The 272,693-nt window shown below is 43.6% G+C and overlaps 3 protein-coding genes across 5 annotated transcripts; all 3 read left to right on the forward strand.

The window, feature by feature from the left end:
• The first annotated feature begins 27,474 nt into the window (after positions 1–27,474).
• On the forward strand, positions 27,475–40,857 carry park7 (parkinson protein 7). The gene is made up of 6 exons (XM_083771448.1): positions 27,475–27,652; positions 30,327–30,428; positions 31,517–31,576; positions 33,421–33,490; positions 37,652–37,738; positions 39,776–40,857. Exons 1-6 carry the CDS (start codon positions 27,563–27,565, stop codon positions 39,934–39,936), a joined length of 570 nt encoding a protein of 189 aa, XP_083627574.1. The 5' UTR covers positions 27,475–27,562; the 3' UTR covers positions 39,937–40,857.
• Positions 40,858–41,557: 700 nt separating this feature from the next.
• Positions 41,558–219,919, forward strand: kcnab2a (potassium voltage-gated channel subfamily A regulatory beta subunit 2a). Of its 3 annotated transcripts, XM_083771443.1 has the most exons (16): positions 41,558–41,639; positions 93,049–93,223; positions 101,854–101,895; positions 183,183–183,226; positions 186,060–186,097; positions 186,792–186,871; positions 192,669–192,713; positions 193,574–193,618; positions 194,883–194,926; positions 195,428–195,514; positions 207,420–207,505; positions 208,700–208,820; positions 209,325–209,419; positions 211,959–212,079; positions 215,433–215,521; positions 218,661–219,919. In XM_083771443.1, exons 2-16 carry the CDS (start codon positions 93,150–93,152, stop codon positions 218,748–218,750), a joined length of 1,101 nt encoding a protein of 366 aa, XP_083627569.1. In that variant the 5' UTR covers positions 41,558–41,639; positions 93,049–93,149; the 3' UTR covers positions 218,751–219,919. The 3 variants fall into 3 exon arrangements, with proteins under 3 accessions (XP_083627569.1, XP_083627570.1, XP_083627568.1); XM_083771444.1 differs by lacking the exon at positions 101,854–101,895; XM_083771442.1 differs by lacking the exons at positions 41,558–41,639; positions 93,049–93,223; positions 101,854–101,895 and adding an exon at positions 141,582–142,735.
• LOC310863252 (bolA-like protein 2) lies at positions 79,147–79,407 on the forward strand (the record flags this gene model as incomplete). The annotated part of the gene is made up of 1 exon (XM_083771458.1): positions 79,147–79,407. The coding sequence occupies one exon, from the start codon at positions 79,147–79,149 to the stop codon at positions 79,405–79,407; it is 261 nt and encodes an 86-aa protein (XP_083627584.1).
• Positions 219,920–272,693: the final 52,774 nt, after the last annotated feature.

Consider the following 272,693-nt stretch of genomic DNA (forward strand, 5'->3'; position numbering starts at 1 on the left):
TTATACCGCCAGTACATTTAAAGTGTGCTCTGAAGCCGGGCTGCAGGCTGTCAGTAGGCAGTAAAGCAGTGTTGTTTTTGGCAGCAATTTTTTAATTTTAGTTTTAGTCATAGCCTTTTGAATAGTTTTCCTTTAGTTTTAGGCACATTTAGTCACCAGGAATGTTTTAGTGTTAGTCTAGTTTTAGTCGACTAAATATCATAAGATTTTAGTCGACTAAATCTACGGCTGATTTAGTCGACTAAAATGTATTTTGGCGGGCCTTGATGCCGTCGTAATGACTGATTTTACACTTGCTGAAAATAGCCGATCTGCACTGCAGCTGGGTGACTGCTGACAGCATCAGTGATCGTTGTCCTTCTCAGGCTAAAAGACATGCTGCATGTTAAAAGACTTCAGTCTTCAGGAGTAGAGAGAGAGAGAGAGTATCTAATTGAATCATGGCTCCCATCAGTGTCTCAACAGAGACTTAAATGACTGTTTGCGCAACATGTCTGCTCATTTTGACTGATTAATTCATATGAAGCCAAACGAAATGTTCTGCCTTGTTTGTCATATTACTACATCCCCGGCTCGACACTCCCTGCCTCCAAATTGAATGTTCTCGCACTAATGCCTTATCAATGGTAGCTACTACGTCGAAGAAGTCTCAAATTGGCTCAAAAAGTCACTCAGTGTCTTGCACTCAGGATGCAGCATATATGCAAGCGAGGGCAATTGGAGTTGTGAAATGCACAACATGCCACCAACATGCCACCCATGAATAAAAACTGAAACTGAATGATGTGTCAAATCAAATGATAACAAAACAACAACAAAAACAAACACATTCCATGAATCACAATATTTGCAATAATTCTACTTTGGACAAGCCTAGAGTTGTCAATATCTGACTGACTGACTGACTGACTGACTGAGAGAGAGTTCCAGGGGGTCCCCAGCTAAATGATAATTATGAACCAAATGGACCCTTATGGGTCTGTATCTCTGAGAGTGTACGGGTCCATTTGGTTCCATTTGTACACTCTCAGAGTTAAATTAACATTGATTTTACAATATAAATTGGGGGTCCCAGTGATAGAAATGCCATTAAATCGGGGTCTGCGAGCTAATGAGTGTAATTTGGGGGCCCTTGACATGAAAACGGTATACAATGGTAACACAATTTGTATTAAAAAAAAAAAAAAAAACATTTTAGAATGACGAGTCCAATTCACCAGCCTAGATCACAGCTGAGAGGGAGCTCTAAGTTTCAGTTTTTTACACTGAAAGTCATATTTAATGTACTTGTATAGGCATTCTCAAGTCACAAAGCAGGTGGTGCACTGCACGCAAGTTCCAACATTTGAGACGGACTCAGATGTGCTGCACAGAAAAAGGGACACTTGTTTCTTGACAAAAGATATCCGCACACCGCCGTCTTATAGCTCAAAAAATGCATTATGAGACAACGCAACGTTTCGACCTACATGAGGTCTTCATCAGTGTATTCTGAATACACCCATCAAATTAAATTAAAATCATTATACAAGGGTTTTAGTTTTCTCGTATTTAGGCAACAAAGTCTTATGCACACCTGTAGGGATGCTCCGAGGCGGGTGCGTAGGCAGGGCTCAATGTAGGCTATTCAGAAAAATGCACATAAAGTGCAAATGTTATTTGGATGACCCTAAGGATCATAAAAAACCTTGAAACGTTTCTATTGCAATTTATTTTGGGTTACACCCCTTTTTTCCACTTAGATTGACTGGCCTATTCTTTCTCCTGACCCCTCAGGTCCCTAAATGTGTCCATAATGTAACAGCATTTGACTGAGCTTAACCCATTCTGGGTGGGAACCCCTTTTGGTGTTTTAAGCAAAAATAGCAGACCTACAAGCTTGTAGGTCTGCTATTTTTGAAATATCGTGAAAATGTGGCGCAAATCTTTGAATATATTCTTTCAGAACAAACATTTTTAACTAAAATCTTTGCTCCTGGAAGGTCCCTGAAACAACATATTTTCAGTTGGGGGTCGGCGGCGAATTACATATCATTTTTGGGGTCCTTGACATGAAATATTGAGCACCACTGACGTAGAAACATAGGTTTTTCAGAAAACAGTTAGAAGACTTTTTTTTTTTTTACGTCAAGCCTTAATTTTGCTGCTCCAACATACATAGTCAATATGTTCCAATATATGGCAATATGCAGATGTCTTTTTCTGACAATATACACTACGCTAATGATGATCCATGACTGTTCAATGTCAAAAGTTAAAAAAGAGAGACAGAGAGGCAGAAAGTCCAAAGAAAGATCCCAATGCGTTGATTATCAATATTGTGATAATTAAATATTAGCATACTGTACATCCAGATGTAAAGAGTATTTAAATGAAGATTAAGAAATTAAGAGATGTAAATGAATTTTTTGTCTTTAATATTTGAGTATTTTAATTTTGTTATTCTTTTTACATAAATGTATGTATGTGTGTGTGTGTGTGTGTGTGTGTGTGTGTGTGTGTGTGTGTGTGTGTGTGTGTGTGTGTGTGTGTGTGTGTGTGTGTGTGTGTGTGTGTGTGTGTGTGTGTGTATGTATGTGTATGTATGTATATATGTATGTATGTATGTATGTATGTATGTATGTATGTATGTATGTATGTATGTATGTATGTATGTATTATGTATGTATTATGTATGTAGACCTAATAATACAAAATAAATAAACACTATTCATATTTATGAATGTCAAGGCCAATATGAGAATGGGTTTTTTATCAGATAGATTCTGTAACATTCTTATTCCACACAGAAGCTACACAAGCTACTAAAACTGTTCACTTCAGCAATTTGGTCTGGTTTAAAATTATTCATAAGATCTGTGCATTATATTTCATAGCAGAAATGTTAAATGCATTCCATAGCCATTCTTACCATACAATCCTGGTGGATTAGTTCTACCTAACATTGTACTATTCAAGGCTATTATCCACTCTGTGAATAATAAAATCAACAAAAATGAGCAAACTGTTTCTAAAAGTGTTGGAATATGTGTCTCTCTCGTGTGTGTGTGTGTGTGTGTGTGTGTGTGTGTGTGTGTGTGTGTGTGTGTGTGTGTGTGTGTGTGTGTGTGTGTGTGTGTGTGTGTGTCTGTGTGTTCGTGCATGTGCACGTGTGTGTCTGTGTGTGTGCCATTTAGCGGTATGATACATTATTTGCATTGGTTAAATACTCCATGGATGTTGTTAGATCACAGACCTTGTGACAGCCACAATAATCGTCTTCCCTCCCAGTGCTTCCCCTGGGCCCTATAAACAACCTCTCTCTAGCCAGGCAGTTCATTTAGGCTTATAGAAGAGGGGGCTTCCCCCCTGAACACCGCCGCCAATCCACCAAGGCAGAGTGGTGCAGTTGAGTGTATGGATTTATTCTGAGATTGAAGGAAGACACAATGACTTTGGATTTGACACAAATACGGATATTTACAAATGTGATGACTGTATTAACGACGTGACATCTCTACAGAATTTCTGCATATTTTCTTTTTTTTATATATAGTTAAAATGTCATGTACAGTAGGCTACATTACACTTCCCCCACCCCCACCCCCCCTTTTTTATTTTTTTGAGATTGAGCTATATACAGTGTAGCTGTTGTACTCGGTCCTCCCTTTCCTCAAACCAGTATCCACTGACCTGTCCAATGATTGACTTCCTCTTAGCAGCCAGTCGAGAGAGATTCCATGACCAATCCCTCCCTCTCGGCGGATAAAAGAAGAGGGCTTTAACCTCGTTACTGTCAGCTTCTCACCTGGATCAAAAACCGACTCCTGCTCCAACGCATGCAAACCAATATCCTCCCATTCTCCAGCCCAACCACCCTCCGGGAATACCTCGGCCCGAAAGTCCCTTCACAAAGGCCGGCGGCAGAGCCCTATCTCCGTGTTCACTTATTGAGTTACCTGTGGCTAAGCTCCGAGCGAGCACACACAATAGGCAGGCGGTTAATGACAGCGGAGGCCCTAACCCCTCGTCCCCGGCCCTCTCCCCGAGCCTCATTTCCGCGCGGCGGCTGCCATTTCACAGCTGTTAGCCACAGACTCCTCTTTGTCGTGATTAAGGGACAAATTAATAGACGCCTCCTGGTAATCAGCTTTCATTAAGGGGGCTGTCAAACCATCAGCAAGGCGGAGCACTTTCACTGCACCGTCCGGACGGACGTGGGGAAGGAAGATCACTTCCCCAAGTCGGAAAAGATACACGCAAGCAAAACAAACCGACCCCTGTGTGCAGTTGTCGCGGCGGTGGAGGATATGGTCCCGAATTCTGAGCTATATGCTTCATTTGCGTTCTCTCTGTGGCTAACGTGTGGGTAACCGGTGCATTAATATGCTCCTTCGTGAGTTTGTGGCATTAAGTGTTTGTAGCCATGTGCGTTAACAACAGTGCTCCTCCGTGTGCAGCTCCAAGATGGAGGTCATCATGGGAATGACTTAAAGAGTGCATCTTTCTGCTGGGGTGTAATTGGCCCCAGCATGCAGAAAATGGACTGTGAAATGTAAGGGAGGGGGAGGGGGGTCAAATAATTGATTCCCCCCCTCTTCCCGAATGCAGAATCCAGGGCAGGGCTGTTTAGTGAGTAATTTACAAGAGCAGTTCAGCCCCGCGCTGACTGGCATATCTGTGGAAGGTTCCCAGGGGCACAACGAGAAGATGACACGCACCTGAGTCCCTGCAGCAGACAGACAAGACAGACAGACGGACGGACAGGACAGCGGCAGCCACTCGGCCACTGTACATATATGAGAGAGAGCACGAGATTCACTTGAAACGTACTTAACAGAAATATACTATAGGCAATATTGAACTCTATATGGATTCGAGTATACTTCATGCATTGCACATGCCCTGCACTCTTACAGGCACACACAGCTTAGTCGTTGAGACAAACATGCAATCAGAAAAAAATATTTCTCTCACTCTCTGACACGCACGCACGCACACGCAGGGCATGCACATGCACCACTTTCTCCCTCTCTCTCTCTCTCTCTCTCTCTCTCTTGCTCTCTTGCTGCGCGTATTCCAAGAATTAATGAAATAAACTCCTCTGACTTCACCACCGACCAGCATGAAGTTTGACATTCCGAGCGAGAGCTGAAGTAATTTCAGTATGTAGATTTTTAGACTTAAACCGACATAGCCGTGTTGTGTGTGTCTGACTCTGCGGTGCATAACCACCCCCACCCACCACCCGCTCAGCGGAGAGCAGACGGCACAGGGATGAGCATGACGGGATAGGAAACCTGTCCATGAGACAGGATATAGGCCCCAGTGTTGTTTTTGGCAGCACATTTTGATTTGACTTTTAGTCGTATAGTCTCTTGAATAGCTTTCATTTAGTTTTATAGTCACATTTTAAGTCACCTGGAATGTTTTAGTGTTTAGTTATATCATACGATTTTAGTCGACTAAATCTACAGTAGATTTAGTCGACTAAAATGTATTTTGGCGGGCCTTGATACCGTAATGATTAATGATTTTACACTTGCTGAAAATAGACAATCTACAAGCTCACAACGCGTCGTGCTGCGACGCTTTGTGAGCTTCTAGATCTGCTATTTTCAGCATGCAACCAAGTGTAAAATGACTGCTACTGGATCTCTTGTCCACTAGTCCCCTCCTAACATTTTAGTCTAGTTTGTATTTGTTGACGAAATTGTCACCATATTTAGACTTATAGTTTTAGTCATCATAGCTCAGTTTTCATTTAGTTTCCATGTAGTTTTCGTCAGTGAAAAAAGGTAGTCGACGGAAAAAAAAAAGTCATAGTTTTAGTCGACGAAAACAACACTGGTCTGGCGACTATATGGTCCTCTCTGCATTATATTCAGTGTTTCCTCTCCTCTCCTCTATGGTCCTCTCTGCATTATATTCAGTGTTTCCTCTCCTCTCCTCTATGGTCCTCTCTGCATTATATTCAGTGTTTCCTCTCCTCTCCACCACAGCCTGAGGCAATCCAAACAAAAAGCTGTATACACCGTGCTAACGTATAATCAAAACAGCATTTTATTTGTCGTGCTATAAAATTACGCTATAGATTCTATAGCGTCATTTTGGCACGACAAATAAAATGCTGTTTTTTCCTCTCAATTAAACATTCACATGTATTTTCTATAGCGGCTAGAAGAAAGTACATGTGAATGTTAATTGAGAGAGGAAAAAAAAAACGCACACTGCTAACCAATCTGCATGGAGGAAATTGGTTTCATCTCTGATTTGACAAATTTCATGTCAAGTGAAGACATAAGTGGCGATGGTCTAGGTGCGTGACCTCTGTAATTGGAATTTATGGAAAACACTGTACACATTGTGTATTATGATGATGTGCGTTGTTGTTGTTGTTGCTGGACAAAAGAAAAACAATGTTGACGGGCCGGGGAGTGGGACCACCTTGCTTCAGTGCGGCATTTGCATGGTGCATATTATGCAGGCTGCAGCGCTCTCTCATTTTGCTAAGCGTGTTTGGGGGGAAATTGCACCAAACAATTTCCAAGATCAATTCCCTGCGTCAAGAACAATGCCCACAAATCCCATTTATTCAAACCCATATTGTGTTGGAGAGGGCCCCTGTGTTTGCATGAAGGTAATTACAGTGGGATTTGACGCTGTGGTGTGCCCAGAATTCTCCAGCTTTAGATCAGGCTCAGGGGTTGCTCCACCCCATTAATACTCCATATGGGGAACCCAGCTGTGATCTGAATTGGAAGAGCGGGAGGGGAAATCGATTTCATTTGCTAGGATTATTGGTGTAACCGAGATGCCATTTGTATGAAACATAAAGTCTCATTTCAGAGGTTATGGATAAAACTGGATCAAGGGGTTGGGGGGTGTTTGTTTTATTCAATCAAACATTACAGAAATAGAGAAGTCAGTATTATACACACACTGGAGGCAGCGCTCCCCATCTGCACTGTGCAGAATTTCAATAGTGTTGTGTTTATAATAATACTACTAACACAAACCACACTTTGTTTCCACCACTTTCAACCTGGCATTCCTATTTTGGACACGTCATTATTATATAGGCAGAAATCCTTCATTATTTTTGATAAATAGCCACCCTATAACAACGTGGCAAATCAAATGTGTTGTTGTCGTCGTCAGTTTACAGGCTATTTTCGCCAGCGGACACAGCGGTAAATGGTGCATTTATATAGCGCCTTGATCCAAGGTGCTTTACATATATAGATTGTGCATTACATTCACCCATTCACACACACATTCACACACGGCGGAAACCATGCAAGGCACCAACCTGCACATCAGGAGCAATTAGGGGTTCAGTGTCTTGCTCAATTAATCTTCGACACTAACTCTGGGGGAGCCCACAGGGTTCGAACTGGCAACCTTGCGGTTACCATCCAGCCACTCTGCCCCTGAGCCACCGCCGCCCAAATGACCAGTAAGACACCTGAGGGCGAGAAGCGAGAGTTGAGAACTCTAGTTTTCGCCAGATGCCGGGCGCGGCTGCACTAATAACTTTGGGGCAGGCCCATCTAGAGTTTAAATGGACAGGTATCAGTCAAAAGGGAGACATCGAAGAGGAAGGATGGATGGGGAAGGATCAACGTATGGAATGTCAGAACAGGTCAGCTCCATATATGGAGATCTAACGATTTGAGGTTTGAGGTCAGATGTAGAGTTGCTGGCCAATATTGATGACATCAGGGATCTCAGGGATATATGGGCATTCCCATATAGGGGCTTAATAATGATGACATCAGGGACCTCCATCCCTGATGATGTCACGTGATGTCAAGGGATGTCACGAGGCATGACCATATATGGTCATACCTGGGGGTGACGGATTGACCAACAGGAAATGTACATTTTCACAGTAAATGCGACCTGCAGTCGCAATCAAAACCTTTCACATAGATGTTTAGATGCCTTTATTACTTGCGCAAGCAGAGCGCACAAGTAATAGTTTCGCCTGGCTCGTATGCACCGCCCCAGCCAACCCGCCACTTTTGATGCGTATCCACTGTCCCAGCAAATTGTGCCTGATTTGCTGGGACTAGATTACATGGTGTGTATATGTATAACTAGCTCTCAATGATGACGTAAGAAATATGTGGATTTAAGGACCCAATGCCAGAGTGTAATTGGTTTTCGATGGTGACGTAATGACGATATGTTTTAATGTTGGGAGGATTAAAGGTAATGCTCCTGTGTATACAAATATGTAATCTGGCACCACTGCCGTATCAGGCACAGTTTGCTGGGACGGTGCATACGCATCAAAAGTGGCGGGTTGGTTGGGACTGCGTACGGCACAAAGTAACCACAGTATACCGCTAATCAACTTACAAATTACAAATTATACATATTGTGAGGATTGATGCCAACAGCAGGAAACAGAACCAGGGTTTGGCCCAAATATGGCACCCATTTATTTAAACAGAGGTTGTTGTTGTACAGGCAAAACAATATTAATAAATCAGTCAGCTGGTCAGGGGCAAACAGTAACTAAAATGTTCAATATGAATTAACTTCAACTGTACAGAGATTACACAATGCAGAGGATGTAGGCGAGATTTATTGCAGATAGATTGATACAAGTATGGAGCTGGGATTGGGTGAATGGACAGAACAGGTGACTGATGCATGATAAACAGAGTGATGAAGAGGAGACATGGTGGAGGAACTTTGGCGCGGGTAATTTGGGACGTACCTGCCTCCGATTACGTGGCCCAGCCCTCTGCGCTTCGCTCTCAATGATGACGTAAGAAATATGTGGATTAAAGGACCCAATGCCAGAGTGTAATTGGTTTTCGATGGTGACGTAATGACGATATGTTTTGGGAGGCACTGATTGACATATACGTCACCAACCAAAGTCGTCACTTACGTATTCATTACAACATTATGTTTCTGAAGTGTATAAAAACAATTACCATTGTTTCATTCTGGCACCACTGCCGTATCAGGCACAAGTAGTCATTACTGAGATTTTACAGTTTGTAGCGGTCGAAAGTACTTGCGCGCTCTGCTTGCGCACTAGTAGGCCATTTATAAATGGCCTACTAGTGCGCAACAAGCAAGTATGCACTCGACAGAGTGCAGTTCTAGTTGTATATGTATGCACTTTGTTACAAAACATATTAGCTTTCTGTGTGAATGGTCCAAACGACCAAGTTCGAATCAATCACACGAAGCCAACACTCCTGCCGTGTAAGGACCACAGCAGACATATCGGACAAGGGCTTAGGGTGGTCAGAAATGATAAATGTACGTCTTATCGAATCACTGTTTGAAGTAAAGAACGTTCATTGCAACGGACGGTGTTGGCAAGGGTGAAGGGATCCTGGCACACTTCACACCTTTGCCCCCCCCCCCCCCCCCCCCCTCCCCCAAACAGCTGAAACTTTCAACTGCCGGCGCGGTGCTCTTCTCAACCCAAAGCTCGTGCCAGACCACTGCAGTTCCCACGTGTTTGAGGCATGGCCTTGGAGTGATGACAGGCCAGATGGGCGCAAATATTTTATTTTCTTCGCAAATCAAAGCCTTTCGGAATCAAAGACGTATTTATCACACGCTCATACAGGTAATGTGCAGTGAAACTTTATACTGTTGACAGGGTAACACAACTGGATGGCTTTGCTGATAACTTTGGACATGGTTTTTGTATTGACCCAGAATACTGCAATCAATCAATCAATCAATCACTATAAGGTATAATGGACAACACATTTATATATTATTTTGGTCTCAAACAAACTATTGAGATATTAACAAAGTCTCTATAGTCTCTATGAAACTGCAGGGATACGCGTTTGTATGTAGATCTTCTATTTCTGCTCAATATTTGTCTGTTTTGACTGAATGCCCATTTTAAAGTTTTAAAGTTAACCTAACCTAACCTAACCTAAAGTTAACTTAAGTAAGGAACAGCTGTGTACTTGAATCTGTATAGAGACAAAGAGGTTGTGGTCTGTCCCGAAGGAGACAAAAGAGGTTGTGCAAAAATGTTCTGAAGCTCATTCTGGTAGCCAACATGGAGTGATGAAGGTCCTGGTTGTTAATGTCCTTGGTCAGAGCAGATATTTGGGGGTGTTCCAGAGCAGTGGTGGGCAGGATAAAAGCATGGTCTACATGTGTTCAGATCGCCATATCGTTACTACAGCTGAAGAGGGAAGTTATGTCATCAAGGCCAGCTGGCTCCAATACAGGCTGCACCACTGTGAGGAAAAGTTTGAACACGGGTTGGAAACATTAGGACAAAATTATGTTCTACTGCTCTGCTGACATTTCTTCAACTATACTGTACGTAGCACTGATGTTTGTGGAATTGTGGAACGTGTCGATCGTTGCAAAGTTCGCTATAGACTCGATTCCGCCCCGGTCGAGTTGCGACCCGATATGGACAGAATAGTAAATCTTTGTCCCACAGAGTCCCGCAAGTATAGGGGAAGTCGCCTCATTTACTGGTGCTCTGACACAGATGTTCGCAAATGTGACACACATATGACTAGAGGTCGAAGCAGTTCCGCGTGCGTCACACTCACAGAAGGGTAGCGCAGAAGTGTATTAATGGCGATAAAGAACACCCTCGAGGGTAATATTGCAACAGTTACCCTTAAAAGTAACTAAAAGAATCGCTGAAAAACTATATCACTAGACGACCACAAATGTCCCAAGAAGCTATAGCTAAAACAACGCAGATGAAACGATGCAAAGACGCGCTGTGAGCTGATTTGGAGCATCATTCCGTCTTTGCAACCAACCTGAGTCTGGCAATTCTGGCATATGCCAGAAGGGCTGGCCAGTCATGGGGCCGGGGTAGCCCTGGTCCATAGCTCTAATGTGTTTCATTTAGAGCTATGTTACTGTCAACTTCCGGAACTCACATGAATGCAGACCAGCCTCTCGTCTTTAGCGTAAATAAAAATAACGTTTTTGCTACTCACCAAAACAAAGGCGGGTTGTGTCATTAGAAAGCCTACTTTCCTTTAATAGTGGACGCACTCTGAGCCCCCACGTATAAACACGTATAAACGGTACTTTTTGGCCAGAAAGGGATTTTTTTTCACCGGAGGAAAAATATTCTCTATGAGGCAATTCTCTGGACAATATCGGTGCAGCGGAGTAACGAAAAGAAAAAAAAATTCCCGGTGGAAATAAAATCCCCTTTTGGCCAAAAAGTACCGTTCATATACGTGTGGTGTGGTGGGGGGCTCAGAGTTCGTCCACTAAGGAAAGTACTTTCTAATGACACAACCTGCCTTTGTTTTGGTGAGTAGCGAAAACATTATTTTTATTTACGCTAAAGACGAGAGGCTGGTCTGCGAGTGGCGGAAGTTGAGAGTAACATAGCTCTAAATGCAACGTATTAAAGCTATGGACCAGAGCTAGGGCCGGGGCTGAGCCAAAACAATAGAGCACCGAAGTATGACGTCAATATCGGTAGAGGGCTCAAATCTACAGGTTCATGTACTTTTTATTTGCATTATAATCCCCATAGGGGGATATAGATCTCCTCATATAAGAACTGTGTTTGAAAAATAAACATGTCATCCCGGCCGCTTCACTCATATGGATATGAAGAATCAACTGACTGAGAGAAAACGCTAATGTTACTGCTACTGAATTAGTTACATTTTCGCTAGAAGCAGACTGTATCATATACTGTATGAGTGACTGACTGCTGCAAACGATACAGAGACACCTCCCTGGCAATAACGCTGAGACAGCTTCTTTATTTTTGGACCACAACGCTTATATTAAGATCACCCCATGTTATTCTCCATAGAGAAATTACTTCCGCTAACCATGGGAATCGAAGGGAGGAGCGTGTTACGTCAGGACTTCGGTGCTCTATAAGAAAAAGTTTTAAAAAAATATAGTCGCGTCTTTGGGCCGGTGAAGACCACAAATGCCAGGGCAGATTTCCTGTGCCACACACACACACACACACACACACACACACCCAGCCAATCCTTGTTCTTCAGTTTATTTTCTGTCATAATAATTAACAGGTTTAACAATTGAGATTTATAGGCTTGTTGTCGATGATAAAGGAAATTGCAGAATTCCAGCATACAGTCTTTGTATTTTGACAGACAGGGAGAAAGCTGAGCCAAGTGTAAAAGGAGAATGCGGCGGCTTGGTGCTGTATGTCCGTGAGGGGCCAGTGTTTTCTTATGGGCCCGCTGTGGACTCCATGGAGAGAGAGAGAGAGAGAGAGAGAGGGCCGTTCTGGAGCTTAGGTCTCCATGATCTCCATCTATGCTAATAAAAACACTTTAATGACCACTTCACCACTTTTCAACTTATCTTCATACAATCATGGTCCTCACTAATGTTCAGGGTAAAACCAAGCTCCATTGTAAAATGCAATGATAAAATGCCAAAGTTTTTTCCTACTCTTTACTTATAGTATTACTTTACTTTATTTGTTTATTTAGACGGGACACAATCAGTCCCGGGATTCCTTCAAAATAGGAGCTATGGGGTGCCGGGGAAACATGGACGCTTTTACTCTGAAGCTCTGTAAGCTTCGAACAAAGCCAACTCGGATCGTGACAAATCATGACAACAAACACAATATTTTGGGACGAACAAATAATTAGAAAGAAGAAAAAAAGGGCAGGGTGCAACCCTTTTTTGGCCGGGGATTGAGATTATGTTTTCACCCGTGTGTGTGTTAGGTGGTGCACGCTCAAGTACGTCAAGTCAAACAACATTTTTCAAAGGCCTAATTTTGCCAATATTGCAGACGGCACACATTGTGCAATTTTGCCTTGTTCATTTCCCCTGGATTCCTTGGATCGTGAAGCACCTCCCAATATAGGCTGCCACCTATGCCACGCCCATTTCTGCCTAAATAGATTTTCTGCCATGTTGCATTTTGATCTCACTTGATCTCCGGAGTCATGTGACCATGAGCGCCAAACAGCTTTTCGGTATTCCATACAAGTTAGTGGAAGGGGCGGGGCCTATTCTTCCAAGTTCCAATGAACCCCAAATTAGCTCTTCACTAAATCCCACCCCAAAAAGCGATTGTCCAATTGCAATCCAAATAGTTTAGCAACGGTTGCTATGCAGGTCAAGCTTTCTTCGCTGCTAATGTGCCTATTGGACAAGGATGGGTTGGGGAGGGACTTAGTGAAGGTCTAATAGAGAGAATGCACATGACATCATCGTACCTGGAAGTTATGCGGGAACGCCCACTAGTGGCAAAAAACTACTTTCTGGACTTGACAGCCCATTCATTTAAACAGAAAAGTCCTGTCTGGTTGCATTAAACAATGTTAAACTCACAAACATTGCAGCTGTACGAAAAGCTGGAATTATCCTCTTTCTATCTGCAAAGATTTTGTTTCATAAAAATAGAAACATTATGAGCTACTTCCTGTCAAGAAATGCCCTACATTTGATTATTTTTCATTTCAGTGTCAGAGTTTGGAAGTGCTTGTTTTCAATAACACAACATTTTGCTGCCTCCTGCATTATGTGACATTTAGAAACAGGTGGTACGCAGGACGTTTGAGTGATTTCCAACGAGCACTTCCAAACTCCAACACTCCATGCTGCTCAATGTTTTGTCTGTCTAGATGAGGGGGGTGTGTCCTGATGAGAAAATCATGCATGTGCATACTCTATTGGAAGAAAAAATGTTGAGTGGCCTCTTTGGAGCACCGAAGTCCTGACGTCACTGTCAGTAGAGGGCGTCAATCCACAGGTTCATGTAGGCTACTTTTTATTTGCATTGTAATCTCCATAGGGGGATTTTAGATCGCCTCAACTGTGTTTGAAAAATAAACCGATCACCCCGGCCTTTTCACTCATATGAATATGAAGCATCGACTGAAGGTTGAAATGTACAAATATACCCAAAGAGTAACAAAATAAGCGTTATAATCGAGTCAAACAACTACATTTCTCCTAGGTAGGCGGGTGGCTGCATCTGCCCGTCGCACAACAGAAACGACCTAAAATCGCCCTATGGAGATTTCACTGCAAATAAAGAAATACATGAACCTGTGTATTGGCGCCCTCTACTGAAAGTGACTTCAGACTTCGGTGCTCTATAGAGCACATAATCCAAAAGCACTTCCACTTCTGCCCATGGGGCACCACAAATGCCAAAAGTTTAACCGTAATGTTGTAGAAAACCTATTTTCCCCTGCAGCTTCACAAAACTGCAACCCATGACTTCCACAGAGCTGGGTAGGCCACCCAACCTGGTGGAGACATGTGCTCCTCTTTCTATTCAATTTTGACTTTGGCTTTTTTCCCAAACTTTATTCATTGGGAACACACTTCCCAACTCATGTTTGTGCTTTATTTTCTCTTCATCCATTTATTTTGCTCAAGCTTTTTTTTAGGCACTATTCTTTGATGGTGTTTATGGAGACACTTTGAAGCTTTCTCCCTATGCCACTGCATAATCCCCATTTCTGTTCAACACAGACCCTCGTATGAATGAGTAGCAATGCAATGAAAGACTCGTGTTGTTGGCAGTCCTGAGCCAAAATAAAAAGTGGCATTTTTTATTTGTTTTGCCTCCCGTTTTGATTCTTGGTAATGCAGACAATCAACAGGGTAGAGGAGTTAAGTGCATTATACATTACGGAGGGTTAGAGAGCCACCTCGCTCTTGGAGCTCATCCTGACATAGCTGCTGCCACTTTGGGTTATGTGAGGAGTAAAGTACTTTACCAGGGACCGTGGAGCCGCACCGCGACGCTCCTTTGCATATCAAATAAACAGCAGCAGGGGCACTCCAACGGTGCCAACCCCGACATGTATATATATGTACATATCGTACACCCAGGCACATGCACGCTTTCACTGAGATGTCATTGAAGCCTATACTATACCACTTTTGAATGTCCTCTGTCAAAGATGGAATTCACAGCAACCAAAGGGATTGAGAATATGCATAAATGGTTGTACTTCCTGGGCCTGAGGATTTTTTATTTATTTAACCGAGACCATTGGGAAGGGGGGGGGGTGAATAGTTGATTAAAGGCAAACCATTATCTTAAAACAGAGTCATGTGTATATACAATATAACAGAGCAGCGTCACTGCCGATAGTGATTTCATGTTCATTATAATATCGCAGACTATTCTGCGTGTTTTCATTTTTCATATTACATTGTTTCGATACATCGTTGTATTTCAATAGCACATGCTTTCATAGATACAGTCATAATAAGTGGAGGTTTTCATGGCTAAATCACAGGTTTATAGTCCCCCCCCCCCCTATTCTGTGTCCTCAATCCGTGAGGTAAAGAGATCCATGACTCTTATTTTCATCACAAAGCGTCTCAGGGTCCAGCAAAACAAATTGTTGTATAGGATGTACCATTGATTTCACATTCACACGTCCGGACTTAAAGGGCCTATGGGATTGCCCATGAATTCCAAATCTTGTGTGCTTATACTCAACAGTCTGTCAAGTTGACATTCACTCTGCTCTGTAAACCGGCAAGATTATTCACTCAACAGGATCTCTTCTCCCTTTCATCCTGCAAACTACAGGCCAATGCAGCCGCTGACAGCCGAGCGATAGCATACAGATGGAAATGAAGCACAGAGTGACAGAATGGTGCTGTTTGTCAGACACAAGAGGAGAGGAGGGAAGGCTTTTGGGTTCAGGGAGCACATCACTGAGGAGAGGAGGGAAGGCTTCTGGGTTCAGGGAGCACATCACAGTGCTGAACCGGGTCCACCTGTGTGCCACTAAAGCGTTATTCATAGTCTTGATGGTGGTGAGGTGACCATCGAACTACAACATTACATCACGAGCCGCGGCGAAGAGCAAACCACCGCCACCGCCCCAGCCCTTCTCTCTGTTTTTACTCACCACCGCTCAACGTTATTTCAGCTCCGGTGGTCACCTCACCACCGGAGCGGTGGTCACCTGACCACCGGAAATCCAGACTATGAATGAGCCTTAACTTCTCTTCTCTTGTGGTCGTGGTGGAAGGTTTCATCCTCACCCCAAATAAACACCTGAAACAGGTTATTAACAGTGGTGGAAAGTAACAAAATTGATTTTCTTTAGTACTGTACTATAATTTTGAGGTATTTGTATACCTTACCAGAGTTTTTCCAACTTCCAATACTTTTACTTCTACTCCACTACATCTCGGTTCCAAGTATTGTAAAATGTTTAAGTTACTATAGTTACTTGGTAGATTTTGATAATTATTACAAAACATGCATGAACCACTTCAGCTCTCTACATATTTCTGCCATTTGAAAACAGCAGATCTACAAGAGATCTGCTATTTTCCAAAGATGTGTTTACACTTGGAAACTTTAAATGGGACATTCTGCACAATGAGTACTTTTACTTATGGTACTTTAAGTACATTTTGATGCCAATACTTTTGTACTTTTAAAACATTTCAGTACTTTTTCCACCACAAGCTATGAACCATTATGATCTGGGTATGGTGGTCACTCTCTAAAGCCAGACTATCTCTCCCACATTCTTTGAATGCTATATGGAGAGTCTCTAATTTTGCCTGGTAAAGGTTTGATTGATTGATATATTTATTAACAGTTTGCAGAATTACAGTACATTTCAAGCACAACTCAATACAAAGACTGTTAACTGTGAGTGGACGACCCAATAAAGCATTACACTTGTTTACAAGAGGGTCCACCTTGTTCAATTCATCAAAACATTTAGAGACGTACGAATAGACACTTCTATATAGCCAAAGAACAGAATAGGAATTCATCATAAAGGAGGTAAAAAGGGAAAAGAAACACATACAGTGAGGGGGAAAAGGCGTTGGGGGGCAGCATAGACCGGAAGAATATTGACAAAATCACAACAGAGTCTTGATGAAAGTGTATTTAAACTCCATGAACACTAGAGTCCATATTCTGGCAGTGAACATTTGGCAAAGCATATTGCCAATATACAATTTACAAGACTGCAAAGGCTAAACAGAAGTGCGGAGATGACATCATAATAGCTTTATTTTCTACACATAATACAGGCGAACAAACGAACATAAGAATCTGGATTTTTACAGGTTGCTGCGCTGTAGAAAATGCCGTTTCTTTCTTGTAGATTATGACACATATTCCAACTTCTGTTCTTCTATCAACTGCAAGCTGATGTTAAAGAAACCTACATTTTATGATACAAGAGTGTAGCGTAGGTCAAAGGCCTATTCCATTCACTTTATAATGTTTATGTTAGCCCCTGGTTATACTGTCTCTGCTTTGGTGAGTTCCCAAACTTTTAACGTGAAGGACACTATTCTAAGGGAAGGGAAGTGTTACTAATTGAATGTGTGGTTCATGTCAGTTGTGGAAGTTAAGTTATTGCCACAACACTGATAACAATCATGTGACTGGCCTCAAAAACCGATATGAGTTATATCTACTGTGAAATATATATTTCCTTTTCCTTGGGCGAGAGGCATTCCCCCTTGCAGACCACTATCCAGTTCAAAGAATATACATTCTGTCCAAATTCAATCATACTGTTAGTTACTACTGGAGATGGACATTGTTCTCTGTGGATCAAGGTTTGATTTGTAAAAAGAAATACCAGAGGGATGTCATAATTAGTTAAGCTACTTAATCTATAGATCTCTGTGTATGACTAATAGGGGAAATAGTTCGCAGATCTGCCATTTTTGGTATTTTTGAATTAAAAGGTCTTTTGACACATTTTGACACAAAATTGTGTCCGATATTATCGAACATAAATATCAAACGTATAGCCTATAGTATACATTTCTCAAAAGGAAATGAAATTAATGTATTGAATTCAGTCTGAGCAGTGACTACAAGCAGACCTAATATACTGGTACAGAATATTCTCACAGCGATACAAATTAATGAGTGGGGGGGACGGTGGGGTTTCAAAAGCAGAGGTATACGGATCACAATTCACAGCCGTCCAGAGTAAACTAATCAGAGTTCTTCCCAGCATAATGCAAATAAATACTAACTCCGATTTGCCTGTTTTCCACGAGCTCTCTCTCTCTCTCCTATACCCCGTTATCTGCACATACTGTAGAGCGTTCCACTCGCTCTCTCTCTCTTAAGGATGGAATAAAAGGCTCCCTCTTTTCTTGGGAATCAAGGCGGAGGCAGAGCCTTGGTGCCAGGGCTGATTCATGTCGCTCACACTGGTGGGATGTTATGCATGGATAATTGATTGTGGATGCAGCATGGTCACCGTTGGATCTTGATGGTTGCTGCTGAAATGTCACCTTACTGATGTTACAGCGAGCGCAGATATTAAAAAGGCTGCTCTCAAAGGCTTCCATCCGAACCCCTCTCGTCTCCCACTGTGTCTGGGAGAGGCCGCTGCTGTTTGTCAGGGTTCCATTTCAGAAGGACGGATCTCGCATTCGCAAACCTTATCTGCACAGGACAGTGCAAACCCACTTCCAGAAGAGCATTGAACATTTCCAATCGTAGGGGTATATCACTTTCGTCTTTTAAGTGGAAATCAAAAGTGTGGGAAATGTGGGGGAAAGGAGGACATAATTGCGATACCAGAGTCTATGTTTATTGGAGGTTTGTGTCCTCTCCAAGACCAAGAAAAATTACACTCTGCGCTGGAAAATATCCCCTCTGACAACAATAAAGAAGCCATCATCTCGTGGAAATGTTTTCATGCTAGCTCCAATAAGTTTTCAGATTTCAGATTGTTTGGAAGCGTCTCAGACATTAAGTCAGATAATGCAATACACACACACACACACACACACACACACACACACACACACACACACACACACACACAGGTTATATATATATATATATATATATATATATATATATATACTGTATATAGGCTACTGTATATATATGGGATTAAGGAGTGTACCAAAACTATGCAGAGACAGGTAAATCCCAAAAGGCAGGAACAGATAGACAACTTCATGCTTTTTACGCAACATGTTGCTGAGACAGTTAACTGTCGAGCATCCATTTTCCAATATACCAAAGGATAGTTTGCTACTCAGTTTTCTGAGTAGCTTATAGGGTACATTGTTCCAAGCATACAGCTGCCACCATTTTTAGATGCCTTTGGAAAACCTGGAAAGGTGTGGGATGTTTCTTAATTTATGTTTTATGGTATGTTACAATAAAAAATAGTCAAATAGTAATAGTCATGTCTATTACACTACTACAGTACTTGCTGAAGTTTCAAAGTTGTACAGATTTCCACAAATTTAAATGAGCAAGCCTGCCTAATTTGTCTGCTTTCACCATACTGTATAACATAAGCTGTTGAGCAACGTTCTGTTATACATTATATGTATTTCCTTTGTGCTTCTTGTTGAAGGAATGAGCCATTCCTAGTTTTTTTCCCCGCTTATTGTACACACTGAAACCATTCAGAACCATGCAGGTTTTCCCCATAATCAAGTGTGAATGAACATGTAAACTTAGCCAAGTATTAACCCATTTCGACCGAGACGGATTCTAAAAAGAAAATTCTTCTAAATCCTAAAGGTTTTCGGGTCAGTCGTCCATGTCAAGGACTCCCAAAAATATCTGTAATTGGCCCACCATCTGATAATATGTTGTTCCAGTGACCCCCCCCCCCCCCCCCCAGAAGCAAAGATTTAAGTTAAATACTCGCTCTGAAAGAATATTATATTCAAAGATTTGCGCCAAATTCTCACGATTCTTCAAAAAATAACAGACCTACAGGCTCATAGCGTGGCACTCGGTGCCGCGCCATTAGCGTGTAGATCTGCTATTTTTGAAGCATGACAACATGCTTAAAACACCAAAAGGGGTTCCCGCCCGGGATGTGTTAACAGAACCTGGCCTTCCTTCTACATGCCGTGGTTCATGCTGCTGCTGTGTGGATCCTGGCTGGCATGACAGAGGGAGAAGGCAAACAGCTTGAGGAGGACCCGCAACAGACAAGCTCGCCGACCGGGGGGAGATCGAGGGCTGCAGCTGAAGGGGGGAGAGAGTATAGAGAGGAGCATTAATGGCCAACATATGTGTGCATATTCCGGGGGTCTCTCAGGAGTAAATTACATTACCCAGTGCGCAAAATGGCCCGCATCGACGAGACGTGCGTAACGTGGCCTGAGACAGCTACCGTGTGAAAAAGCCGGCCGTTGTGTGTGAGAGCCGTGGTCTGATCTGTCACGGTGGGGCTTTTAAAGGAGTAACGGGGGTAGCAGCTGTTTCATTCACCTGTCCTGTCCCATATACGGCTCTCCATCAAGGCAAGAGGCTCACATCCTGCGCAGGGCTGCACCTACAGCCGTGTTCCTCCACACACAGTAATCTCACATGTAGCAGTCCTATCTAATGTGACAACTTTTACAAGGCCCACAGCCCCACTGTTTTGCAGACTTGTAGAATGATATGCTTTTCCAATTGTATAAACACACCGGTTTAACCATTTAAACCCTGTGTAGTATAGCGTATTTTGTTTTCCCACCAACAGCAAACGTGTATCCGATCTACGAGCTCACAATGCATTCGTGTTGTGAGCCTGTAGAGCTGCTGTGTTGGCTGAATTCTCACCGAACATTTGCCTATTTTCGCCTGATGTTATGGCACGCTATAGGTTAACCAGGCTAATGGCATGCTATTAGTTAACCAGGCTAATGGCATGCTATAGGTGAACCAGGCTAATGGCATGCTATAGGTTAACCAGGCTAATGGCACGCTATAGGTTAACCAGGCTAATGGCATACTAGGTTTCTAGGGTTCATGCGTTTCAGAGTGATAGCCATAAACGGGGTGCTTAAAGAGATTAAAATAGGGTGCATTTTGCATCCCAAAACGCAGTTTATTATAGTCGAGGGACGCAATAAAACAACGACCTCTGCATCCACGGGATACACTACTGTACTCCTGTACTGTTTTTTTATTCTAGTTTATTTTGCTAGCTTTAGTTATAACAATAATTTCTTCTTCTGTTTTCTACATGAATATAACCACATTATAACCATATACAATGAAATGGTTAAATGCTGCAATTTGTCAAAATGGCAAAATATGACTCCTATAATGTCGTTGAAGTGGGACTCATAAAATGTCCCTGGGACTCATCTAAAAGACCATCCCTGCATCCTGGGACTCATTACATTGAAAACCTACCGGTATTTCAGTCCGGCAGGCATTAGTCCGAAACACCGTCTCTCCCGACATGCATGGTCGGTTACAACTAACCCGTGGCCAGGTTAAAACTCACCCGTGGCTCCCGACATGAGCCAATACTCTGTAACAAACCGATATGTGTATATTTAGCAGGGCATATAGCCTATGCTTTTAGCACTGGACAGTCCACGGGGCAAATCAATTCAAACACACGGTGACTCAGCCAGCTGGTCTCCGTCAGACTGACCAACAGGTTGGTCTGTGGGCTAAATACGCTGTCATGATAATGTTGTTGTTGTTGATGATTTACTGCCCTGGTTCAAAACACTTAACTGTGTTGGAACTCGGAACACACTGGAGGACTTTACTGTGGTATAATGTCTTAAGAGGGGGGAAACACGAGCAGAACACAAGCACACGATGGAATTAAAATACTGTTTGTTTATTTATTTATGCATGTGTTCCCTTGTTTGTATGTTTTTTTGAGGGGGTAAAGTTGATACAGTGCTGCTTAAGCCGTGGATTATCTGTCCACGTCTTTTACTCTCTGCCTGTTTAGCATCAGCATGAATTCACCCACACTCAGCGTCTATATCACACATGCACAGAGCTCCCCGAGAGGGAGCGGACCTTAGGGAAAGCCCAAACCTCGGGGTGGTGGGGTGGGGGGCTTCCGCAGAACCGAGGAGAAGAGCCACCGAACGGGGCTGCATGGGGTTGAGCCCATGGGCATGGCCTTCTGGCTCTCTGGCAACCACTTCGTTAGGCACACACAACACTAATCCTCCTTGTGTCTCTATTACCCCTCTCTCCCTCGCAGAGGAGAGGAGTGGGCTGCATGGGGTTGTTAGGGTGGTGGTGGTGGTGGTGGGGTTGCACCGCTGCGGGGCCAGCAGTGTGTCATCAGCATATTCCCGCTTAAAGACAGGCCATGGCTGTACGACATTACGGCTTCTAATAGAGGCAAAGACAAGGCAACCAAGAGAGATATACATGCAGGAATGATGAACAAGAATGAGGGAGGGAGAGTGCATTTACCCCCCCCCCCCCCCCCCCGTCAAAATAGTATTGTTAGAGGCATAATCTGAGGGTAGGCAGATTAGGCTATATTGCAAGTTGGATGGCTGTGAGGCAATTTAGGTTTATGTGGTTACACATACTCAATAATCTAAACAACACATTAATGTGCTGCCTTAATTTGTAATACTGCGTCTGTGCTTGAAAACAATTTGTTATGCATTGGATTTGTAGGAATCTCATTCTGGGGTAATTCTTAAGCATTTAACACAGATATTTTTAATGAATGTTGAGACATACTGAAGCCTACATCAAAGTATTCCATTTGATTTGAGCATTTTTAATGTCTCCTATATATGCATCCTAAAATCTTTGACGGTTTGATAATAAAAACAAATACAACAGATTGTAGGTATTATAAAGTTTTTTTTTCTTTTTTTTTTTTTACAAATGCAACAATTTACTATAGATTCATCATTACATCTTCTCTCATCATGCTTATACATGAGCCATGTTACTGAATGCTCCTGCTCTGAGTTCAAATCACTCAATTGGCGCCATCTTGTGTCTGTACTTGTGGCTGTCATCTGCCAACACAGGTGCATGAAATTCAATGTCACCTTTTTTCCCCTCCCAGATAGCCTTGCTCGTCAGCCTCCAGCTGTCACCTGGGCTCTTGGCAGCGTATGGTAATAACACCAATCTGCAATCAAGATTATATGCTTGTCACTCATTTCTTGTACTCAGTGGCTCACAATGCGTGAACACAAGGTAAAGCCTGTGCACAGATGGGCAGATAAAATGCCCCTAAATATTCATCAGTTTGTCAGCATTCATCTCGACTGCTGCAACAACAAGCACTTGAGTACTTCCATTAGTTGACTGGCAAACTGTTTGCAAGTTATCTCAGGTTTTGGTGCAAATTGGGCTGAAATGTAGCTACAAACTCAACAAATAGCCCTACATTTGAGGAAACATTCTCACCGTTTTAATCTGTCCCTGTAGAAGAAAATGTACTGGAACCACTTTGAACATTTGCAGCACCTCCTTTACTGGGAATCTGAAACAGGGTCTGCAGCTGTATTATATCTCAACTGAACAGAGCCTATGAAGCATGGAAGCGACGACATCCTGGCATTTCAAGTTTATTTCCATGTTTACACCATTCGTTGCAATAGTAACAGGATTACTTTGTGACAAACAGTAATTTGTGGAATTCCCTCATTTCATTCTGTGGATTTCTCTCTCTCTGAAAAAGATCCTTCATTCTAGAATGCACAGAGGTTTGATTCCAGAAACCCTTCAGGTATGAATAGACCAAATAATATAAAGCAGAGCACATGGCAGGCCTGGTGCGATAGGCGTAATAAGGGAGAGGTATATAGAGAATTAAAAAAACATACACCTTTCGCTGATGAGCACCCTAACCCTGTTTTTCCTACATTTTTCACACAATTTTATCGTTTTAAAAAAATGTCAGCAGTTCCAACAGGTCAGGGACATTAATGTTACCGCAATATCTACGAAATGAGGAAATATCTTGGGGGGTTATAACACTATAATTGAGCCTTATCATTCTTCATGCCACTTGTCTCTGACACTGCTGTGCTGACAGTGTTTCAGGCATTAAAAGCTCACCCTTCCTGCTGTTTCCAGGGTATTTCTTCTGTGAGATCACATACTTTAGGGGTTGCATGAAAGGAATAAGTAAGTACATACATACTGTACAAACATACCGGTACATACATACATAAATGAATTAACAAATGGAAATGAGCTTCAGTGCCACCGTGGGTCTGGTTAAGTTGATCCCCAGCTGCATATGTTGGTAATCACCGCTGCCTCTTGGATTCTCTCACAGGCACGCAATAAACAACCTTCTGCCAGCACCCCCTACGCTTTTGTCTAATCTGCCGTTTCACTGGGCTCTAGTTTGTTGCACAAATATGAAAGTAAATCTCTGCCGCAGAATGCACAGAGGCAAATTAACCGGGATGGGTGCCTGCATACTAAAGCCCCAGACATTAAGTCTGGGATTTACAGTGGAATATGATTCCCCAAGGTGTCTTACGAGTTCCCAGACAGAGCTACATGCACAAACTTGGTGACCTTTTTGCAACCTGCTGCCTTAATGTGTCAGTTTTTAAAACAACGCTTATGATCTAATTTAAATTATACTCAAAGTAGTTCTGTTGTTGCCATGAGGAAATGTGTGGCTTGCTTTGAATGAATATAACCTTTCAGAATCAGCTTTCTTGTCACATCACAGTTTTACAAATAAAAAAAGTGCATGGGTGAAATTCGTTTTGTGCACATAGGGATCCATTTTCGTCACCGCTAAACCCCTTATCCCTAAACTTCTTTGCCTTTTTTTACTATTTTGAATTTTGAATATTTTGAATTTTTGAATAGTTCAACTAGCCAATCTTCATTGACACGCTGTGAGCTTGTAGACTGGCCATTCTAACTATTCAAAAATGTTTTGCAAAATATAGTAAAAAAAAAAAAGGCAAAAAAAGTTTAGGGATAAGGGGTTTAGCGGTGATGAAAATGGAGCCCATAGTGTCCTTTTTCCAAGCTTTTGCTACAATTAACGTAATATATTTATTTTTTTATATTGTATGAACACAACCGTTGTTTTGTTATAAACAGCATGGGTGCATGACATTTACTATTATTGATAAGCACTTTATCAATGCCACATAAACGTTCACGTTTCTGATGTATGTATGTATGATGTATGTACTTCTTTCATGTGGTGATGATGCACATGATCTATGTTGTTTAATTTCGTTGTTTTGACAATTCACGTTAAACGTGCAAGCCAGGTAGCCTATTTAAATTAATTAATAGGCTTAATTCAACAATAGGCTACACCTTTAAGCATCTTGTGTGCAAAATGAAGTACATTAAAATGAAGACATTGAATCCAACAGACTCACAGTGTATTTCTGCACAATGGGTTTTCTTTCCTCACATCTGCTTTGGCTTTGGAGATGGCATATTTGGCATTCATGAATTCTGTAAAAAAACAAAAGCAACAGGTGAGCACTAAGCACTGAGCTATAAGTCAGCATTTTTGTTAATGTTTACCATCCTTATCAGTCTCAAAAGTTCACAAAACCTTCAAGATGGAGTGCCAATTTTTTTTGTATTTTTCCAGCTTTTCATGTGTCTATGGGGTGACAGTACTTCATTAGACACCCTGGAGTCGTTTATATGTCCAATGATGTAATAACTTTGTATTTAGGGTTTCTTCCTGGAGGCTGAACACTTGACGGTCAAACGGGCCAATGAAATAAACACGGATAGTGTGACGTAAAAAGATTGCATGCACACACGCACCTCCCCCTCTATATATATTTTTAATATAGCCACCCCGCGTCTGAAACGGTTGAGAAATGACAGAGTTGATTTTGATTGATTGAAATATTTATTAACAGTTTGCAGAATTTACAGTACATTTCAAGCACAAACTCAATACAAAGACTGTTAACTGTGAGTGGACGACCCAATTAAGCATTACACTTGTTTACAACAGGGTCCACATTGTTTAATTCATCAAAACATTTAGAGACATACAAATAGACATTTCTATGTAGCTAAAGAACAAAACAGGAATTCATCATATAGGAAGCAAAAAGGGAAAAGATACATATACAGTGAGGGGAAATGGGGGGGGGGATTCAGATTTTACAGAGGCCAGTTTCGAATTGCAGCCATCCGTAGGTGCCCTTTGAGAGCGGTTTTGAAAGAGTCAAGGGATTCACATGTCTTAATGACTGTTGGTAGGGCGTTCCACATTTTGGTGGCATAGGAGCGAAAATAATTTAGTCCCTTGTTTGTGCCGAATCTGGGTTGTACATGGTTTGTTGCACTCCCTCTGGTGTTGTGGGTGTAGACTTCGTTTACATTAAGGAAGTATTTAGACAGGTACATGGGTATCTTGGTGGTGTATCGAATCTTGTGGACCAGACCCATTGCAAGATGCTGTACTCTGTCGTCGACCCTAAGCCATCCCAGCCTGTCAAAGTGGGCAGGGGTGAGGTGGGTTCGGGCAGTGAGGCCAAGTAAGAGCCTGACCAGTTTGTTTTGGGAGGTCTGGAGCCTTGTTTTAAGTTACCGTGTGGTGGTCCCTGGGGTCCCTGGGGGGGTCCATGGAGCATCCAGACCCCCAGGACCGCGGCCAGGAGGCTGGCCCGGTTCCGGCGAGCCGCCCCGCGTCTGAAACGGTTGAGAAATTACAGAGTTACCGTGTGGTGGTCCCCGGGGTCCCTGGGGGGTCCATGGAGCATCCAGACCCCCAGGACTGCGGCCAGGAGGCTGGCCCGATTCCGGCGAGCCGCCCCGCGCCTGAAACAGTCGAGAAATGACAGATCTACCGTGTGGGGGTCCCCGGGGGTCCCTGGAACATCCAGACCCCCAGGAATGTGCCCAGGGGGCCGGGCTGGGACCGGACCGTTTCCGGCAAGCCGCCCCACGTCCGAAACGGTTGAGAAATGTGAAAACCAACCAGAAGCTATTTTCGTGCTTGAACGGACAGACCCATGCACCCAGGGACAGGCCCATGCAGGGACACACATAGCTGTGTAATCACAACTCTGTTAACTGGGTTGCCTCAACCCGTAAAGCAATAACATACTTGATCAGTAAGTAAGATCTTTGAAGCAGTTTGCGCTGTTGCCCCTTTTAGTAGTGATTAACCGAGAGGAAATCGTCTACAAACGCAACCTTAATTTACTTTGTGTTTATATGATAATGTTTCTAATTTATAGATTACTAGTAGGCTACCACCCCCTGCTGGACGAAGTATAGGCCTACTACTGTACTAATATTGCTTTTCAGTTTTCAAACAATACGAAATAAGTATTAAACCTCGCGTCACCAGGCTTTCCACGAAATAAGAGATTATCAGACTTTTACACCCCACGTAGTATTCATGTGTAACGTGGACTTACAGGGGATAATGTAAATATAACGCAAAATGGCAATATATAATACGGTTCTGTCTGGCGCATGGGATTGGCCCCGGCGTACGTTAACCATGTTACATCAACATTGGCAACCTATCGATTTATGTGAGGTCACGGTGGTGCGTAGATTCAGCCTAGCCCAATATTTAGACTCTCGTAGAGTTTTTTTCGATTCTGAATCGGAAAAAAGTCTAAAATATTAACACGTTAGGTGTATTATTTATTGTTACCTGACCTCTAATGGTTATCTCTGAAAAGATTAACAAGCTAAATTCTGTGCCGACCACAGACTTCGATAGGTGACCACTGACCAGTGTCGGCATAACACATTCTGTCATAACCACATAATTCGATAGGTGACTAGTGTCGGCATAACACATTCTGTCATAACACGGCGGAGCAGTCAGACAACTGAGCTGCTGAAAGTCTCCAACGGTCCAACCCTCCACCACCAGCTCTATATATCACCATGGCGGGCAAGAGAGCACTGGTGATCTTATCAAAGGGTGCAGAGGAGATGGAAACGGTCATTCCTGTGGACGTCCTGCGCCGAGCTGGGGTCTGTAACGATACTTTAAGACCCGTTAGTTAGCCCGCATGGTGTTGTTGTGGGCTCTATATTAGCCACTAGCCTAGCCCCAATATGTTGCCTCAGTCCCTACGCCCATGCTACAGTCTGCTAATTCTGAGCGTAGGGACTGAGGGACATATTGGGGCTAGGCTAGCCACTAGCCATGATTAGATGGTTCACATCAGCGTCATGGTGGAACTATACGCTGTTTTGAGCACCTTGCTACATTCAACGTTATCGTCTACATAAAGGTTCTGCTTTCAAATATAAAGTTCTCACCCGGGCCACGGATGTTAAAATGTTTGCCCTGGAGGGTGTTTAAAGCACCCGGGCCGTGCATTCCGTGTTGTTCAATAAAATCCGACGATTCCGGCCATTTTCCTCAAAAAGTTATTATGTATCAAATTGCAATACACCACCCAAACCGATAGGGGCGCGTAGTTAAAAGCATAATGGTGAAAAACTGAGCAACTGGCCGACGGTACAATTACAATTTACAATTTAGGCATTTAGCAGACGCTCTTAATCCAGAGCGACTTACATTTAAGCAAGAACAAAAGCATGGGAATACATCACATAAAAGCATTTATCATGAAACATGCGTAAGCTAAGAAAGTAACAGTGGAATATCTATATAATGAAACTACACTATACATATAAACTATACATATTTACTACTATGCTATGCATATGTACTATGGCGTGCTATGACTATATATAATACAATTATAGTGCTGTCTACATAACATGCTATAAGTCTGTGTCAAATGCTATCTAATCTATCTAATGCTATCTAGTCGGATACAAGTGGTTTTTATTGAACAATAGGGAATGCACGGGTGATAATACTCGCTCGTGCAAAACTCTATCATCCGTGTCCCCCGGGGGGTGAGCACGTTAGAGTTGAAATCTGGACGTTTATGTAGACTTTAACGTTGTAAATGTAGCAATTAAGTGGCGCAAAACAGGGTGAACTAGAAAAAGTGCCCTTCCGGGCACAGGTCTCCACCAGGTTATCCACAGATCCGTGCAGTTAGAGGTAAAAACACTTTTCGGCCAGTTATAGCGCCACCTTGAGGCTGAGTTGAAATTGTTCATGTGGCATTTCGTCCTCGGCCTAGTGGGAATGTGGGTGCACAATTTCACGGAAATCACGCGATGTGTTCATGATTTGCAGCATTTTGTTTGAAACTGAGCACTCCTGTGAACTTTGGAAGCCAATCTTAACCAATCAGGATGGAGTCTGATAAATCTGAAAGACCCGTTTCGTTGAATGGCTCTAGAGAGACTGTGTACCAATTTGCGTGATGTTTGAACAAAATCTGTAGGTGTACTGTGCAAAAACTTGTTTTGCACAAAGCGGCCTCCTGGTGGCGCTATAACAGGCCGTTCTGGAAAGTTTGGGGCAGAGGTTCATGGTTGGCATCCAGGGAGTGTGTGTGCAAAATATGGCATGGAAAAACTTGTTTTGCACAAAGCGGCCTCCTGGTGGCGCTATAACAGGCCGTTCTGGAAAGTTTGGGGCAGAGGTTCATGGTTGGCATCCAGGGAGTGTGTGTGCAAAATATGGCATCGACCGGGTTAACGGTGGCCGAGATTAGCTGTTCACGGACACACGGACGGACGGACGGACGGACACACAAACGGACGGACGGAGTGCAAAGCCGAGATTAGCTGTTCACGGACACACGGACGGACGGACGGACACACAAACGGACGGACGGAGTGCAAAACATACTCTCCCCACATGCCTTCGGCCTGGTGGAGACAAATATTATGGCAGTCCTGTTTCAGGGCTAGGCTTTACAACTTGATATCTATTTGCGTAACGTCCGTGAGGCTCATGACAGCTTAATAAGCTCATTCATTCATTCGATAGTGAAAGTCATGCTGCCTATATAGCTATAGTCAGCAAGACCGTCCAAGACGTAAGCTACGTTAATATTAAGTTGCACTGTCTGGCAAGATAGCATAGCTAAATGTTTTTGTAGTGTTTGGCAAGCAGGAAAAGGTTGGTGCACTGCAAGGCCAGTCTCTAAATGTCAAAGTTTAAACTGTCACTCACTGTAGTCTGTATAGCTGTCTTAAGGTCCAGCTCCTCGCCTAGCCAGTGGTGGAAAAAGTACTGTTTAAATGTTTTACTTAAGTAATAGTATAAATACTGCAATGTAGATGTACTCAAGTAAAAGTACAAAAGTATCTGCATCAAAACATACTTAAAGTACTAAAAGTCAAAGTACTCATATTGCAGAAAGTAAACAATGTGTTCAAAATCATTTGATAATAGCCAATCTACAAGCTCACAATGTGTCGCATCGGAACGCATTGTGAGCTGCTTGTATATCTGCTATTTTCAAATGGCTGAAATGTATATATGGTTGAAGTGGTTACTTTACTTGGAAATACTCAAGTAAAGTACAAATACCTCAAAAGTGTACTTAAGTACAGTACTTAAGTAAATGTACTTTGTTACTTTCCACCCTAGCCCTGGTCCAGCGCGTTAGCGAGTCTAGACTCGCTAACGCGAGCTAATAAGCACTCGACCAGGGCTACTCCTCGCCATGTCTTAGCCCATAATGACTATACAGAAATGCTGATTGATATGCAATTTGGTTTCATTGTAATTCTAACACTTTTCAATATTATGACACCACATCTACAGATTGCTGTGACTGTAGCAGGACTGACGGGTACAGAGCCAGTTACGTGCAGCAGGAATGTTGTAATTTGCCCAGATGCCAGCCTGGAGGATGCCAGCAAACAGGTGAGCAATGATCAGCATCCCTGAGAGAGATTACAGGAGCCTTAAAGCCCTAGTAGTGACACATGGCTGTCGGGTTTTAATGAGCTGTTCATTGTGGCCACAGCAATGCAGCTTTATTTGCGTGTCCCCAGTAGTGCAGTATTGTTCAAATTTACCGTTGCCAAAAAGGAGAAGGGAAAAGGAAAACACTATCCCCGCTCACCCCAGTTACTCACCCCCTTTTTATTGTATATGGAACCCTAACCCTAACCCATGGCCTCAAATTGCACCTTCTTAATCTAATCTGTGTTGTATATGCAACATAACCTACTGTGAAGCTGTTCACAAAAACGTTTACCTAATTGCAACTACAGGGAAAACATGCACATGTACGTAACTATTTTTCTAGCACTCTTTATTCTATCCCTTTGTTTGCTGTGCTTGCTGTGTTTTTTATATTATATATTTACACAAGATGTCCAACCTTGAAGAACGGAAATAAAGCGTGCCATTGACAGCACTGACACTGTTTAAAAAAAAAATCACACCCGTGTGAAGTGAGGGGCGCTCTTATCATTATACATCGTCTCATGAACAACTGAATTCATGTGATTGATTGGCCGATTTGCTCGTCTACATGTGATTTAAATTTTCCCTTCATTGTCAATGGCATTTAATGTTTTTGTTGCCACAAATTTACGTCATATTTCGCGGACATTAGACGTAATTTCTCCTTTCGTCGTCAATGGCAAATATTGAGACGTGTGGGGACAGAATGTACGTCATATTTGAGGCACATATGACCTAATTTCTCCTTTCATTGAACTGAATTGAACTGAATTTATGTGATTTGGCATTAATTGTTTGTGTTGCCACTGGCGGACGTTTGACCTAATTTCTCCTTTCATTGTCAATGGCAAATATTGAGACGTGTGTGGACACACACACACACACACACACACACACACACACACACACACACACACACAGCGCTTGGCAGTTAAAATCCCAAACGATACCCACCACTGCTATTGAGCCCTACTGGCTGATGTTCTGTCACATTCAACCTCACCCTGCTTGCTATAACATGTTGTCATGTTGTGTCTCAGGGTCCCTATGATGTGGTGCTTCTCCCAGGGGGGATGCCAGGTGCGCAGAATTTGGCAGAGGTGAGCAATATACAATTCTTAAGTATTTTCATCTGCCAGGTTTCCTTTTGTAAACACTTCTTGCAAGAATTACACTAGAGATTTATTTTAAGTAGGATTAGAAGGGTGCGTCCAGGTGGCGCAGGTTTAAAGTTACTGCAGTGTTTATAGGCTTGAGAGCTGGTGTTGACCAAAATGGTAGAGTAAATACTAGGCATGCCACGGTTTACCGAATTTCGGTAATAACGCGACAGGAACAGCCACGGTGTTGATACCGTGAGATTTCCGAGCTTACGGTATTTGAATACAGCGTCGGTGGGCGGCGCATGCTGCGCATATGGAAAGCAACTCCACTCGCAGAATAAGGCAAAACATTTATTTTCACCACACAGCTGCAGTAGATTGAAATGTTGCTTCCTACCTTTGAATTAGAGTTGCTGAAAGACACCCAGATCCAATTGTATATTCCCTATTTCCATATATACTAACTAAGTGTGAACTGTCAACACGGAGGCCACAGTGACAGTTGTGAGCATGCGCAGATTGCACCACCTCTGCTCCAGCGTACAGGGTACAACAACAAAAAACGGCCATTAGGGGGAGCCATAGTACAGTGAAATACAGTGGGGAATAGCTATTGATTCATTGATTGAATACTTTATTGGCAGAAATGTAATCAGTATAGGGTACAGTCAAACACATGTCCAAAGGGATCACTGATAAAAGTCCTTGCTGTCTTGTTTCCATTCAGTCCTGGGTAATCAATTCATAATCATGACAAGTCACACATCATTATGATATATATATGTGTAGGCCTGCATGTTGGGGAACAAAGAAGGGCTTATAAGGAGGTGGAGGTAGTCACTAGACATAGGTGGGGGGGGGGCAATCTTTTTTTTTTTTTTTTACTTTAAAAAATATATATAAATACCGTGGAATACCGAGGTATAGGTTATCAATACCGGCACCGTACCGTACTGTAAAATATCATACCGTGGCCTAGTAAATACTATACAGTACATGCTGTATACAGTCATCATACCCTAGAGTCTTTCTAAACTCACCGCCTAAAATGCAAACATGATACAATCTAACAAAAGGGTGGCCAATATAGGCAAGATGTGGGTGCATAGCTCTGTCTGGTCCATAGCGTCCATGGTCCATAGTTTTCTGCACTATTATATGGGACTTTTGAGCCCTTGCACCCGACCATAGCCACATGAATGAATTAATATGTTATTTGGATGACCCTAAGGATCATAAAAAAAACCTTGGACGATTACTTTTGCAATTTCTTTTGGGTCACCCCTTTTTTAGCTTGGATTGACTGGCCTTTTTCCATTGGGGGGGGGGGGGGGGGCTTACAGAGTAAAAGCGGCCCCATCACCCCGAGCTGTTATTTTGAAAGAAATTCCGGCGCTGATTGTGTTAAGACAGTTTGAAATGTATGCCTAACTTGTTACTATTCACAACTGTATCCCAAGAGTCCTTTACTTTCAAAGCAGTTTAATAGAATACAATGTAAAACCAACCAGTTACACTGTAATGCATTATTTATAGCTGTATCAGTATTACAATTATGAGAATTCAATACACTGTCTGGCCAGGCATTTAGAAGAATTATGACACTTGATCGTATGATACACTGAAGTCACCACGTGCAGCACAGCACAGCATAACACACCACACCACTAACCACACCACACCACACCACACCACACCACACCACACCACACCACACCACACACTGTGTTTGGTGTCCATGATGCTGTCTCTCCTGATAGTCACTGTGTGTTTGGTGTCCATGATGCTGTCTCTCCTGATAGTCACTGTGTGTTTGGTGTCCACTCTGTCTCTCCTGATAGTCTCCTGTGGTGAAGGAGGTGCTGAGAGATCAAGATGGGAGAAAAGGCCTGATTGCTGCAATCTGTGCAGGTACTGCTCCGTCTGCTCGGACCGGTGAACGGAACTATGTGTGATTTGCATTACATCAGGGCTGGATCCAATTCACAATTTCTCTCCGTCCTGTTTTTGAGTGGTGCAACCACTCCTACAACCAGCTTGCAATGTCCTCGTACGTGTTTGTGTGTGTGTCTGTGTGTGTGTCTGTCTCGTACTTGTTTGTGTGTCCGTGTGAGCATGAGTATGTGACTTAAAAATAGCAGTAGGGGGCGCCAGAAACAGTGAGAGGGGTAGTGACTCTAATGAGAGAGAGTGAGAGAGGTAGTGACTCTAATGAGAGAGAGAGATAGAGAGAGAGAGAGGGGGGGGGGGGGGGGGGAATTGCACCACTCAGTTCACACGTGTGTGATTTTTTTATATAGTTTTCTGAAAAACCCCATGTTTCTGTTTCAGTGGTTTTCAAACTATTTCATGTCAAGGACCTCCAAAAATATATGTAATTGGCCACCGACCCCCATCTGAAAATATGTTGTTGTATGCGAGCAATTATTAACTTAAATACAAATAAATTGGAATAATTGCAGCAGTTATACTGTTTATTTGACAAATTGGTGGATTAATTATTGACACCCCAATTATTGAAAATAGCTGGGTGTCCTAAGGTGATGCGTGCCCTATGGGACCTGGGAGCTGTAACCAATGTTTTACCGTGGCAGCATTAATCATGGCAATACCATTTTTCATCTCAGAAAGGCTAACCTGTGTATGTTTATTTTGTCACGTTTTGGGCGGGAACCCCTTTTGGTGTTTCAAGCATTATGTTATACTTTAGCAATTGAAAAATAGCAGATCTACAAGCTAATAGCGCGGCACCTAGGTGCCGCGCTATTAGCTTGTAGGTCTGCTATTTTAGAAACATTGTGAACTTTGAATATAATCTTCCAGGGTGAACGTTTTTAACTCAAATCTTTGCTTCCCGGGGTGGTCCCTGGAACAACATATTTTCAGATGGGGGTCCGTGGCCATATACAGATAATCCTGGGGTTCCTTGACATGAAAAAGGTTGAGCACCACTGACACAGAAACATGGGCTTTTCAGAAATTAGAAGACATTTGTTGAATCTTTTCTCAGGTCTAAATACTGTAGGTTAACAATAATCACACCACCAGGAGACTATACAACATGGTGTACAATACATGCCTTTTTGTGACTGAAAAGACTGGGCTCGTTTGTGTTTGACACGTAGAGCACACAGGGGTTTGATTTGTAACCGTAAGCCCACAACCACCAGTCATATTTTTATTTGACAGCTTGTGGTTTAGGAAAGGACAATGGAAGGACATTATGAATCGGGTCATGGGACCCATGTGGCACAGTGGCGTCCTAGAAAATGACTGAAATCCTCACTGGATTGAAATGGTATAAAGAACCTTCCACCACTGGTAACACTCCCGCCAGTCCCTATTAACTTTTTAACCCTTTTAGACCCGACACAAGATTCTACAAAATGTCTTCTAAATCCTGACAGTTTTCTGAAAAACCCATGTTTCTGTGTCAGTGGTTCTCAAACATTTTATGTCAAGAACCCCCAACATTATATGTACTTGGCCGCCGACCCCCATCTGAAAATATGTATTTCCAGGGACCCCCCCCCTGGAAGCAAATATTTGAGTTAAAAACGTTTGCTCTGAAATAATATATATTCAAAGATTTGCGCCACATTTTCACGCTTAAATAAAAAAAAGCAGACCTACAAGTTCATAGCGCGGCACTTGGTGCCACACTATGAGCTTGTAGATGTGGCGCAAATCTTTGAATAATATATTCTTTCACAGTGAACGTTTCTAACTCAAATATTTGCTTCTGGTGGGGGTCCCTGGAACAACATATTCCGCAGCCAAATACATAGAATTCTCCGGCTCCTTGACATGAAAACCTTTGAGAACCACTGATATGAAAAATAAGGTTTTGAAGAAAGCCTTTTTTTGTTAGAATCAGCCTCAGGTCTAAATTAGTCGCTCTTCGACTTTTCAAAAATAGCAGACCTACAAGCTTGACCTACGAGCTTGTAGATCTGCTATTTTTCCATAGCTAAAGCACCACATGATTAATGGATTAAGGTTTCCTTTTTTCAACAAAATAGCTTGACTGATGATAAATAATTAATGATAAATTACTCGTAGCAATAATTGTGTCTGGTTCTAGTGTGTAGGGGACCTTGCATTATACTAGGATCAGTAGCAGTCCTGACAGGCACAGCAATAGACTAACCTCAACATGTACCCCGGTCATAGACACATTATGAGTCATCAGAGAACAGCAGGGTGCACACAATACTTGCCTCCATCACCTCCCTTGCTGTGTGGGTTTCAGTCTCTTTTCCAGGCTAGTTCTGTCTGGAGATTGGCACTGGCAGTAACAAATGTACGTACAGTAACAACTAAAGTCTCTTTAATGTTTATGTTGTACTATTGCTTCAAAACAATCTAACATAAAGGGATCATTAAAGCTGGGCTGTTGCCTGAGTCCAATGCATTTCTGCCTATACTTCCGGTCCAGGACTTGTCCCAGTTGGTTGTCCCCATTCTCAATAGAAGTCTATGTAGGCCATTGGACTGAAGCCCCATGACGTGAACACAGTTTGTGTACTATGTCTAAGGCTCTGGCTTGAACTAGCAAGACTGCTACTCTTGCCAGAGAGAGGCGTAATCTTTAGACTGCACGGGAAGGCAGCCAAGCAGCACAATTAATACACAATGAATAACCTATTTATTAACAGTCTTTGCTTGAGCTCACTGCAGTGGAGCAAACAATATCCTTTTTTCTTGAGTATGGGTCGAGGTCTTAACACTGTATACAGTACATTATTCTTAGGCTAAATAACCTCCAAGGGACAGTTGTTGAAACTTAGTCTGAGCTACAAACACTACGATACGTGTATTAATAATATAGCACCTTTTAATGACATGGAATGCACCTCAAAGTGCTTTACAGAGCAATGGAGAAAGAAAGAGAAAAGAAAAGCAAGGCATAAAACATTACAAATAATAGCGGTAATGCAATACAGTGAGGAAATGAGTAACAAAAAACATTAAAAGACCAATTAAAAGCAAGAAGTGTAGAAGTAGGTCTTGAGCTGTGCTTAAAAAATGTCTAGAGAGGTTGCCTGTCGAAGGTACAGTGGGAGTTTGTTCCACGCCGTCGGCCCGTAGAAGCAAAAAGCTGCTTCACCGTAATTTTTGTAATTTGTTTTTAGGCAAAGCGAGCAGGCCAGCAGTGGAAACACGGTGGGTTTCTATTAGCACATACTAGTGATGCACCGAATATTCGTCCGCAGAAAATATTCGGCGGAAAATGGCTAAAAATGCATTTTCGGCCTATTCGGCTTCGGCCCGAATAGGCAGAAAATATATCACCGAATAGTGTATGCAATTAATGCATTCAAAAGAGCTGAATAAATGTTTTATGGACCCATAATAGTGATTATTATTTAAGTTTAAGTTTTGCCATAACCATTTATTTTGCCATAACATCAGGTAGCTTTAAGGTACGGCCATGACAGCAATGGTAGGAAAAAAAAATATATAATATTAATCATATTCGGAAATTCGGTATTCGTTTTTCGGCCAACTGTTTCCTATATTCGGTATTCGGTTTCGGCCAAGAAATTCACTTTCGGTGCATCCCTAGCACATACGGCTACATTGTGTTGTAGTCGAGCATGACCTTTTAGAGTTGGTCTGGCATCAAATAACCAACAGGTTAATGGTGGCGGGACTCGTGGAGACTGTATAATGACACAAAATATATATATATTTTTTTTTGCTACAGCAGCTCCAACAAAATAAACTGTATCATCAGTATAGGAAGGAACATAACAAATTAGGCTTGCTTGCGTCGAGATTGAAGAACATTACAGTCGAGTAGCTATGACTTGTTTTGTCCATAATATGGTTTCACACTTTCTTTCTATTTTAAGCTTTCTGATGTGGTCATCAAAAGAACCCCCTTCTACACGATACGCAAATGTGTGAGTGTGTGTGTTGCTTCACGTATTGCCATCGTGGTTCCATCGAAGGGCTGTTTTCTCCCATTTAGAACTTTGTGAAAATGAGAAGGTCACAATTATATTCTTCTATAAAGAAAAGCCAAGCGATTAAAACATTAAATTCCCATTCCTTTTCCCCCCACAGGTCCCACTGCTCTCCTGGCACATGGCATTGGCTTCGGCAGCACAGTAACCACCCACCCTGCCATGAAGGAAAAGATGATGGCTGGAGGTATAAACGGAAAACCCCTTTAGAAACCTTGAAGGTCCTTAACCCTTGGCCTACAATTAACGGAAAAAACAGAATTAATCTAAAAATCTAAACCTCCCGTTAACAGAAAAAACGGAATGACAATCAATATCAGTTATCGGGGGGTCAAAAGATCAAAAATGTATATTTTTTCGCTAATATTAATATTTTTGGATGTAATTTACCAAAAAACGGCCGAAATCCGCGTGATCGTGCGCTGTCGTGCACGCGCGCCGTCTCTATGTGCGTCGCTGTAAAAAATGTGATATTTTGCGATCTTTTGGGGTTGATTTGAGGTTCATTTGACTTAGTTATGAAAAATATAGCATTAGCTTAGCAATCCGGACCAGCCAAGCTATTGACTAGGGTCAAAATACTACAGGATGTTGTTCATCGTTGAACCGGAAGTGACTTAGGAAGATTCGTCTATTTTGGCCAAAATCAGCGTAATGGTGCTTTCCCGCCATCTGGTGGCGATTTGAGAGAATACACTTTCAATGAAAAAATTATGAAAAAACATCTTTTCAAGCCACCAGATCTTTCTTGTATGTTAAAACGATGAATTAAAAATATGCCAATTTGTTACCCAAACAAAGAAATTGGGACTGGCAGTCCAAGGGTTAACACACCCGGGGAGCCTGACAAATAATTTATTATTTTTATATATATTTCACATCAAACATATTATTTTCACTATGCTTCATTCATACAGCTTCTTGATTTGCCGTTAAAAATCTACTGGGGTTCGAAAACATAATGATGTTGCTTTATCGCCCCGTACTATTTGTGTTCTGTGTGGATGTATACTCACAAAGAGTAGAGTTGACGTTCAGGCAAATTAAAAGCTCAAAATAAATGCTGTATTTGCTGTAAGGCAAAACATGAGCTGTAACCTTAAAGGACAACTTTAGTTTTTTTCAACCAAGGTTCATGTTTTAGGTTGTTATTAGAGACAGTAAAAGGTGAGTGTATATATATTTTTCATTTGCTGCTTTCTTTTGTTTTATGGATTTTAGCTGGTTTTTTTACAGGGGGGCGGGGGCATATGAGCACGAGGCTAAATATGTATTTCTTTTCAAAATGTTATAGCAATTTCTTTTTAATTCTTTAAATATAGTCGTCCTAGACCCCAAGAAATTACATCTGTCCACAAAAGATCACAGGATCTAGTGAATATGTCAAACTGGCATATTGAGCCTATGACACACAGTGTGGCTTCCCCCCAGTCTCTTCACATTCAGTATATCTCGTGATCTTTTGTGGACAGATGTGATTTCTTGGGGTCTAGTAGGACTATAGTAAAGAATAAAAAAATAAATCGCTATAAAGCTAAAATCCCTAAAATGAAAGAAAGCAGCAAATGGAAAAAAAGAACAATCATCTTTTACTTTCTCTAATAACAACCTAAAACATGAACCTTGGTTGAAAAAAAAACTAAAGTTGTCCTTTAACCTACTGCTGTATGTTTCTAGAGATTTCAGACACAGGCCTATTGCAGTTGTTCATAAGGTTCAGCAGATGGCGCTCTAAAAAACGTTTCTTGTGCCTGCTCTGCAGCACCATCTATGCAGTAGAGTAGACTAAAGCACACCCCTCAGAAATGATAGTGGGTGTAGGAATTTCTGACAGAACATAAGTGGGTCAATTTAAGCAATTCTTGCATGCAAGTACATAAAGTAACATTTCTTCAGTTTACTTTTGGCTCTGGTAATGTTGCTAATGTATCGATTGGCGATTGATTGATTGATTTATTAACAGTTTGCAGAATTACAGTACATTTCAAGTACAACTCAATACAAAAACTGTTGAGTGCGACCGTGAGTGGACGACAATATAAAGCATCGCACTTGTTTGCAATAGGGCCCACCATTTTCAATTCATCAAAACATTTAGAGACGTACGGATATACACATCAACGCATCAACGCATGTTACAAGTATGAGGCTCAGACCAGGAATTGCAAGTATAATTATTTTTACCGACCGGCATCTCCTCTCCTCTCTCTCTCTCTCTCTCTAGACCACTATACATATTCTGAGGCTCGAGTACAGAAGGACGGCCATTTCATCACCAGCCGTGGACCTGGAACCAGTTTTGAATTTGCTCTAGCCATCGTCGAGGAGCTCATGGGGGCAGAGGTCGCGGCTCAAGTCAAAGCACCTCTGGTCCTGAAAGACTGAGTGATGACTGAAGGTGGTTCGCTTCGGCCATGGAGTTGGAAGTAGCACTTAGTAGTCTATATCAGTGGTTCCCAAAGTAAGGTCCGGGGACGCCCAGGGGTCCTTGAGGGAGTTCCAGGGGGGTACCCAGCTAAATGCTAGTTTGTAACCAAATGGACCCATAAGGGTCCATTCGTACACTCTCAGAGTTACATCAACATTGATTTCACAATATAAATTGGGGGTCCCAGAGATATAAATGCCATTAAATGCGTGGTCTGTAGACTAATGCATGTCAAACTGGGGGGGTCCTTGAAATTAAACGGGTTGAGAATCACTGCTAGAGCCATAAAAAACTTCTCTTATGGGGGTCCCTGGCATATCTTTTCAAATGGGGGGGGGGGGGGGGGGGGGGGTCCACAGGCTCCACAGGCTCATCGGTGTCAATTTGGGGGTCCTTGACATGAAAGAGTTTGGGAACCACTGCATATTATAACTGAAGCCTAGCCCCAGCACTGTCGGATGGGGCAATGCCAACTTAGCCACTGTCATGAGCGCTAAATGGAATTTAAATAATTGTCACCTGTAAAGATGGGGATTTATTTTTTGTAATGATGGGTTAACTTATGCTCTTTGTTCTCCTTCACTTTGTGAGGAAGAAATGCCTTTGCACTTTTATTTCATAAATGACACTCCACACAATAATGTGACTGAGCTTTTTCAAAATAAGTTGGAACGGTTATTGTCACACAATTCAAATTACAATCCATCATTATTACTCTACCTGCTACACAACATGTAACCATTAAAGAATGGCCTTGAACCTGCTGTAACATTATCAAACCTTCAATTAGGCTATACCTACATCCAAATGTTAATTACATTGCTGTTTTGTTAATAGTACCTACTGTATAATGTCATTAAAACCGAATGCTCTGGCTACCTTTGTGTTTTAATACCATAACGTCATTTTGATATTTGATGGGCCTGCAATACTACCTAGGAACTGTTTTATGGTTAACCGATTTTGCGCGGGAACCCCTTTTGGTGTTTTAAGCATTATGTTATACTTTAGCTATTGAAAGATAGCAGATCTACAAGCTCATAGCGCGGCACCGAGTGCCACACTATGAGCTTGTAGGTCTGCTATTTTTGAAAAATGAAAATGTGGTGCAAATCTTTGAATATATATATTCTTTCAAAACGTTTTTAACTCAAATCTTTGCTTCTGGGGGAGTCCCTGGAACAACATATTTTCAGTATGGGGTCGGCGGCCAAATAGATATATATTTGAGGGTACTTCACATGAAAATGTTTGAAATCCACTGATATAGAAACATGGGTTTTTCAGAAAACTCTCATGATTTAGAAGACACTTGTAGAATCGTCCTCGGATCTAAATGGGTTAATGAGGAGGAAACGTAATGATCATCATGATTCATGATGGACTCAACAAGCCTGACTTCCTGACGTCTTCACTATAGATACAGCGCGGGAAACACAGAACGCAAATAGATTGGCAGTTCGCTCTGACCAATTACAACGTGTGGGTGGCTGCAGTCAACGGCGGCAGCCAATGGGGGGCCACCCCGCAGCTAACAGGGCGGGGCTCCGCAGTAGCGCGTGGTCTCCATGTCTAAACAGCAGCAGTAGCAGCCCAGGAGAGAGAGAGAGAGAGAGAAGGCAAAAGAAAGCTTCACTTCAAAGGAGAGGACAGATTTAGGGTAAGTGACTGAGTGTGTGTGTGTATTACAGCATACATGTCAACACGGTCTGTGTGCTTGTCTGTGCGTTGTTGTAAGTTCATAGACACACTACATGGAGACATGCTCGAGGCGAGAGTTATAAAACAGGCAAGTCTGCTAGGTTTAGTTTCCTTCTTAATGAAGGCGCCATATGTATCTTTTTATAGAATTTTTATGACACTACCATACATGTGTCTGTCGGCTAATAACGCTGTAGGACTGAGCAGTGTTTTTCACAGCCAACCGTGGCTTTGTTTGGCTGCATATATGGTGTAAATAAGCTGCCATGGTGGTGTGTGTGTGTGTGTGTGTGTGTGTGTGTGTGTGTGTGTGTATGTATGTATATATATATAGGATGGGCAGAATGTGGCACCCATCTCCCCCATGTCATGATACTATTGCTCAGCCTCTGCTCTGGATACAAATACAATGTATCATCATACCTCCTCATCATTCAAAGTGTGGATACAACGTACCTCTGTCTGTCTGCCTGCTCTGTCTGGATACAATGTACCTCATCTAGAGCTACTCCTCATCATTCAAAGCTGCATGCCACGGATCGTTTGCGGCAAAAAGAACAGAAATACAAGCCCGATATAACGAATGCGACATGTTGTTGGGCTTTTAGTTCTGTTGTTCCTTTAGGCAAGCGACGCCGTTCTAGGCTGCTAATAGGCTACACTTACAGAGCAGGCTTTTTTGATTTATTGAAATATGTATTAACAGTTTGTAGAATTACAGTACATTTCAAGCACAAACTCAATACAAAGACTGACTTGCCCCCTAAAGAGCAATGATGCTGCAGCAGTGCTGTATAGCAACCACCCACATGACGTCTCAATAAACATGGTAATGCAGAGTGTTGCGGCGCTTTATAACGATAGGCGTCGTCATATTATAGAATGATGACGGCTTATCGTTATAAAGCGGTTGGCTCATGGTTGTCACTTTGTCATGATGTGTTTTTAGACTATTCTTGTAGGCTACTTAATTATTCCCGGAACATGAGGGACTGATGGTGATGGCCAGTGTTGGGATCAGCTTTCTCAGTAGAATCAATTGCAGAAAATGACTGTACAGCTAATCTAGCTGTATATGTTTCACTTTGTTGTAGCCGCTGGAAACGGCTTTTTCTTCTGCTGGGTAAATAAAGTGTTTAGTCATTTCTTACCTCACAGAGCAGTGAGTAGAGGAAGGGGTTTCTCAAACAAGAAGAGGCTAGTATATCGTTTACAACTAGTGTGGACCACCTGAATAATCAGAAGCTCTATAGCTCTGCCACAGTTTTGCGAGTCACATGTCAATGTATGTTTGGTACCTATTCATGTACGAGTATGTTTGGTGCACTGCACAACAATTTAGAGGCTAGTTGCAATGTGCAATGTTATTTAAAAAAAAACTTAATTATGATGTTTGTCCTACCTCATCATCATACTATAATTCTAACAATGTCTGTCTGTCTGTCAGAAACACCGCCTTATCTCCTCATTGCCTGCACCAATCGCTCCCACTTTTCACACAGGCATTGACCATATGAATATGGAGGTCTTTCGATTTGACACATTAATTATTAATAATGAATTTATTAGTGAATTAAAAACGCACCGGGCGCAGTACCCCCTACGGCCACAAGGGGGGGCAAATATCTCACAACGGGTAAGGGCTAGTAATATTAATTTATAGACTTTAATAAATAAATCATAGTTTCTCCCAGAATCCTATTGTACATTCTTATTAATGCCCCAGTGTTTTTGAGTGGTGCAGCCACTCCAAGGAACAGCAATGTCCATCCCTATATGTCCCTCCATCCCTAGCCGGCACCCTGGGCGCGTTCCTGTGAGTCTGGAAGTTCTGGGGACCCCCCGGGGACCCCGGCACTGCCACATAAAAAAAGTAGCCTTGCCGAGCCATGAGGCCCATCTCCTGTTTCTGTAGCGTGAGGCAGCTTGATGTACAAGTACACCCCCTGGACATGACGCTAGTATGTTGCAGGGACAATCCAACCCTTGATGCTGAGTGTCAAGCAGGGACACTTTGGTATGACTCGGCCAGGGATTGAAGTTGAACCCCGACCTCCCAGTCTCAGGACGGACACTCTAACCACAAGGCCACTGAGCTGGCACTGCCACATAACACGTTAGAATTATTATGCTTGAGTACACTTAACAGTTAAGAGCTTCATGCTTCCCTATTTCTCTCTCTGTGTGTGTGTGTGTGTGTGGGGGGGGGGGGGTGAAGTCACAATAACTGAGTCATTGGTTTGGCTAATTATTGATGCAATTAAATTACACTGGTGCACTTTGCATCTCCTGATTAGATAGACTAGGGGGCTCCATTTCCGTCACCGCTAAACCCCTTATCCCTAAACTTCTTTGCCTTTTTTTTTTTTTACTATTTTGCAAAACATTTTTGAATAGTTAAAATGGCCAGTCTGCAAGCTCACAACGTGAGTCAATGTAGAGGCTAGCTGAACTGTTGAAATGTTTTTCAAAACAGTAAAAAAAAAGGCAAAGAAGTTTAGGGATAAGGGGTTTAGCGGTGACGAAAATGGATCCCTAGATGTTTGGGCCCTCACATCTAGAGTTCGGGCCGCTGTGCTGCAGTGTTTGGGACCCACATCTAGAGTTCAGGCCGCTGTGTCTTTGGCTGAGCGGTGAACATGGAACCTTTTTTTTTTAGGACAATGGGGAACATAGAACCTTTTTTAGTTGAGTGGGGAACATAGAACCCTGGGAACATAGAACCTTTTTTGGGTAAGGGGGGAACATATAACCTTTTTTGGGTAAGCGGGGAACATAGAACCTTTTTTGCGGGGGTAAGTGGGGAACATAGAACCTCTGGAACATAGGTATACACTCCCTGTTTGGTCTCTCACATCTAGAGTTCGGGCCGCTGTGCTGCAGTGTTCAGGACCTCACATCTAGAGTTCGGGTGCTGCGCGGACCTCACATCTGGAGTTCGAACTCACATCTAGAGTTTGGGCCGCTGCGCGGATCTCACATCTACAGTTCGGGCCGAGAGTTCGGGCACCTAACATCTACAGTTCGGGCCGCTGCGCGGAGCTCACACACTGGCGACAGGCGACTGGCGCTCAGCAAGCAAGTTGGGCAAATATGGAGATCTGTATCTGTGGACAACACACTGCATATTTTGTCATAGGCTATTTTATTTTTGGATATAAGAGAAGGTGTAATAGTAGTGAGTAACATGAAATTACTGTACAAAAACTTATTGAGTATGCACATGAACACTGAGGTAGGTAGGCACAGTATACCTAACCTGGCTATAACGCAATACAAACACAACAGGTCTTACAAATCATTAGTCCAAGTTAGTCGCAATGTCTTCTTTTGAAGATATCTGATAACTATTTTCCCCATCAAAGCAAATGCAGTTAAAGTAAAATAAGCAGATTTTAACAGATGATGGTCGTTGTAGGGAGTCATGTTGGGTTATTGCCTGCGTCTTGTTGCTGGTGGTGTCCGGCATGGGTCCTTATTAGTGTAGTCAACACTACTTGGAAGTGTATATATTATACCGCGGCTACCGCTATTCTAGTGAACAGAGTTAACGTAGCTGTGTCTTACTATGGCTGTGGTGTGGATGCTGTCAACAAAGTGGTGACGATTTTGACGTCACAGGCTCAGCAAGCAGGGTGGTGGTGTTATGCAAGAATGTGGTTTTCGTGAACATGGGTATTGTACTGTAAATATGACATCTATGTGGCCCCGCCCACATTACATTATATCAGACAGTATTTATCGCTAGACTGGCTGCACTGCTCCTGTGATTGTATAACCAAATTAGTATTTACATCAGTGTTGTTTTTAACACATCTTAATTACGTCACCATCAACAGCCAATTATTTGTAAATCATTAGCAAATCTTTGAATATATTCTTTCAGAGCCAACGTATTTAACTCTCATCTTTGCTTCTGAGGGGTTCATGGAACAACATATTTTCAGATGGGGGTCGGCGGCCAATTACATAATAATTTTGGGGGTCTTTGACATGAAAATGTTTGAGAATGACTGACTGAAACATAGGGTTTTTGAGAAAAACTTCAGATTTAGAAGGCGTTTGTAGAATCGTTCCCAGGTCAAAATGGCTTAATACCTGTCGCTGTCACTTGCTCTGTGTCTACTAATCCTCAAGGCGGGCAGGCCTAATGGCCTTCTCTGAGCCGTTCCCAGAGGACCAGAGTCATGATTCAACATGAGGCACTCATGTCTCAATCTCTAGACTATCCTTGATTTGCAAGCTGGTCGTGTTTCAGTGGCTTTATATTTAGTTTCATAAAGTATCACAGGGTCTTTATTTAAAGACCCCCCATGAAAGCGGGAATTGGAGCTACTGTATATTCATGTCAAGTGAACTAATAAAATGACGGGTGGGGGCTGTGCAAGTGGAAAGGTTGAGCTAGCCAAAACGTCCACTGAATGTAACAGTGTTGGGGCAGTATTCCATGGCTCAGCCCGGCCCTATACCACCCCATTGAGTATTACAACATTCTGGGTGGGAACCCCTTTTGGTGTTTTAAGCATTATGTTATGCTGTTAGAAAATAGCAGATCTACAAGCTCATATAGCGCTGCACCGGTATGGTACCTGGAACAACATATTTTGAGAGGCCGGCGGACAAATTCATATAATTCTAGGGGCCCTTGACATGAAATAGTTTGAGAACCACTGACATAGAAACATAGGGTTTTTCAGAAAACTGTCAGGATTTAGAAGATATTTGTAGAATCATCCTCAGGTCTAAATGAGTTAACTCGACATTCAAGTCCTGACTTTAGTATTGTAGGTATTTATAGTCGACATTCATCATTGATGTCATTTCTGACTGGTGCTACGTCTTGTTTTCTGATTTAAGATTATGATTTCATAGTATTTTAATATTTGTCTTCAAATACATGCTTCATGCTTCTAAAGGCCTGGTTGTCCATTGTCCATAGCCTACTACTTTCAGAATAGTATAGTATATGTTTGTGTTTTTCTCAACTTCTCAGCTGGTGTTGAGAATGGCAATCACTTGAGCACCTGGCAGGAACACGGAGGCATCACCCTACCCTTACACAGCTGTCTGGCAATTAGAGGGTAAAAATAACCATACACTTATAATGTTAAAGGGACAGTTAGAAGATGTAGAACACTTCCTGGGGGTTTATGTGGTTTTATATATTTTAGATTTGAGCAGTGAGCCCAGTGTCTCACTTCCTTCCTGTACTACAATTCCCATAATGCTTTGGTGCACTGCTCCTCCTTGTGGATAGGGGGAGGGCTGTCTTACTGAGACAACCTGTAGTCCAGGAAGTAAGTGAGCCCAGTGTCAATGATAACTAAGGTACCTTTGGTGATCGGCTGGGTATATGTATGTATTTATGTCGGGGTACGAATGGTGGTCTCCTTTTGGCTGTTGATGGTGACATAACTAAGGTACGTTTCAAGGTTGGTATAAGGTCAATACCGTTATTGACTCGTTCTAAAGGATTTAGAACAGCAGTTGTAATAGACATTAGTTAGTAGCAGTAGTTGCGCGCTCTGCTTGCGCACAAGTAGGCCATACATGGCCTACTTGTGCGCAAGGCGCAAGTTGGCACCTCGACAGAGTGAATTTCTAGTTAATACTGTTTCGGGTCGGCGGCAAGTCGGGTGGGGTTGGGTTAAATAAAAATCACACTCATGTGAAGTGAGGGGCGCTCCGTGCTCAGCCAATCGTATCATCACTAATGTCATTCCGCCCATCACTTTTGGCATCCTCACTTTCATCTTCAATATATAATGTGCTTTGCTCAGCCAATAAAATCATTGCGATGGGTGATCAGCCAATCACAAGCCAATGTTTGTGTTCACACAAACCCAGAAATCTGGGCATAGGAGCGTCTAGCGACCCTCAAAACTGACTGGGGTCTACATCAAATTAATTAACTGAAAACCTTTTTTTAGCCTGCTTCCAGAAACTTGATTGTACCCCAAACTTACAGAAGGTAAATTTGTATTTGGTTGACAACATTTCATTTTTCCATTGGCTGGGAGGATGATGGTTCACAATCACAACCAAGCCCAGCGACGATGAGGACTCTACCGGCATCAATAAACATCATCCTGTCCCCTAGGGTAGGTAGGTACCCTCACAAAACACATGCAGTAATCCTGGTCTCTAAATTGCCTCCCCCTGGCCAGCCGTGGCGCCTGATGGAGGGGAAAGGAACTGGTTAGAATAACATGTTCCTTCCACGCGCTACGTCCAACCGGGGAAACTCCCCCCTGTCAGGTGTAATTAAGGAGCGACTTGGACACTTATGCATGCACTTGTGCTTTTTCTGCCTTTTTATTGATAGGTTGAAAGTAGACTGACAGAGAAATGGGGAGAGAGATGTGGGGGCTGGGGAAGATACGTGGCAAAGGCCGCCGGGATCGGGAGTCGAACCTGCGGCACGCCGTCAGGCTGGCTCAGCAGCCTAGGTGCCCAGACGGTTGAGCTAACCGTACGGGCCATGACTTTGTTTTTTAGATGCCATGTTTGTTTCCATTAAAATGCTAATGCACATACTGTAACTGTATAATACTAATATAACATAAACATTGCATGGATGCACCTGGGACATATCCTCAGTGATGTATCCCAAGGTCATCACCTGGGATGTATCCTCAGTGATGTATCCCAAGGTCTTCACCTGGGACGTATCCTCAGTGATGTATCCCAAGGTCATTACCTGGGACATATCCTCAGTGATGTATCCCAAAGTCATCACCTGGGACGTATCCTCAGTGATGTATCCCAAAGTCATCACCTGGGACGTATCCTCAGTGATGTAAGGTCATCACCTGGGACGTATCCTCAGTGATGTATCCCAAGGTCATCACCTGTGACGTATCCTCAGTGATGTATCCCAAGGTCATCACCTGTGACGTATCCTCAGTGATGTATCCCAATGTCATCACCTGTGACGTATCCTCAGTGATGTATCCGAAGGTCATCACCTGGGACATATCCTCCTCAGTGATGTATCCCAAGGTCATCACCTGGGACGTATCCTCAGTGATGTATCCCAAGGTCACATGGAAGGACTAGGCTCTGTGTATCACTGTATCTGAATAATGGAATTAATGTTTAGAGAGAGAGAGAGAATATATATATTGTGAGGTCTGCGTGGTCATCAACAGGGGACAAGGGATTGCAGCACTTCAAAACGACTTATTTATTGAAGAGCAGTAAATAATAGAATTATGCAGACATGAGAAACAGACCGGAGAAAACCCCACATAGGTTTTCTCGGCAAATTATATTCCAATACAGTATTTGCTTGCTTCACAGGCGTTTTCCAACAACCTGGAGAGGGATGAGAAATAGAATTAGCTTCAATTCAGTTTATACAGTTTCTTCTTGCTCTTCTCCTCACTGGAGGGCTTTGTTAACAGATAAACGATATAGGGTGACGTCGATGCCTTGCTTCGTGATGTCATCAGTCTTTATCTTTAACTGTAGCGGGGTTTAGCTCCAAACGAGCACAAGCCGTTCAGCCGATCCGGCGTAGATAATGAGCGTCTGTTTGTTAGACAGGCCTCAATGCAATGTCTCAGAATTATATAAAGAATAATAAGTTTTCTTTCCGACCTTATTATCTGTAGTTTCCTCGTCCTCGTCGCTGTGGCGGGGTAGCCTCCTTCCCGCAGCGCGGTCCGTGGAAACTGGAATTCCTGTTCTGTATGCCAGACCGAACTCGGTGTTATAGAAAGAATTAAAGGCTTCTTCCCGACCTTGTTATCTGTAGTTCTCACGTCGCCGTCGTTGGCGGGGCTGGCTTCGTCCCGGAGCCCGATACATGAGAACTCGATCCTCCGTCCTGTATGCCTGACAGAACTCAATGTTATATAAAGAATTAATATGTTTCTTTCCCGACCTCACTGTCTGTAGTTCTCACGTCGCCGTCGCTGGCGGGGCTGGCTTCCTCCCGTAGCCCGATACGTGAGAACTGGAACTCAATGTTATAGAAAGAATTAATATGGTTCCTTCCGACCTTATTATCTGTGGTTCTCACGTCGCCGTCGCTGGCGGGGCTGCCTTCCTTCAGCAGCCCGATACGTGGAACTGTGATTCCTGTTCCTATATTTCCTTTATCCAGTCCGGTGGATTCTGCCCCTCGGACATAATCCTGGACTGTATTTCCTTCATACAGTCCCGTGGATTCTGTCCCTCTGACATAATCCTGGACGGATCCTAAAAGCCTGTGGCGAGAGGAGAGTGGCAGTTTAAGACATGCAGAGCCATACACATGAGTGTGTGTGTTTGGTGGAAGTGTGTGTGTGTCTGCTTACCCCCCGACGGCGTGCTTGTGCGTGCCTCCTTGAGCGTGTGTGTGAACCAGCCGCTGCCAGACGCAGACTGATTCTGCCTTTTATATGGCGGGTGTAGCCGCTAGCTGATTTGGGTGCGGTCCGTCAATCAGCTCAATCTGGCGGAGGAGGGCGTTCCTAACGGCCCGAGGCGTCTTCTGTCTGACAGCGTGCCTGGTTGCCCTGGCAACGCACTTACCATCGCGGGGGGTCGCTCACCAGACCCCACAATATATACTAGAATTTCGGGGCCGCTTCGCGGCCGCTCATCCCAGAGTTACTTTGCCTCGCACTATGGGAAGAAGGAAATTGCGGGAGTTGACTCCACATGTAGTAACGGATGGGTTATTTTATTTATTATTTTGTGTCCTTATTATTGTAGTGTAGTGTAGTCAACACGTTATGGCTCATACACACTGCCCGGTATTTGCTCCGATTATGCTGTCGGGGAGCATTTTTGGCGCTGGCCGACAGAACCCCTGATCTGACGTTACTGGTAGATCGTGATCTACCTTTTGGGCACCGCTTAACTCAACCTTTTTTGTCCCAGGGCACACTTTTCATAGCCTAAAAATCTCGGGGCACACCTAGATATACGGTTTGTGTACACTGTATATATACCGGTGTGTATATATAGTAAATATATATATATTATATTATATATATATATATAGAATATTAGTGGTCCATGACATGAAAATATTTGAGAACCACTGCTGTAAAACAACATTGGACAATGATGTTTGACAGTCAGCAATATTGTTGCTTATTCTAGATTTATTTTCTGACTTGATCTGGCCTGTTAACATTTTCATAGACCTGGTTGCTTGTTTCCCTCTCATAATGTGGCAACCCTGGTCAATGCCGTGTTGACTGTTCTGTATGATGATTTAGCTTAGCACACAACAGCTAGGAAGATGTAGCAGGCTGATGCCGTCATGTTTAACAGTATTTTGCGCAATTTATGTCCCCGAATTTATGGATATGGACTTATGGCTCCATCGCTGCCTCTTTCTTTAGTAGAAGTAGAAATTTAACGTGTTGCTGACTGTTTACGGTACCTCCCTCTCACACACACACACACACACGCGCGCGCGCACACACACACACACAGCTCACGTCCTCTCCCACCGACGTCAGCTGTTCATTTATCTCCTTATTCATACACGCTTTGAGCTGAGAGAAGCTATAAAGCGCCTTTTAAATATGACAATGCTGTATATATATCAGCTGCACAGTTCAGGCAAGTGTCTGTGGCATATGTAACTTTAACAAAATAGTTTTGACAGCTTAAATCCGTGCGGCAGTGTTGTGTGTGTGGGACACGGGGTAGTGTGTGTGTGTGTGTGTGTGTGTGTGCAATCAGAAGTACTGGCAGTAGCGAAATAACAAACGCGATCTGTCTAATCGTAGTAGTTAGGTACAAACCAAGTAGTTTCTAAGAACAATGTTAATGTAACTAAGACATTCGCTGAGCGACCTATATTTTAAATGCAGATATTTAGAAGGAATAAGCGAAATGGTGAGGCGACTATAGGTAAGGTTTCTCTGCGGAGAGGGAGCCATAGGGGAGATTAGGGCTGGGCGATATGACGCTATATATCGTATTTTCGATAGAAAATGTATATCACGAAAAATAATCTATATCGTTTATATCGCAGTTTCGCTTTACGGCAGTGTTTACGGCAGTATCTTACGTCACCGCGCTTATATACGGCATGCCCGGCAGCACTGAAAACAAACAACATGGAGGGTGACGGTAATAATAATAATGTTGAACAAGAAGATGACCAGCCAAGTGAGCCAACACGACCACAAGCCGAGGAGCTTGCACCTAAAAGAGGGGCAACGTCTTCCATTGTATGGAAGTGGTTCGGATTTTAAAAGACGGACACGGACCAGACCACAGTATTGTGTAAAGTCTGCCGCTCCCCGGTCCCATCAACGGATTCCAACACGACTAACTTACTTTATCACCTGAAAAAGAATCACGACAAAGAATACAGCGAGAGTCAACGTTTGAAGTCAGCAAAACCAGGGCCTGACGTTCAGAAGAAAAAGCCCCAGACACAGACGTTGCAAGAGTCGTTTTTCCGTGGCACACCATATACCCATGACTCCCGAAGATGGAAGGAAATTACTATGGGTGTTGCCCATCACATCTGTTTAGACAGCGTTCCAATCTACACGCTGGAGAAACGGGGGTTTAAGGCGATGATGAAAAAGCTCGATCCTAGATACGAAATACCCAGCCGAAAATACATGAATAAGTTTGTCTCTCGTTTATATGCCGAGTGCAGAGGCAAAGTGGAAAGGGAGATTAACAACGGCATGTTTTACTCTGCAACAACTGACATGTGGTCGAGCCGAGCTACGCATCCATATATGAGTCTGACAGCACACTACATCGACCCAACGTGGAACCTCCGCAGTCGGTGTTTACAGACTAGTTATTTCCCAGATGATCACACTGGAGAAAACATAGCCAAGGGTTTCACAGAGGCTCTGGAGTCGTGGGGACTGGAGGAGGATCATCTTGTCTGTGTCACTTCAGACAACGCATCCAACAACATCCTTGCCTTTCAGCTGAATGAAATGACACGCCTACAGTGCTTTGGCCACCGTCTTCATTTAGCCATCGGTAAGTGACAAAGTGTATCAATCAAAATATATGCATATAGATTAAATATAAATGCTAAAAATGCATATATATATATATATATATATATATATATCAGTTCATTTCACTAGTACAGTAATAAATACCTAGACTTTAAAATTATTAAAATAACTCTACAGACAATATACAATAATACAAATAGATTAGAATATAGGTCCATTTGTATAATGTCAGTTACTGTTATAGTAACTCCCATAATGGCAACATTTTCCTGCAATAGTTAAAAAGCCAGTTAAAAGCTATAAATCACACCCATATGAAGTGAGGGGCATGCTTATCAATTCATCATAATACATGATCTCATTATGGCCAATCACTTTCAATGTTTGAGTTACACAATGTTTGTGTTTACACAAATACTCAAACTGTCCATTTATATGAATGTATAAATATAAAATGAATGAAATTAATACATTTTACTTGTCCTCTACAGTGTAGAGGACAAGTAAAATGTGTATATTAAAAAAAAGGTATAGAACGGTACATTTACTTCTCCTTTACTTTATTTACACAGGGCATAGTCTGAAACTGGACAAGGTGGATCGAGCAGTCGGTGTCTGCAAGAAGATTGTGCTTGCGTTCTCCAATTCCTGGAAGAGAAGAAAGGCGCTGGCCAAGGCTCAAGCAGATCAAGTGCCACCCTTGCCCACTCATCAGCTGATCACAGAAACCCCTACAAGGTGGGGCTCTATGCAAGCCATGGTTGAAAGGGTGCTCGAGCAGGAGAAAGCCATCTCACAGGTCCTCCGTGCCGACAAGAAGGTACGTCACCTGGTCCCAACTTGGCAGGATATAGACGTTCTGGAGTCCATCAACAGGGCACTGAGTCCTCTGAAGGAGTTTACGGATGCCTTGTCTGGGGATCTTTACCCAAGTGTTTCCTACTTGAAACCCGTCCTCCATCTGTTCAACACTGATCTACTCCAGAAAAAGAATGAAGACACTGAGCTCACCACGACCATCAAAGAAGGTGTACTAAAATACCTAAATGAGAAGTATGACGACGAGGAAACCCAGGATTTGCTTGACATGGCTTCTCTTGTTGACCCTCGGTTCAAAACCACATACATCAAGCCAGAGAAGGTGGGCTACATCAAGACGAGAGCTGCTGCAGACCTGCAGAAGATGGTAGCCCAGGAAGGAGAGGCCCTTCCATCAGCTGCTGCTGCCACTCAGGATGAGCCAGATTCAGAGGAGGTTCCTACATCTAAGAAGAAAAAGAAAACTTTAAGCAGTTACTTTGATTTTGAAACACCAGCGAAGCAAAGCCATGCCCCTTCAAGCAGAGAAGCCATTGAAAACGAGATCAACCTCTATCTCCTACTGCCCGTTGGTCGAAAAATAGAGCCACTACAATGGTGGCAGGAGAACGAGTCAAATTTTCCCCTAGTGGCCAAGCTAGCAAAGAAATATCTCTGTATCCCTGCCACAAGTTCCCCTTCAGAGCGAGCTTTCAGCACCAGTGGGAACATTGTGACATGCCAGAGGGCAGCACTGAAACCCTCAAGAGTAGAAGAGCTTACATTCCTTGCACGCAACCTAGATTTAGACTGAGTCACTGAGAACTATATGCAAAGATGATGTCAGTGTCAACTTTATCAAGTCTTATTTTGTTTACATGTTTAATTGGATGTGATCCAATGTGCTACTTGAAGTTTTGTTTACCTCAGTTTAGGGCCTAGGCCTGCATTTCTGTTTGCTGCTAAGGCCTGGCCTACCGTTCAAACTTAAGAGATTTATTTTGTTGTGAGGCTGTGAGCCTGATTTTGCTGAGCTGCAGCTTTAAACTTAAAGTTTACAATTTTGTTTAACATTGTTTGCGTGCAAGCAGCATGAGTGTGTGTGTATGCATCATGTCATGAATGATGTAATATTCATGTAACAGTGGTTCTGATTTCTGAAGGAAAACCAAAACTGGGGTCAGGGACTCAGGGTCCTATAATTGTTTTTGGCAGCTGAAAGCTATATTCTGATACCCTTAGCCTTTGTCCAGCAGGGGGAGTGGTTCTACCAGTACCCGGCTATAATTATCCTGTAAGACCTGCCTGCCTAGTGGGAATGGGAAGAATCAGAACAGATTGTTTAATGTTTACAACTTTACATTTGGTATTTGTTTTGTAATGTGGAATGTTAAGCAGAATATTTTCCTGCACCTGTGTGCACCAGCACCACGCTCTTAGTGTTTAAACAAAGGGCAAATATTCAAATCACTGCTGTTCTCAGTGTTCTGTAGTGTTTTCTATTTCTCTAAGGTTCTAAATAAAAAAAATATTTAGTACCATACTTATATTTGTTGAGTATATCATTTCAAACTGCATTTTTCCATGTGAAATTGTTAACAAAATATTAATTAATTGAATTTACAAAAAATGCGCTATATCGTGAGTATATCGTTATCGTGATAAAATATTTTCTATATCGTGATATGAGATTTTGCCATATCGCCCAGCCCTAGGGGAGATCACATTACAGCAGCCAAAGAGGGAGGGGGGGCTAGTGACGGGTGTGGCTTGGTTGAGTTGGTTGAGTTTTCATTGGCTAGTGGCCACAGGCCACATGGGCACATCATGGGCACATCTTTTCATTGGCTAGTGACACACTTTTGCGCCACGTGACAACTACTCCAATATAGAATAGATAGTGCAAACATGGAACCAAATAATAATATTACGTCTACTGTAAAAAAAATAGCTAAAATAAATTCTTAGCATTTGTGGTCAAGCAAACGGCATGTCTATCTCTGTGGAAGTTGGTAACAAACTAGGCCTGCAACTGTCGGAAAATGTCTGTGATTATTCTAGTGATTACTTACATTACTTAAATTTTTAGCTATGTGTGTCCGTATGCGTACTGTACGTGTACAGTATGTACCGCGTTTGAACGTCAGTACGTGTCCGAGCACGGAAAGCTGCAAAATAAAAACTAAGCTATGATAAACTAAGACTAAATATACTGACAATTTTGTCAACAAATAACTTGTTATTGACTTGTTAGGAAGGGACCACTGGACAAGAGATCCAGTGTAAGTCATTTTACAATTGGTTTCATGCTGAAAATAGCCGATAGCTTGTAGATCGGCTATTTTCAGCAAGTGTCAAAACAGACATTACGACGGCATCAAGGCCCGCCAAAATACATTTCAGTTGACTAAATCAACTGTAGTTTTAGTCGACTAAAATTGTATGATATTTAGTCGACTAAAACTAGACTAACACTGAATTATGGTGTATGTGAGAAGATTTGAGATAAGCCTGAGACTCCAGCATGTCTGCCATATTCTGTGCAACACTCGCTTAATCTTGTGCCGTTCTCATCACTAACCATAGACTGTAAAAAATATGGACAAAGCGTTCCCCGGGTCTAACATGAACGTAAAATGAAGCCTGAAATCCCTTGCATTCTAATGCACTGTAAATCGCCATCTTTCTAGATCCGTTTTGGACCAGCTGGCCATTGGCTAGCTCCGTTTGGGTCCAGCTGGCCATTGGCTGCCCAGACAACGAGGCGGGACTTCCCCCCTTCTTCTCCGTTGGTTTTTATTTTGACTCGAGTGGGAGGAGAAGACTCTTGAGTGGGAGGGGAATCCCGATCATAGACGGTAACGGTAGCCACGCCCCTCAGAACATACGCGACTTTATGGTCATTATTTTAATTAATGGGACCATTTTAATTCTAAAATAAGAATATTATGACATTAGAAATGAGACTTTAAACTAGTGACTGGAAGAAGAAAGTATTCATGACCATGTTTATTAAGGTAATACAGTCTAGGTGAAGTTGGGCCAAAATACATGGGCCTCTATGGAGCTATGGGGCTTTTTGGGTCCAGTCCAGCGCCACAACAGGCCATTATATGAACTACCGATTTCAAATGAGGCTTCACGAAATATCTGGCTGACTGCCCCCCTGTCACTAACTTACCCAAACTTAAGTTAACAGTTCTACTGCGTATCCCACGTTCCCCGCTATTTAATCCATGTGTCGGTGCTGCGTAATACAAGTGAGACAGTCGGCCAGCTCTACCAGATTGCTGCTATGTGGCTCATTTCTAACCCTATAAATTATGTTTTCAGATACATATTTTAGCATGCCAATTTAGTTTGAAACAAGTAATAGACTGCCTCAATGTCATCTTGAATTTGATTAAAAACTGAGTAGTTCTGTCAAAATCAGCTGCGTTTGGATGAACGTGCAACAATGGGAATCAAACAGGTGAATTAAATCAAGATACATTTTTATTTATGCAGGACTTGGACACGTTTTCACGCGTCACATTTTCGTTTAAAGGAAGTAATTCAAATTGGACTTTTATGGACTTTTGATATAAAAATACACGAGTGGAAATTCTCCCATTGTTTTGTCATCCATTGTTCGGTATGCCCATATGATGGCCACAGATGCGGTCTAAATGTGTGAAAAACATTTTTCACTTCACTCCGTCTTTAAGTTGCGTCTTTGGAAGTACAAACTTGCAAGTTCGCCTTACAAACTTCAGCTCGTTCACTGTGGACAGATCTACAAGCTACATCGGCGCGTCACATGACATTTCACAAGTTCGCTAATCGCTGGTACAGTACAGACAGTAAATGAGCATAATTGAGAAACGGCAGAGAAGCCTGTGCCTATATGATTGGTTCAGAATCATTGTGTTGCTCTTCTCCCTCTGTTCTGAATGCTTGCCGACATGCAAAGGGAGGAGTGTTAATTTTATAGAGAGAAGGCAAGAAAGGAGGGAGGGAATGAGAGTGGCGAGGAGGGTATTGCTTTTTTTTTTTTATTAAACATTTTATCCCACGATTTTGTAACCCAGTTTTTTTTCTTTTCACCCAGTGCCAATTATCTAATGTAATCCTGGGCGCTACACTTCCTCTGCCAACCTGGGGGGGCAGCGGACTGACCTCATGCCTCCTTCTATGCATGAGGAGTCCAAGCTGCTTCTTTTCACCTGACAGGGGGGAATTCCAGGAGGGTATTGCTTTTAAAGCATGTGCTCTCATCTACAACTCTCTAGGCTGACATATTCATTCTGTCTCCCCCCTTTCTCTTAATTTTCTTCCTCATCCCCCCCAATTCTGCGTATCTTGTGGGTCAATCTCTCGCACGTGCGTGTCATGGGTAGTCCGTCTCATATCTCTCTCACACACACACACACACACACATACAGCAACAGACGAGGGAATCCGTAGATGTGCAGGGTCGGTGTCATTCCTCCTCCTGTCCTCTCGGCTCTGTGTTTGCTTCCCTCATTCTCGTTCCTTCTGTCGGAATTCGGCTGCTCTTCCTCCATCTCGTTGCCATCCTCCTCCTCCTCCGTTCGGAGCTGTGACTGGTGTGTCAGCCGTTTCAGCGAGCAGACTGAGGTCGGTGTTCAGATGCATCACAGCCAGGTCTGTAGCTCTAGGTGTTGGACTATACCTCTCCGTCTCCCTCTCTCGCACTCGTCTCTCTCGGTCCCTCTCTCTCTCATGCACTCTCGCTGTTTCTCTCCTCCCATAATGTCAGAGAGCGTTGTGATGATGGTTGACTGTGTTGTGTGTTGTCATTCTTTCCAGCAGAGCAGCAGCAGACAGTTTCACGACTGTCTTAAACCCTATTACCGGTATGTTCTTAGCTGAACGGAGTCCCTCAAAATGGCAGATTTACATTCCCACCCTGTGAGCTTGTGGATCTGCTGTTTTCGCTGAATGTTCGCCGCAGCTTAGGGGATGCTAGGGTTCATATAGGTTAACCCATTTAGACCTGAGGACGATTCTACAAATGTCTTCAAAATCCTGACAGTTTTCTTGAAAAACCCTATGTTTCTATGTCAGTGGTTCTCAAACATTTTCATGTCAAGGACCCCCAAGATTATATGTAATTGGCCGCCGGGCCCCTTCTGTTCCAGGGATCCTCCAGAAGCAAAGATTTAAGTTAAAAACGTTGGCTCTGAAAGAATATTCCTTAAAAGATTTGCACTACATTTTCACGATTTAAAAAAAATAGCAGACCTACAAGCTCATAGCTCGGCACTCGGTGTCGCGCTATGAGCTTGTAGATCTGCTATTTTTTAAGTATAACACCCGAAATGGGTTAACAAACAGTAGGCTACTAGTGGAGTGTAGGGCTTTTCTGCCAGGTCTAGATCTTCTCCCACTCGCTGTCTCTTCGTACGCTGGCCGTTGGTGCATTGAGAACTATCCTTGCATACCGTATCTCACTGGAATGCATTATTTCACTGTCTGCATATCATATTTTATGCATAGATACCCCATCTTCTTGAATTCTTTCCAGGGAGTCAGGGACCAGCCAATGCTGTCATGTTGTAAAAGAGAGAGGAGAAAAAAAAAGAAAGTATCTTAAAATAGGTTTGCTAGAAGGTAAATTGCGCGCACGCTATACGCACACGTCCATTTCTCCTCATCTGCCCTTGATGCTGCTGCAGTGCTTATTGGTTGCAGTACGTTGCTGACGGGATCGCTAACACCCCGAAGCCCGGTCTTTAGCTAAACTCCTGAGTTGCTGACCTGTGTGTACTGCATAATTTGAGAGGTTGTGACAGTTGGCCGTGTGTGTGTGTGTGTTTGTGTGTGAGTGACATGTGCATTTATTAGTGTGTGTACGCATGCATGGCCACATGTATATTTGTATCGTGTGTGTGTGTGTGTGTGTGTGTGTGTGTGTGTGTGTGTGTGTGTGTGTGTGTGTGTGTGTGTGTGTGTGTGTGTGTGTGTGTGTGTGTGTGTGTGTGTGTGTGTACTTTACACGTGCGACTGCCTGCCTGTGGGCTTTAGTCCAAGGCTGAAGAGAAAGCAGAGAGAGAAATGCAGGCTGCAGAGGTTTGGTTTGGTGCAGTATATAACAGTGTTGTTTTTGGCAGCAAATTTCTATTTTAGTTTTAGTCATAGTCTCCTGAATAGTTTTCACTTAGTCTTAGTCACATTTTAGTCACCTGGAATGTATTAGTGTTAGTCTAGTTTTAATCGACTAAATGTCATAAGATTTTAGTCGACTAAATCTACAGGCGATTTAGTCGACTAAAATGTATTTTTGCGGGCCTTGTTGCCGTCATAATGACTTATTTTACACTAGCTGAAAATAGCCGATCTACAAGCGCGTTGTGAGCTTGTAGATCTGCTATTTTCAGCATGCAACCAAGTGTAAAATGACTTATACTGGAGCTGTTGTCCACTAGTCCCTTCCTAACATTTTAGTCTAGTTTTTATTTGTTTTTATTAATTGTCAGTATATTTAGTCTTAGTTTTAGTCATCATAGATTAGTTTTTATTTAGTTTTAGTCAGTGAAAAAAGGTAGTCGACGAACATTTTTCGTCTCAGTTTTAGTCGACGAAAACAACACTGGTATATAAGCTGTTGAATGCTCTTGAAACATCATGAGAGAAGAGATGGCACATCTGTGATCGGTGTTATTCCCAGAAAAGAGAAAAGAGCCCACCTACAAGCTCACAACGTGCTGCTTTGCGCCACGTTGTGAGCTTGTAGATCGGCTATTTTCACTAGTTTGGGTCCCTGCAGGAGACTGTCTAATTTCAGTTTTGGGTCGCGAGTAGGGACGATGAGACATGCCGATGAGACATTTTGGCCGATGCCGATATCCGATATAATTAATTGCTGTTATGTCCGATGACCGATATTACCGATGTCGATATGATCTCATTCTGTATTGAAAAATTATAATTTGTCCATTCTGAAAAATAAATGGGTATCTGCACTGCAGCAGGCAGATTTAACTTTAATACCTTTTATATTTATTATTGTGAGCTTGTAGATCTTTGCAAGCTGTTACTTTGGGCTTGTTCATCTGTAAAGACAGACCGATTTAATCAGACAGATTAATTAATCTAAAAACAACAAAAATAGGCCGATATACAGATGTGTTTGCCGACTAATCTCCCAAAACATAGTCGCGAGCGTTTGGAAAGCACTGCTGCAGAAAGCCTGGGCCTCCCCTCAGTCACACATGCCTACAGAGAAGACTCGTGTATCCTGAAATAGCATACATTAGTACAGTATGTCAACGGCATGTGTGTATGAACTTACAGAGGAATATGACAGTTGTCGTCATAGCCCTATGTCTGACTGCGTTTGGACACTTCAAGAGCTACGGAAATAACAGTGTCTCACAGTGCTGCTGTGTCTTAACTTTTTTTTTTGAGGGGTGCTAGCCCCCTCCTATGCCCAGGCTTTCCGGATTACGCAAATTGTGATTGGTCAAAATGAATGATGTATGATGATAAGAGCGCCCCTCACTTCCCACGGGTGTGTTTAAAAAGAAAATGTAACACGTTTTCTGCCAACTAGGTGGTAGCGTAGAGCGTCCAGTTCTCAATGTTTGATGATTACACACACATATATACTATACAGTGCTATAAAATATAAGTCTGTATAAAATGCTATCTAAGTCTACATAAAGTTCTATCTAAGGGGCTAGGGTAAGTGCTACGGGCCATGATGGAGTCTGAAGAGGTGGGTTTTCAGACTACGGCGGAAGATTGGGAGTGAGGCTTCAGTTCTGATTGTAATGGGAAGTGCATTCCACAGTTTTGGAGCCAGAAGGGAGAAGGAGTTTGGGACGTGTGGAGCGTTGTCCCAGCGTTTTTAGTGAAGGTACTTCCAGCTTCCCCGCTTTGGCTGAGTGCGCGGGAGGGTTTGTACGGTTCGATCATACTTGCAAGATATGGGGCTTGGGGGAGCCATACCTTTGGTGGATTTTAATGCCAGCATCAGAGTTTTGTATTCTGTGCGGGCAGCGACCGGGAGCCAGTGGAGGGAGCGGAGAAAGGGGGAGACGTGTGAGAATTTTGGCTGGTTGAAGTAAGACCAAGCGAGCTGCGGCATTTTGGATCAGTAGGAGTGGCTTAATTGCACATGCCGGTAGGCCAGTACCACAAAGAGTTACCACAAAGTGTCACTGTTTATCAGCCTAACACACCCACGCACGCACGCACCCACACACAGACACACGCACACTAGGCATGCCACGGTATGAGAATTTACAGTACGGTACGGTGCCGGTATTGATGACCTATACCTCGGTATTCCACGTATTTATATATAAAACAATTTAAAAAAGTTGACCTTTTGTGATAATTTTAATTTTGTTGTTATTTGTCATGTCATGATTACCCAGGACCTGAATGGAAACAAGACTGACTGTTTTCAGAGATCCCTTTGGACATGTGTTTGACTGTACCCTGTACTGATTACATTTCTGCCAATAAAGTATTCAATCAATGAATCAATAGCTATTCCCCACTGTATTACACTGTACTATGGCTCCCCCTAATGGCCGTGTATGGTACGTGTACCCTGCACGCTGTAGCAGAGTTAGTGCGTAAACTGCGCATGCTCACAACTCTGTGTGCCGTGTTGACAGTTCACACTTAGTTAGTACTGTACATATGGAAATATGGAATATACAATTGGATCTGGGTGTCTTTCAGCAACACTAACTCAAAGGTAGGAAGCAACTTTTCAATCTACTGCAGCTGTGTGGTGAAAATAAATGTTTTGCCTTAGTCTGCGAGTGGAGTTGCTTTGCATATGCGCAGCATGCGCCGCCCACCAACGCTGTATTCAAATACCGTAAACTCGGAAATCTCACGGTATCAACACCGTGGCTGTTACTCTCACGGTATTACCGAAATTCGGTAAACCTTGGCATGCCTAACGCACACAGACACGCCTGCACAGGTCACTTCAGACTTATTTTTTTCCTTTTTTAGTGGTACTAACCATAGAGTAGACAGCTATGTGTATCCCTTTGTCCCTATGTGTACGTGTCCACGCACGGAAATAGCGTTTGACAACCACCAAGTGTCACTGTTGCACACACACACACACACACACACACACACACACACACACACACACACACACACACACACAGGCCAGGGAGGAGAGACAGTACAGTAGACTACAGTTCAGACCGGTATGATTTTTTTTTTTTTTTTTTTTTACACATTCAGAAAATAACTTTTTGACCCCTGGAATAACTTGGCGACCCGCAGGTTGTGAACCCCTGGCTGCAATTACATGCAAGCAATGTTACATGTTACGAAGGTGGTCTTTATTTGCTTGTTCATGTGCCTTATGATAGTCTGGGGGGGAAGAAGCTCTTTACTGTATACTGTCTGTAGCCTCTAATGGCTTCTGAGCCATTCCAGGCGGCATCAACTAAAACAGACCGTGGTCGGTTGGGGTGACTGCAATAATTGATGAATGATTATGCAAGCCTTGCTGACGAGCATTCATCGTATAATGTCTTGCATGGATGGAGGGAAGTTCACATCCGCTCTGTGTCCACGTTGCAGTATACCTTGGGGCCCATGTCAGTGATGCAAATAGCCTGCATCCTTAGACTCACTACATTGAGAAAGGAAGCAATCATGTCACCCTCTGGTAGGCATTTCACTTCTAGTATTTTTTAAGTGGTGCAACCACTTCTACATCCAGCATGCAATGTCCGTGTACCCGTGTACCTGTTTGTGTGTGTAACTGTGTGAAAAAAAAAAGCAGATCTACAAGCTCGTAGCGCGCTATGAGCTTGTAGATGTTTCAAGGGACGTCTCCTGAAACCCGAAGGAAATGTTTTAAAACCCATTTTGGGGCGGGAACCCCTTTTGGTGTTTTAAGCATTTGCTATTTTAGAAAAATCGTGAAAATGTGGCACAAATGTTTGAATATATATTCTTTCAGAGCGAACGTTTTTTAACTCAAACCTTTGCTTCTGGGGGGGGGGGGGTCCCCTGGAACAACATATTATCAGATGGGGGTCGGCGGGCAAATACATATACTTTTACCTCCTTCACATACATATACTTTTACCTTGACATGAAAATGTTTGAGAACCACTGACATAGAAACATGGGTTTTTCAGAAAACTGTCAGGATTTAGAAGACATTTGTAGAATCGTCATGTGACATGAATTTGACAGTGCTGAATTCCCCCCCCCCCCCCCCCCCCCCACACCCCCCTACCTCTTTTTTATATAGAGGGAGAATGGGAAAGGTTTTGCAATAGGATCAGATGCCGTTGCAGTGCTCCACTCAGCAAGAATCAAAGAGCAAAGTCAAGACTCTGAGTGCCTTGATGATGATGATGATGTCATCGAGTGAAATTGTGGCTCTGCTGCTGCATTAACAGTGAACGGTGAGCTCATTTCTGGGACACCGTGGCAGTGGACAGTGGCAGCACATTGTTCTATAGCTCAGGGTTTCTCAACGTTTTTGTCCGGGGACCCCCGGAAATGCTTTGGCAACGTCTCGGGACCCCCGCCTCGCCCCCTCCCGACCCCAAATATAAATTGACTGCCACAATAACCTTAATAATAGAGACAATACACCATAAATAAATACTGAAACCAGATATAATCATTATGGAAGTTGTGACTTGACTTGACTTAATCCTCTTACCCCGTCGGCATAGGGCGTCCACCAGAGCTCTCCATCTCACTCTCTTCTGGGCCTGCAATTTTGCTTCCTGCCAGCTCATTCCAATGTCCTTTAGGTCCTGGAGAGTGGAATGTCTCCAGGTGTTTCTTGGCCTACCCTGTTTCCTCTTCCCCTGTGGCTTGTAGTCCAGGGCCTGCCTTGTGGTGTTATCTGTGTCCTTTCTAAGGTTGTGGCCTATCCAGTTCCACTTTCTCCGTTTGATGGTACTAGCGGGGTCATACCTATGTTCCCTCAGCCCTATGTTCCCTCAGCCCCGAGGTGCGCTGCGGGTCGGGAGAGGGTTGCGGTTAGGTTTAGGTGTCTGCCCTGGGGGTGCGCTGCGGGTCGGGAGAGGGTTGCGGTTAGGTTTAGGTGTCTGCCCCGGGGGAGGTTAGGGTTAGGGTGAGGGAGGAGGTAGGTTGTCGTAGGCTGAGGGAACATAGAGCTGAGGGAACATAGGTACGGTCCCGTACTAGCTATACTGTCCTGTTTTGTGATCCTCCATAACTCCTCATTTGTGGTTTTGATGGGCCACCATAGCTTGAGGATGTAACGCAGGCATTTGTTTACAAACACCTGGAGCTTGTTTATTAGGCCCTCGGTGGTCTTCCATGTTTCAGAGCCATAGAGCAGGACGGTCTTCACATTGGTGTTGAAGATCCGTAGCTTGGTGTTGTTAGAGAGCTGTTTGGATATCCAGATCGGTCGCAAGATCCTAAATGCCAATCAATGCTGTGTTGATGTGGTACCATAGTAGGGCTTTCACTTCTAGTGATTTTTACTAATTGTCTTAGTTGCCCAGTTTACTAGTCGAGTAGTCGACTGATTTTTTAACTAGGCCTACCTACCTTTGCCATGTTCAAAAGCACATGCAAAACACACCTTTTCAGACTTGCTTTTCCTACGTGATCCCCCTCCCCCTCCTTGTCCGCCCACCTTGTTTCTAGTTTTAACCTTTTAACTTTTGATGCGTATGCACCGTCCCAGCAAATTGTGCCTGATACTAGCTCTCAATGATGACGTAAGAAATATGTGGATTAAAGGACCCAATGCCAGAGTGTAATTGGTTTTCGATGGTGACGTAATGACGATATGTTTTAGTGTTGGGAGGATTAAAGGTAATGCTCCTGTGTATACATGTATGTAATCTGGCACCACTGCCGTATCAGGCACAATTTGCTGGGATGGTGCATACGCATCAAAAGTGGCGGGTTGGCTGGGACGGAAAGTGGCGCAAAGTAACCACAGTATACCGCTAATCAACTTACAAATTATATATACATATACATAGTATAACTAACTCTCAATGATGACGTAAGAAATATGTGGATTAAAGGACCCAATGCCAGAGTGTAATTGGTTTTCGATGGTGACATAATGACGTACAAATACAGACAGGGCTCCAGACTAACCTTTTCACAGGTAGCACTGGTGCCACCTACCTTTTCAGTTGGTAGCGCCACCACAAATTAGGTAGCACCAACTTTTTCTTTGTATAGCGTGCATTTTTCCATATCGTTATTATTATTTGGCTATATGAAACAGAAATGACACACCCCTTACCTTCTGCATGGGCATGTTCAACCTAATGGCCAATAAGGATATTTAACACTGAGGTGCCCACGTGCCCACTCTTCCTGCACCCTTTTGCAATGTGAAATGCCACCAAATTCATAATCCTTGCCCACTTTACTCCTGTCTTTTCTTTATATGGAGAGAGAGAGAGAGAGAGAGAGAGAATTAGCGAGAATAAAGTAATCACGCTAACGCCCGCGCTTCATGGTTGAGGCTGGGAGTGAAAGCAATAAGTAGCACCGGTGCGACCTCGCTCAAATTTAACTCGCACATTAATAAATTAAGTAGCATATGCGACTTAATAGGTCGCACGCTGGAGCCCTGTATACAGATCACCTAAAACAGACCTTTCAAAATTAAACACATTTCTCGAAAACATGGTGAAGTATCTATCATCTCCGACTTCTGCAATTATGATAGATTTCAATGAAGACCAATATGGTGAGAAAGGTAGAAGTATAAAGACCTTCATGTCAAGATTAGGCTTTAAACAATTAATCACAAATCCAACTACAGATTAGATTACGGAAGTATTTTAGATCATGTATATTTTAACAAATGTGAAAGTATTATTACATAAATTGAAGTTAGAGACACCTATTACTCTGATCATGATTTAGTATTAATATCACTATAGTCCAAGATGAAAATACATTTAAAACAATTGACAATTTACAATAAATAATAAAATTATACTGTATACGTGATAACATATTTTAATTCAGTTTATATACCTTTTTTCATCACATATCAATGATTTATTTTTCTTTGAGAAACTAAAAAGGGATCCAAAATATTTCTAAATCGATAAAACTGTATTTCTTTTATAGATATAAACTTGAACCATACTTAATAATACTAGTTTTTTTTCAACCAAAGAACATTCAAAGCACAACAAAACAATAAAAACAATATATATATATAAAAAAACAAAAAAAAACTCCAATATAGTCAATATACATAGATCATGGTCTCAAACATCATCCAGACAAGACAGGTTGGGCTGTCAGGCGACAGTTATACAGGTTCAATCGGGGGCACAAGTGTAAGGCGGTCAACATGAGATAGAAAAGGCACTCCAATTTAGTCAATATACAAAGCAGATCTCGGTCACAAACATCATCCAGACAAGACAGGTTGGCAAGTCAGGCGACAGTTAATCAGGTTCAATCAGGTTCAATCGGGGGCACAAGTGTAAGGCGGTCAACATGAGACAGAAAAGGCTGCCATGTTTTACTGAATTTGGAGATTGAGCCACGCAATGTATATTTAATTTTTTCCAATTAAAGAAAATGCAGTATGTCAGATATCCAACGGGAATGTGAAGGGGGGTATGTTTTTTTCCAATACATGAGAATAAGAAGTCTCGCCAGAAGCGTCACAAAAGCGACAAGGTCAGATAGATATTTAGGCAGGGGGATAGTATCAGGAAGGACGCCAACTAGGGAAATAATAGGGGATGGCTCTATGGGAAACTGTAACACATCTGAAATAGTATCAAATATAGCTGACCAAAAAGACTGTAAGGCTGGACAGGTCCAAAACATATGAAGAAGATTAGCTGGAGCCTGGTGGCATCTATCGCACGTTGGATCAACACCATCATAAATCCTGGCTAACCGAACCTTGGTCCAGTACACCCGGTGGAGAAATTTACATTGCAACACCCCATGTTTAGCACATATTGATGAAGAATGAACACAACCCATAATGGCCTCCCAGGTTTCATCATACATTTCTTCCTCCGGGTCCTGGGCCCAAATATTCTTATAGGCAGTGGTTGAAGGTTGAAGGTCAAATAAGGAGGTGTAGAGTGACGATATCTTTCCCTTAAGACTAAGAGGAGCTGACGCTATAATTATGTCTATAGGTGAATTAGGTGGAATAGTCGGAAAACTAGTACATTTTTGGCGAACAAAATCACAGACTTGCAAGTAACGGAAAAAGTGGGTTCTGGGTAGCTTATACTTTTGAACAATCTGTCAAACGAAACGAACGTGCCACCATCAAACAAATCTTTGACTGACTTAATGCCATGATCATACCAAATTTTAAATGCCCGATCTTGTAAGGAAGAAGGAGATAATGGATTTGCGCACAGAGGGGTTAGTAATGGGAATTGTTGAATATCAAAATGGCGTCTAAACTGAGTCCAGATCTTAAGAGTCGACTTAACTAAAACATTGGAAGAGAATTTAGATAATGGCGCAATTGAGGGAGCACATACTAAGGCAGTCAGAGAAGCCGGGGCACAGGAAGTGGATTCCATGAGCCACCATGCAGGGGATGATTGTAGGTTGTAGTCATGCAGCCAATACAATATAACTTGAAAATTTGCAGCCCAGTAGTAGAACAAAAAATTAGGATAAATGTGTTTTTTAATAATATTTGTACATTTAAAAACTGTGTAGATTGGTGACTATAACTATAATCTAGCTGATCTTGAGGCCTACAAAAACTGAGATTTTTTTCTCATCAACTAGTAAACCAGTACCAACAAGGACTAGTGGATTTACTAGTCGACTAGTTGAATAGTCGATAGTTGCTTAAAGCCCTATACCATACCACGGTCAAGAATAACAATTATTCTACATTCTCTAATTGTGTAGACTTCTTGTAAATTAAGCAATGTAGAAGGTTAACAATCATTTAACACTCATAAAATGAAACAAAATTACGCTCTCAAGAGTTAGAATAATTATAAGGGTCTATTTGGTTACCAACTCTCCATTTAGCTGGGGACCACCGGTGGTCCCCGGACCACTTGTTGAATGTGTATATTCTTTCTACGTCCGAGCATAGACATGGTAACGCCCCGCCTGCCTCTGATTGGCCTACCGACACTGCCTGTCTTGCCTGTCCTCCGAGATGCAACTCCGTGGTGGGAAATAATACGTACAAGAGAATGGCAACACGCAACAGTGATTTGTAACTTAGATTTTTGTAGAAGAGGCAAACTAATATTGTTTGTGCCGTTTGCTTTGATTGAATAAATTATTGAACACGTAGCCTATGTACTATGATTTGATTTGGCTGTGTTCTAAATTTAAGTGTTAGTGTTGATTGTCGTGTATTAATCTAAACTAACACTAAACTAATAAAGATCAAGGGAAAATATACTTTTTTTACAGTACAATAATGTTTAAAGTTTACACATGTATACAAATAAACAGGCCAACGGCATAAACAATATTATTTTACCTCTTCTACAAAAATAAAAGTTGCTGTTGCGCGTGCCAAGCTGTCATTCTCTTGTAGCTATTATATATCGTACTTGACTTGTATTATTTATTTATTTCCCACCACGGAGTAACCTCGCGCAGCAGACTATCCAGCATGTATCTTCCACCTCGGAGACACCGGCTGTGTCGGTAGGCCAATCAGAGGCAGGCGGGGTGTTACCATGTCTTATTGTCTATGCTCGGACGTAGAAAGAATATACGCGTTCTGAACAACTTCACACCCGCCCCCTTTCCACGCCCCCCGTTCCAGACCTAGTGGTGTTGACGTGACGTCACTCCATAGACATTACATGTTAAAAGACCTACATTCAGAAGCCATATGGACCCAGAGCTACATACCTGCTTTCTCTGCACCATTTAAGGCCGTTTCCAAATGTTAAAATGTAAAAGACCAATATTAGTATGAAGAAAAACAAGATGTTAAGACCGCTAAACCAAATAGAATAAAGTTTACCTTTAGAAAAAGCGTTGTTTAGTGCTTCTGAATGTCGGCCTTTTAAAATGTAATGTCTATGGAGTGACGTCACGTCAACACCACTAGGTCTGGAAAGGGGGCGGGGAATGGTGTGAGACAAGCCTATTGGCTCGTTGGTTCCTGGAACGGACAAAGGGAGCGATTCACTCAGGGCAGGGTGTTTGGAATTCCTCCCATTTAGGCCTGATGTCAAAAATAAATAAATAATCTCTTAAATCCTGACAGTTTTACGATAAAAAAAAGGCAGACCTATATGCTTGTAGATATGCTATTTTTCAATAGCTAAAGCATAACATAATGCTTAAAACACCAATGGGGGGGGGGGGGGGGCTAAAAGAAGAAGGGAGGGCCGAAATTGCACACGGTCCAGTGGACTGTCGATCGACCCCTTTTGGCACAGGTTAAATGAATCATTTCAGCTGCAAGGTACTTGTCAAATACCTTTTTAGTCTGTTCTGCTGATAATCTTAAACGTTTGACCTCCATTCACTTAGTAACATAATGGGTAGCAAGTTCTTCTGTGTGTGTGTGGAGGAGGGGGGGGTGTGTTGCCTTTATTGATAGTGTAAGTGGGGAGTGACACGCAGTACAGTTGGGCGGGGGGGGGGGGGGGATTAAATATTGAGTCAGTAGTCACGTTTCCCTGGTTTTGGGCAACATTTGCTCTTGCACACTCGATTCGACTCGAATCCTCTTCTGTCTGCAGGATCTTGCTCTCATCCGATGAGTTCGTTGATCATGGAAGTTTGAACGGTGAATATATTTATATATATATATATATATTTATATATATATATTTATATAAAAATGTCTTCTAAATCCGGAGAGTTTAGTGGTTCAGTGGTTCTCAATATTTCAGGGACCCCCCCCCCCCCCCACCAGAAGCAAAGATTTGAATTGAAAACCGTCGCTCTGAAATAATATATATTCAAAGATTTGTGCCACATTTTCATGATTTTTCCCAAAATATTGCAGATCTACAAGCTAGTAGCGAGCCACCGAGTGGCGCGCTATGAGCTTGTAGATCTGCTATTTTTCAATAGCTAAAAGTATAACGTAATTCTTAAAACACCAAAAGGAGTTCCCGTCCAAAATGGGCCAGACATTTATTTAACTGAATGTCCTCCCTCCTTCACTGTGGTGGTTTGGTATTCAGTGGGACCCAAATGGATGCTCATTGCTCCATCCGACGAGACGTTAGGGGACGTGATCGGAGAGCAGATGCCTCAGATGGTCTTACTACTACTAGGGTTGGGTGACGATACGAATATATCGTCAATCGCAAATTTACGAGTCCAATCGCCGGATATTTTTATTAGGCGATTTTTAGGGACGATTTTTTCTTTTGCTAAATATTAGCCCAATTAACCTGTAAAGTGTGAGCAACATGTGAATCAATTTGGGCCAGCAAAGTAGTAACAGCGGCCGGGTGGAAATCCCCTCCTCCCGTTATAATGGTATGGTCCCATAGTCCCCGCACTCCGTTATTACAAAAACAGGCAGGACGCGGCGCCTTGAGAGCTTGTAGATCTGGCTTTTTTGCGACCTGCAGTGAGCTGTTCTCACAAATTTTTGGACAGACGATGGGCGATTGAAACCTTAACTACTACTACTAACTACCCATTCGTTTCCCAGCTCATTCATCTATCCCTCCCTCCCTCCCTCCCTCCATTCATCCAACTCTCCCTCCATCCATCCCTGCTCCAGACGTGGTACTGCACCTGTTCCGCTCCAGGCATGCCAGTTGGCCAGAGCACATGTTGGACCTGGCTAGCTATAGTGCTCAAAAGCAATGGCTATGTACTTAACGTGGCGCCTGCCTCCATAAGGTGGACTCGAAATAGACCAAGCAGACAAGACGGCTTGTGAAGGAAATGGGTTGGAGGAAAACACTGTTGTGCTGAAGATGACAGTGACCGTATAGCCGGCAAAAGACCTTGATCAATGAGTGTTATCACAAAGATAAACGCATAATAATAAGGTTGAGAAACACAACAAATAACACAAAACGCCCTATATAAAATTATAATAAATATAAAATTAGAAAAAAAAGGAAAAGAAAATACATTTCAGTGAGCACAGCGCAACGCGTGTCTAGCAGAACCAAAAAGAAAGCCGAGCGAGAGATGCTGAGGTTGGAGAGAGGGACAGAGAAACGGAACTATGTCGGTGACGGTGAGGAGCGAGTCAGAGAGAAATGTACTGTATAGTGGACTTGCCCAAGTGTAAGTGTTTATCAGCGTGAATAGCTGTCATCTGCCAAGCTTTAACATGCAAATCACAAGAGGACATTCACAGTAGCATCCTCAATTTGTCCTCATGATGAAGGTGATCATGGCCGAGTTATTAAGGTCAAATGGAATTAACGACCGTAGTAGCCTAGACAGTAATTGGCAGGTATACTTCTTCTTCTTCGTTCAGTGACATTTAATATTGTAACACCAATGTTAAGAATATACACTCAGGCATGAAGGAAGCATGAGTCCAAGTCCGTTGCTCTCCCCATGTCCTCCATATATGGGGACTAGGTTGGTGGAGGGTGTGTAGAGCCCAGGATCACATTAGATGATTGACACAGGGGTGAAAAATGGGTTACAAAATCGTGGGATAAAAAATATATATAAAAAAAAAAGTTAAGAATATACAGTGTTACTTCTTTCCGAACATAACATGTCGCTTGTTGCCGGACCGACCTTTGCAATGCGTTTCCATTGACGTGCAAACGTGCCTCCTTGTTTCACTATGGGGTTCCCCAATTAATTTTCCTCAAGGGCCATATTTTGAATACGGTACCAGGCTGGGGGCCAAGTCGGCACGCGCAGTCCACAAGGGGGTCACAAGGGGGCGCTCCGCGGGCCACCCTGCACTATGAGATGTGGAGACATTTCATTGGCATCCGTACAAGCGCATGCACCTTAATCCATTCTGGGCGGGGACCCCTTTTGGTGTTTGAAACACTATGTTACACTTTAGATATTGAAAAATATCAGATCTACAAGCTCATAGCGCTACGAGCTTGCAAATCTGATATTTTTGAAAAATGGTGAAAATATATATTCTTTCAGAGCGAACGTTTTTAACTGATATCTTTACTTCTGGGGGGGGGGGGGGGGGTGGGGGGGGGGGGGTCCGTGGAACAACATATTTTCAGATTGGGGTCGGCGGCCAAATACATTTTTGTTGACATGACATGATTTGAAAACCACTGACATGAAACAGAGGTTTTTCAAGAAAAGTGCCAGGATTTAGAAGGCATTTGTAGAATCGTCCTTGGGTCTAAATGGGATAACACACTTAGACACTTCAGCTGCTGTTAGACCCAGGAACACAGAAATAGACTGGTAAACAAGCACTTGAACTCCTCCGTACATTGATTGCCCGTGACACAGATTATGCATGCAGGCTGAAGGCGTGTATGTGGACATGCATAAACAGCATGCCGTTAACGCTTCATGCCTCCAGAAAACCTTCTGCACGCTTCACAGCACAGGCACTGAAGCAGTGATGTTTTCGTCGAATGAAACTAAGACAGTTTATTTTGTTGACTACCTTTTTCCACTGACGCAAACTAAATGAACTAAGCCATGATGACTATAAAACTAAGACTAAATATACTGACAATTTCATCAACTAATAAAACTAGACTAAAATGTTAGGAAGGGACTAGTGGACAAGATATCAAGTAGAAGTCATTTTACACTTGGTTGCATGCTGAACATCTACAAGCTCACAACGCGTTGCGACACGTTGTGTAGATCGGCTATTTTTAGCAAGTGAAAAAATCTGTCATTACGACGGCATCGAGGCCTGCCAAAATACATTTTGTTCGACTAAATCAGGGGTGCCCACACTTTTTTGACTTGAGGTCTACTTTTAAAATTGCCAGCTCAAGGTGATCTACCAACCAAAAAAATATTATCCCATTGCTTAAAATACTCAAAATAAATAACCACTATATTAATGGAAAGTATTTCATACAATTTAAGTTTAAAAAAGCTAAACTATCCTTTTAATCAGATGACTGCTTGCAGCCTTGCACTGAATGGAGTCCGTCAGCGCTGCATAATCCGGACAGTCACTGCTGACAGCTAGTCTTAAACAGGCCTCCAAATGATCGTCCGTCAACGTGGAATGATATTTGGACTAAATTATCTTCATGTGGGAAAACGCTGATTCACATAAATATGTGGAGCCAAATAACGCTGTGAGCGAGGCTGCACAAGTCCTGATGTTAGGATACTTTTCCTCCACGAGTAAGTTCCAAAACTCTCCATCGCGGGCGCGCAACTTTAACTGTATGTCAGCCTGCAGCGCCATGATCTCATTCTCCAGAAGAGTTCATGTTAAAAAGTGTTGCTATTTTCGAGGCAATGGAATCAACATCAGCTTCTGAATGGGAAGCACATGAATGTAGTGATGGGCTCGAGTAAGGCAAACGCAGTTGGACTTGTAATGTGACATCGTGAAAAAATAATCTTCTTCCCACTCTGCATGTAAGTGATATGTTTTAGGCTTCTTTGCCGCGCGCATCTTGCTATATGAAAAATGATGGATAGATATCCCAGTACATGTGACGTAAATGTTCCTTTCATTGTCAACGCCATTTAATGTTTGTGTTGCCACACATTTACGACATATTTCAGGCACATGTGACGTAAATTCTCCTTTCATTGTCAATGGCAAAATGTGAGACGTGACGGGATGGAAAGCTGTATATAGGAGGGGCTATAGCTGTGCTCCTATATAAAGTGCCCTATATGTGCCCTATAAAGTGCTCCTATATAAAGCTCGTAGATCTGTTTTTTTATTGTGAAAATGTGGTGCAAATCTTTGTATAGTAGGCTATGTATGTATGTATGTATGTATATATATATATATATATATATATATATATATATATATATATATATATATATATATATATATATATATATATATATATATATATATATATATATATATATATTTGGGCCGGGACTTTAACGCGTTAATTGAGATTAATTAACTACAGAAAAAATTACGTGTTAAAAAAAATTAACGCATTTAATCGCACCTTTTCTTTCACGGCGGAACGTTTCTCACTGGGCGCATTTCTAGTACTGAATAGGCGCATTAGGCTGCTGCACGGCTTGCCGGGGGAGGAGCCCCCTCACAGCAGCAGCAGCAGTCCAGTTCACTCTACACTACAGCTCCGTCAGATAACAACAACACTCAAACGAATCGAACGAAGAAGCCGCTTATATCGCTTTAGATTTAAAAGCTATTGGATGGACGCGTGGATCGCAGCATGGTTGTGTGCAATGTCAGAGGGAAAGGATCCATAAGCCATATGACCAACGTTAACGTTAGCTTCCATGCTAGCTGCTTCAGCTGTCTCGCAGAGTAGAGGCTTGCATAGCCTGACCTAAGCAGAGACATTTCTGGCCTAGATGGGAGGGTCGCGTCTCAGAAAAGCGCGCACCCTGATTGGATCTCATCGATCTGTCCGTCACCCCCGGCCCCTCCTCTCCCCCCTAGTGCAGCGCTACGTCACATCATTTAGAGCGACGCCTACGCGGAAGGGTTGATTCCCACTTTTAGACTGGTTCAGCCCACGGCTTTTTCCAGGCTTTCATCTTTCGCGCAGACGAAATGAAAGCCTGGGTATCGAGGCTAAGGCTTGCACGTCAAGCACGACAGTATGCGATTCGAAACATACTGAAGCAGCAAGTGTGAAGGTCCGTGGTCAGACAATGATCTGCCCCAAGCCCCCAACCCCATGTGAAATGCACTCCCCAGCTAGTTCATTCCACCGTTCATTCCACCTTTGTCTAAGTGTTTCCCCCCTAATAAAGTAGTTTGTATTTGTTTTCTCATGCCCCACCATGTAAAGCACATTTGAGTATTCCTAGACACTTTATATAGGCACTTGCTGCACTTGATTATCTGTTGAAAAAAAAGTGTTATTGCTTAAAGGGGAATGCCACTCATTTCCAAAAATAATCTATGGAGTTGTGTGGAAAACTGGAAATAATAAAAAGTCACCCCATTTTGTGAACTGGAGGTCTGACAAAAAACAGTAACAATATGAAGTACAGCTTTGTGAGGTCACTGAGATGCATTTGTTACTGTTACTTATTTTTTTCAGACCTCCAGTTCTAGGCAACACAGAATGGGGTGACTTTTTGTTATTATTTCCACAACATGTATATTAATGACAGTAAAATGTTGAAAATGAGTGGTATCCTGTAGTCACTATTCATTGATTCACTGGGATACCAATTTTTTTTGAAAAAAAAGGTTTCTCGCTGTTCTCAGGTTGAAAATTGATATGTGATTAAAATGCGATTAATCAAGATGAATTAACTACAAAGCCTCTGATTAATTAGATTATTTTTTTTAATCAAGTCCCAGCTCTAATATATATATATATATATTATTCTTTCAGAGCGAACGTTTTTAACTCAAATCTTTGCTTAGGCCTAAATGGGTGTAGAACAATAGTCCTCCATGTGTTTCAGCAAATTCAGCTGAGATGTAGAACAATAGTCCTCCATGTGTTTCAGCTGAGATGTAGAACAATAGTCCTGCATGTGTTTCAGTTGAGATGTAGAACAATAGTCCTCCATGTGTTTCAGCTGAGATGTAGAACAATAGTCCTGCATGTGTTTCAGTTGAGATGTAGAACAATAGTCCTGCATGTGTTTCAGCTGAGATGTAGAACAATAGTCTTCCATGTGTTTCAGCTGAGATGTAGAACAATAGTCCTCCATGTGTTTCAGCTGAAATGTAGAAAAATAGTCCTGCATGTGTTTCAGTTGAGATGTAGAACAATAGTCCTGCATGTGTTTCAGCTGAGATGTAGAACAATAGTCTTCCATGTGTTTCAGCTGAGATGTAGAACAATAGTCCTCCATGTGTTTCAGCTGAGATGTAGAACAATAGTCCTGCATGTGTTTCAGCTGAGATGTAGAACAATAGTCCTGCATGTGTTTCAGTTGAGATGTAGAACAATAGTCCTGCATGTGTTTCAGCTGAGATGTAGAACAATAGTCTTCCATGTGTTTCAGCTGAGATGTAGAACAATAGTCATCCATGTGTTTCAGCTGAGATGTAGAACAATAGTCTTCCATGTGTTTCAGCTGAGATGTAGAACAATAGTCCATGTGTTTCAGCTGAGATGTAGAACAATAGTCCTCCATGTGTTTCAGCTGAGATGTAGAATAATAGTCCTGCATGTGTTTCAGTTGAGATGTAGAACAATAGTCCTCCATGTGTTTCAGCTGAGATGTAGAACAATAGTCCTCCATGTGTTTCAGCTGAGATGTAGAACAATAGTCCTCCATGTGTTTCAGCTGAGATGTAGAACAATAGTCCTCCATGTGTTTCAGCTGAGATGTAGAACAATAGTCCTCCATGTGTTTCAGCTGAGATGTAGAACAATAGTCCTCCATGTGTTTCAGTTGAGATGTAGAACAATAGTCCTGCATGTGTTTCAGTTGAGATGTAGAACAATAGTCCTCCATGTGTTTCAGCTGAGATGTAGAACAATAGTCCTCCATGTGTTTCAGCTGAGATGTAGAACAATAGTCCATGTGTTTCAGTTGAGATGTAGAACAATAGTCCTGCATGTGTTTCAGCTGAGATGTAGAACAATAGTCTGTGTTTCAGCTGAGATGTAGAACAATAGTCCTGCATGTGTTTCAGCTGAGATGTAGAACAATAGTCTGTGTTTCAGCTGAGATGTAGAATAATAGTCCTCCATGTGTTTCAGCTGAGATGTAGAACAATAGTCCTCCATGTGTTTCAGCTGAGATGTAGAACAATAGTCCTGCATGTGTTTCAGCTGAGATGTAGAACAATAGTCTGTTTCAGCTGAGATGTAGAACAATAGTCCTCCATGTGTTTCAGTTGAGATGTAGAACAATAGTCCTCCATGTGTTTCAGCTGAGATGTTGAACAATAGTCCTGCATGTGTTTCAGCTGAGATGTAGAACAATAGTCTGTTTCAGCTGAGATGTAGAACAATAGTCCTCCATGTGTTTCAGTTGAGATGTAGGACAATAATCCTCCATATGTTTCAGTTGAGATGTAGAACAATAGTCCATGTGTTTCAGTTGAGATGTAGAACAATAGTCCATGTGTTTCAGTTGAGATGTAGAACAATAGTCCTGCATGTGTTTCAGCTGAGATGTAGAACAATAGTCTGTGTTTCAGCTGAGATGTAGAACAATAGTCCTGCATGTGTTTCAGCTGAGATGTAGAACAATAGTCTGTGTTTCAGCTGAGATGTAGAATAATAGTCCTCCATGTGTTTCAGCTGAGATGTAGAACAATAGTCCTCCATGTGTTTCAGCTGAGATGTAGAACAATAGTCCTGCATGTGTTTCAGCTGAGATGTAGAACAATAGTCTGTTTCAGCTGAGATGTAGAACAATAGTCCTCCATGTGTTTCAGTTGAGATGTAGAACAATAGTCCTCCATGTGTTTCAGCTGAGATGTAGAACAATAGTCCTGCATGTGTTTCAGCTGAGATGTAGAACAATAGTCTGTTTCAGCTGAGATGTAGAACAATAGTCCTCCATGTGTTTCAGTTGAGATGTAGGACAATAATCCTCCATATGTTTCAGTTGAGATGTAGAACAATAGTCCATGTGTTTCAGTTGAGATGTAGAACAATAGTCTGTGTTTCAGCTGAGATGTAGAACAATAGTCATCCATGTGTTTTAGCTGAAATGTAGAACAATAGTCCTCCATGTGTTTCAGCTGAGATGTAGAACAATAGTCCTCCATGTGTTTCAGCTGAGATGTAGAACAATAGTCCTCCATGTGTTTCAGTTGAGATGTAGAACAATATTCCTCCATGTGTTTTGGCTGAGATGTAGAACAATAGTATGTGTTTCAGTTGAGATGTAGAACAATAGTCCTCCATGTGTTTCAGTTGAAATGTAGGACAATAATCCTCCATATGTTTCAGTTGAGATGTAGAACAATAGTCCATGTGTTTCAGTTGAGATGTAGAACAATAGTCCATGTGTTTCAGTTGAGATGTAGAACAATAGTCTGTGTTTCAGCTGAGATGTAGAACAATAGTCCTCCATGTGTTTTAGCTGAGATGTAGAACAATAGTCCTCCATGTGTTTCAGCTGAGATGTAGAACAATAGTCCTCCATGTGTTTCAGCTGAGATGTAGAACAATAGTCCTCCATGTGTTTCAGCTGAGATGTAGAACAATAGTCCTCCATGTGTTTTGGCTGAGATGTAGAACAATAGTATGTGTTTCAGTTGAGATGTAGAACAATAGTCCTCCATGTGTTTTGGCTGAGATGTAGAACAATAGTATGTGTTTCAGTTGAGATGTAGAACAATAGTCCATGTGTTTCAGCTGAGATGTAGAACAATAGTCCTGCATATGTTTCAGCTGAGATGTGGAACAATAGTCCCGCATGTGTTTCAGCTGAGACCATAGGCTGAGACGTAGAACAATAGTCCCGCATATGTTTCAGTTGCGTGACAAAATACTGCTCTTAATGACGACACTAGGCTAGGCTAAAGGTGCATAGTATTTGACAGTGATGTCACTGACGGTGAGCATGACGTCACGTCGGATGACATCCCTGAAGGAGTAAAGCCATCCCATATATGAAAGTTGCAGTTTGAGGTTTCCCCCCAGTTGTATTCCGCTGAACTCTCACAAACAGACGTGAAACGACTGTTTTTAAAGTGTTACATCGTATCGTATTGATACCCCCGGGGGGGAGGCCATGGCCGTAACCGCAGATCTTATCCGCCAGAAGCTCACCAAGGAGCTGTTAGCGGAGCACGTGGAGGTGGAGGACACCTCGGCCGACAGGTGCGCTGCCAGCTTCAAGGTGCTGGTGGTGTCGTCGCGGTTCGAGGGGAAGCCTCTCCTACAGAGACACAGGCTGGTGAACACATGCCTGGAGGAGGAACTGAAACAGATCCACGCCTTGGAACAGAAGACCCTCACGCCGGAGCAATGGGAGAAACGGAAGGCACAGTGACACACGACGCACACATACCTCGCAGTTGAATAACACACGCATACCATTAAGGTGTGAGTACTGGATACCAGTCTTTGGCACTAAGTAATGTACTGTAATAGTTTTACCAGGGCGACATCCGCCCGGACAGCGTCAAACTTTCCGTGCTTGTTCCAGTAGTAATTCGATCGGACCAACGAGAACCAAAAAAAACAAAAATGCAAATATCCATTCCTGAACTGCTGTGAGTTCACTGAATCTGTGTATTTGGGTCAGTTTATACATCGCGGATTACTAAATAAATGATTAACCCATGATTTTTGTAACACCCAGTGTCGATTATCTAATGTAATCCTGGGCGCTACACTCCCTCTGCCAACCTTGGGGAGAGCAACGGACTCATGCTTCCTTCTAATGCATGAGGAGTCCAAGCTGCTTATTTTCACCTGACGGGGGAGTTTCCCTGGTTGGACGTTGCACGTGGAAGGAACACGTTATTCCAATCAGTTCCTTTTTCCCCTCCATCAGATGCCCCGGCTGGCCAGGGGGAGGCAATATAGAGACCTGGGATTACTGCATGTATTTTGTGATGCAAACTTATGTTATAATTTAGCTATTTAAAAAATAGCAGACCTACAAGCTCATAGTGCGCCACTCCAGGCCTAGAAGAAGTGGAATGAGTTTGTTTTTTGGGAGGTTTGGAGCTCATTCTTCTGCATGTGCCATGGATATGTTCGAGAAATGCTGCACAGACTTGGCGAGCTTCAGGCACCCAGAAAAAAATATTGAAATTTTGTTTCTAGTTACCACTGTGACTCGCTGATCAGCATATGTTGACAGAGACTCAGCCAATTAAAGTTTCACATAGGTCTAAATGCCTTTGCTGCAAGCAGCTATATCTGCCTCCATTTGCGTCATGGTATTAATTCATAATAATGTATATTGATCACGTGCGGACGCCACACAGAATAGCCAACTCTTAACTGCAGCTGAGGAAACATACAACAAGTTGGATCGGATGAAATAGGCTATAGCCTTTAGTCCAAAAACAAATTAATCCCACAAGAAAGAAAAGAGAGAAAATAATGTCCTGTGTCCATGCATGTCCATATATTTGCTTTCCAAATCCGACAGTGCAGGGCAGGGAATCACCGCGGCTAATCAATATAGGGCCTTTAATCATTGCAGAGTTTTAATAAAGCATTTGGTCGTGTGATGAACAGTATATGAACTTCTTTCTCATTATGTGACAGTGAAACTGTAACATCAGTTAACTTATTAACGTTCTGACATTTAACAAGGAGTGAAGCAATGCGTGCTAAGTTGGCAAGTTTCCTTTATAATTATATTCATATAACTCGCGCTGTTTGCTTGAAGATCTGTCTGTGCAGAGACTCACCTGTCAAAATTAACTGCTCTACAAGCTCATCGCCTGTAATATATAGAGTGCAGGCTAGTACTATATTCTATTCATATACAGCAGTGACCGCGGCTGTGATTTCCTTCCAGCAATCATTTTTATTATAGCCTAATTTGTGAAGCTGCTAGTCACTGGAAAATATAATTATTTTGTTGTTCCACCGTCAGGGACAGTTTGAGCTGCGCAAAGCCTTTTTTTCATTTTTTGACAGATGGATCTCAGACAAACTGCTGTCTGCTGAGTCATGCTTGAAGCCTTTTATGGTATGACTAGGGCGTGGATCAATGCAAATGAGGTTGTCGGGTGATTTTCAGATCACTTGGCACCCGCTGCATTCAGTATGACATACACCTGCAATACGCCTGCGCACCTGTGCTACACACCACTCTTTGAATTGCACGGTAAAAAATTGTAGTTTGATCGGACGGATTAATACGATATCTGTTTAGTCATCCGTTACACTGGCATATTTCTCTTTTGTGAATGAGGACCTATGACTCAGTCTCTCATCCTTCCGTTTCCTCGTTCATATTCGGGTGTCTAATGATCTGTAGGATGCTGCTGAAAGGATGAGAGAAGAGCAAAGTAAAGCAGTGGTGTATCAAGGGTCATTATTTGTTACCCACCGTGAATGGGAGACAGTCATTGGATTATTATTCATTTTTATAGAATATTTTGCGTCCAGTAATAAAATTGGAGCGGGGTGGAACAACCGCATAAATAGCTTATTTTTTTTGTCATCAGCCTGTGGCCAGTCAACGCCTGTCTGCAAGCGCTGTACTGCTTCTGTAAGATTGCATTTCGGAAAACATGGCACAGGCTGACTAAGAAAAAGCTATTTAAGCCAGCTGGCCGCTAAAACTTCTATCCTCTGCAGCTCTCAAGAAATGCCTTTTCACTTTTTGCATACGATACTGCGAAAAGAGTTTTCTCCACTGCTCTTGGGACGGGCTCTACCCATTTCTACCTATTGCAGGGATATCCATCCCAACACGGAACCTCTTCTCGGAGCTAATGGCGGCCGGTGAGGTTCCAAGAGGGGCTAGGATGGGCCCCTGGTATACTATGCGGCCCAGCTCAGAGGTGGAGCGAGGTTCTTCCCTATCTGCTGCAGTCGGTTGTTCCCTGCTCTCCGTCCACTGCAGTGCTCTCAGCTCTTCAGGCCTGATGTCGATTTCTTTTTTTTTTTTAAGTATTTTTTCTCTTTCAGTGGTTCTCAATATTTTATGTCAAGGACCCCAAAAATTATATATGTAATATGTCGCCGACCCCCATCTGAAAATATGTTGTTCCAGTGACCCTCCAGAAGCAAAGATTTGAGTTAAAAACTGGCTCTAAAAAAAAAACACATTTTCATGATATTTCAAAAATAGCAGACCTACAAGCTCGTAGCGCGCCACTCGGTGGCACGCTATGAGCTTGTAGATCTGCTATTTTACAATAGCTAAATTATAAGTGTTTAGAACACCAAAAGGGGTTCCTGTCCAAAATGGGTTAAAGTTAATGTCCCTCTCATAATATCAAAGTGCAATATAGGGAAGGCGTAAAAAAATGTTTTATCCATCAAACCGTTATTTGGATATATATTTATTTGTTTGCTTTCAAGTTTTTCAAAATGATTTAGGAATTATTTGCCTGAAGAAGGTCAGTATTATATAGACCGAAAGGTTGCAAATAAATATATTGATTGTGCACAGATTTGAGTTTGCGGAGCTTCCCTTTATTCTTTCAGAATATTTTTTTACAAAGTATCAGTCAAAATCATCTGCAAATAAACACTACTCTGCAAAAGCGGGATTAACACAAAGATCTGGCAATTGGTCAGGCTCTACTCTTTAATACATTTGAAAACATGAAATAGGACATTCTGATTAATGAGTACTTTTGCTTATTTTGAATTCCGGACTTTTACTTGTATCTCTAAATTGCGGTATTGATGCTTTTACTTGAGTACTTTTTCCACCACTTCCGCCACTATACTTTTCTGGGCCAGAGCTGCCTGCCTGTCTGCCTGTCTGTCTGTCTCACAAAGGAAACACACTCGGGGCCGATTCATACTCTTATTTTACCGCTGTTTCGGCGCTGTAGTGCCGAAATGATTAACCTGACGCTGCCAGATCCAAGAAGCTTGCTACACAAATTTGTTTCACAGCTTATTGGGATCTGGGATCGCGGAATCAAATTCGATGACGGGGCTTTTCCTTTTTTTCAAGATACTTGGTAGATGATTGGATGGGACCGTCTGTCTATCACCGTGTGGGCGTGCAAACACAACCAATCATATTGACGTGTCTATATAGCTTCACATCCGGTTTCGCACATATCCCGCCCTTAGCTCACGCTGATTGGTTCGGTACGGAACGGATTTGTGTACGGATTGTGTACTTACCATAACCAACTTTACCTCAAACCCTAACCTAACCATAACCAACTTACCTCAAACCCTAACCTAACCATAACCAACTTACCATAACCAACTTACCTCAAACCCTAACCTAACCATAACCAACTTAACATAACCAACTTACCTCAAACCCTAACCTAACCATAACCAACTTACCATAACCAACTTTACCTCAAACCCTAACCTAACCATAACCAACTTACCTCAAACCCTAACCTAACCATAACCAACTTACCATAACCAACTTTACCTCAAACCCTAACCTAACCATAACCAACTTACAATAACCAACTTTACCTCAAACCCTAACCTAACCATAACCAACTTACCATAACCAACTTTACCTCAAACCTTAACCTAACCATAACCGCACGCACGGGAGCAGCACGTGCTGGAGCGTTTCCTGCATGTCAGACTATAATGCTGTCTGGGTGTGGGTGGACTGAGTTATGGATGGACAGTACTGTATGTGGAGAAACCTTTTGGTTCTCAATGTAGCATTTTTCCTTGGTAGATAATATACAGAGGTACTCTCTATACAGTATGTGTTTTTGTTCATGTCTTATTTAATTAATATTTTCACGGAAATGGTGTGAGAATCGTGATCTCAATTATTGTGGAGAAAAGGCGAGGTTCACATTTGAGCAAGAATTGTGCAGCACTAATAGTGCGTGCATGCATGTGCTCGTGCTCTTAGGGGAGACCGCACACACACAACAGGCGATGTCATCTTTTGCACCCCCAGTGCTTGATAGGATAATTGCACATCTCCAATTCCATCTCTGCTTTCAGTTTTGATACTTCCTCCGTTTGCTTCTAATGCAATATCGTCCATCTATAATATGATTACCTAAGGGCCATGTCTGGGTATATGGGCTTATGATCGGGGCATCTTAGCCCACTGAATTTGAAAATGGGTTGGCTTATTATTTCTCAGTATCCGTGAAAATTTTAAAAATAATTTTAAAAGAATCTCCTAAATAAAGTTTTCTGAAAACCCTATGTTTCTATGTCAGTGGTTCTCAAACATTTTCATGTCAAGGACCCCCAAAAATATATGGAATTGGCCACTGACCCCCATCTGAAAATATGTTGTATGTTGAGTAACACCGGTCCTCAACAACATGTTCCAGGGGGACATGCTGGATGGATGGTGTCAAAATGTGGGAATTTAGCTGATCTTCAAGTTCAGCTTTTAGGTTGTCTATTTTCGTCACGGGGACGCCTAATTACAAGATTGGCTTCAGATCTGCTATACTTTGGAAGACCTTTGACATTTTCCACACAAAACACTGAAAAAACGGAGATCTATGCTAGGTTGACGGGACATGATCTGTTATTGCTGTAATTGCCAATACCGAGTCCAATAATGGCTGATTTTCTGTGTTCTGTATTGGTCTAGGCCGATATATTTATATGGCCTGGGGCTCTAGTATAAATCAGTAAGTGAAAGTTTCACTTTGAACATGACGTGTCAAAGATTAGTCATGCCAGACGATGACACTGTGATGTAAGGGATGCTGTGTGGGGCAGCGGTGTGAAGGGGGAAGCTGTGTCATGACAGCAGACACTGATATATTTGCATTCTATAGCGACAGCTAGCTAGCCTGTCGGTTCAGTGACCTTATACCCATAGCCTACACATCAGAGCCGCCCAGTCCATACTCCATAGTTACTTTGGCATGCTTAATTGCTTAACCCATTTAGACTTGAGGTTGATTCCCATGTTTCCCATGAAACATGGTTGATAATATGTTGTACCAGAGTATGGGGGGGGTCAGAGTCGGGCAGCCAATCATCCAAGCAGCCAGTCTCTAAAGCCACCAGCAGCGATCATAAGCTAGGTTTCACCTGCCACAAATATCTGGTCTCCTATCACGATATTGATATAATATCAATAAATTGCCCCACCCTAGTTTCCAGACACTACTTATAGTCTACTACTCTACTACTACTCGTCCCCTGCTGTGTGTGACCTGCAGTTCTTTGGATCAAAATTAAATTGTCTGGCGGCTGTGGCCCCGAAGGCTTTAACGGGATAACATTGTCCTCCTCCACTCCGTTTCTTTCACTGCTCGCTGTTCCTTTTGTCCCTCCACCCTCCTCTTCCACCCGTTACTTAATTCTCCTGTCTGCAGTTTTAATCTGCAAAGTGCACCTTGGCCCATTAGAGCAGTAAATCTGAGCTCTCTCACTCTCCCCCAAGTTTGTGTGTGTGTGTGTGTGTGTGTGTGTGTGTGTGTGTGTGTGTGTGTGTGTGTGTGTGTGTGTGTGTGTGTGTGTGTGTGTGTGTGTGTGTGTGTGTGTGTGTGTGTGTGTGTGTGTGTGTGTGTGTGTGTGTGCCGCAATGCTGCAGTCAGCACTCAGCAGTAGCAACATCTTCAGCAGCACTGCAGGCGTCATCTCTGTCGGACTGACGGAAACCCACATTTTGATTTCAGTTTAATTATAGTCATAATCATAGTCTTTTTGGATAGTCACCTGGAATGTTTCCGTGTTTAATGTATTTCGGCGGGCCTTGATGCTGATACTACACTTGCTTGCAGATCTGCTATTTTGAGCATGTGAACAAGTGTAAAAATGACTTGTGTCTTTTCCTTGGGATCTCCTGTCCACTGGTCCCTTCCTAACATTTTATAGTCTAGTTTTTATTTGTCGATGAAATTGTTAATACACGTAGTTTCAGTCATCATAGCTTAGTTTTCATTTAGTTTCCATTTAGTCAACATAATACGTTGCCGTGCGATGAAGTCAACGTGCCGGCAAATGAAATGGCATATATTACAAGCGCCGCCACAACGTGCCACGTGTATATATATATATATATATAAGAAGAGTTGTTGTGAGCTTGTAGATATGCTATTTTTGGACACGACAGATTATTGCGCGTGACACACAAAGCATGGAGTAATCGGCTGTATATGTACGCGCTAAGAGACCAGACGTCGTGTGTCTTCACGGTATAGCTGTTCTCGGAATGATCTATATACGCAGCTGTTTTCAGTGGTGGAAAAATGTGCTCAAAATAGTCTTGTACTTGGGTAAAAGTACCAAAGTATTGGCATCAAAATGTACTTGCAGTACCAAAAGTAGTCATTATGACAATGTCTCATTTAAACATTTTAAATGGATAACAAAAATCTTTTGAAAATAGCCGATCTACAAGCTCACAATGTGTCGCGTCACGATGCATTGTGAGCTTGTGGATCGTCTATTTTCAAATGGCCGAAATGTGTATAGGGCTGAAGTGGTTGATGCATGTTTTGTAATACATCTACAAAGTAACTAACTCGGAAATACTCAAGTAAAGTACAGTACTTAAGGACTCAAGTAGAGTACTTAAGTAAATGCACTTAGTTACTTTATACCAGTGGTTCCCAAAGTGGGGTCTGCGTACCCCTGGGAGTCCGCGACAAATAGCCAGGGGGTCCGCAAAATAATTCTGATGTTGTGATATGTGAGCTTACCATAATAATCACAGTAATCCTTAATCCTATTCCATTATTCAAGGGCTTTTGGATAGAAATGACTGCATCACTTACAGTTGCTGATGCTGAGTCTATGACTGTGACCAGCTGATAATTGATGCATCAAGGAAGGCAATTATATGTTTCTGCACTGTCAAATAGGTCTACATCTATTCTAAGATAGCATCTTAAATAAATGAAAATGTTTTGTGTGAGTTTCATTTGTTTTAATACAAATAGTTCCAATGGCATCTAAATGTAAGGTTGCAAATTTGCTTATCGGTGTTGGGACGATGAGGGGGTACCTGGAAAAAGATCTTCCCCCCCCCCCAAGGGGTACCTGGGCCAAAAAAGTTTGGGAACCCCTGCTTTCCACTACTGGGCTGTTTTTTGAGCCGTTTGTTCTGCATGTGGCGCTCGCTGCACTGTGTTCTTCCTCTTGTGAGCTGTTGGGGTGCATGTGGCGCTCGCTGCACTGTGTTCTTCCTCTCGTGTGTTTCTCTAAAACAGTTGAAGACTTGCGTCATTTGAACTGCAGAGGAAATGCAACTCGATATCATCCATGTACTCTTGCCAGTGGCTAAAAGTGGTTCACTTAAACCTGGCGTTGGCGCCTCTCTCGTCTCTCGCAGCATTATGTCTCCAGTCCAGCGAACAGAAGCAGCGGTGTGTAAGGCCTAACTATAGCGATTGTTTTCATAATTGATTTAAATGTTTTATCGATTAGTCGGATTATGGTCGGATTACCCATTTAGCTATCACCTTTAAAATTTGATTTTATCATTTTATGTTGTTTTAACTAACAAAACATTAACAAAACATTAAAGATGAATACCGGTAAGGTAATTCATTCATAACCATGTGTTGCATTATGTGTGATATTTTGCTTTGCATTCGCTACTGTGCATGTGCAACTATCAGCATATTGTACGGAGAGGGAGATGGCTCACCCCTTTTTAACTCTGGAAAAACATCCACAAATAATTGCAAAAAAACTCCAGCCATTAGTTGCCGATTCGATTACGATTACCAAAAGGACTGTAGTTGGCAACTAATTGAATAATCAATTTGATTACGATTCATCGATTCATCGCTGCAGTCTCATAGTATAGAGGCCATACAATCCCACCTTGAAAAGCCCTCCTGTGTCCTCTGACGGAGATCAAGATCAGAGACCGATGATGAGTCCCGGGAGGATTCTGCCGTCCGTCTGCCTGATGTCACAATTTAGATCTACGACCCAGCGGCCCCCAGTCAGCCCCCCATTCTCATCCCTTCGGGGTCGTGCCATCATCATCTCCGTCGCCTCGTAGCCACGGGAGCGACCCGGGGAACACATAGCTATTCCGTTGTGCCGTGATTGAAGCGAAGAGGGCAGGCAGGCAGGCGTTAAATGAGCCCTTGAGGAGAACAAGGGACACCATATTCACCCTGCCGGGGTGGGTGATTGATGCCAGGAGAAAGTCACCTTCACAATGTCATTATGACCCATGTACCATTACGAGCGGCAGCTGGCCTTGTGTCGTCGCCAGTGTTGATTTTTTTTAATGTTTTTTTTTTGTGGCTGTCCTCCCCGCGGCACACTGCCAGACTGGATTGCCAGCCAAGGTGCCTGGACCGCTGAGCCACGTACGGCCCAGGCTGTAGTTTAGTTTAATTAAAGTCATAATCATAGTCTTTTTTTAATAGTTTTCATTTAGTTTTAGTCACCTGGAATGTTTTAGTGTTTCATGTATTTCAGCGGGCCTTGATGCTGTAACTACACTTGCTTGTAGATCTGTTATTTTCAGCATGTGACCAAGTGTAAAATGACTCGTGTCTTTTCCTTGGGATCTCCTGTCCACTGGGTCCCTTCCTAACATTTTATAGTCTAGTTTGTATTTGTTGATGACATTGTTAATACATGTAGTTTTAGTCGTCATAGCTTAGTTTTCATTTACTTTCCATTTAGTTTTTGTCAGTGATACAAGGTAGTCAACGGACATTCTTCTTTGTCATGGTATTAGTCGACCAAATCATCACTGCGACCCATACATAACCCATTTTGGGCGGGAACCCCTTCGACGTCAGCCTAAATGGGATAACTCATCTGCATTCCCAGATCACCGCCGACACCACTTCCATTCTGGGTAATGTCTGCCATGTAGCGTACGTGGATCGGAAATGCTCCGACGACATAGCCTATTGGCGATATGGACAAAATCAATAATTATCGATATTGTTTTGGCCAAGTACCTCCATCGATATTGTGACGATGTCATTGTATTGACAGTAATTCTTAATTCTTCAAGCATTTTTTTTAAAATGTAGATCTACAAAAATGGATAGATCATCTTTTTGATTATTTTAGTATGAATACAAAGCAAGACTTTTACACGCCTCCAGGCGACGGGGTGTGTATAGGAGATAGACAGAACAACCTCCCTCACACTGTCTTCACATGCAGTGAAAAGGTTTATTTAGTTAACTTTTCCACGTCAAGGACCCCCAAATTGACTAATTAGCCCCGCGGACCCCCATTAGACAATATACGCCAGGGACCCCCCATAAGAGAAGGCTTTTACGGCAACCGCAGTGATTCTCAACCAGTTTAATTTCTAGGACCTCCAGTTTGTTCTGAATTAGGCTGAGGTTCCCCCATGTAATGGCATTTCTATCTCTGGGAACCTAATTTATATTGTAAAAATCAATGTTAATTTAACTCTGAGAGTGTACCAATGGAACCAAAACCAAATGGACCCGTCAGGGTCCATTTGGGACTGCATGGGGGGCGGGTCTCTGGACCGTTGAAGTGTATTCAGATACGGATCGTTCCAATGTGAATGCATGCGTACCTAAAGTGGACTTCTTTTTAAGAACGTGACATAATCTCTAGTCGACGAGCCAAGCGTCAACAAAAAAAACCACAGACGATTTATTTGAGACAATGTCGCAGAGTTGATGGTCAGTGTCCTGGCCATCAAGCACACCGCCATCAGGAGGATTAAAGTGTGTTATGCAAGTGTACCTGGGTGCGCTGTTGAATCTCGGGCAATGTGAATCATGGCCATCGGGGACCAGGCAACCGTATTCGGAAACGGTTCCAATTAAACAGATTCAGTCCGTCTCAGTGTGAATTGCCTATCAGAGTTACAGACCCATAAGGGTCCATTTGGTTCCAATTAAACATTCAGATCATTTATCTTTATCTTTATCCATAAAGATAGCCTGATGAAGGCCGTATAGGCGCCTTGTTGTGAGCGTTTAGATTGTCTCTTTTCACTCGTTTTCTTTTCTAATTTATGGGATTTCTTAGATTTTTATTTTATTTCTTCATGAAATCACAGAAAGAAATCATCATTGACTTTGATTTAAATTATTTTCTCAGGTACAGTATGTTTGACCCATAAACGTTTGTCCGCGACCCACAAATGGTTCCCCGACAGTGGCCTACTGTATGATATGATATGATATGATATAGTACTTTATTGTCAGTTTGCACTGAAATTTGTCTTGCGGCCCAGCAGCCTTGTATGCAACACAGATATACACACGTCACACGTTTGACAAAATACAAAAACAGAAATAAAAATACAGTTGCATACATAGAGACATAAGGGCACTGTCCAATGTCCAAGGTACTTAAAGCGCAAATAACATGCATTTTAAAACTGCTTTTAATATTTAATAATCATATGGTCTATGTCCCTCAAAGTTATTTCTAATGGTTTGAGCCTCAATCACCACTCTGATATAACCAGGCCTTGTCATTTATTTCTGGACTTTGAAAGCAGTTTTAGCTGCAGTACCACAATGTCCTGAGGTGGTGGGGGTGCTGATATGCAGATTATTTAATATTTGAGTCATTATAATACTGATGCTAGATTTAACCAGGCTTGTTTCCATTCCATGCCAGCTTGGAAAATCAACAATGGTGGACATTGTAAACAAAGTGGAAATGCAAATTTGGAACTGAAGACTGAAGAAGAGGAGGAATTATACAAAGTAGGGTGACATTGATGACATCACGATGAGGCCAAAATCAGCCGAGCTGTTCCTGAGAGCAATTTCCATTAAAACACCCAATTGACATGAAGGCCTGATTGTTCAAAATTGGTTATTTGTTGGGATAGAAAACACACATGGGAGCCCCAAAAACACAAAATAAATAGAAAAAGTTGAATTTTATGTTATAGGTCCTTTAAGACACGCAAATACAGCCCAAAGTGCCCAAAGGGCAAAGGCCGACTGGCTCGGGACTCCAACCTGCGACGCACCGTCAGGCTGGGTTACCAGCCCCTGTGCCTGCACCGCTCAGCCACGGCCCAGGCCAAGAGAGCACTGTTGTCTTTGGCAGCACATTTTTTGTTTTAGTCATAGTCTCTTGAATAGTTTTCATTTCGTTTTAGTCACATTTTAGTCACCCGGAATGTCTTGGTGTTAGTCTAGTTGTCTACAATCTACAGTTGTTATGGTCGGCTAAGATGTATTTTGGTGGGCCAAAATAATGCCATTGTAATGCCTGCATTTTCAATTGCTGAAAATAGCCGATCTACAAGCTCACAGCGCAGCGCATTGTGAGCTTGTAGATCTGCTATTTTCAGAATTCAACCGATTGTAAAATGACTTCTAATGGATCTCTTGTCCACTATAGTCCCTTCCTAACATAGTCTGTAGTTTGTATTTGTTGATGAAATTGTCAGTATTATTTAGTCTTAGTTTTAGTCGACAAAATCTACACTGTATTTATTTGAGTCCCAGGAATACACAGACCCCACCAGGAAATGCTTTGCGGAACACTTTCCCAATAATAAATAATATAAATGTTGTGCCCATCCCGACTCACCCCTTGACAATTCCCTGCCAATCAATCATTTCAAATGATTAATTTGATCTATTTCATTGCATTATGTGTTCCAGTTCCAATGTGTGTCTGTTCATGTCTTTGTGCCGTCACTTAACCATTCCACTTGTTTAATCTGTATCCTGACTGCGTTCTCTATATCCTGATTGGATACAAAAGGCTATCCCAGTTTCATTTTCGTTTTCTGAAAATGCATTTTCTGTGTTAATACAAAGCTGGAGAAACATGGAGACTCCTGTTACTGAAACAAACACTCTATAGTAGTACTAACACTATATAGAGATTTTTTTTTATTTTTTAGGACTGACAATAAAAAACATTTTCAGTCTTTTGTTTCATCTTGAATCCATGTTTACTGCTCTGAACCGATCAGCTCACATCCTCATGGTGAGGAGATGGTGCCATCTTGTGGCCGTTTATGTGAATCAGCCAATATGATTTGTTACTTGACAGATGTGGAGTTTGACCTTTTGCTGGCCTTATACACTAAGACACTGGTTTTCAACCAGTGGTCCGGGGACCACCGGTGGTCCTTGCAGGGGTTCCAGGTGGTCCCCAGCTAAATGATGGAGAGTTGGTAACCAAATGAACCCTTATTAGATCTTTAAAATTGTACGCTCTCAGGAGTTAAATTATTGTTAAACATCTGCATTACTTGCTTTACAAGAAGTCTACACAATTTAAAGAATGCAGAATAGTTGTTATTTTAGGCCTGTTATCTCTCCTGCCTCCTATGGTATCACATCATCAACAGCATGGATGGAATTGTGGACAAAGTCGTATCCAACGACAACGAAACATTCTAAATGTTGTGTCTGAGAGGCTAAACCTCATCAAATGGTGGTTCCGTGGCTCGAATGCCGAATAAATAATGTACCCTGATGTGATAAAGGTTGAAAACCACTGCACTAAGCACATACAAGGGCGTGGGCCTCTCGCTCTTTCTGTTTTCTAAAGTTATTTTTTTAACTTTAACTATTGAAAAATAGCAGATCTACAAGCTCGTAGCTTGAGCTTGTAGGTCTGCTTAAAAAAAATTATTGCAAAAAATGTGGTGCACATCTTTGAATATATATTCTTTCAGAGCGAACATTTTTAACTCAAATATTTGCTTCTGGGGGGGTTCCTGGAACACCATATTTTCAGATGGGGGGGGTCGGCGGCCGATTACATCTTTAGGGGTCCTTGACATGAAAATATTTGAGAACGACTGACATAGAAACTGACAGAAGACAGACATTTGTAGAATCGTCCTTCTGTCTTAACCCATTTTGGGCGGAAACCCCTTGTGGTGTTTCAAGCATTCTGATATACTTTAGCTATTGAAAAATAGCAGATCTACAAGCTCATAGTGCGGCACAGAGTGGCGCGCTATGAACTTTTGAAAAATCGTAAAAATGCGGCACAAATCTTTGAATAGGTATATATTCTTTTAGAGCGAAGGTTTTTTATTTCAATGTCAGGCCTACAGTAAATGGGTTAAATGCCATGCTGATCGTGCTCGTGTCTTTCTTGTGTCGCCCTCCAGAGGCCTTGTGTTGTCCGGTGACAGACTCTACCCTGCCGTGCCGTCCCAGCGAATAGAGAGATCGCCCCCTACAGGCAGGCTGGCCTCACCCTCCTGCCTCCATGTATCCTGAATCCCAAGACTCGCCGGTCCGCCTCTCCAACCGACAGACTGGCTCACCTGGCATGATCTACAGGTGAGTCCTCGACACGTGTGTGTGTGTGTGTGTGTGTGTGTGTGTGTGTGTGTGTGTGTGTGTGTGTGTGTGTGTGTGTGTGTGTGTGTGTGTGTGTGTGTGTGTGTGTGTGTGTGTGTGTGTGTGTGTGTGTGTGTGTGTGTGATTCAGCCGTTGTGACATCAACACTGTTGGATAGATGGATATTTTATTTGTCCAGATGGATATTTTATTTGTCCTTTGTTGGATAGATGGATATTTTATTTGTCCTTTCGGAAATTTGTTTTGTGCCAAGCAGTCATCAGGGTACAGAAAACGTATACAAACAAACACGATCACACAGTACATTGACGATAAAGAAACAATGCCAACAGAAGGAAACACCAGTCAGTCAGAGGCATCACATCACACTTTATGCACAGAACTGAGACGGGGCCTGCTTGTCCATAAGTCCTATACTTATAGGAACAAACGATATACAGGCCCTATAGGCCGTGTTGGATACAGGTGGCACACATATTTGCATTGAAAGTTGACTGGTCAAGGTTAAAACTGCTGCCAAGATGAACCTGCTTGGCTTACCTCGGTTGACTCAGTTGTTGTCATGTCTGATGGATGAGGTAGCCTGTCTAACAGTGTATGTTTCAACAAAAACCAGTTTGGGGATGTTGCGCGTTGCAGGGCTGTGAAACACCAGCTCGGGGAAATCACAGGACAAACGCCTTTTCAGGTTATCCTGCCTGCAAAATGAAAATATAGAAAAAGACAAGCACAAATGTATAAATATTAATATACAATATCAGGGGATGAAGCCTGATGGCCATCACATCTACCCAAAGGTGAAAAATTCTAGATACAGTTGACTGGTGAATGCCAAAGAGGTAACCTAAAAGTTCCTCAGACAGATTGAGGCGCAGCTTCATCAGTTAGGCTGTAAGCAGAAGTCTCTGAGTATCACTAAGTGACTGTTTTGCAGGAGGTGGTAAACTTGGTGACACAAAATTGAACAACAACATGAAAGTCTCTACATTTGGTAGTCCTGTGAAGAATTTCATTTTGCTGTCATCAAATTCTGAAGGATCAAGAGTACGACGTTTCAACTCACTTTCTAATTTGTTGACTTTATCCCTAAGTGATTGACATTCAGCATTTAAAGATTTAATCTGTTCATGTAATGAGGCAATGTCATTTTGTGTTTCCTCTGTCTGGACCCCAATGCCTGGGACTTCAACAACAGTCTGTACCTCTGCTGTACTTCGATCAGTGATGGAGGTGAAACCAAATAACCTTGGCACGTAGTCAGGATGTAGAGGATCATCACTCTTTTTCCCTTAAATAACAAAAACAACAAAAACATTTACTAGAAATATGATATTAATTTGTTTACATATATGGGGTGTTTTCACATATGTCCTGTTTCAGACATCAGCCTCAAAACAAACTCATCCGGGACGGGGCTGCCAAATCATTGTGAGATTATTTCTTTACATTAACCACTGGAACAATAGCATCCCTATTCTGGAGGGAACATTTGCAGAAAATAGCAGATCTACAAGCAGGGGCAGGCAGCTTTAACCACGGGTGCCAAGGGTGACCACTGGCACACACTGGCAATGCCAGTGTCTCACTCTAATGCCAGTCTGGCATTAGAGTGAGAGAGGATTAGCCTGCATGTCTGTAACTGAGTGTACAAATGGAACCAATGGACCCCATTGGACCCCAAATGGACCCTTCTTAGGCCTTAAGCCTACAGGTCTGTGAGAGTGGAACCAAATGGACCTTACAGGTCTGTAACTCTGAGAGATGGAACCAAATGGACCCTTACAGCCTGAGTGTACAAATGGACACATGCAGGTCTGTAACTCTGACACTATGGGTCCATTTGGTTCCATTCGTACACTCTCAGAGTAAGTCCATTTGTGCAATAACAATCAAAAGTTATGTGGGTCCTTGAAAAAAACAAACAAAAAAAAGTTTGATATTAAACCACTGTAGTGGTTATCAGTGGACTCTTAATGTGTCATATAAATCAGTGTCATACGATATTCTGAGGAAAACCATGGAGACTTAACATTCAGTAACTGCAGGGTGTGTTGATCAATAAGAACATTAACATCAAGTCTTTCCATGGACTCACGTAACATGTTGATGAGTAATTACTCCTGACCAGATCTCTTTCAGGGGAACGGACTATGTTAATCCACTTCTTGGTCCGGAGAAGAGAACTCTGTTAGGTTCGTTTAAAACGGGACATTGTGTGAAAAGGCCCTTTTACATTGAACGTATGGTTTTACAAAAAAAGCAACATACCTGACACAAAGTGAAAGTGGCACCCGCAAATCCATGGATTCCAGTAGCCCTGAAACATGACTACATCGGCGAAGTGCAGCGATCCATTTACTACTTTTTTCTTTACATTTCGTCAGTCTGTAAAAGGATAGCTCCGAGTTATTTTTTTAATCTGTTTGTACAGTCAATCGCACAACGGCTCTTTCCCATTTTCCCAGTTTAGAGTGAATGAAAACAGCATCGCAACAGTGAGTTGCTAGGTTGCTATGGACAACAAAAAGTTCTTCCACATACGATGACGTCACGCGCATACTCAAGGGAATAAAGCGGCTGCGCGATTGGTCCACGTGACCAAAACCACACCACTCCCCTTGCACATATTATTACGCCTTGTAAGAAATAGATTATAAAAAAACTGCAGGAGGGCACGAGTAGAACTTTTTTATTTGGACTTTCTACCTATAAATCTATTTTATAGAGAAAGAATTGTGTAGTCCCACTTCCGTGGGAACGGAACTGAACGAAAAGGGACCTCACAATACGGCCTACTAGCCTGCAGAGAAGGTACCATGTACTGTCACCCTGATGGTAAAAGAGGGTATTGGCTGTGTATTGAGCGTTGCAGTCCCGCCCCCTACCAGGGCCCAGGAAATTAATCCCTGTTCATTTTCCTCATAGACATTTCAAAAAGTATTTATTTAAAGCCTCGTACAAAGCAAACTCTTGTCGTGACAAATCATGACAAAATCATGTTCGGGGCGGAACAAATAATTTTAAGAAAAAAACGTCAGGTTACAACTTTTTTTGTTGTTTTTCTTCTTTGTAATTTATTTGTTTGGTCCAAAATATTGTTTGTTGTCATGAGTTGTCATGACTCTAGTTGGCTTTGTCCGTGGAGTATAACCGTCTTTAAATAAATACTTTTTTAAAATGTCTATCGGAAAAAAGCATTGGGAATCATTTCCTGGGCCTGGCGTCGGTCATGGAAGGGGGCGGGAGTGCAACGCTCTATTGTCCCTAGTAGCTTTCCCCTTCCTGAGTACGGGTCTCATACATTGAAGTGTGTGTGTGTGTGTGTGTGTGTGTGTGTGTGTGTGTGTGTGTGTGTGTGTGTGTGTGTGTGTGTGTGTGTGTGTGTGTGTGTGTGTGCGTGCGCGCGCGTGTGCACCCACTGCGTCCCAGTGTCTCCAGTATTCAGCCCAACAGCCACCAGATTCACAAATCACAATATTTAGTATTGTGGCTTTGTGATGAAGTTACACCTTGGATATGACAGTGACGGTGATTTATTTTCTGAATCAAGCCTCTATTGTTACCCAAACCCATACAGTTCAAGTATTGCTTGATTCTAAACGCCTGCCTTAAATTAACCCTGTACCAAATTTCGAAATTAAATATACATTACATACATATAGGGAATATGACTTTTTATTTTTTAAATAAAAGCGTATCATATCATCATATCATATCATAACATCATACTATAATTAACTCAACTAGACCTGTACATGCCCGTCGGCCACCGGCCTACTTGAGAACGATGCAACTTGGGAACCTAATAATACTCGTTGTCAACTTTTCATAGCACCCGTTTTAACTGTCTGTCTGTGTCCCACATGGATATCTCTGTATCTGCCAGTCTGCCTGTGCCCGAAGAGTGCAAACTGACTGTGAAAAGTCTAGTGGTTAAGTAATCAATTGGCAGGTGTGGGGTTGCCATGGCAATCAATTGGCTGAGGCAGAGGCTGGGGATTGCACAGGTGGGGGGACTTAGGCTGATTTGGCCCACTGGCAGAGCCTGACCAGAGCCTTTTGTGGTGGTTCTGGAGAACCGTGGGTCCGACCGACTCGATACCGGCCACTGCACTCCCTGTGGGGGTGTGGAACGTGTGTGTCCAATGTGAGTTGCGTGCAATCCAACCGTACACACACACACACACACACACGCAGACTGACGGAGACGTTGCACATTTATAGTAGGATGTCTAGATGAATGTCAGAAACACTGTCGTAGCTCCTCACTGCCTGTACCAATCGCTCCCACTTTTCACACAGGCATTGACCATGATATTATAGAGGTCATAACGAATTATTTATTTGTGGCTTTCGCCTTTATTTCTATGTTTAGAGTATCAACAGGGGGGCACTGTTGCACCACTCACTTCAGACTGGTCTGAGGGATAGATGGAAAGTGGGCTAACAGGAAATGGGGACATGCAGTAAAGGCCGTCGGGATCGGGAGTCGAACCCGCGGCACACTGCCAGACTGGACTACCAGCCAAGGTGCCCAGATGGCTACGCCAGCCGCCCGGGCCATCAAGGCGATTTATCCATTTGGCATTTGAGCCACGGATCACCATTTGATGGGATGTAGCCTTGCAGACCCAATACTAAAGAACGTTTTGTTATCGTTGTTAGTATATCGATTTAGTAATGCGCCATGCACTAACATCCCGGTTTTGATCAAACACCTCAATCTGAGAAAGGATTCAGAGAAAGAAAAAAAAAGTTTAACCCATTAAAAAATAGCAGATCTACACACTCATAGCGCCACGCTACGAGCTTGTAGGTCTGCTATTTTTGAAAAATCTTTCAAAAATAAAATAATTAGAAGACGTCTAAATGGTTTAATATTGCTGTTATAATGCCAGTGGACAAGGGCGAATCATTTCATTGACGGACCACAGCCGATCAGAGTGTTACCTAGCAAAGCTGCTAGACGTTGGCTATCAGCGATTTCTTTCCGAATCAGTAAATGACGAGAATCTCGCCATTGGCACAGCATGATCAACATTGTTTTCTGTGATCAGCTCATCAGTGAATCATCAATCACCCCCCCCCCCCCACCTTCACAGCTTCATCCTGTTTTATGTTCATTGATAAGTCTCTTATCAAGCTATTTAATTATTGTATTTTTGACTTTTTCACATGGGGAAATGGGTGCTTGGAGTCAAGTTTGTCATGTTTGCACACATTTGTTTCTGGAGCATCACTAGAGAAGAGCCACAAAGTCTAATGTTGTTGCAATAAATTAACAAATGAAACTTAAAGTATCCTGTCTGAAAGAAATAATTCACATGGATACTCTCAACATGTGATTTATGTCATTGCTGGCAAGGTGAAGATCAGACTGATGGTTTGAGGCAACATTGAGGAAAGTAAACGACAAACTCAATTTATTTGCACTTGAAATAAAAGTTTGTACAAAAAGCAAAACTGTGAGGCGGTGTCTCATAAGAGGGCTGTGGGCAGTTCAGAAACCAGTATGTGTCTCATAGGAGGGCTGTTGGCAGTTCAGAAACCAGTCTGTGTCTCATAGGAGGGCTGTGAGCAGTTCAGAAACCAGTCTGTGTCTCATAGGAGGGATGTGTGCAGTTCAGAAACCAGTATGTGTCTCATAGGAGGGCTGTGGGCAGTTCAGAAACCAGTATGTGTCTCATAGGAGGGCTGTAGGCAGTTCAGAAACCAGTCTGTGTCTCATAGGAATAATGTGGGCTGCTCAGAAACCCGTCCACCAGTGACATCGTTAGGCAGATATGTTTTTAAAGATGAAAAATAAATAATAATAATGACATTATTATCGTGAGAACGATGGCTTCCATTTACGCATTGCAACTTTTCAGGAATAGAAAGCCTGCCGTTTCTATTAGTTTGGATTCCCCATCGATGTTGTCACTAGAAGACAGCTGGTTTCTGAACTGCCCACAGCCCTCCTATGAGAGCAGACACAGACTGAGTAGGAAAACAATTGTGTCATTTTATCATGAACATGTGTGAGGACCAAGTAAGTTGAAAAGTGCTGAAGTGGTGCTTTAAAGCTGCAATAATATGTCTGTGTGTACTTGCTGGCATTCGAACCTTGGTCTCCCATTTTACAAATCCAATATCTATCTACAGCTGAGCAAGACTCCAGTGGTGACATTGGGCTTATTATGAGCTTCAGGCAGTGCTACCTTTCTCCAAGCAGTAGTTCTCCTACCAACACCCTGGGTCTAGTCTAGATGGAACTACACTCTGAGTCTAAAGGTCTCAGTGGAAGAGTATTAGTCTAGATGTAACGACACCCTGGGTCTAAAGGTCTCAGTGGAAGAGTATTAGTCTAGATGGAACTACACCCTGGGTCTAAAGGTCTCGGTTGAAGAGTATTAGTCTAGATGGAACTACACCCTGGGTCTAAAGGTCTCAGTGGAATAGTATTATGAACAGTGATGGAAAAGGTGCTCAGCCTTTAGCTATCGCAAATGTGCCAGTATGGTTGCGAACGCAGTGAGCCACTTACTATGACAGCAAGGGCTGAATGTCTGTGTGTGTGTGTGTGTGTCTGTGTGTCTGTGTGTCTGTCCCGCTGTTACACCACCCGCCCGCCACCAGAGGGCGCAGCTGTAGCACACACACACACACACACACACACACACACAGGGCGCAGCTGTAGCACACACACACACAGGGCGCAGCTGTAGCACACACACACACACACGCACACACACACACACACAACCACACACACACGAGCTGCGTTCGCTTCCCGCGTTTGCGCGTCTTACTTGTATAACATACTCTTCTTCTACACAGACTGGTTAAACTAATGTTTTATTCACCAAATCAAGTTCAGGATTGTAGCTTTTAAAGAGCTTTCTCTTGCACAACAACAACCCCCCCCCCCCCCCCCCCCCGATCGGATTTTTTTTAAATACACTTACGCAAACAGTTGCTATAATTGAGCAGGCGTGCACGAGAGAGGAGTTATGTGTGTGAGGAGCTGATCACAGTCACAGATAGAGGGAAAGTGTTATATTTGGCCAATTATTTTTTTATGCTATATATTATTGACTGCGTCTGTGTCACAGTCAGTCATTGCGCTGCTGCGCACACATGCTAGAGAGAGAGAGAGAGAGAGAGAGAGAGAGGTGCTGCGTGTTAAAAAATAAATAGGCTACTCATCTTTGTGTTCTGTTTCACCTTATTGCTTATTTCGCACACAGGGGAAAGCAACAATTGGTGTTTAGAAGCGAACAAGTCTGTTTTGGAGAAAATGAACTCCACACACTCACAGTTAGCCCCTTTCGGGACCCTACGTAAAACCTTTCTGATATTTTGTTGAGTTTTACGTTGGGTCCCTGCTCACTACTGTATTTTCGTATGGAAATTCCTATATGCGGAAATGGAGATTCTCTCTAAAATAGGACCCGCGGCATGTGACGCCATTATTTTCCTTGAGTTATTCTGAATTCGGTAACTTTAAGTAGCTATACATCCAGCTGCGAATATCTCCTGTGGCGCGGAAGCCGTTAAGTATTTTTAATCTTTGTTTGACCGATTTGGTCGCTTTATTTCTTCTTGTTTGTTTACCGTTTATTGTACCGCCTCCCGGTGTGCGGTTGGCTTGTGAGGCTACGTCCCTGCCTCTGATCTGCTGTGTCATAGCTATAGCGCCACTAGCTAGCCAGATAGGCGGTACAATGAGGTGTCAATAAACAAGGAAGGAAAAGAAGAATCCAAGCTTCCAAATCGGGCAAACATATATTAAAAATACTTAACGGCTTCCGCGCCACAGGAGATATTCGCAGCGGCATGTATGGGTACTTATACTTTACATATTCAGAAAGCCTCATACTGAAGAATATCGTCAAAGAGCGCGGGGAGGCGGTAAACATGTAAACATGAGCCAGTAAATGTTTTAATCAGGTGGCATGGACGACGTGGAACAGGACCCAATGCACTGGGTCGAACAAATGTCAGAAACTTCAGTAGCATTTGGGTTCTGCTTGGAGGGCTAACTCACAGTGTGATTAGCCTACTAATGAGTGACAGGTGCTGCCACTTTTGGAGCGTGGCTGAGGATGTCTGTTGGAGAGAGTGTGAGACAGACTCCACGGTGCTTGTACAGTCCAGGCTGTCCAGCGCAGTACATTCTCATCAGACATGATATTTTGCTAAAGTGTAGGCTATAGCTATAAGCTCTGTATCTGGTTAATTGCGGGGGCCCTTTGGTTTTATCTGTCGTGAGTGACTGTGTAAAAAATCGTCTATCGATCATCTGACAGCCCGGGCCCCCAGGAGGTCCGGGCCGGGGGTTGACCAACCCCCCCGGTAGCTCCGCCCCTGGTCTAAACTAGATCCAGGTTTGTCATAATAGTAGCTGATATTTCCTATTCCCTTTGTCTTCACTTTTTTCCTCCGTGATTCTAAGCTCAGCATTTCAAACTTGGTGTTCTTATTTCGGAACTGTGCCTTTTTGTTGTGGTCCTAATGGTCTCCGTTCCTCTCCTGCCTGCCTGTATCCAGCCCAAAACTAACATCTTCTTTTGTACTGTTTTCCATTAACCCTAGTCTTTCCTTTTCTCTCTCTGTGCATCCTGCAGTGCTCGCTATGGGAGCCCCAAACGACAGCTGCAATTTTACAGGTACCTGTCTTTCTGTCTGTCTGTCTGTCTGTCTGTCTGTCTTTCTCTTATGTCTCTCTGGAACAGCCACGGTTCTCAACAGTTGGAGAATTTCAGAACAAATCATATCCCATTCATTCGCTACACAGTTTTAAAAACCTGCAGTTTGTTCCTGTCATCTGCGAACTGGAACAAGTTGCAGTCACAAGCTGATGTCATGTCGTTGACATATACTAGGAACAGTAAAGGCCCTAGTATGCTTCCTTGTGGAACGCCACAGCTCACTGGGAGGGGGGAGGGGGGGGGGGTTCTCCCCTGCATGTAGGATTAGAGAGTGAAAAAATAGAAGAAAAAAAAGTGTAATGCATTTTACATCAATCTGTGGATCTGTGAGATGAATAAGGTGGAGAGAAGAAGCACCGGCGATGTTATGTTCTTCCGTCATCATCACAGCTGTGTTGTTGCCGCGCTCACATGGCGTACAGTATGACTCCATCCATCTTCTGGTTGAGACAGCCAGGCCATTAGCTAAGTAGTTAAGGTGGATCATGAGTCACGCTCTATCATAAGAGTTGAGGTGCTTCGTTGTGCTTATATACAGTATTATATACAGTAGGCGGTGGCAGAAAGTAACTAACGTAAGTACATTTACTTAAGTACTGTCTTAAAGCTGCTATAATCAATAATATGTCAACATTTTAATGACTTTGTTTTTCTTTTCTTTTGTTTCAGACAGCCAGCAATGAGTAAAACGCTCCCAAAAAAATAATGTAGTCTCTGTGACACATCTAGGCACCACAATCTGCATTCAAAGATGTTCCTAGAAGCTTTGTCATTGGTCGAAAAAAATAAACCTGGTCGAAATGACTAACCAATCAGGAAGTACACAGCCAAACCGACCAATGGCAAAGCTTCTAGGAAAATCTTTGAATGCAGATTGTGGCCCCTAGTCACAGAGATTTTTTTTTTGTGGGAGCGTTTAACTCATTGCTGGCTGTCTGAATACCAAAAAAATACAATTAAAAAGGCCAGCTTTAAATACAATTTTGAGGTTTTTGTACTTTACTTGAGTATTTCCAATTTCCGACTTTTACTGTACTTCTACTCCACTACATCTCAGAGGCAAATGTTCTATTTTTACTCCAGTGCAATGATATGAAAACTTTAGTTACTTTGTAGATTTTGATTATTATTATTACAAAACATACAGTAACCACTTCAGCCGTATATTTTGGTCATTTGAAAATAACCGATCTGCAAGCCGATATGCATTGTGAGCTTGTAGATCTGCTATTTTAAAAATACCTGTATACATTTGAAAACTTTAAAATGGGACATTCTGCAATAATAATGAGTACTTTTACTGTTGGTACTTCCAGTACATTTCGATGCCAGTACTTGTGTGTACTTTCACTCAAGTACATTCCATTACATGAATTCCAGGCATTGTCTTGTATTTCTATATTGCAGTATAGGTCATTTTACTTTTTGGGTGGGAACCCCTTTTGCTGTTTAAAACATTGTTATAATTTAGCTATTGAAAAATAGCAGATCTACAAGCTCATAGCGTGCCACCGAGTGGCGCGCTACGAACTTGTAGGTCTGCTATTTTTGAAAAACAGTGAACATATTTATTTCAGAAAATTTAGAAGGATTCAGAAGATTTATTTTTTCGAGGTCAGTCCTAAATGGTTGGTAAAACGTTTTGAGTACTTTTTTCTCCACCACTGTCAGTAGGTGCCCTCCCTGTCTCGAGTGTCTTCCTATACTGCTTTAGACTCCTCCGAGCTCAGATAGATCTATAGACGATGCTTTATTCCGCTGATCGGGTTATAAAACGCCCTGCCGAGTCGGCGGATGACGTACCCATAATGACTTCTTTATCGGATTTTGATCTTGGCGCCTAGCAGCACATTTATGTCCTTTCTGTAAAGTGCAAGCCGTCCTACTAAGCTGTTCTTTTAGGTGAGAGGGGGGGGGGGGATCAATAAGACCTGTCTGTCTGTCTGTCACGTTTAACAGCTTGACGGACAGATTCTGGGAAAGGAAGTTTACCCGTTTACAATCATGCATCGAAACAATTAAGCCTTATTCATATTTACTATGTACTGCTGCACATGTTTAGTATTTACTGGGCTCAACGTTTTTGAGCGGCGCTAAGCGCTCACAACTGTAGGGCTTTGTGTGTAGGTCTGTCTGTCTGTCTGTCTGTCTGTCTGTCTGTCTGTCTGTCTGTCTGTCTGTCTGTCTGTCTGTCTGTCTGTCTGTCTGTTATTGGGGTCATTCACAGTTCATTCTCACACACACACACACACACACACACACACACACCGCTCAGTTCACACATGTTTATTTTATTTTATTTTAGAGCATACATCAGTCTTCCGTGGGCGTGGTGGTTGCAGTAAAATCACGGCATTCCATCTTGAAGTGGTTATATGGGGCAGGATCCACCAGGGCCTACAGTATAGGTTACAGATTTGCTTTCATGTGGGGTGTGGCCTGGGGGTTTTGACCTGCACTACAGTAGTCTTAAGCCCAACACACACCGGGTGTGGCAATGCCTGGAAAATAGAACAGTGGCGTATCGGAGCGTCAGGCGAGGCGTGAACGCGGAGGCGGCTGTTTTGACGCGCGGCGTTCGCAGACGGTGTGTTTTGGGCGCTACATAGAGCCATGTGCAATGCTAATGTTGCTGTGGTTGACACTGCATTCTGGGCCTCCCAAGTTACACTGGCTGTGGCTTTGTGGTAAGACTGGACTTGAACATGCTTAGTGGTTAGTTAGTCTCTCTCTCTCTCTCTCTCTCTAGGTCGTCCTCAGACGCAGGCACGTGCAGAGAGTCTTACAGGGGCAGGGGCTGAAATCCCGTAAGAGGGACACTTTTGGACAAATAATTGCAGATCTACAAGCTCACAACGTGTCACAGCGATCAGCTATTTTCAGTGGCGCAACCCAGCACTCTTTAGCTAGTGGACAATGCAAGTGTATACGACAAAAGGGCAGGGGCTGAAGCCCCTTTTGATGTCTCTGCTCAGACGGTCCTTCCATCGTCACTTACAGTCATCCCGGTTCTCCATACATACGTATGTGTGTGCGTACGTGCGACCGTGCATGCACACGCCATATCTGTGTGCGTGTTTGTGTGTGCGCACGCGCACATGCACACGCAACATCCAGGGCCCTCATTATCATCGTCTGAGCATTGTTTTCCTGTGGAGCAACAATCGGGAGGCTTTTAGTGCGAGAGAGGTTCTGGTGAATTATTCAGGGCTGATATTATTCGCTGCGGTTTGCAGAAACAAGCCGGTGCACTAAAACTAAATGACATAAATGGATTTTCCCTTCCATGAGATCCGTCTAAACGGGGAGGGTTAGGGAGGTGGGGTGGTGTACAGTACAGTACAGTGTGTGGGGGGGTGTAAATGGATGGGGTGTGAATGGATGCACTTTCTCATTCACTTACTGGTTTAGACATTTCCTAGTAAGACCACTCCCAGTTTGGGTGGAACCCCCAGCCAGCGCCGTCGACTGCAGTGTGTTTATAAGAGCCCAGTGAACCCCCCCCCCCCCCCCCCCCTGCTCATGAGCCGACCCCCGGTCCCAAGAAATCGGGTGATTTTCAGGCTTACTGTACTGTACTGTATGTGTTGTATACTGTACGGGGGAGGGGAGGGGATCCGGCTCGTTGATATAGTGGGCTTTGCCTGCCTGTCCGTAGTGTGCAGAGGGCGTGCTGTGCATGCTTGTAGCCTGGAGTTATCGTCGACATCCCCTTTGTCTTCTGGTGCGATATAGAGAGACCAGTGGATGACATGCGGCGGACGCCCGTGGGATGAGCAGCGCTGTGTGATGATGCGTGTCAAAGGCATTTTTTACTAGACGGAACCCTATTGGTCCTGTATCGAGAGATGGACTCTATAGACATTGGACTATACCTTTATTCATTGGCAATTAAAACTTTGACGAAGTCGCTGAATAGTAAATGGTGACAACATCTTTGAGATTTTGTGTCTGTTGAGATTATTATTTTTTGTACGATTTCGTATTAGTTTATATTATCGTTAATTCGGTGTAGGTTTCATGAGTGCTGTTTGAGTCTTAAGGACTTCATCATAATTATAACTGTATCCTTTTAGTCACGGCAGGATACTGTACCCTCTCTTTATTTAGTCACGCCGGGTGTTTGATAACACAAGTTGAGATTTCTTTTAATGCTAGTAAGACCATTAATGCTGGGGGACTGACAGGAGCTGACATTGCAGAGACAAATATTGAAGGATAAATAATTGAATTACGGTATGTATTACATTGATTATTGGATACTATATTGATTGCATGGCTAAGCGGGCACCTGTCCTTCACTTGCTGTTTGTACTTGATGAATTTTTTGCGATTGAATTGAAAACTATATATTTATGCATTCTAACTTGCTGGATTGAGGCGTGATCATCTAGTATGCATTCATAAATAATTATGTTTAGGTCTACTCGTACCCTTTTTAGCTCATTATTATCACTTTTAGGTATTATAACAATATCCACCAACTTTTGTGGGGCGGGAAAAAACAATATAGTTGCTGTGTTCACAATGGGCCTCATTAACTAACAGTGCTTAACCCAGCTGTGTATGGACATTTTCTGCAACATGTTGGGATTATTATGTTGTTCTTACTCTACGCACACATTTACAACTGCATGAAACCATAAGCATGCAAATTAAATAATAGACCCCAGAGTCTTTTAGAACATTTATGAAAATGTGAAAATGGATCTTGAATAATATTAGAAATTGGCTAATATATGTTAAATGTGTTCATGTAACTCTGAGAGTGTAAAAGTGGAGCAGAATTTAGAGCATTACTATCTAAATGATTACAAATAACTATCATGATGATAATTAAATTCTGGGCGGGGACCCCTTTTGGTGTTAGCATTATGTTATGCATTAGCTATTGAAAAATAGCAGATCTACAAGCTCTACGAGCGAAAAATCGAAGAACGGCTGACATAGAAACATAGCTTTTTCAGAAAACTGTCAGGATGTAGAAGATATTTTTAGAATCTGATCTCAGGTCTAAATGGGTTAAAGCAGCAAACAAAAAATGTTAATGAATAGAACATTATTTTATCCAGTCTGTATGTCATGTTATAGTATTACAATATAACTGGCACATCTCCAGCGGTTAGACTTTGTCTCCCTACTCAACCACTGAGGAATTTAGACTGCAGTCACATCCAGTGAAATCTGATTCAAATCTGATCTTTTGGCCCGACCACTCACATTGACCAGCTATGATCTGCGTGTTCAGACTGGCACTCAAATCCAGCTTGAATCAGATCTGTGCCACATGCAGCTTGGAATCTGATTTGATTAACCCATTTAGACCTGACGTTGAAATAATAATTAAAAAAAAAGTTATAATATATAAGGTTATATAAGGTTTTCTGAAAAACCTTATGTTTCTGTATCGGTGGTGCTCAATAGGACCCCAAAAATGATATATGTAATATGCCTCCGCCCCCCATCTGAAAATATGTTGTTCCAGGGACCCCCCAGAAGCAACGATTTGAGTTAAAATGTTTACTCTAACAATAATATATTCAAAGATTTGAGGCACATTTTCACGATTTTTCAAAAATGGCAGATCTTCACAGCGAGAAGGTCCCGGGTTCGATTCCAGCTGGGAACGCTGTGGGTGTGTTCTCACCTCCATCAGTGGGCATCAGTGCCCATACCCGAGGCAGGGTTTGGCAAAAGGGCCTTTCTGTGTGGAGTTTGCATGTTCAGTCCTGACAGTTTTCTGAAAAACCCATGTTTCTATGTCAGTGGTGCTCACCCTTTGTCAAGGACCCCCAGACTTATCTGCATTTGGCCGCAGACCCCCCCATCTGAAAATATGTTGTTCCAGCGACCCTCCGGAAACAAAGATTTGAGTTAAAACCATTCACTCTGAAATAATACAATCTATATTAAGATTTGCGTCACATTTTCACGATTTAAAAAAAATAGCAGATCTATAAGCTTGTAGCGCGGCACTCGCTGCCAGAGCTTGTAGATATGCTATTTCTCAATAAAGTATAATAATGCTTAGAACACCAAACAGGGTTCCCGTTCTGAATGGGTTAATCCAATTTCCAATACTTTTACTTCTAGTCCACTACATCTCGGATCCAAAAAAATTACTTTTACCCCACTACATTTATTTGAAAGGTTTAGTCACTAGTTACAGTGCTTTGTAGATTTTTTATATTATTCCAAAACATGCATTAACACTAGAAGGTCTGAAGAAAAAAGGGCAAAACTAGCATGTGCTTAAATTCATATTTAGAAAATGTTTCTGAGATGATAGAATGGTGATGGTTGATGATGGTCATGGAAGGGGATCCTTCTGAAACCTTCCTGGGCAAAGATAATTAACTTTAAACATTAAAATATTAAAAAAACGGTCAAAATGACCTCTCACATGCAGTGCTGAAGTAAATGTTGAATTCCAGACTTGTAACAGAGTATTCCATTGTGGTATTGATACTTTTACTTAGAGTACTGGAAACGGGTACAATATGCCACCTTCTGGGAACCCAGAACTACAGTCTATTTATAATTATTCTGATTGATTCACAAGCAATGACAAAATTGACCAGTGTGCATCCGCCGTGAATCTAGCAGTATGTTTGCACGTGTACTTATGTTGTGCGCAGAGTAAGAACACTTCTATGCATATACGTATAGATTATGTTAGTGAATAAGGCCCGATGTTGTGTTCGTCAGGAGAAGAACATTTGGCTTCCATTGCTCAGTAGATGGAAGTGGATGTATTAGCGGAACAGTAGTAGGACCTCATTTCTGCCCTCTACGGGCAATACAACACATTACATGGTTATTGATATTGTCCACATTGAAATGTGTTATACACATAATTGAATTACGAACTAAGTTACCGTAGGTGTTACTTATTTCAGGTAGGCAGTCGTAAAGGAGGCTACTGATGTTTAGAGCTAAGAAACGGGTCCTTGGCTGAGCTCTGGTAAAAAAGAAAATCCACTAGTATTAGTGTATCGGCGCTGGCTCGGTTTGCTTATTCTTTTGTCTCTCGATGTGTTTGCCTATAATGTGTTGATCATCAGAAGTCCAGTGAGACTTTGATGGGATTTAAACCAATCGATTACCAAAAAGTTTGTCCTTCGGGATCTCCAGCCGATTTCGCGACCACGGGATTGATGTCCGAACACTGGGGTGCTTGATGCATGTGAATGCCTCCTCTCTCTCTCTCTCTTTCTCTCCCCAGTGAAGATGCAAATCGCATGATGATATGTCCTGTCTTTATACTACCTCCTCCTGTTCCTTAATCACCAGCCAGTCACCTGAATGCCTTCCCCTATCAGTGTAACCCTGCCATTGTGTGACTGTCAGGGCTGAGTGGTGGGGGGGGTGGGGGGGGGGGGGGTGCTGTGCTGGGGCGACTCTGATTACAGAATGCATGTGTTCGGCGCGCTGCCCCAAAGCGGGACAGAGAGATCTCTCTTTCATGGGAGGAGCAGGTGCTTTTTAAGAGGGCCTGTTCGTTGTGTTCCCTGCTGCTGCCGCCTCCCCGTTCCGTCCGTTATGCGCCGTTTTCGCTCGCTCTGAGCCGCCTGCGCGGCTTCAACCGCGGCAACAGCAGCAGCAGCAGGAAGGGCAGGGGGAGGAGGAGGAGGAGGAGGGGAAGGAGGCATGTACGGGGGCATGGGCATGTACGGCGGCGGCGGCGGCCCCGGACGGGGGATGCCCGTCCGGCGGCCGAACAGTCACGGTTATGCCGGCCACCACCAGAAGCCTCCGGCGGGCGGCGGCGTTCGGAAGAGCAGCAGCACCGGGAGCAGCAACAGCGGCAGCAAGATGCTGTCCATGTCCTACAGCGAGAGCATCCGGAGCGGCATCAGCCGCTACCACTCGGACCAGGGCCTCAACCAGCCGGCCGCGCGGCCCGCCGACCCGGCCGAGCTGCAGCGGCTGCGGGAGCAGCGCATCGCCGCGCAGATCAAGAACATGGAGGACTTCCTGAAGATGAACGGCCTGGCGCTGGAGGAGTGCGTGTCCTACCAGACGGGCATGAAGTACAGGTAAGAAAGGATACGGTTATTATAGGCAGAGCTTTGGGTTCCGCGGGTTCCTGAAGGGACCACACTGGTAGCTGGCTGGTTGGTTGGGCGGTGAGCGCACGTGACGTTACAGGAAACTCCTGTTTAAACTTATCCAACAAACTCCGGTAAACTCCCGAATTGTACCATCACACACCTGTATATTACCGTATATCACTGTATATGCCCGCTTAAACTTGAAGTTTACGGGCAAGTCTAGTGCCCATAAATTGCCCGTTAACTCCTCTTTTCGCGCAGTGTGAGAGTGGCTGACGTCCGGAGATCACACTGAAAGGACAGTGGTTGATTCTGGTAGGATGTGGAAGGGGCGAGGCTCCTCCTGTCAGTTTGTTAGGCGTTTGGAATGTGTAGCTTTCGAATTCGAGATTGTCCACAATCCAGTCTCTTTTCGACCTTTTCTGTTGATTTGATTTTCACAAGGAAAAAAAAAGGGATGGGATAATCGGAGCGTGTGTAAATCTTTTTACCGCGGCTCATATAATGTCTAGTCTTGCTGGGCTGTCGTATTACTGTATTATTCATCTAGGTCGGCAGCATAACTTTTCCCCCTCGATCGCAATCGGCCCCGAGATATTGTCACCCCTCTCTCTCTCTCTCTCTCTCTCTCTCTCTCTCTCTCTCTCTCTATCTCAATTCAATTCAATTCAACAGGCTTTATTGGCATGACATTTTACAAGTGTTGCCAAAGCACAATTACAGATATGACAAACAACAACATAACAACATAATATCACATGAAAAAATAAATTAATATAAAATAAAATAAAGCAGGTGGTGCAGAAAATAAAACATGGCATACTGTATGTGTGTCCTACTGGTTGTCCCTTTTCTTGTGACAGGAATTGACATATTTTGCAGCCAAAACTGCACATTCTTTCTGTTCCCCCCTGGTAATCTTTCTCTTTCTGTCATACTTCGGAATTCTGGGAAATTTGTTTCAAATTTTGGGAAGAACTCCTCTCTAATATTTGTGTAGTTTTTACATTGTGTTAAAACGTGTAACTCTGTCTCTATAGCTCCGTCATCACAGTGACAGCACAGCCTCTCCTCTCTGGGCAGCCAGGTCTGTCTGTGTCTGCCCTTCTCTATTGCCAGACCACTGTACAGACTGATCACTCAGTCTGTACATTGTCAAAGTCTTTCTCAGGTTTTTATCAGTTACTGTGGTTAGGTAGTCTGCCACAGTATACTGTCTGTCAGTATTCTCTCTCTCTCTCTCTCTCTCTCTCTCTCTCTCTCTCTCTCTCTCTCTCTCTCTCTCTCTCTCTCTCTCTCTCTCTCTCTCTCTCTCTCTCTCTCTCTCTCTCTCTCTCTCTCTCTCTCCCCCTCTGTCTCTGTCTTTGTCACTGCCATGCTCTCTTGCTATACCGGCTTCTTCTTTACAAGCTGCGCTGTCCCCATTCAGACCTGGCCAGGGCCCCACGCTGCTCTGTGTGTGTGTTGAACGGAGCAGTGAGCCGTCCCGTCGGTTCCGGTTCCAGTTCAGAAAGGCCCAAACATGTGTCTCTGGAAGCGTGTCAAGCTCCTCAACTCGTACTGCGGACTCCTCTTACTTCATAGCGTACTCGTATGCGTACTCTTCTTACAATGTGCGGCAGCGTGGCTATAGTGTATCAGCCATGCAGTCACCTCGGTAGGGGGGGGGGGGGGGGTGTCTCGTGCCTTGGGCAGGCTTAGCGGCTGTTGCTTGGATCCATGAGGCTTGTTTAGATGATGTTGTTGTTATATATATATATATATATATATCCTTTGTATATGACGTATATACGGACACGGAAAGCTTCCATCAACACACAGGCTTGGCTGCTGCTGTTGTTTATCCAACCGAGAGCAGGTGAGAGTATGGATGGACGGCTGCTGTCACGAGGGGGAGGGGAGGAGGTGCTGGCACTGCAGTGTGTTGTGTGTCATTAATGCTGTGTTGTGTGTCATTAACCCGTTCATATATTGAGAACCACTGATGTAGAAACGGTCTAAATGACTCCCATTGCTGGGACGTGTACGCACAGTCGCACACGTACCTGGTGCATTTTCATTGATATCAAACGTGAGAAAAAATATTCTGAATTATTTTCTTTTTGATTGGCCTCTCCTTCTGCACCATGTACTCCTTGCTCTTCGCGCATGCACGCGCGTCGTCGTTCGCTTCCCTGTCGTACGGCTCAGAAAGAATGCCTCGTGTGATCGAGAGCGCTCTCCGTGGTTTTGACCAGATGGATAATTATGCTAAACTCTTAATTTCTGACTTCAGCATGCCCTCTCGTTCAAAATATGAACGCGGTGGGATTATTCGGCGATCGTAACGATAGCGAGGTAAGCAAGCAAAAATGTGTGTGTGTGTGTGTGTGTGTGTGTGTGTGTGTGTGTGTGTGTGTGTGTCTGTGAGCTTGTACAAATATTTGATCTTTGGACGGCGATAGCCAATCAAATAGAGGGTATTTGCGTGACATCATCATCAAACCTGGAAATACTGCAGGACCGCCTACTGAGTGGCAAAAAAACTACTTTTTGGCCTTGACAGCTCATACATCCAAACAGAAAAGTCCTATCTGATTGCATTAAACAACATTAAACAATGTTAAACTCACTTTGCCTGCCACTCAATTTGACATTCACTTTATGCATGCACATACCCTCTATTCATGCGTTGCTTTGTTTACCTTCCGTGCTATACCACCAACACGAGGACATGTAGGTCGCCCAGAGTGTGAGGATTTAGAAGGCATTAATTATGCCCCCATGCAGGTCTTAATGGGTTAATGCTCAGTCAGTGACCCGTGCGACGCTGGCGCCCGCGCCGCGCATGGCGGTCTTCACCCACTGCTTTGCGATCAGTATTGTTTTTGGAAGCATTATATTTTTTGTTTTAGTCATATAGTCTCTTCAATAGTTTTCATTTAGTTTTAGTCACATTTTAGTCACCTGGCATGTTTTTGTGTTTCAGTCTAGTTTCAGTCGAATAAATGTCATAAGCTTTATTTGACTAAATTTATTACAAACGTTGTCAACGTGGCTATGATTCAGGAGGCATATCTGTCTGCTTAAATTTTTTTATATGAACGTCGTATAAAAAGCATATACATACGCAGACGTCTCTGACGTTTATAACAAACCAAACCGTTTGAAAATCGGTTGAAAATTGAGCTAGTTAGCTAGACACAATGTTATGCTGCCCCGAGGTAAGATGGCCGCCACGTAGCAACGTCACTCTCCATTGGCCAGAGCGCATCTAGCTCTCTTATAGCCACAGTTGTCCATCCATTTCCAAAGAACCACCTTTTATGTCTTTTATTCTACCAGGACTGTCTCCGAATCTTAGAATATTATATTAATAGAGACGGCACCGGGAGGAAACCCTGTGAGGCGAAAAAAGACATAGTGGCCAAATCTGGTACTGCAGCCAGTGCTGGGCCGTTGACTATCATTGCGCACGTTCACGTTATTGGGCCCGTGACACGTGAACGCTATATATGTTTCGTAAGTGCGTGCAAATGGCGTGATGATAGTCAACGGCACAGCGTGTTCACGTGTTTGGCCCGATCCATCCAAGCGGATGGGAGGAGAAATCCGGTGCCGTCTCTGTTAACCCATTCTTCATATTATACTCTAAGCTCCGAATGGAAACCTGGATTGATTCACAGCGTTCGGATGCCCACGGATGGTGTTGTGTTTAACAGCGGGTGTTGGTTTTCCTCCGCTGGGTATTTGTTGTATCCTGAGATCGGCTGCAATTGTGTAATTGGCACCAATTGGGTCAGCGGTATAACATGCAACCTCCGAGTCAACGTGGAACTCATCATTATTTCAGGTCGGTCTGTGGTCGAGGTTCTGAAGCACTAACTGTCGGGCTGTGGGTAAATGATGTGGACGAGGTAGAAACCGTCAGGGAAGATGAGTACTTGACCAGCGTTGACAGTACAAAGGGTTGCCGACCTGGCCAAGCCTATGGCAGGTAAATAAAATGTTATTTATACCTGGCCAACGCCTGGCACTGGCAGGTAAATAACGTTGTATTTACCTGACACTTTTGGTCGGGTGGAGTTTGCTTTCAGGTAACTTCCTGACCGGGCAAGTGCCCGTTTCAGAGGGGGGTGGGGCGCAACCTACAACACAACACCAGATATCTGTCTAAACACCGGAACTTGTCTCCGTCTTCTATAAACACATCACTACCAGATATCTGTCTAAACACCTGAACTTGTCTCTGTCTTCTATAAACACATCACTACCAGATATCTGTCTAAACACCTGAACTTGTCCAGAGTGCTCCGTCTTCTATAAACACACCACCAACTGTTAAATTGAACAGTAATTCATATTTTACTCCTCATTTTATAATGGACAATTTACTTTCCGGGCAAGTGCACAGTTTGGACAAGTGAGATGACCTGTATATACAGTACCAACAGGCCAGTGCCATTGAGAGCCCTGTTTGATGACTGCTCCATAAGGCTGTCATGAACAGTGATGGCATTCATCAAGAAAGGTCAGCAGAGACACTTAATGTACAGACTGAGAGAGTATAGGGGGGCGGATGAAATCTGAATGAAGCCGTCTTCTGATCCTTTGTAGCGAGTATCAGCAAAATATGACCTGATCGACCCAGGAATCACACTGGGAAGTCGCTGATCAGGGGCAGGCATTGCAACCTGTGCGTGTGTGTGTGTGTGTGTGTGTGCGTGCTTGCGTGTGTGTGTGCGTGCGTGCGTGCGCACACGTGCGTGTGTGCGTGCCGAGCAGGTCATGTTATTCAAATGAAGTAAAACGATAACGTCTTTTTTCTTCCCGAGGGGCTTGAAACTAAACCCCGTCGCTCGCCACTCGGCCCATTAGGACTCTGGAAGACTTTCTCTAGTGTCCGTGTTGTGGTGTTGAATGAGCCTAGAGTTTACTGAGGCCAGACAGGAAGCCTGTGCATCTCCCGTTAGTGGATCTGTGGGGGATAGTGTAGAAGAAGTATTGATTTCCCCTACTAATACTAATGGATATGGCAATGACCTCCATAATTTTTAGCCGGTCACACATTATGTCGAACCTATGCGTTATCTTCACCTTTGAATTTGCTTCATCTTATCTTGTCTCAAGTGAAAAATCACACCTGTGTGAACTGAGCGGTGCAACTATATACATTTATTGTTATAGTTACTGTGCTCTGTACTGTATTGTAGTGTACTGTGCTCTGAACTGTACTTTCATTATATTTGGAAAAAAATAAATGACAGAAATGTGGGGGTCCCCGGAACATTCAGACCACCAGGAATGTGCCCAGGGGGGCCGGCGAGACTTCCCACGTCTGAAACGGTGGAGAATTGACAGAGTTACCGTGTTGCAGCTTCCCGTGCTCGGACACGCATACTGTACATACGGAGGGACACGCATGGCTGCGTAATGAAGCGCCGCCACCGCTCAAAAATGGCATCAAAACTGATCTCACTGAACCCAGTTTTGGCACAAAAACGGGGTGAAATGTTGTCCTAACTGCTATGCAGCCCGAATGAACCGACAGACATAAAAAACGTGTGACTCCTTCCTTACCTTCCTTTTGGTTCCCAAAAGGGGTTCCGGGGACCCCCAGGTGTCCTTGAGGGAGTTCCAGGGGGTCCCCAGCTAAATGATAGTTTGGAACCAAAGGGAACCTTATGGGTCTGTAACTCTGAGAGTGTACAAATGGAGTGGATCCTGGTCCATTTGGTTCCATTTGTACACTCTCATAGATTTTATATAAATTGGGGGTCTCAGATATAGAAATGCCATTAAATGGGGGTTTGTGTTTTGTTGTGTGTTTTAGTTTTTTTGTATTTGTTACTCTGTTTGTATTTCTCAACTTACTTCTATATTTGTAAAGAAACAAAAATTAATAAACAGAACATTAAAAAAAATGGGGGTCTGTAGACTGAAATTAAACGGGTTGAGAATCACTGCTAGAGCCGTAAAAAATCTTCTCTCATGGGGGTCCCTGGCATATCTCTTCAAATGGGGGTCTGCGGGGCTAATTAGTGTCAATTTGGGAACCAGTGCTCTAAAAGTCTAAGCTTATCAAGTTATCAACAAAGGTTTTGTGGGGGAACGGTTGTCACTTATACCAGGTACATGCAGTGTATTGTTTATACCCTATGTTATGCTTTGCTTAATTTGTTTAATTTGTAAATGTACTGAAAGCAGATATAATCATTATGGAAGGTGTATGTGTACTATATATTATGTAAACTCGTAAACTCTTCATTTCCATTTTCCAGCCATTCAGTTGCAAAAAAAAAAATATATATATATATATATGTATGTATGTATGTATGTATGTATGTATGTATGTGTATATATATATATATATATATTATATTTTGTAATAATTTGGGGACCCCCCCCCCCCCCCCCCCCGAAATAATTTGGCGACCCCCATGTGTTGAGAACCCCTACCCCATATGGCACGAGCCATAACTAGAAAAAAGTGCCCCAGTCTACTCTGGGCACAGGTCTCCACCAGGATAGGAGCATTTTTTTTTTGGAAAAATGTCAAGTGGCATTTCTTGTTAAGCCTAGTGGGAATGTGCGTGCACAATTTCACTGCAATCGGACACTGTGTTCATGATTTGCATTCCATTTAGCCTGCCCGCTCCTACGTACTTTGTGTGTGAAAGTAAAACGCATGGTTAAAGATTACATTTTCACACGAGCATAATGCTGGAGTACCATAATATACAAAATAGTACTTTTGAGTTGGACATAATTGATAATGATTAACATCCCCAACACGGAGTATAACCACTGACAACATGACGGCCATCATTTCTGGTAATGACGGATGTTCACCACTAGATGGTGCACATGTTCCACTTTAACTGTAATGGTGCATAGCTGCACACTACAGTAGTGTATGTGTACTTACTGTACAGTAGGTTGGAATATCTGGATCTTTGTTTGATATAAATGTGACAATTTTCAACGTGCAACACGTCATAGGACTAAGTATGAATTAGGCTTGTCCTTTGAGAACACCCTGTCTCCAAACTACTAGCACATGGTATGGTATTTGGTTTTGTCAATTCTGACATTTCTTTAATACTTTAGCTGGGACAATATTGGACTGAAGCAATTTGAGAAAGATTGTGAATCATAAGTTAGAATGGAAAGCCAGTATTGTATAGTGAAGAATGGGAACGTGGCCTTTGAATTAATCCAGTTTTCATCTGACAAGCAATGCCCAAAGCTAAAAAATAAATTAAATTATTTGAAATTATTATTCAAAATATCAGATCTACAAGCTCACAACACGTCATGCTGTGGCACGTTGTGAGCTTGTAGATCTGATATTTTCAGCATGCAAACCAAGTGTAAAATGACTTATACTGGATCTCTTGTCCACTAGTCTCTTCCTAACTTTTTAGTCTAGTTTTTATTTGTTGATGAAATTGTCAGTATATTTAGTCTTAGTTTTAGTCATCGTAGCTTAGTTTTCATTTAGTTTCCATTTAGTTTTCGTCAATGAAAAAAGGTAGTCGACTAAGACATGTTTCGTCTTAGTTTTAGTCGACGAAAACAACACTGACTTAAAGGTGGATGGAGAATCCTCCTCCGCGTCATCAGTGCCCATACCCAAAGGCGGGGTTGGCGAAAGGGCCTTTCTGTGTGGAGTTTGCATGTTCTCCCCGTGTCCCCTAGGGTAGGTACCCTCACAAAAACATGCAGTAATCCTGGTCTCTAAACTGCCTCCCCCTGGCCAGCCGGGACGCCTGATGGAGGGGAAAGGAACTGGTTGGAATAACGTGTTCCTTCCACGCGCTACGTCCAACCAGGGAAACTCCCCCCTGTCAGGTGTAAAGGAGCAACTTGGACACTCAAGCATGAAGGAAGCATGAGTTAAGTCCGTTGCTCTCCCTAGGTTGGCGGAGGGTGTGTAGAGCCCAGGATCACATCACAGGATGATTGACACAGGGGTGAAAAATGGGTTACAAAATCGTGGGACAAAAAATATAAATTAAAAAAAAAAAAGGTGGATGGAGAATCCAAAAAATGCTTGATGAATGGAAGAAAATATGGATTCAAGATTAACAGCAGAACTATTTCTAAACTAATATAGTTTCATGTAGCTCATCTTGGAACCACAAATTCATCAGTATTGTCTTTGTTTTGGGATCTTTCGTTCACTGTGAAGGATTGCAACAAAAAGGTCAATTGAAAGGGTGACCCATTTAGACCAGATCTACAAGCTCGTGACGCGGCACTCGGTGCCGCACTAGGAGCTTGTAGATCTGCTATTTTTCAATAGCTAAAGTAGAACATAATCCTTAAAACACCAAAAGGGGTTCCCGCCCAAAATGAAGCTCAGGGGTCTGTGCGATACGTCCGGCCGGGGAAACTCCACTCCTGTCGGGTGAAAAGAAGCAGCTTGAACTCCTCATGCATAGACGGAAGCATGATGTCAGTTCGCTGCCCTCCCCAGGTTGGCAGAATAAGTGTATAAGCGTCCAGGATTACATTAGATGATTGACACTTGGGGGGGGGGGGGGGGGGGGGGGGTGTGTTGCAAAAATCATGGGATAAAATATATTAAAGAGAAAACCGTCACATGTCATTTGAGGCATCACACCCACTTAAATCAGTGGTTAAGAGGAAGGGCCTGGAATTTTTACTTTGGATGGATCATTCCGCCTTTTACATGCACGCATGAATGCACAGACGCATTCTCACTCACACACACACACACAACCAGAGCGTCCTCAAGACCACTGTTCCTCAACGTCTGGTCGAGGGACCACTAGGGTCATCTCTACACTCTCTCATTGTACAGTGTAGATTGGGGTCCCGCGTCAAATGGTGAGGGTCCCTGAAATGAAAAAGATTGAGAATCACTGGTCTAGGAGGCTTGCCCCATATATGAGCTACTGTATGACGTGAACATTTCAGCTAGTGCTTAAGTTAAGTACACTGGATATGGCACACACACACACACACACTCACACACACACACACACACACACACACACACACACACACACACACACACACACAGTTGTACTGTATAGAGCTGCTATCTCTTCATGTGAAAATTGCTGTGCAAGAAATGTGCTGTACTGTTTGTTGTACTGGTCATCTCTCTGTCTCTCTCTCTGTGTGTGTGTGTGTCTGTGTGTGTGTGTGTGTGTGTGTGTGTGTGTGTGCACACGCGCACATTAGCCACAGGGCTCTGTTATAGAGTGACATACCTCGTAGTGACAAGAGGAAGTGGGAGCTGGCCTCCGCTCCAGCCTCTCAGAACATTGTACCGTTGTCTCTTTGCATCCTGTGACAGTTTGTAGCTCAATAGCAGTGCATTAGTACAAAATGTTTCCATTCGTCCTCCTCAATAGCAGTGCATTAGTACAAAATGTTTCCATTCGTCCTCCTCAATAGCAGTACACTTATACATTAGTACAAAATGTTTCCATTCGTCGTCCCCAATAGCAGTACACTTATACATTAGTACAAAATGTTTCCATTCGTCGCTGAATAATGCATCTCTCCATGTTTTCTTGAAAGTTTGCCTTCCTAGTTCATACTGAGGCTGGCTCATGTCCTTCCCTGAGGTACACACGCAATAAAACGCTGAATACTGTATTATTATACAGTATTCAGCGTTTATATCATATGAATACTTCTGAAATCCCCAAACCAAAAACAAACATTTGAAGAGATGCAGAACGAGATTTTTTTTTCCATTTTTTTTTCAAAAATGTTCAAAAAATGTTTTTTCATCGGCTTGACACCCACCCAGCTGCCATTCAGTGTTTTATATATTTGAGGTTTGAGGCTATAAGCTAGGGTAACGACACACAACTACACTACACAACACAGATGCACATCATTATCTAACTGCTATTCATTTACTGAGGAGAGAACATGTTTGCTTGATCAATATGAAAGCTAAATTAATAATAGTCTAAAATAAAGATGTCAGAGTCAGACTACAGCCTGACCCATAGCATACTACACCTCAAACTTAGCTGGAAATGAGTACACTTTACCTACGTCTGAACCCTGCAGTGACAGCATAATGCCTTACTAATTTATCCACAGAAACACAGTTGGTTTTGTGCTAATGCAACAGCTTTATGTATTTGAAGCATGATTTGAAGACAAGTGTTGAACCGAAATGTAACAGTTGAATGACTCCTGGCATCCTTTCACCTCCCAGATCAGGACGCTGTCAGATGTCATCTCCAGTATGGTTCCAATGTCATGAGCACACACAGTTGACTTTTGTCAAATACATTTTACAATACATCAACTGACATAATCCATGATGAAAAAAACAACAGTTAAAAGTCAAAGTGTGTATAAAAGTTGCTCTGGATTAAGAGCGTCTGCTAAATGCCTAAATCGTAATTGTAACGACATATCATCCAAAGCATCATTACTGGTAAAATGACCTTATTCATTGCCTCAATAACACAATCATACATACTGTACAACATCTGAAACCCCCCAAAAGTAAAAAAAAATGCATGGACAAGTCAACTAAGTGTGTATTAAAAAGTGAATTGACATAAATATTATGATGATGATGATGAGACCCCTAGCAGCCTCAAATATTTCCGTCCTTGGAACATGCATGGAAGAGAGAAACCAGATGTACAGATGACTCAATTAGAAGATTTTGCAGTATTTAAATTATAATCTGTTGTCAGAAGAAATTAATACTAGAAAAAGTGCCCTTCTGGGCACAGGTCTCCACCAGGAGGATAGGACTGTGTGTGATGTTTTTTTGAGGAAATGTAGAGCCAGATCACTCATAGCATCTCTGAGGATATAATTCTGGATGAGCAGGACATGTGCAGAATTGTGTACAAAATGGGCCACTCCTGAAAACTTTGGAAGGCAATCTTAGCCGATTGGTGTAGAATCTGAGAAATCCAACAGACTTGTCTTGATCACATCTGTGCGACTAACAAACAATGTATTTTCCAGAAATCAATCTCATGGTGGCACTTTAACCGGCAGATGTGGAGGGATGCAGGGAAAATGTTTTTTCCATGGCCTCTAGGGAGTGTGCATACATAAGTTGTATTATACAGATCGATGCGGTTATAGGTAAAAACAGGAATCGCCCACCGTGAGGCTGATTTGGAAAATAAGCCAATCTTAGCCAGTCAGGATGGAAGATGGGAAATGGTGCAGATCCGTGTTGATCACATGACTATGGAGATAGTGTATACCGAATTGTGTGATGTATGGATAAAATGTGTACGAGTAATCTACAGAAATGTGTTTTGCCTAAATCGGCCTGATGGTGGCGCTATAACAGGTCGTTGAGGAATATTTGGGGCAGAGGTTCGTCGTTGGCATCCAGGGAGTGTGTGTGCAAAGTTTGACATGGGTTGGGCCAACGGTGCCGGAGATTAGCTGGTAACTGATGGACGGACGGAAGGAAGGAAGGACGGACACACACACACACACACACACACACGGAGTACAAAACATACTCTCTCCCCATGCCTTTGGCCTGGTGGAGACAATAACTTTCTCAATAATAGATTCTCTCTCGGGAGTTCTCTCATATCTCGATGACAGTTTAGAACATGTTAAGGATGGTTAAATAATTGTAACTGTAGAATCTAGATAGTTGTTTTTGACGGCACAAAGAGCCTCGCATTAGCTGCTGAAAATCAGCGTTGCACGTTCAGCAGTGAGTCTGTAACTGTAACTATGTTTTACACTTTACAGCCATACACGGCACAATTTGCTCCTGTCCTCGAAATTATATCCAGATTGAGTATAGAGACGATTCGAGTTGGTTCTGTGTTGTTACGTTAAGTTGTTGTGCTAGAGCTGACAGACAGACAGACAGATACCCGCCGGAAGTGCTTGCCAGTTTACACCACTAGAGGGGGGTCTCCACCCAGCAATCGGCCAAAATACTCATGTATAGTATGTACAGTACTTGGTGGTCTATCACCTCCTAGTATGTACTTGGTTGACCGGGCTCCCCCAGGGATGGGGTCTATCACCTCCTAGTATGTACTTGGTTTACCGGGCTCCCCCAGAGATGGGGTCTATCACCTCCTAGTATGTACTTGGTTGACCGGGCTCCCCCAGGGATGGGGTCTATCACCTCCTAGTATGTACTTGGTTTACCGGGCTCCCCCAGGGATGGGGTCTATCACCTCCTAGTATGTACTTGGTTGACCGGGCTCCCCCAGGGATGGGGTCTATCACCTCCTAGTATGTACTTGGTTTACCGGGCTCCCCCAGGGATGGGGTCTATCACCTCCTAGATTCACTCTCACTGAAAGTTTGCATATTAATAGGGTCTCTGGGGTTAAAGTTATTTACCTGAGGATGATTCTACAAATGTCTTCTAAATCTACAAATGTCTGAAAATCCCCTGTTTCTATGTCAGTGGCCGTGGCTCTCAAACCCATGAGTCATGTCAAGGACTTGATTTGAGTAAAAAAAAACGTTCACTCTGAAATAATATATATTCAAAGATGTGTGCCAGATTTTCACGATTTTTCTAAAATAGCAAGATCTACTGTACTTAAACTTGGAGATCTGCTATTTTTCTACAGCATAAAGTATAAGATAATGCTTAAAACACCAAAAAGGGTCTCCCGCCCAGAATGTGTTATAAGTCCTCCCTCACCTGCAGGCAAAGTACACTTGGACCCCGTACTTCTATAGACTTCTGCATAACCATTTGTCTTTTTTTTAGCCTTCCTCGCGTGTGACCTTCCTTCCACCGCTCTTCACTTTCCGTCTACATCACTTGCCCGCCCTTTTCTATCTTCCTTCATTCGTGTATTCATGGTATTATGTTAACGCACTCGAATTTCTCCCCAATGTTTTCCGTAAACAATGGCGTTAGCATTTTGGAAACAAAATCGTTTTTTTTAACCCATTGGTGTTTTAAACATTATGTTATAATTTAGCTATTGAAAAATAGCAGATCTACAAGCTCATAGTGCGCCACCGATTCTTTTTTTATCGTGCACATGTGGTGCAAAGCTTTGAATATATACTCTTTCAGAGCAAACGTTTTTTAACTCAAATCTTTGCTTCTGGGAGGTGGTCCCTGAAACAACACATTTTCAGACGGGGGGTCAGTGGCCAATTTCATATATTTTTGGGGTTTGAGGTTTTTCAGATTGTTTTTTACGTTTCGACGTCAGGCCTAAATGGGTTAAGGCGTCATGTCATTAGTGTCATTGAAGACCACCTCGGCCGGGGACCACCGGAGGAGGAGGAGGAGGAGGGGGAGGAGGAGGAGGAGGAGGTCGGGGGGCGGGCGGTCGGGGCTCGGACGCTGACGCTGCCTCCCGCTGAAAGAATGTCGAGGTCAGGCATTGTGCCCGCAGAAAGTGTAGTAACCGTAGAGCAGCCAAGAAGCAGAGCCACCTGACCGTGTGACATGGCGTCTACAGAGACTATATTATGTACCGCGGTACAGGCGCATGCGACATTAGACACACACACACACAGTCACACTCACACAAACACATACACTAACACAGTCACACAGTCACACACACGTACACCCAGGGAGGCGATGACGGCTCGTCCAGCAGACAGCTGAGAGAAACAGGAATGAGAGCCAGCTGTTTGACAACCCCACTTTAACCCCACGGGAGGCCTTCTAGTCTGTGTCAACAACCCTCATGAGGCTTTCTGAGTTCAACAGTGCACTTGTCCCAATAACAACAGGGTTTCTTACCTTGTTGTTGTTTGGGCTTGTCGCACCTTGTCTCCCTTGGCTTGGCCTCTGCGCCTGGAAATGTGACATTAGCCCATTTTGGGGCCATTTTAATAAACATCACGTTATAATTTAGCTATTGTAAAATAGCAGATCTGCAAGCTCGTAGCGCGCCACTCGGTGGCGCGCTACGAGCTTGTATAGGTCTGCTATTTTTGAAAAGTCGTGAAAATGTGGCGCACATCTTTGAATATATATTTCAGAGCGAACATTTTTTAACTAAAATATTGGCTTCTGGGGAGGTCCCTGGAACAACATCATTTGTGATTTGGGGGTCCGTGTGGCCCAATAGAGATAATTCTGGGGGCCTTGACATGAAAAAGGTTGAGCACAACTGACATAATAGAAACATAGGTTTTTCAGAAAACTATTAGGTTTTAGAAGCCTTTTTTCTTTTTTTAATCGACATCAGTCCAAAATGGGATAAGGAGGTGTTTGTTCTCTGTACGAGTTGAATTGTGAATCACACTCTGCGGTGACTGTTTAAGCTTCCCAGCAGGTGACTTTACAGATGGCCACAGAGGATAAGGTGTGAGGGTGTTGCTGTGTGGAGCCTAGTCTCGCGTATATAGCCAGACAACCATTCCACAATCTCCGAATGCTACAGTAGTATACAGAGTCTGGAACTTATAGCCCCCCCCCCCCCCCCCCCCCCTCCCCCATGAGCTGAGTAACGGAAGCTTTCATTTCCGTTCACAGAAATATATTTTCAAAAATCAACAATAACGGTAGATTGTCCATCTCTTGTTCTGACGACAAGGGACAGTTGAGGACATTTCCTGCTGTTCCTCGGAAATGTCCCAATAGAAGCTGCAATGAGCTTCGACGCTCATCGACGATCTCGTTTATTTCCTTTAGATTTCCTTCGCTCCCTCTGTTTCTTTTCCTTGTTTTAGTTTTTCTTGTTCACTAAAACCTTTAGGATTTGCTGACCTGGTACAGTGTTTAGCTGGAGAAGCTCTCGGGTCATCATAGCCTATACTTGAGAGAAAAGCTTTCTCTTCATCCAAATTGCTGCTGAGCCTGTAGAAATCAGCAATGCTCCGCCGTCTCCAATTTATATACTGTGGTGTACGACTATAATACTGTATAGTGCAGGGGTTCTCAACGTTTTTGGCCGGGGACCCCCGGAGATGCTTTGGCAGTGTCTCGGGACCCCCGCCCCCTGCTGACCCCCAATATAAATTGACTGCTGCAATAAACCTTAATAATAGAGACAATACACCATAAATAAATACTGAAACCAGATAGAATCATTATGGAAGGTGTATATGTGTAGGCCTAAACTCTTCATTTCCATTTTCCAGCCATTCAGTTTTCTTTCTTTTTTTTATAATTTGGGGACCCCCCAAAATAATTTGGCGACCCCCAGCGACCCACGGGTTGAGAACCCCTGCTTACTTGACTTTTTTTACAGAAGTCAAGACAACATGAACAATTTGTAATTAGAAGAATATATTTAGAACACAAGATTTCAAATGGACTCTGTCGCATGAAGATGCCAATACCGGTCCTTCGTCCGTGATGTCACTGTGGTTTATAAATGTCTTCCGTGTTGCATAACAGTGTTACAACACTGTCCAATCTTTGGTATCTTCATGGGAGTTTGGCATGTGTTCATGATCGGATTGATGCGGTCTCCTATTATGTCATGTTCATGCTAATGGAATGATTCATTATTTAAAAAAATCACACCCGTGTGAAGTAAGGGGGCGCTCTTATCATCGTACATCATCATGAATCATCTCATACTGGTCAATCAGAATGCCTGTTGTCGCAAATGTAAGTCATATTTAGCAGACAGATCTGAACTACTTTCTCCTTTCATTGTCGATGGCAAATATGAGACGTGTGGGGACAAGATGGCGGGCATTTAATGTTTGTGTTGCGGACATTTTGTGGCGGCAAAAGCTGGGCCTGGCGCCCCTCAAAATAATCACACCTGTGTGAAGTGAGGGGCGCTCTTATCGTCATATACATCATCATGACATCATCTTATTCCGGGCCAATCCGAATTGGCGTCCTCACCTTCGTCATCAGTGTTTGCGCTTACACAAACGCCCACATTGGCCATTCGTTGTCGATGGCATTCAATGTTTGTGTTGGGACAAAATTTGGCTCACACACACACACCAAAAGCTGGACATACAGTAGGAGGGGCTAGCGCCAGCTCAAAAAAGTATTTCATGTCAACATCCAAGTGCAGAATATCAGAATATGTAACCCAGGTAAAAAAATAAAATAAAAGTTTAACAAAAGTTTTCCACCTGTCCAAAACGGCATTTCTGATGCACATAACCTTTAATGATCCCCCTGTCCTTGTTGATATAACATTATGCAGTGATATAACAACATATAAATAGCAGCCAGTCATTGACTGCATGCCAATCAGCGTCTGTGTCTCGTCTTAGTACGATTGACACACCACCTCGTGACCCCCTCCCCCCACCCCCCCCCCCCCCCCTTTTTTGCCCCAATTACACAACACTGCATACCACACAGATTATGAGTCACACACACGGCCAGGGCCAAGGGTGCCCAATTGAAAGGGCACAAATTTGCACTTAGTGTATATAATAATCTACACGTGTGACGTGAAATAATACCGTGCCCTACTTTGGGACCAAAAACACCAGCTGCAGTCAATTATGCGTCCTCCTCCTTATCGCAGCGATGAAAACCCAGACGCCGCCATTAAGATCTGTTTGGACACAACTCAGCGGTCGGTCGGTGGCTCCTGTGAGATGCGGCGCGATGGCACGGATCAAGAGATCCTACACAGATCCCACAGATCCGCTTTGACACGCCGTGTCAATCCGGTGGCGACATCACGATGATTTCCAACTAATCTCCATTAACCCTCTTCACGTTTATCCCCTGCTATACCATGCTGTTTGCTGCAACCCGCCACACCCCGGCCTTAACCCGTTTATAGAAATAGAAATGTCATAGACATAGAAATGTCTTCTAAAACATGACAGTTTTTTCCTGGAAAAACCCTATGTTTCTATGTCAGTGGTGCTCAAACTATTTCATTTCAAGGTCCCCCAATATCATAATGTAATTGGCTGCCAACCCCTATCTGAAAAAATTTAGTTCCAGGATTTGAGTTAAAAATATATATTCAAAGATTTGCGCCGCATTTTCAAAAAATAGCAGACCTACAAGCCGCACTATGAGCTTGTAGATCTGCTATCTTTCAATAGCTAAAGCACAACATAATGCTCAAAACTCCAAAAAGGGGATCCCGCCCCAAAATGGGTTAACCAATCCCTCCCAGACCAGCCGCTGCACGTCTCATATCATTTGCTGTGTTTGCAGCCCTACTGTCCCCTCAGGGCGCGGCCATCTATCTCACTTGGTCACTCAAATCCTCTCTAATGGTGTTCAATTAAACCCCCGCGTCTGCGGGACGTAAACCTCTCCCACTAGACAGCTGGGCCACGACGGAAAACACGAGTCATGTGATGACCGTGATGGCCACATTTCTACACCCATTACACACTGTGGGGATGTCCCGATCACGTTTTGTTTTGCTCCCCATCCGATTCAGATCATTTAGATTTTGAGCCTCTGCCGATACTGATTTTTCCCCCCGATTCGATATTTATATTTTATAGAACACGTTTATGCCATATCACACTAGTACAATATCCCAAATCACAGACAATGTTCCGTCTAATATGATGATATGGATATAATATTGATACTGACGATCACGTTTTTTGGCTCCCGATCCGATTCTAATCATTTGAAAATGACGTGATCGGCCCCAAATTCCGATCACCCGATCTGATGTGGACAACCCTACCCTGCTTGTTTGATCTGCAGCACTGGTTCAAGTAATTTATTTGGCTGTGTAAACTTGAAACATTATTGTACTGTAAAAAAGGTCTCTTTTCCCTTCGTCTTTATCCTTTTTAGTATAATGGTATTAGTTTACTATAATCAACACAGACACTTTATTTAGAAACACAGCCAACTGCGCATTGTGAGCTTGTAGGGTGCCGTGTCATTAGTCAGAAGGTTCATTGTTCCGAAATTACTATCCCTATCTCTAACCCTAACCTAAACCTAACCGCAAGCACGGGAGCAAACCTAAACCTAACCGCAAGCATGGGAGCAGTGCATGTTCGGACTAACGGGACTTTGGATCTATGGGTAGTTCCCGCTTGTAGATCTGCCATTTTCACTAGTTTGGGTCCCGGGCAAACATCGTATTTCTCAATCAATGGCAGAGAGGAGGCACTGGGGTTCACTCTGGTCCCGAGGAAGTCAAGGCGAGTACACCCCATCATGGTCACTGACCTCGACATTGCCCTAATCTCGGATATAGTCGAGAAAGGAAGGTAGCTACTACTGGCAGTAGAAAAAAAGTGCAGGAGGATCGGCCTCAAGCTCAATGCCAAGAAAACAAAGGTAATGACAGTCAACACCGAGGACAAAACCATTGCCACTGCAGGTGCTCGAGCGAGTCGAGGACTTCAAGTACCTCAGGGCCTGGACTGCCTCAACTGAACAGGATCTGAAGGTTCGGAGAGCAATTGCCTGGAAAGCCTTGCACGGGATGAGGAGAGTGTGGAAATCAGACATGGGGGAAGACCTTGAGAGGTGGCTGTTCATAGCTACTGTGGAGTCAGTACTGCTGTATGGGGACGAGACATGGACCCCAGGAAAAAGCACTGGATGGAGTCTACACAAGAATGCTACGAATGGCACTAGGTGTCACATGGACGGGTCCGCATCAGAAATGTGGACCTCTATGGGGACCTACCACACGTCACGGACAAAGTCAGAGAGAGAAGGATGAGGCTGGCAGGGCACTGCGTCATGCACCCAGAACTTGAGGCAAGTAAATTGACCCTATGGGAGCCAACCCAGGGCAAAGCCAGGAGGGGAACGAAGCATACCACCTATGTAGACGTGCTACGGCGCAACATCTTTGCTGACAACACTGCAGAGCTCAAGAACCTGATGTTGGATAGGAATTTGTGGAGGGCAGCGATCCAGGAATCCCGAGTTGGCATTGGCTAGACCTCACTCTCGCAGCAGCAACAACAACAACAACAACATGAGACTACTCATCTTTAGATTTTCTCAAGGGGCATGGTGTACAAAATGTATTCAGAACCAAAATTCACTATTTTTAGAGGGTGATGTTGCCAAGATTGTACTGCAGTACGGTGGAAGGAACAATGCTCATGGATGCTGCTGTGAGGTGTCTACAGTAAGTGGTCCCTAAACGTGAGAGTGTAGCTGAGAGGTTCCGGTTACTGCAGAGGCCTGGGAGCAGTGCCTCCGGCTTGGCTGGAGCATCCAAAGGGCAATTATTATTGTGTACTTTGGAGACCAAAGAAAACAGAATATTGACCTTTTTTGCACAACCATAACCTCAAACGTCCAAATGTCTAGTCTGTCAAGCTGTCACAAAATCAGTGTTTTTGGCAGCACATTTTGATTTTAGTCATACTCCCGTGAATAGTTTTCATTTCGTTTTAGTCACCGGGAATGTTTTTGTGTTAGTCTAGTTTTAGTCGACTACATATCGTACGATTTTAGTCGACTAAATCTACAGTTGATTTAGTCAACTAAAATTTATTTTGGCGGGCCTTGATGCCGTCGTAATGACTGATTTTACAAAAATATGCAATATAGCATATCTACAAGCTCACAATCTGAGCTTGCGTAGATCTGCTATTTTCAGCATGCAACCAAGTGTAAAATGACTTATACTGGATATCTTGTCCACTAGTCCCTTCCTAACATTTTAGTTTGTATTTGTTGACGAAATTGACATTATATTTATAGTCTTAGTTTTAGGCATCATAGCTTAGTTTTTTTTTCTTTTTTTCTCCATTTAGTCTACGTCAGTGAAAAAACATTTGTCGTCTTAGTTTTAGTCGACGAAATCAACACTGCTTGGCTGGAGCATCCAAAGGTCAATTGTGCACTTTGGACGGAGACCAAAGAAACAGAATCATTGACCTTTTGCACAACCATAACCTCAGACGTCCGTGTCCAGTCCTGTACCAACGGATCGCTGCTTGAAGGTCCTATCGCTTCAACTTTGAAAGGCCCTTTAGCCACACAACGTCTCTCGTATATATTTCCTGGAGGGGAGGGGGAGCTCTCCCCATCCCACGATGCACTGTTCGCACTGCCCTCTGCAGTGCTTTCCGTTCTGCAGCGTTGTGCAGTTCCCCAACCAGGCAGTGGGTGGTGCCGCTCGTCAGAACACTCAATGGTACTCGACGGTAGATTAAAATAGGGTGCATTTTTCATCGGTCATTGATTTCCAAAGACTCCCCGTTGGCCTGGATGGACAACAGTGGACACAGTGAGGGGCGGACAAAGCAAGGCCAATAGTTTGTCTAAATCCGCTAATGTTCCATTCTTTATCACTGTTGACGAGGGAATACGTGCGTGGCGTGCCACAATTCTTACAGTATGTGCAACGTTAAGCCTGATTTGTATAGTATGATTTGATTTGCACTTAGTTGTGCGAGCCGAGGGTGTCATTGGTCCGACCTCCTGTTAGTCAGACCAAATGACCTAACACTAGCCCAAACCGAGCCGTAACCTCACAGGAAGCCATGGGTGTTTGTCTCTTTTACGCGTAGCACGGGTGAGTCTTAACCGGCCACGCAGGTCTGATGTCTGACTTATGGGCAGTAGCCTATACTCTCTGGTCCCCGCGACTGGCATAGCAGGTCTGAAAGCTCAAGATCTTCTATTTTCCGGCATGGAACACTGGCGTCCGAACGACGTATAGATCAAAGCTTGGGAGAATGGAGGGTCTATGTGTGTCATTGCCTGTGTTAGTTGAGCTCGAGCGGTTTGCTCTGCTGTAGTCGTGATCCCAGCAATAACGTGTGTACCACCATTGTGTCTCTCCAATCCGTCCCCGGGCCTCTCTCTCTCTCTCTCTCTCTCTCTCTCTCCTTCTCCTCCCCCGCACATCCAGTGAAGGGTTGTTGAGCGCCATCAGCGCTTTGCACTCACTCACCATGATTGAGGGTCCGAGAGGGGGTTTTAGCAACTGGCTAGATTTTTTTTTGGATAAGCACAAATCGGGGGCCCATTTAATCAGAGCCCAAAGGAGACAGAGGCCACAGCACGAGGGAGTTGTGTTGGACCGCACACAGTCATGCAGGAGGCTGGAATGGATTTTATTTGTCTTAAAGGCGTAGTGAAATGAAAAATATGTTTTTCACACTTTTAGACCATATCCGTGGTCATCATATGGGCATACCTAACAATGGATGCCAAAAAAATGGGAACATTCTAATTTCTGTGTGTTTTTATATCAAAAGTCCATAAAACAATTGTTTTATTTATTAATTAAAATGAAAACGTGCTGCGTGATGACGTGTAGAGATACACATCGATAAAAGCCAATAAAAATGAAGCTCACCCGTTTAATTCCCCATATTGGCGCATCCGTGCAGCACAGATCCCATTCAAGATAACATCCAGACAGTGTATTACTCGGTTTCAACTTAATCATCATGCTAAAATATGTATCTGAAAACATTATAGGGTAGAAATAAGCCACATAACAGTAAACTGGTACAGCTGGCCAACCATCTGATTTGTAAACAAACACACACCACGCTGCTGCGCATAGCATAGCTACCGTCCCTAGCTACCGTCCCATCGCCTGAAGGGATGTGACGCTCTGATTGGTTCAGAAACTTCAGACCGGTGTTTCATGTTGAAACCATCTGAAACTTCTAAATAAATTGATCACCATTTCCGTTTCCCTACACCTTTAAGACTTGAGATTTGTTCTGCAGCAGCTAACAGCAGAGATAAGGCTATTGAATGGCTGCCTCTGCCGTGACTATACTGCTAACCGTCAGGACGCCAATGAACAAAAAGGATGCTTGTATGTTTTGTTATTTAAAGGTATATTCATTTTTTTGTTTGTTTTGTTGTGATAATCCTCCCTACGATAGAGTGTTCTGTCCCCAGTTAACTCCTGGGGGTCAAAGAAAACCGTAGGTTTCGTTTTTGGCTAGGTGGCCCAGCCTTTCCGCCAATCATGATTGAGCGGGGGCGGGCCTTGGTGTGTGCATGTGCTGTTGGCCTGTCGTCTGCCCCCCACCCCCCCACTACACTGTAGTGTGTGCATGTGCACACCGGGACGGACCGGGGGCTTTTCCAAATCACCAAAATCACTGAATGCTCCTTTACAACTAGAGCTGGGACTCGATTAAAAAAAATAATCTAATTAATCAGAGGCTTTGCGATTAATTAATCTAGATTCATCACATTTTAATCGCATATCATTATTTGACCCGAGAACAGTGAGAAAGCAATTTTTTCAAATGGATTTTGGTATACTAGTGAATCAATGAATAGTGAATACATAAGTTTAAGCAATAAAACATTGTTTTTGTAGTAATAGGGGTAATAATTCTTTATTGAATAATTGCACACAACTGTGCTGTAATCCACGCTACCATCGGATAGCCTTTTAAATCCTATTTCCAATTCACGGGGGCAAGCAAAGTGATCTCAGCGGCTTCCCCCAGTCTGGTGAACTGTCTGCGGTTTCTGGTGGTGTTATTTTCTGAAGAGGACACGGACACTTGGTGCGCAGGTCCGTCTGAAAACTGTCCAGTGACAACGTTCCGCGGTGAAAAAAATAGTGCGGTTAAAATGCATTAATTTTTCTGTAGTTAATTAATCGTAATTAATCGCAATTAGTCCCGGCCCTATTTACAACACATTGTTCCTTCTTGGTATAGGACAAAATGGGTGTCATCTTAAAAGGACACTCTCTTCAGTATTTATATACAATCTGCTATAACTCCTGCCTGCTGCGAAGAAGCCTATACATTGTACAGTAAACAGTACAGTATGTTTGAGTATGGTAGAGTGATAGTTTCAGCGTTGAGGTACAGTATATTTCATTTGAGCCCGGCTGAGCTGTGCAATATTTGTGATTCGAGTGCCACTGGAATAAAAGCCTATACTTTGTCCAATCAAGATGCTTGGCTGGAACTGCGTGTTGTATAATGAGAACTCTTAACCACAGCACTTAAAGGTTACATAAAGGTTACAGGCATACACGTGAAGGTCAACATTTCCTTCCCCCGCAGCATCAAAACGGCCCAATTATTTTGTGTTTGCGTTATTTTTAGATTTGTTCCATCACGCCAACGTGACAGATTTTTTTTTATGAATCCTAATAACTGACAATGAATAGAGCTTCATTGTGAAATTGATTGCTGCTTCTCCAAATGAAGCCAAGCGCAGAACCTCCCCAGGAATAGTGTTACTATATTTAGGATATATTCATAATCCTAATTAATGGCAGGAAGTGGCTGATTGAGGTGGTGATAGTTAAAACTACAGTGACCTGGTACAGTAAATGTACATCCGATACAGTGTTGTTTTCGTCGACTAAAACTACCTTTTTTCACTGAGGAAAACTAAATGGAAACTACATGAAAACTAAGCTATGATGACTAAAACTAAGACTAAATATACTGACAATTGTGTCAACAAATAAAAACTAGACTAAAATGTTAGGAAGGGACTAGTGGACAAGAGATCCAGTATGAGTCATTTTACACTTTGTTGCATGCGGAAAATAGCAGATCTGATCAGAGTGTAGATCGTCTATTTTCAGCAAGTGTAAAAACAGTCATTACGACGGCATCAAGGCCCGCCAAAATACATTTAGGTTTACTAAATCAACTGTAGATTTAGTCGACTAAAATCCTATGATATTTAGTCGACTAACACTAAGACATTCCAGGTGACTAAAATGTGCCTAAACCTAAATGAAAACTCTTCAGGAGACTATATGACAAAAAACTAAAAATCTAAGTTTGCTGCCAAAAACAACACTGGTCCAATCCATACTTCCCTGGTCTTGGCTGGCCAGGATGCAGTGAATCCAATGAGCTGCAGTTTGACCTATACTATCAACCAGGGTTTTTTTCCCGGCATAGAGGAATTTGTGGCACCTCAAAGAGCTTTTATCCGCCGCCAAAGGAGAATCACCAGTATGAAAGTATAAGTAAGTATAAGTATTGAGAGAGAGACATTTGTTTTTATCCTTGCGGTGCCCAAGACAGTAATATACAAGCTGTTATATACTTGCTGTTATCAACACATCAGTCACTATAGGATGGTCGCCGTCAGATGGTTTATATAAGAATCACTCCCGTCCTCCTCAAACTCGCTCTCCTCCACCCCGTCCAGTGTTACAATACAAACACAAACTTATTAAATCATTTTGCTATCCCATTTACACCTGAGGTTGATAAAATAAAAAAATCTGAATCCTAACAGTTTTCTGAAAAACCTATGTTTATGTGTCAGCGGTGCTCAACCTTTTTCATGTCAAGGACCCCCAGAATGTATCTGTAATTGGCCAGGGACCATCCCCACTCTGACTCTGATTTCTGCCACATCTCCACGATTTAAAAGAAATAGCAGACCTATAAGCTCGTAGGGCGGCACTCGAGCTACGAGCTTATAGATATGCAATTTTTTTCAACAGCTAGAGTTTAAAATAATGCTTAAAAAAAACACCAAAAAGGGGTTCCCGGCGCTGCCCAGAATGGGGTGTTAGTTGGTGGGAGCCTAATGGGGCATCCTCCGTGTTTAAGAAAAATTATATCGGGAAATCACAAGAAAATGCACGGCCGGTTATCGTGATCGCTGTCAAATAAGGTAACGCAAACTCACTGCCTCGTTTACTGTTGCGGTGGTGTGTAGTCGGTCACGGGTCACGACACCGACCAATCAGGTTTACTGTCATGCTTAGTCACCCCCCAGGTCCCATTCTGAGGCAGGAAAAGCCCACGTAATAGAAAATGCTCCCGCTAGTGAAGTCATAGCTGGGAGGCGTGCGTGTGACACACACAGGGGGGGTGGAATCTCTCCCCGTCTTTCCTCTGCCAATGGCGTGACTACACTCACTGCAGCAGTTTAACGATACTGAGACATCTGTCTCATTGTCATTGACTTAATATGGAAAATAAATGAATACGGAGGGAAAAAAACCCACGTATGGCCTTTGGATGAATGTGAATAAATGGGTATTAAAAAGGGCATCTGTTAACACACATGATTGCAACTAAGGATTTAATTGTGTTTTTGACATCCATTCAAAGATTTGCGCCACATTTTCATGATTTTTCTAAAATAGCAGACCTACGAAGCTCGTAAGCGCGGCACTCGGTGCCGCACTACGAGCTTGTAGATCTGCTATTTTTCAAGAGCCAAAGTATAACATAATGCTGTAAAACACCAAAAAAAAGGGGTTCCCGCACAGAATGCGTTAATGCCGGAAGAATCAGCACAGGTTATACATCTGAAAGTGTTGATCTATCGATCCGTCCGTGTGATGGATCACTAGCGTGTCACATGACGCATGCTCGTATTGATCGGCGTCGTTTGCGTGCCAGTTAATAAATGGGTATATATTCAGACTTGAATAAATCAAGAGGTGAACAACAGGGATTATTTTGTGTAATGATGACAGGACATCAGTCATCGCCTCAAATACAGCAGTCAATAAAAACATAAACATGATGTTTTTCAGAAAACTGTCATGAATTGGAAGACATTTTGTAGAATCTCAGGTCTCAATGGGTTAAATAACAACACAAAAGTCGTGCTCGAGGCCCCCGACCTCACCAACGTGGTTTGAACCGACCACCATTACCATCCTTGGAGCCCTGTGCTCTTTATTAGAGTGTGTAAAGATTGAAATTGGAATAAGGGTCTTTCTCGGCTCCACCCCTCTCACATTGTTTATATTGTGTTTAGTCTCCAAGATGGCCGCAGCACCAGGAGGGGGTGGGGCAGAGGTGAGTGGGCGGGGTTGACATGTATGCCCTTACTGGGCTGCATTCAAGACACTTGCCTTGTGTCTGACACCTGACTTTTGTCTCTGAGCACAAACTCAGAGTAGTCATAGCATAAGCATAGCATAGTCATAGCACGCCATAGTACAGTATAGCATAGTAGTATATATGTATAGTTTATATGTATAGTGTCATTATATAGATATTCCACTGTTACTTTCTTAGCTTACGCATGTTTCATGATAAATGCTTTTATGTGATGTATTCCCATGCTTTTTGTTCTTGATTATTGTAAGTCGCTCTATTGTAGCGTCTGCTAAATGCCTAAATTGTAAATTGTCACGCTGCTACTTCGCCTGGAAATGAGCCAGCTTAGGTGGTTTGGGCATCTGGTTAGGATGCCTCTCGGGCGTCTCCCTAGGGAGGTCCTCGATGCATGTCCCACTGGGAGGAGACCCCGGGCAGACCAAGGTGCAGATGGAGGGATTACATCGACTCACTGGCCTTGGAATGTCTCGGGATCCCCCAGGAGGAAGTCACCAATGTTGCTCTGGAGAGGGAAGTCTGGAGCTCTCTGTTGGAGTTGTTGCCCCCGCGACCCGACTACAGATAAGCGGTTGAAGATGGATGGATGGATGGAGATCACAGTTCGTTACTAAATAAAGAGACCAGTGCTTCTTTCACCTGACAAATATCACTATGTGATCATTTCTTGTTTACAATACAAGTAATGGGTTTCACAAGGAAGTGCCCTAAGGGTGGCCTTAAGCCCAAACCACACCAAAGGATCGGGTTGGGACAAAACCCTTTTTTTTTCAGGTAGACCGCATTGGTGTGGTTTACCTTAACCCTTTCTGGACGGGAACCCCTTTTGGTGTTTTAAAAAAATTGTGTTGTACTTTAGCTGTTGAAAAATAGCAGACCTACAAGCGTGGCACGCTGGCACAGAGTGCCGCACTACGAGCTTGTAGGTCTGCTATTTTTGAGTGGTGCAACCACTCCCTTACGGAGCTATGTGTGTGGCTGGCTGGGTGGGTGGGTGGTTGCATCTGAGCACGGAAACAGCATGGTTGTTTTTCACCACCTGTGCGCAACCTAACACACACAAACACACATGCACATATTAACTGTATATGATTTTGGGTGTGCCAGAACAGTACAGTGACAGCACAGTAGAGGGACCCCCACACGGTAACTCTGTCATAGAGTTGTGTCATCCTGGGTGATACAGTAGTAAACATTTAGACGGTGGATGTTGTTGGCGTTGGGTTCCTTTATAGCCAGGCTTACAGGGGGTTTGGACAGGCTATAGGTGAGTGGGCCGGGTGTGGATTACAGGACTGACACTCTATCTGAGCCCCCCTGTCCCCGGTTTCTGTATACCTGTCACTGGGCAGGCTCCTCAATGCCTCTGCGTCCTTCCCCTGTGTGTCGTGACTCCATGTCCCGGGGGCTGTGGAGCGAAGCGGGCTGCAGCGTCAGGTTCCCCCACCCCCGGCGATAATGATAGCGAAGGGAGGTGGTGGCACGATAAAGCATTGGACAGCGTGTGGCTTTTAGGGTCAAAACAGCACACCGTTTCACACGCGACTGCTTTGTTGATCGGGGGGGGGGACATAAAAGCCTTTAGAGAGAATGGCATCGCCACCTCTTGACCTTTTCTACCCAAACCGGACCCTGCAGATCCCGTGACCTTATCATCAGCCTGAGTGAAGTCGACCTGCCATGCAGGGACCAGCCAGCCAGCAGCCTTGTGTCATGACACTGCATAGCTATACTGCTGAGGATGGTGGATAGACTGTACCACAGACTGCCTTACAAAGCCAAGCGTGCACTTGTTGTTTTTTAATTTCTTTGGCTGATATTGGGTTTTTAAGTGTTTCAACTGGTCAGCCAAAATGAGATTTTATTGGCAAATAAGTGATATTGCACTAATTGTAAAATAATGTTCTCGAGGTAATTGTCCCCCCCCCCCCCCCTCCAAATCGCGAAGGCTAATTATTTGAGATGCACAACAACGTAGTTACTGTACTGCATCATACAGTGTGTTATGATGGAACCTTTCCATCCTCTCTCTCTCTCTCTCTCTCTCTCTCTCTCTCTCTCTCTCTCTCCCCCCTCCCCCGTTGGTTTTCTGTCTCATGCTCTCTCTCATTCTCTCTGTCACATCTGGTTTGGGGTCAATTCAGTTTCAGTTTAATCAATGTGCAGGGGGTGGATTTCCAATCAAATGAAATTGTAAATCTTTCCACAAATGGGTTCATATATCCCAGTCAATAAAGGAGATTTGAGAGCACGTTGCTGCAGTGTGAATCGCTTTGACCTGGATTGACTGAATACGAATAATAATGTAATAGCTCAGTGCTTTTCTATAAGTAAAGGAATGGAACCGACTTCATTAAAAAAAGAAAAACAATAAGTGCTGTAGATTAAGAAAAGATAGCTTTAAGCATGGGTTGGGTTGGGTTCAGAGGAGCGTGTGTGTGTGTGTGTGTGTGTGCGCGTGTGTGTGTGTGTGTGTGTGTGTGTGTGTGTGTGTGTGTGTGTGTGTGTGTGCGCGTGTGCGATAGGTGCTACTCTGAAATTATGTGAAATCTAATTTAGATTATAGTTGCATTAAATCAGTTTCCCCTTTCACGGCCCTCCCGCTTTTCTATTTTTAAGTCTGCGCGGAGAGCCAAAGGTCACGCGCGCTGGTTCCAAGAATAGGGCTGTCAGTTGGCAAAGAGGCTGCTGCTCTCTGCTGTATCTGTTCTGTTGTGATGGAGGCTTGCTGCCGAGGCAGCAGCTCAGCCTTTTCCTCCACGTCAGGCCCTGACGGCATCTCTTTTAATTATCCCCCCCCCCCCCCCCCCCCCCCCCCGGCACGCTCTAGAGCGATAAGTAAAGCCTCCGTGTGGTGTGGAAACTGGAAAGTGACTGTACGTGCATTCACTTGTTTAGACCCGAGGATGATTCTACTAAATGTCTTCTTAATCCTGACAGTTTTCAGAAAAAAATGTCTTCTATTTCTGTCAGTGGTGCTCAAACTATTTCATGTCAAAGAGCCCAAGAATGATATGTATTTGGCCGCCGACCCCCCCCCCCCCCCCCCCACCCCCATCTGAAAATGTGTAGTTCCAGGGACCTCCCAGAAGCAAATATTTGAGTTAAAACATTCGCTCTGAAATATATATAGTGAGTATATATTCTGAGTATAATATACTCAGAATATATACTCACTGTGGTGCAAATCTTTGAATATATTGGGCTGTATTTTGCGTGTCTTAAGTACCAGGTCTTATTCCCTAACTTGAGTAAACTAAAGACCTGGAGGCGTGATCAATGCTCTTTGGCCACTCAGAATAGCCAAATGGCATTGATCACGCCTCCAGGTCTTTAGTTTACTCAAGTTAGGGAATAAGACCTGGTACTTAAGACACGCAAAATACAGCCCATTATATTCAAAGATTTGCACCACATTTAGAATTCAGGACTTCTACCTATCACGGAGTAGTTATACGTTGCAGTATTGGTATTTTTACGGAAGTAAAACATGCATGTGTGTGTGGCTGTGTGCGTGTGCGCTGCCATCTGCAGCCATGGCTGCTCTGAGTCCAATTACCGGTCCTTGTCTTGTCTACCTTTTGGCCACCCGCACAGCCGCTAGTAATATACACACTCTTTTGCTCCGCGGTTCACTATTACCATATCAACGTTATTAATTTTAAAACGTTTAGTCCCAATATTTGATTCTGATTGGCATGGTTTCCGATTAGACCACGTGGTACATCTCACGATAGTCCAACACCTTCAATCACTTCATATCGTCCCCAGCTGTGTTAACATTGGTCCCGCAGCTCTTGTAGGTGAACTTTGGGAAGGCGGGAGCGCTTGATTGCCTTACAAACCCTGGCCGTCTTAAGCACCGTCCGTGCTCATTATGACTGTGAATGTGCGGCCCCCGGGCGGCGTTGTGAAGACACCTCATATTACCCCCGAAGTGTGGCTCGCTCTGGCGGGCGCACAAAGTTTTAGGCTGCACGGGGACCCCCGGAAATGCTTTGGCCATGTCTCGTGACCCCCCCCATGCCAGGCCGCCACCCCCAATACAAACCCCCAGACTGCAAGAATAACCTCAATAATAGGGCAAATATATCATAATTGAATACTGAAACCCGAAAGTGTATGCATGCTACTTTACTGTTTACTGTGTAAACTCTTAATTTCCATTTTCCAGCCATTCAGCCATTCAGTTATTTTTTAAATAATAATAATAATAATAACCACATGAACTCCTATAGCATCCCTATTCTGGGGCAAACATCTGATGGAAAATTAGCAGTACATCGCTGTTTTCGGCGAAGACATTTTGTGTAGAGGGTGGTAAAATAGGGCTCCTTTATAGACCCCTGGGAACTCTGGTCAACTATGTACCATATACTGTATATATATACACATATAGCATCTAAAAGGAGGATATCCCAACAATAGCCAATATACAGTACAGCATATAGCACGGTAAGTTGTTGTGGAGGCTCCCTCCTTGGCATTGTGTGTGTCTACAGTATTCTGATGAGATGGCATCATTCAACTGAATGAACGTGCCAGTGCTGATCATTTCTTCCCACTATTTCCATACCAAGTTGGGGTTGGGGAGGAGAGGAGAGGGGAGGGGGGACGACAACAACAACAAACAATGCAGTGCCTTAGCTGCCAGACGCCATTGACATGCAATGGTTCAGATAGAGTTACATAATGAATATTTCATGGGCCGCCGAACAGACCCATGTGAGAGAGAGAGAGAGAGAGAGAGCGCCCTTGGTCTGGGTGCCACGCAACGAGACACCAAGGATTCCTGTGTGATGAGCGTACAGTATACGTGTGCGCCGCTCCGTTCATTTGGCTATTTGGCTTATGCCAAATCCCTTCTTTTGAATCGTTTTCGTTTAGTTGCATAGTCCCATTTTAGTCACCTATATTGGATTTTAGTCGACTATACAATGTGTTTTGGCGGGCTTTAATGCCGTTGTAATGGCTGATTTTACACTTGCTGAAAATAGCTGATCTGCAAGCTCACAATGTGGCACAGTGCGCCACATTGTGAGCTTGTAGATCTGGATCACTGGATCACTTGTCCACTAGTCCCTTCCTAACATTTTTCGTCTTAGTATTAGTCGACGAAAACAACACTGGCGGGGAGAAACAATAGGCCCATTGAGTATGAATGAATGAATGAATGATTGATTTAAAATGGTATTAACAGTTTATAGAATGGGTACAGTTCAAGGACAGTACAGGTCAATACAAAATGTGCTATAATATAGGAGGAGGATAAAAACAGAAGAAAGCAGTTTACATCGGAGTCCTCCATGTTCAATTCATCAGAACATTTATAGACATACAGATGTACACTTATATGCAAAAGAAATATGAAATCATACTATAAGGGAAAATAAATGTAAAAATAATATGTAGCCTACAGTATAGAAAATACTATACTTTAAGTCCTGAATAATAATTTAACTCGAGTGTGAAAATGGGCCCATATAAGTCAAATTGACCCTCTGGATTGTATATTGAAGACAGCCAGAGAGGTTCTCTGAATGCAGGCAGGCTTTTCTTGTGACAGCATCCATAAACATTCTGAACTCTCTCTCTCTCTCTCTCTCTCTCTCTCTCTCTCTCTCTCTCTCTCTCTCTCTCTCTCTCTCTCTCTCTCTCTCTCTCTCTCTCTCTCATATTGCTACAGCTCTCTCAATGCCCCCTCACGGCTCCTCTTCACATCCCTCCCACTACACTGTCTCCCCTCCTCTCTCTCTAGCCTGAGCGCACCACCACCACCGTGCCTCTTTTGTGCAGAGCATAAGGCGTAGAGCGCGCACATGTAAGTTTAATCCAGGCAGCGGTGTGTCTGTGTGAATGCATGCCCCCCCCCCCCCCCCCCCCCCCCCCATTCTTGACTAACAGAGTCGGTGTGTGTTCAGCAGCATGGATGGACGAACCCAACTGACTTGGACAGACCTCTGGCGTTTTCTTGCACACTGTGCTCTCTCTCTCTTCTCCTCTCCATCCCTTCTTCGTGTGGGTATGTGTGTGTGTGTGTGTGTGTGCATCTTCTTCACTCCGAAGATTTTTGGCAGCAAGAGGTGTTATCTGTCTATACTGCTGAGCTCGGCTTAAAGGGGAAATTGCGAGAGTAAATCTTTCCGGCGGGCTCTGATGAGATTCTGAATCTGATTAATTGAGGAAGCGAGCAACGGGACAATAGGGAGGATTAACGAAGACAAAAATAAATGAAAAAAGACTTTCAGTGGAAATTCTCAGAAACGGATTTTGTGTTTTTTTTTTAAGGTTTTTGTCACTGTTTTAACTCATTTGTGGTGAAATGTGCTGGAACTGCTGTATGCTTTGACCTGAACTGAACTGTCCGCGGTGGCTTTGGGTGCACATGCATGAACCCAAAAAAGAGATGCTTTTTAGAATGTGTGGGATTTTAGACTATACTGTACTGTGACTCGACGCAGTTCGATCTGCTTCCACCTGCGTGGATTTCTTTCATCGTCGCAAGCGGTCTGCTGACCTGCTCCCCCCCCTCCCCTTCTTCCGTCTCATCCGCTAAACCCCCCCCCCACACCACACCACCACCAGCAGCACCTCAGTCTCTGTGAGCGAGTCTCTGTCAGTCGGTCCTTCTCAGTGGCTGCACAGTGATTTCTGATAAGAGTGCCATATAGAACGCGCGAGACCAGACCAGTTTCTGCGTCCTCTACACAAGCGGAACCCTATACCTCGCCTGGTCTCCAGAGGATCCCAGAGAAGCCTCTATATCTATACCTCGGGAGGAGGGACTTCTGGAATCTCTTGTCTCGACACCTATAGGTTGTTATACCCCCGGAGGACGGGTTTTCTTTTTGTAATTTGTGTGTGGGGAATAATAAAGCGGGCCCCGGAGGGCCACCACCACCAGCAGCAATGCAGGTGTCCCTGGTGTGCACGGAGGAGCGCGGCGGCATCAGCCGCAGCACGGCGGAGCGTCTGCGGGGACAGAACGCCAACAGCCCCGGCACGGGCACCCGGAACAAGTTCCGCGCCGTGGCCATGGTGGCGCGCAGCCTGGGGCAGCTGTCGGTGCAGAGCGTGCCCTCCACCAGCGAGCAGAGCATGAGGACGGGCATGAAGTATAGGTAGGGCGCCGGGCACCAACACCAACAACACCAACAACAGTGGCCGCATGCCAGCGTTGTTGTGCACAAAGCACTGTTGTTGTTTTTTTTTTGGCAGCGAAATTAGATTTTTTTTGTTTTGTTTTAGTCATAGTATTTTTGAATAGTTTTCATTTCGCTTTTTTGGTCCCGTTTTTTTTTTTTGTCACCTGGAATGTTTTAGTGTTGGTCTAGTTTGAGTCGACTAAATGTCATGGGATTTTAGTCGACTAAATCTGCGGTTGATTTGGTCAACTATACAATGTATTTTGGCGGGCCTTGATGCCGTCGTAATGGCAGATTTTTACACTTGCTGAAAATAGCCGTTATACAATCTCACTGTGACGCGTTGTGAGCTTGTAGATCTGCTATTTTCAGCATGCAACCAAGTGTGAAATGACTTACTGGATCACTTGTCCCACTATAGTCCCTTCCTAACATTTTTCGTCTTAGTATTAGTCGACGAAAACAACACTGGCACAAAGGAGGGTGATCACGGGCATAAGTGTGTGAGAGAGTTTGGTTTGAAAATAAAAAAAATAATTAATTTTTTTAAGGCTATGTAAACTACATCCTGCACATAATTCTACATTCCTTAAAACTCTGAACTCTGACTCTGCAGGGGAGGGAGTCTGGGAGATAGCTGATATATTTTAAAAAGCGTGTTATATTCGTGGACAATCAAAATACGTTGGCTTTTTTATTGGGGTGTCATGAAAATTAATGTCGATATGTACAATGACTATCTAGATTCTGGAAAATTAAAACATGGCACTTTTTTAAAGGTTACAGACCCATGCTGTTATGTATGCTGCTCCCCACTGTAAACGGGTCAATTTGTAAACTTTCAGAATTAAACAGAAACTTTGGTTTGATAGTGACTGAGAACGGGTTCAGTATCAGAAAGTAATAGTTGGATGTTTTTTTCTTCTTTTATGCCTGGGGCAGTCAACCTCCATGCAGCGCTTTGTAATCCACTAAACGGCCGTCATTCATTGAATCCATTAAAAACCTAAATCCTCTATACTTAGTAAACGAATACTTAGTTGACCGAGGTCGGCCCAGCTGTGCTGTCCATGCTGTGATTGGCTGTAAAATACCTGCTCTCAAGACTCGAGAGGTATTGGTTAACACCACGGACGCCTGGGGGGTATTTAGGACCAATAAATCAGAGCGCCCAGCGATTTACAGCAACGGAGCACATTTAGCGATGCACCAGGCGCTATCCCGGACGTAGCTGAAGTAGTTAGATGTAGCCAAAACACTCTCGAGGCGATCTACTAAAACGGGAGGTATGATTGATTCTAATGCAACTAGCGACGGCACCGCGGTGGGCCGTCTAATACATGATCTTTGGTTAGCAATGCATTGGATGGATTGATTTAGATCAAGAGTTATTCATGTTATAAGCCTGTGGAGCGATGCAATCAGTTTTGATATCCATAAATCTCTGTCCTTTTATTAATCTCCATCCTGGGAGCTGGCCGTTACTAATTGATAGGACGGAGAACTCCGCTTATGCCGCTCGGGGTGTTAATGAATCACACACACACACACACACACACACACACACACACACACACACACACACACTTCCCCCCACTCGGACATGTCAAACCCTGATCTGTTTGGGATCATTTAGATAGATGTAGACATAGCACTTTATAGTGTATACTGTATAGCTTTACTCTACAGAATGTTCTACTGTTAGACAGATGCTAGGTTGAGGTTCCTTATGATTCTGGATGATCTTGTAGTTGATGTATTACCATGTACTGTTCTTGCTTACTGTAAATCGCTCCGGATTAAGAGCCTCTGCTAAATGCCTCAATTGTTTCCACAAAACACAACCGTGCCTTTTTGGTATATACACAGTGTGAGCTCTTGCAAATTACCACATCCGACCTTACGTCCAACTATTGCGAGAGCTGTAAGTTAAGCCGGTCCAGAAAGGAGAGCGGGGGTACAGTCACTTCTCATTGTGTTTTTGAGTGGTGCAACCACTCCTATCAGGGCTCGACAGTGCGACTAGGTACTCGCATTTGCGACAAAAAATATCACCGTGCGACTTGTAAAATTAGATTTGTAGCACAGGTGCGACTACAGGATTTGACCATTCAATCGTGATAAAGACAAGTCTCTGTCTACAGCAAGTGCACATTCTATAGTCGTGGTTCTATACCTAAATTTATATTTCTGAACGGCGGTGTCGTTCGCCAAAAAGAGCAGAGCTACAAGCTAACAACGTGTCGAGGCTCAATGCGGTGTTCATTTGAAGATCTGTCCCCTTTGCTCCCACCGCCCCTCCCCTCACTGTGTTGCTGCTCTGTTCTCTTCCCTGTCACTGCTTGCTGACTGTCAGCAGCGAAGACGGAGCGAACTCAGCAGGATAGCATTAGCATGATAGCACAGATTCAGAAGGAATTGCTTGGACCCCGAAACGTTATTTGCAAAGTTTGTTTGTAATGTTCAAAGTTCAAACGTAACTTACTTTTAACCAAACGCGGGTGAAACAGCGTACAGCCGTGCACGCACGCGCGCACACACACACACACATGGAGTGGACGGATTGATGTTTATCAAAAACAACCCTTGCTTAGCGTGTACAAAAGTGTGTGCCCAGCATAAATGATAATGCGAATGACCGAACTGGCTGGATTACCGTATTAATATCAGTCAGTCAGTCAAAGCCAAGGAGAATGTTACAATACTAATTCACCATCGAGCAGCCTCTGCACTGTCTGAATGTCACACTAACATGACAGAACAGCAGGATAAAAACGGATAGCCTGTCTATCCATCCTTGAGCAACATATTCTATCTAGCTCTGGTCCAAAGCTCTAATGTGTTGCACGTATTAGAGGTATGGAACAGAGCTACTATCGATCTATCTTCAAAGTATTAGCATAAAACAAGTTGATTATATAGATTATATGAAAACAAACATAACAATGATATCATGATGAATATCACTATTTTGTGATAATTGCTGAAAAGATAGTGATATAATATTTTGACGTATTATTTTCCACCCCTACCTCATATCACTTCATTAAAGAAAAATCACACCCATGTTAAGTGAGGGGCGCTCTTGTCATCATACATCATCAGATATCATCTCATACTGGCCAATCAGAATGCCTGTTGCCTGTGATTGGTTAGCTGATTTGCTCGTTTACATATATTTTCATACATTTTCCCTTAAATGTCAATGGCGTAATTTATGTCATATTTAGCAGAATTTTGACGTAATTTCTCTGTTGATTGTCAATGGCTCATTTTGAGATGTGTGGGGACAAAGGCTGTATATAGGAGGGCGCCCCTTAAAAATACATAATTTTTCATTGTGCTCCTAAAATAATTTGTGTGCTACTAGATTTTTCAACTTAAGCGCACACGTGCTACTTGGAAAAATGCTAAGCGTCGAGCCCTGACTCCTATAGACAGCTGTGTGTGTGTGTGTGTGTGTGTGTGTGTGTGTGTGTGTGTGTGTGTGTGTGTGTGTGTGTGTGTGTGTGTGTGTGTGTGTGTGTGTGTGTGTCCGAGCACGGAAATAGCATATTGTCACCACCAAGTGTCACTGTTGTGCAGCCTCACACACAGAAACAGAGGGAGGGCAGAATCCATTTCTTGCGACCGACGGCCGTCGCGACGGACCTGTCCGTCGGGGGGTCCGCCGGTCCGTCGGGGGGTCCGTCGGTCCGTCGGGGGGTCCGTCGGTCCATCGGGGGGTCCGTCGGTCCGTCGGGGGGTCCGTCGGTCCGTCGGGAGGTCCGTCGGTCCGTCGGGGGGTCCGTCGGTCGGTCGGTCCGTTTTTGCGTCGCGACCGTCGGTCGCAGGGTTAGGGTGGATGGATTCTGCCCTTGCTGCCCAAATGGTAACTCTGTCATTTCTCTACCGTTTTGGACGGGGGTGGTCTCTTTGGAATCGTGTGGCCCCCCTGGAGGTTTCTATGGGGGTCTCGAGGTTCGGGGACCCCTGGGGACCCCCACGGACCCCCAAATGGTAACTCTGTCATTTCTCTACCGTTTTGGAGGGGGTGGGCTCATTTGAATCGTGTCGCCCCCCTGGAGGTTTCTATGGGGGTCTCGAGGTTCGGGGACCCCTGGGGACCCCCAGGGACCCCCAAATGGTAATGTCACCTGTGGACACTAACTGTAATTGTCTCGCTGTCTCGCTGCTGCGCTGCGCCGCACAGACAGCAGCTTGTGTGTAACATGTGCGTTCGTGCCGTGTTGCTGGTATATTATTATTATTATATGTTTTGCGCCGCCGCGTTGTCTCGCTGCTGCGCTGCACAGACAGCAGCTTGTCCTTCCCAGCCTCCCCGTCCTGGACGGCGCAGAACAGCGTTGGATCGCCGGCCGCCTATCGTTGATCGCCCGCCGTCTCCTCGAGGACCGCCGACGCAGATGGTTTACTGCTATATGCCATAGTGTTTATTATAGCTACTATTATTACACACTGTGCTATTATCCAGATTCCTGAGGTGGACATTTCAAGAGGAGCTTGTGATTATTGCTTGCCTATAGATACAGTGCCTATTTATATTGCTATTTGCTACGTTTTAATAATTGCCAGTCATACAGTATAAATTGCCACATTGTTATACCTATACATTTACGTATTTTACTTGTATAGTGTTATATTTGATATCCTGCTACATGATTTTATACTTACCTGTTTTATCTCCGAGCTTATAATAAACTTTGTTACTTTTCTATACGACCTGCCTGCTGCTGAATATATTCAGAGTATACTCTTCATTAGCAAACTGTAAATAAAGTACTAAACGAAGGAAAAACCCCCGCGGGGATAACTGACGTTATAAGAAGATAACGCCCCTGCATGACACCTCCCTGGCCACCGTATAGCGCATTGACAGGTCTGTCTGTCTGTCTGTCGTAGCATGCAGATAGACAGATAGGGGGGGGGGGGGGCAGTTTGACAACAGCGGCTGACACATGTTCATTGATGATGATTAATAGGCCTACTGTATATGCTACTGTGCTGCTGGATCGTCGATAAATGGACTATAGGCCTACTGGACTTTGATGTTATACTGCACGGATATAAGCGAACCAGTTTATCAATGTTGGATAGTTGGATACCTGCATGCGCTCTTTGCATGTGCACGGCAGATGGAGAGAGAGAGAGAGAGAAAGAGAGAGAGAGAGAGAGAGAGAGAGAAATGAGCTCCGTTCATTGGCTTTATAGGCAAGTGCAGAAGGTTTATAACGACAGGTGCCCACCTTAGAGTAGCCTATATATATTAACTTATTATTATTTTGCCAGCGGGTGCTTTGGCTCTTGCGCGGAGTTGACGCCGTTGTCTATAGGCCTACGTGCCAGGATGATTTTAAATAAATATGTCTCTGTCTCTGCGTCTCTAGAGCTATAAAATATATAGCACACATCATGTGTGACACATGTGTGCACATACACACACACACACACACACACACACACACACACACACACACACACACACACACGCACACGCACACGCACACACACACACACACACACACACACACACACACACACACACACACACACACACACACACACACACACACACACACACACACACACACGAGATTCTGACAGAATGCAGCGGCGCATTCTTAAAATAAACAGATATACAAGCTTATAGTGTACCATAGCGTACATACCAGCATACTTACCGTTCAATAATAATTAGCATGTATTATTATTAACGAAAAACAAACAGTTTTTTCAAACAGTTGTTTGAAACAACTTCTGATTAGTTACTAACTTTACTAGACCAATTTAAAATAGTATTAGATGTTTTTCGTTAATAATAACTTATGCTAATTATTACTGAACCATTTTAGATGTTTATATTTCACCAACAGGCATGATATGAATTTATAGGAATAATAGGCCATCAGTGGCCACCGGTCGACTCCATTTTGCGCATTACGGCGCCTAGATTGAAATGACCACATTAATCAACAATAGACCATACTGTTCATTGAAAATAGCTGCAAAATCACTATAGTTGTGATGGGATAAAGTAGACCTTTTAAGTATAGTTACCAAGTAGGCCTACCATTAACCCCGCGATGCTGAGCGTGTGTTCCAGCTAAAACTAAGGGTAGGTCTATAGATTTTTAGGGTTAATTATTAGGACCCGATTTTTAATTTCATTCAGAGGGAGAGTCAAGGTATATATTTTATATATAGTGAAACATACATTTCATCGATATCCTTCATCGTCTTCATTTCTTTCATAGTTAAAGCAATTGCTAAGTGGTCTATTGTCTAAAAAAAACACACACAAGCATGAACAGTAGACATCTATTCATCATTATTTATTTCAAATCAAAATACAAACCACTGTCACCAACTCGTCTCGAAGTTCGCGCACACACACACACACACACACACACACACACACACACACACACACACACACACACACACACACACACACACACACACACACACACACACACACACAACGAACGGTGTGGTCACGGTACCGCTGGCTGGCCTCTGTTTTAACGTTAACGTCAAAGTCCAGTAGGCCTATAGTCCATTTATCGACGATCCAGCAGCACAGTAGCTGTATACAGTAGGCCTATTAATCATAATCAATGAACATGTGTCAGCCGCTGTTGTCAAACTGCCCCCCCCCCCTATCTGTCTATCTGCATGCTACGACAGACAGACAGACAGACCTGTCAATGCGCTATACGGTGGCCAGGGAGGTGTCATGCAGGGGCGTTATCTTCTTATAACGTCAGTTATCCCCGCGGGGGTTTTTCCTTCGTTTGGTACAGTTTGCTAATGAAGAGTATACTCTGAATATATTCTTTCAAATGAGGTTTGGCCTTATATCAAACATACATGCTCAGTATTTTTATTAATACATTTGCAACTATTTGAATAAAGGTTGTATATCAGTGAAGCCACCACAGCTCATGAAACATAATAGGCTGCATGGCTAACAGGGCTTAGTGCTTCCCTATACCATATCTCTCCTTTCTCTGGCTCTATGACTTATACGCCCATGAAAAATGGAAAATATAAATTTCATTGAGTGTATACCATTTGGAATTATACCAATCGGTTGAGATTTGGCAGATTATAGCCAATGTTAAATATCAACTTTTTGCGCACGGGCCATTGGGACTGTGGCGGCGGTGTTTTACCTATAGGACCTCTGCTTGGATTCATGGTGAGTGCGCACCGAAAAGTAATTGGAATATATTTTTCTTGCCACATTATAAACAAGTTTACTTTACCTCCTCACTGTCCTCAGTGTTTGGGACGGGATGTAGGCCTGTATCATGTGCTGTCTGCGTGCATATAGCGCTGCGCTCCAGTGAAATTGTCATTGCTTGAGAAAAACGGATAAGGGCAGCAGGCAGGTCGTATATAGAAAAGTAACAAAGTTTATTATAAGCTCGGAGATAAAACAGGTAAGTATAAAATCATGTAGCAGGATATCAAATATAACACTATACAAGTAAAATACGTAAATGTATAGGTATAACAATGTGGCAATTTATACTGTATGACTGGCAATTATTAAAACGTAGCAAATAGCAATATAAATAGGCACTGTATCTATAGGCAAGCAATAATCACAAGCTCCTCTTGAAATGTCCACCTCAGGAATCTGGATAATAGCACAGTGTGTAATAATAGTAGCTATAATAAACACTATGGCATATAGCAGTAAACCATCTGCGTCGGCGGTCCTCGAGGAGACGGCGGGCGATCAACGATAGGCGGCCGGCGATCCAACGCTGTTCTGCGCCGTCCAGGACGGGGAGGCTGGGAAGGACAAGCTGCTGTCTGTGCAGCGCAGCAGCGAGACAACGCGGCGGCGCAAAACATATAATAATAATAATATACCAGCAACACGGCACGAACGCACATGTTACACACAAGCTGCTGTCTGTGCGGCGCAGCGCAGCAGCGAGACAGCGAGACAATTACAGTTAGTGTCCACAGGTGACATTACCATTTGGGGGTCCCTGGGGGTCCCCAGGGGTCCCCGAACCTCGAGACCCCCATAGAAACCTCCAGGGGGGCGACACGATTCAAATGAGCCCACCCCCTCCAAAACGGTAGAGAAATGACAGAGTTACCATTTGGGGGTCCGTGGGGGTCCCCAGGGGTCCCCGAACCTCGAGACCCCCATAGAAACCTCCAGGGGGGCCACACGATTCCAAAGAGACCACCCCCGTCCAAAACGGTAGAGAAATGACAGAGTTACCATTTGGGCAGCAAGGGCAGAATCCATCCACCCTAACCCTGCGACCGACGGTCGCGACGCAAAAACGGACCGACCGACCGACGGACCCCCCGACGGACCGACGGACCTCCCGACGGACCGACGGACCCCCCGACGGACCGACGGACCCCCCGACGGACCGACGGACCCCCCCGACGGACCGGCGGACCCCCCGACGGACCGGCGGACCCCCCGACGGACAGGTCCGTCGCGACGGCCGTCGGTCGCAAGAAAATGGATTCTGCCCTTGCTGCAGAAACAGAGGCCAGGGAGGTAGGTGTGTGTGTGGGTGTGTGTGTGTGTGTGAGTTCAAATTTTTGAGTGGTGCAACCACTCCAAGGAACAGCAATGTCCGTGTTCACCTACCTATGTGTTGGTTCACGAGCACCAGTATATGACTCTGAGTACCAGTAGGGGCGCTGTTGTGCCAGAAATAGAGAGGGATAGTGCTGCACTGCCTGCTAATGAGAGAGGGAGAGGTGGGAAGGGGGGGGGGGGAGGGGGATTGCACCACTCAGTTCACACGGGTGTGATTTTACTTCTACGACAAATATTGTACTTTTACTCCGGTATACAGTAACTTAGTTACTGTGTAGATTTGTATTATTATACAATTGTGTGTGTGTGGTTGTGTGTGCGCCCAGAGTATTTCCAGTTGTTACTTCTACGACAAATATTGTACTTTTACTCCAGTATACAGTAACTGTGTAGATTTGTATTATTATTTCAAAACGTACATTTGTAGGTTTTGATTATTATTAAAATACACACATTAACCACTTCATACATATATATATATCGTCGACCGTTTGAAATTAGCCGATCTACAAAGCTCACAATGTGTCGCATCTGCTATTTTCAAAACATTTGTACATTTTGAACTTTCGATATGGGACATTCTGCATAGTGATGAGTACTTTCCACCATGGGTACTTTACTCAAGTAAATGTTGAATACCGGACTTTTACTTGTGAGAGAGAGAGAGAGAGAGAGAGAGACAGAGAGAGAGAGAGAGAGCTACGGTTAGTACTAGTGTGTGGGGAGATGCCTGGCCGGGCTAGTGTCACTGAGTATCCCAGTGAGTACCCATTCTGGTCGGGAACCCCTTTTGGTGTTTTAGGCGTTACATTAAACTTTAGCTATTGAAAAATAGCAGATCTACAAGCTCATAGCGCGCCACCGAGTGGCGCGCTATGAGCTTGTAGGTCTGCTATTTTTGTGTGGGACTAGTGTCAGTGACTATCATTTCAATGTGTCCGTTCAAGGAAAAGCTCACCAGCACCACTGCATCCAAGAGATTGCATTTCAGTTCACATTTCACTGCTTTACTTCCCTTATTGACGTATTTATTTCATGTTTATGTCACCAGCTATTGAACTTCATCATTTCACTACCTAGTCTGTTAACCCATTCTGGGCTAGGAACCCCTTTTTGTGTTTTAAGCATTTTGCTATGCTTTAGCTATTTTTTTTAAATCATGAAAATGTGTCGCAAATCTTTGAATATATATTCTTTCAGTGCGAACGTTTTTAACTCAAATATTTGCTTCTGGGGGGGGGGGGGGGGTCCCTGGGGTCCCTGTAACAATATATTTTCAGATGGAGGTCATCGGCCAAATACATACAATATTGGGGGTCCTTGACATGAAAATGAACCACTGACACAGAAGCATGGGTTTTTCAGAAAACTGTCAGGATTTAGAAGACATTTTGTAGAATCGTTCCCAGGTCAAAATGGGGTAAATGAATATAGTATATACTCAGTAATAGAGTATCACCAATGCTCAGGTTTACGATACGTACAGTAGAATATTGCAGAGCCGCGTTATGCCTGTCGCCACGGCAGGCTGTTCCATGCCGTTACCCAAGCTGGAGAATAACATGCTGATTGCTTCGTATTCAGATCAGCCTTGCCGTTTGCAAGTAGTCCATTCCAATTCCACGACGGCTGGAGACTCGAGAATAGATCAACGCTGACACACAGTCTCAGCCCTGGGGCTAGGACGCAACTTACTCTATCTATACGTGTGCTAATCTCCCCCACAAGGCCAGGGAAAAGCATCAAATTGACTTGTCTGTTGAGCGGTTTCGGATGTCATCTCCGTATTTATAATGTCCGTCATCGGCTGTTATCGACACCAGTTCAATGCAGCCGGTATGGACATTTCCACATATACCGACGGTGTTGTCAGCTATATATTGTCCCACGTTGCGCTAAGGTCGGGGTGTCCCGACTATTATAATACTAACCGTAAACGGCTAAATCTAATCCTAACTCTAACTTTAACCCGGCCACGTAATTCCCGTAACCTCATATCAGTCTTAACCAGCCATGTCGGTTTTAGCTTCGGTGGCAGTCATTTCACTTCGGCATTTCCTAGCCGCCTACTCGCGGTAGGCAGTATGTGGGAAATGTCCATATACTGGCTGCATTCAATGAATGGCTAACATTCGAAGCGGGTGGTCTTTTCAAGGTGCGAAAGCACAGTGTACAGCCTGCCTGCCACACCACACAGACGGACTGAGACATTCTCCTACAGTATGTGACACTGTGCCCGGCGTGATACGACTGGTTAAAATCATCACTGACCCGGGCCGCGAGAGTTTGCGCTTTCCGCCGAGGAATGATTTTAAGTGGCTTTTGTGACTCGGGACTGAATTAATGATGCACACGACCAAAAACAGCTTATTGCGATTATGTAAAGTATTCAAGAAATGGAAGAGAATAATCTGTGGGAGCGGTGAGACTGGGCAGGTGGTGGAGACAATCCCATAAGACCCCACCCTGTTCTTCACAGCCCCGTTCATAAGCCCTCTTCTCTATCCACTGAACCTCGGTGTTAGCGCTTATGGGATTCACTCAGTCTCTGTTCCAGTGATGTCGGAGTATTTGCTTAGGCGAACCACATAAACAGCAGTGAAGTTCAACGTTTAAGTGTGGATAATATGCACACTTCACATAGGGAGTGCACTCCTCAATCCTGGCAGACCAGAGAAGCAAAAGCAAGGCTTATTTGACGTGCAAGAGCAGACAGTTTTTAGAACACTTGTACGAACAGCAATCAGGCTCTTCATCTCCATGGCCAGTTATTTGTGGGTCTATGGGTATGTGCAATATCAAGTGACACCTTTTATAATACATATTCTCATATAATTGTCTCTCTAATTTTAATTTTTTTAATGCTTTCGCCTTTTATTTAATTTTAATTTTATAGAGGAATAGACAGTAGGCTGACAGGAAATGGGGAGAGAGATGGGGAGGGGGTGACTTGCAGTAAAGGCCGTCGTGATAGGGATTCGAACTTACTCGACTACCAGCCAGGGTGCCCGGACCGCTGAGCCACGGCCCGGGCCGTCTCTCACATTCTTATCCCCCCCACACTCCCCCCTTGTGTGCTGTATTTTTAACCTAGTATAAGCTATGGGATCACCTGAATTTCCCCTCTGGGATCAATAAAGTGTCAGTCCGTCTTACTGTCTGTGAACTATTTTGAAAAAAAAACATTTTAAAATTGTTCAACATTGTGGAGCTTGTAGATCGGTTATTTGAACTATTGTAAAAGGACTCGTACGGCAAAGATATACTGTAGCTCTGCTTTAAAGTTTAACCCAAATTCTCTCCATGCACTATGGTCCCCCCTAGTCATAAGGTTTTATGTGTGCGTGAGTGAGTGCGTGTGTGCATGTGTGCGTCCAGCTCCTCTTACCATGTGATTTTAAGTCTAGGTTGTAAATCCGTTGTGATTTGCTTCAGTTGTTGTACTGGCGCTTATTGATTGATTGATCACAGGCTTTAGTTCCCAGGGCTTAAAGTTCTCAGTCCTGGGGACTGATTTCAGTCCTGAGGATTTCATAGGGGTCATTTAATGAGATCAGTGTAGATTTGCAAAAAAGCATTTTCAGTCTTGGGATTTTTTTTGGCTTTAAGCCCTGAGTTCCGACACACTATTGGTCCCACTGTCATTGGGCACGCGACGGGCCAACAGCACACACACCAAGGCCCACCCCCGCTCAATCATGATTGGCGGAAGGCCCCTCTCTATCCTGATTGGATGACGGCTGGGCCACCTAGCCAAAAACGAAACCTAACATTTTTTGACCCAGGGGGTGAACTGGGGACAGAGAAGAACTCCTTATATGGTCTGCAGTGCACACTATAGTAGGGAGGATTAATCTTTACTTCATGGAACTACATATTTTCAGATGGGGGTCGGCGGCCAAATACAGATAAATCTGGTGCTCCTTGACATGAAATAGTTTGAGAATGACATGATATAGAAACAGGTTTTTCAGAAAACTGACTTAGAAGACATTTTTTTGTAGAATCGTCCTCAGGTCTAAATGCCCATTCTGGGCGGGAACCCCTTTTGGTGTTTTAAGCATTATGTTATGCTTTAGCTATTGAAAAATAGCAGATCTACAAGCTCATAGCGCGGCACTAGCTTGTAGGTCTGCTATTTTTGAAAAATCTTTTGAGTATATGTTATTACAGAGTGAACATTTTAACTCAAATCTTTGCTTCTGGGAAGGTCCCTGGAACAACATATTTTCAGATGGGGGGGCCGGAGGCATATTACATATAATTTTTGGGGTCCTTGACATGAAATATTGAGCACCACAGATACAGAAACATGAGGTTTTTCAGAAAACCACTGATTTTGAAGAATTTGCTTTTTTAATTTCGACGTCGGGCCTAAATGCACAAACTGAATTTCACAGACACAAGTCCCGGAGTCAGTTAGCCCCCATTAGAACGTGTCTGTGGGTTTTGCAGCTCTGCTCTTTGGTGCGCTCCATATCTTTTTACTGCAGTGCCCGCGTAAATATGAGGAGCTGGCTTGCCGCGTCTTGCCCAATTGGCATAACTCTACAGTATAAACTGGCATATGCTGAGAATACTAGCAGGGTTGTTGACGGCTGAGGAGATCCGCTAGTTAGTTGTACAATGTTGAAATTGAACCGGCGCCATGGTGCTCACGGTGCGAGAGTCAAGTTTTGAGCAGATGGCGTTCTGCATCACATAGCTGACTGTTTGGGGGTAGGCGAGGGGGTATCATTGACGTCTTCATTTGGTGCACCTTGAAGTCTGATGCGTTGTACACACACAGGTCTGAACCGGTGGATCGGTGGCATTTCCCGAGGAGATTATTTAGACATGAAAGCTGAAACGCTGACTCACTTTACGTGGATAATCACTGCCTTCTCTCATGTATGTCTAACCCATTTTGCGCGGGGAACCCCTTTCGGTGTTTTAAGCATTGTTATGCTTTAGCTGTTGACAAATAACAGATCTATTGCCATTTGCCATTAGCAGACCTATACAAGCTTGTATAGGTCTGCTATTTTTTTTTTCATTGTGAAAATGTGGCACATATCTTTGAATATTCTTTCAGAGCGAACGTTTCTAACTCAAATCTTTTCTTCATGGGGGTTCCCTGGAACTACATATTTTCAGATGGGGGGTCAGCGGGCCAAATACAGATAATTCTGGAGGTCCTCGACATGGAAAAGGTTGAGCACCACTGACATAGAAACATAGGGGTTTTTTCAGAAAACTGTCATGATTTAGAAGCCATCTTTGTAGAATCGTCCTCAGGTCTAAATGGGTTAATGTCAAAAATGCATGATTGGGAACTGTGGTGTATAAGTAATAATTATTTAAAGTCAAGTTGTTGTTGTTTTTCCCACCCCCCTGTATGTACTGTATGTAATGTAATTGTGCTATATATATATATATATATATATATATATATATATATATGTTATTGGAGCAGGAAGGCAGGCTTGGTAGAGGTCTGGGTGGCAAAAGACGTGGGCTTTTGATATGAATATGAGGAGCGTGGGAGGCTGCGTGCCAGGACGATTCAGTGCTCTCGGACTTATCTCCTCCTACTGACAGTATGGTGTGTGGACCGTGGAGACTGCAAGCTGAGCACAAGTAGAAAAACAATAAGTTAATCCACTGCTTACAGACTGCAGCACCGGTGGCTATGAGTATAATCACTTAAAACTGGAATAATATGTCTGTTTTGACCAGGGGGGCAGTGAAGCCAATAGTGTCTGAAACCAGTATGAAATCCTGACTAACTGAAAGTTCATATAATGGCTTGTTGTGGCGCTGTCATTGTCAAACCCCATAGCTCCATAGAGGTCCATGCATTTGGGCCCAACTTCACCTAGACTGTATTACCTTAATAAACATGGTCATGAATACTTTCTGCTTCCAGTCACTAGTTTAAAGTCTCATTTCTCATGTCATAATATTATTTTTGGAAAATGATGGTCCCATTTATTAAAAGAATGTCGAGTATGCTCTGAGAGGTGTGGCTACCGTTGCAGTCTATGATCGGGACCACCCCCCCGCTCGAGTCAAAATAAAAACCAAGAAGAAGAAGGGGGGAAGTCCCGCCTCGTTGTCTGGGCCAGCCAATGGCCAGCTGGGCCCAAACGGATCTAGAAAGATGGCGATTTACTGACAGGCTTCATCTTACGTCCATATCAGACCCGGAGAACGCTTTTTCCATTTTTTTTTTACAGTCTATGGTTTTGACGCGACAATATTCAGTTTGGAAAAGTGCCATACGAATTGTAGTCCGTTCCATCTGACCCCCCTCTGTGTGGGGAACCGGGGGGCGAACAGTTAGAGTTTGACCTATTTCCCACCATCGTATCAAACGGTATTAATTATCAAATAAATACAAAATGAATAAATAAACTACCGGTAAGACGCCCTGAGGGCAAGAAACGCAGAGGTAACGCTCAAACAACAAGAGCTTCTTAATGCGGTCGAGAAGCAGGAGTTAAACTATTATTATACCACAGGTTGTTTCGAGGAAGCAATCCGATTGGTTGAAACGGCCTTCTAGCCGTGGATTAAACCAGCACCATTCACCTAATCAAAACAAAGAATTCAGCTGCTCTGTTTTCCCAGAGAGCTAGCAAACCAAAAATCGGTGGCTAGGCTAATAATTTACCCATCATTTAATCTGGTGCAATTTGTGCCATGTGACCACTTTCCCCCCCCTATATTTGGCTATTAGTGTAGATTTTACATTAAATTCCCATTGACAATGAATGGATGGTGTGTAATGATAAGAGCGCCCCTCACTTCACACAGGTGTGATTTTTTTGATGAGTCATATTGTCACAGATGCTTACTCGTAACAGACAGAAGACATCCTGACATCCATCCATCCACAACGGATCCGTCCGCTATCACTGTATTAAATATACGAGATCAACCGTTATCTGGATGTTGGAATAAATATGGCTAATATGGACCTACTGGCATACTAGACATTGTGGTGTTTGGCTGTGTTCACCTAACCTGACGCTGCCAGATCCAAGAAGCTAGCTACACACAATTGTTTCACAGCTTATTGGGATCTGGGATCTCGGGAGGCAATTCGATGACGGGGCTGTTCCTTTTTTTCAAGATACTTGGTAGATGATTGGATGGGACCGTCTGTCTATCACCGTGTGGGCGTGCAAACACAACCAATCATATTGACTTGTCTACGTGACGTAGGAGGAAAGCCATAGACATATTTCTCGTCCGTCGTACGTCCGAATCGCCAGATTTTTTTACGCCAGAATCGCCGATCTACAAGCTCACAATGCGGCGTCGCGTTGTGAGCTTGTAGATCGGCGATTTTTCGCGAGACCGACTGCAGATCAGCGTAGCCGAGCAGCGCCCCGAAAAAAAACTACAACACAACAGCTGCTTCTATATAGCGTCACATCCGGCTTCGCACATATCCCGCCCTTTTTATAAATAACAACACTGCTAACTTTAAAAATTGAACTCTACTTATCTAAACCATGGTTTATATTGACCACTATTAAATATCCTTATGTAATAATATGGCATCACATCAGAACACCCATAGGATTATATGTTCTATTATGTTAAAATAAGACTACATTTTACTTTTATAAAAATATCACTAACACTAAATAACACTAACACTAACTTTAAGTGCATTTAATCAGCATCTCATTTGCTCTTCAACATAGTGGAGCCCTCCCCACCCCCCCGTCATCTGCATTTCTATTGTTCTTTTCACACCTTGGATATGGCATGTCTGTTAGGTTTGGGGACAGAGGGCATGGAGGGGAGAGAGAGATAACCAGCTTTTTAAAACACATACATTATAAAAACTATTAGCTTTTATTATGTAATAATAACTATCATATGCTAATTATAATATTTATGAGATATACAATATGATTTTATGATTATGGAATGTAAAGAATTTAATTACTAATTTGCATAATTTATGCATTAATTGCTCAATAGCGCCACTAGTGGTCAAAAAAGGTAGTGAACCCCCACCTTATGATACTACTCGCCCCCATCTGGCAGAGTCAGGTTAGTGTTCACCCGGACTGCACCATGCAGGGTGGTGGTGCAGACATAGCCTGGTCAAGGGCTCCCCCTGCTGGACGTGTCGTTTCCAACTCTATTGTCGGGGCATGGAAACTAGGGGCTACTTACTGCTCTCTGCCAATCGGGACGTAACTCGGACGACGCTGAGTCGGGTCTGGTGGCCGTCGCAACGCTCGGCACGGCAACTCCCTCGGCTAGCGCCTCACGTGGCTCAAGGCCACCAGAGACTCGTGGGGCACCGCCTCGAGGCCACCAGACACGGCGCGCCTCCGTCACTGACACAAAAAGCAAACGTTCCCATAGTTTATCTTCCGGATTTCCCAGTATGTTGATTATCACATACTGGGGGTATTTCTAAGGTGCTGATTACGAACATTTTCTTGATTAGCGGGTGATAACATCCAAAACGGGTGCCATCCATCCATCCATCTTCAACTGCTTATCCGTAGTCGGGTCGCGGGGGCAACAGTTCCACAAGAGTGCTCCAGACTTCCCTCTCCAGAGCAACATTAGTGACTTCCTCCTGGGGGATCCCGAGACGTTCCAAGGCCAGTAGCCACTTGCCCAAATGTGCCCAAAATGTGTCACATTTCATCACATCTGTGATGATGGCTATGGACATTTTTAGCCCAAAAGGAGTGTTTGCTTGGAGTGGATTCAGAATCATGAAAAACCCCTAGTTTGACATGTCACATGCTTAAAGCCTATAATGCTTATAAAGTTGAGTAGCAAAGTACCAAAAAAAATATGAATAGTGATTCCCATTGATTCAATTTACCCCCGGACATTGTTTAATTTTACCCATAGCCACCATTTTAGAAAACAATGACTAGAATAAGCTACAATTTATTTGCTAAATGATTCACATGGTTCTATCCATTGGCAAATCATCAACATGTATGATAGTACATTTTAGACCGAGGTACATTTTGCTTTGTATAACAGTAAATTTACATGATGTGTCGAAATTTTACTTCCTCATGTGCTTCCCAACTTCACAGCCAGGTGTAAATGATGGATGCTTACTGGATTTAAGGTCACATGGCAACACAGTTTTCTAGTTTTCTAGATAAAGGGGGTGGTTCAACTTACCCGCTGGCTCATCTTACCCCGTTCTCCCCTATATGTATGTATGCATATGCTACCCAGTCTAGGGTTAGTCCAGGACAATTGGAATAAAAAAATAATAGTATAATTACAAAAAAATATACAACCCAACAAAACCCAACTACAAACCTAGGAAACACAAAATCAAATAACACAGAACTAGAGAACTGAGTTGGCCAATTAAAATGCAATCTTTATTTGAACACCAAAACATAAATACATCCTATATAACTAGTAACTACACTAACTAAATCCTATTATAAAAATAATTAACGAAAAAAATCAATCAATGCTTTATATCAGACCCAGGGAGATCCATATCACAGAAGAGAAAAATACAGATAAAACAGTACAAATCACACAAAGTACTGTACAAAAAAATAAAATCAAATACAGTTTTTCAATGTCTAACTCTAGACACGTCTGCCAGAATGTGTGTGTTTGAATGTAATGCAAAATCTATGTAAAGGTGTGTGAATGTGTGTGTGTGTGTGTGTGTGTGTGTGTGTGTGTGAATGGGTGAATTGATGCACAATCTATGTAAAGCACCTTGGATAAAGGCGCTATATAAAAATGCACGATTTAACATTATAAAATAGCTGTGCAACTTGCAATAAATCAATGAATTACTGGGAATTAGCTCAGCAGGATGGTGTAATGGAGTACTGAGATGTGCAACTCATCCCCTGGTACTGGTCTCACTGGGTCTGAACACATCCCCTGGTACAGGGACTGGTCTCACTGGGTCTGAACACATCCCCTGGTACAGGGACTGGTCTCACTGGGTCTGAACACATCCCCTGGTACAGGGACTGGTCTCACTGGGTCTGAACACATCCCCTGGTACTGGGACTGGTCTCACTGGGTCTGAACACATCCCCTGGTACTGGGACTGGTCTCACTGGGTCTGAACACATCCCCTGGTACTGGGACTGGTCTCACTGGGTCTGAACACATCCCCTGGTACAGGGACTGGTCTCACTGGGTCTGAACACATCCCCTGGTACTGGTAAGATTTGAGACATAGAAAGACCCAGTGAGAACAGTACCAGGGGATGTGTTCAGATCCAGTGAGACCAGTCCCAGTACCAGGGGATGTGTTCAGACACAGTGAGACCAGTCCCAGTACCAGGGGATGTGTTCAGACCCAGTGAGACCAGTCCCAGTACCAGGAGATACGTTCTGTACTAACATCATGGCACGGAACGCGGCGGGGAAAGCTTAATCAACCAATCAATGCAACACTAACCAACGGAATATCCAACCGAAGACCGGGACGATAATGAAGCTGAGGGCGGTGGCGATCGGTCCCACGAACCACTTGGTCGTGGGCTTGGTTTTGATCTTGGCCGGTTTGTAGGAGGGGTTGGGAAACGGAGCGCTTCTCTTCTGGCCCTCCGGTATCTTGTTACTCATTTCACATAGGAAGGCCTGAGCGGTATGAGCGGTACCGTTGACGATCAACTCCCAGGGGACTTCTTCCGGAGTCGTCACGCCCAGCTTCTTCATTTCATTCCCATCCAGGTAGACTTTGCCCCTGACACCGTAGTCTACATACCACTTGTAGGTGACCTCTCCTGTCTCTCTGTAGGTGTGCCCGTTGCAGATCAGCGTGCATTTGTCATCCTCGCCGCAGTCCTCCGGATACACACTCACCACTGGCTTCGGGACTCTCTTCAACACCTTGACCTCAAATTCCTTTTTGCCTGTAAAACCACGACCACATCTGACCCGTGTATCATATGAAAGAAGATAACGTCCACCGTCTCCCTGGTCTGCAGGGCCTATTCCCATCCTCATGTTGCCGATTGTCAACGTTCCGGATTTTGTATCAAAGTCGCCATTATAAATAGATTTTCGCCAACAAACTTTATTTTTACAAGGTCTAAAGCATTTGTTATTCCATTCAATGATTTTATCATTTTCTTCCGCGCTGTGCTCTCCTGGTTTTCTCCACTCCCAACGATGGATGGTTATCCCTCCGAGTTTTGGATCCAACTTAAGTGTCTCCCTCCATGCAACGAACACCTGCTCCGTGGCTTGGACTGAAGACAGGCCGAGCGCTGCCACCGCCAACACAAACACACACCACGCGGCCACAGGGAGACGCATGTTGCTACGATCTGGTCTTTGAACAACACGACGGAAGCAGCTGTAACTGACACGCCCACGGCTTACCGCCTCGTTTATATAACGAGGCTCGGATCGCTCATACCTGCGCCAGGATGATGTTATTCCGCTGGACTGTGACGTCATCGGCTGCACTCTGCTAGGGTCACGCCATCGATGAGGAAGTGAAACCATGTCCATATAGTCCATATATGGAGACGCCATCGATGAGGAAGTGATGGAAACCATGGCCCTCATTTATCAAATGATTGTCAATATCTGCCCCAAATTTGAGCGTGGGTTTTGTATTACGCACGTGTACTCACGTCGCCACGGCATTTATATCATTTCATTCCTAGACATGAACAACTGCAATACGGCCAAACAACGTATGGAAACCATGGATACATGATGGAAAAAGCCAATGAAAAGGTTTCCCCCGCTGCCTCGCCCCCCCCCTGGCCCCCTCATACACACACACACACACAGACCCACGCACGCACACACAACTTGCAAGCCCAACTGGTGTGCTGTATCTTAAATAAATGAAGAATTAACGAACACCTGCATGAATTACAGTTTCCCTCTCGCCTCGCTTGTCTGGCTGTCATGTGCACGCACGCACACAGGCTACATGACACATGATCACAGTTGCATGGAATACGTTTGTAGGCTAGGCCTACTATAGTCATTTTACCATTCCTGCGCAGTGCACAAAAGCAGTCATGTAGCAACTGTCACTGTTAGTCGTATTTGTACAATCACCCCTTATGAATCGTGGTTCTTATCGTCAGTGAGGGAAAGTAACAGTAGGCTACATTTAAAGTACTGTAATTGAGTACAATGTTCAGGTATTATTTTTGTACTTTACTTGAGTATTTACAACTTCTAATACTTTTACTTCTACAAATATTGTACTTTTACTACATTCACTATATTTACATACAGTATAAACATACAGTAACCACTTCAGCGCTATATACATTTAGGCCAATTGAAAATAGGCGATCTACAAGCTCACAATGCATCACATCGCAACGCATTGTGAGCTTGTAGATCGTCTATTTTCAAAATATCTGTATACGTTTGAAAACTTGAAATGGGACAATCTGCACAATTACTACTTTTACTTGTTACGTACATTTTGATGCCAATACTTTTCCTGGAGTACATTATGAATGTCGGACTTTTAGCTGTAACGCAGTTAGTTCTACATTGCAGTATGTACCTTTTTATTTTTTTCAAAAAATGAATTTAGTCCCTGTGACACATCTATAGGGGCCGCAATCTGCATTCAAAGGTTTTCCTAGAAGCTTTGTCAATGCTCGATTTGCCTGTCTACATCCTGATGGGTTAGTCATTTCGATCTGTTTTTTTTGTTTTTTTGACAAAACAACAATGACAAAGCCCCTTTTCCCATTGCTGACTGTCTGAATACCAACAAAAAAGGTCATTCAATTTTTGACATAGTATTGTTTATAGCTACTTTAACCCATTCAGACCTGAGGACGATTCTACAAATGCCTTCTAAATGCAGTTTTCTGAAAAACTCATGTTTCTATATCAGTGGTTCTCAAACCTTTCCATGTCAAGGAAATATGTATTTGGCCCCCGACCCCCATCTGAAAATATGCATTTCCCGGGACCCCCCAGAAGCATAGATTTGAATTAAAAACATTAGCTCTGAAAGAATATATATTCAAAGATTATAGAGCTTGTAGGCTCGGTACCAGGCTTTCATTTTTGTTGGTGCAAAAATTGAAAGCCTGGAGGAACGCATTGGCCGCTCTGGTCTAAAATTGGGAGTCAACCCTTCCGGGTGGGCGTCGCTCCAAATTATGTGACGTAGCGCTGCACTAGGGGGGAGAGGAGGGGCCGGGGGTGACGGACAGATCGATGAGATCCAATCAGGGCGTGCGCAAATCTCAGCCGCGACCCGCCCCTCTAGACCAGAAACCTAACACGTTAGCTCAGGCTATAGCGCTTGTAGTCTGTCTGCTTTTTTTAAATAGCTAAAGTAGAACAGAATGCTTAAAATGGGTACCCGCCCAAAATGTGTTAGGTAAAACAATTGAGTACTTTTACCCACCCCTGCAAATACACCAATATACAGTATGGCCTGATGTCACAGCGCTGTCTGGCATGCATCAGCGGAGATCCAGCAGCGTGTTCATGAATGTTGTGGACTGCAGGAGCTCGAGCACCGTAGGCCTGAACTACGTAGGTATATACCGTCTTTAATGTGAACAGAACATTCACCATCTGTTTGCCCTTGGCACACTGAGAGGAAATGCAGTGGGATGCTTCATTTATTGATGGATACTTGTGATTTGTGCATGCATGCGCACACACATTTCAGTCTGTGTGTGTGTGTGTGTGTGTGTGTGTGTGTGTGTGTGTGTGTGTGTGTGTGTGTGTGTGTGTGTGTGTGTGTGTGTGTGTGTGTGTGTGTGTGTGTGTGTGTGTGTGTGTGTGTGTGTGTGTGTGTGTGTGTGTGTGTGTGTGTGTGTACATGTGCGCGCGCACATGCGAGAGGGGAGCCAGGGCAGGTTTTCAGTCTGAGCGGTGGGTGGAGCGGTTTGGGTGTTCCGTGTCAGTAGCGTCACAGAGTCACAGTTGTGTTAAGTTGAATGGAGAAATGGAGACAGCTGCTCTTTCGTTGCCTGACTGATGGAGTTTAATTAGAGCCTGCGTTGTCTGTGCTTCAGCGGTGCTTTGATCTCAGAATTGTCTTCTAAAAAAACACACTAGAAATAGCCTAGTGTGTATTAATTATGCTTCTGCATGCACCAGGAATAGATAGGGCTTCCCCTTTTTCACTCTCTTCCATCGTCAACGACTTAAAGGATCACTTCACCACTTTTCATCCTATCGTCATATAATTGGTCCTTACTAATGATCATTATAAAATGGCACAATATTTTTTCTACTCAGTCTCCTCCCTCCTAGGAGGGCTATGGGCAGTTCAGAAACCAGTCTGTGTCTCATAAGAGGTCTGTGGGCAGTTCAGAAACCAGTCTGTGTCATAAGAGGGCTGTGGGCAGTTCATAAACCAGTCTGTGTCATAAGAGGGCTGTGGGCAGTTCAGAAACCAGTCTGTGTCATAAGAGGGCTGTGGGCAGTTCAGAAACCAGTCTGTGTCATAAGAGGGCTGTGGGCAGTTCAGAAACCAGTCTGTCTCATAAGAGGTCTGTGGGCAGTTCAGAAACCAGTCTGTGTCATAAGAGGTCTGTGGGCAGTTCAGAAACCAGTCTGTGTCATAAGAGGGCTGTGGGCAGTTCAGAAACCAGTCTGTCTCATAGGAGAGCTGTGGGCAGTTCAGAAACCAGTCTGTGTCTCATAGGAGCGCTGTGGCAGTTCAGAAACCAGTCTGTGTCTCATAGGCTGAGGGCAGTTCAGAAACCCCTCCACCAGTGACATCATTGATGGGCAATCCAAGCTAATAGAAACCGCAGGCTTTCTATTCCTGATAAGTTGTAATGCGAAAATGGAAGCCACATCGTTCTCAAGATAATACAAATCGAAATGTTTTCGCGTGTAAAAAAAAAAATCTGTCTAACGAGGATGTCACTGATGGACGGGTTTCTGAACTGTCCACAGCTCTCCTATGATACACAGACTGGTTTCTGAACTGCCCACAGCCCTCCTATGAGACACATACTGGTTTCTGAACTGCCCACAGCCCTCCTATGAGACACAGACTGGTTTCTGAACTGTCCACATCCCTCCTATGGGACATAGACTGGTTTCTGAACTGTCCACAGCCCTCATATGAACTGTCCACATCCCTCCTATGGGACATAGAATGGTTTCTGAACTGTACATAGCCCTCATATGAGTCACAGACTGGTTTCTGAACTGTCCACAGACAGACCAAGTAGCTATTTTATCATGAACCAATTATATGAAGATAGGTTGAAAAGATTTACATTTCAAGGACTGACAGGCTTCATCTTACGTCCATATCAGACCCGGAGAACGCTTTGTCCATATTTTTGAGTGGTGCAACCACTCCAAGGAACAGCAATGTACGTGTCCGCCTATGTGACGTTAATGAGCACCAGTATGACCATTAGTAACAGTAGGGGCGCTGTTGTGCCAGAAACAGAGAGATAATGCTGCACTGTTGCCTGCTAATGAGAGAGAGAGAGAGGGGGGAGTTGCACCACTCAGTTCACACGGGTGTGATTATTTTACAGTCTATGGTGCAGCCATGTAGTTTAAAAATGGTAAATGGTGCATTTATATAGCGCCTTTATCCAAGGCACTTCACCAAATAAAGCCTCAACATATCCAGGTTAACTGGTTAAATTAATCTGGCAAGATTAACCATTGTTCATGAAACCAGTTAATCGCTGATCCAGGATATATTAAACCAGGATGTCTGTTAAATCCCGGCTTAATCTCTAATCCAAGTTTTGTGGAACGGGCCCCAGGTCTGGTATAGGGTTGTTTTTGTCAGAAATGTTCTATTTTAGTTTAGTCATAGTCTTTGGAATTAAACTTCTAGTTTCAGTCGACAAAAAAAAGGCCAAACTTGCTGAAAATATCTGATCTACAAGCTCACAACGCGTCGCAGAGTGGCACGTTGTGAGCTTGTAGATCTGATATTTTCGCCATGGAAACCAAGTGTAAAATGAATCACACTGGATCTCTTGTCCACTAGTGCCGTCCTAACATTTTAGTCTAGTTTTTATTTGTTGACGAAATTGTCCGTATATTAAGTCTTCGTTTTAGTCATCGTAACTTAGTTTTCATTTAGTTTTCGTCTGTGAAAAAAGGTAGTCGACGAACAAGTTTCGTCTTAGTTTTAGTCTACAAAAACAACACAGGTCTGGTATAGGGTTATCGGATGCTGCTTTTGTCCGTTGATTAGTGTGATTCTGCGAAACAAAAGGCCGGTGTTATGTTACGCACATGGATCATGTTATATTACTCTCGTATGACGAGAGAGGCAACGGTCGAGGATGGGGTGGATGATGGCATTTCTGGTTTGAACTTTAATGCTTATTTATATATATGGTTACTTTTACGTCCCATGTTGCATTTACTGAGCTATAGTTTGTTGTTTGTTTATGTAATTCCCTGATGTCGTCTCTGATTGGTGAATAATAACATAGGGGCTGTCTAAGCCTGACTGGCAGGCTGCCAAATGAAGACAGACCGATACAGTGGTAAACAATTATGTCTTCTCACGGCGTCGCGGCTCAGTCGTCCTTTTGATATGAATAATTCTAGTCAACAGTGTTGGCATTGAATCGTTTGAATAGATGCAGTCACAAGCTCCGAGATAGTACCGTTTGGTGGTTGTCTTCACCTCGAGTGGTGTGTGTGTGTGTGTGTGTGTGTGTGTGTGTGTGTGTGTGTGTGTGTGTGTGTGTGTGTGTGTGTGTGTGTGTGTGTGTGTGTGTGTGTGTGTGTGTGTGTGTGTGTGTGTGTGTGTGTGTGTGTGTGTGTGTGTGTGTGTGTGTGTGTGTGTGTGTGTGTGTCCGGTCTGTATCAGAACATGACAACGCCCAGTCGGTCTCTATTAGAATTTGACAATGCCCAGTCGGTCTCTATTAGAACATGACAATGCCCAGTCGGTCTCTATCAGAACATGACAACGCCCAGTCGGTCTCTATTAGAATATGACAACGCCCAGTCAGTCTATATTAGAATATGACAACGCCCAGTCGGTCTCTATCAGAACATGACAACGCCCAGTCGGTCTCTATCAGAACATGACAACGCCCAGTCGGTCTCTATCAAAACATGACAATGCCCAGTCGGTCTCTATCAGAACATGACAATGCCCAGTCGGTCTCTATCAGAACATGACAACGCCCAGTCGGTCTCTATTAGAACATGACAACGCCCAGTCGGTCTCTATTAGAACATGACAACGCCCAGTCGGTCTCTATCAGAACATGACAACGCCCAGTCGGTCTCTATTAGAACATGACAACGCCCAGTCGGTCTCTATCAGAACATGACAACGCCCAGTCGGTCTCTATCAAAACATGACAATGCCCAGTCGGTCTCTATTAGAACTTGACAACGCCCAGTCGGTCTCTATCAGAACATGACAACGCCCAGTCGGTCTCTATCAAAACATGACAATGCCCAGTCGGTCTCTATCAGAACATGACAACGCCCAGTCGGTCTCTATCAGAACATGACAACGCCCAGTCGGTCTCTATCAGAACATGACAACGCCCAGTCGGTCTCTATTAGAACATGACAACGCCCAGTCGGTCTCTATTAGAATATGACAACGCCCAGTCGGTCTTTATCAGAACATGACAACGCCCAGTCGGTCTCTATTAGAACATGACAACGCCCAGTCGGTCTCTATTAGAATATGACAACGCCCAACTCGAAGAAGCCTCGCCCAGTAGGGGAGAGGTATAGGGAGTGCAGCCTCGCCCATATTTCTGGCAGATATAGTTGAGGGGTGATTTCTCCATTCTGCAAAAATGTTCCTGTCTATTGGCTAGATCGGCTTTATTTTATTTATTTTTGTTTGCCATTTGCCATATACAAAAATCAATTTTTTAAATGTTTTGTTTTTTTTACAAATCATTCAAACCCCCGATATTCCACCTGCAGCCAACACAGGCTGCCTGGGTTTTCACGAAGAGTTTGCTTTTGAAGTTGGGGCCATCTGCGAGGTGGTATTAATAGTTTCTGCTCTGTGTGACTGACTGTATCCCTGCTAAACAAATTCCTCCTCACACAGCTACGTGACTCTGTTTCTCCATTCCTCATCCCGACCTGTCCGTCCATTGCCTTCACTCCGAGCCACAGCCCTGCCGCGCGCGCCTCTTTCCACGCCATTGACCAATGTTTCCTCCTCTCCGCTACGCACCTCCGGTCTTCCCCCCTCTTATAGCTCCCCACCTGAGTTCCGCAGGATTTTGCAGTGGTGTAATGTAACTAAGTACATTTACATAACTGTATTGCTGCCGCTAGGTGGCAGCATAAGCACTAAGCTAATAGGCGAATATTGTACTTTTACTAAATTATTGTAATTATTACAAAACATTCACTAACCACTTCAGCACTATATACATTTTGATGTGACGCATTGTGAACTTGTACATCTGGAACAACATATTTTCTGATGGGGGTCGGTGGCCAAATACATTATATACAGTATAGTTTCTGGAGTCCTTGACATGAAATATTGAACACCACTGATATAGAAACGTATACAGGATTTAGAAGACATTCTTTTTTAATTTCAGGTCTAAATGGGCTAATTAGGCCCACCAGACTGCAGTAAGAGTCCCAGTCTTCGCAGCATAGTAGCTATTCCATTATTGAGCAGGATGAGAGGGGGGTGACCTTATTTATGGCCAGGGTCCATGTCTACCAGCGCTTAGCGAAGAACCTGACCACTCATGGAGGGCAGTGTTCAAGTTCAGCCCAGCGAAATGTTATGAACAACAAACAACACGCCACTGACAATGATATTTCGTTATGACAAAGAAAAGCAACTGTCCTGATGTCCCTGTTATTTTTTTAGATTTTGTGAAGAAGTCTGATACGCTGGTACGGTGTGCAGTAGGGCTGTGCCAATATATCCATATTGCGATATATCGTGATACTTCCTACCGCGATATATATTGTCTCGTCCTCCCAATATGGTGATATTGATTAGTTAGTAGCCTAGTAGTAGTACTAGGCTACCCATTGTTGTGGAGAGACAAGTTGTGGGCAAGTTGCAGTCAGTGATTTACTGTTTGGAGGAGGCAAGATTGATGTACTGTACTTAACCCATTCTGACCTGAGATCAGATTCTATAAACGTCTTCTACATCCTGACAGTTTTCTGATAAAGCTATGTTTCTATGTGAGTCGTTCTTCGAATTTTCAAAAATAGCAGACCTACAAGCTCGTATCGCGCCACTCGGTGGCGCGATATGAACTTGTATATCTGCTATTTTTAAATAGCTAAAGCACGACATGATGCTAACACCAAAATGGGTTCCACATTTGCGCCACATTTTCACGATTTTTCAAAAATAGCAGACCTATACAAGCTCGTAGCGCGGCACTCGTTGGCGCGCTATGAGATTGTAGTTCAGCTATTTTGCAATAGCTAAAGTATAACATAATGCTTAAAACACCAAAAGGGGTTCCCACCCAGATTGTGACACACTAAATATTGTAATTTGTTTGTATTTCGGAATAAATAAAGTATTCCAGATTGTTTCGCCTTTTACGGTTATCTTTTTCATTTTCAGTTACAGATATCGTGATATATCGTTGATGAAATCTCTCTTGCAATATAATTGAATATCGCAATATATCGAATATTGCGATATTATCATTATCGGTGGCCTATAATAACGCCATATACATCGTATCGTGAGGTGCCCGCGCATATCGTCCCACCCCTAGTGTGCAGCGTCCGTCTTCCAATGCCTGCTCTGCTCGTGCTTATTATTGCTCACGCGATAACCTTACGCTTCTAGCCGCCGAAAACGGTGTGACTCTGGAGGCTCTGTCTAACACGTGACCCCCACCCCTCCCCCCCATGTATAATTGAACGCGTTTGGTTGTACATCTCGTTGTGCGAGCATGCTGCCTCGCAGTGTTTTCCAACACATTATAAGAAGAATTCAAGCAAATCACGTTAAGCCGACACGTTTCGTGATGCCGGAGCGCGGCAAGGCAGGAGAGACATTCGGTGCTGGAAGCTTTGTATTATTCTATAGCACATGATGCAGTGTCTAGAGAGAGAGAGAGAGAGACACACACACACACACACACACACACACACCTCCCCGTTTGTCTAGAGAGAGACTGAGTCAGGAAAAGAAGGCGCTGTTTTTCCTTTAATGTTTTGACCCCATGCTTATTCTATGTCAGTGGTACTCAAACATTTTCATGTGATCTGTATTTGGCCACCAACCCCCATCTGAAAATATGTTGTTTCAGGGACACCCCCCCCCCCCCCGATTTGAGTTAAAACCGTTCACTCTGTAACAATATATATTCAAAGATTTCAGGCACATTTTCACGATTTGTCAAAAATAGCAGACCTACAACCTTGTAGATCTGCTATTTTTCAATAGCAACCCCCAGGGCATTGAGAGAGCAAGGTGGTCAGACCAGATAGCCTTATCATGCGTCGCACATGGCGGTTGGGGTGGCCTGTGTAGAGCGGCCAGATGGGAACCGCCAGAATCTCAGTTTCATCCCGGAGAGCAACAGTCTTTATACACCCCGGGACAAATAATTAGCTTTTTCTTTTCTGAGTGTGTCCCTGGCCGGGTCACTGGGTCTGTCCCTGGCTGGGTCACTGGGTCTGTCCCTGGCCGGGTCACTGGGTCTGTCCCTGGCCGGGTCACTGGGTCTGTCCCTGGCTGGGTCACTGGGTCTGTCCCTGGCCGGGTCACTTGGTCTGTCCCTGGCTGGGTGCCTGTGTCTGTCCGAGCACGAAAATAGCGCTATAGCGTTTGTTCACCACCAAGTGTCACTGTTGCACAGCCTAACACACACACACACACCACATCGGCAACGAATTTTCACTGAGCAAAAATGTGACCATCGAATTTTGCGGACATTCGCTGGTGACTGCTACACCTCCTGGCCAATCAAAATGCAGCCCCAAAACTGCGTCTTGGTCTATAAACAGTGGTGTACTGTACAGTTGTTAGTGGACGTTACCTGCTGCGATTGTGAACAGTTGTTAGTGGACGTTACCTGCTGTGATTGTGAACAGTTGTTAGTGGACGTACTGCTGCGATTGTGAACAGTTGTTAGTGGACGTTACCTGCTGCGATTGTGAACAGTTGTTAGTGGACATACTGCTGTGATTGTGAACAATTGTTAGTGGACGTACTGCTGCGATTGTGAACAATTGTTAGTGGACGTACTGCTGCGATTGTGAACAGTTGTCAGTGGACGTTACCTGCTGCGATTGTGAACAGTTGTTAGTGGACATAATGCTGTGATTGTGAACAGTTGTCAGTGGACGTTACCTGCTGTGATTGTGAACAGTTGTTAGTAGACGTACTGCTGCGATTGTGAACAGTTGTTAGTGGACGTACTGCTGTGATTGTGAACAGTTGTTAGTTGACATACTGCTGCGATTGTGGACAATTGTTAGTGGACGTACTGCTGCGATTGTGAACAGTTGTTAGCGGACGTGCTGCTGTGATTGTGAACAGTTGTTAATGGATGTACTACTGCTTTCTGCTACAAAGTCCCATTCGATTGGAACATCCTCCCTCTATATCTTAGATCCATCTCATCATATAGTAGCTTCCAGGACCTCCTTACATTCACATCTAGACTCAACTTGCCTATGCTTCTAACCTGACTGTAACCATTTATGACCCTGAAATATTTGCACTGAGACCTTATCTATACTGTGTTCTATTTCGTCCCTGCTGACCGCCAGAGGCGGTGCTTTAAGCACTGAATACGTCCCTTCGCGCATGCGCAGTCGAGTATTTTATACCAACAATGTCGGTTGACCCCGTGATGACCCGGAGTCGTCTATAACTTCCGGCAGTCATCCGGGGCTCAGTCCCTAATTTCTTCTCGCTTTGCGCAAGTTGTACATAGCACAGAGTTCTACAGCAGAATTAAACTGCACGATAACAGAACTATTGCTTTGCTACTACTAAGTCGCCGGTAGTCCCGCGACCATTGTTGGTCGGAGCTGTGACGCGTGCGTTCGCCCTCCAGGGACTGCGACTTAATACTACTATTATTGTATCGTTTTCGAGTGGAGCTGGGCTTCACATCGTCTTCTTTCCCCGTGGGAACAAGGTAAGCAGACAACCCCTGTTCGCATAGGCTGCGTGCGCGCTGCTTCCCTGCAACACACACGGTTGCGTGCTACAAACGGCGACCTGAGCGTCCCGTTTTAGCACCCGTCAAAGTTGAACGGATAGCTCGTTCTCTTTGACAGCTTACGCTGTCTTGTTTTCCCACGAAGGCTGCGCCGCAGTGCTGGTGACGGCAAGCGTTAGCACTACCCGCTCCCAGCACGTGAGTCGACGCTAGTATTATTTGTTTACTACTTACCTATACTACTTATACTTATACTACTTATACTTATAAGTGTACTTATCTACTGCTATATTACTCTGCCTCTCTGAGCGAGTCTTTGCTGGCACTGGCCGGCTATATAGCACCGCCGCGTGCTACAAACGGCGACCTGAGCGTCCCGTTTAGCACCCGTCAAAGTTGAACGGATAGCTCGTTCTCTTTGACAGCTTACGCTGTCTTGTTTTCCCACGAAGGCTGCGCCGCAGTGCTGGCGACGGCAAGCGTTAGCGCTACCCGCTCCCAGCACGTGAGTCGACGCTATTATTATTTGCTTACTACTTATACTTATACTACTTATACTTATACTACTTATAAGTGTACTTATTTACTGCTATATTACTCTGCCTCTCTGAATGAGTCTTTGCTGGCACTGGCCAGCTATATAGCACCACCGCGAGGTTACGTCAGTAACCCCGGTTATATGAATTGGCTTGACTGATTTAGTCACTTGTTCTCAAATAGTGTACTTTAATTTCGGCACAGAGCCATTGCCACTTTATAGGTTGGTTTTTCTGAAATTATATATATATAACTATATCATTATATATATATCATATATACTGGTCTCTGCTAGAGCACCCCTTACCTGGCATAGGCGGCGTGCGCGCCCCCTCCCTCCAGCTAAGCGGCCTTTAGCAGCTACAGTAGCCTCTACTGGCACAGGCAGCGTCCGCGCTCCCTTCCTACCAGTTTACGGCTCCACCCCTAGCGACCACTAGCGTCCGCGCTCTGGGCTACATCTGCGGGTTTCCAATGGACGAACCCCGCCACCACCTGTGCACCTCCTGCCAGGCTCCTCTGCGGCCAGAGGATGGGCATGACCTCTGCCCTGGGTGCCTTGGCCCCCAACATCTGAGGGAGGCACTCGGTGACAACCCATGTCACGTGGACGCAGGAGCGTCCAATCTCTCTCGCCGGTAATGAAGGCTAACAAAACCCTCCCCGGACAGAAGGTACGTTATCGTTTAAAGCGGCGCTATCCCCGCTAAACAGACGTTCATATGATATCATATATTTATCATGGCATAACCTCCTGTGTGTGGGTAAAGGCTGCGTTCGCGCCGCCTCCCTGCTCTGCATACGAGGTCTGTTCGACTGTGAACGCTAGCGCTTATTATAAGCGACTATAAGACTTGCCGAAGGATAAGAACACTGTCATATTACCTTCGTTTGTTAAACACGCTACTTTTTAAGCTTTGTTTAGCCCCTGCTGGTGATGGCAAGAGCCTTGCTGGCCAAAGCCATATACCGATATTGGCAGCATTCAAGCTTAACTGCTTTTGCGAATAGCTGTATTGTTGTTGTTATTATCAGCCCGGTACAGGAGCAGCTTCCTGCGTCCTCCCAGGGTATTGATGTTGCTACCAGTATAGTTTGTAGCAAAATAGTATTAACAGCTACTGGTGTACATAGCCTGTCTGGTTAACCCAGCTGGCCCCCAGTAGTGGGCCTAGCTGAAGCTGCTACCAGTATGTCTGGAGCTCAAAGCTCCATTAACAGTTTTTTGCATATACAGTGGGTGCAACCTGGTTTGTTCCCACAGGTCGGATTAGTGCCCCTGGGTACCTGTAGGTCCTATTAGCCCAGCTGGTCCCCAGCACAGAGTATCTGGCGCTGCTGACAGCGTAGCTCACAGCTGCTACCAGTAGCTTAAAGTTAAAGCTGTTTATGAACAGGCTATAGCTTGTCTTGTTTTTTAGTAGCCTAGCTGGTCTCCAGCAAAGCTCTCTAACTGGCGCTGCTACCTGTAGTTGTAGCCCAAGCGCTTATTATACTATTGAAGATAAAAAGCTATCTGTATATAGCTTGCCTTACTGTTTGTTGGCCCAGCTGGTAAAGGGCAGGCAGCGTATGCGCTCCGCTCCTCCAGCATACGGCCAGCTTGATGTTACTTACTACTAATCGTTTGTTAGCTCAAGCATTTATTAACAGCTATTGGTGTATAGCTTGTTATGTTCATTAGCTGCAGCTGATACAGGCAGCGTACGCGCTCCCTTCCTTCAGCAGGTGGCCCCTATCGGTGGAGCTATCGGTTGTAGCCTTTTCTCCAAAACTAGCTTGTGTCGGTTTATTTAACCGAACCTGGCTGGGGTAGGCAGCGGTAGCGCTCCCTCCTCCCAGCATGAATGCGTAGTAGTGCACATGTGACTAGTGTATTGGAAGTGTCTTGTTTCGCTCTGGACTAGCAAACATAAATAATAATGCACTGGAGTTTGGATAAGCGTCATAGTGCCGTGATAAACGGTCACATAGGAAACACTACAGCTGCTACATAGCAGCGTCCAAACCTTGACTGAAGGCTACTTTATTATCATAAATTATAAGTAAGCCTCCGCCGGGGGTACAGGTAGCGTAAAGCTCCCCTCCCCCACCGCGACCATGCAGGTCGCACAGTCTATCTAACAGCAACGTTTGTGTGCTGTTTCTATGATGCACTTTACATCTGGTTGAATCTCAAAGTGCTGCAATGAGCATTTGCATAAACGTAAATGCATATTCACATGCTGCGGCAGGTATAGCAGCATTCAGTTTTTCGATTAAGTCATTATATGCCGATCTAAGTTAAAGCCTCTGCTGGCACAGGCAGCGTACGCGCCCCCTCCCTGCAGCATATGGCCAACACCTAGCAAACCAGTAGCGTCCGCGCCCTGGGCTAGTTGGGACTGGTGTGCACCGGCCGGTCCAAAGGAACCGGTGCCACCACAACGGAGAGCACCCACTTTCGTACCTCGAAAGCCTCTGCTGGTACAGACAGCGTATGCGCTCCCTCAAGCATATGGCCAACACCTAGCAACCAGTAGCGTCCGCGCCCTGGGCTAGTTGGGACTTGTGTGCACCGGCCGGTCCAGAGTAACCGGTGCCACCACAATGTAGAGCTCCCACTTTTGTACCTCGTGTGAAGCTCTCCTTCAGCCGTGAGCCGACCTTGGTCCTGCCCCGTGTGCCAGGAGGAAAAGGTCTGACCGCTGACTACAGCAGATCCGAGAGGGCTCAGCTATCTGCAGAGTTGGCCCGCATGAGGGCCATGCTCACTTCAGATAACACCTAGGCACCTCGGAGGGTGCCGAAGCGCCTACCTCTCCGATGCCACAACTGACTCGAGGTTGATGTGCTCTCCCCGACAGCTTAAGCTACGCACTTCCATGACTATGAGGAAGATGCAGAAGGCGGTGCCTCCCAGGCATCAGAGCCGGCCTCCCACTTCTCAGCTCATGCGCATAGCCGTGGAACGCATACTAAAGCAGGCAGTCGGCTCCTCCAAGCGCCTTCTTCTTGCTGTCTTCGCCGTCCCCCACGCCTGTACCTGAGACAGCTACAGGCCTGCCGGGCGAACGATCAGGGCCCTCTCCCATCTCTATACCGATGGTGAAATCCTGGCAGCCCTGCCCTGATTGGGAAAAGTGTCCTGAGACAACCCGTTGCGACGTGACACTTTAATAGATTTGAACGCACAAGGCGATAAGGGCTGGCCTGGGTTACATGCCAGCCACCAAGCCTGTCATTGCATCCCTCATTGTGTTCCCCAACGAGGCCCGGCGGCAGAACGCTAGGTGACCTCGACCCCAGTGCAGGAGCACAGACAACCTGCTCACTGGGGCCTCCCGTTCACACTTAATAGTGGCAACGTTAATACTGGCTCAGTCACCTTTGGTGTGTCACTGGAGGCATTGGCGTCATGTCCTCAGAGCGTGGGCGGCTGATGTCCATCGTATCTCTAGCCCGTCGCCAAGTCGGGTTTTCACAGTCAAGCTTGACTGATGAGCCTAGGCCAACTCTCCGTAGTCTCCCTGAGGAGCCAGGAGCACTAGGTGGTTCAGCCGGGCGAGAATCGCCGGAGCGAACCATCCAGGGGGGGAAGACCAGGCTGCAGCTTGCAGGCCTACGACACATCCCGCCTCCCAAAGGGCCGAGCTCCAACATTGATGAAATCATCTTGACTGCCCTCGGAGCTCGCGTATCACCGCCGGCCCACACTAGAGGCCAGCGTGTTCCCTGGCGTCCCACGCAGGGACCTGACTGTGACTGTGACTTTCCGGGCTGTGCAGTGCCTTCTGACGCCAGCCCCCCATATCCGGCGGGTCAAAATGGCCATTATCAGCAACATGACGAGAGCCCTACTATCAGACCAGGAGTGATGTGTCCTCCTGCCCAAGGGCGCAACAGAGGCTGTATATCCTCAGTCACACTAAGGGAAGTCCGATCTACATACTTCCTCGTGACGCAAGACAGACGGGTGTCGACATGTCTTGAATCTGATGGGACCCATATGAAGTTTATGCCAGTCTACTGGGCCGAACACGGCAATGTGCTGGAGCGGCAAGTGGTGCGCTCCGCTCTATAGCACACATTCTCATACTCATGGGACCTTAACCGGGTACTGGACGCCCTGTGCGGGCCTACCTTCGAACCCTTGGCACAGGCAGAGCTGAAGTGGGTGTCATGCAAGACAGCCCTTCTCCTGGCCATTACATTGGCAAAGCGCGTCAGTGAACTGCACGCTCTGTCAGTCAGCGAATCATGTCTGAGGTGGAACGCAGACGGCTCGGGGGTCACGCTGTGGCCAAACATAGCATTCCTCCCGAAGGTGCTGTCGCAGGCTCACCTCAACCGGCCTATAAGGCTGGCTCGATTCAACCCCCCACCTGGGGAGCTGACAGACAAACTGGAGCTGTTGTGCCCAGTCCGGGCCCTGAGAGCCTACATTGAAGCTACTGCACGCATCAGGCGAGCAGAGCAGCTGTTCTTTTGCCATAGTGGTGTGAACAAAGGCGGCGCTCCCTCCAAGCAGCGCCTGTCCCACTGGATTGTAGACACAATCAGCCACGCCTATGAGGCAAGTAACCTCCCCGTACCATCAGGGGTACGGTGCCACTCTACAAGGAGCATTTCCACATCATGGGCTGCCATGAGAGGGGTGCCCTTGGAGGACATTTGTGCCGCCGCCTCATGGGCTTCGGCAGGCACTTTCTCAAGGTACTACAGGGTGAATGTTGCCACTCCCCACCCAGTGGACGTGGCCCTCTTCCCCGAATCCTCCGGTTCTACCCTTTGAGGTCTGTAATCAGGATTCCTCGTGACTTGGCTGGTATAAGTCATTCAGTGCTTAAAGCACCGCTTTAAGCACTCAGGATTCTGAGTGACAAGAGTGCCTCTGGCGGTCATTCAGGACTCATAGAACCGTAGTTACATACGTAACTATCGTTCTATTTCGTCCCTGCTGACCGCCAGAGGCACTCTTGTCACTCAGAATCCTCGTGTTCTCGCGAGAAGATTCTGTAGGGACTGAGCCCCGGATGACTGCCGGAAGTTATAGACGACTCCGGGTCATCACGGGGTCAACCGACATTGTTGGTATAAAATACTCGACTGCGCATGCGCGAAGGGACGTATTCAGTGCTTAAAGCACCGCCTCTGGCGGTCATTCAGGACTCATAGAACCGTAGTTACATACGTAACTATCGTATTATGTGGTGGTTGGTGGTGTAGGTGGAAGATGGTGATCAAGCTATGTGTGTATATATGTATGTATTTGTATATCTGTTTGTATCTGTGTACTGCATGTTTTGTGTATTTGTGTACAGTATGCTTTTCTGTATTTGGGTCCCTCTTGAACATGAGATGTTGCATCTCAAGGGGCTGTCCCTTCAATAAAAATCTGAAATCTACTGCGATTGTGAACAGTTGTTAGTGGACGTACTGCTGCGATTGTGAACAGTTGTTAGTGGACGTACTGCTGCGATTGTGAACACTTGTTAGTAGACGTACTGCTGCGATTGTGAACTGTTGTTAGTGGACGTACTGCTGCGATTGTGAACAGTTGTTAGTGGATGTACTGCTGCGATTGTGAACACTTGTTAGTAGACGTACTGCTGCGATTGTGAACTGTTGTTAGTGGACGTACTGCTGCGATTGTGAACAGTTGTTAGTGGACGTCACCTGCTGTGATTGTGAACAGCTCTTAATAGACGTACTGCTGTGATTGTGAACAGTTGTTAGTGGACGTTACCTGCTGCGATTGTGAACAGTTGTTAGTGGACGTTACATGCTGTGATTGTGAACAGTTGTTAGTGGACGTACTGCTGTGATTGTGAACAGTTGTTAGTGGAAGTACTGCTGTGATTGTGAACAGTTGTTGACGTTACATGCTGTGATTGTGAACAGTTGTTAGTGGACGTACTGCTGTGATTGTGAACAGTTGTTAGTGGAAGTTTTTACACTATATACTATTTTTAACTATTTTCTACTACTATATACTATTCACTATCTACTATTACTACTACTATTCACTATTCTACTACTACTATTTAACTATTTTGAAAACTGACAATACTGCAATATAGACTATACTCTGTTGCAAGTAAAAACCTTAGAATTCTAAATGTACTTTTACTCAATCGGCCGATTGTTTTAATCGGTACTCATTGTGCAGAATGTCCCGTTTCAAGTTTTCAAATGTATACAAATCTCTTGAAAATAGCAGATCTACAGGCTCTCGGCCAAAAGGTATATGTATATAGTTTATAGCTTAAGTGGTTATTGTATGTTTTGTAATAATAACAACAATCTACAAAGTAACTAGTAACTACAGTTTTCAAATAATCGTAGTGGAGTAAAATACAACATTTGCCTCTGAGATGTAGTGGAGAAGTAAAAGTATTAGAAATTGGAAATAATCAAGTGAAGTACAAATACCTAACGAGTGGTGAGGCTGGGACCGGACGCCAAGGGTTAAAAAAGACACGACTAAGCCTTTATTAGATTCGACGGTGACTTGACATCCCTGAAAAACGAGACGGGTCGCAAACCTTTTTTAACCCCCTTAAAACCCTGCATGCTCCATGGACGAGGGGTCTCCCAGAGACCCTTTTTTATGTCTGCACCCAATCTCTCAAAATTCTAGAATGTCCGCCTATTTTCGGTGTATTTAATGCCTTGCCCGGGGGTTATAGGGACCCAAGGGCTTCCAGTTCAAGTACTGACTGTCCGTTTGTGTGGAACGGACATTTACTAGATTGTTAATGCGATTTCACTCCACAACCAGAGAGTAGCAGCTAATGGAGATGTTCACAGTGTGAAGGGGAGACTTAAGAGGAGACCAGACATTTGAGAACATTTGTTTCTGTTCTCCGTACAACACAAATCTATTGCCCACTTAGCTTGCGTTGAGAGGAGATGATATTGTCCGGATTTAGACGTATGCGTTTTAAAACGGTTTAGCCGACGCACAGTGCAGCTTTTAGCAGCCTGTCTTTATTTGCCATGCAGAGGAGGAGGATGATGAAAGAAATTATTTTTTTTGCTTCTTTGTCACTGCGGCAGTTTAGGAATCTTAACCGCAGCTTCAACGAGACAACCCACACAGGCATAATCCCACTCACACGAACACACACACACACGCACACACACACACACACTGTTGTGCAATACACACTGACACGCATGCACTCTGAGACATATGTTCACTCCCCCGCCCCCCCCCGCCCCAGTCTCTCTCCTTTCTCTCTCTCTTCGCACATACTAGAGGTTCTAATTGTAATTCTATCCAAACAGGCCCGCTGTAACAAAAATACTCCTACACATCTGTTACATCATCATCCCTGATCCCACATCTCTTCCATCTACACGGCACGCTTTGCCACTTTATTTATCTCTGCTGCCGCATTAGGACACACAGCCTTTTAATGTGTTTAATGGTGTCTTAGATTAAGTACATTGTGTTGCGTGCGCGCGTGTGTGTATGTATGTGTATCACGGTATAATTATTGTGATGGTAATTCCAACAGATCTTTTCCCGTGGTTTGATCTAAACCGTGTCTCTCGTAATCTTCAGTCTCCGATGATCAGAATGTAACATAATTCAACGTCTATGTTTCTGTGTGAAAATAGCTCCATTATATTGTGTCATCATCTCTCTATCTGTGGCTTCCTACCGTACTAGAACTGTACGTGACTCACCCACTACAGTACTACTGGATGTGGATCTCTCACAATAACATTGACTCTCTGCTTCATATGCTGTTGTTTGTTGTTGATAGTCAATCGGTGACTCAGCTTTTTCATTTTATTTGAGATGATCGTGAGATGATGATCATTCATCAGTGGTGGAAAAAGTATTCACGCTTTTTACTTAAGTAAAAGTGTCAATACTGCAATGTAGAACTATACTACACCGTTACAAGTAAAAGTCCTGGAATTCTAAATGTACTTGAGTAAAAGTACAAAAGTATCGGCGTCGGAATGTACTTAAAAGTACCAAAAGTACAAAGTGCTATGAAAAAATCTTGAAAATGTGTCTCAAATCATTGAATATAATATTCTTTCACTGTGCACAGTGGAGAGGGGGGGGGGGGGGGAGGGGATAGTTTTTCCACCACTGTCCGTAAGAATCCACACTACAACAATAAGAGTCAGTTCTACACAGAGCTAACCCATTTAGGACTATGACCAGATTCTACCAATGTCTTCTACATCCTGACCGTTTTCTGAAAAACTTGTGTTTCTACGTCAGTGGTTTTCAAACTATTTCATGTCAAGGACCCCCAGAATGATGTAATTGTGTAAGTAGCCCCAATCTCAAAATATGTTGTCGTCGTTTCCCCCCGCAAGATTTGCACCACATTTGAATGAAAATAATAGCAGATGACGCGCTACGAGCTTGTAGATCTGCTATTTTTTCATTAGCTAACGTATAACATAATCCTTATAAACACCAAAAGGGTGTTGATTCTGAATGGCTGTTAAAGACTGAGGACTTTATTGTGCTGTACATGCAGGGCAGACTGTCTGTCTGTCTCAGCCCAAATACATTCTGCCTCCAAAACCCTCACTCAAGTCAAAACCCGTATTTTTTTAAATCTCCAAATCCATACAAGACCCCATCCTCGCTCCCCTTCTGTCCATAATCCCTCCGCTGCCGTATCAGACACTTTGCAGCAGGCTGTTGCATACAGTATATATACAGTATACACAGCACGGGGTAAAAAACAGAGATTATACAATGCAGACCTCCGCGTCTCTTATGCCATTCTGGACGGGAACCCCCTTTTGGTGTTTTTAAGCAATTATGTTATACTTTTAGCTATTGAAAAAAAAATGCAGATCTACAAGCTCGTAGCGCGGCACTCTGTGCAGCACTACGAGCTTGTAGATCTGCTATTTCTTTACATTTATTTTATTTTATTTATATTCTTTCAGAGCGGACAAGTCTTTGCTTTTCGTGGGGCGTCCCTGCCCTGGAACAACATATTTTCAGATGGGGGTCGGTGGCCAATTACATATAGTTTTTGGGGTCCTTCACATGAAATAGTTTGAGCGTCACTGATAAAGAAACAGAGGTTTTTCAGAAAAAAACTGTCATGATTTATAAGACTTTTATTTTTGTTTTCTCGACGTCAGGCCTAAATGGCTTAAATGAGGCTTGAAGTTCCCATCTAATGGTGTCTCACGTACTGCATATGTAACTAAATTCAACATTAATGCTAATGCCTTTCTGCTTTGACAGAAACCTTGGAAAGTCGGGCCTGCGGGTGTCCTGCCTTGGATTAGGTAAGAGTTCCTGGGCCAGCAAGAATAAATAAAGTGTGCGTGCATGCGTGCACGTGTGCTTGTGCGTGTGTGTGTGTGTGTGTGTGTGTGTGTGTGTGTGTGTGTGTGCGTGTGTAGCCTCTATTGTTTTCGCATTGAGGGCATGTGGGCATGCACAGACAGTAGACTGAAAGACTGCATAATTTAGATAGATGGACTCGTATGGCTTTTTTGAGCCACTCCACCTCTCAATTAAAGGCCCAATCATGGAGACGCGGCACAGCTGGTCCAAACCATCATGTTTCTACTGAACCATGTATTGCTGGTTAGTATACTAGTAGCTGTCCCGTTCAGGCAAAGTAGCCTACATAAAGATTCCTCATACTGATGAGCGACACCACTAACAGAGAAAAATAGGCTTCATTACAAAGAAATAATGCATTCCATTTGGAAAGCCTGCTCACTCGTTTGGTGTGCGTTTGTGTGTGCAGAAAAGCAGGTTTCACAAACAAACAAACAAAAACTCAATTTTCACAACCAATTATGGCTTATTTATCCCAGTTTGACCTGAGATCAGATTTTAAAAATGTCTTCTACGTCCTGACAGTTTTCTGAAAAAGCTATGTTTCTATGTCAGTCGTTCTTCGATTTTTCCAAAAATAGCAGACCCACGAGCTCGTAGCGCGCGCTATGAGCTTGTAGATCTGCTATTTTTCAATAGCTAAAGCATAACACAATGCTAACACCAAAAGGGGTTCCCGCCCAAAAATGGGTTATACAAACATAGCCAATCCACAAGCTCACAACAATTAAGTTGCATTGCTCACCTTCAGACTCGGCTAAAATATGTAATTTAGATAGCATATTATGTAGACACACATAGCATGCTGTGGTGTTTATTTACTTATAGTTTCATTGTACAGACATTCTACTGTTAGACATATGTTAGGTTCTGAGCTTCATGCTTATGATCCTTGATGACTATTTCTATATGCATCTGATGTATTACCTTGTGCTGTTCTCTTGCTTATTGTAAATCACTGTGAATTAAGCCTAAATTGTAAATTGCAATGCATGTGAGCTTGTAGATGTTATATTTTAGCTATTATTTGGGGGGATTATTAAAATAATAATGTCTATACAGGTGTATGCTACCTTAGAATAGATAATTTGAATTAATACTTTTTTTATCCCACAATTTTGTAACCCCTGTGTCAATTATCTATTGTGATCCTGGGCTCTAAACACCCTCCGCCAACATGGGAAGAGCAACGGACTTGAACTCATGCCTGAGTGTCCAAGTTGCTCCTTGACACCTGACAGGGGGGAGTTTCCCTGGTTGGACGTAGCACGTGGAAGGAACACGTTATTCCAACCAGTTCCTTTCCCCCTCCATCAGGCGCCCCGGCTGGCAGTTTAGAGACCAGGATTACTGCATGTTTTTTTGTGAGGGTACCTACCCTAGGGGACACGGGGAGAACATGCAAACTCCACACAGAAAGGCTCTTTCGCCAACCCCGCCTCGGGTATGGGCACTAGAGACTGACACGGGAGTAGGAGTGGTTGCACCACTCAAAAAAGAATCCCATCCCATCCCACTCCCACTCGAAATTACTCCCGCTCCCATCCCGCTCCTGTTTTATTTTGTTAGTCATTAGGAAAGGCAATTGATCGATCGATCCATCTATCCATCTATCCATCTATCTATCCATCTATCTATCCATCTATCTATCTATAGGCCTATCTATCGTATCACTTCTGGCTTCTCAAGACAGATAGCCTACCAATAAAATTAAAATAAATAAAGTGGGCTAATGTTGGATTTAACTTTGACTACCAAATACAGTTCTGACACTTAAGTTAAGTCCAATGACACGGTTTTTACAGAACTTAAAGTGCTTTGTCAATTAAGATTAACCCCCCCCCCCCCCCCCCCCCCCCCAGTGTTAATTTAACTCTATATGAATAATTATTCAGTGTACAAGTCTATGTGTATGGCAGTGGTTCCCACGGGCCGCATTTGGCCCGCGGGGCCGCATTTGGCCCGCGGAACACCAGTTGAATAGCCCTGACTTACACCCTCTTAACTATGTGAAAACACCAAAACGGAGCCGAGTTGCACTGCACTCAACATACAGTGCACCAAGTCTCTTCACCAAAAATAACAGATCTACGAGCTCACAGCGCATCATGTTGTGACATGTTGTGAGCTTGTAGATTGGCTATTTTTTGGTGGATGTTCCCCACTAGAATAGGGATGCTGGGTTTTCAGTGCAGTTAAAACGCCAATTATAACAGGTCGTTTCGAGGAAGCAATCCCATTGGTTGAAACCGCTTTCTAGCTGGATGAAGAGGTTATGTTTAGGGATGTCCCGATTATGTTTTGTTTGCTCGCGATCCGATTCCGATCATTTGATACCGATGTTTCCTGATCCGACATTTATATTTTCATATAGGACACATATCACAATAGTGCAATATCCAAAATCACAGACAATTTCCAGTCTAATATCATGATATGGATATAATATTGATACTAGGGATGTCCCGATTTCGTTATTATTATTTATTTATTTGCTCCCGATCCCGATCATTTGAAAATGACGTGATCGGCCCCCCGACCATCACGTCATTGGGATCGGGACAACCCTAGCTATTTTTAGGGGTGGGCCTGAGCCAAAACAAACATGACTGTTTGAGAACAACTTCCCTGCCGTGCATGATAACGCATGTTCAACTGCATGTATGGTATGTATGACTGTGTTTCATGTCAATGCGTGCAACGGTATATATATATATATATATATATATATCCTCACACCTACGTTGTCTCTCACTCTCTCTTCCTCTGCAGGAACATGGGTGACGTTTGGCGGACAGATAACGGATGAGGTGAGAGCTTATGGATATAGATTAGTCTATTATTCTCCTCCGTCAGTCAGTCAGTCGGCACCGGGATTGGGGGGGGGGGGGGGGGGGGGGGGGGTTCACAGCTTGCCTGTATGATCCTAATGCGCCCCATGTCGACTCGGGGGTGGGGGGGGAGCTTACTCTGCAAACGTATTGAAAGAGGGGAAAAAGCTGCGCAGCCAGAGCATATAAACATGAGCCATATAGGAAGGTGCATGCAATGCAGCCAGAGCATATGTGACCAGATTTGACCGAGAGACTGCCATCGCGCAAATTCCAGCTTTGATTCCCCGCTTTCATATGACATGAAACAACGAAAATTAAAAAATGTCAAATTTAGTCACAGTATAAACATGAGCCATATACTAGGAAGGTGCATGCAATGCAGCCAGAGCATATAAACAACATGAGCCATATATGGAAGGTGCATGCAATGCAGCCAGAGCATATAAACATGAGCCAAGGTGCATGCAATGCAGCCAGAGCATATAAACATGAGCCAAGGTGCATGCAATGCAGCCAGAGCATATAAACAACATGAGCCATATATGGAAGGTGCATGCAATGCAGCCACTGAGACATAATGAAAAGGCGTGCGGAGGAGGAATTCATAATTGAACGGCATTCCCTCTTTAAGTCAAATAATCCACTGCTTTGCTCCTTCCCCGTTCACCAGATGGCAGAGCAGCTGATGACGATGGCCTATGAGAATGGCATCAATCTGTTTGACACGGCCGAGGTCTACGCAGCTGGAAAGTGAGTTGCACCTCCTCCTCCTCTAGCTCCTCCTCCTCCTCATCTAGCTCCTCCTCCTCATCTACCCCTCCTCCTCACAAGCACAGGTTCACTGATCAGCGAGGAAGCCTAGCACCTCCTCCTCTAGCTCCTCCTCCTCATCTAGCTCCTCCTCCTCATCTAGCCCCTCCTCACAAGCACAGGTTCACTGATCAGCGAGGAAGCCTAGCACCTCCTCCTCCTCCTCCTCTAGCTCCTCCATCAAAAGGACGGAGATTTATTGATATCAAAACCGATCGCACCGCTCCACAGGCTGGGAGCGGATGTTGGGCAGCATTCAATGTTATTTTCTGGTGGGACGTCATCGAAAATGCCCCCCCCCCCCCCCCCCCATTTTAGCCGACGAGATCGAAAATCTTAAAACGTGAATAACTCTTGATCTAAATCATTCCGTCCAATGCTAACCAAAGATCATGTATTAAGACGGCCCACGGTGGTCCCGTCGCCTGTCCCGTTAGAATTAATCATACCTCCCGTTGTTGTCGATCGCATCGAGAGTGTTTTGGCTACATCTAGCTGCTTCAGCCACATCCGGGATAACATCCGGTCCGTCACTAAATGTGCTCCGCTGCTATAAATCGCTGGGCGCTCTGATTTACTGGATTAAATAACCCCGGGCGTTCGGGGTGTTTGTTCGGGTCAGACATTCCTAAACATAATGACCTTGAAGTATAGTTGACTTATTGTGACCTTATTGCGATAGACTTTAGTTAAGTGAGTCCTTACAGTATAATAAAGTCACTTCAGGCCCGGTGTCTCACGGTGGAGGTCTGACAGACAACGGTGACATTTTGAAACCTCTTCCCGTAGTCAGAATGTGCTGGCCCACAGTGATAGTTTAACATATTCCTGAATATATAATAATCGGTCTATATTCCTGAATATAATCGGTCTTTGTCGTTTGAGTGAGGTGGATTGAAATAATCTGAGGGATTATGCCTTGCCGTCAATATCTCAGATTAACTACACTGTGTCTTTTAATCCCTCCCAAGAGTATTCTTGGATTTCATTGTGCCAATATGTTTCATTGTGCCAATATATGTATGGTATTATGCCAGTTTCTCTGAAAATGAATTATAGTCTATAGTCGTGGGCTTCTGTTTTTTGTTACACGGTACCACAATGGAAACGAGCTTTTTATTGTGTTGTCCTTGTAGCTACATTTGTATAATCGTACCGCTGTACCTTTTTGCATACTGCTAATAAAGTATTCAGTCAATCAATCAAATGGTAAACGTCCATTAGAAAGTGTCCCATTGTCAAGGGGTTTAGCATCTGATTATATCATTATTAATAATATAATAATAATACTATCATAGATAATATCAATATTATTGGCTTTAGATCAGGGGTGGGCAACTTTTACGATGGCGATTGACCATATTTCCACATTCACTCCAGAGGGCCACATTGCATATTACTGGCATAGCAAAAAAAATAGCCAATCTACAAGCTCAAAATGCGTCGCAGTGTGACATGTTTTGAGCTTGTAGATCAGCTATTTTTGCATTGAAATCCTGATTTTTTATTTTTTTTTTACATTTTTGAATTGGAATCCTTGAAAAGTGACCTTTTTGTCCTGGGTTCGATTCCCGCTCGGGACGCTGTGGGTGCTGGCGGCGTGTTTCCTCCTCCGCGTCATCAGTGCCCATACCCGAAGGCGGGGTTGGCGAAAGGGCCTTTCTGTGTGGAGTTTGCATGTTCTCCCCGTATCCCCTAGGGTAGGTACCCTCACAAAAAACATGCAGTAATCCAGGTCACTAAACTGCCTCCCCCTGGCCAGCCGGGGTGCCTGATGGAGGGGAAAGGAACTGGTTGGAATAACGTGTTCCTTCCACGCGCTACGTCCAACCAGGGAAACTCCCCCCTGTCAGGTGCAAAGGAGCAACTTGGACACTCAGGATAGACAGAGCAGGCACAAGGCTGATTCCGTTCACCCGCGAGGGTACAGTACAAATCGACAGGCGAGGAGGACAAATCGGTGCGGCACATGCAAACAGCTGTGACAGCCTGTCACAACTCACCATGTCTTATCTGCAGGTGCTAATCCTGACGGCTTGCACTGCGGCCTACTGTATGTACACACATGCATATACTGGCACATGGAGTAGGATGATTCAAACACTTTACACGCAACAATCGCCAAGAGCTTTTCCTGAGACATCACACTTGCCCAACCCCCCCCCCCCCCCCCCCCCCCACGCTGCACATCCTGTCATCAGTCAGTCTCCGTGGGGGAAGGTGACAAAGGGTTGTGTCCAGTGTTGATTTTGTCGACTGAAAATAAGACATTTTTTTTTTTGTCGACTTCCCTTTTTTCACAAACAACAACTAGACTAAAATGTTAGGAAGGGACTAGCCTGAGCTAACGTGTTAGGTTTCTGGTCTAGAGGGGCGGGTCGCGGCTGAGATTTGCGCACGCCCTGATTGGATCTTATCGATCTGTCCGTCACCCCTGGCCCCTCCTCTCCCCCCTAGTGCAGCGCTACATCACATAATTTGGAGCGACGCCCACCCGGAAGGGTTGACTCCCACTTTTAGACCAGAGCGGCCAATGCGTTCCTCCAGGCTTTCAATTTTTGCACCAACAAAAATGAAAGCCTGGTACCGAGGCTAGGAAGGGACTAGTGAACAAGAGGTCCAGTATAAGTCATCTAAGCCGATCTACAAGCTCACAACGCGGCGCGCTGTGACGAGTATTTTGGCCGTTTTTAGGTAAACATCATTGAGCGGTTGCTACTTATTTAATTATTTACCGCTGGATTATGGGGATTAAAAAAAATCTCGGGATGCCGGGCATTGGCATCCATTGCAAAGGCTAATTTAATCTTGGTTTCTCGGGTACGGTGCGGATTAATGGTAAATTGTCAGGTTGAAAAAAAAAAGTTAAGCGTTTTTCTAAACCGTTCTATAGGGTCCATAGAACAGAACAAACATGGTTTACAAGAATCTTCACGAAACGTTCACTAAATTGTATTCTGCTACATAACTACATACAGTACACTATATCTGTAGTGGGGCGCCGTTGACTATTTGGTTGCCTCACGCGCAGAGTTGGGGTCCGTTACTCATAAAAGTAAGGCACTACATATTACATATTACTTTTGAAAAAAGTAATGCCTTACATTACTTTATTACTCCCTGGAGAAAGTAACTAGTTACATTACTTGTTACATTACTTTTGCGTTACTCCATAAAATCGCATGTTGCATTGTTACATAATTTACCACTTAACAAATCTTTATAATCCTAATAAAGAGGACATACACAACATCTTTCTTTATGCTCTTTACCAGGTTGTGGAGGAATAAAACAAAATGGGCCTTTCCAAAACGGTCTAGTGCAGTGGTTCTCTTGACCTTGTAAAACTTTTTCTATGCAAACTTCTAATCAATTCTTCAATCAATCAAATCAAATATATTCAAATAAAAATTATGAGACTGAGAGAAATCAGTAGCCTATATGTTCACAGTGCTTTAGGATCCCTTTCTTTATGATGTGGAGTTCCCTGCTCCATGCTCATTAAATGTAGTTTTTCATGTCGGCATATTTGGTTTATTCATCTCTGCATTAACTAACTAGTGATTGTGACTCTGAGAGCACATACATTCTACAACAAACAAGACCCTCCCAGCTGGCAGTGTTGCCAGGTTTTGGAAGAGAAACAAGCAGCCATGTCTATGAAAACAAGCCCAAAAGAAGCCTGACTAGGCTATTATAACACAAGCCCAAAGTCGCTTATAATAAGCGGACATGGCAACACCCCAACTGCTCCGTCTCTGTGACAGTGGGAGACTGGCTCGCTGTGAGCAGTGCTGCTGCGGAGATTTTAATACCGAAACGACATAAATTTGACATGTTCTAGTCCGCGACTCCAGCACACCATTACTGTTCATGTTCAACTCATCTCCGTTGTGTGCATTAGTCCAAAGCAACACTGCTGAAAGCAGCCACATGACGCAATTAAGTAACGAGTAACTGCAGCACTAAAGCGACCAGTAACTGTAGTGTGATTATCAATTTTGGAGGAGTAGTGTCGTTATATTACTCGCTACCGACCAAAGTAGTGTCGTTACAGTAACGAGATTTTCCGTTACTCGTTACACCCAACTCTGCTCACGCGTGATGTTTGTGTTGCCATTTGTCCCAAGATGGCTGCAAAATATTGGTGCCATTTGTTTCAGAAAAGTTTTATACCCTGCATATCCGCCAACAGTATATATACAGTATACACTTTCCCCACTTTCAACTGCTTTTATTATATCATGACACTTTCTTTTGGCAATGTAAACCTTTGCCTTCTCATGCCAATGAAGCTGCTTTGAATTTAATTGTTATTTCTATTATTATGTCAGTCTCTCATGGGAGTGATGCGCTGTGGTTATGAAGCAAAACATGAGCCCAGCTGTTCTTCTTTACCTACTTGTACAAACAGCAGGACGCATGCACGCACGCACACATGCACGCACTGGAGGAGAGAGGAGAGAAATCGAGAAGTGGAATGTGATGGGGTAGATGGAGCGTGAGGGAGATGAACAGAGGGAGGATGTAGAAAGAGAGAGTGAGTAAAATAGGTGATGAATGGAGGAGGCAGATGGATCATTGATAGCTTGAGCTCTCGACCTCACTTTGTGCGTCGAGTGTGTGTGCAGGTGACGTTAAAACACAATCAACGCCGGGATTTCTTTCAAAATAGAAGCTTGGGGTGTCCGGGAAGATATCGCAGCTTTTACTCTGAAAGCCAGGGTTGCTTCCGTTCCGTATACAAAAACCCGGGAGGCATAATGTTGCTTGCTTACATCGCTATGATTACGATCGAGTCTCTCTAGAAGCGTTAATATTCCGTGGCAAGAGGCATGTTGAAGTCAGAAATGAAGACAGAAGTATAGCCATCTGGTCAAAACCACGGAGAGCTCTCTAGATTTCCCTTTCTTTCTGATCGCTAAACAGGGAAGTGAATGGGACCGTGGCATGCGCCAAAAGCAAAGGAGTACATTGCAGAAGGAGAGGCCAACCCAAAAGAAATATCAATGAAAAAGCGGTAGGACGTCGTGTGTACACACGTTGTCGCAATCAGTCGGTTGGATTTAGTGATGACGTTCCCATGCACACGTCGTAACCCATTTTGACCTGAGATCAGATTCTAAAAATGTCTTCTACATCCTGACAGTTTTCTGAAAAAGCTATGTTTCTATGTCAGTCGTTCTTTGATTTAAAAAAAATAGCAGACCTACAAGCTCGTAGCGCGCCACCGAGTGGTGCGCTACAAGCTTGTAGATCTGCTATTTTTCAATAGCAAAAGCATAACACATAATGCTAACCCCTAAAGGGGTTCCAGCCCCAAAATGGGGGGAGCTGCGAACTGATTGTGACAGCGAGGCGAGCGGTTGGCAGCTCCAATTGGCGACAGCATCTGCTGCTATCTCTAATGGGACTCATAATGGGAATGATTAGCAAGCCTGCTAATGAGACTCCCAACCCCCCCCTCACCCACCCTGCCTAAAGACTGGCAAGACATTCGTGCTCAATGGGGAGGTCGTTCTGGGCTCGTGCTGCTCTTTTCACTGAAAGCATATCCTTCGTGAATTATACATGTTCAGAGTTGTTACTGTGTTCTTTTTATTCAGCTTTTCAAAATATTTCCGAACTTTTTTCTTTCTTTTTTTTTCATGCCGTTCATGCTCTCGTATTGTTGCTGAATGTGCCCTTATTATCTCGTCTCACCGTCTGTCTGTCTGTCTGTCTGTCTGTCTTACAGGGCAGAGGTGGTCCTCGGGAACATAATAAAGAAGAAAGGATGGAGGTATGAATCTAATCGAGTTCTTTCCAATCCCGTTGGGGTTTCTCTGATCTTGCATCATTTCCCATTTCGTAATTGTGGTATTGCGGTTGCACTTTTTCATGAGCCTGCCAGGCAAGGTAGAGAATGCAAAAGGAATGCATGCAGTCAGGCAGGCAGGCAGCCATGATGATGCCCGCAACTCATGTGTCTCCTCCTCAAAGGCGCTGAATTATGGATCGCCCTCTGGTGCCAGGAGCTTTGACACTTTGTCATCCTGGACTGGCATTCAATGTAGACCTGTCAACTTGTGCCTCTGTAACATTCACTCATTCATTGTCACACAGGCCGACTTCTGGCACAGTTAAGAGGCTGATTTATTATATCAGATCTACAAGCTGGTCGCGGCGTGCGTGACTCATTGCGAGCTTGTAGAAGATCTACTGTCTTTGGTGTGTGACACCGGCGTGCGACAAAGAATAAAATCAAGGACGATGTCTGCCCCCCTACCCAAACCAAAACCATGTTCAAATTGCTGGGGTAAAGTGAATGTCGATGGCATGCTGTCAACTTGAATGTCTCCAACGCTCGTTCCTTGTCACTGTCTGAATTCCAGGGCACAGTTACTCACACTTGGGGTCATTCAGGGCTGTGTTAAAGGGGAATACCACTCATTTAGAACACTGAAGCGGTGCCTGTGGGGGCCTCTACAGCGCTGCCCGTTGGGTACTGGCCTACTTGGAATGATGCAAGTTGGAAATGCATGCCCCACCCAGACCTGTGCTCTTATATTGACCTACTGTACCTAGACTGGAGGAGACCTGTGCTCCGAGGAGAACTTCTTATTTATTATCAGTGTTTATCATTTCCTTTCCTGTTTACAGGCGTTCCAGTCTGGTGATCACAACAAAGATCTTCTGGGGCGGAAAGTAAGTTTCGACATGATTCATTTGTTTGTGCCTGCAAGTGTCTAGATGAGAAACGATCCTCTAGGTAATATTCTCTCTGGTTGAGTGATGGTCGCCCCTAATACTAATAGAGCCTCCGCTGTTGCTGTTTAATGGCAGTGTTGTTTTTGGCAGCAAATTTCTATTTTAGTTTAGTCATAGTCTTTGAAATCAATGTGACTAAAAATAGTTTTAGTCACATTTTAGTGACCTGGAATGTCTTAGTGTTTAGTCTAGTTTTAGTCGACTAAATGTCATGCGATTATAGTTGACTAAATCTACAGGTGATTTAGTCGACTAAAATGTATTTTGGCGGGCATTGATGCCGTCGTAATGAAAATGAAAATAGCCGATCTACAAGCTCTACATAGCCGAACTACAAACGTGTCGCAGCGCGACGCGTTGTGGGCTTGTAGATCGGATATTTTCAGCATGCAACCAAGTGTAAAATGACTTGTACTGGATCTCTTGTCCACTATAGTCCCTTCCTAACATTTTAGTCTAGGTTTTATTTGTTGTCAGCATACTTGGTCTTAGTTTTAGTCATCGTAGCTTAGTTTTCATTTAGTTTCCATTTAGTTTTCGTCAGTGGAAAAAAGTAGTCGACGAAATTTTTCGTCTTCATTTTAGTCGACGAAATCAACACTGGCCCCGGCCAAAAACATAAACATAAACGGCGGTCTTTAGAGGCTGCCGCTGTCGACGCTCAGATCGACGAGGTTCAGGTCTCATTTTAAGATTTTTACAATTACAATATTAACGTTTCTGGAGAAATATGTGACTCTTTGATACAGAGAGACAGACATGGCAGCAAGACTAACCGTTCAGCAGAGGATGACAAATCGCTTTAATATTCAAGCCTTTCAAGCCTGTTTTCTCAACTCGCTGTTTTCTGCAAGACATTACTCTATAAGCCATATCTCCTAAACTTGGTGAACAACCAATATGGCAATTTGAAGCTATGGTTCCCTGCTTTCACATGAAATGAAAGAACAAACATGAAAAACACAAAATTCAATGACTTAGCCTCAGTCAGATAATTTTGTCACATATAGACATTGGAGGGTTAACGCTAGCATTAGCTGCTGCTTCTTCTTCTACGTTTTAAAAAACAAGCGCAAGTGCATAAATAGAGCATAAGTAGTGAATCTCCCTGCATCCGGCTGGCAGACAAGCGAGTACCACTATTGGCCACACGGTAGCAGCAAAAGTGTTAAAGCGCTGTGCTCATTTTTTTTCTTTCTAGGGCTGAGACTGAAAGAGGATTGTCCCGAAAACACATTATAGAAGGTAAGCTCCATGTGTCACACAAATCCCAGCTCGGGAACTTAACTGCCCACTCTGCGTTAAACATCCTAATTAGTCCCCTTTTTCCTCAATAACACGTCCTCTTGGGTTTCATATGAGCCTCTGAGAAAGCTCAGGCAGTCGTGGGCTGCACTATTACACACACAGCCCCATTGTTTTGGGGCTGTGTGTGTAAGTCCCATTGTTTTTGCCAAATCCTCATCACATAATTTTGTCATGATTTATTTGTGTATTGACTCGACTGTTGTTGTCTGGACTCCATGATGTAGAGTAGACGGTTGGTGCTGATTTTTTAGATGACTGGCCGCATGTGTCTGTCTGTCTGTCTGTCTGTCTGTCTGTCTGTCTGTCTGTCTGTCTGTCTGTCTGTCTGTCTGTGGAGCCCATATAACTATAACTGCAGCCAGCGCTGCTGTGGTGGTGTTGTTGAGCAGCGTACACTGCTCAGTTCACACGGGTGTCTTTTTTTATTCTTATTTCTAGGTTTAAAAGCCTCACTGGAAAGACTGCAGTTAGAATATGTGGACGTGGTTTTTGCAAACAGGCCGGATCCCAATACTCCTATGGAAGGTAAGGGCTACAATCTCTCTACTCTTATCATTGCTGTGCTTACTGGTGTTGGGTGAAATCAGCTATAAGAAATATGAGAGGGGAAGCCTCGCCGTGTTATAATCTAGTAGTCTCTGCAAAAGCATTCCAGCAGCCAGCTCGTAGCATGGCTCGTTATGGGCAATAGACTTTGAATCCATACCTCCTGGGTTTGAATCCTGTCCACGCCATCATTTTTGTGTCCACCGCAAACAACGTGTTTTTTTGGGGGGGGGGGGGGTTTGCGGATAAAGTAAAGTGCTTTGGTCCAACATGCGCTGCGTCATGCTTGCGGTGATGTTTAGGTTTGGCGGTTAGGGTTAGTAATAGTAATGTAGCCTACATGTTCACCCACATGCGCTGCGTCATGCTTGCGGTTAGGGTTAGGTTATAGGCAGGCCTGGCCCTTACCTACAGGGTTAAGGCTAGGTTATAGGCAGGCCCGGCCCTTCCTACAGGCCGAGCATGCAGCCGCCTGGGGCGCCATGGGGGGAGGGGTGCCATTCTTTTTTGTTTTACTCTGTCCAAACTCTGTCTGCCCAGTGTCCCCCCAGTGCCTCCCCAGTACCTCCCCAATATCTGCCCAGGGCCTACCTAGTGTCTCCCCAGTGCCCCCCCCCAGTGCCTCCCCAGTGCCTCCCCAGTGTCCCCCCAGTGCCTCCCCAGTGTCCCCCCGGTGCCTCCCCAGTATCCCCTCAGTGCCTCCCCAGTGTCCCCCCAGTGTCCCCCACCCAGTGCCTCCCCAGTGTCCCTCCAGTGCCTCCCCAGTGTCCCCCCAGTGCCTCCACAGTGCCTCCCCAGTGTCCCCCCAGTGCCTCCACAGTACCTGCCCAGTGTCCCCCCAGTGGCTCCACAGTGTCCCCCCAGTGTCCTCCACAGTGTCCCACCAGTGTCCTCCCAGTGCCTCCACAGTGCCTCCCCAGTGCCCAGTGTCCCCCCAGTGCCTCCCTAGTGTCTCCCCAGTGCCCAGTGTCCCCCTAGTGCCTCCACAGTGCCTCCCCAGTGTCCCCCAGTGCCTCCCCAGTGCCCAGTGTCCACCTAGTGCCTCCACAGTGTCTCCCCAGTGCCCAGTGTCCCCCCAGTGCCTCCCAAGTGTCTCCCCAGTGCCCAGTGTCCCCCCAGTGCCTCCACAGTGCCTCCCCAGTGTCCCCCCAGTGCCTCCACAGTACCTGCCCAGTGTCTCCCCAGTGGCTCCACAGTGTCCCCCCCCAGTGTCCTCCACAGTGTCCCACCAGTGTCCTCCCAGTGCCTCCACAGTGCCTCCCCAGTGCCCAGTGTCCCCCCAGTGCCTCCACAGTGCCTCCCCAGTGTCCCCCAGTTTCCTCCCAGTGCCTCCACAGTGCCTCCCCAGTGCCCAGTGTCCACCTAGTGCCTCCACAGTGTCTCTCCAGTGCCCAGTGTCCCCCCAGTGCCTCCCAAGTGTCTCCCCAGTGCCCAGTGTCCCCCCAGTGCCTCCACAGTGCCTCCCCAGTGTCCCCCAGTGTCCTCCCAGTGCCTCCACAGTGCCTCCCCAGTGCCCAGTGTCCACCCAGTGCCTCCACAGTGTCTCCCCAGTGCCCAGTGTCCCCCCAGTGCCTCCCAAGTGTCTACCCAGTGCCCAGTGTCCCCCCAGTGCCTCCACAGTGCCTGCCCAGTGTCCCCCAGTGTCCTCCCAGTGCCTCCCCAGTGTCTCCCCAGTGCCTCCCCCCCCCAAATAGGGTGTATAATGGGTGTAATAGGGTGTATAATGTCCGACATACAGTACATGTTCACCCGGCTTTGTGTGGTGCAACTTGAGGTTGGGCTTGCTGGATGCATGGCCCGACCCCTTGTATTTCTGTCAGAAGGCGCTGAGGGTCTACCTAAGCGTGTGTGTGTGTGTGTGTGTGTGGGGAGGAAGGGGAGAATTGTTAGACCTGTCACAAAGATGCAAAACGATATCATACTGATATTATATATCCGACTTTTATACAACTTAAATGGTATAAAAGATTGGTTTCTCCAGTTTGGGTAAGGATGCAGATCACCGATCGAGTCATTTGGAGTGAAAATTGTCCGATCACGTTTGATATACATTTTATACTGTGTGAGAGTGAGAGAGTATAAATCATTGCTGTTTGGAGGAAACCACCTAACTCCATTTTTGAGGTTTTAGATTTAATTATTTTTGCATAAATCAATGCTATTGAACACCCTTTACTGTAAATGTTTTTTTAAACCAAAATACAGATGTAAAGGCTTTACATCTGTGTTTTGGTTCAAAATATATTTAACCAATGAAAAGTAGTAATAAGCGCTTCGGACAGAACCTCTTAACTCCATTGGACCCTCAAACTGTCTGCTAAAGCAGCTAACTCCACCACCTCTCCCCCTCTCAGACTGTCTGCTAAAGCAGCTAACTCCACCACCTCTCCCCCTCTCAGACTGTCTGCTAAAGCAGCTAACTCCACCACCTCTCCCCCTCTCAGACTGTCTGCTAAAGCAGCTAACTCCACCACCTATCCCCTTCTCAGACTGTCTGCTAAACCAGCTAACTCCACCACCTCTCCCCCTCTCAGACTGTCTGCTAAAGCAGCTAACTCCACTACCTCTCCCCCTCTCAGACTGTCTGCTAAAGAAGCTAACTCCACCACCTCTCCCCCTCTCAGACTGTCTGCTAAAGCAGCTAACTCCACCACCTCTCCCCCTCTCAGACTGTCTGCTAAAGCAGCTAACTCCACCACCTCTCCCCCTCTCAGACTGTCTGCTAAAGCAGCTAACTCCACCACCTCTCCCCCTCTCATGGAAGTAAATGACAATTCTATAAAGTCACAAACATCAACTTTGATGAGGCTGTATTGCCTTGTTTTCAAAACATAATCTTTTCTTAATTTCCTGATTTATTTAACCCATTTTGGGCGGGGAACCCCTGTTGGTGTTTTAAGCATTAGGTCATGCTTTAGCTATTAAAAAATAGCAAATCTACAAGCTCATAGCGCACCACTCGGCCTCCCCAGTGTCCCCCCAGTGTCCCCCACCCAGTGCCTCCCCAGTGTCCCTCCAGTGCCTCCCCAGTGTCCCCCCAGTGCCTCCACAGTGTCCCCCCAGTGCCTCCACAGTACCTGCCCAGTGTCCCCCCAGTGGCTCCACAGTGTCCCCCCAGTGTCCTCCACAGTGCCTCCACAGTGTCCTCCCAGTGCCTCCACAGTGCCTCCCCAGTGCCCAGTGTCCCCCCAGTGCCTCCCTAGTGTCTCCCCAGTGCCCAGTGTCCCCCCAGTGCCTCCCCAGTGTCCCCCAGTGTCCTCCCAGTGCCTCCACAGTGCCTCCCCAGTGCCCAGTGTCCACCTAGTGCCTCCACAGTGTCTCCCCAGTGCCCAGTGTCCCCCCAGTGCCTCCCAAGTGTCTCCCCAGTGCCCAGTGTCCCCCCAGTGCCTCCACAGTGCCTCCCCAGTGTCTCCCCAGTGCCCAGTGTCCCCCCAGTGCCTCCACAGTGCCTCCCCAGTGTCCCCCAGTGTCCTCCCAGTGCCTCCACAGTGCCTCCCCAGTGCCCAGTGTCCACCTAGTGCCTCCACAGTGTCTCCCCAGTGCCTCCCAAGTGTCTCCCCAGTGCCCAGTGTCCCCCCAGTGCCTCCACAGTGCCTCCCCAGTGTCCCCCAGTGTCCTCCAAGTGCCTCCCCAGTGTCTCCCCAGTGCCCAGTGTCCCCCCAGTGCCTCCACAGTGCCTGCCCAGTGTCCCCCAGTGTCCTCCCAGTGCCTCCCCAGTGTCTCCCCAGTGCCTCCCCCCCCCAAATAGGGTGTATAATGGGTGTAATAGGGTGTATAATGTCCGACATACAGTACATGTTCACCCGGCTTTGTGTGGTGCAACTTGAGGTTGGACTTGCTGGATGCATGGCCCGACCCCTTGTATTTCTGTCAGAAGGCGCTGAGGGTCTACCTAAGCCAAATATATTCTTCGTTGTATGACAGACAGCGTTGCACACTGAAAATGGGTGCCTTGTAGAGGTGCTCCAATCAGGGTTTTTTGGAACCGATCACTGATTGTTTTTCTCACAATCGGCCGATACCGATGCTGTACTGTATGTCAAAACCCACGGCAAAACTGTCCCTGTGTGTGTGTGTGTGTGTGTGTGTGTGTGTGTGTGTGTGTGTGTGTGGGGAGGAAGGGGAGAATTGTTAGACCTGTCACAAAGATGCAAAACGATATCATACTGATATTATATATCCGATTGATATTATATATCCGATTTACTTTTATACAACTTAAATGGTATAAAAGATTGGTTTCTCCAGTTTGGGTAAGGATGCAGATCACCGATCGAGTCATTTGGAGTGAAAATTGTCCGATCACGTTTGATATACATTTTATACTGTGTGAGAGTGAGAGAGTATAAATCATTGCTGTTTGGAGGAAACCACCTAACTCCATTTTTGAGGTTTTAGATTTAATTATTTTTGCATAAATCAATGCTATTGAACACCCTTTACTGTAAATGTTTTTTTAAACCAAAATACAGATGTAAAGGCTTTACATCTGTGTTTTGGTTCAAAATATATTTAACCAATGAAAAGTAGTAATAAGCGCTTCGGACAGAACCTCTTAACTCCATTGGACCCTCAAACTGTCTGCTAAAGCAGCTAACTCCACCACCTCTCCCCCTCTCAGACTGTCTGCTAAAGCAGCTAACTCCACCACCTCTCCCCCTCTCAGACTGTCTGCTAAAGCAGCTAACTCCACCACCTCTCCCCCTCTCAGACTGTCTGCTAAAGCAGCTAACTCCACCACCTATCCCCTTCTCAGACTGTCTGCTAAACCAGCTAACTCCACCACCTCTCCCCCTCTCAGACTGTCTGCTAAAGCAGCTAACTCCACTACCTCTCCCCCTCTCAGACTGTCTGCTAAAGAAGCTAACTCCACCACCTCTCCCCCTCTCAGACTGTCTGCTAAAGCAGCTAACTCCACCACCTCTCCCCCTCTCAGACTGTCTGCTAAAGCAGCTAACTCCACCACCTCTCCCCCTCTCATGGAAGTAAATGACAATTCTATAAAGTCACAAACATCAACTTTGATGAGGCTGTATTGCCTTGTTTTCAAAACATAATCTTTTCTTCATTTCCTGATTTATTTAACCCATTTTGGGCGGGGAACCCCTGTTGGTGTTTTAAGCATTAGGTCATGCTTTAGCTATTAAAAAATAGCAAATCTACAAGCTCATAGCGCACCACTCGGTGGTGCGCTATGAGCTTGTAGATTTGCTATTTTTTTTAAATGTGGCGCAAATCATTGAATATATATTTCAGAGCGAACATTTTTAACTAAAATATTGAATTTTGGGGGGGGTCCCTGGAACTACATATTTTGAGATGGGGGTCCGTAGCCCAATAGAGTAATAATAATTCTAGGGGGCCTTGACATGAAAAAGCACCACCTACATAGAAACTTGGGTTTTGAAGCCTTTTTTTATTAATCGACCTCAGTCCGAAAGGGGTTAAAATGTCCTGCAAAATGACCATTTTGGAGTTACTGTATGTGGTTTCTTCTCGACGGGGCAGATATAATAACATCAGACGCTGCCAGACGGCTCACGTGTCTCTCAGCTCTCTGCGTCGGAGACGGTGCAGAAAACAGGTGTGATGCTTATTGTTCAGTGATTGGGCAGAGATTCAGATGTACAGTACAGTACAGTATGTTGCGAGCAAGGCGATGAGGAGGAGGAGGAAGAGGAGGGTGGTGAAGAAAATCTATTTTAAAGTGTTTCACGTTGGCTGGGCGGGCTGCACATTCAGCCCTCCAGCGGACTGGGAGACCTGTGTGTGTGTGTGTGTGTGTAAAAACTGCTGCCGTGGTCTGGTCCGGTGTTGTTCTTGTCAGCAAATGTTTATTTTAGCTTTAGTCACAGTCTTTTGAATAGTTTGCGTTTAGTTTTAGTCACATTTTAGTCACCTGGAACGTCTAGTTTTAGTCGACTAAATCTACCGTTGATTTAGTCGACTACAATGTATTTTGGCAGGCCTTGATGCCTTGTCGTAATGGCTGATTTGAGTGAGAATGTGAAAATAGCTGATCTACAAGCTCGTGGATCGGCTATTTTCAGCGTGCAGCCAAGTGTAAAATGACTTATATACTGGATCTCTTGTCCACTAGTCCCTTCCTAACTGGATCTCTTGTCCACTAGTCCCTTCCTAACATTTTAGTCTAGTTTTTATTCATTGACAAAATCGGCAGTATAATTAGTCATAGTTTTAGTCACCATAGCTTAGTTTTCTTTTAGTTTCCATTTAGTTTTCGACAGTGAAAAAAGGTAGTCGATGAACATTTTTCGTCTTCGTTTTAGTCGACGAAAACAACACTGGCCTGGTCAGAGTTCCCTGGGTCATCATCATCATCATCATCATCATCATCATCTCCCAATCCTCACAAAGCACTCAGTCCTGACAGAGGGCTGTGCACATTTCAGGCTCCGTTGGGCTGAGAAATGAGCTGTGTGCACACCCTACTCCCTACTTCCTTTACAGGTGTTACCAATGATACTAAATAAAGGCTGTTATTCTGGTCAAACAGAGTCAGGGTGCTGCTGCTATTGTGCGTGTTGGCTCACTGGAAACACTCACTGCTACACCAGTGGGACTCCAAGTGTCCTTGAGTGGGTTCCAAATGGCCCCATACGGGTGTGTAACTCTGAGAGTGTACAAATGGAACCAAATGGTCCATTTGGTTCCATTTGTACACTCTCAGAGTTATGGGGGTCCTTGAAATTGTGTGGAAAATGTGTGGATGTCCTACCGTAGGTGTCATAAGTGTTAACTAGCATTAGCTTCCGATCCGATCCCGATACCTCAATTTCTGTGTCCCCTGTGTCGGATCGGTGGTTAGACTGGCATATTCACCGATATGACCCGATATGACAAATAAGGGATGCTTTTCCCGATACCGATACAGCGCCGGGACATCTCTAATTAGTATCATCGGTAACACCTGTGAAGGAAGTAAGGAAGCGGCCCAGAAGTAGGAAGAGTTATTCTATGTGCCTATAGGTGCATACTTAGTTTAGACTAGTCATTGGTTAGACATAAGGTTGGTGAGGGGTTTGTTAAAACGACCGGATTAAGGTTAGTGAGGGGTGCGTTAAGGGTTGGGAGAGGGTTAGGTTTAGGTGTGCTGTCCCGTCCGTGGGAGGTTAGGGTTAGGGTGAGGGTTTGAGATAGGTTGTAGGACTAATGACTGGTCTAACCAATGCATATAGCCCATTGTGGGTTCTGCCTGGGTGTAGAGCAGTTTGTTTGTTTGTTTGTTTGTTTGTTCCTTTTCTTGCACATGTACCCTTGTAGGGATTGCAAATAGAGCACCGAAGTCTGACGTCACTTTCAGTAGAGGGCGTCTTCATGGCGGTTCATGTATTTGTTTAGTTGCATTGAAATCCCCATTGAGGCGATTTTAGATCGCCTCATATAACAACTGTGTTTGAAAAATAAACATGTCACCCCGGCCGCTTCACTCATATGGATATGAAGAATCAACTGACTGAGAGAAAATGCTAATGTTACTGCTGCTGAATTAGTTAGATTTTCGCTAGAAGCAGACTGTATCATATATGAGTGACTGACTGTTGCAAACGATACAGAGACACCTCCCTGACAATAACGCCGAGACAGCTTGTTTATTTTTGGACCACAACGCTTATAGTAGACGATATTAAGATCACCCCATGTTATTCTCCATAGAGAAATTACTTCCGCGAACCAGGGGAATCGTCGGGATAAGCGAGTTACGTCAGGACTTCGGTGCTCTATATAGTTCACATATAGTTAGTTCACTGGGACAGCTTTGAAGTTGCCTTTCAAAAGGACAGCAGCAGCGCGGCCATCTGGTGCATTTTGATTGAGGCTGTACAGTAGGACTGTACAAGGACCGTCAAACAGGGGAGGGTGAGGTGAACTGCTGTAATTCCGTCTGTTTCCAAGAACACTCTGTCGTAGCGTGATCCTCATTAACCCATTTTGACCTGAGATCAGATTCTAAAAATGTCTTCTACATCCTGACAGTTTTCTGAAAAAGCAATGTTTCTATGTCAGTCGTTCTTCGATTCTTCTAAAATAGCAGACCTACAAGCTTGTAGATCTATCATGCTTTGTCAGTAGCTGAAATACATGCAAAAGAGGTGGATGTCTGCAATAATGGACAGTGAGGCGCATATTATGTTTCATCATGTCAACCAATCTGTAGTCTTCCGTCATACAGTCTGGAGCAACGGAAGAACTGTCATGAGTAAAATATAAATGCTTCCGTCATACAGTCTGGAGCAACGGAAGCTCTGTCATGAGTAAAATATAAATGCTTCCGTCATACAGTCTGGAGCAACGGAAGCTCTGTCATGAGTAAAATATAAATGCTTCCGTCATACAGTCTGGAGCAATGGAAGCTCTGTCATGAGTAAAATATAAATGCTTCCGTCATACATTCTGGAGCAACGGAAGCTCTGTCATGAGTAAAATATAAAGCTTGTTGCTTAACAGAAATTGAAAAACAAAAACATAGCTCTAAAGATATTTTAAAATGTATTTCCGTGAACGGAAATGGCAGCTTCCTTACTCGGATTTCAGGAGGTGTAGTTCCAGACTCTATAGAGCATTCGGCGATTGTGGCGGGGACACCACCCAATAGAATGTGGATAACAGGATGTTGACCCGTTTGGTCGGCACTCCTCTCTTGATTATTATAAATACCATGAGACAGGGACGTCGCTGATTATTATAAATACCATGAGACAGGGACGTCGCTGATTATTATAAATACCATGAGACAGGGACGTCGCTGATTATTATAAATACCATGAGACGGGGACGTCGCTGATTATTATAAATACCATGAGACAGGGACGTCGCTGATTATTATAAATACCATGAGACGGGGACGTCGCTGATTATTATAAATACCATGAGACAGGGACGTCGCTGATTATTATAAATACCATGAGACAGGGACGTCGCTGATTATTATAAATACCATGAGACGGGGACGTCGCTGATTATTATAAATACCATGAGACGGGGACGTCGCTGATTATTATAAATACCATGAGACAGGGACATCGCTGATTATTATAAATACCATGAGACAGGGACGTCGCTGATTATTATAAATACCATGAGACAGGGACGTCGCTGATTATTTTGTCGCCCCATGCATGCCATGTTTGTGCTCGTGAGTACACCATGGGCTCGCATCAAGGTTTCCCGGACAAGACTTCTCAAACAGTTGATTCAACTAACAGATTTGGGACAAACATCTGTGGCAGAGAGGATTCTTATGATATTGTAGTTAGACTACAGTTACGCCTATGTTTTCACTCCCACTGACAACAATGTATATACACGTTCTGAGTGCCCCGCATGCCGACAGATTCAGTAGCCCAGCTCTGAATCTGTTCTTGAGAGATTACATGTCAACACACATGGTACCGTACATGTCTTTTAAATCATCCCCATTAGAGAGCCATGAATTAGCCTCTAGTCTTCCTGGAGTCCAGCTGTCCAGCTATTGTTGCAGCTATTTCTGCTACTAATACCCCAAACGCCTGGGGTTATTTAATCCATTAAATCAGAGCGCCCATCGATTTATAGCAGCGGAGTACATTTAGCGTCAGACCGGATGCTATCCAGGATGTGGCTGAAGTAGCTTGATGTAGCCAAAACACTCTAGAGGCGATCGACAACAACGGGAGGTACTGTATGATTAATTCTAACGCGACGGGACCGCGGTGGGCTGTCTAAAACATGATCTTGTCTTAGAATTGGATGGATTGATTTAGATCAAGAGTTATTCACTTTTTAAGATTTTCGATCTCGTCGGCTAAAATGGGGGGACGTCGACGACGTCCCACCGGAAAATAACATTGAATGTTGCGCAACAGGCGCTCCCAGCCTGTGGACCGATGCAATCGGTTTTGATATCAATAATCTCCGTCCTTTTGATCAATCTCTGTCCTAGAGCGCTGGGTGTTACGGTGCGCTCAGGGTGTTAGCCATTGCTGCTATTGTTTGTTTTTTATGTGATGGGGAGTGCTCGTTTGTTGCTTACATTTCTTGTAAATGTAGCAGTTGTAAATACAATATATACTTTCTCTGTCAAGTATCAAAGTTGCCTCATACAATCCAATTTGCCCCTGCAGCCTCTCACAAATCAAGCAGAACCATTTTCTTGCATGTTCATATCTCAGATGTTGTGCAATTATGCCGTGTTATTGACGGGTATGATACTGCCTTATCTGAATGAATTTGCCAGCCAGACCGAAACAATCGGCTCCTCAATCGTCACTCCCTGATTGGAGAGTCAATAGTGTTTAATCTGTTCAACCAGTAGGCTTTGAAATAGACTCCCATTGGAATGTTCCTTCTAGAGCAGTGGTTTTCAACCCTTTTCATTATTTATTCTCTATTTTGTTATCGTTGGATAACGTTATTTTTTCCACCATTTTTATTGATGTGGTGCCATAGGAGAGATAACAGCCAAATGTTCAGAATGTGTAACTTCTTGAAAATTAAGTAAAGCAGATGTTTACAAGAGTTAAAGATCGATAAGGCTTAAAGGGACACTTCACCGTTAATGACGTTTGAAGATTTAGAACAGTGTGTAATATGTGGTTTTAGATATTTTAGATTTTAGCCGTGAGACCAGTGTCTCTGATGTCATTGACACTGGGCTCACTTCCTTCCTGGACTACAATTCCCATAATGCTTTGGTGCACTGCTCCTCCTTGTGGATAGGGGGAGGGCTGTCCTACTGAGACAACATGTAGTCCAGGAAGTAAGTGAGCCCAGTGTCCATGACACTGGCTCACTGCTAAAATATAAAATATAAAACCACACACACATAAAGACCCCCAGGAAAGTGTTCTAAATCTTCTAAACGTCATTAAAAAAATCACACCAGTGTGAACCAAGTGGTGCAACTCCCGTCTTTTGGTTCTCTGTATTGTTCCAATTTGTAATTTCACACATGCGCACACCATCCATGCTCATGGTTACAGGTACACACACAGGTACACAGCTACACGGACATTGCAAGCTGGACAACTCTGTATCGTTTGCGTCCAGCAGGTGGCAGCCATGTCACATACTTATGTCGTTCCAATTTCACACATGCGCACACCATCCATGCTCATGGTTACAGGTACACACACAGGTACACACGTACACACACAGGTACACAGCTACACGGACATTGCAAGCTGGATGTAGAAGTGGTTTGCACCACTTAAAAAAATATTTTTTTTTTGCAAAGTTTCAATTTCGTTACCAACTCTTCTATCATTTAGCTGGGGACCACCTGGAACCTCCTCAAGGACCACTGGTTGAGAACCCCTGCTCTAGAGTGAAAGATGATGTTTGGGTGTTGTTGTCGTATTTGTATGTTTGCCTTCACAGAAACGGTGCGTGCAATGACCCATGTGATAGACCAATCAGGGACGTGCAGAAAGTGTTAGAGGGGCAGGGGCTGAAATCCCGTAAGAGGGCACTTTTGGACAAAACTAGTGAAAATAGCAGATCTACAAGCTCACGCGTTGAGCTGCGACGCGTTGTGAGCTTGTAGATCAGCTATTTTCTGGGCACAACCCAGCACTCTTTAGCTAGTGGAGATGCGGTGTACGACATTGGATTTCCAAACAAATTTGTTCAACGCAAAATACTGTGTTCCAAGTCCAGGAGACTTCGGAGAAAGAGCAATTCTCCTGAATGCTGCCTTCCTTCCGGCATGGCATGTAAAGGAGTGGCATTTTGCATTTCTTTCACCATGTAGTAAACGCTGCATTCATTCATGGTCTGGAGAGGGCAGTTGTTTTACAGACGGGTAAAAGGGCAGGGGGCTGAAGCCCCCTTTGATGCCTATGTGTGCACGTCCCTGAAACCAATGTATGTTTGGCCTTCACAGAAACGGTGCGTGCAATGACCCATGTGATCAACCAAGGCATGGCCATGTACTGGGGAACCTCGCGCTGGAGCCCTATGGAGATTATGGTGAGAATACGTTGTTTTGTTAAGCCATTACGGTTATGCACGTGACATCATCATGCCAGGATGTTATGTGGGAACGCCTACTGAGTAGGCATCCAACGATACACTCAACTCTCGATACGATACGTATCACGACATGAGGTTCACGATGCGATTTTTCACGATATTTTCAACACAATTATTTTCCAGAAAAATCTTTTTTTGTAATGATTTATCTTCCCCCCAAGCTTTTTTCACAATTTTTATTTAACTACATTGCAAAAGTAGCATTACTTTTCATGTAAAAATACTTAATTTCTGTGCAACAACTGCATGTGCTTTCATGTTTAAACCTAGCGTAGCTCGAGTTAACATTTCTTCTTTTCTTTGATGGCATCTTAGGATAGATGTAGACCTATTTGACAGTGCAGAAACATAATTGCCTTCCTTGATGTATTAATGAGCATCAATAACGACCATCACCTACAGCTCCCCTCTGCAGGCCTTAACTACTGAAAGTGACTGCATGGAGTCTGTCTCATTTCTCTCCAAAAGCACGTGAATATGATGGAATATGATTACAGCTCACATTTCATATCACACCTAAAAAAAGGGGTTTTTTTGGGTTTTTGTTTTTATCAATATATATTTTAAATAAATCGATACATATCGTCAGGATATAATATCGATATATATCGATATACGATATATCGTTACATGCCTAGTACTACTGAGTAAATTTGTAAAATTATACAAATACAATCCTGGCCTTACGAGGAAAAGCTGGACTGAAAATATAAAAACGTCGTTTGGGAACAGTCAATGTTTGGGAAGCACAAATGTATGGGGCACACAATTGACAGGTGTGTTGTGATTGGTGTGGGCTAATTGATCACTTTTGTGTGCCCCATACATTGGTGCTTCCTAAAGGAAGTTTTGATATGTTCAGTCCTACCCCTCGCCGGAGAGAACGTCACCCGTGTGCAGCTTGTGAAAAAGAGGCGATATTAAACGTCATGTTGTTCTTTTAGGAAGCGCACTCCGTGTTAAACGTCATGTTGTTCTTTTAGGAAGCGTACTCCGTGTTAAACGTCATATTCGTTTAGAAAGCGTACTCCATGTTAAACGCCATGTGTTCTTTTAGGAAGCGCACTCCGTGTTAAACGTCATGTTCGTTTAGAAAGCGTACTCCATGTTAAACGCCATGTGTTCTTTTAGGAAGCATACTCCGTGGCGCGGCAGTTCAACCAGATCCCGCCTATCTGCGAGCAGGCTGAATACCACATGTTCCAGAGAGAGAAGGTGGAGGTACAGCTGCCCGAGCTCTTCCACAAAATAGGTAAGGATTGGTTGGAACTAGAGCTGCATGGGGTCCGTCTGGGTTTTCAAGCCTTTTCATTATCAAGGTCCATTATCTTTTTGGGGATTTGAAGCACGGATCATCATTTTGATGAGATTTAGGGCTCTATTTTCATCCATGCATTTTTGAATAGTTAAATTAGCCACGTTGTGAGCTTGTAGATTGGCTATTTTAACTATTCAAAAATGTTTTTCAAATCAGTAAAAAAGGCAAAGTATAGTTTAGGGATAAGGAGTTTAGCATGGACGAAGATATAGAGCCCTTGGCCTCTCAGACCCAAGACATAGAATATTTTGTTGTCCTTGATAAGATAAGATGCAATATTCCATGCTGTATTGATGTGGTACCATTAGGAGAGATAACAGTCAATCATTGATCAAAATAACAAATATTCTACATTCTCTGATTGTTTAGACTTCTTGTAAATTAATGATATGATGAATGATGATGATGATGATGGTGATGATTCTGTGCTTATTTCAGGTGTCGGGGCCATGACATGGTCACCGCTGGCCTGCGGGATCATCTCTGGGAAATACGACAGCGGGGTGCCTCCGTACTCTCGTGCCTCTCTGAAGGTAATGTCCTCGAGTCAGCCCGGCAACCTCTTTCTTTCTCCCTCACTGTTTTCTGTGTTTACCAGTGGTGGGAAAAAAGTACTCAATTGTTTTACTTAAGTAAAAGTACCAATACTGTAGTAGAAGTACTTTATTACAAGTAAAAGTACGGAACTGAATATGTACTTGAGTAAAAGTACAAAATTATCGGCATCAAAATGTACTTAAAGTACTAAAAGTAAAAGTACTCATTGTGCAGAATGTGCCCTTTCACAAGTTAAAAATGTGTACAAAAATCTATTGAAAATAGCAGATCTACAAGTTGTCTCTGAGATGTAGTGGAGTAGAAGTAAAAGTACTGGAAATTGGAAAGTACAAATACCTCAAAATTTTACTCAAGTACAGTACTTAAGTAAAAGCACTTAGTTACTTTCCACCACTGGTGTTTACACTGTCGTCGTGTCGTCTGTGATGCTGTTTCCAATGTACTGTACCTCTCTCACAGCCACCTGTCTTGCCTTTACCAGTCGCTGTCATCTTAACTGATGTGTTTTTGTCTCTTGCAGGTTCCTAGAACTCTCGGTGTCCCTCTAGACATGTCCGTCTAGACATGCGTGTATATGTTTGAGTGCTGTTGACGGAATGCGATGTGTGTTGCCAATGCAGTGCCTCTTGCTGTTTCATACCACTTGTCAACTGGCTTCACCGTGGCGGTGCCGATTAGTGCACGCACGCACAAACAAACAAACAACACGAGTAGACGCTATGTATCCAACCAGACACAAGTTGTAATGTGGTGTAATGGTTAAAAAATAACTGAATAACTTCAGTTATACTCCAGCACAGTATAGAGGCTATTCGTTTGTGCATGTGTTGCTCGCCATCACTTCAGCTTGTTTCTAAAGGCTGAGCTCAGGAACTATACGGAGCAATGAAAACAAATGTATAGGCCTATACATGTTTTTCTAAATATATTCATATATGTACATATTTTACTTTCTTACTGCAGCAAAGCTGCGCTCAACATCAAGCAGCACAGCCTCCGTATACAAGTTTACACTGTGTGTGTGTGTGTGTGTGTGTGTGTGTGTGTGTGTGTGTGTGTGTGTGTGTGTGCGTGTGCGTGTGCGTGTGCGTGTGCGTGTGCGTGTGCGTGCGCGCAGCTAGACTGTAACTTGTGGTCTAAGCTCAATAGTTTCCTGGTTCCTAAAAGTAGCTGTCCCATCTTGGTGTAGTACTGTCACTACTGTGTACTTGGTGTTGTACTCGGTGTAGTGCTGTGTACTTGGTGTAGTACTGTGTAGCCCTTGTGGAATGTGACACACATCCTCCTACACACCCCAACACTGTAGCTGTAGTGTTGTTTGTGTTTGTCGGTGGCATATGGGGATACCTTGGGTATCTAATGCTAATGCTAGTACTTGAATAACACAATGCTGGACCAACATTCTTCCTATTATCTTTTCTTACACATGATTCCATTCCTCTAATTATTAAAGCTGATAATGTTTAAAGTTCTATTATTCTGATAGTAATCCTTGCTATAGAGTGTTTGTTCAGTAACAGAGGTCTCCCTCAGTCTCGGTCACATATCCTTAAAGGTATATTCAGTGATTTCACTTAATTCAAATATCACTTAAACAAAATCCTCCCTACTATAGAGTGTGTTGACCATATAAGGAGTTCCTCCCTGTCCCCAGTTAACCCCTCTGGTAAAAAAAAAGAAAAGAAAAAAAAAACCTTATAGGTTTAATTTTGGGCTAGAGGGCCCAGCCTTCATCCAGAGGCCTGCTATTACAGAACACACACTCTATAGCAATGTTTGCTATTGGAATGTACTGTATCTGTATCGCTATTTAACCACTTTTAAACAAATTAATGTCACGTACGCCACCAAAAAACCCTAAAGGTCTTCAGGTATTGAATTGGTATAAAACATGTTGTGTGTGTGTAAGGTGATAAGCGTATATCTTAGACTATTAAACCCACTGAGCGATGGAGGAGAGCCATACGACAGACCAAGGTTATCATAGTTTTGACCCTTTTTTGTAAGCAGGTTTTCTAGTTTTTATTAGTCTGTAATGCTTAGTTTTAGTTTAGTTATTAGTTTTAGTTTTTTTCTGCCCTTTTCAATCCTGCACTTGACGGATAAATCAGGTGCAGGATTGAGAAGGGCCAGAGTAAGTATTATGTTTTAAAAACTAAAGAAAACATAGCATTTACAAAAATATATAATAATATTCAGTTACAGACCAAAAAACTAAGGGCATTTTGTCTATCATTTCAGTTAGTTTTGTAAACACACAATACAGTTTCAGTTAGTTATCGTTTTTTATTTTCCTTTTCTAGTTTTTCCATTTAACGAAAATGTTTATTTAATTTTAGTTTTAGTTTGTTTTAGTGAACTATAATAACCTTGCGGCGTCCAACGCAGAAGACAGAGGCCGCGTGTTTAAAAGCAGGCCCTGGTCACACGAGGAGCCCCCCCCCCCCCCCCCCAGGCAGCACCCCGTGTGAGCAGGGCCGTGTTTTTGAGCATCGTGTGCTGGTGTTTTTTCAGGGTTACCAGTGGTTGAAGGACAAGATCTTGAGCGAGGAGGGCCGGCGTCAGCAGGCGAAGTTGAAAGAGCTGCAGGCGATCGCAGAGCGGCTGGGCTGCACTCTGCCCCAGCTCGCCATCGGTACATATATATATACAGGCAACTCTTGTCTGCTGCTCTCTCTCTTTCTGTCTGTCTGTCCGTGTCCCTCTATATGCCTCTCGCTTCGTGCTCTCTTTCCCGAGGGCCGAGGGTTCCCCCCTCCCCACGTCTGCTGGTCTGGTGTGCCTGTTTGTGTGTGTTTGTGTGTGTGTGTGTGTGTGTGTGTGTGTTGTGTTGTGCTGTGCGTGTGTGTCAGTTTCTAGAGTTTCTAGCCTGACGCACAGTCAGAAGCAGGGACGTGCACACATAGACGTCAAAGGGGGCTTCAGCCCCTGCCCTTTTACCCGTCTGTAAAACAACTGCCCTTTAACCAGACCACAAATGAATGCAGCATTTACTACATGGTGAAATAAATGCAATTGCCCTCCTCTCCTTTCCATACCATATACCGGAAGGCATTCAGGAGAATTGAAAAGTTCAGTCTCCTGAACTTGAGCGCAGCATTTTGCGTTGAACTAATTTGTTTCGAAATCCATGTCGTACAGTATATACACACTGCATCTCCAGTAGCTAATAGTAGAAAATAGCAGATCTACAAGCTCTCAATGCGTCACAGCGCAACACATTGTGAGCTTGTAGATCTGCTATTTTTGTCCATAAGTGCCCTCTTATGGGATTTCAGCCCCTGCCTCTAACACTCTCTGCGCGTGCCTGGTCAGAATTTTCATTTTGTTTCACTTCATTATTCAGACAGAAGGCCCTTCCCGCGGCAGCGGTTCCTGGGATGGGCATTGCCAAAGCTGCAGTCTTCCCCGATTGGTTCATTCACACCAACCAATCAAAATAGTAGGAAAGCAGATGACGTCGTTGTCAATCATTGTGGCTAACCCGGATGCTAACCAAACAAACACAGTCAGCGAGCGCTACTACCTTGTAAACAAACGCGGTGTAACATGCCGGTTGATGATATTTCTAAAAAACCTGTCGTTTCTGTAAAGAAATTATTTATCGTTGGGCGACTTACTAGCCAGATCGATACAAGTCGCAAGTTACCACTGTGGGGGGGCAGCCATGTTTGTTGTTTTACGTCATCGGGCTGAAACTACGTTGATGGCCAATCATCTGCTACGAGCCATAGACCGATTCACCAGACCGAACTCACCAGAACATACTGTTTTTAATGGCCGTGGCTAGCGATTCAGGACTGGAGCCAGGCTAGAGAATCTGTATACTGCAGATATGTCACTTTTTTAGAAAGGCGTTGCAAATAGAAATTACAGTATAATGAATCCACGACAGAGCAGACATAATATCTACAGTATGCAGATGTACGTATGTGGTCACGGTTCTCCATCAAAATGCAGGTTGGTGCTTGGCTGCATTCTCTGGCGTATGTGTTTTACTTTGGGGGGGGTGGGCGGGGGGGTCCCGGTTTCCCCCCACATCAGCAGTAAAATGCAACACCAGACATAAATCCGACCCCGGTGAACATTATTGATCCGCCGTCAGAAGAAGAGGCGTGCGAGTCTGGCGTTCCCGGCAGCTGGGCCGTTAAAGCGTCAGAGATGAGCGAAGCGCCGAGTAAATCTGAGGGAACTCCACAAACCCATCTGGGTGAATATGCGACCCCACCGCCACCATCCGCCTCCTGGTAATGCTGTGCCATAGATTAAGGTTTCACGGCCCATTAGCGGACAGCCCGGTCTCCCCCAATTACTATAAATCCATAGGACAGTCCTATGAGCAAAGCACGTGTCGTGATTTACCATCTCGCCCAAGTGCCACTCCGCGCGCGCGGGGCTCTGTGATATCGAGTTAAAGCGGAGATGAAATACTGTAATGCCGCCGCTGTTTGAAGGAATTGACTTTGAGGCTTGGTCGTAAGCAGTGGAACAGGCGAAGAAGGAACGCAGGGAACGGTATAATGCTGTGAAACGCTCTGTAGTTACGGAAACCTCACGTTTCCTTCTATGGTGATAGAAAAAAAACCTATAGAAAAGGTTTTTTGTAAAAAAACAAATCTTTTTTGTTTTTGTTTTCTGAGCTCAATTGCACCCATACAGTATAGTAGATTTGTTGTGGTCTGGGGTTTTCTGGCTCAAACAAATGCTCTGATTTGCCTGTGGACTGTGAGTCATGAGTCGTACACACTGCACGATATTTGCTCCGATTACGCTGTCGGGGCGGTGGCGGCGTCCTGTGTCGGTCTCGCGCTTGTATCACGGCATCCTGCACGTACGTGCAATGTCAAAATGAATTGGAATAAAAAATAAATTATGTTTGAAGCCTATAGCCTATGTATCGGGTCTGGATCACATCTGGGTCAACTCTTGCAGTGTGTGATCCCTAGTCGGCGACCAATCGTTTAGTGTGAAAGCCACACAGATTTAATGACAGTCGATTTAAAAAAAAAAGACTCCTGTAGTGTGAAATACATAACGATCTGATGACTCGCCGACAACTTTAATTAAAACTCCTACAATGTATAGGGGCCATTAACAGTCCACAAATCCCATATCATAACAATTTGCCAGCAGGTGTCAACTGTTGATGGAACTAGTATAGTACCAACGAGGTCAACTAAGTGGATTTACTAGTCGACTAGTTGAACAGTCGACTAGTTGCTTAAAGCCCTACCCCAGGCGCTAGGATTCAAGTGGTCAATGCAGTAGATGAAGTGAAGGGAGTGAACATACAGTAGTGGCTAGTGAATTGTGAATGATGTGAAATGTTAGCCTGTGACTGGCTGGCTGGCAGGCGCAGTCCTTGATTACCTGAGGCCCGGGGCAGTCTTGTGATTCAGTGTATCCTCTGCGGTGATCCTGATCTCCTCTCCTGTAGTAGTAGTAGTTTGTCGTCGGAGGAGGAGGAAGAGGAGATGGTGACTGGCCATTCGATTGAATTACCCCTCAGCAAAACAAGCGACAACAAGGAGACAGTGTGTCACACGGCATGTTCTAAAGGCTTGTTAAGCGCTCACGGAGGATATGTGACATTTGCACTACAGGGCCAGGCCATGTTACTCTGTGGGCGGAAGACGTGAGTCATGAGGTGGAAAGTAGATACGTAACATTTACTTATAGGTGTGGTACAGTTCTGAGGTATTTGTACTTTACTTTACTTTTTAATACATTCTCACAGCTTTCAAAAGGGTGTGAAATAAAATTGCTGCTGCCCCCCCCCCCCCCCCCCCCCTAAGCTAAAACGGACAGCTGCCATTTATCCAATGCTTCAGTCCCCCATGTCATGGGTGGTGTTCTTTTGTACATCTACAAGTGTTCGTGCCTGTGTGTGCGTGCAAGTGTGTGTGAGTGCGTGAGTGTGCGTGCGTGCGTGCGTGCATGTTATCTATCTGCAGCAGGCATGTAAATGTTGTCTACGGTCTCCCACAGCGTGGTGCCTACGGAACGAGGGAGTGAGTTCTGTGCTTTTAGGTGCGTCTAGCACCGACCAGCTGATGGAGAACCTGGGGGCCATACAGGTGAGACCAACATCGTGTCTGTCTGTCTGTCTGTCTGTCTGTCTGTCTGTCTGTGTATATGAGTTCTTGTGTCTCTTGTTCAATGTCACATTTGTACTCATTTGCTCATTTATTTTTTGAGCGGTGCACACCGCTCCAATGACTGGCCTCGTGTGTCCCTATTAGTATGTCTGTTTGGAGTATGAACAGCTGCAGTACCGCTGGGTGACCTACCTTCAAGTGACGCTGTTGAGCTTCACGCTGTGCATTGCTACAATAGTACTGTACAGTACAATAAAGGAGTATAGTACAGTGCACAGTACAGACGGTACAATACAGTACAGTAACTTACAATACAAGTATAGTTGCACCGCTCAGGTCACAATTTAAAAAAAAAAGTGTCACCTGACCAGTGTTTATTTCGGCGACTAAAACTAAGACTCCTTTTTAGACTGACGAAAACTAAATGAAGACTAAGCTATGATGACTAAAACTAAGACTAAATATACTGACAATTTCGTCAACAAATAAAAACTAGACTAAAATGTTAGGAAGGGACCAGTAGACAAGAGATCCAGTACAAGTCATTTTACACTTGGTTGCATGCTGAAAATAGTGAAAGTGAAGTCATTACGACGGCATCAAGGCCCGCCAAAATACATTTTGTTCGACTAAATCAACTGTAGATTTAGTCGACTAAAAACTAGACTAACACTAAAACATTCCAGGTGACTAAAAAACTAAATGAAAACTATTCAAGAGACTATAGGCTGTATTTTGCGTGTCTTAAGTACCAGGTCTTATTCCCTAACTTGAGTAAACTAAAGACCTGGAGGCGTGGTCAATGCCATTTGGCTATTCGGAGTGTCCAAAGAGCATTGATCACGCCTCCAGGTCTTTAGTTTACTCAAGTTAGGGAATAAGACCTGGTACTTAAGACACGCAAAATACAGCCCTATATGACTAAAACCAAAATGTGAACCAAAAACAACACTGCACCTGACTTGCTCGTTGCCCTGTGTTGGAAAGACAGCGTGGCCTCCTGGGCAGTGGTGTTTGTTACACGCTCGGGTGGTCTTATGGCGTACGAGTTAATAAGGTCAGCGGAGTGTCTGTCGACAGTCTGAGGAGTAGCTGGAGGCCGCTCACTGCTTCCTTTCCCTCGTGAGATGCACTCGTTTAATGGGATTCTCAGTCCACGGGGGGGGGGGGGTGATGTGTTCTCATCACATTATGTCTGGCCTGAGGTGGTTGCTTTTTTCCATTTCCTCTCAGTTCTTGGATTGCCGTGTGTGTGTGTGTGTGTGTGTGTGTGCGTGCGTGTGTGTGTGTACACGTGTGCGCAGTACAGAGTCATCGTATTTACACACGTGCCGTGTGTGCGCTCATGTGTGCACGTCTCATTGCTCCCTCAGTGCATTTGATATTTCATTTCTGAAATGCTATGCTCCGATGACCACAGGAGTTACGGTATCCCTTCTACTTTAAATGCTATGCTCCAATTACCACAGGAGTTACGGTATCCCTTCTAATATCTAATGCTATGCTCTGATTACCACAGGAGTTACGGTATCCCTTCTACTTTAAATGCTATGCTCCGATTACCACAGGAGTTACGGTATCCCTTCTAATATCTAATGCTATGCTCTGATTACCACAGGAGTTACGGTATCCCTTCTACTTTAAATGCTATGCTCCGATTACCACAGGAGTTACGGTATCCCTTCTAATATCTAATGCTATTCTCTGATTACCACAGGAGTTACGGTATCCCTTCTACTTTAAATGCTATTCTCCGATTACCACAGGAGTTACGGTATCCCTTCTAATATCTAATGCTATGCTCTGATTACCACAGGAGTTACGGTATCCCTTCTACTTTAAATGCTATCCTCCGATTACCACAGGAGTTACGGTATATCCCTTCTACTTTCAGCGCTGATAGACATGATATGAGTGCGTTCGTCGCTAATGATCAAAGGCCTTCCCGGTCAACTTTTTTTTTGTGCCCGAGTTACACCAATGGGCAAGTGGAAATCTCACAGCATTCCTGGATTCATAGCAAGTACAGTATAGCTGATCGCCTATTAAAAAAATTCCTATAATAATGTGTCATAATTAATTCAGTCATAATGTGCCACAGCCTCTGCCTATCAGCTCACGGCTTCACGTTGCTGCATTCGGAATATGGATTTTATGGGTATAAGTCTCCCATTGGCTTAGAAGAGGCGTTCGGAGTATATGGGTGTTATGGGTATAAGTCTCCCATTGGCTCACAGGAGGCAGCCTGGAGACGAGGCAGACAATCAAGGAAAAGGTTTCTACTACGGTCACTACTAGAGGTAGTAGTGATACTAGTGAATGTAGGTCGGGATTCTTTTCAAGCACCTGGCAAAAAAAAAACTCCTCCTCTGGAGACACACCTGGACTTAATTGTGTGGCTCAGCAAGGCTGCGCACCGTTTGAGCACCATGGTGGCTTATGGTGGACATTTTTGTCAACATTCCATCTTTGCCACGGACATACAGAATGAGTGGCCAATATTGTGACCAGAAACACATACATAGATCGCCCTGAATGACTATAACACATCTGTAACTGTGTTCGAATGGACCCGTCAGGGTCCATTTGGTTCCATTTGAACACACTCAGAGTTAGGCCTCACTCACACCTTCACGTCTAGCATACAACATTGTTGCACTGTTTGAAGCGGTGGAAAAAAAGTACTCATCACATGTTTTACTCAAGTAAAAGTACCAATACTGCAATGTAGACGTACTCTGTTACAAGTAAAAGCCCGGAATTCTCAGCTATACAACAATCTGTTGTGCAGGTGTGAGTGAAGCCTTAAGGGGGTCTTTGCAAATGAATCATTTTGAGAACCACTAGTACTTAGTGGACTCCTAATGTGCCACTGTTCTGCCTGGAGACTTGACATTCAGTAAGTGGGTGTTATGACTCAAAATAAGAACATTATAGTGGAGTGTAAAACAGAACATCAAACATGTGCCACACGGACAAGACCAAGTCTGTTGGTGACCCTTGCTTTGCAGTGAATATTGACTCTCTCTCTCTCTCTCTCTCTCTCTCTCTCTCTCTCTCTCTCTCCCTCTCCCTCTCTCTCTCTCTCTCTCTCTCTCTCATATTGTCACGCCTGCAGGTTCTTCCCAAGTTGTCGTCGTCCATTACTCACGAGGTGGACAGCATCCTGGGGAACAAGCCGTACAGTAAAAAGGACTACCGCTCCTAACGCGCGGACGGAGGCACAGCCCCACCCCCCCACCCTCTCATCGCCCCTGCAGAGCCCCCCCCACCCCCCCAGCCTTTTTGCCTGATCCTCTGTTTGCTTGAGCTTTTTACTGAATAATGAGACCCTGGGCCGCATGAGTCAGGCTGCCGCGCCTCACGGGCCAACCCAGGACCACCTCACGTTAAGAGTTATAACAGAGATACGATGATGAGAGAGAAGTCCACAGGAGAGGAAGCGACGGACAGACAAAAGTAGTTTAAGAGAGAGAAAAAACTAAACGAGAAAGAAAGAAAACAAAGAAGAGTGGTGGTTGTTAGGGATTTGCGCTCATAGTTAAATCAGTTTTACCGTATGTGTGTGGGGGGGGGGGGGGATAATACGAAAAAAAATAAGCACACGCTTGCTTGGCAGCCAGATATTATTTTCCTTATTGCTTTTTTTTGTTTACTTTGTTTTGTTATTATTATTGTTTTCTTTTTTTTAAAGGAATGCATTCAAAAGGAACATTTATTACGTTCATGCTCTATGAATATACAAGGGTTACTCTGTTGTCTGTTCTGTTTACAAACACCCAGGTGTATACAAGTCTGTTCTATAGTCGACTCTCCAACAGCCCTGTTTGCAGCAGTGGAAAAAAGTACTCATCACATGTTTTACTCAAGTAAAAGTACCAATACTGCAATGTAGACGTACTCTGTTACAAGTAAAAGCCCGGAGTTCTCAAAAATCTAAATGGAATTAAAAGTACCGAAAGTAGGAAGTACTCATTATGCAGATTGTACCATTTCATGTTTTCAAATGCATAAAACTCTTTTGAAAATAGCCGATCTAGGAGCTTGTAGATTGGCTATTTTCAAATGGCTGGAAATGTATACAGGCTACTGTAGGGCTGAAGTGCTAAAATGTATGTTTTGTAATAATAATAAAAATTGACAAAGTAACTAGTAACTAACGTCAAATAATTGTAGCAGAGAAAAAAGTAACAACATTTGCCTCTGAAATGTAGTGGCGTAGAACTGAAAGTACAGAAAATGTGAAGTACTCGAGTAGTACAAAGTACAAATATACCTCAAAATAGTTACCTTTCCAACCACTGCGCATTTGAGTGCTGTGACATTGATCGGTGCAAAGAGCCTCCTTTACCAGGCTTACACAATCATATTTGGAGGAGCTGTGGGGGGGGGGGGGGGGGGGTTGGGTGTTAACTGTAACCTATACATCATCATTGCACTGTAAGGGGCGACCCAGACCTTTTTCTTTGTTTGTTTCTCGTTCGAATGCTTGATTTATGCTATACGGTACGTTGTGCAACGGTGTATAAAATTGGACGTAAAACAGTTTGGGGTCCCTTCGTGATCCCTTCTTCTCGTCTGAAGAGCTATATATAGCCTTGAAATCATCCTGGGGTCATCCGGTCGCATACGTTGGTTGGTGGACATACCAACAGTCAGACAAACCTGTGCGGCGGGTTAAAAATCACTCGTGCTGCAGGTTAAAAAGCACCCGTGCGACGGGTTCAAAATCGCCTGTGTGGCGGTTTAAGAATCACCCGTGCGGCGGGTTAAAAAGCACCCGTGCGGCGGGTTAAAAATCACCTGTGCGGCGGGTTAAAAATCACCCGTGGCTTCCCTGTGAGATACAGGTTTTGGTGTCTGACACATGGTGGGTCTGACTGTATGTCGGTATGTCTAACTTCACACAACGCCTCACCAGATCCTCCTGTCTTCCCTATACCCCATGATGCAGCATGACATGTCTCTACTCTCTGTCTGAACATCTCTCCTCCTCCTCCTCTTGCCTTATTATTTGAAATAATAATAATAATAATACAAAAAATACAGGGACCCATAAATATGTGCGGCCCACAAATGGGTCCCGACCCACAGTTTGGGGAAACGGTGCACTACTGTATGTCCTGGAGGTTGGTGTGGGGGGATCAGAGTGTGTGTGTGTGTGTGTGTGTGTGTGTGTGCGCGCGCGCGCACGCGCGTGTGTGCGTGCGTGCATGCGGAACACTGGTGAGGACTTGTCCACCCAGTGACATTTCACGTGGCTTGAGCCAAAGGTATTCTGTGTATCTTTTTTTTTTTTTTTTCCCGAGTGAGTCACTCTCACTAAACTTGCAAGAGTATATATGCCATTCTAAAAGCATGTACTACTATCCAGCTTGTTATCTATCTACAGTATGGACTTTATTCCATATACAGTATATCTTCACTTGACCATGCTGTTCTTATGCTCAACAAAAATATGTCCTTCACCATCATTATACAGTATGCATAGTACGAGTTAGGATCTTTAGGATTGATAAGGCTTTTCCCACAATGCCAGATGATAATACAGTACAAGTGTTATTGCACACACAAGAACACACATTTGACGCTGTGGTGTAATTAAGAAATATTACACGAGAGGGGGTGGTCTAACGTCATTATTGCATGCCTGCGATGCTGCAGGAACTCGCCCGCAGGGTGAGTTCCGAAAGCAACGCAGAAGTTGCACAAATGTCCCAAGAAACAAATGTCACAAATGTCCCAAGAAAATAGCTAGTTTGCTACGCTCTGGGAGAACATAGCAGCTGAATTATTTGTTTTGATTAGGTGTGGAGTGGTGCTCGTTTGAACCACGGCTAGAAGGCTGTTTCAACCAATCAGATTGCTTCCTCGAATCGATAATCAGTAATCATTCTTTATGGTTTTATTTGTGCTCTCTTACTGTGATCATTTCAAAGTGGATAGCGTGAGACACACATTTTGATTTTAGTTTTAGTCATAGTCTCTTGAATAGTTTTCATTTAGTTTTAGACACATTTTAGTCTAGTTTTAGTCGACTAAATATCATAAGATTTTAGTCTACTAAATCTACGGTTGATTTAGTCGACTAAAATGTATTTTGGTGGGCCTTGATGCCGTCGAAATGACTGACTGTACACTTGCTGCATCTACAAGTTCACAACACGTCGTGCTGCGACGCGTTGTGAGCTTGTAGATCTGCTATTTTCAGCATGCAACAAAGTGTAAATGACTCATACTGGATCTCTTGTCCATTACAACCCTTCCTAACATTTTAGTCTAGTTTTTATTCGTTGACGAAATATTCAATATATTTAGTCTTAGGTTTAGTCATCATAGCTTAGTTTTTTATTTCGTTTCCATTTAGTTTTCCTCAGTGAAAAAAGGTAGTCGACGAACATTTTTCGTTTTAGACTAAATTAACACTGCAAGCAAGGTGATGCCACTCAAAGCTCACTAACACATGTAAATTAGACGTCTTTAATAATATAACAACTTTCCTCTCATTCTCAGCTATAAGGCAAAATTATTATTATTATTTTTTTTAACTGTGCTGCCGATACAAAATGATGACATTATTCGAGAGTATAGTTCTCAGGCAAAAGTGGAGGGGATGGGAGGGAGAATCAACAATGAACTGTGCGTGGCATTTGTGCGAATGAGGTTTAAAATCTACTGTTAAGTGGGTTTTTCTTTCTTTTTTTTTTACACAACAATAATTGCTGTCATTGGCATAGATACTGTGAGTCTATGGTGGGAGGGGTGAATTACTCCATCCCTCATTTTAGTATCAGTTGACCTCTTGGTATGTTTTTCTTTGCTGTGTCTGCTATATGGCTGTGAGTGAATTAAGTGGCCCAAGCCAATTTCTTGGAAGAAAAAAAATAAAATATAAAGAAACATATGTCAAGATTATGAAGAACGGTTAGTTCAGTTTAGTCTGTGAAGTTCCTGTGTCTTAATATTTTCAACAGCTCAGCGAAGGGACATGTATTCATTTCGTAAACCTTAATTTAATACTTTGTTTGTACAATGGTGTCCCCTCTACAAAAAGATAGCAGATCTACACGTTTTATAGCTTGGCTATTTTCAGAAGTATAAATTAGGCTTAACGAGCACTGTGAAAGACTGGAGCGAAAGCCTTTGATGTATAGTAATGGCCGTGTTCTTATCAGCTGTGTCTCCCTCGCCACCATGCTGCACAGGGCATCGCCCCATCCAAGTTCTAGGAGATGTGTGAAACTCGTCCCCCCATCCAACCTGCTGTGACGGAATTAAATAACCTGTCTATATGCAGCAGCGTCACGCATACGCAGTGTTTCCCAAATGTTATAGCTTGAGGCCCGAAAGTGAAATTCGGGTTGCGTCCGAACTTAATACATACGCTATCTTCAGCCTACTGTTTAGTACTACATATACTGTACTATACAACTTTGTACATTGCTGTTCGACATACAGTAGAGCTGAAATCGCTTAAATTAGAGAGTTATTAACGACAGCCTTTGTTCCCCCCGGAGTCCGCTATCGCCGTTTTTAATGGAAGCGGGGAAACTACTGCATTGCATTGTGGGATATTTCTAGCCGCAGTAGTGTCCACTGTTAAATACTACAAAATCACCTGAATTTAGTATGCAAACTCAGGTAGCCAACTAAGTAGCTAATAAGCTTCCGGACATACTCGCATACTAAATAGTATGTTAGTATGCAATGTTGTACGGGGCCTTAGTATGCATCACACGTACTATGTAGTAGCTATACACTAAGCTTTCGGAAAATCGCACATACAAAAGCGTAATGTGGGATACTAGACGATATGTTAGTATCAATGTTGTCATCAACCTGGTCTATGGAAACAAGCCCAAAAGATGCAATTATAGGCCAGATGAGAATTGGATATTTGAAAATAGCCGATCTACAAGCTAACAAGCCTGTGAGCTGTTATTTACAAAAAGAACACGGTAGTATACCACCAATACTTTTAGATGGATGGGGTCTGTGAATAAAATGCATATAATTTCGGGGTACCTTGACATGATTATGTTTGACAACCACTGGGTTTCATATTGGGAAGCAAACCCAAATAAGAAACTACACTTTAGAAACGAGCTAAAAAAGACAAAAATGCAAACCTTTTTAAACCTGTATTTACAGAAATACAAGCCCAAATACGCTTCTAATAAGCAGACCTGATGGCAAGCCACTGGTTTGTATGCCATTTCGGATGGGGCCATTGGTGTCTTCCTGGGACCCAAACTTAAAAAGATGAACCACTTAAGCCCTATTATTGCTACAGTTTAAAATACTTATATTTTTAAAATAATGTGTTAAAAATTGACCCACGGAAACATTGATATAAAGGCTACAGTACTGGGTGCTGTTGCCAGCCTCGGGATATCATTTATGGGAAAGTCACACTTTAAGAGACCTGTTTAGTTTAAACACGGTTTGCTATATTTGAACATGATAACAATAGCTTCAGAAGTGAAGTCAGACCTGCAGACCGATATAGAGAGCTTATTTCATTACATACATGGAAAGACTGTAGGTTACAAAGAGATTTATATTTTTTATGTTTGAGCCTTTGATGTGGTAGTGCTGAGAAAAGAACGTCTGTTTTTTGTTTTGTTTTTTTTTTTTTTGGGGGGGGGGGGGTTTCACCATGCTGCTTTCCTATGTTAATATTGTATCAATGTAAAGAGACAAAATAAGCAATTTCTTTGTACCATGTATGCATTGTAAGGAACGCTCTGAGCTGAATTCAACGGTGGAGTCAATTCACTCTGTTATGGTGCGCTAGAGAGAGACAGATATCTCCTGTTCTGTATATATTTTGACCTTTGTATATATATATTTCTGGTTGTGATCACCTCTGCCTTTTCTTCTCTTTTTTTTTTTTTTTTCATTTGCAGGCATTGCTAAACTGCACTGAGCTTGAATCGGAATTTAGACACGATATGTACAGCTTTGATCTTTAATTAAAAATGAACTGACAATGAAAAACAATATCAAGAATGGTAAATAATACCTGTGTCTGTCTTTTATTGGTATCATGGTTGAGATTAGATTAGATGTCTTTATTATCCGCAAGGGAAATTAGTTTTGCTCAGGTCAATGCATACATTCAGGACAATACAATAAAGCATGGTCACCTCATGAACTCATGGTTGAGCTGGTCACCTAATGAACTCATGCGGTTACCAAGTGGTGTTGCTTATAGGACAGTGGTTCCCAAACTTTTTCATGGATCCCCAAATTGACACTAATTACCCCGTGGGCCCCCGTTTGAAGGGATATGCCAGGGACCCCCCCATAAGAGAATAGTTTTACGGCTCTAGCAGTGATTCCCCAGTTTGATATGGCTACGGACCCCCATTTAATAGCATTTGTATCTCCCTGATTTTTTATTGTAAAATCAATGTTAATTTAACTCTGAGAGTGTACAAATGGAATTTGGTTCCATTTGTACACTCTCAGAGTTATAGACCTATAAGGGTCCATATGGTTCCACAAATTTGGGACCACACTTTGGCTTCATCCACACCTACATAAATGTAGCTTTTTCATTTTCGTTTTCTTTTTTCTCTCTGTCCATACGACACGTTTTTTTAAATCTCTCTGTCCATATGACCAATGGCAAGACCCATGCAAAACTCTGTTTACATTGTCCACACAGGGAACACACAGGCGGAGTTTAAAAAAAATACACTGTGGCAGGAGTTTTCCAAAAGATGCGTTTATATGGACCAAAAACGCGTTTGCGTGTGGGCGAACCCCCCAAAACGCATATAAAAACCTACGTGTGGACAAGGCCTTTGAGGACCTCTGGCTGCACACGTGTAATAGTCTACTTGCCAGCCCATAGAGCCCTATTGTGAACCCGGACATGTTGAGTAGCCTACACCAGGGGTTCTCAACCCACTTTCACCTATAAACTCCATTCACACTTTTTATAATTCAGCTTACTGTGGAGACACGTGATGGAACCTTTTACTTTGAAATGTTTTGTAGTTTCTGAATTATTTAACTTAAACTCCCAATGCATTCTCAATGGCAATAGCACAAACTTTGGCATGCTACTAGTCCTACATACTTACACCTAGAAACCCCATTCAAACTTTAGAGTATATATGAATATAGAGACGGCACCCGGAGGAAACCCTGAGGCGAAATGGACATAGTGGCCGAATTTGGTATTGCAGCGCTGGGCCAATTCTGGTCCGTTGACTATCATTGCGCACGTTCATGATGACACGTGAATGCTGTTTCATACGTGGACGCATGCAATGATAGTCAACGGCACAGCGCGTTCACGATTTGGCCCAATTCTTACCAGAATGCACTCTGTTCCTAACCGGAAGGAGGAGTGAAATCGCCTCATGCGCTTTTGAGCAACTTAATGCAAGTGGATGAGAGGAGAAATCCGGTGCCGTCTCTATTCATATATACTCTAAGATTCAAACCTATCTAGGTTAATCTCATGGTGGACATGTTTACCTGAAAAATAATCTTCAAAATGTTTTATAGTTTTCGAAATATAGTGCTTTCAATTTTGAGAAATTTATAATGAGGCTCAATGGCAGGTTATGGCACGTCAAAAAATCACTTTCACCTAGAAACTGCATCTGCGATCTGCTTGTATTAAACGTTAAACTCACCAACATTGCAGCTGTATAGGGCAAGCTTAAATTATCCTTTTTCAAACTGCAAAGATTTTGTTTCATAACAATCTACCGACGTGTTATGAGCTACCTAGAATATTCCGAGCGCCCATGTTTACTAAGTGTGCATGACCAGCCGTCAAACAATTTGTGTGGGAGAGCGCTTGTTTTACCTGCGTAAAGATGACGCAGGCGACACCCAGTCCCGCACGGCGTTCTATTAAACTAGCGCTTCCCTCACACAAATTATTTGATGGCCGTCGTAAGAATTATGAAAACATGGCGGCTCGGAATACGCTGTATATTTTGGACAGAAAGTAGCTCATAGCTTGTCTACGGTGGATCTTTATGAAACAAAAGCTTTGCAGATTGAAAGTTGATAATTCAAGTTTGGCCTACAGTTTTGGATGAATGGGGAGTCAATGGATTCATCCCATTATTAAAAAGAAATCTAGAGTTGCAAATTGCGTCTAGAAAACGTGGAGATATTTGACTAAACAAACATTTTATGCCAGAACTTTCATATGGATCTGAAAGTAGAGGACCATATCTGACTCCCAAGTCGGCGCTGACCGCATTTATGCCGTCGTTCTGCCGCGGCTAACTGAAAGTCTATGGATACAAATCATGCAATCTATGGCCGTGTATTCAGGAATACATCAAATATATAGAACACATGCACTTGGAATGGGAAATAGAGGGGGAGAAATCTAATAGTTTTTTTGTTTTAAATGTGTAATGCTACAGACATTTGTGCACAGCAACACTGTTGAAAACAAAATATTGCATTGTGAGTTTGAGCTTACAGGCCCCTTTTGTCAATAAATCAAGTCTTGATTGCTCATTGGAGAGCACCTGGGCCCGGTGCCTCCAGTGAGCTATAAAAGGAAGGTCCCTGCCATTCACACGCAGAGATCCAGAGGAGGCAGACCTGCTGCCTCCACTCCCTGCTTCAGACTCCATGTCTCCGTTCATTTATGTTTGATTATTCTTTCCATCCACACATGCACCACACCTACACCACTGATTCACTGACTCCACACCTCATACCTGTTGCTTGATTATGTTATGTTATAGTTCAGTTCATTAAGTTAATGTCTAGCCTTATATATAATAAATACAGTTTCTTATACTGTTGCGCTGTCTCCTGCCTCCCAATCTTTGCCATAGCATGAGCCAGCTATGACACGTAACTCAAGTGGCATATTCTAAAAATAGTTTTTTATAATTATGTTGTGAATAAAATTAGAATTAAATATTCTTTAGGGACATATCCTGTGATCTACCTGTACAGCCTTTGTGATCTACTGGTAGATCGCGATCTACCTTTTGGGCACCCTGGATGAGAGTGACTGTATATTCTTCTCTTGTATTGATTATCTATATTGTGGTATAATTGTATAATTAACTGCGTTCTTGCCCATGTTTAATATGGTTGTTCCTCTTACCATAGGCAGTATTTTCCTTTAATGCAATGCATAGTGTGTTACCTTTAAGAGTGAAGAAACACACCTCCAAGGTGTTGACGTATTTACCTCTGCGACAAGTTTTGTGTTGTTCATTCTCTGTCTGATTAAACGGAGTGCCACCATCGTTGGCTTTTCCAAGAGGAATAAATCTCCAATGTACAATGTTCAACCAATGTATGTTGTGTAATAATAATATAAAAAATATTGTAGTAACTATAAGTAACTAAAGTTTTCAAATAATGCTAGTGTAGTAAAAAGTAGTCTTTTGCACAAGTACAAACAATTGGAAATACTCCAGTGACGTAAAACAAATACCTCAGAATTTTACTGAAGTAGTTTACAGTAGCCTACTGGAGTAAATGTTAATGTTGACACCAATTAATATTATCAACAAGAAAAACATAAATTATTATTATTATTTTATTCAAAATTAATAACTCTCAACAAGAATCCAGTGAGTCATTAGAAACGCTAGCAATATTTATAGTTATGTTTCACATAAGCTTCACTCATACAATTTAAAGTGTGAACAGGAATGTGTGATGTATTCTGCTATGTCCCGTTGTCACCACAAGATGGCAGCAAAGCCTATATTCTGCTTGGTTTGTTATATGTATATTTTATATTGTTCAATGTTCACTTGTAGTGCCCTATCCCATATTTTATTTACTGAGGTTTGGAGGAATGCTTATAGAACAACTGTTATGTATACTCCAGAAAAGAGCATTGAGAATTGTACACCATGTTGGGTACAGGGACCATATGAATATACTAGTTCTGAATTGTAAAAAGGGAAAAGGGAGAAGTGATCCGCTAGTGGAATCGTCTCATTAATCTGCCAGAAGATAGGTTAACAAAAAAGGTATTCAATTGGGATAAGGCACACAATGGCCCCTGGATGAAGGACGTTTTTTCTATTTTTAGAGAGGCAGATCTGTCTTATATCTTTCAGAATATGCTTTGTGGTAATATCAATATCAAACTATTTAGTAATTACAAAGTTAAATGGTCAAATGACATTATTATGGTCTAAACCAAAACTTAGATCATATGTCCAGATGAAGCAGTGTTTTGGTACTGAACTGTATGTCAAAACCTTTCTAACCAGAAACCAGCGGTCATTGTGTGCCCAGCTGAGAACTGGTATCCTGCCTCTGGCTATTGACGTAGGGCGGTTTTCAACGGTCCCAGAAGAGAATAGATTATGTATTTTATGTGACCTAAATGATGTGGAAAATCTATTTCATTTTGTTTTATTGTACCCTGTATGATGATTTGAGGTTTCCACTGTTTGAGGTAATGCAACAAAGAAATCCTGATCTATTCTGGGAAGATGATGGACAGAAGTTAGACTGGTTATTTAATTATTAAGTATTTAGGACAGCCCAGTTTGTTTCTAGAGCCTGGAGTAGAAGACAATCCCAGCTCTTCAAGTAGGCCTATAGGTACATGTGTCTCCTGTCACAGGCCTAATGGTGTATTTTATTTTATGTTGTATATTATGTAATCTGCCCCATAAGGATCTGGAGTGTCAGTTTGGTTACTGTGAAATAATGAAATGTACCCATTCTACCTACTGTGAAATAGAAATGAAACAGAAAACAAGCGAAAAACAGATCTACAAGCTGATAAAGTACACATAGAGAACCTGTAGTGTTGAAAACTTTATTAAAACAAACACAAACATTACCAATATTAATTTCCCCAGTTATAAAAGGGTTTAAGGCTATAAGGCAACAAAACTATGTAGAATGTAAACACTGTGGAATCTACAATATTGCACTATGGTAATGTAACAATAGAATCTACCAAATTGTACTGTGGTAATGTAACAATATAATCTACCATATTGTACTGTGGTAATGTAACAATATAATCTACCATATTGTACTGTGGTAATGTAACAATATAATCTACCATATTGTAATGTGGTAATGTAACAATGTAAACAACACACATGTCAACACACAGTGAACAGCAACACCATTATTTACTGCATATCAATGAACAGAACACTAATTGCATGAATATGAATGCATAGGACATGGTTTACCGAGTGCACGGCTCAGGAAGAATCAGTGTAAATATAGAGACAGCCATGAAGCATGTCCACTTCTGGTCAGTGTTGTTTTTGTCGGCTATTTTTTAATTTAGTCTCAGTCTTAGTCCAGTTTCAATCAGTTAGTTAGTTTTTATCATATTTAGTCGAACTCATCCTTTTTTTATTTGGTCTAGTTTTAGTCGACTAATAAAATTATTATAAATTATTATTTATTTATTTGTCAACAAAAACTATTGGCATTTTAGTCTAGTTTTAGTCTGACAATTTATTCTAGTTTTAGTCGGAAAATTATTTTAGCCCTTTACTTTTTTATCAGCAGTTATGTTTCCATGATTCCATCTAATCTATTTCAGATAGCATTTTCTCTTATCCTTTAGATGAAAAACACAATTGTAAGGAATACATCCAGAAATGGAACATGTTTTGGTTTAATTTGCATATTTATTTGAAACCATAACGAGTCAGACACATTGATGCATGCATTTAAAAAAATCTAATGAACTGAGTGATGCAACTCCGTGTGGGGGTCCCTGGGGGGTCCCCAGAACTTCCACATGAACACACCCAGGGTGCCAGCCCGGTTCCGGCGAGCTGCCCGTGTCCGAAACGGTTGGAAAATGACAGTTACTGTGTGGGGGTCCCCAGGGGGTCCCTCTACTGTAACTGTACTGTACTGTCACACCCAAACTCATCATATAAACAGTTAATATGTGTTTGTGTTAGGCTGCGCAACAGTGCACTTGATTGTGAAAACAAACCAAATGCTATTTTCGTGCTCGGACACAGGGACACAGCCAGCAAGCCAGGGACACACATAGCTCCGTTACTCCGTATACGAGTTGCACCACTCAAAAATTAAAAAATCAATTCAACCAACTCAATTCAACACACTGATCCCATTGCAGTACAAGACAACTCTTATAGATCCTTAATGTCCACTTGTTTAACCAACTGACCCCAGTGCAGTACAACAAGACAACTCCTATACAGAACCTTAATGTCCACTTGTTTAACCAACTGACCCCAGTGCAGTACATCAAGACAACTCTTATAGATCCTTAATGTCCACTTGTTTAACCAACTGACCCCAGTGCAGTACAACAAGACAACTCCTATAGAACCTTAATGTCCACTTGTTTAACCAACTGACCCCAGTGCAGTACAACAAGACAGCTCCTATAAAACCTTAATGTCCACTTGTTTAACCAACTGACCCCAGTGCAGTACAACAAGACAACTCCTATAGAACCTTAATGACCACTTGTTTAACCAACTGACCCCAGTACAGTACAACAAGACAACTCCTATAGAACCTTAATGTCCACTTGTTTAACCAACTGACCCCAGTGCAGTACAACAAGACAACTCCTATAGAACCTTAATGACCACTTGTTTAACCAACTGACCCCAGTACAGTACAACAAGACAACTCGTATAGAACCTTAATGTCCACTTGTTTAACCAACTGACCCCAGTGCAGTACAAGACAACTCGTATAGAACCTTAATGTCCACTTGTTTAACCAACTGACCCCAGTGCAGTACATCAAGACAACTCCTATAGAACCGTAATGTCCACTTGTTTAACCAACTGACCCCAGTGCAGTACAACAAGACAACTCCTATAGAACGTTAATGTCCACTTGTTTATCCAACTGACCCCAGTGCAGTACAACAAGACAACTCCTATAGAACGTTAATGTCCACTTTAAGGTAAGATGAGAGAGAGGGGGCTATCTATGACGAGACGTTGCTGGACCCTATTTCTTCACATTTCCTGGGGTTTATAACATATCCAGTTCCGTGCTTTGCTGTCCAATAAGGCAAGCCTTATTATATTCCTTTATTGTCGCTTGTCGAACGTAAGCTTGATAACGTTGGTTCATGTTGCAAACACTTAATTCAACCATGACTCAGTGACAGACAGCCCAACCTACCTTCCGTAGTTTAGTTACTTATGTAGCTGTTCTTAGCACAACATGCAACTCTAGTGTGTGTGTGCGTGCTGCTGCCTCTGTTTGTAAACAGAGCGAGCGCCGAGCACATCAGCGCTCACAGGAAGAAAATGATACGATAATAAAATATATTTCGTCTAGTCTTTGTTAGTGAACGAAATTAAGACAGATTTTTATTTTTGTTAACTTCATTTTCGTTTAGTCTTTATCAACGAAATTGCATAATGATTTAGTCCAATTATAGTTTATACACGTGAGTTTTTGTCTCGTTTAGTCTAGTTTTCGTGCGGTGAAAAATGGGCGTTGACGAACATATTTCGTTTTAGTTTTCGTTGACGAAAACAACACTGCTTCTGGTACATTTATTGCATTGTGCAGCGCGGACAGACAAATAACAGAGCCGCTTTTCTAGATGGACCACTTTGACTGTCACACCCAGGTCCGCTCTATAAATGTGTCCCAATTGCTGCATTGTTTTATTTATATACAAGCTGAGGAAGGCTTGATGCCGAAACGCGTCCGTGTCTGATCTATCTGTGCTGCACAATGCAATAAATGGACCAGAACTGGACTTCTCTTTTACAGCTTATACCAGTTAAGTTTTCCCAATTAACAGCTTTTTGAAAAACCTGTTTCTGTCAGTGGTTGTCATATTATTGAAACCTATGTTTCTGTCAGTGGTTGTCATATTATTAAAACCTGTTTCTATATGTGAGTGGTTGTCATATTATTAAAACCTATGTTTCTATGTCAGTGGTTGTCATATTATTATAACCTATGTTTCTATGTCAGTGGTTGTCATATTATTAAAACCTGTTTCTATGTGAGTGGTTGTCATATTATTAAAACCTATGTTTCTATGTCAGTGGTTGTCATATTATTATAACCTATGTTTCTATGTCAGTGGTTGTCATATTATTAAAACCTGTTTCTATGTCAGGTTATAATAATATGACAACCACTGACATAGAAACAGGTTTTAATAATATGACAACCACTATGTTTCTATGTCAGTGGTTGTGATATTATTATAATATATATGTTTCTATGTCAGTGGTCGTCTATTAGTTCATGTTAATAATAATCTGTATTTGGCCTCAGAACCCCATCTGAAATATGTTGTTCCATATATATATATATATATAAGAATGAATTCTCGACTTCTATCAATAATAGTAGATCGATCTACAAGCTTGTAGCACGGTACCCGGTGCCGCACTATGAGCTTGTAGATCTGCTATATTTCCAACAGCTAAGGTTTAAAATAATGGTTAAAAGCTATGAGGCGACACAGATGCTGCCTCGGGTCTAAATGGGTTATATTCTACCAGTAACCAATCAGAACCACTGTTCTACAGTACCAGTAACCAATGAGCTGGAGCCATAATGCAAGATACAATAGAATAAAATAAATCACACACGTGTGAAGTGAGGAGCACTAATATTAACAGTTTAGGGGCCCCAGACAGAAGTCTTCCTCATATTAATTAGTACGGTGAGATGCCATGGACAGATATTGATTAATAGGACGGAGATGATTGATGTTGCGCAACAGTGGGACGTCATCGAAAACTGAAAATCTTAAAACGTTAATACCTCTTGATCTAAATAATTCCGTCCAATTATTAAGATTATGTGTTAGACGGCCCACCGCGGTCCAGTCGCTAGTCACGGTAGATTTAATCATACCTCCCGTTGTTGTTGATCGCCTCTAGAGTGTTTTGGCTACATCTAGCTGCTTCAGCCACATCCGGGATAACATCCGGTCCGTCGGTAAAAGTGCTCCGCTGCTATAAATCGCTGGGGCTCTGATTTAATGGATTAAATAACCCTGGGCAATCAAGGTGTTCAGTTAAAGTCTACCTCATGTTGATATGGTGATGTAATGGTGATGTAAAAACAAACGGTGCAAACACAAACATTAAACACCATTAAGACAATAAGACGTAAATGGCACATTATGGCGTAAAATCCCTTCATTGTCAAGGCTTTTCGCCTGTATGAGTCATCATGTGTGATTTTAGAGCACACATTTGAGTAAAGCCTTTACCACAAACTGTACACGGAAAGGGCTTTTCGCCTGTATGAGTCATCATGTGTGATTTCAGATTACCTGTTCGAGTAAAGCCTTTACCACAAACTGTACACGAAAAGGGCTTTTCGCCTGTATGAGTCCTCATGTGTGATTTTAGAGTAGATGTTTGAGTAAAGCCTTTACCACATACTGTACACAAAAAGGGCTTTTGTCCTGTATGAGTCACCATGTGTGATTTTAGAGTAGCTGTGTTAGTAAAGCCTTTACCACATACTGTACACGGAAAGGGCTTTTCGCCTGTATGAGTCATCATGTGACCTCTGTGAGTAAAGCCTTTACCACATACTGTACACAAAAAGGGCTTGTGTCCTGTATGAGTCCTCATGTGTGATTTTAGAGTAGCTGTGTGATTAAAGCCTTTACCACATACTGTACACGAAAAGGGCTTTTCGCCTGTATGAGTCCTCATGTGTGATTTTAGATTAGCTGAGTGAGTAAAGCCTTTACCACATACTGTACACAAAAAGGGCTTTTGTCCTGTATGAGTCCTCATGTGTGATTTTAGAGTAGCTGTTTGAGTAAAGCCTTTACCACATACTGTACACAAAAAAGGCTTTTGTCCTGTATGAGTCCTCATGTGTGATTTTAGAGTAGCTGTGTGATTAAAGCCTTTACCACATACTGTACACGAAAAGGGCTTTTCGCCTGTATGAGTCCTCATGTGTGATTTTAGAGCAGCTGTGTGATTAACGCCTTTACCACATACTGTACACGAAAAGGGCCATTCGCCTGTATGAGTCCTCATGTGTGATTTTAGATTAACTTTGTAGGTAAAGCCTTTACCACATACTGTACACGAAAAGGGCTTTTCTCCTGTATGAGTCATCATGTGTGTTTTTAGAGTAGCTTTGTAAGTAAAGCCCTTACCACATACTGTACACGAAAAGGGCTTTTCGCCTGTATGAGTCATCATGTGTGATTTCAGATGACCTGTGTGAGTAAAGCCTTTACCACATACTGTACACGAAAAGGGGTATTCGCCTGTATGAATCATCATGTGTGATTTTAGAGTAGCTGTTTGAGTAAAGCCTTTACCACATACTGTACACACAAAGGGGTTTTCGCCTGTATGAATCATCATGTGTCTTTTTAGAGGACCCGTTTGAGTAAAGCCTTTACCACATACTGTACACAAAAAGGGCTTTTCTCCTGTATGAGTTCTCATGTGTGATTTTAGATTCCCCTTTTTAGAAAAGCCTTTACCACATACTGTACACGGAAAGGGCTTTTCACCTGTATGAGTCATCATGTGTATTTTTAGACCAGGTTTGTAAGTAAAGCCTTTACCACATACTGTACACGGAAAGGGCTTTTCTCCTGTATGAGTCCTCATGTGTGATTTTAGACCACCCTTGCAATTAAAATTTGTGCCACACTCTGTACAGTTGAAACCTTTCTTCCCTGTTTGAATCATCATGTGTCTATTCAGAGATACCTTCAAATTAAACATTTTGCCACACTCTGTACAACTAAAAGGTTTCTTCCCTTTATGACTCCTCATGGATTTAGGTTGTTTTGATGATTTCATGTCCTGGGACAGTTTGCGCTGTCCTCCCACATGTTGTGTGTTTTGTGATTTCAGTGTGTTTAAAGCTGACTGATCTCCCCTAGTCTCCTCCCACTTGTCACTGTCTTCAGTGTCAGATTCAGAACAGTGTGAAGAGAGGAGCTGCTCATCACTAGTTGGTTGTGATGTTCCACAGTCCTCTACATCAGCTTGTGTTTTCATGTGTTCAGTTGAGGTGCCGGCTACAGGCTCTGTCTCTGTTTTCATCATCATCATCATCTTCACTTTTCACTGCTAGTAATGTCAACGTTGACCCACCAGCCTCTTCTACTCTTTGAAGTAGCTCCTCCTGTTCCTCTTTAATGTGTGGAGGTTGTGGTTCCTCCTGGACTAGACTGGAGCTCCTCTCCTCTTCAGGTGGAGCCTCCTCTTTACACACAGGGACGTGCTGAAAGTCTAGGAAAAATACAAAGAGACTCTATGAAAGGTTTGAATCTTGTACCTCCGTGCAGAGTAGTGTCTGGAAGAAGTATCAACAGATTACTTTCTGTACACATGTTCCAACATTGAAATGTGACGGTGCGCTGACTGCGCTCTGTGCTGTAAATAGTGTCCGTTGTTTGTTTACATTGCAGCGCTCTTATAGAAGATGTGAGACGAGCTGAATAAGACGTAGCCATTATTATTTAGAAAGTAATGACTTGTAAATGTTAGATCAGTGAGTCTTCTTCAGCAGGTTAGTTACTGAAGTAGAATTATTTAAGGTGGAATTCAGGTTCCTGTTTAAGGTGAAATTCAGGTTCCTGTTTAAGGTGGTCTTCAGGTGCCTGTTTAAGGTAGCCTCGGTACCAGGCTTTCATTTTTGTTGGTGCAAAAATTGAAAGCCTGGAGGAACGCATTGGCCGCTCTGGTCTAAAAGTGGGAGTCAACCCTTCCGGGTGGGCGTCGCTCCAAATGATGTGACGTAGCGCTGCACTAGGGGGGAGAGGAGGGGCCGGGGGTGACGGACAGATCGATGAGATCCAATCAGGGCGTGCGCAAATCTCAGCCGCGACCCGCCCCTCTAGACCAGAAACCTAACACGTTAGCTCAGGCTAGGTTAAGGTGGTCTTCAGGTTCCTGTTTAATAGAACCAGTCGTGGCTGGAGAACTGATCTTCACCTGCAGACTGGACTCCACACACTGGACTGGAATGAAGGAATACAATAAATACTTTAATACTGAGGACTTGAAATATGAAAAAGGACTTGAATAGTGACTTTGATTGATGTGACATGGGTTGAAAATGAAGATCGAATATGAAAGAGGGAACAGAAGTTGTAAAGGTGTTATATTTTAATTAATTTATGTTAATATTTGTCTTTTCAAAGACTTGGCTGTGCTAAACACGCCCCCCATGGCCCGGGAGGGAAGCCAGGTGATAATTGGGACTGCACGTAATCCTACAGGCTTTTTCAATGTAAATGGTCTCGGGACCCAAGGGTGGTCCCAAGGACATTATGAGTCCTACTTCAACAACGTTAGAGAGTACAGTACTGAGTACAGTATTGCATCCCAGGACCCTCGGAGGGTGACATGATTGTGTCCGTTGTAGTGAGTCAATGTAGTGAGTCTAAGTATGCAGGATGCAGGCTGTTTGCATCACTGGGACTGTAAGTAATCCTACAGGCTGGGGCGGCACCGTCAGCAGGGAGTGTTGGGTGGGAGGAGTAGGACGAAGCCTCTACGTACTCCCGGGTGGGGGCTCCTCACTGGTACCAGAGTCAGTAGGATGCAATAAGCAGTGTCAACATAACAAATACATTGGGGAGAAAAACCACAAGTACATATACCTGTACAACTTTACTACAGGGTTGAGTCTTGCATCAAGCGGTCCATGTCTCTGGTCCATCTGTCGCTGATCCTCTGATGTGGATGAATGTGAGTCCATCTCCTGATAACGTAATCTCTCCCTGTTGTCTGTGGAAAACACAGTGACAAAAAAAAAAAACTGAATGTCAAAACATGACTATTGTAACTCCCTCCTTACTGGCCTACCGGCATGCTCACTTAAGCCTCCAATTAATCCAAAATGCCGCAGCTCGCTTGGTCTTCAACCAGGCAAAATTCTTACATGTCTCCTCCTTTCCCCACTCCCTCCATTGGCTCCCGGTCGCTGCCCCTCCCCCTTCTCCACTCCCTCCATTGGCTCCCGGTCGCTGCCCCTCCCCCTCCATGGCACCCCTATATATTGCAAGTCTGATTGAACTCTACAAACCCTCCCGGGCACTCAGATCAGCAACGCAGGGAAGCTGGAAGAACATTCACTAAAAACAGTACAGGCCTGGGCCGTGGCTCAGTGGTCCAGGCACCTTGGCTGTTAATCTAGTCTGGCAGTGTGCCGTGGGTTCGACTCCCGATCCCGACGGCCTTTACTGCATGTCATCTCTCTCCCCATTTCATGTCAGCCTACTGTCTGTCCTTCCATTAAAGAATATAAAATAAAAATGCCTGGATAACTCAGGAAAATGACGGGAAAACGCACCACACATCCTAAACTTCCTTCCCATTGCAATCAGAGCTGCAGACTCACTCCCAATCTTCCGCCCTATGCGGAAACCCCACCTCTTCAGACGCCATCACAGCCTGTAGCACTTGCCCTAGCCTCAATGACCTTACAGGTGTACGCAAAGGCTCAAATTATCTAGTTTAATTAGCATTTTCTGTAGACATAGCCTTATTAAGAATCAGGACTCCAGTGAGTGACTTAATAGGTCGCAAATGGCACCTAATTTATTAAGGTGCTACTTAAAATTGAACGAGGTACGTTATACTTGGAAAAGGCAAAAATAAAAAATCTATGTGTTTTTTCTGTGGGAACGACTGAGGCACGGGCGGCTATGTTAGTAGATAATAAAATATTACTTTATGTTTCTGTGGGAACGGGCACTGAGGCACGGGCGCCAGGCGGCTATTTTAGTAGATAATACAATATTACGGTCAATCGCAGAGTCCCCCCCCCCCCCCCCCCTCTCTCTCTCTCTCTCCCTCTGACCTGAGTGCCTGCCATGCATGTGAGTGACGTGCCTGCGCATGTCGTACAAGCGGCGCGCTCACTGATAAACTCCGAAAAAAACTAAACAAAGATGCAGACTTTAATCGGTCAATAGTTGATTTTTTCAAGAAAACAATGGTGTCAGAGGAGACATTTTACGACTGGATTATGATGCTGGTTTACACGCACTGAATCCACAGACAGCAGACACAGAACAGAACAGGTCCGTAAACACTAAGCGTGTTGTTTTGTTTGATTCAATATAGAGTGCCTCCGAAAAATAGCTTCCAATAGCTTGTTATTTGAGTAGCACCGTGTGCAGGCTACTAGCGAACACACACGATCACCTCTGAGTAGCACCATGTGCAGGCTACTACATTACACACATGATCACCAATTAAGCACATATATGGAATATTTCTCACTCACACACATTCTATAGGAAATTATTATAATTGATTAACCTATAGTGCATTCTTCGCAAAATAAACTATTGGAAGCTATTTTTCAACAACAAGTTTACCGTGTTTGGGGTCGGGACGAGGCTCAGTCCCCCATATGTTCTGTGTCTGCTGTCTCTGTGGATTCAGCGACAGCAATGCACAGCATCATCATCCCAGTTGTAAAATGTGTGCTAAGTGTGCGCTCCAGGGAAACTTAAGTGTACAGCTGATGCTGAAATCTTTGTTTCGTTTTTTTCGGGGTTGATCAGTGAGCACGCCGCTGCTGTTGGACTCACGTGTGTCGTGTGCAGACCGGTGCAGACAGACAGGCAGAGAGAGAGAGGTAGTGAGAAAGAGAGAGGAGGCGAGACTCGACGGAATGAGCGAGTATAAAGTCATATTTCATTATCGCGCTAACGCCCGTGAAAGCAATAAGTAGCACCGGTGCGACCTCGTTCAAATTTAACTCGCACATTATAAAATTAAGTAGCATATGCGACTTAATAGGTCGCACGCTGGAGCCCTGACTCCTGTGTCAGTCCTCTCTCCAAGTGTATGCACCAACTGCACTAGAGACTGATAAATGGTAAAATGGTGCATTTATAATACGGTAAATGGTGTATTTATATACCGCTAAGAGCTTTACATAGATTGTGCATTACATTCACCCATTCCCCTTACATAGATTGTGCTTTACATTTACACATTCATACACCAATGGCGGAGGAAACCATTCAAGGCACCAACCTGCACATCAGAGTTCAGAGTTGGCCTACTGTAGATCGGTAGCAAATCTCTGGACTCTGGCATAAATATCTTCTAGTGTGAGAGTTCAAAGATCCAATCTGAAACCTCCCCGAGTTGCTCGCAGGATCGCTACTGTATGGAATCACAATCACTGTGAACGAGCACAAGGGGGCATGAAAGGCAAAGAGGTTGATTTAAGGGCGCAAACACCCCCTTCCCCCCCCCCCCCGTGGCGCCGGTACTGCTTGAGAGGCAATGATTGATGTAAACTGCTAGCCAAGCTTGGCAGTTGATAGCCTAATAATATATACGGGACTGTTGCACTTTGTGAACGGGGATTGGAAATAAAGTTCTGCGTCACTTCAGAGGAATTAAAGGGAGCTGCTCTCATCACAATCCCAATGTGCCACCCGTGAAGTCGGAAATAAAAAAGTCTACTAGTGTTAGTGTATAGGCTCGGGGATCATTCGTTAGCTTAGCGCTTAGCATGAAGCCCCTACTGGTGCAACCCACTGATTGAACTTCATCTCCGCCTGTAATCTAAGTTATTTTTATTGACAACGTGAACGAACCCCGACACCAGCGCTGCAAAAATAGACAGATCTACAAGCTCTCAACGCGTAGCGAACGGCACTGCAAAAACAGGCAGGACTTGAGAGCTTGTAGATCTGGCTTTTTTGCGACCTGCAGTGAGCCGTTCTCACTTTACTTTTATGACACGAATACATCGTCAATCGGCGAATATTGGTCAGACGATGGGCGGTTGAAAGAAATTGGCATATCGCCCAACTTTAACCAAGTGCAACAGCGTGGTGATGGAGATCAAACACAGCAGATTCCGATGGCTGGGGCATGTGTTCAGGATGGCACAGGATCGTATACCTAAGGTCGCTCTAGGATGGACTTCTGTAGGGAAAAGGAAGAAAGGTCGGCCCAAAAGAACCTGGCGCCGAACTGTGGTAGCCGAGCTGAAGGAGATGAACCTGACATGGGGCGAGGCACAACATGCAGCACAAGACAGGTCCCGATGGAGGAAGATCGTTAAAGCCTTATGTCCCACCTGGGACGAAGAGGATTAAGTAAGGAACAGCACAGCGAGGAACTGAGAGAGAAAGACAGACGCTGTTCGGATGCAAGGGACGGACGGAGACCGCAATGCAGAGCGCCCGCTGATCTGATGCACGTGCGTGCCTCACACACACAATATTGGAGTGACAGTCCCAAATAAATATACGCTATTATAGCTATAATAATAATAATAATATCTCAAACTTATATAGCGCTTTTCTGAGTACCCAAAGACGCTTTACATGGGGGGTCTTTACAGAGAACAACACAAATAAAAACAACTTTAATAGAAAAAAGAAATAATCACTAGAAGCTAAAAAAACATTAAAAGACAGTGAAAAGGGTTAGCTAGGGAAGGCAATGTTGAAGAGGTGGGTCTTGAGGGCGGTTTTGAAGGTTTGGAGGGCCAGGAGGATGATCCGAATTGCTTGGCCCACTGACACTGACAGTAGTTGCACTGGTTACTGACGCCGGCCAGCCCTAAAGTACGGCCCTGTCCTGGTTTTCCTCCTACCTATCAAACAGAAGTTACTTTGTCAATCTAGCCGAGTTTGACTCAGACAAACATGACATCAGTTCTGGTATTCCACAGGGCTCGATTCTTGGCCCTCTGCTTTTCTCCTTGTACATACTGCCATTGGGCGAACTCATTACCAATCACGGAGTCAATTTTCATTTCTATGCTGATGATACCCAACTATATCTTTCTGTGGCTCCAGATGATCCCTGTGCTTTAGACCCGCTGTTGACCTGCCTGTCTAGCATCAAATGTTGGATGAGTGAGAACTTTCTCAAGCTAAATGAGGATACGACAGAAGTTCTCATAAATCGGTTCTAGTGAGCAGAAATAATCAATAATAAGCAGACTGGGCAACCTAACTGTAGAAACTAACAGTACAGTAAAGAACCTGGGGGTTATTATTGATTCTGAATTGAACTTTAATTCACACATTAATCATGTCACCAAGATTGCCTTTTTTCACCTTAGAAATATTGCACGAATCAGAGCCTATTTGTCCTTGGACGATGCAAAAACGCTAATCCACGCCTTTGTTTTTTCTCGGCTTGATTACTGCAATGCACTTTTTTCAGGACTGCCTAAGAAAACAACTGACAGATTACAACTTGTCCAAAATGCAGCAGCCAGAGTTTTAACTAGAACTAAGATGAGAGAACATATTACTCCAGTTTTGGCATCACTGCACTGGCTTCCGGTTGTTTTTAGGATTGATTTTAAAATTATTTTACTTGTCTATAAAGCTCTCAATGGTCTCGCACCTTCCTACCTACATGACTGCCTGCCTAAATATGTCCCAAACCGCCCCCTAAGGTCTTCCACCGCCGGCCTGCTCGCTTTGCCCAAAGAAATGGCAACTAAGAAATACGGGGAAGCAGCTTTTTGCTTCTATGGGCCGTCGGCATGGAACAAGCTCCCACTGTACCTTCGTCAGGCAGCCTCTGTAGACATTTTTAGAGCTCAGCTCAAGACCCACTTCTACAATGTCCTCACTGTACTGCATTACTGCTTGTTTTTTAATGTCGTTGCCTTGCTTTTCTTTTATTCTCCATTGTTCTGTAAAGCACTTTGAGCTGCATTTCATGTCATGAAAGGTGCTATACAAATAAAGTTTTATTATTATTATTATTATTATTAAAGCCGCCAGCGATGCAGTCGACTCGGGGAACTGGTCCCAGCCAACAAAAGGCTAGAACCACACCGGGACAGATGGATGAAGTCCGGGTAGTTTTGAGGAGTATTTCCAGGAGAGAGCTATAATGTCCATAGATAATCTATCCCCGCCTGGTGGATGCTTATAAACTTTTACATAACTTGCCTGGTAGGCTACCATTCCATGCTTCATCTTGTGGTGCCAAAATGTGTAGCTGATGAAACACAACGGCTTGCTTTGCATCAGTGAGACCAGGCAGGATAACACCGTTTTCTGTCCATATTCCTCTTTAAATGCCCTGTTTGGAGTGTTTTCAGCCAACCCCATCTCACAGAAATACGTAGACATACGGAACGTACAGAATTGCAATTCCATACATATACGACTAGACAACCCAAAGATCCGTACATACCGGTATGACACTGAAATACCTCCCATAGACACTGAAATACCTCCCATAGACACTGAAATACTCAATAGACACATGACACATGGTTCTAAGTGTCTCCATGATGTCATGAGGCGCGATACCATATATGAAGACGTGGGTGGGTGACTAACTAACTAATGGGCGGACTGGCGGGAAATGCAGGTTTTCTTAGTAAACGCGACCTTCGGTCACAATAATAATAATTAGTATAATAATAGCCAATCTACAAGCGCCGTCATGCTTGTAGATTAAGGTTGGGCGATATGCCAATTTTTTTCAACCGCCAATCGTCTGACCAATATTCGCCGATTGACGATGTATTCGTGTCATAAAAGTAAAGTGAGAACAGCTCACTGCAGGTCGCATAAAAGCCAGATCTACAAGCTCTCAAGGCACCGCGTCCTGCCTGTTTTCGCAGCTCCGTTCGCTAGGCGTTGAGAGCTTGTAGATCAGTCTGTTTCTGCAGACTGCAGCGCAGCCAGGGTAACTAGCTCCCTTCCCTCCCCGCACCGGTCGTCGGAGGCTCGGAGCGGAGCCCACAAGCTGCTGCGGCCGCCCCGGGCTGATCCACACAGGCTCTCAAGGCATCGCGTCCTGCCTGTTTATGCAGTGCCGTTCGCTAGGCGTTGAGAGCTTGTAGATCTGTCTATTTTTGCAGCGCTGGTGTCGGGGTTCGTTCACGTTGTCAATAAAAATAACTTGGATTACAGGCGGAGATGAAGTTCAATCAGTGGGTTGCACCAGTATTGGCTACACGCTAAGCTAAGCGCTAAAGCTAATGAATGATCCCCGTGCCTATACACTAACACTAGTAGACAGTTTTTTTATTTCCCCCCCGCCACTCACGGGTGGCGCATTGGGATTGTGATGAGACACGAGACAGCAGTGTGCATTCTGTTGTGACTGTATATTATTAAACTGCATGGGTCTGGACTCCGGAGCTTAAACAACATGTAGGCTACAGGCTCCCAGCCAGGCTGCCGTAAGTGCCGTGCCGCGGTGCCCGATGCTGGCTGCTGACAGTGCTGAGTGCGGGGACTGTGGGAGGCTGGGAGCATACCATTATAACGGGGGATTTCCACCCGGCCGCTGTTACTACTTTGCTGATTCACATGTTGCTCACACTTTACATGTTAATTGGGCTAAATCGTCCCGAGAAATCGCCTAATAAAAATATTCGGCGATTGGATTTGTATATTCGCGATTGACGATGTATTCGTATCGTCACCCAACCCTATTGTAGATCGTCTATATTTTCGGCACATCAACATGCTTCCATAGATAGGGCTCTGAATAGGTCTGAAAAGTACAGAATACATCGGCTATTTGGAAAAAGCAGATCTACAAACTCACAAAGTGTTGCGATGTGACGTGGTGTGAGCTTGTAGATATGCTAATTTCAAAATAAATCTTCATTACAAAGAAATAAGAGGAAAAACAAGGATTTGTGTATGGGGGTCCCTGGCATAATATATGGGTTGGGGGTCTGTGGACAAATACCTAAATTGGGGGTCCTAGACGAGAAAATGATGGAGAACCACTGGTTTAAACAGAAGCAAAGTCCAAATACACACACACACACACACACACACACACACACACACACACACACACACATACAGCTACTTGACATCAAAACAAGGCCAACAACATTATGACAGCTTGATTACAACATAATTAGTGTGTTGATGGAATCCACCAACACTATGACTGCTAACTAACACATTGTATAAAGCTAGCACTGTTGTGCTAACGATGCTAGTTAAACCAACACATTCAGACAACTGGTGAAATGTGTGTTTGTAGAATAGATGATAAACACAAACAGTCAGTAGAATAAATAGCGCTGATGAAGTGAGACATTAAGCCTTAGGGTTTAACCCGGAGAACATACAACTTTTGAGGCCACCAAGGCCAAGCTGAGGCTCTGAGAGCCACTCTGCTACACTTGCAGCTGCCGATAGCATATAGCTAGCAGCTAACCTTATAACTCTATGGTGCTAACTAGATAGCACAGCTAGCTAGCCAACACCATAGAGTCATAAGGTTGCCGATGGCGGCTCCGTCTTATGAGCTAATGTAGAACTTCCTGTCTGAGAGCTAGCTAATTTAAGACATCCGGTTGCCTTCAGAATAAAATAAGGTTATTTGATTTGTTAATTAAATAATTATTACATTACATTATTAGTATTATTACATTACAGTTATTGTAAAGACACACATTATGTTTCTGTGTAAAAATAAGTAATTAAATAACATAAAAAAGTTATCTAAATGGATAAATGCTATTCACTGGAGTGCATGGACTTTATAAAGTGGACACTGGACAAAAGACGGCTCCGCGAGGCAACTATCTGGACATACCCACGCGTTCGGGGAGATGTCCTCTACCACACCCCACTCTCCGCTAAGCGGGAGAGGTGTAAAATTCACAGCAGCAGACCTTCTACTGGGGTCAATGCTCAAAAAAGTACCGTTTCCGGACCCAGAATGGACACTGGACAAAAGACGGCTCCGCGAGGCAACTATCTGGACATACCCACGCGTTCGGGGAGATGTCCTGTACCACACCCCACTCTCCGCTAAGCGGGAGAGGTGTAAAATTCACAGCAGCAGACCTTCTACTGGGGTCAATGCTCAAAAAAGTACCGTTTCCGGACCCAGAATGGACACTGGACAAAGAGGCCTCTGCGAGGCAACTATCTGGACATACCCACACGTTCGGGGAGATGTCCTCTACCACACCCCACTCTCCGCTAAGCGGGAGAGGTGTAAAATTCACAGCAGCAGACCTTCTACTGGGGTCAATGCTCAAAAAAGTACCGTTTCCGGACCCAGAATGGACACTGGACAAAGAGGCCTCCGCGAGGCAACTATCTGGACATACCCACGTGTTCGGGGAGATGTCCTCTACCACACCCCACTCTCCGCTAAGCGGGAGAGGTGTAAAATTCACAGCAGCAGACCTTCTACTGGGGTCAATGCTCAAAAAAGTACCGTTTCCGGACCCAGAATGGACACTGGACAAAGAGGCCTCCGCGAGGCAACTATCTGGACATACCCACGCGTTCGGGGAGATGTCCTCTACCACACCCCACTCTCCGCTAAGCGGGAGAGGTGTAAAATTCACAGCAGCAGACCTTCTACTGGGGTCAATGCTCAAAAAAGTACCGTTTCCGGACCCAGAATGGACACTGGACAAAGAGGCCTCCGCGAGGCAACTATCTGGACATACCCACGCGTTCGGGGAGATGTCCTCTACCACACCCCACTCTCCGCTAAGCGGGAGAGGTGTAAAATTCACAGCAGCAGACCTTCTACTGGGGTCAATGCTCACAAAAGTACCGTTTCCGGAGTTGATGAATTAAATGAACTTACTATAATTTCATAATACAAAATCCTTTTCTCTGTTAGTTTAGTCTTAATGATCCCCCCTGTGGCATCCCATGATGCGGCACATTGTGTAGTCGCATTGTGCCACAGTTTCACTCCTGCTTCACTAAAACATATAACCTTAAGGGGACTAACTTTAATAACTTGAATGAATCCTTTTACAACAACACTGTCTGTGTCTTTATCCTCCCATTCTTTTTTAAGGTCCATCAAAGCTTTGATCTCACTGTTATCCTTCCATCCTTGTTTCCGCTGTTCATATTTGACCTGCCTGTACAAAGAAGTGTCTTTGCCAACTCCGCTACGATTTCCAGCTATTAAAGACCTTGGGTCTGCATTGTTCACTGCCTCAATGTAATCATTATGTGCAAATCGGTTCGTCATTGATCTACCCAAGTTTGCACGCTCTGTGCTTCTAATGTATCTACCTCTCAATTTGTCCTTTGTGTGATGTATGTTGCCAGTGTAAACTATATGAAATATGCCGTCTTCGAATGAATAGAGATGTATTTTAAAGGTCATCTCACATGAAGTATGCCGGCAGGCGCCAATGATTGTCAGACATGGCTTGCTTGATTTTCTAACGACAGCGGTAGAAAAGTAGTGATTAACAAAACGGATTATACAGTATGGATTCGATTCCTTGACTTTGCTGGCAAACAACTCTTGCCATTCATACATCTTAAAATATGTATTTCCTTTGACTCTTAAGGAGTTTACAGTGTCCCATTCTGACACATTTTGAGCATTGACCCCAGTAGAAAGTCTGCTGCTGTGAATTTTACACCTCTCCCGCTTAGCGGAGAGTGGGGTGTGGTACAGGACATCTCCCCGAACGCGTGGGTATGTCCAGATAGTTGCCTCGCGGAGCCGTCTTTTGTCCAGTGTCCATTCTGGGTCCGGAAACGGTACTTTTTTGAGCATTGACCTCAGTAGAAGGTCTGCTGCTGTGAATTTTACACCTCTCCCGCTTAGCGGAGAGTGGGGTGTGGTACAGGACATCTCCCCGAACGCGTGGGTATGTCCAGATAGTTGCCTCGCGGAGCCGTTTTTTGTCCAGTGTCCATTCTGGGTCCGGAAACCGTACTTTTTTGAGCATTGACCCCAGTAGAAGGTCTGCTGCTGTGAATTTTACACCTCTCCCGCTTAGCGGAGAGTGGGGTGTGGTAGAGGACATCTCCCCGAACGCGTGGGTATGTCCAGATAGTTGCCTCGCGGAGGCCTCTTTGTCCAGTGTCCATTCTGGGTCCGGAAACGGTACTTTTTTGAGCATTGACCCCAGTAGAAAGTCTGCTGCTGTGAATTTTACACCTCTCCCGCTTAGCGGAGAGTGGGGTGTGGTACAGGACATCTCCCCGAACGCGTGGGTATGTCCAGATAGTTGCCTCGCGGAGGCCTCTTTTGTCCAGTGTCCACTTTATAAAGTCCATGCACTACAGTGAATAGCATTTATCCATTTAGATAACTTTATTACTATTATTATAATGATTTAATTACTTATTTCTACACAGAAACATAATGTGTGTCTTATAGCATCATATAGCATCATTTAAATGCTTAATTTGTAGTTTTAATGTGCAAATTAAACTTTTTTTCAATACTCTAGAGGGTACACCAAATTTACATCAGTACTAAACATCATGGCTCCTTTGAGAACCATCAGGGTCAAAACCCGCTCGGAGCCATGGATGAATTCGGACATACTGACTGCAATGAAAGCCAGAGACAACAAATGCTCTGAACTTCTTAAATGCAAGTCCATGCTAGCCAAGCGCTTCGACAGTAATCTCCAAACCAAACTGTGCAACCTAAAAACCCAGTGTAACAAGCTAAGAAACGGTGTAATTGCCATGACCAAATCTGCCAAATGTAACTTTATCAATGATAAAGCCGAGGAAATCAAAAACAATCCTCGGGAACTCTGGAAGTCACTAAACAACCAACTAGGCTGTGGTCAGAAACTAAAAACCAGGTTTACTAATATAAACATCAAATCGAATAACACCCTCATCACTGATAAGCTTGATGTAGCCAACCACCTGAACATCTTCTTTACAAACATTGCAACAAAGCTGGTTAGCAAACTGCCCTCCCACTCTGGGCGTTTTGGTGTAGAGCACATCAAAGCCTTCTACAAAAACCTTGGTGTTTGTAAAGATGATTTCAAAATGGCAATGGTAACAACCGAGGAGGTACTTAAAAAACTGAGTGCCCTACAACCCCACAAGGCCACTGGCCATGACAATATCCCCTCCAAATTTCTCAGGGACTCAGCTTTTTCCATAGCTCCAGTCATCACCCACATAGTTAACCTCTCCATCAAACAGGGACAGGTCCCCCAAGATTTTAAACTGGCCAAAGTAACCCCCTTGTTCAAAAAAGGGAGTAAATTAGAACCCGGCAACTACCGCCCTATTTCTATTCTAAGCTCCATCTCGAAAGTGATGGAAAAAATAGTCTATGAACAGGTTGAAAAGTATCTTGCCACTAATAAATTGCTGTACGAGTTCCAATCTGGTTTCAGAACATCCCACTCCACTGACACATGCCTCCTCTATTTGAGCGACCACATCAAACACGAGGTGGACGCTGGAAAATACTGCGGCATGGTCATGCTGGACCTCCAAAAGGCTTTTGACACCGTGAACCACTCCATACTGGTTAACAAGCTTAAAGCTATTGGTTTTGATAGCACATCAGTGAGCTGGATGCAATCCTACCTGGAGGGGAGAGAACAGATGGTGGAGGTGAACGGAACACTGTCCCCTCCCCTCCCAGTGAGCTGTGGCGTCCCACAAGGAAGCATACTAGGGCCTTTACTGTTCCTAATATATGTTAACGACATGACTTCAGCTTGTGACTGCAACTTGTTCCTGTTCGCAGATGACTCAGCACTGCTGGTCTCGGACAGGAACAAACTGCAGGTTGAAAAGACCCTCAGCTCTGAACTCGGTAGAATCTGCACCTGGCTCGCTGATAACAAACTATCCTTACACCTGGGAAAAACTGAATCCATCCTCTTCGGATCAAATAGTAATCTCAGCAAGGCAGATGGCTTCTTGGTTAGAGTGGGTGACAATATTATCACACGAAAAGATCAAATTACCTACCTAGGTTCCATCCTGGAGGCCAATCTTTCCGGTGATAAGATGGCCACCAACGTAATCAAAAAAGTCAATCAAAGAACAAGATTCCTTTACAGGATCTCCTCACTGGTCAGCAAAAACACCTTGAAGACCTTAACAGGAGCCCTCGTACAAGGTTTCTTTGACTATGCATCCACCTCTTGGTACCACAGCACCTCAAAGGCCCTTAAAACAAGGCTCCAGACCTCCCAAAACAAACTGGTCAGGCTCCTACTTGGCCTCACCCCCCGAACCCACCTCACCCCTGCCCACTTTGACAGGCTGGGATGGCTTAGGGTCGACGACAGAGTACAGCATCTTGCAATGGGTCTGGTCCACAAGATTCGATACACCACCAAGATACCCATGTACCTGTCTAAATACTTCCTTAGTGTAAACGAAGTCCACACCCACAACACCAGAGGGAGTACAACAAACCATGTACAACCCAGATTCGGCACAAACAAGGGACTAAATTCTTTTCGCTCCTATGCCACCAAAATGTGGAACGCCCTACCAACAGTCATTAAGACATGTGAATCCCTTGACTCCTTCAAAACCGCTCTCAAAGGGCACCTACGGATGGCTGCAATTCGAAACTGGCCTCTGTAAAATCTGAATCCCCCCCCCACCCCATTTTCCCTCACTGTATATTGTATCTTTTCCCTTTTTTTGCTTCCCATATGATGAATTTAGCTACATAGAAATGTCTATTTGTATGTCTCTAAATGTTTGTATGTCTTTAAATGTTTTGATGAATTGAACAATGTGGACCCTGTTGTAAACAAGTGTAATGCTTAATTGGGTCGTCCACTCACAGTTGACAGTCTTTGTATTGAGTTTGTGCTTAAAATGTACTGTAAATTCTACAAACTGTTAATAAATATTTCAATCAATCAATCAATACACTTATTTTGAAGAGATCGTCCACCGGAAGCCTTAAATTAGCTCACTAGATTAGCTCACTAGACAGTGCCTCCGATGGCATAGCTAGCAGGCAGCTAACCATGAGTTATAAGCTTAGCAGCTAGCTCTGGTCCATTAGCTCTGGCAGCAAGAGCAGTAACAATGCTACCAGAGTTATGTTAGCAGCACCTACAGCTAGCTATAGCTTGCTATCAGAAGCTAGCCGGGAGACTGCATCTTTGTAACGTTAACGGCGGCTATCGGCCGGAAGCAGCGACGAATGAATACACAGACAAACATTATTATCAACAAATGAACACTAATAATATTATTATTATTATTAATAATAATAATAATAATAATAATAAACACCGCTTTTAACTCACCGCTCAGTCCAGATACATAATAATCACCAGGGTTACGAGATGTCAACAAAGTAAACAAACCCGTCAACAAACGCCTAGTTGTGCAGCACTGAGTCTTCTTCTTCTTCTTCTTCTTTCCGGTTTTATGGCGGTTGGCAAACCTTTCAAGGTGCATTACCGCCACCTACTGTACTCTTGGATTTACTATAATATTGTTAACCGCTTCAGCATAATGACAGCTTATTTCCTGCTCTGACCTTACTCACTTGGATCTCCCAGCTAGCAAGTCATGGCGCGCCGCCGACGTGAGGCGGTCCCCGCGCGCCGCCGATCGTGTCCTCCGCCGGGCGCGTGACGCGATGTGGGCGCGTCGTTCTTGATCAGCGTGGGCCGCGCGCCCCGACGCGCGTGTAGCCGGCGCCCCGCTTCTCTGCCGCGACTCGAACGTCAGCTACCGACGGCAGCAGCAGGACAGCGTGGAGCTGTCTTATGAATTATGACACCCCCCCCCCCCCCAATATATATTGCGACCCCGCACCCCTCGATCCTCCCCCATGCTCACCTCCCTCCCACATATTTATAGAAACATAATTAAGCAGCAAATGTATACTTCATTTTGTTTCTTTAGGAGAAAAAAAAGGTTACAATGAAAACATTTAGACAGCCATTAACACATCAAATGCTGGAAACTGTCAACAGGTTTGGGTATTATGGATTGCTCAGAGTTAATTTAACCTTAATTGGTGGCATAGGTGTCCCATGTATTAGGTTAGACTGTTACATCAGAACATATCATTTCGTGAGTCAGAGACTTATGGGATATATTACCCGTGATGTTAGCAGAATATGTCTCCAAAGGGCGCCAGAGCAGAAGTCAGTAATTCATGGGGTCGCATGAACTCACATAAGAGAAGGTGCACGCATGCAGGCTGACTCCGCGCACGTGCGCGGGCACACGCACACACGCACACACGCACGCACAAATCACTTGCACCCACATGCATTAAACTGCACGCACGCACTGCACGCACGCGGACACGCACTGGGTTAGCTCAGAGTGTGCAGGAGAGGGGCCTCACCCTCTCCTTCAGGGTCCACGCTCTGCTAGGAAAAAACAAGAGGAGGAATGTCTAACATACAATTGACTAACATGCATGAGTACACCCCTCCATTCTATGCTATAGCATACAAAGTTTTTTTCACTTTACATAAAGGTCACAAAGTCATGCTATAGGCTATTATAAAATGATACAACTGCTAATAACCATTCAAGAATGTTGCCACTTTACTTAAATGTCTCAAAGTCCTACTATAGCATATTATTGATGTTTATAAGACATTATTCCATTTATTACACATTGCTTATAATGCATTATGACACAGACATTACAGCACTTCTCTATGTGCCTTTATAACCACCTAAGTTATAATGTGCTGTTCCACTGAGCATAATAATGCATTATAACCAGCACTTATATGTTATATAAACGTGGTTATACGTTTTTTTTATACATGATTATAAACATTTATAACGAGTGTTATAATGCCTTATAAGCACATTATAATGCATTATAAATGCGCTATAATGCATTATAAAGACAACGTTAATATACCAATATATATATATATATATATATATATATATATATATATATATATATGTTACCAAAGTGGTACAATATACTATGTTGACAACTGTGAAAATATTATGAATACACACACACACACACACACACACACACACACACACACACACACACACACACACACACACACACACACACACACACACACACACACACACACAAGCCCTTGTGCGAGCCCTTAGTGACAACTGTGATGTGCATTATTCACCACTTGATGGCAGCATTGGTACACGATCTGAGAGGTGTTTTCCTTTAGTTATGGTTTCACTGATGGGCCAAATGCTGCCACAGTTTTGTGTGTGTGTGTGTGAGTCCACATTTTCCACAACGGCCTGTTATAGCACCACCATGAGGCCGATTTCTGTAGATTACTCATACACATTTTATCCATACATCACGTGATCAACACAGATCTTTCTGGTGCTTTTCCATCCCCATTGGCTAAGATTGCCTTTCAAAGTTTTCAGGATTGGTCCGTTTTGAACAAAATGACGTGCGTGCAATTACGCACGCACATTCCCACTAGGCAGAGGAAGAAATGCCATTAAAACATTTTCAAAACAGCCTCATGGGGGCGCTATAACAGGCCAATTCCTGTTTGTGTACAACTTTCGCATCTGCCTGTTATAGCGCCACCATGAGGCCGATTTGCAAGACACATTTATTCATGTACCTCGCACAGATTTGATCCAAATCCGTATACACTATCTCTATAGTCACGTGTTCAACACAGATCTGTTAGATGTTTCACTCCTACACATTTTGTCCAAATGCTATTATCCTGGTGGGATTATCCCTGAGGGGATTATGTTTTCTTTCAGTTGTTTGTTTTGCTGGTCACCCATATAAATAAAAATCCTGTCCCCACCCACACACACGCATGCATGCACACACGCACATATGCACACACGCACATGTACACACTACACACGCATGCACGCACACACGCACATATGCACACACGCACATGTACACACTACACACGCATGCACGCACACACGCACGACACACGCATGGACACACACACACACACACGCACGCACACACGCACGCACACACACACACACACACACACACACACACACACACACACACACACACACACACACACACACACACACACACTACAGATGTATAATCGTGCGAATGGATACTTTCCCTTCAGTTCTTTTTTTTTTCTCTCCGTTGAGTCTCCTCCATTTTCAAAATGCCAACACCTGTGTCCAGATGGCAGTTTTACCATCTGTGAGAGGAAAAGTGTAAAGGATGATCGATATGGGTATAGCTATACAACACTTCCCTGCCTCCAGATGGCTCGGTCGTTAAGTTCTCAGAAGCCTGTTGTCTGGAGTCCAATCTTTCCTGGCTGCTCCGAATGTTATTGGAATGAGAAGATATTTTTTCTATATAGGTGCACGACGAGCAAACAATTTTTCACTTTCTGTACAGCCGTGCAAAAGAGGAGAGATGTTCTGAATTTTGAAATAGCCTAGGGGTTGGAAATACGTAAGCCTGCTATATTTGGCAGAGTCTACAGTCTAGTTCAGAGCATACTGTCTTGAGTCTGCTTGGCTGCTACAGCCAAGGTTATGTCAGTTGGATATAGTGTGATATTGTAAAATCCTTTAGACACTTCAATGAATGAATGAATGCATGAGTTTGTTTCGAACATTGTTTGAAAACAAATACATTAAATCCAAACTGAAACAAAAATAACAACAATGTCCGAAAAGGAGTAGGATGAAGTATAAAACGTATTAAACTCCTACACCCCTTTTTACCCATATAACTATAGAGCAAATAAAAACAATCTCTGCAATAACAGAAATAACATCAATTCTACAAAAAAACATCCAAAGGCCCACGACGACTTGACTTGTTTGTACTAAAGAATTTTGAGAATGCATTCCGTGCTGTTGTACACAATACAGAATGTAGTACATTATGTAAAATACTATAACTGGTGAAACTGTGCTGGGTGAAATCACAAATAGTTCTCAGGATCCACATTAGGGGTGTCATTTCTTTTTATTCGAATTAGAATCGTGATTCCCGTTATGAACGATTCAAAATCGATTCATAATTTCCAAAAAGCTGTGCTCATTGGTGTACAATGCATGAACAACAAGTAGGCCTATATATTTTTTTAGGATTGATTTTAAAATTATTTTACTTGTGTATAAAGCTCTCAATGGTCTCGCACCTTCCTACCTACATGACTGCCTGCCTAAATATGTCCCAAACCGCCCCCCTAAGGTCTTCCACTGCAGGCCTGCTCGCATTGCCTAAAATAAATGGCAACTAAAAAATATGGGGAAGCAGCTTTTTGCTTCTACAGGCCGTCAGCATGGAACAAGCTCCCACTGTACCTTCGTCAGGCAGCCTCTGTAGACATTTTTAAAGCACAGCTCAAGACCCACTTCTACAACATTGCATTTAATTGATCTTTTATTTTTTGTCCTCACTGTATTGCATTACTGCTTGTTTTTTTAATGTCGTTGCCTTGCTTTTCTTTTTTATTGTTCTGTAAAGCACTTTGAGCTGCATTTCATGTCATGAAAGGTGCTATACAAATAAAGTTTTATTATTATTATTATTATTATTATTATAGTATACCTTGTTGTTTATGCATTGTACACACTGCCACTTATATTGGCTCAAACGTGACGAAAAGCTCGGCCAATCAGCAAAACTGAGTGAAGCCGTTAGATTGGCCAATTATTGTGCATGGAAGCTGGTTCCCATAACGGCACAAACACAGATTCATTGTTAAAGAGTGACACCATTTTTTCAACCCTAAAACATGATCATCAGGTATTAAGGGGGAAGAACTTTTTCCAAAAAGTGTACAGTATTTGTTAAAATCATGCTTTTATGTGGACACGTCCACCAGTTCATTAAGTATGCCTGGTTTGCCTGGTGGGTGGTGATCCACCTGAACTGAAGCCGCACCGACAGCTGTAGTTGTATGATAAAGGGGGAGGGGTTAGGGGAGGGGCTGATAGTGTGGTGTCACTATATTACTGTTTACTTCATTGGCCCGTTTGACTGTCAAGGGTTCAGCCTCCAGGAAGAAACCTTAAATACAAAGTCAATACACCACACAACAACTCCAGGGTGTCTAATGAAGTACTGTCACCTCATAGACACATGAAAAACTGGAAAAATACAAAAAATGTGGCACTCCGTCTTTAAGCTCTCAGTGGTCCATAGCGTTATAGGAGAGGACATTTCCTTAACGTTATGGTAATTTCAACTTCCTGCGCATGCATAAAAGGCTGCACTGCCAAAAACAAAAAAACACTTTCGCTATAATATGCACTTTTTGGCCCAACAATAAAATATTTCACCGGGTTTTAGTTGCCTCAAAGACAGACCCTCCAGAACGCTTGTCGGTTGTCTCGTCACACTGATCTAGCAGATCAAGGTTTGCTTTTATGTTACAGCAGCGTAATGTTGTATAAAATGCTCACGTCCTCTCTCTCTCTCTCTCTCTCTCTCTCTCTCTCTCTCTCTCTCTCCGGGGTATGAACAAAAGCTTGTTCTCTTGATTTGTTGTTTCCACATTTTTTCCCGAGCCACGGTGTGGTTTTGACACACAAAGTGTTTCTTTCAAGTCTTTGTGCGATGTCAAGTGCCAGACAAACTCTCAGGGTGTTCTGTCAGCTCCATACTGCAAGATGCGTCGGGGAGACGCGGGGAAAACAAACAGGTGGGGTTGTCACAATGTCACATGCCTCTGAGGCAACACTGCATTGCTCTCAGCCATTAACACATTATGGACGGGAACGACCCTTTGGTATATACTGTAGCTATTGAAAAATCGTGAAAATGTGGCACAAATCATTGACACAGAGTACATTTTTAACTCAAATCTAAATCGCGCTGTGAGCTTGTAAATCTGCTATTTTTGAAAGTTCAGAGCGAACGTTTTTAACTCACGGCTTCTGGGAGGTCCCTGGAACAGCATATTTTCAGATTGGGGGTTGGCGGCCGATTACATATCATTTTTGGGGTCCTTGACATGAAATAGTTGAGAAACACTGACATAGAAACGTCGTTTCTTTTCTCCAGAAAACTGTCGGATTTAGAAATTAGAAGACATTTGTAGAATCGTCCTCGGGTCTGAATGGGTTAACAAACAGCTAAGGGACAGTGTGCCTTTTATCTCTCCCTCCTTTCCCTTGACAAAATGGCCTGAGAGACATGCACGTCACTTGTTAACATTTAGAAGGAATAGAGCGTTGATGGCAAGGTTCAGACAACTTTGCCATGAAATTGTACAATATTTTTTTTAGAAATAAAAAAATATGTTGAGGAAAAACTGCATGCCTATACTCTATACGGGCAAATTATGTAATTATATTCTCTTGTTCGCACCAGCATCCTGCAATGCCCATTGTCACTGTCCATGGTGCTGAAATGACACCGTATTTATCAATATTTACATCTGGCTCCAATAACAAAGGGTATTTCAGCTTTTTTTTTTTTTTTTCAGCTGCAAATTGTACATGATGCTTGAACATAATTCATTGCCCAACACAATGCTTGTCGGGGCGAGGGGAGTACGAATCCAATAGGACCCTGGCCCGACTGAGTAGGGAAGTGAGAAGAAGGCCAATCTGGATCCTATACGCCGGATTTGAACTAAGGCAAAGTCTCGCCAGGGACAGATTTGTCCGCGTATATGTACACATTTATGACCACTGTTAGACCGTTCCACCAACCTATACCCGGAACCGTTCCGCCAACCTATACCCGAGACCGTTCCACCAACCTATACCCGGGAATGATCCAAGGATAAAATGCATGCCCCACCCCGCCGTACCCGTCAAAGTACCCTCTGTACACGTCTCTCAGACCCCTTTTCCACCGCGCTCGGGTCTTTTTGGGTCTTAGTCCATGAGCCAGAGCTCCAAAATGGGAAGGTTAATGAATTGAGTGGGCAAAACTATACCTATATTAATAAATAGGATGACTCATAGGAATAGACTATGTGGCCACCAGGTATAGTCTGGTGACCACCGGAGAGACGGGTGACAGCCGGAATGTAGACGTCACCCCGGGAGCAGTATGGGTTAGCGCCCCAGCCTGCATCCTCCGTGAGGAGGAAGCCCAAAAACCTTTGATGAGGTCTTTTAGGAGGGTCATTCGAGCCGCAAGTGGAGTCTGCAGTACTACCATTGCCCAGTGGTGGAGCCTGCAGAACCATTGCGTCTCAAGAATCTACCACTCCTTAATGGAATGTCTGGTGCTGGGAATCTGGTGCAACGCACGGGTCCTATGGCGGTACTCCTGGTGAGAGCAGGAGTGGACCTAGTGAGACGTAGGAGGGGCCCGGACAGGAGGCAACCCACAGAGCCTATAGTCCCTCCACATACCAGAATTGTACCTCTCAGTCCCGGCACAGTAGTTCCAGAGTGGTTCCAACGGATTGTGCGTCCCTGTCTTTCCCTAGTGGGTCTGATCGAGGGTAGCTACAGGGACGTAAGTCGGGACTTGATCACCACAAAAATATATAGGTATAGTTTTGCCCACTCAATTTAGAGATGCGCCGATCGATCGGCCACCGATCATGATCGGCCGATCATGCCTGTATCGGATCAGATGGGATTCTCAAAATAAATCAAAATTGCCGATCAAAATGCCCGATCAAAACAGACAGTGGGACAGTGGCAAGTCTCCTTTAAGGGGGTGCCTGTTTTTGCAGCTCCGGTCGCTGTTGAGAGCTTGTAGATCCGTCTGTTTGCAGCGCAGCTGCGCAGCCAGGGAAAAAATAATAAATAAGTTACAGGTGGAGATGAAGTGAAGTTGGAACGGACAAGCAGATGCAAGCCAAGCTATTAGCTTGGCTTGTTAGCTTGAAGCTAACATCACAACCACTGGCTGGTGACAGTGTTTTTAGCCACAGCAACATATGTAGCCTAGCCTGCCCAGTGCCCAAGTCTCCTCCTCCCCTCCGGCTCCGGCTCGCAGCCTCGCACTGAATGAGAAGAGCAGCCGGGCGATTCCCCGTCATTTGCATTTTGAACGTTCACGGAAGTGACCGGATCTGTTTCGTTCACCAAAAATAACTAGTTCTTTTGATTCGTTCGTTCATGACCGACTCATCTCTGAGTCAAGGCATCGCGTCCTGCCTGTTTCTGCAGCGCAGTTCGCTACGCGTTGAGAGCTTGTAGATCTGTCTATTTTTGCAGCGCTGGTGTCGGGGTTCGTTCACGTTGTCAATAAAAAGATTACTTAGATTAAAGGCGGAGATGAAGTTCAATCAGTGGGTTGAATCAGTAGCTAAACGCTAATCTAAGCACTAAGCTAACGATCAGCGAGCTTATACAGTATACAAGTGCTAACACTAGCAGCCTGCTTTTTATTTTAGTCTGTACAGTGAAATGTTCAGTTGTCTGTGTCCGTGCACTGAACATGTACGGTATGTTATTATTATTATATTTTTGTATTTGATGAAAGAAGAAAGCTACAGTTTACTCTCCATTCTCCAAGTTGTCTCTAAGACAGTGGTTCCCAAACCTTTTCACGTCAAGGACCCCCAAATTGACACTGATCAGCCCACGGACCCCCATTTGAAAAGATATGCCAGGGACCCCCATAAGAAGATTGTAGCAGTGATTCTCAAATTTCTCCAACAGTTTAATTTCAAGGACCCCCAGTTTGACTACGAACCCCCATTTAATGCCACTTCTATCTCTGAGACCCCAATTTATATTGTAAAATCAATGTTAACCCTGACGGGTCCATTTGGTTCCAAACTATCCTTTTAGCTGGGGACCCCCTGGAACTCCCTCAAGGACCCCTGGGGGTCCACGGACCCCACTTTGGGAACCACTGCATTTTGAGTCTCTACAGTTTACTCTGTAACCTCCAAGTTGTATCTAAGAGAGTCTAGAGTGAAATATTGCACGTTGCCTCAGCTTGCAAAAAAACTTTCTCATCTCCTAATTTTTATACTTACAATGTCAATGATGTGTAAGAAGAGTACAGTAGAAAATACAGTAAGTATATATGCTACACAATGGAAAAAAACATGGATTTCACGACGCTGTGATCGGTCGGTATCTGCAATATCGGTATCGGCCTATACTGTTTCCAGTGATCGGTGATCGGTGATCGGCCCCAAAAGACCTGATCGGAGCATCTCTAACTCAATTCATAATTAACGTTCCAATAGGAACCAACTCTCTCCTATCGTTTCTCCTCCATGGTAAAGAATGATCATCAGTGGGACTCTTTTGTTGTTGCTGCTGCTGAAAACGTTCCCTTTTATACAACGGGGACTGCCCCTAAGTCAGTCCGACCTGTGCTGCGGGTTACAAATCACCCGTGCTGCGGGTTACCAATCACCCGTGCTGCGGGTTACAAATCACCCGTGGCTTCCTGTGAGGTTAGGGTTAGGTTAGAGTTTGGGATAGTCTTAGTAATGGTCGGACTAACGGTCCACAAACACTGTGTATAGGCCTGTCACTACTGGTTTAGCCTCAATACCCATGAGGCTTTCATTTTCGTCAGCGCAAAAAAATGAAATACCAAAAAAGAAAAGTCAAAGTGCTTCCAGTCGCACCTTGGCATGTGCCAAAACTTACCCAATAGGCATTGACATGCTAATGCAGGTCAAACTGGGGGGTCCTTGAAATTAAATGGGTTGAGAATCTTATGGGGGTCCCTGGCATATCTCTTCAAATGGGGGTCCGCGAGGCTAATTAGTGTCAATTTGGGGGTCCTTGACATGAAAAAGTTTGGTAACCACTGTTGTAGACACAGACATAAAGGCTAGATGGCACAAGCACATTTTTATTTTAGTTTTAGTCATAGTCTCTTTAGTTTTCATTTAGTTTCAGTCAAATTTTAATCACCTAGAATGTTTTAGTGTTAAATCTACTGTTGATTTAGTCAACTAAAATGCATTTTGGCGTGCCTTGATGCCGTCGTAATTACTGTTTTTCCACTTACTGTTACCCATATTCATGTCCTTGTATGAGTCTTCCTCACGTTCCACTTGCTATTCAAGCAGAACCATTCAGATAGATGTGACAATCAAGTAAGTACACATAGAAACCTAATTTGCACCTGCTTGCTCCAAATTAAGCTGTTAAATTGTGTTTATAGTATGTTATTGTTCATAACAGCATCTTAATTTATCTTGCTGTTACATGGTATTTTATTGCCTTCTAAATGGTATTTCATGTGATTGACTGGAATACCAAACAGTACAAAAACGTTAATAAGAAACAAACAAAAGAAAAACAGAAAACACCTCTGACTTGTTTGCCTTTATTTGTGACTGCACACGCATTATTTATGCTAAGTTTACTTGCAATTAATCAACACATTAATCACACAAAAAATCATCATGCTACACTTTTATGTAGATGTGCTGATATTTATCGGCCTCTATTTAATCAGATTGATGTTCAGTGCTTGATGTAGTAAAAAATTCCACATCGACCACACGGGAGCAGTTTAAATCCATTGTGTACAACCTTGTGAAAGTCTACATCCTTTGAGCATCTGACAGCTTTTCTACTCACATATAGGGTTTCTCTCTGGTGTGAATTTTCTGGTGCGTTTTAAGGCTGGACATTTGAGAGAAGTGTTGTCCACACTGATCACATCCATAGGGTTTCTCTCCAGTGTGCACAATTCTCTGGTGTGTTTTAAGGTTGGACATTTGAGAGAACAGTTGTCCACACTGATCACATAGGGTTTCTCTCCAGTGTGATTTCTCTGGTGGCTTTTAAGGTGGTGTATTAGAGAGAAGTGTTGTCCACACTGATCACATCCATAGGGTTTCTCTCCAGTGTGCACAATTCTCTGGTGCCTTTTAAGGTGGTGTATTTGAGAGAAGTGTTGTCCACAATGATGACATCCATAGGGTTTCTCTCCAGTGTGAATTATCTGGTGGTTTTTAAGGTGGGACATTCTAGAGAAGCGTTGTCCACACTGATCACATCCATAGGGTTTTTCTCCAGTGTGAATTCTCTGGTGTATCTTAAGGTGGGATTTGTAATGGAAGCGTTGTCCACACTGGTCACAGTTGTGCTGTTTTTGTTTAGCCAAGATTCTATCTTCATTTACTGTTGGTAAGACAGGGAGGCCAGACTGATGATGCAACACTGGATTGGAAACAAGGATAAAGGAAAAACACATTGAGAGGTTGAATGACATATACTTTGATGGACTGAAATGTACATTAACTATTACACAATAATAATAAAGTACATGATTATATAATGATTCAGTGGTAAGTAATAGGCCCACTACAAGCACTTAGAGTGAATGAACCTGTGAGACAATATAAAGGCAAAAACACGATCTGAGTCAAATTACAATGGAAAAAAAAAGCGGAAGATTGAGAATGCAATGTTTTAATTATCCAAATATGACAGGTAACATCTTTGGGTTCCTCCTGTTCAGCAGAGTTGAGGTTGACAGAGTTCATCTTCTCCTAAGTCTGGAGTCCACAGTCAGATCTGATCAGAAATGATTGATATCCTGGAGCAGTTGTGGAGAATGGACACAGAGCAACTCTTCTTATACTAGAGAGCCTGAGGTGGAGCCACTAACTGTGGATTAGTGGAAGAGGAGAACAACATCTCTTAGCCAATCACAACCTAACAAACTGCTGCATGCCCCACCCCTCCCTCCTCCCCCAGGCATGCTCTATATATATGTATGAATCCATTCTCTTCGGATCAAATAGTAATCTCAGCAAGGCAGATGGCTTCTTGGTTAGAGTGGGTGACAATATTATCACACGAAAAGATCAAATTACCTACCTAGGTTCCATCCTGGAGGCCAATCTTTCCGGTGATAAAATGGCCACCAACGTAATCAAAAAAGTCAATCAAAGAACAAGATTCCTTTACAGGATCTCCTCACTGGTCAGCAAAAACACCTTGAAGACCTTAACAGGAGCCCTTGTACAAGGTTTCTTTGACTATGCATCCACCTCTTGGTACCACATGCAGCACCTCAAAGGCCCTTAAAACAAGGCTCCAGACCTCCCAAAACAAACTGGTCAGGCTCCTCCTTGGCCTCACCCCCCGAACCCACCTCACCCCTGCCCACTTTGACAGGCTGGGATGGCTTAGGGTCGACGACAGAGTACAGCATCTTGCAATGGGTCTGGTCCACAAGATTCGATACACCACCAAGATACCCATGTACCTGTCTAAATACTTCCTTAATGTAAACGAAGTCCACACCCACAACACCAGAGGGAGTGCAACAAACCATGTACAACCCAGATTTGGCACAAACAAGGGACTAAATTATTTTCGCTCCTATGCCACCAAAATGTGGAACGCCCTACCAACAGTCATTGAGACATGTGAATCCTTTGACTCCTTCAAAACCGCTCTCAAAGGGCACCTACGGATGGCTGCAATTCGAAACTGGCCTCTGTAAAATCTGAATCTCCCCCTTTTCCCCTCACTTTATGTATCTTTTCATAGAAATGTCTATTTGTATGTCTCTAAATGTTTTGATGAATTGAACAATGTGGACCCTGTTGTAAACAAGTGTAATGCTTAATTGGGTCGTCCACTCACAGTTAACAGTCTTTGTATTGAGTTTGTGCTTGAAATGTACTGTAAATTCTGCAAACTGTTAATAAATATTTCAATCAATCAATCAATCATATACAATACATATATGTATGGCCATTATGTACATAGTATTAAAGGCATAAATGTATGTACTGTATCAGGACAGTTAATTGTTACTGAAGCAGAGACATATTCCTTCAGTCACAACAGAACCAAGTAGAACCAGCTCTGATGAAGAAACAACTGCTCCTTACTGTGATCTTCATTTATCTTACAAAATGTTATATGCTTTAAAATTACAAAGTTTACTATTGACTCTCTATTTTATGTTACTCGCTAAATGTGTGAACACACATGAACACACAGCACTCCTACAAACCACAGATTAACAACAACTCTTGACTCTGAACATTTAACCAAGATAAATAAATCACAAGTAAAAACAATGGGTCTACCAGTTATTTGTTTTCCAAGACACAAACTGCCACCCAACCCTGCACTAAATAGTACACATTCACAAGTCATCACACATTGACTTGTAAACTATTCTACATTATATTAAGTTGCTTCATTATCTAGAAGACCGTTTTCTGGTTTCACAGGACTGGTGTTGTTTTGTACAGAATATCATAAAATGACCGATTAGCCCAAGACAGTGAAGACTTGTACACCATGTAGGCCTATCAGAAAATAAAAGCTACAATTAAATGAGTAATCATGTTTCTGCATTTACTAAAAAAAAACAAGGAATGCACAAGTCCAATACTTTACGGCACAGGAAACAAGACATTAGATTGAAAATCACATTCATAGCAAGTGGAAATATTTCAAACATGAATTTGTTTGCCTGCTATTTCACCATTTGACTCAAGTTACACAGATTCGTTGTTGATGTGTATGGGCGGGGGGGGGGGGGGGTCTATTTGGCTATGCTATTGAGATGCAATTCAGTCAGACCATTGACTCATTGAGAATAAAGTAGTGATTTACATAGCTGTGTGTATGGGACAGTAGCCTATAATGTGTGAAATGATGATGGCTCATTTGCAATTGCTTGGTCTATAGTTTTACTTTTGAGATGTAGGCTAAGTGAGTCACTAAGTACTAGAAGTTAAAATTATATGATTTGTGATCAATATGCAATAAAGACCTACATCATGTCACTAACTTAGTACTAGAAGTTAAAATGATATGGTTTGTGATCAATATGCACATGAACACACAGCACTCCTACAAACCACATATTAACAACAACTCTTGACTCTGAACATTTAACCAAGATAAATAAATCACAAGTAAAAACAATGAGTCTACCAGTTATTTGTTTTCCAAGACACAAACTGCCACCCAACCCTGCACTAAATAGTAGGAAGTCATCACACATTGACTATTCTACTTTATTATTAAGTTGCTTCATTATCAAGAAGACAGTTTTCTGGTTTCACAAGACTGGTGTTGTTTTGTACAGAATATCATAAAATGACTGATTAGCCCACATACAGTACAAGACAGTGAAGACTTGTACACCATGTATCATAAAATAAAAGCTACAATTAAATTAGTAATCATGTTACGGTTTCGAACCCGGGTTCGAACCCTCCACCCCAACCTTCCACTTCTGGTGTTCCTGGGCACAACCCACTGCGCCATCACCACTCTTCCACCTAGTCAGGTCCACCTCTGTGTTCCCCTCCCCCTCTGACGAGCTGCCTGGGTGTGGCACTGCACACCTGTTTACATTCTACCTTGATCACCAGAGTCTTCAAGAACCCTGCCTTCCCTCCACTCCTCGCCAGATCTTCCCATAGAAACGCCTGGCAAGTACAGTTTTCTCTCTACTCTGTTGCTGCTCGTACCCAGTAGAGCTTTTTGTGTGTTTAGCTGCAGTATTAGCTGTTTGCTAATTTGTTCCTCTCATCCTCCAGACCTGGCTATTCTGCCGTGCCACGCCTGGATCTCGTCACCACTTTGTTCATGGACTGTTTGTTTGGCTGCCGATCTACAAGCTCGTCCCCGACTACTCTCTTGGATTTCCCCTAAGTATAGCTTTATATTATATATATCCTCATAGATACATATCTACCTATTTATATGATAAGAGTATTTATGTATTTATATGGATTTATATATATAACTATACATTATCATTATCCTGCTCAATTTGGACAATAAAGTGCTTAATTGTCTTCCTGTCTCCTGAGTGGTTGCATTTGGGTTCAGAACACAACTCAGTCTTAACAAATCATGTTTCTGCATTTACTCAAATCAGCAAGGAATGCACAAGTCCAATACTTTACAGCAGAGGAAACGAGCAATTAGATTGAAAATCACATTCATTAACTAGAAGTTAAATGATATGGTTTGTGACCAATATGCAATAAAGACCTACATGTCACTAACACTAACTTAGTACTAGAAGTTAAAATGATATGGTTTGTGATCAATATTCAATAAAGTTATTGTTCATCATGTTCTTCTCCAATCATGTTGTATTTTACTTTAGCCTAGAATCTTTTATTGAATCTCCACCACTTTACACCTACGCAGGGTATCGGCACATTTCTAAGACCTTTTTAATACCAAATGGTCAAACATTGTGTATGAAAGAGGCAAACATGAAAATGGCAGATCTACAGATCTTACCCGATGCAAACAATGTCACTACTTTGAACTATAACACCATAATTATGCTCTTGCAAGATCGACGTTCAATAAGTCAAATATGTTATGATAAACTATGACCTATTGTTTATACCATTCTTAAATCAGTTCAAGTCTATATTCCTACTGCAACTCTACAACAACTATAGAATGTAGTGTTTTCTTGTATTATGTGGTTTGGTTTATGGGTGAGGGGAATATTGTGAATGAAAGGAAAACATAATACAAAGCCAAATCCAACAAAGGCACAGTGAGCTTTAAACCTAGACAGCCATGGTGGGGATATGTTTAGCTTGAAAAATGTGATCTATTCTGCATATTCTGCTGTGAGTTACATTTGGATTACATTTAAACCCATATTCATGTCCTTGTATGAGTCTTCCTCACGTTCCACTTGCTATTCAAGCAGAACCATTCAGATAGATGTGACAATCAAGTAGGCTACACATAGAAACCTAATTTGCACCTGCTTGCTCCAAATGAAGCTGTTAAATTGTGTTTATAGTTGTTATTGTTCATAACAGCATCTTCATTTATCTTGCTGTTACATGTTGTGTTATTGCCTTCTAAAGGGTATTTCATGTGATTGACCACGAAGTAGAAAAAATGTTATTAACAAACAAACAAGAAAAACAGAAAACACCTGACTTGTTTGCCTTTACTTGTGACTGCACAAACCATTATTTATGCTAAGTTTACTTGCAATTAATCAACACATTGATCAAAAAATAAATCATCATGCAACACTTTTATGTAGATGTGCTGATATGGATCGGCCTCTATTTAACGTGACGCGTTGTGAAGTTTAAACTGTGCACTGGTGTTTATTCTGGTACCTGGCTCCATAGTCAATCCTAGCAATTCTAGAAGTTTTTTCTCTTTACTTGTTGGAAGTTAATGAACTGTGAACACTTCCCTTTTTAATATTAATAAATGTAAATGTGAAAAATAACAAAATAAACACACATACAATTACTTTTGACCTAGAATTAGAAAATAGAAGTTATTTCAAAATCCCTTAGTCTCTGTTACTGAACCAACAGTTGGCTTCACACCACTACGGTCCTACAGAGTGCTGTGTTTGTGTGACTCGGTATACCACCAATAGTTCAGTTCACATGTGAAGTGAAGGTGGTATGTGTACTACTGCACAATATAGGAGGTCTACCACACCAGTCTTGCCTGGTTTCCTTTGTCGAACAGGGCCGTGCAGAGAGCACTGGGGGGGGCAGGGGCTCAAACTCCAGAAAAGGGCAAATGTAGTGGGCGTGCATAGCCGATTTTTGGGGGTGGTCTTTTTGTGGAGTCATTGGACAGTAAAATAAGTATACTGTACATGCCCCATGCATTTAGCATTTCATATCATATGAAATATGACTCAAGAGTGTACACCGGCCCACCCGCAGGACGGCCGGCTTTCCATTAGCCCATTTGAATATATAGGGGGAAATGTAAAGAAAAAATGCAACTTACTGTGCCGTGCATGATGATGCTAACATGGATGGACGAGGGAAATGCCACGTTGTGTGCGTGTGCCAGAATGGGATCTGCAGATGATTACACTGTGCTTTAGCACAGTCGGTTAAAATGTCACATCGCTTCATAATTCACTCTTTTGACATTTATTTTATTTTGTCACTGTGTGTAAGGAGTGTGGCAGAAGCTCATCTAGAGGAGAATATGGGCTATTCACTTTTATGGATTAAAAAAAAAGATTGACAGGCTGGCAGTAAAAGTGAGAGAGTGAAAAGTTGGAAGTGCAAATGAAACCATTAGGCTATTCTGTGGTTGATAGTTACGAAAGAGCGCTTTGGGTATGACCTCTCTATCTGTCATTAATCTCTTTCTCTCTTTTTACACATCCCCTCCACTGCTTCCCCTTTATCTTTCTCTCTGCAGGCCGGCCGCACGCACGCATGCACGCACGCACTCTACACACACTACACACACACTACACACACAGTCTGAATCCATCGGATGTCAGTAGATCAGGCCAAACATTCTCAACCTCATAAATGTAAATGACTCGTCTGTCATTCATCTCTCCTGGTTGGCATTTGTCTTTCTTTTACTGAGGGGGTGGTAAATGAACTGTGTCTGGCAGGAGAGCCAGTCTGTGATGACGGAAACACCTCCAAATAGAACGGCTCACTGTCCCCAAAGCCTGCATGGCGCCAGGCGATTACATTTTGCATAGGAGATGCAATCATGCAAGGCAAGCGACTGCTCCTTTATTTGTGTTTTGGTTTTTTTTAGGCCTATGTTGCTTTGTCTGGGTTTTGACATTTTATCTCTGATGCAGAATTGCTAAAAACGGTTTCTTGTTGTTTTCTTTGGGTTCCCCTTTTAAACGGGCAGCACTGTGCCCCATTTAATTGATATGCCTGGTGAGAGAGATAGTCTGGGGCCCTGGAAACAAATCCTCTAAGTGAAAGAGATAACGGTGCAGACATTCATTATCTGTCTCCCCTCCACTCCCCTCTTCTCTGGCGGATGTCTGCGTCCCGTTCTGATGGCAACCACCGCTACGATTAGTATAGCCCCCATATATACATATATATAGCTTATTCTGGCATTCTAACACCTCAAAGAGCCGTACAAGAGTAACACATGGGATTCTCGTTGAGTCAGGTTATAATCTAGCCTTATAGCTGTAAAAAGTGGTCTGCTTTTGAGAAGGGGCCCCCCGTCTGATGCTTCCTGACTCCCCCCCCCAATCCTCTCACTGGGGCGGGAATCAATTATCTGTCCATAACCCCCCCCCGAGACTTGGCTCCTATACCTGGCCGCTAGATCCCATTCGGCACGGGGCTCACATTACCGAGACACTTAAGACGAATAGATTCTCCCGGCTGATTCCATTTGAGCTCGGTCCCTCGACGACGGCGACTCAGTTCTTTCTCCTGGAGGAGGGAGAGATCGGCTCTCCGCCATTGTGCCGCGAAACGGGGGAAGTTAACTGACACACTGCGTGGCTTTGAAGTCGATTGTTTCAAATCTCTGCTAAGCGGAGCATTGGGAATATCGCTATATTTGCCTCCTCTCTTCCCTTTGTGATGTAATCAACTCCGTCTCTGAGCTTGCTTAGGGATATAAATGGGAGAGAAGGGGGACGGGGGGACGGGGGGACGAGAGACACAAGGGCTGGTGGTTGTATGTGAGAGAATATATGAGTACAGTGTACTGCAGCAGCAAGTTATACGGTTTGTGAAATAGTTCACAGATGGGTTATTTTTGTCTGAGTTCTCTGCGAAGACGCCAAGAGATGCTTGCATGCTGCCGTGTACACAGAAAGCCATCGAGATTTCTTCATCTCTGAAACGTGAAGCGATTTACGAGGCTGAATAAAAAGGAGTGAAAATGGCACAATGGCGATAGACTGTGTATACCAGTGTGGTATATTGTATAGGGTTTCTCAAAGTGGGTGCTATATGACGCAAGTCCAGGGGTGCCGCAAAATACTTTGATGATATTTGGAATGGATCAATTTCACTTCACCAGTAAGACGCCTGAGGGCGAGCACGCATCCGCCTGGGTGACAGCAGACTGCTGGGTGAGCGCTGGCGCTTTGGCATGGGGGGTCAGATCAACATATCTGCCTGGGTGACAGCAGACTGCTGGGCGAGCGCTGGCGCTTTGGCATGGGGGTCAGATCAACATATCTGCCTGGGTGACAGCAGACTGCTGGGCGAGCGCTGGCGCTTTGGGGTAAGATCTTAACTTTCGGGCCTGTTAAGAACTCTAGTTTTTGCTGGCTGCCGAGCGCGGCTGGACTAATAACTTTAGGGCAGGCCCGTCTAGAGTTTGAATGGACAGGTATCAGTCAAAAGGGAGACATCGAAGAGGAAGGATGGATGGGGAAGGATCAACATTATGGAAAGTCAGGACAGGTCAGCTCCAATTCCATACAGTATATTGAGATCTAAGGGTTTGAAGTTTGAGGTCAGATGTTGCTGGCCAATATTGATGACATCAGGGATCTCCATATATGGGCTTAATATTGAACTCCATCCCTGATGATGTCACGTGATGTCACATGCTCCATCCCTGATATGTCACATGCTCTCTCACCCCGACCAATCAACACACACACACACACACACACACACACACTGACGGGAAATGCACAATTCCATAGTTAACTGCGACCTTCGCAAAGACTTGAGATGCACTGCACTTCTTTGGTTAATCTAATAATTGAGACGGGGCGCCCCAGTCCAGGCGCATGCCACATAATATAGGCTCCAGCCTGACAGCGTCACGTGTTCGAGTCCCGTTCATGACAACCTTTCTCTCCCCGTCTCTCCCTCCCACTTTCTCCACTTAACTATCAATGAAGGCAGAAAAGCTAAAAACTCATCTTCAAAAAAAAGAAAAGACAAACAAATGCCTTTTTTTATAGATTCATCAATCATTCATCAATCATCAGAAAAATATATTTGAATATCGAGTCTGATTAACCGCTGTAGCCCTACTGGACTCTATTGTACGCTTTGTGACTTGTGAGCTTGTAGATTAGTTATATTTGCCACGCGACACGCCGACACCGGCATACATTAAAGAATAAATCAGCTGCTCTTCCTAAACGCAGACTACGCAGTGCAGCCTGCGTATTGAGCACAGGGCGGGAGCCTTTTACGTTCTTTGCACAGTGGGTGTACGCTGCTCAGAAGGGTGAAATCTTCCGTCAACAGCATATCTAGTGATCAGAATCTGGGTCGGTGTTGTTTCGGATAGACGGGAGAGATCTTCAATCATGAAGCGACTTTATCCTTCAGGAAATTATAAAAAGGTTTTCAGCAGCACCAATGCGCGGAGAGAGAGAGTTGCGCCAGCAATGCAATCTTAAATGTTATGTCTCAGGTTGTATTGGTGTAAATATAATTATTAATAAATCCGAATGGCTCGAATTGAAATCCGAAATCCGAATGGGTCGAATTGCTCGAATCCATGTGGGTTTTTTAAAACAAATATCCGAATGTAATTTTTGGACAATTCCGGCAGCACTAGTGCACACACACACACACACACACACACACACACACACACGGACGGACGGAGTGCAAAACATAATACTCTCTCCCCATGCCTTCGGCCTGGTGGGGGACAATTATATCAGGTTGCATTGGACAATGTTAGAGTATTGGTATCTGTAATGTGTTACTCATATTTCCCATCTCTCAGTGTATTCAACTTCACCGGCTTAAACTGGCTAAAAAAAATTACATTTCTAGCCGAGCCGACATCACAGATGAATTACTCAAGAACATGATCAGCTGCTCCCTACTTATTTAGAAATGCCATAAGCGGGAAGCGTATAAGGGTCCCTCATTCACAGCAACACATCCATCTGAAGGAGTCCGTTTTTGAGATGGCAGAATTACTAAGAGCTGTGGGATAATGGTGAAGGAGTCTGCTTTTGAGACGGTAGAATTGCTAAAAGATGGGGGGGGATAATGGTAGTGGGGTGCACTGAGCCGAGACCCTTCAGGGCTCTTTGTGCAGTGCTCAGTGTGCAGAGTGAATAGGCGAGGTGGAGTAGATGGAGAGGGGCAGCAGAAAGAGCCTACTAAATTGAATAAGGGCTGATGTCTGAGACAGTCTGACTGACTTTGTCGTATATAGTGTCCTGTGCGGAAAGTGTCAGATCTACAAAGGTCAATGTGTGAATAAGAATTTAAATGAAAGTTAATTGAATATGTTTTATTAAAACATAATTAGTTTGAACATGGCCAACAAGGCTGGTTAGAACCCAGAAGCATTTCCAAGTGGTCAAGTATGCAGGAGATGGGAGTAAACTATGTAGGGATAATATCTGGATAGGTGGTCATTGTGGAGTAAACTATGTAGGGATAATATCTGGATAGGTGGTCATTGTGGAGTAAACTATGTAGGGATAATATCTGGATAGGTGGTCATTGTGGAGTAAACTATGTAGGGATAATATCTGGATAGGTGGTCATTGTGGAGTGAACTATGTAAGGATAATATCTGGATAGGTGGTCATTGTGGAGTGAACTATGTAAGGGATAATATCTGGATAAGTGGTCATTGTGAAGTGAACTATGTAAGGGATAATATCTGGATAGGTGGTCATTGTGGAGTGAACTATGTAAGGGATAATATCTGGATAGGTGGTCATTGTGGAGTGAACTATGTAAGGATAATATCTGGATAGGTGGTCATTGTGGAGTGAACTATGTAAGGGATAATATCTGGATAGGTGGTCATTGAACTATGTAAGGATAATATTTGGATAGGTGGTCATTGTGGAGTGAACTATGTAAGGATAATATCTGGATAGGTGGTCATTGTGGAGTGAACTATGTAAGGGATAATATCTGGATAGGTGGTCATTGAAACTATGTAAGGATAATATCTGGATAGGTGGTCATTGTGGAGTGAACTATGTAAGGGATAATATCTGGATAGGTGGTCATTGAACTATGTAAGGGATAATATCTGGATAGGTGGTCATTGTGGAGTGAACTATGTAAGGATAATAGCTGGATAGGTGGTCATTGTGGAGTGAACTATGTAAGGATAATATCTGGATAGGTGGTCATTGTGGAGTGAACTATATAAGGATAATATCTGGATAGGTGGTCATTGTGGAGTGAACTATGTAAGGATAATATCTGGATAGGTGGTCATTGTGGAGTGAACTATGTAAGGATAATATCTGGATAGGTGGTCATTGAACTATGTAAGGGATAATATCTGGATAGGTGGTCATTGTGGAGTGAACTATGTAAGGGCATATGATATGACGTCATATGCTGGCACGAAGCTGACCGTGCAGGTATGTTTTCCGTCATGCTACGAAGCATATGTCCCATGACGTGATGGAGATATGTATCCCTTAGAATGCATATGATATGACGTCATATGCTGGCCCCGGACATACGGAAGCAGACCGCGCAGGTATGTTTTCCGTGGATGTCCCATGACGTGATGAAGATTATGTACCAATGCCAGGGTATAATTGGTTTACAATGGTGACGTAATGATGATATGTTTCAGTGTCAGGGACATACGCATCAAACCACCCGAATAACCACATTATACCACTAATCACTCAGAAACACATATACATACATATAGATGTATATGCATATAGACATATGAGCATATGACGTGATGAATATACTATGTACCAATGCCAGGGTATAATTGGTTTTCGATGGTGACGTAACGATGACATGTTTCAGTGTCCCGGTGGACTAAAGTTAATGCCCCTATGTATACATGTATGTAATCTGACACCACTGCCATAACAGGCATAAGTAAACATTACCATACTTCTAAATACTACTTTTTTCTCCTCCAAAAGCAAGATACGTGGCAAATAGCTAAACC

Source organism: Protomyctophum parallelum, assembly GCF_964188405.1.
Source record: "Protomyctophum parallelum genome assembly, chromosome: 8".
Lineage (NCBI taxonomy): Eukaryota > Metazoa > Chordata > Actinopteri > Myctophiformes > Myctophidae > Protomyctophum > Protomyctophum parallelum.

Excerpts from the sequence above, each read along its gene's own strand:
- park7 (XM_083771448.1), top strand. The coding sequence starts at position 27,563 with ATGGCGGGCAAGAGAGCACTGGTGATCTTATCAAAGGGTGCAGAGGAG. Across the intron at positions 27,653-30,326 it reads ACGTCCTGCGCCGAGCTGGG|ATTGCTGTGACTGTAGCAGG; the intron begins GTCTGTAACGAT and ends CCACATCTACAG. Across the intron at positions 33,491-37,651 it reads GATTGCTGCAATCTGTGCAG|GTCCCACTGCTCTCCTGGCA; the intron begins GTACTGCTCCGT and ends TTCCCCCCACAG.
- kcnab2a (XM_083771442.1), top strand. The coding sequence starts at position 142,524 with ATGCAGGTGTCCCTGGTGTGCACGGAGGAGCGCGGCGGCATCAGCCGC. Across the intron at positions 186,872-192,668 it reads GAGGTCTACGCAGCTGGAAA|GGCAGAGGTGGTCCTCGGGA; the intron begins GTGAGTTGCACC and ends TCTGTCTTACAG. Across the intron at positions 209,420-211,958 it reads ACTCTCGTGCCTCTCTGAAG|GGTTACCAGTGGTTGAAGGA; the intron begins GTAATGTCCTCG and ends GTGTTTTTTCAG.